Genomic DNA, 257,224 nt, shown 5'->3' on the forward strand with positions numbered 1-257,224 from the left:
CTGTTAAAAGCCCCAAATAAGACACAATTGAATGAACGTTATAATAGAACGATATATTTAAAGAAAGTTCTGATTTTCACTGTGTTCTGTTGCACATAATAGCCAAATGTTAACCAATAATTGTTACAACTCATATTTCTGCTGGAACGAGCGTAAACAAACTCCATTTTCAGAGGCGCACGAAGGAGTCGCTGTGGTTTCACTGGAGCTAGTGCGTAAAGTTCTTCCGCTAGAAGAACTAGGTCCCCAGGAAAATGAAACAACTATTTCTGCAAAGTTGTAGGGAAAATTGTATTAATTACAATATTCAATATTACGCATTTGAGAGTGATGAACGATAAGGTTTTAAAATGTACGCGTAAAATATAATGCTAAAACATGGTGGATTAATACAGGACCGTGGCACAGTGACACAGCTGCGAAGGGAGTTATAGGAAAAAGGCAGACTGAAAATTGGACATTGCATGCATATGTTTATACTACAGTTTAAGATACGCTCAAAATATTTAGAAAAATGCCAGGAATGATGGATAAAGGGTCGGAATACTTGGGCAAAGGTCGCTCGAATGGAACGAAAAGTCCGTCGAATGCATCGAATGGGCATTTTTCTGATGAGAGTGGCAGTGACGACGAGCACGGTATAGCCTCGAACACTTTCCCATTGTAGATGTATATTTTTGTACTAGAAACGGCTGATATATATGTATTACATTGTTGAATTCATGTCCACCTCAACAGATGTCGGAATGCGCGTGGGAACCGATTATCAAGCCAATATTCCAGAATATGATCCAGGTGAGGTTACGCTTGATCTACTGACTGTAACTATGGTAGCCTCGGTACAGTATTTCACGAGATGGTTATTATAATATATTTCATTTGTAGCTTATGTCAGATCATGTTTTCATTAGGATAATAAACCACATCATATTATTATAAAGTGACAGGAAATTCTAAAAACAATCGACGCGTTTAATGATCGGTTTATGTAGGCTACCTGTACCGAGGCTATAGTGGCCACTTTATTGACATGACTGTAGCTCGACTTCCCCTCCCTGCGGCAGGCTACAGTATACCCCACAACTTTTGCGCGCTCAATTAAAACAGTTCTATATCATGTGAATTTAATGTTGCTCTTTGACCAAAAATATTATACCAAATCAGTTACTCTTAGACTTTTGTCCTATTTTTGATAATTATATACATTTTGCTGTAGGTTCTACAAAGTACACTGATAAAGATAACGGAGGAATGCTGGTATGGTCTCCATATCATGCAATTGTGGACTCCAAATGTAAGTATATATAAAGAACAGTGAATTATTCTATTATCCAACACTAATTTGGTAATTTGGTTTGAAGAAATGCATACAAGTAATCTCTCTTTAACAGTGGACGAATATATTGCCATTGCAAAAGAGAAGCATGGATATAATGTTGAGCAGGTATGTCAGATTGTGTATGTTTGATTATGTTTGCTACTAAAATTTAATATTAGAATACACATTCAAATTGCAATATTATAATGAATATTGTTTGTACAGCATAGATTTAGAAAATGATTTACTTGTTCCAAAAACTAATTGCAAAGCTTTTGCATCTTTATACACAGGCACTTGGGATGCTGTTCTGGCATAAGCACAACATTGAAAAGTCTCTTGCAGACTTGCCCAATTTCACCCCCTTCCCCGATGAGTGGACAGTTGAAGATAAAGTTCTGTTCGAGCAAGCCTTTAGCTTCCACGGAAAAAGCTTTCATAGGATTCAACAAATGGTAACTTACTGTACCCACACAACATTCTACTGACACCATTTTGACCAAAGAATGTACAAGCACATTACTTTGTTGGAGTAGCTGTAGTTGCCAAAAGCAAATTTAAGAACCCATGAGCATGAGATGACCATGTATTTTCTGAATGAATATATAATTAAAAATCTGCAATATTGGTTTGAAAATCATGCATATCGTCATTATCAATGCTCCTTACATCAACAATTATAGTTAAACTGTGAATATACTAAGCTGTAATTCTAACACACTAAATGTTTGACAGTAAGTCTTTAATTTGTTGCAGTTACCGGACAAATCCATATCCAGTCTTGTGAAGTATTACTACTCTTGGAAGAAGACCCGGTCCAGGACCAGCTTAATGGATCGCCAGGCAAGAAAGCTAGCAAACAGAAACAACCAAGATGAGAGGTACAGTTAGTTAGCATGTGTATGTATATATATTTTAAAGAAATGTGTAGTTTTACATATAATGATAGTCCCACCTGAATTAATCATTGGTGTTACATAATGTTTGTATTTAGCGATGAGGAGATGGAGGAAGCCAACCCTGTGGAAGCAAATGATAGCGATTATGACCCAACTAAAGAAACGAAGAAAGAGGTAAAATATTTGTTTGTTTTAAAAGGTCCTGATTGGCTTGTTAATAGGGAGATACCTGCATAGTTGTGATGTTAGCTTACTATTATAGCTTTTTATACTATGACATTATACCAAGGCATATGAAGGACAACTTTCCAATGATAGCTGAAGAAGTCCAGTATGCACAGTATTGAGTATTGAGTCTCAAGTACCCTTCTTGGGGCATTATTTCAATACTCTCAACTTTCAACATGGTCAATTCACAACTGCAATAGAACATATTCTGCCATATGTCAATGCATGCTCATGAACTTGTAACCCCTCCCACACACACACCACCACCACCAGAGCCACTCGGAGCCCCAGACGCTGAGTTCCAAGATAGGGATTGGCCGGCGGGAGCACCAAACTTTGCAGCACCGCCACCACTCGCAACGGTCCAAGTGCCGCCCGCCCAAAGGCATGTACCTGACCCAGGAGGACGTGGTGGCTGTGTCCTGCAGCTCCAGCGCTGCCAACACAGTCCTCCGGCAGCTAGACATGGAGCTGGTGTCACTTAAGAGACAGGTGAGGGCTCAGGGGGGGCATTGGATTCATACCAATGTTTTTTTTCCCATTATTATTATTTTTTTATATATTTCACTAAATCTATTGTTATATGTCTTAAGTGTTGCACAAACATAAAATGCTGTGATGTTGTGATGCTGGATATGTTTTATGTCTGTTAAGGCATAAAACCTTAGATCTTTTATCCATGTATGACTGTTTGTGGCTCTCACAGGTTCAAAATGCAAAGCAGCTAAACAGTGGTCTGAAACACAGGATGGAGGCAGGTATTGATGACCTCAGGTTGCCAGAGGTAAGTCAAAGCGGGCTGCGTTCTACTGCATATTTGAATACTGAAAGCAGCAGTAGATATGGGTAATACTTATCCTGTCACATCGGCCTACCACAAGAGCTCAACATTGTTGTTACTTAGTGAACAGCTACAGAAGTTAGCTCATATTCCAGGAGTCATACTCATTCCAGGAGAAAGGTGCCACTGTACTGTGCATCAAAAACACTCATGGACATTGTTTCACATGCTACCTTGTAAACTGCACATCTGCCAACTACTCTGAAGAGAACTTTTCTCTTGTTCTAGTGCAATCAGAAAGTCAACGCCCGCTGGACAACTGATGAACAGCTTTTGGCCGTTCAAGGTAAATGCAGCTATCAGGTGTCTAACCTAGGCTTCATTCTTATTCATATTTATGTCCTGATTCAACAGTAAGGTGTGTAGAGCAATTGGAGTTACGGTTAAATTACATATAGGAAGCTGGTAAGCTGTGCTTCTAGAGAGGGATATGTATCCCGCATAGGAACAGTACCTATGCAGTCTTGTTAGAAAAGATATTACTTCAATGTGGATAAAAAAAACATGCTGGATTTTATAGGCAATGCATAAGCCTACAGTCAACTATGGCCATATGTTTAGTATGTAATACCACTGTGTTCCACAAGGGGTTCGGAAATACGGCAAAGACTTCCAGGCCATTGCAGACGTTATCGGTAATAAGACCGTGGGCCAGGTAAAGAACTTCTTTGTGAACTACCGTCGTCGCTTTAACCTGGAGGAAGTGCTGCAAGAGTGGGAGGCTGAGCAGGGAACTCGTCCTCCCAATGGCGATGCTGCCACATCTGGCGAGGAGGGGAAGACCAGCTCCAACACTCCTTCTGGGAAGAGTACGGATGAAGACGAGGAGGAGGTGATAAAGTGTTCTATTTTTAATGTTACAAATAGCTAACTTCTACTGTGTCAGTGTACTCTGCTCTCCTGAGTTGGCCCACAAGGTATTTTTCTCCAAGTCCAAACAAGAGTAATTCAGTCAAGACACTCGCTTGATTAGATTTGAGCATTTATTGACATCCATATACATGGAAATATGTTTGACTTTTGCGGAGTTGATGTATCTAGGGGAAGCACTCTCTGCCTCTAGCATTAGAGAGAAACATACATAGAATATAAGCAAATAGAGAAATATTCCTTCCTGATGGATAGTAACATACAGACAAGACAACACAGAGGAGATGGGGATGGTGGAGGGTGGCAGCAGCACAATAATACAACAACCGGGAGTGAGTGTAGGAGTATCCTTTCATCTGAGTACATGGAATCCTATGTAGCTTCCTAAAATTACCCCAAAAATATACATTTTGGTGAAAGAAAAAAAAAAGTAGATTTGTGTTAGGGTTATGACCCGAGATAATACTGATAGGGTCTGTATCAGTCCCTGTGAGGTCCCTATGTCTATTATTCATTTGAATGTGTGTATGTTTGGATTATATGGCTGTTGGAAAGAGCAGTAACTCAAAGATTTTGTAACAAACCAAACCAAAATATCCCACTCCCTCCCTTCAAAGACACTCCTCCAAAACACCTGCATGTGCTCCCTGACTACTGCCAGAAGGTTGGTAGGCAGACAGACAAGTAGCCCGTCCAATCATTAAGGTCGGACCGGCATTAATGATTGGTCGTGTTTATTACAGTCCTCCAATGCTCACAGATATATATTTTAGTTTAACCTAAAGCGAAATTTATACTACTACGTTTTCACGGAAACGGACACAGGGACGCCCTCTTCGACGTGGAACGCCCTCTCCGAGCCCTCGTAGAGCTCGTCGTGCACCTCCTGATTTTCGGACTATCGTCCGAATTTTACGGATACCCCTTGGCTGTGATTAGTCCGCTAACGACATCATTTCCGAACAACATAATTTCCGGAATCTCACATCTCCAGACCTCACATTTCCTGTTTCATTCACAATACCGCCATTTTTAAAACACAAACACAATCAAAGAAGATGAAGAACAGCATTGAAGAGCGCCTGGTTGAAGAGGTCCGGAGGTATGAGAACCTCTACAACCCATCTTTGAGGGCATACAGAGACGTACAGATGAACAATCGACGACTTCCACACAAAAACGTCATGGGGCAGGCTTCTCTAGGTTCAAAAACGTTGATCCACCTACTGCTCTGGCGGTGAATTGTTTTCAGCACCCACAGCCTTCGGAGTACTATAAATTCAAAAGAGTAAATCGAATCCGTCCGAATCCGTTTGTCGGTCTGTCCGTATCGGAGTCAGAGTAGTATAAATTTCGCTTTACTTGTGTTGTACTCAATCTGTTACACTCTCCTAAGAATAATAACAATTTGTGTTGTCTTCTTAAATTTACATGTATGTGTATCTATGTATTTATCAGTGATGGGCAAGCTACTTGATATGTGTAGTGAGCTAAGCTACCAGCTACTCTACAATAAATTCTGATTCACTACACAGAAGCTACCACTCATAAAAATGTAGCAAGCTAAGTTACAAAAATCTGTCAAAAGTAGTTTGATACATTAGTAGCTACTTTCAGTTACAAACTAACTACATGCCAAGTCAATGCAATTTTAGTGATCAACACAACTGTCAGTCAGATAAAGGCTAAAATATGTTTAGATTTATTTATTGAACAATATAGCCTAATACACAAAAAACAAATGCATGAGTTTACAAATTAACATAAAATGAGTTTACAAATTGACGATGACAGCCCTCGCTGTACTCGGCTCTCGTGAGATCGGTTGTAACATGAACTGCAGAACGGGATATGTGAGATGCTTTTTCAGTGCTTTGTCAACACAATAATCCACCAACCTTATGTATGAACATCAGAAATGTCCAGGAGAAATTAGCTTTCGAGGACGCAACTGCGCCATTTGATCAATAAAAGAGCTTAGCTACTGAAAAGTTACTTGGTTTTGTAAATAGGAGCGTTACCGCCAAGCTACTGACAAATGTAGTTAACTTAAGCTAGTAGCGACGCTACTGCCCATCACTGGTATTTATTATGTGAATGAGTATGTGTATCAAAGTATTGATTAAAACTGCAAATACATCCATCCATCCATCATCTTCCGCTTATCCGGGGGTCGGGTCGCGGGGGCAGCAACCTAAGCAGGTAGGCCTAGACTTCCCTCTCCCCGGCCACTTCCACCAGCTCTTCCTGGGGGACCCCGAGGCGTTCCCAGGCCAGCCGAGAGACATAGTCCCTCCAGCGTGTACTGGGTCTTCCCCGGGGCCTCTTCCCAGTGGGACGTGCCCAGAACACAGGGAGGCGTCCAGGAGGCATCCTTATCAGATGCCCGAGTCACCTCAACTGGCCCCTCTCGACGCGGAGGAGCAGCGGTTCTACTCTGAGCCCCTCCCGGATGACCGAGCTTCTCACCCTATCTCTAAGGGAGAGCCCGGACACCCTGCGGAGAAAACTCATTTCATCCGCTTGTATTCGCGATCTCGTTCTTTCGGTCACTACCCACAGTTCGTGACCATAGGTGAGGGTAGGAACGTAGATCGACTGGTAAATAGAGAGCTTCGCCTTTCGACTCAGCTCCTTCTTCACCACGACGGACCGATGCAGAGCCCGCATCACTGCGGCATCACTAAGAGCATGGTTTTCCAAACCATATCTAGGATTACTAGATAGCTATGCAATTTCACAAGTGTTCAAAAGGTGAAGGCAGAGTTTGTATAATGTGGACATGAAACTATGACCAGATATGAGTTTTAACTAGATAATATTTTAAGACAGATGGTGAATTGCACCTTGATGTATGATGTTCAAAAAACAAACTCCTCTCTCTTCCAGGGTCAGGTGATGCCCTCTTCAGGCCCCTCCCCTGTGGCCCCATCAGCAGTGACAGCTCAGACCCTGGTGACCTCCACAGCCTCACTCAACCAGCCCCCGCCGCTCCTGCGGCCCTCGCTTCCGGCAACCCCAGCCCTCCACAGGCAGCCCCCACCTCTCCAGCAGCAGGCCCGCTTCCTCCAGCCCAGGCCCACCCTCAATCAGCCTCCCCCGCTCATCCGGCCCTCCAACCCCTTGCCCCCACGCCTGAACCCACGACCGGCAGCACCGGCACCCCCTACCACATTAGTGGGAACAAGCCCAGGCTCTGCCCAACAGCCGCCTAATTTGGTGGGTATTCAGTCGGAGGCCAACTCCTCGTCATCGCTTCACTGAGCATGCTGTAGATTTTTCAAGTAAAAAGTGTGAAGTCACCCGTCATAGATCGTTTTTTCATTATTTTTTTGGGGGAGGCCAATGATTTATTATGCTGGCAGCGGCTATAAGGAGAATATTAAGGTGAATATTAATGAGATTTAAAAACCTTGTGGGATAATTATGTAATGTAAAGTAGGTTAGCCATCCTGTCTCTGCAATGTTTTATTTATTAAAAAATTATGTGTTTGCATGTACAGTAAGAAATTTAAGAGTTGAATTGTACTCTAACACTGACTAAACTCAATGAAATACATTAAATATGTAATTGAAGGCACTAAGAAGGTGTAAGTATCACAAAAAATTGTTCTCAACTGTCAATAATGTCAACACTTCTGCGCTTGTTTCTTTTATTGTTACACTGATATATATTTTTTAAACTAATTCTGTGTCTTATCCCATTATTTATTTTTCTACTTGGTGCTATGAACTCCACTGGTTCTTGCCTGTGTTCAGTGTAATAAACCTGTGTAAGTGCTCTTATGCTTACTTCTCTTGTGAGAAAACAGTATTATGACATGAATTAAAACTCAATGAAACATGGATTAAAAACCACAACGTTACTATACTTAAGATGTTTTATATCGATGTATTCATAAGCTATGATGTCACTGTTTGTCATTGTTATTGTTTGTCTTTCTCAACAGTGAGACACATTTTCCAGGAATTAGATTAAATATGATATTCAATTAAAACAGTCAAGATTGTATGCAGACATTGTAGATTGCAAGTGGTTACCAAATGTGTATTATTTTGTCAATGTTGTCCCCCATGTTCTTACGTGTGACAAGATAAATGGCAACTTAGGTTGATACTTTTTGAGCCACCTGTTTTATTAATTGTAAGAAGGAATACTTTTCTTTTACAAGGAACCAGGATTTCTTTTTTTATTCTTTACCATGTAGTTAATAGTGTCATGATTTAGGCATATATATTCCTTTAGACATTTTTAAGGAATATGAAGTTTCATAACAATCTGTAGACGATAACTCAGGTGGCTTATGAAATTTAGTCAATCCATGATCAGTAACCAAATGACAGAGCAAATATTCATAATTGTTCATGACAATTTTTTTTCTTTTTAACTGAACACATAAAACTACCTGATGTGATATTTAAAAGTCTACGCTAACATACTTTAATATTCCAAAAAAGAAATATGCTGATGTGGTTCAATACAATGTACAGTATACTCAAATATTTTGATCAAGCATTAATTTAGATTTTTTTTGAATACATTAAACAAAACCGTAATCCACTTCTGTCAGCATTTTGCATTGATATCTGTATGGCATTTAAATAACTCACTTTTGCCTGACATTTTTGTCTGTCATCATCACTTTATTCTAAATGTCTTGCGTGTAACAGGCCTACAATTTTTAGGTAAATCACTATGTCCAAAAATAGATGGTAGATTGTCATTTTCTTGTGTTCTCATATTGATCCATGCAATCCCCGAATACAATATATTGTAGTATAGCTGTATGGATAACTATATGGAAGCTACAGTAGAATCTAATATCGCTATAGCCTATACAGTAGCCTTTCTTTTCTAACACAGTATCTTAAATCTTTGACAAAATTAACCATGGCCAAGAGTGAAAATATTCAATGAACATTATACACGGTGTCCACAATTCTTTTCGAGCAAGAATGGGGCAATGGAAATAATGTGGATATAAAGTAGCCTATAGGCTGTGGCTATCTCAATTAAACCGCTTTCAAATAACAAATAAACGGTGTACAGGAGGAAACCCTACAATTGCTTACTGTGTCAGAATCAAATGCATATAAAATGCATGTAGGATACACTGGGCCTTCAATTCAATGGTATTGAACCAACCTGGCTTGCAGACTGAAATCGCTGGCAGACGTTACACGCATAGCACGCGTCTGTAGTTAACGGGCTGAAGGCTACCTAAGTTTTAATTGGTGTAAACTTCACCCACAATTTCAACTTCCTGAAACTTTTTCCGCTCAAATACAGACACTGGCGTTATGCCGAGCTGTGATGCTGGACAAAAAAAGGACCCACAAATATGTTCTGTAGGCCATTAATTTACATTATTAGTGATCTGTGAAATATATTAGCAAAGAGCACACACGGGAATTCCGCGTACTGAAACAAGGTAAGAACGTAATAATGTAATCTGCAGACAGCAGTGTGCCTCACGTTGTATGTAAAGCGAAAGCAAATTTAATAGCCTGAAGGTTAACGTTGGATTTATTGAATTTTCTCCTGAGATACGTCCTCGGTTGTTTTAACTTCTCATTAAAAAAGTGTGATATTGGTAGGCTATTTAAATCAGGATCTTCATCTAATGCAATCGTTTCATTGCTTGCAGCAAGCACCCTACTGCAATGGGGATTCCCCGACGTAAGGACGCACACTTCTGAGCTTAAACAATGTTCACAGCACAAACATTGTTAAAAGTCTTCATGTCTACATGTGTCTGATAGTAAAACCGGAGTACAATTGTGGGCATTGTCACAATTCAAGTGCCGCTTTTCCTTTATTTACAATTAGAAGAAATGTGTGTAAGGGTTGCCCCTTGTTGACCGCTGTATCTACACTGCAGTAGCACAGGGGGATTTCTGAAAATCGGAAGAGCTTTAGGCATATTGTACAGTACGTTGAACGGTAGACTACCGCGTAAAATAATCGAGAAGCTTCACTTCTGTCGGTATTTGATGGATTCAAATTTTAATTGGTAATTCGATTTTACAGTTTGGCTCCACTTAATGTTTTGTGCTCCACATCTTGGGGGCTTGGGGGTGTTTGACCCCCCTGATTAAGGCTTGGACCCCCTTCAAAAGAGGTAAAAACAACAGGTCGGTGGGATCGATACATTTAGGATATTGTTCTTACCTGTAATCGTAAATATTAGGCTACTTAACGCCCTGGAGAAGTTGTTTTTTAATATTTTATTTACCACCCGATTGTCATTGTATAATTCGCACTCTGTCAAGTAAATGGGGCCCAAGCATTCCACCAACCTGTTATCTTGTCAGTCTGTCTAGATAGAATATAGAAAATGACCACAGAGGAAAGTGATTGCTGCGGCCCATGGGAACTCTCCCGGCAGAATTCCGGAGCGACAGGGTCCTGGGAATCTGACCTGGGTCCAATTCAGCACACTTTGAAATTTGTGAAGTACCTGGAGGAGCAGTATGTGTGCCCTGTCTGCAAGGGTGTAGTCTTCAACCCGCATCAGTCTGGCTGTGGTCACATCTTCTGCTTCCACTGCATTCAAGGGATACTGTAAGGTTCAGCATTTCATTAAATTAATACCTAATCAGGTGCTTGCTCTCAGCAAGGCACACTATTGTTAACTCATGTATACATCTTTCTATTTTTCTTACCATTATTATTTAAAATATATTGTACCCTCTGTAGTTACTCTGTAATTGCTGTTCAAGTAAGGCATATATGTCATTAGAGTTGTTGGTCAATATACTGAATGTTGGCTGAATTCTAGCACTGAACTAGGAATATACTGTTTTTCTTTTTTCTTTTTAGGGAGGGTTCTGGAATGAATCCAGTCTGCCCTTTGGATGGAGGTTTGATTAAATCTAATGAGGTGAGAAATTGAAAGTATTTAGCAATGTAAAAGGGTGGTCAGATATATTGGATAAAATGTTATTCAACATGTGATGGCTTTGTTTTTTATGTATTGCTGTCTGTATAGGTTTTCCAAGACAATTGCTGCAAAAGGGAAATATCAAATTTAGAAGTCTACTGCACAAACTCCCCTAACTGCTCTTGTAGAATTACATTATGTCGATTGCAAGTAAGTCCTCATATACTGGGATTTTTCCAGCTATATTTAAAATATATATTTAATTCTAAAGCATTCTTCTCATGCCAAATGGATACATGGCGAAGGCAGCCTAAAGAGTGACAATTTAAAAGTGAGCCAAAGTCACACTCTATATGACTTCCTCTCATACTTGTATTTCCCACAGGAACACCTCAAAGCTTGTCAGTACGAGTTGCTGCAATGTTCCAATACAGGTTGCTCTGAGGTCATGCAGCGGCAGGACCTCCAAGAACACCTTAGGATCAGCTGCACACATCGCATGGAATCTTGTCAACACTGCAAAAAGCCATACATGTTCTGTCAACTCAAGGTGAGAACTAGAGGATTGGGTAGAAAGCCTCAATGGAGGTATTGACATTATCAATAATCCATAAACTATGCTTTGTAGTAACAATGATTGTGGCAATTATCCATTCAATATCAATGATTGTTTCTGTGCATCTTTAAGTAGTTACAGCTGTGTTTAAAAGCAAGATACACATAATCCAATAGACTTGAATAGAAAATGTCCAGCCAGTCCAGCCGGCTTTTACATTTTGTAAAATACCTATGTAGACTCCAGTGCTATTCTGAAGAAAGTGGTCTCTTCTTACTTCTTCTACTAATAATTAAACAGGACCATGAGATGACCACGTGCCCGGAGGTAGAAATTGAGTGCCCCAACAAATGCTACCAGAAGATAAAAAGATGCAAGGTAAGTAATAGGCAATCGGACTATTAATCAGAAGGTTTCCGGCTCGATTCCCGGCCGTGCCAAATGACATTGTGTCCTTGGGCAAGGCACTTCACCCTACTTGCCTCGGGGGAATGTCCTGTACTTACTGTAAGTCGCTCTGGATAAGAGCGTCTGCTAAATGACAAAAAAATAAAATAATTACTGTACACATACAGTATCAAGAGTTACTGCCTCTGCCGCAAGATGTCTGTACTATCCAAGAATTCCAATATACCTGTTTTAAATGGCAAATGAACTTGAAACTTAACCTTGAGTAAAGCAGTATTCGACAAAAGTGAAGTGGCCAAAAAAAAACAGGTCCACTTAGAGCCAACCATGTACCTTATTTACCATTTTATAACATGTTATGTAGGACATACATAGGACATTGTTTTAGCAACTTTTGTTATCTCTCAACTGTTATTTTCTTTTTATCCTATTATCTAATCATTTGAATCTTATTTGTTTTATTTGAAAGGTCACAGAGCACATTGATGAGTGTCCAGAGGTGGAGACAGACTGTGTTTATGCGAAATTTGGCTGCTCAGTTCGGGTTGGTTGACATAAGATAAATTATTTATTGTAAATTGAAATAAGATTTTGTACATAAAAACGATGTGTTGGTCTTACAATAGTAGACCATCTTACAATAATAAGACCAACAAGGTGCAAAAACTGTGTTGAATGTCGATAAAACATAATTTGCCCGCATAGTCTGTGGGCAAATTACACTTTTTGTTGTTGTGCACATAACTTTTATGTTGCTTTGTGTGAGTTGCCTGTGTAATCAGTGTCATCGCAACACATTTCTTTTACTGTAATGGTTTTTGTTTTGTGTCTGATTGTTGTTCTAGGTTTTAAATCTTGAAAAGAATGCTGATTACTTTTTATTAGCACACAATGTCCAGTTTTCTGCATTAAAATAAATCTGCGACACAAGACATGCTAACTGACATTCAAAAATGTCATCCTTGTACTATATAACAATTGTTGTGACATTAGGGTATTCGAGATAAAAACAGAAAATGCCTCTTTGTGTGTGTGCAGGACAAGAGAGCTGAAGTTCGAGTCCATGAGGAAACAGCCCTTAATCACCATGTGCTTCTCGTTTTGGGAAGCAATACCAAATTAGAAAAACAAGTAAGATTCCAGTTTTAGTGCATGGGAAGGAATTTCAAGACCGACAGCACTAATTTACCAATCAACAAAGTAACCAAGATGTTTAGATACTATACAGCCGAGTAGGCCTATACCAATTGTAGCATTTATTTGAGGCACATTCAAGTTCTTGTTTTTATGTTGCATTGTGACAATACTACCTGTTAAAGAACCAATTTTACAGGATGAAATCCAGGATCTAACGTATTTTTCGGAAATACAGCCGCGGCTTGTACCCCGATTTTACAGTTTTCTTGAGGTTGTAGGCTACGGCTTATATTTCGAAGCGGCTTAGCCCGGTTTTAGAACAAAAAAGTGGCTTAGTCACAAATACCTCTACAGACCGTGCAGCTAATTTAATGCTCAACACTTGAACGGGGGCATTACTTGAAAGAGGAATTATTTACTGTGTCGTCTCAGTTAACTACACCATCAGGGCTTGGAAATACAGTGACTTGCTAAAGTAGGCCAATGGCTAGTAGAACATAACATTTCAACACAAATTCCAGTAAATCAAATAGCTACAAGACCCAGTGAAATGTTATAATAAGCTAGCAAACAAACGTTAGCTAGCATCGCTAACGACATTGGCTAATTGAACTTCGGTACGATATCCTCAGGATTTGCAAGCTAGCTAAACTTACTATACAATATATTAGGGTGACCAGATTTGAGTTTGTGAATGTCGCACTATCTGATCAAAATTACAGTTCTCTCTACAGTCAGAGCTCGCGCAAGAAGGTGGAATGTAAGGGAGATACCCTTTCCAAAACTTGTAAGGGCTTAATAGTTTGTGAAAGACCCAGAGAAACACAAATATCCGACGAGGCAAAATCCGGAACAAATTTGGAATCCCTGCCGGACGCATTTTTTCTCGAAAGGTCTCGAAAAGAGGACATGTCCGGGTAAAAGAGGACGTCTGGTCACCCTACTATATGTACTATATCTAAAATAATTTTGTAGACATAAAAATGGATTTTGCCACTAAATTTGTGATTTGGTTTCATTTCTGGACATCCTAGCTATCCACAACCGAAGTGTGTTACACAATGCTGTAAAATCGGCCATACTCGTGCATTGCTTGGTATACGATACTATACGATGAACTTTATTGTCCCGCTCAGGGAAATTTGTCTTGGTCTCTGTGGTGCGTCATAAATGCCTTGACAGTCACAATAACAACAAACAATACATCCTCAGCCAAACATTATCAACAGTTACATAACAGTATTGCACATATACCATAACATAACACATACATACACCTCATAATAATACATGCTAAAAGATCACCGTAATAAAGGCACTATAAATATTATTACATAGATTTCATCCTCAAGCAGCATTGAGAAATGTTATGGAAGTTGGAACAAATGAGTTCTTAAAACGGTTGAGTTTGCAGTAAGGGACTCTATATCGCCTCCCTGAGGGTAGGAGGTCATACTCTGAATGGAGAATGTGAGAAGGGTCCCTTGTTATTCTCTGGTCTTGACTAAGAACAGATTGTTCATAAATAGACTGCAAGGTCTGGTAGCTGCTTTTTCCAATGACCTTCATGGCCGTGTGCACCAGACGAGCGAGTTTAGTTTTCAGTTTTGCAGTGAGGTTGCCATACCAGGATGACATCCCATATCTGATTAAACTCTCCAGCACTGCCTGGTAAAATAAAACCATAATGCTTTTGTTCACCCCATATACCCTCAGTCTACGTAGGAAATACAATCTCTGCTGTAGACGGGAACACAAGATATCAACATGCACATGCCATTGGTATCATTGTTCCGTATCAAGTGCGGCATATATTCCAGTGCGGTTTATAGGCTACTCCGATTTACAAACACAAAGCTCCCATTTTGGTGGGGTGCAGTTTATAGAAAAAGCGTCTTATTTTCCCAAAAATACGGTATAAAGGATAATGACGGAACTAAGAAATGCTCTTAGAATGGACGTTTGAAAATCTGATAGTGTTTTCTATTGTTTCAGAAATGTAACCTCTCTAATTGATTGCCCAGCACCATGGATTTCATACATATTTGATCTCAAATTTGATTTCCTCTATCGGTATGACCTTTTCTCTCCATGCAAGATGGAAGTCGTCCAACAGGAGGTGCTGTTTAGGAACCAGGTGCTCCAGGAGAACAGCCAGATTGTCAGCAGTCTGGAGAAAGATGTTAGGCCTCTGGCCCAGCATGTTGGCAGGTTCGACCAGAACCTGACTGCAGTGCAGGTAAGGATCTAACCCATCACTTCCGCAATACAAAACCAAATGGTCTATTGATGCTATGTATGGACATTCATTTAGCAAGTTTGTGAGCTCAAAAACATCAACAACAAAAGCCCTCATGCAGTGGAAGAATGAACCTTCTTTCAAAAAACTTTTCCTTCAGAGATCTCTGAACGAGCAAAGGGACCACATCTCCAGTGTCAGACTCCAGCTTCAGGAGCTGTCCAGGATGTTCAGCCCTGGCATGGCCCAGGAGGGCCTGAGTTATCTGAAAACCTCTCTGGACTCACTGAAACAGCAGGTGTCTACCACCGAAGGCCTTAAAGACCACCTGGGTAAGTTGAGACAGTAGTCCTCTCGTTCACACACAATGGCATGGGGGTTTTGGGAGAAGAGGCCTAGTGTTTTTATGGCACCAAAAATAATATATCAACATGAATGATCCCAACAAGAATTAGCCATCTTATAGTCAGCAGCTAAACTCTGTCAAACATTTGCAAGAATGACAATTGGTGATTGATATACAGTAACAAGCAGATGGCAAGGTTGCAAATGGAAATGGCTACTGCTGGATGGCTTGTTTAACTAAAACATGACCATCATGACAAGAGTCTTAACCTTAAGATAAGTCTACAAATACCACTGTCTCTGCTCTCATACAGTGGCTCTGGAGGAGAACTACAAGCGTCATTCTCGCCTCCTGGACATTCACACAGCTCAGCTTGAACGCAATGAAGAACGCTTCAAGGAGCTCGAGTCCACCTCATACGACGGGAAACTCATCTGGAAGATCCGAGACTTCCGCAAAAAGAAGGAGTCCGGAGTCCAGGGCCTCCAACCATGCTTTTGTAGTGTGCCATTCCATACAGGCCGTTGTGGCTACAAAATGGCTGTCAAAGCCTACCTGAACGGGGATGGGGATGGTAAAGGCAGTCATTTGTCCCTCTACGTGGTCCTCATGCGGAGCGACTTTGACCCACTCCTTCAATGGCCCTTCCGACAGACCGTGTCCCTTTCGGTCTTGGACCAGAGTGGGGCCAACAACCACTACACCCTCAATTTACGGCCTGACCCAGCCTGTAACAGCTTCCAGCGTCCCAGCTCAGATGTCGCTGCCAACGTTGCCTCAGGCTTCCCGCGCTTTATCTCACACGCCCAGCTGGAGGCACCCAAAACCGCAGTCTACGTCAGAGAAGACACACTCTTTGTAAAGGTCAAAGTTGATACAACAGGTTTAGATGACTTGTAGATCTGTTCGGTCAGACCTACTTCATCTTGCTCAATTATGCTTTTTCTGGGGGCAAACTAACTGTGTGAAGAATCTTAAAAAGGGAATTACTGATGTGTATACATGTTTTTATTTAGTAATTTTGTGAACCTAGCTATTTATCCTGTCAGCCAGACTGAAGATTTTAAAGGAACATACATGTTATTTGACAGGATAACTCAGGGATTTGAATGTTAAAAAGTATTAAAAAAGTGAATTGAGTTTATAAAACTATTTTTTTCTTTCTCAAATGTAGTAAATGCTTCACTTCCTGCTACTCTTAATTTTCACTAGGAAATTCAGGAGGTGCACATCGAGCTCTCCGGGGCTCTCGGAGAGCTCGGAGAGGGCGTTCCACGTAGACGAAGGCGTTCCCAGGTGTCCGTTTTTTGGAAAACAGAGTACCCCAAATCGACCTTAAGGGAGGATACCTTCGTCCCGTCAATGCTTTAAAGATCACAAAACTGTGGTTTACTTGTTTTCTTAGTGATATGAAGCTTATGCTGCTGCTTTTGCAGTTGCTCCTCACAGGATGAATGTGTAACAGTTATGAGTCATTACCTTTTCCACTGGTCTGGTGACTTGTTCACTGGCTGCTCTAGCTTGAAAAACAATATTACTTTCTCCAAAGGTAATTTCAGCTGAAACAAGTCATATACATTAGTCAAGTGTATATGACTTGACATCAATAAAAAATTGCCAGTTTGTGGTGAACATGATTTTTAAGCAATGTTTTTCTTTAACAATAAAAATACAGATTTCGTAAAGTGGTTTCTATTATTTTGTCAAAACTCATAATCCAATTGAAAATATGCATTCCTATACACCTTCATACAGCTTTTAGTAGCAAAATCCTATCCAAATTCATAAATCTTTTTTTGAAATAAATATCACCTATTTGCCTGAGAGACTTATGACACTTCATGACATCGGTGCACTGCAACACTTCAATAATACAAGGTACAGTGTAGAAAAATCAGATGGTTTCCATTTTTAAATACCAGTCTTTAAATATCACACCAGTTTTCATAGATATCTGAATGGAAATGATGTCCCTTCAGTCAAGTTTGCCAAGTCTATCCTTAAGTAGAGTAGTGAGCAGATCCTCACCTCAGAATATTAGTTCTCTCTCTTTAATCTAGTGGCTGAGGACAGAGAAGAACATCCTATCTCTGATAATTAATTTAAATAATCTATAATCGTGTGAACAGCTGTTATTATACTGCCACTGAACATAGCAATAAGAATACACGTTCATTTTCATACACACTCACAGGTGTGACTAAAAGTTGAAGGGCCATATTTATACCCAAAGCCATCATCAAAATCTAGTTTGTAGATGAGCTCTTGTGGTCCACCCCTTTCACTGGCACTTGTGCCCGCCCTGCTCCTTAGCATGCACTTCACCTTGGAAGTGTATATTGTTTGTTGTGTTTTCAGCGCACCTAAATTGTATTGAATTAATTGCATGTGATATTGAGGTTATAATCATACACATTGTATGTCCCTTTTTAAGTTTAACATGAATTTTGGGGACTATCATTAGGAATGTGTATAACTTTTAGAGGATTACCTCAGTGTCTCCAGTTTACAGTGAAGATCTCCCAGTCCAGCAGAGAGCAGCCTAACTCCATAATCATGCCATTGTTTAAAGGTCCCATGGCATTATGTTTTTGGATGCTTTTATATAGGCCTTAGTGGTCCCCTAATACTGTATCTGAAGTCTCTTTCCCAAAATTCAGCCTTGATGCAGAATTACAGCCACTACGAGCAGTCCCACAATGAGCTTTCCTTAGGGCGTGCCATTTCTGTCTGTAGCTTTAAATGCTATGAGGAGGAGAGAGGCGGGGCTAACTGCCATGCTTCGGTAGTTTGCCAGCCATGATGTCTCTCGAGGAAAAACCAATATCGCGTAGCTAATTATCTCATTGGCGGGCCAAATTCTCTGGGTGGGCAAACCAGAGAAAGGGGAGGTAACCTTTCCTCTTATGACGACAAGGGGAAAGGTTCCAGATTGGACCGTTTGAGCTTTCATTTTCTCAAAGGCGGAGAAGAATACCCAAGGCTTGGTTTATACTTAAGGAACCAAAGGCAGGTTAGGGGAACTCATATTAATGTTAAATAACCTCATAAAGTGAAATGTTCATGCCATGGGACCTTTAAAGCTCAGGTCCAACTCTTTTAGGCTTGGCAAGGAGTTGGAACTGAGTCCTGAGGCCAGTCTTCCAGCATTTCTCAGCAAGATGACTGCATTTAGAACTGCAAAAAGCCACAAATTATAACTATAGTGCTATTTTGTAAGTTACAAGCGTCTACTAAACCAAATAAATAAAAAATACGTTTTAACTACTTACACAAGGTTTTACAGTCTGCAAAGAGGGATTTGCAAAACAAGACAAAGTCTTTCTCTTCCAGTCCCCTGGATTGTTTGAAATCAGGTCCAACTTTCTCAAGTGTGAGGGATTCAACATTATAGTAGAACCCAGTGAGGCACAACCATCCTCCGTGATGTTACATCATGACCAGCTGTAGAGAGAATAGTCTGTCATTTTATCAGGACAATACACACTACTCAGTACATTACATATGAGTAGAAATATTGAGAGTAAAACCAACTATTTCTAGGGGGTTTATTCAGCTGTGATCACACACACTGTCAACTCTGTGATTCCAAACATGGAAGACGGCTGCGATGGAGGCAGTCAAGTTTATCAAGTATATCTTCAAGTATATAGTCTGTATATGCAAAACTTGTGTGAATGTACCTCATTACAGTTAAACCAAGCTCCCTTAAGTGAGATCATGGATTTAATGAGAGCTCTAGCCAGGCAGGACAATTTTAATCTCGCCAAAAAAACGAACTACAACCTTTTTCCAGGACACCACATTTTCCAGCCTATAGATGAAGGGGGCTATTTAAGTTTGATGGATGCTGAACAGAAAGTGGATGAACAAATGCAAATCTTACATTTGGACTGTGCCACGATATTTTATCGTAAACATAACATTGACCATTTGTGCGCTCCTTTAATATGGTTACAGATTTAATCTGCTTCAATGACCATTGTGGCACATATAAATCAAATAACACACTGCCACACAATTACAATGACATTATCACACTGGCTAAAGCACACACTTAAGCACATACATTTAATTTCTTACCTTCTCTAGTTAACAGAGGAGATTACTGAGTGGTGTATTGATGCTCAGGTCCTGCCCTATCAAACTACAGGTGTTTTGAGTGTAGAGTTGAGGCCAGAGGCTCGCAATACATCTCAGTGAGGTCACAATCAGTCCTTCTGGGACAATATAGGCTACTCACTAATGAAATCTACATCACTCAATAACAGACATCAACCCAAGCACATACATGCACGCAACAGTTACACTCTGTGCAGGTATTGAGTTGAAATATAGGTATCTACCAAATTTTTTATTGCAAATATGAAGCAAATACTCACAGAGCTGTTCTGGAAGCCTCGACCACAGGCAGCACTCAAAGATCCTTATCTGATTCAGAGTATTTCCTCAAGTCAAATGCATCAAGTCCTTGTTTCTTCCCAATCATTTTCTGGATGAACTTGACTGTTTCCTGATTGGTTTCTGGGACATCTGAAACCCCTGCTTCAGCAGACCTGCAAGAAGAGTTGAATTGTTCCTCTGTGGACAACCCCAGAAGGAAGCAAAGGAACAAATCATTCTCGGCTCTGTAAAGCTGTATCCACTGCACTCTTATATAAAAAGACAATAGGGAATGATTCTGGCTAGATGTTTACATCATTGGAAAGTAAATTTTTTCTTGTCATTATAGGTCAAGAACACATAGAATACGGTGAGGTACTCTAAACAGTCTGTTGAAAAAGCAGATGAAAACTGCCTAGTACACTGAGGCGTCTTCCGCATCAATACCACATTCTGTCAGGTGTTCCTTGTAGAAAAAAAAGGTTAGGGAAGCGGGCTAGTAATCTGAAGGTTGCCAGTTCGATTCCCGTCTGTGCCACATGACGTTGTGTCCTTGGGCAAGGCACTTCACCCTACTTGCCTCGGGGGAATGTCCCTGTACTTACTGTAAGTCGCTCTGGATAAGAGCGTCTGCTAAATGACTAAATGTAAATGTATATAATATACTGAGAAGCAATTCATGGAATTTGCTTTACAGCATCTTTAATGATTTGTCATTGTAAGGGTGGGTGTCAATCTGCCCCCACCTCTCATATGCTAAAGTCTGGAATTTCTGGACGGACTGTACTTGATGGCTCTCACACCCCATTGTGTTTATTTACTGTAGCCTTACTAGTCATATGTTGATAAGTAAGGGTCAATAAGTGGTCTGATTGGTTGTCCTTGTGTATAAAGGGAAATGTGAAGCATTGTTCTGTGGATTCTTGAACTCCTGAGACTTTCTCCTCAGTTCTCCCTTGTACTCCTACTCCTTGCTCACTTCTTGCTTTCTCTCTGATTTAAAATTATCATGGTAGAGTAGGTAAGATTTAAAGCCTTCATTTTGTAACATGTTTGCCTTCTAATTGATTTCATTCATTTGCAATGTTATTAAATGCGTATTTCATTTTAACCTTACTTTGACCATTCTTGCTCTGATTTAACCCATAGAGTCAATAACTATAATTCTATTTGTATTGGCATTATTTGGTTCATGCCAATACACTGTTCAGTTTCCCATCTTCCTTTAAACCATAGGGGTTGTTTGGCCAATATTTAACCCCCTACATCGGGTTTTTGATTTGATTTGTCCACAGATGTCGGATTGATTTAATACTGTCAAACCTTTAGATGTATTGGTTGCTATTAAGATGTGAAGTTTATTTAGGCAAATTTGACAAAAATAGCTTCTCAACAACATTGCCCACACCATCTTTAAGTTTTTATTTTTATTATTATTTTCATTTTGGTTTCATTTTGAGTGGCCACCATCATAATGTACAATCCATTTTTCTCAGTGCTACTGTATGGTGTACATTACCAAAGTCTTCCTGTTTTTGTGCAAACCCACCCACTCACAGTGCTAATTTACATTGAGTTATAAAAAGATTTGACATTGTAATGGCCAGGCAATATGACACCGGCGACTGCCACCCCACTTTGTAGAGATGAACGGGTCAGGTGGGAGTTGGACAGTGAACTCCGGATGACGAGACTCCACGGCTATTCTTAGCTCTTTTGTTTAGTGTTGAGAGAAAAACCTGAAGCTGTTGAACTCTCACCAACGCCTCACAGGGCCCCACGACAGATCCCACAAGCCACCAAAACGTTTGACTCGGAAAGATGTGGAAAATCAAACGTAAGTACTAGCTGTTTTAAGGCATGAATGCTGTCTCAATGTTAACATGAAAGTATGATATAACTTCTCTGGACAACTTAACAATTGGACAAAAATCTAACAGTGTATTTCTATTTTAATTTTTTTTTGTTTAAACTGTAATCATTGAATTAATAATGAAACATGACAGTAGTACTGAGCATCCCTGATGTTAAACCTCTCATTACAGCCCCCATCGTATTCCCTCAGGAAGCTAAATACAGGCCGGTTCTCGAGGTAATGCTTTTAAGACAATATGATTTTATGATCACATCTAACACAGTAGTGCATGTATACTGCCTTAAAGGGATTCATAGTCTGTTCCGATTGAGCAGAGCGACAGCAGGGAACTAAGCTATGTGGATTGAACCAATGCAGCCTTGGGATTCTTTGTGTGTTTTCAAACAGCTGTGCCAACAACCAGGCAAAGAGTCGTCATGTGGCCAACAATAAACTCTATATTCATTTGAGTCAATCAGTAAAGTGAATTACATTTCATACATGCAACATTTTCTAGGTTTTGAAACTTTATTTTGTTCATCTAAGTTTGATTTGCTGTGCACCCGATAGACACAATCATGTTCCTAATTCCTACACTGCATCTTGAGTATGGGCAAAAACTAGCCTGCAAAAATGGTATAATCAATATAGCTGCTCTGCAAAGCATGGCTTCTATATTGTAGGAAGGTAGAGCTGTAAGGTTGACTTTCAAATATAAATGTTTACACTTGGAAGATGATGCCAAGTATACTGTCAGATCATTTTCCAAATATGAACAAAAAATCATTTAGGACACAAGCATAACATATTTCCTATTTGATGGCTTCCTGCGCGACCAGAGCCTGGTCCCCACAGATCCCATGTCCCTTTTCAACCTGAAGAGGGGCTCCCCCGAAGAGGAGTTCCCCTACCTAAGGGGGAACCATACGTTCATGGGACGTTTCCTGACATTAAAGATGTATGCCCGCCAGTACCACCGTGCCACTCAGAGCGGGGTCATCTTTGATGATATCATACGGCCAGGCCTTGAAGAGCCAGGTGATGTAATCTGTAGAAAACACTTTGTTGCTAAATTCCTGTGGAGTCAGGGAGCTAGAGCGGGGTGAGGGTCCCAGTGGAGATAGTATCCATTTCCAATCCAAGAGTGAATTATGAGTCCTATGTGAAGTTTATTTCAAACATAGTGGAATGTATAACTATACCATATTTCAGGTAGTAATGATACTGAGCTAAATTTAAAGTCAACTATTTAGGCTATCCTTTAAAGACAGCCATAGCATTTAAATGTAACTTTCTTTTCATATTTGGACTTGAATTTTAGGATTTGACTTTTATTTTTTGGAGGGTAGTTGACACACAGATAGGCAAATATTTCAAGTCAGTCTAGATGGCGAGTTGTGAAAAGAGAAAGGCACTTTGTTTTAAAGCGGGTGGAAACTGGGGACACTTCTGTTACATCCGCATTGCTGCAGTTCTCTTCCAGATCCTATTGAGAACCTGGTGGGACACCAGCATACACACAGAGATCTTGGTTCCAGGACTTTAGGTTAAAGCCAGTTATTGGATTGGTTTAGTGATTCAGCAGAACGAGTCCTACAGTAGGCTACATTGTGTGAATACACACATGGGCTCACCACGGCTGCGAATGAGCCTCCTGTGGTTGGATGAATTTCAGAAACTAAATCCACACTCAGCTATTCTCAGTAGCATCATAAAAACAGGTGATAACAATGGCTGCTTGTTGGAACTAATTCCAAAATACACCCAGACACAACTGTAATCTACTGTGATTATCACAACTGCCCTATCATTTTCTTTGTCCACAAACACTTAAGGCAGAGGACTAAGTGTTATGTCATGTTTGTTATTACATTTATTGACAGTTTTTGTGTGTGTTTTTTTGTCCCACAGATGACATAACAGGTCCTAAATCGGTTGGATGTCTGGCTGGGGACGCACAGTCCTACATTCTCTTCTGTGACTTTTTTGACCGCATCATTGAAGCCTACCACGACCACAAGATGAGCAAGTCACAGGAGAGTGACTTCAATCACGACAATTTAAAGGTAGACTGGTCAGTCTTACATCTCCAGCAGAGAATCTGCAATTCTTCACATCTCTACTGCATTAATATAACATGATGTAAACATGCTTTATAAACATTGCAAGAGTGTGCACTAGATATTTATTATTCACTGAATATCATCAAATAACGACCTAAAAGTTTCCAATTGTACCATCTCACCCAAGTCACTTGACCATCCTTATTTCATTGCTCACTTGTGACAATAACCTTACAGCAGTACAAACAGCAGATACATTTGTATTTGTATTTAGGGAGGTGATGATTTTGATGGAGACTACGCTATAAGCTGCGAGGTGTCTGTGGCACGCTGTGTGGACGACTTTTGCTTCCCTACACACTGCAGTCGTGGAGAACGTAGAAAGCTCCTCACACTGGCAAAAAAAGGTACTGCATAATCTCGTGCCAATAACCTTTGCTTAGGACAGTAGTTCTCAACCATAGTCCTCAGGGACCCCCTCTGCCCTGCAGGTTTTAGATGTCGACCATTAATTTGAATCAGGTCTGTTTGATCAGGGAAACATAAAACATGCAGGACAGGGGGTCCCTGAAGACCAGGGTTGAGAACCACTGGCTTAGGCAAAAGGTAAAACCATTGTAATATAGGAACTATGGGAGTGTCTGTCAATGACAGATAACTTGCAAAAAAAAAATGTGTTGATTGATTTATGTAGATTTAATCTAATTAAACATGTCTTGTATCATTTAGTCAACTTTTCTTCCTCCAGCTTTAGAACAACTATCAGAAGAGTTCCCAGGGAAGCTGTATTCAATGGAGAAACTGACAGAGGATCAAGAGGAAATGGGACTGATTGTAGACGCCCCCTCTTCCTCCCAGTTCAGGACTGGTGTGGCCCGTGACTGGCCAGACTCTAGAGCCGTCTGGTCAGTTGAGTGTTCTGGACCTAAATCTAATAGTCATATGTTGTTTTTGCTATTACAACAAATAACTGTATTTACATTCATTCAGACACTCTCAAAAACTGGTACAGGTGCATTTTTCTAGCTTTCAACTGTGATTATTTACCAATCCCTTTTTAACATTACATACTGTATAGGCATACATACATATACACATCAACTTAACTACCCCAAATGTCCAAATTGACTCTAAAACAGATATTCTACTGGTATATGCACTCAGGATTATAATATTAGTTAGGGTTTGGAGGAATTAATAAGACCCCAAACAATGAATCCCATACTCACCAAACTCTACTAAAAGTTAGATAACCTTTGTAACCATAGTGATTTCAGAATATTTTGCTGACACCATACCGGCAATAGTCAACCATTCCTTTATTAGATACACATTGATTTGTATGCATTCCGCTTTCTATTTACTTTTCCGTTTCACCTGAGAGCTGTCAATGAATTGTCCAAATGATGGCATTGTATTTACACAGGGTCAGTAAAGACTGTAGTCTGGGGATATGGATTAACATGGAAGAGCACATCAAGTTAGTGACCATGCGGAGTGATGCCAACATTGCAGACGCATTCAAATGCATTTGCATCAACATCCTCAAGGTTGGTACCCTGAGTGGTTAGTAGCCGCTCTCTCAACCATAGAGCGAATGGTTCTGGAACTAGAGAAAGTATAAGCATTATCTCCAAACTTCAAAGTAGTTTGGAGATAATGCTGTGACGCGGGCCTGTAAGATGTGTCCTGGGCTGTGACTTCCCTTGGTTCTCCAGCTTGAAGCGTTGTACAAGAAGCTGAGGCACCCATTCATCTGGAAACAGCACCTGGGCTGGGTGGTCAGCTCCCCGGCTGATGTGGGGACTGGGCTGAGAGCCAGCGTCCGTGTGCGGCTACCCCACCTCTTCACGCACAACCGTCTACAGGATGTCCTCAAGAGACTGCGCCTCCGTATGGAGAACACAGGTAATGCAGCCATACAGGCACATACTGTAACCAATATCTGGTATGGAAATCGTGCAGATTTGTCCTTGTTCAGAATGACTGATGAATGAGGTAATGGTTGGGCCGTTTTCCTAATAGAAAGGGTTTTGTTTGTATTCAATGATCGAGTCCTTTTTTCATTCATATATTTCTAGATTAACTTTGACACATTGTCAGTGGCATTTCCTAGGGTCACTCAAGCAACCAACCTCCCTATTTGTAGCTAAAGGTCGAACTGACATTTGAGTTGCATTATGCTAGGCTTTTCAACCGAGGTGAAGTTAGTTTCATATTCGACATTCGACATTCGTCTCACATTCAGAAGACGCTTCTTTGCAGTCGAGTTAGGGTCCGGGTGAAAATTACCCATACAATTTTGAAAAATGATGACTTTTATAATGATTTTATGACTATAAAACCTCAAACAAACCGCAGAGTATTCCAACAATGTCTGGTATACTTCAACAGCCTTTAATTTTTATTAATAATGTTTTTAAAAGAATGATAGAAAATCGCTAATCTCTGAAAATAGCATGAAATCTTCACTAATCTCAATATCTTTTTCAAATTTGTGTCAATAAATCTCAAATATACACCAGATTATTCTAATAATGTCTGGCCTACTTCCACTCCCTTTACTTTTTCAATAAAACTTTTTTTTAAATGATAGAAAATCGCTAATCTCTGAAAAAAGCATGAAATCCTTGATAATCTCAATATCTTTTTCAAATTTGTGTCAAAAAATCTCAAATATACACCAGATTATTCTAATAATGTCTGTCCTACTTCTACAGCCTTTACTTTTTCAATAAAACTTTTTAAAAAATGATAGAAAATTGCTAATCTCTGAAAATAGCATGAAATCCTTGCTAATCTCAATATCTTTTTCAAACTTGTGTCAAAAAATCTCAAATATACACCATATTATTCTAATAATGTCTGGCCTACTTCCACACCCTTTAATTTTTCAATAATGTTTTTAAAAAATGATAGAAAATCGCTAATCTCTGAAAATAGCATGAAATCGTTGCTAATCTCAATATATTTTTCAAATTTGTGTCAAAAAATCTCAAATATACACCAGATTATTCTAATAATGTCTGGCCTACTTCCACCCCTTTACTTTTTCAATAAAACTTTTTAAAAAATGATCAAAAATTGCTAATCTCTGAAAATAGCATGAAATCCTTGCTAATCTCAATATCTTTTTCAAACTTGTTTCAAAAAATCTCAAATACACACCATATTATTCTACTAATGTCTGGCCTACTTCCACAACCTTTACTTTTCCAATAAAGTTTTGAATAAAATTCCAATTAATCGCTAATCTCTGAAAATAGCATGAAATCCTCGCTAATCTCAATATATTTTTCAAACTTGTTTAAAAAATCTCAAATACACACCAGATTATTATAATAATGTCTGGCCTACTTCCACACCCTTTAATTTTTCAATAATGTTTTTAAAAAATGATAGAAAATTGCTAATCTCTGAAAATAGCATGAAATCCTCGCTAATCTCTATCTTTTTCAAACTTGTGTCAAAAAATCTCCAATATACACCATATTATTATAATAATGTCTGGCCTACTTCCACAACCTTTAATTTTTCAATAATGTTTTTAAAAAATGATAGAAAATCGCTAATCTCTGAAAATAGCATGAAATCGTTGCTAATCTCAGAATCTTTTTCAAATTTGTGTCAAAAAATCTCAAATATACACCAGATTATTCTAATAATGTCTGGCCTACTTCCACACCCTTTACTTTTTCAATAAAGTTTTGAATAAAATTCCAATTAATCGCTAATCTCTGAAAATAGCATGAAATCCTCGCTAATCTCAATATATTTTTCAAATTTGTTTCAAAAATCTCAAATACACACCAGATTATTATAATAATGTCTGGCCTACTTCCACACCCTTTAATTTTTCAATAATGTTTTTAAAAAATGATAGAAAATTGCTAATCTCTGAAAATAGCATGACATCCTTGCTAATCTCAATATATTTTTCAAACTTGTTTCAAAAAATCTCAAATACACACCAGATGATTCTAATAATGTCTGGCCTACTTCCACACCCTTTAAGTTTTCAATAATGTTTTAAAAAAATGATAGAAAATCGCTAATCTCTGAAAATAGCATGAAATCCTTGCTAATCTCAATATCTTTTTCAAACTTGTTTCAAAAAATCTCAAATACACACCATATTATTCTACTAATGTCTGGCCTACTTCCACAACCTTTACTTTTCCAATAAAGTTTTGAATAAAATTCCAATTAATCGCTAATCTCTGAAAATAGCATGAAATCCTCGCTAATCTCAATATATTTTTCAAACTTGTTTAAAAAATCTCAAATACACACCAGATTATTATAATAATGTCTGGCCTACTTCCACACCCTTTAATTTTTCAATAATGTTTTTAAAAAATGATAGAAAATTGCTAATCTCTGAAAATAGCATGAAATCCTCGCTAATCTCTATCTTTTTCAAACTTGTGTCAAAAAATCTCCAATATAAACCATATTATTATAATAATGTCTGGCCTACTTCCACACCCTTTAATTTTTCAATAATGTTTTTAAAAAATGATAGAAAATCGCTAATCTCTGAAAATAGCATGAAATCGTTGCTAATCTCAGAATCTTTTTCAAATTTGTGTCAAAAAATCTCAAATATACACCAGATTATTCTAATAATGTCTGGCCTACTTCCACACCCTTTAAGTTTTCAATAATGTTTTAAAAAAATGATAGAAAATCGCTAATCTCTGAAAATAGCATGAAATCCTTGCTAATCTCAATATCTTTTTCAAACTCTTTTCTAAAAATCTCAAATATACACCATATTATTCTAATAATGTCTGGCCTACTTCCACACCCTTTACTTTTTAAATTATGTTTTTAAAAGAATGATAGAAAATCGCTAATCTCTGAAAATAGCATGAAATCGTTGCTAATCTCAATATCTTTTTCAAATTTGTGCCAAAAAATCTCAAATATACACCAGATTATTCTAATAATGTCTGGCCTACTTCCACACCCTTTACTTTTTCAATAAAACTTTTTAAAAAATGATCAAAAATTGCTAATCTCTGAAAATAGCATGAAATCCTTGCTAATCTCAATATCTTTTTCAAACTTGTTTCAAAAAATCTCAAATACACACCATATTATTCTACTAATGTCTGGCCTACTTCCACAACCTTTACTTTTCCAATAAAGTTTTGAATAAAATTCCAATTAATCGCTAATCTCTGAAAATAGCATGAAATCCTCGCTAATCTCAATATATTTTTCAAACTTGTTTAAAAAATCTCAAATACACACCAGATTATTATAATAATGTCTGGCCTACTTCCACACCCTTTAATTTTTCAATAATGTTTTAAAAAAATGATAGAAAATTGCTAATCTCTGAAAATAGCATGAAATCCTCGCTAATCTCTATCTTTTTCAAACTTGTGTCAAAAAATCTCCAATATACACCATATTATTATAATAATGTCTGGCCTACTTCCACACCCTTTAATTTTTCAATAATGTTTTTAAAAAATGATAGAAAATCGCTAATCTCTGAAAATAGCATGAAATCGTTGCTAATCTCAGAATCTTTTTCAAATTTGTGTCAAAAAATCTCAAATATACACCAGATTATTCTAATAATGTCTGGCCTACTTCCACACCCTTTACTTTTTCAATAAAGTTTTGAATAAAATTCCAATTAATCGCTAATCTCTGAAAATAACATGAAATCCTCGCTAATCTCAATATATTTTTCAAATTTGTTTCAAAAATCTCAAATACACACCAGATTATTATAATAATGTCTGGCCTACTTCCACACCCTTTAATTTTTCAATAATGTTTTTAAAAAATGATAGAAAATTGCTAATCTCTGAAAATAGCATGACATCCTTGCTAATCTCAATATATTTTTCAAACTTGTTTCAAAAAATCTCAAATACACACCAGATGATTCTAATAATGTCTGGCCTACTTCCACACCCTTTAAGTTTTCAATAATGTTTTAAAAAAATGATAGAAAATCGCTAATCTCTGAAAATAGCATGAAATCCTTGCTAATCTCAATATCTTTTTCAAACTCTTTTCTAAAAATCTCAAATATACACCATATTATTCTAATAATGTCTGGCCTACTTCCACACCCTTTACTTTTTAAATTATGTTTTTAAAAGAATGATAGAAAATCGCTAATCTCTGAAAATAGCATGAAATCGTTGCTAATCTCAATATCTTTTTCAAATTTGTGCCAAAAAATCTCAAATATACACCAGATTATTCTAATAATGTCTGGCCTACTTCCACACCCTTTACTTTTTCAATAAAACTTTTTTTTAAATGATCGAAAATTGCTAATCTCTGAAAATAGCATGAAATCCTTGCTAATCTCAATATATTTTTCAAACTTGTTTCAAAACATCTCAAATACACACCAGATTATTCTAATATTGTCTGGACTAATTCCACAACCTTTACTTTTCCAATAAAGTTTTGAATAAAATTCCAATTAATCGCTAATCTCTGAAAATAGCATGAAATCCTCGCTAATCTCAATATCATTTGAACTCTCTGTGGGTCATGTCCAAGCACTCTGCATGATACCACCTCATGCATTCAGAGCATGCAATCTATATAATGTCAAGTAGAAGAGTATTAATGAGAGTAGCATTTGTTGTTCATTCAGACGTCAAAGGATTATTCCAAAAACTATTCACTGAATAAAAACTGTGTTTAAGACATAGCAAAACTGTTCATTACTATGGGATTAACATCATCCAATTTCAAAAGACTAGTTATACTTTCTAATTACAAGCTATGCAAGGGACTATGCAATTTGTAATACTGTAGTCTGACCTTCATGCCAGAGGGAGAAATGTTGCCATTATCACTGTATGTTTAGCCTGGTCTTTATTGTTTTTAAAGTATGTAGAGACTCTCTAATCATCTGGTTGCTTTGTAGTTACACATTTCTAGACTAAACTGATAGTCATCCAGTTCCAGTGGAGACATACATTTAGTCATTTAGCATACGCTCTTATCCAGAGCGATTTACAGTGAGTACAGGGCCATTCCCCCGAGGCAAGTAGGGTGAAGTGCCTTGCCCAAGGACACAACGTCATTTGGCACAGCCAGGAATCGAACCAGCAACATTCTGATTACTAGCCCGATTCCCTAACCGCTCAGCCACTTGACTCCCTTGACAATTTCTTCCACACTCTTCTTTCATTGGCTCCCTTGCATAGACCTGGCGCGCGCGTGTGTGTGTTTGCGTCATCAACCCTAGTTGAATCTCTGGTTCAGGTGTCGTAAAAACTCATTTGCTTAACACCATATAGGTGTCAAGCAAATGGTCACCAGAGTTTGCGTCTCCATCTAGCCCTTGTCAAACAGTATCTCTTTAAAACAAACAAACCCCCCCTTAGTCCTCAGCCCAAGATAAGGGTATTGTGTGTGTACCCAGAGTTCAGATTTGGGGGTAGGCCTCTCTTTGCACACAAGGAATGCTGAACACACACAGTATCATTTTATACAGAATAAAAAAGTTACATCTTCAATTTTTCTGACAGGCAGACACTCCATGTGATGGGGTGTGTCGTGGGGTTACATCAGAGTAATCTTACACATACACCTCTCTCTCTCTCTCCCCCTCTCTCTCTCTCTCTCTCTCTCTCTCTCTCTCTCTCTCTCTCTCTCTCTCTCTCTCTCTCTCTCTCTCTCTCCCAGTACTGACTGGATTCAAAATATTCCTTACTTATAAAGTGTTTTACCTAAGACTTGACAGCTGAGACTGTCAATGGAACTGTTGTGGTGGATGTGATCCTGTCTTCTTGTATGAAATGATTACTCGTCTTCTATAAAATTAGCGAGGATTTCATGCTATTTTCATAGATTAGCGATTAATTGGAATTTTATTATTTTATTATTGAAAAAGTAAAGGGTGTGGAAGTAGGCCAGGCATTATTAGAATAATCTGGTGTGTATTTGAGATTTTTTGAAACAAGTTTAAAAAAGATATTGAGATTAGCAAGGATTTCATGCTATTTTCAGAGATTAGCGATTTTCTATCATTTTTTAAAAACATTATTGAAAAAGTAAAGGGTGTGGAAGTAGGCCAGACATTATTAGAATAATCTGGTGTGTATTTGAGATTTTTTGAAACAAGTTTGAAAAAGATATTGAGATTAGCAAGGATTTCATGCTATTTTCAGAGATTAGCAATTTTCTATCATTTTTTTAAAACATTATTGAAAAATTAAAGGGTGTGGAAGTAGGCCAGACATTATTAGAATAATCTGGTGTGTATTTGAGATTTTTTGAAACAAGTTTGAAAAAGATATTGAGATTAGCGAGGATTTCATGCTATTTTCAGAGATTAGCGATTAATTGGAATTTTATTCAAAACTTTATTGGAAAAGTAAAGGTTGTGGAAGTAGGCCAGACATTATTAGAATAATCTGGTGTGTATTTGAGATTTTTTGAAACAAGTTTGAAAAAGATATTGAGATTAGCAAGGATTTCATGCTATTTTCAGAGATTAGCAATTTTCTATCATTTTTTTAAAGTTTTATTGAAAAAGTAAAGGGTGTGGAATTAGGCCAGACATTATTAGAATAATCTGGTGTATATTTGAGATTTTTTGACACAAATTTGAAAAAGATATTGAGATTAGCAACGATTTCATGCTATTTTCAGAGATTAGCAATTTTCTATCATTTTTTAAAAAGTTTTATTGAAAAAGTAAAGGGTGTGGAAGTAGGCCAGACATTATTAGAATAATCTGGTGTATATTTGAGATTTTTAGACACAAGTCTGGAAACATTATTGAGATTAGTGAAGATTTCATGCTATTTTCAGAGATTAGCGATTTTCTATCATTCTTTTAAAAACATTATTGAAAACGTAAAGGGTGTGGAAGTAGGCCAGACATTATTAGAATAATCTGGTGTATATTTGAGATTTTTTGACACAAGTTTGAAAAAGATATTGAGATTAGCAACGATTTCATGCTACTTTCAGAGATTAGCGATTAATTTGAATTTTATTCAAAACGTTATTGAAAAAGTAAAGGCTGTGGATGTAGGCCAGACATTATTAGAATAATATGGTGTGTATTTGAGATTTTTTGAAACAAGTTTGAAAAAGATATTGAGATTAGCAAGGATTTCATGCTATTTTCAGAGATTAGCAATTTTCTATCATTTTTTAAAAAGTTTTATTGAAAAAGTAAAGGGTGTGGAAGTAGGCCAGACATTATTAGAATAATATGGTGTATATTTGAGATTTTTAGACACAAGTCTGGAAAAATTATTGAGATTAGTGAAGATTTCATGCTATTTTCAGAGATTAGCGATTTTCTATCATTCTTTTAAAAACATTATTGAAAACGTAAAGGGTGTGGAAGTAGGCCAGACATTATTAGAATAATCTGGTGTATATTTGAGATTTTTTGACACAAGTTTGAAAAAGATATTGAGATTAGCAACGATTTCATGCTACTTTCAGAGATTAGCGATTAATTTGAATTTTATTCAAAACGTTATTGAAAAAGTAAAGGCTGTGGATGTAGGCCAGACATTATTAGAATAATATGGTGTGTATTTGAGATTTTTTGAAACAAGTTTGAAAAAGATATTGAGATTAGCAAGGATTTCATGCTATTTTCAGATTATTTTTTTTTCATGCTATTTTCAGAGATTAGCGATTTTCTATCATTCTTTTAAAAACATAATTTAAAAAATAAAGGGTGTGGAAGTAGGCCAGACATTATTAGAATAATCTGATGTATATTTGAGATTTTTAGAATCAAGTTTGAAAAAGATATTGAGATTAGCGAGGATTTCATGCTATTTTCAGAGATTAGCGATTAATTGGAATTTTATAATTTTATTATTGAAAAAGTAAAGGGTGTGGAAGTAGGCCAGGCATTATTAGAATAATCTGGTGTGTATTTGAGATTTTTTGAAACAAGTTTGAAAAATATATTGAGATTAGCAAGGATTTCATGCTATTTTCAGAGATTAGCAATTTTCTATCATTTTTTTAAAAGTGTTATTGAAAAAGTAAAGGGTGTGGAAGTAGGCCAGAAAATATTAGAATAATCTGGTGTATATTTGAGATTTTTTGACACAAGTTTGAAAAAGATATTGAGATTAGCAACGATTTCATGCTACTTTCAGAGATTAGCGATTAATTTGAATTTTATTCAAAACGTTATTGAAAAAGTAAAGGCTGTGGATGTAGGCCAGACATTATTAGAATAATATGGTGTGTATTTGAGATTTTTTGAAACAAGTTTGAAAAAGATATTGAGATTAGCAAGGATTTCATGCTATTTTCAGAGTTTAGCAATTTTCTATCATTTTTTAAAAAGTGTTATTGAAAAAGTAAAGGGGGTGGAAGTAGGCCAGACATTATTAGAATAATCTGGTGTGTATTTGAGATTTTTTGAAACAAGTTTGAAAAAGATATTGAGATTAGCGAGGATTTCATGCTATTTTCAGAGATTAGCGATTAATTGGAATTTTATTCAAAACTTTATTGGAAAAGTAAAGGTTGTGGAAGTAGGCCAGACATTATTAGAATAATCTGGTGTGTATTTGAGATTTTTTGAAACAAGTTTGAAAAAGATATTGAGATTAGCAAGGATTTCATGCTTTTTTCAGAGATTAGCAATTTTCTATCATTTAAAAAAAAGTTTTATTGAAAAAGTAAAGGGTGTGGAATTAGGCCAGACATTATTAGAATAATATGGTGTATATTTGAGATTTTTTGACACAAATTTGAAAAATATATTGAGATTAGCAAAGATTTCATGCTACTTTCAGAGATTAGCGATTAATTTGAATTTTATTCAAAACGTTATTGAAAAAGTAAAGGCTGTGGATGTAGGCCAGACATTATTAGAATAATATGGTGTGTATTTGAGATTTTTTGAAACAAGTTTGAAAAAGATATTGAGATTAGCAAGGATTTCATGCTATTTTCAGAGTTTAGCAATTTTCTATCATTTTTTAAAAAGTGTTATTGAAAAGGTAAAGGGTGTGGAAGTAGGCCAGAAATTATTAGAATAATCTGGTGTATATTTGAGATTTTTTGACACAAGTTTGAAAAAGATATTGAGATTAGCGAGGATTTCATGCTATTTTCAGAGATTAGCGATTAATTGGAATTTTATTATTTTATTATTGAAAAAGTAAAGGGTGTGGAAGTAGGCCAGGCATTATTAGAATAATCTGGTGTGTATTTGAGATTTTTTGAAACACGTTTGAAAAATATATTGAGATTAGCAAGGATTTCATGCTATTTTCAGAGATTAGCAATTTTCTATCATTTTTTTTAAAGTGTTATTGAAAAAGTAAAGGGTGTGGAAGTAGGCCAGAAAATATTAGAATAATCTGGTGTATATTTGAGATTTTTTGACACAAGTTTGAAAAAGATATTGAGATTAGCAACGATTTCATGCTACTTTCAGAGATTAGCGATTAATTTGAATTTTTTTCAAAACGTTATTGAAAAAGTAAAGGCTGTGGATGTAGGCCAGACATTATTAGAATAATATGGTGTGTATTTGAGATTTTTTGAAACAAGTTTGAAAAAGATATTGAGATTAGCAAGGATTTCATGCTATTTTCAGAGATTAGCGATTAATTGGAATTTTATTATTTTATTATTGAAAAAGTAAAGGGTGTGAAAGTAGGCCAGGCATTATTAGAATAATCTGGTGTGTATTTGAGATTTTTTGAAACAAGTTTAAAAAAGATATTGAGATTAGCAAGGATTTCATGCTATTTTCAGAGATTAGCGATTTTCTATCATTTTTTAAAAACATTATTGAAAAAGTAAAGGGTGTGGAAGTAGGCCAGACATTATTAGAATAATCTGGTGTGTATTTGAGATTTTTTGAAACAAGTTTGAAAAAGATATTGAGATTAGCAAGGATTTCATGCTATTTTCAGAGATTAGCAATTTTCTATCATTTTTTTAAAACATTATTGAAAAATTAAAGGGTGTGGAAGTAGGCCAGACATTATTAGAATAATCTGGTGTGTATTTGAGATTTTTTGAAACAAGTTTGAAAAAGATATTGAGATTAGCGAGGATTTCATGCTATTTTCAGAGATTAGCGATTAATTGGAATTTTATTCAAAACTTTATTGGAAAAGTAAAGGTTGTGGAAGTAGGCCAGACATTATTAGAATAATCTGGTGTGTATTTGAGATTTTTTGAAACAAGTTTGAAAAAGATATTGAGATTAGCAAGGATTTCATGCTATTTTCAGAGATTAGCAATTTTCTATCATTTTTTTAAAGTTTTATTGAAAAAGTAAAGGGTGTGGAATTAGGCCAGACATTATTAGAATAATCTGGTGTATATTTGAGATTTTTTGACACAAATTTGAAAAAGATATTGAGATTAGCAACGATTTCATGCTATTTTCAGAGATTAGCAATTTTCTATCATTTTTTAAAAAGTTTTATTGAAAAAGTAAAGGGTGTGGAAGTAGGCCAGACATTATTAGAATAATCTGGTGTATATTTGAGATTTTTAGACACAAGTCTGGAAACATTATTGAGATTAGTGAAGATTTCATGCTATTTTCAGAGATTAGCGATTTTCTATCATTCTTTTAAAAACATTATTGAAAACGTAAAGGGTGTGGAAGTAGGCCAGACATTATTAGAATAATCTGGTGTATATTTGAGATTTTTTGACACAAGTTTGAAAAAGATATTGAGATTAGCAACGATTTCATGCTACTTTCAGAGATTAGCGATTAATTTGAATTTTATTCAAAACGTTATTGAAAAAGTAAAGGGTGTGGAATTAGGCCAGACATTATTAGAATAATCTGGTGTATATTTGAGATTTTTTGACACAAATTTGAAAAAGATATTGAGATTAGCAACGATTTCATGCTATTTTCAGAGATTAGCAATTTTCTATCATTTTTTAAAAAGTTTTATTGAAAAAGTAAAGGGTGTGGAAGTAGGCCAGACATTATTAGAATAATCTGGTGTATATTTGAGATTTTTAGACACAAGTCTGGAAACATTATTGAGATTAGTGAAGATTTCATGCTATTTTCAGAGATTAGCGATTTTCTATCATTCTTTTAAAAACATTATTGAAAACGTAAAGGGTGTGGAAGTAGGCCAGACATTATTAGAATAATCTGGTGTATATTTGAGATTTTTTGACACAAGTTTGAAAAAGATATTGAGATTAGCAACGATTTCATGCTACTTTCAGAGATTAGCGATTAATTTGAATTTTATTCAAAACGTTATTGAAAAAGTAAAGGCTGTGGATGTAGGCCAGACATTATTAGAATAATATGGTGTGTATTTGAGATTTTTTGAAACAAGTTTGAAAAAGATATTGAGATTAGCAAGGATTTCATGCTATTTTCAGATTATTTTTTTTTCATGCTATTTTCAGAGATTAGCGATTTTCTATCATTCTTTTAAAAACATAATTTAAAAAATAAAGGGTGTGGAAGTAGGCCAGACATTATTAGAATAATCTGATGTATATTTGAGATTTTTAGAATCAAGTTTGAAAAAGATATTGAGATTAGCGAGGATTTCATGCTATTTTCAGAGATTAGCGATTAATTGGAATTTTATTATTTTATTATTGAAAAAGTAAAGGGTGTGGAAGTAGGCCAGGCATTATTAGAATAATCTGGTGTGTATTTGAGATTTTTTGAAACAAGTTTGAAAAATATATTGAGATTAGCAAGGATTTCATGCTATTTTCAGAGATTAGCAATTTTCTATCATTTTTTTAAAAGTGTTATTGAAAAAGTAAAGGGTGTGGAAGTAGGCCAGAAAATATTAGAATAATCTGGTGTATATTTGAGATTTTTTGACACAAGTTTGAAAAAGATATTGAGATTAGCAACGATTTCATGCTACTTTCAGAGATTAGCGATTAATTTGAATTTTATTCAAAACGTTATTGAAAAAGTAAAGGCTGTGGATGTAGGCCAGACATTATTAGAATAATATGGTGTGTATTTGAGATTTTTTGAAACAAGTTTGAAAAAGATATTGAGATTAGCAAGGATTTCATGCTATTTTCAGAGTTTAGCAATTTTCTATCATTTTTTAAAAAGTGTTATTGAAAAAGTAAAGGGGGTGGAAGTAGGCCAGACATTATTAGAATAATCTGGTGTGTATTTGAGATTTTTTGAAACAAGTTTGAAAAAGATATTGAGATTAGCGAGGATTTCATGCTATTTTCAGAGATTAGCGATTAATTGGAATTTTATTCAAAACTTTATTGGAAAAGTAAAGGTTGTGGAAGTAGGCCAGACATTATTAGAATAATCTGGTGTGTATTTGAGATTTTTTGAAACAAGTTTGAAAAAGATATTGAGATTAGCAAGGATTTCATGCTTTTTTCAGAGATTAGCAATTTTCTATCATTTAAAAAAAAGTTTTATTGAAAAAGTAAAGGGTGTGGAATTAGGCCAGACATTATTAGAATAATCTGGTGTATATTTGAGATTTTTTGACACAAATTTGAAAAATATATTGAGATTAGCAAAGATTTCATGCTACTTTCAGAGATTAGCGATTAATTTGAATTTTATTCAAAACGTTATTGAAAAAGTAAAGGCTGTGGATGTAGGCCAGACATTATTAGAATAATATGGTGTGTATTTGAGATTTTTTGAAACAAGTTTGAAAAAGATATTGAGATTAGCAAGGATTTCATGCTATTTTCAGAGTTTAGCAATTTTCTATCATTTTTTAAAAAGTGTTATTGAAAAGGTAAAGGGTGTGGAAGTAGGCCAGAAATTATTAGAATAATCTGGTGTATATTTGAGATTTTTTGACACAAGTTTGAAAAAGATATTGAGATTAGCGAGGATTTCATGCTATTTTCAGAGATTAGCGATTAATTGGAATTTTATTATTTTATTATTGAAAAAGTAAAGGGTGTGGAAGTAGGCCAGGCATTATTAGAATAATCTGGTGTGTATTTGAGATTTTTTGAAACACGTTTGAAAAATATATTGAGATTAGCAAGGATTTCATGCTATTTTCAGAGATTAGCAATTTTCTATCATTTTTTTTAAAGTGTTATTGAAAAAGTAAAGGGTGTGGAAGTAGGCCAGAAAATATTAGAATAATCTGGTGTATATTTGAGATTTTTTGACACAAGTTTGAAAAAGATATTGAGATTAGCAACGATTTCATGCTACTTTCAGAGATTAGCGATTAATTTGAATTTTTTTCAAAACGTTATTGAAAAAGTAAAGGCTGTGGATGTAGGCCAGACATTATTAGAATAATATGGTGTGTATTTGAGATTTTTTGAAACAAGTTTGAAAAAGATATTGAGATTAGCAAGGATTTCATGCTATTTTCAGAGATTAGCGATTAATTGGAATTTTATTATTTTATTATTGAAAAAGTAAAGGGTGTGAAAGTAGGCCAGGCATTATTAGAATAATCTGGTGTGTATTTGAGATTTTTTGAAACAAGTTTAAAAAAGATATTGAGATTAGCAAGGATTTCATGCTATTTTCAGAGATTAGCGATTTTCTATCATTTTTTAAAAACATTATTGAAAAAGTAAAGGGTGTGGAAGTAGGCCAGACATTATTAGAATAATCTGGTGTGTATTTGAGATTTTTTGAAACAAGTTTGAAAAAGATATTGAGATTAGCAAGGATTTCATGCTATTTTCAGAGATTAGCAATTTTCTATCATTTTTTTAAAACATTATTGAAAAATTAAAGGGTGTGGAAGTAGGCCAGACATTATTAGAATAATCTGGTGTGTATTTGAGATTTTTTGAAACAAGTTTGAAAAAGATATTGAGATTAGCGAGGATTTCATGCTATTTTCAGAGATTAGCGATTAATTGGAATTTTATTCAAAACTTTATTGGAAAAGTAAAGGTTGTGGAAGTAGGCCAGACATTATTAGAATAATCTGGTGTGTATTTGAGATTTTTTGAAACAAGTTTGAAAAAGATATTGAGATTAGCAAGGATTTCATGCTATTTTCAGAGATTAGCAATTTTCTATCATTTTTTTAAAGTTTTATTGAAAAAGTAAAGGGTGTGGAATTAGGCCAGACATTATTAGAATAATCTGGTGTATATTTGAGATTTTTTGACACAAATTTGAAAAAGATATTGAGATTAGCAACGATTTCATGCTATTTTCAGAGATTAGCAATTTTCTATCATTTTTTAAAAAGTTTTATTGAAAAAGTAAAGGGTGTGGAAGTAGGCCAGACATTATTAGAATAATCTGGTGTATATTTGAGATTTTTAGACACAAGTCTGGAAACATTATTGAGATTAGTGAAGATTTCATGCTATTTTCAGAGATTAGCGATTTTCTATCATTCTTTTAAAAACATTATTGAAAACGTAAAGGGTGTGGAAGTAGGCCAGACATTATTAGAATAATCTGGTGTATATTTGAGATTTTTTGACACAAGTTTGAAAAAGATATTGAGATTAGCAACGATTTCATGCTACTTTCAGAGATTAGCGATTAATTTGAATTTTATTCAAAACGTTATTGAAAAAGTAAAGGCTGTGGATGTAGGCCAGACATTATTAGAATAATATGGTGTGTATTTGAGATTTTTTGAAACAAGTTTGAAAAAGATATTGAGATTAGCAAGGATTTCATGCTATTTTCAGATTATTTTTTTTTCATGCTATTTTCAGAGATTAGCGATTTTCTATCATTCTTTTAAAAACATAATTTAAAAAATAAAGGGTGTGGAAGTAGGCCAGACATTATTAGAATAATCTGATGTATATTTGAGATTTTTAGAATCAAGTTTGAAAAAGATATTGAGATTAGCGAGGATTTCATGCTATTTTCAGAGATTAGCGATTAATTGGAATTTTATTATTTTATTATTGAAAAAGTAAAGGGTGTGGAAGTAGGCCAGGCATTATTAGAATAATCTGGTGTGTATTTGAGATTTTTTGAAACAAGTTTGAAAAATATATTGAGATTAGCAAGGATTTCATGCTATTTTCAGAGATTAGCAATTTTCTATCATTTTTTTAAAAGTGTTATTGAAAAAGTAAAGGGTGTGGAAGTAGGCCAGAAAATATTAGAATAATCTGGTGTATATTTGAGATTTTTTGACACAAGTTTGAAAAAGATATTGAGATTAGCAACGATTTCATGCTACTTTCAGAGATTAGCGATTAATTTGAATTTTATTCAAAACGTTATTGAAAAAGTAAAGGCTGTGGATGTAGGCCAGACATTATTAGAATAATATGGTGTGTATTTGAGATTTTTTGAAACAAGTTTGAAAAAGATATTGAGATTAGCAAGGATTTCATGCTATTTTCAGAGTTTAGCAATTTTCTATCATTTTTTAAAAAGTGTTATTGAAAAAGTAAAGGGGGTGGAAGTAGGCCAGACATTATTAGAATAATCTGGTGTGTATTTGAGATTTTTTGAAACAAGTTTGAAAAAGATATTGAGATTAGCGAGGATTTCATGCTATTTTCAGAGATTAGCGATTAATTGGAATTTTATTCAAAACTTTATTGGAAAAGTAAAGGTTGTGGAAGTAGGCCAGACATTATTAGAATAATCTGGTGTGTATTTGAGATTTTTTGAAACAAGTTTGAAAAAGATATTGAGATTAGCAAGGATTTCATGCTTTTTTCAGAGATTAGCAATTTTCTATCATTTAAAAAAAAGTTTTATTGAAAAAGTAAAGGGTGTGGAATTAGGCCAGACATTATTAGAATAATCTGGTGTATATTTGAGATTTTTTGACACAAATTTGAAAAATATATTGAGATTAGCAACGATTTCATGCTACTTTCAGAGATTAGCGATTAATTTGAATTTTATTCAAAACGTTATTGAAAAAGTAAAGGCTGTGGATGTAGGCCAGACATTATTAGAATAATATGGTGTGTATTTGAGATTTTTTGAAACAAGTTTGAAAAAGATATTGAGATTAGCAAGGATTTCATGCTATTTTCAGAGTTTAGCAATTTTCTATCATTTTTTAAAAAGTGTTATTGAAAAGGTAAAGGGTGTGGAAGTAGGCCAGAAATTATTAGAATAATCTGGTGTATATTTGAGATTTTTTGACACAAGTTTGAAAAAGATATTGAGATTAGCGAGGATTTCATGCTATTTTCAGAGATTAGCGATTAATTGGAATTTTATTATTTTATTATTGAAAAAGTAAAGGGTGTGGAAGTAGGCCAGGCATTATTAGAATAATCTGGTGTGTATTTGAGATTTTTTGAAACAAGTTTGAAAAATATATTGAGATTAGCAAGGATTTCATGCTATTTTCAGAGATTAGCAATTTTCTATAATTTTTTTTAAAGTGTTATTGAAAAAGTAAAGGGTGTGGAAGTAGGCCAGAAAATATTAGAATAATCTGGTGTATATTTGAGATTTTTTGACACAAGTTTGAAAAAGATATTGAGATTAGCAACGATTTCATGCTACTTTCAGAGATTAGCGATTAATTTGAATTTTATTCAAAACGTTATTGAAAAAGTAAAGGCTGTGGATGTAGGCCAGACATTATTAGAATAATATGGTGTGTATTTGAGATTTTTTGAAACAAGTTTGAAAAAGATATTGAGATTAGCAAGGATTTCATGCTATTTTCAGAGATTAGCGATTAATTGGAATTTTATTATTTTATTATTGAAAAAGTAAAGGGTGTGAAAGTAGGCAAGGAATTATTAGAATAATCTGGTGTGTATTTGAGATTTTTTGAAACAAGTTTGAAAAAGATATTGAGATTAGCAAGGATTTCATGCTATTTTCAGAGATTAGCATTTTTCTATCATTTTTTAAAAAGTGTTATTGAAAAAGTAAAGGGTGTGGAAGTAGGCCAGACATTATTAGAATAATCTGGTGTATATTTGAGATTTTTTGACACAAATTTGAAAAATATATTGAGATTATCAACGATTTCATGCTACTTTCAGAGATTAGCGATTAATTGGAATTTTATTCAAAACGTTATTGAAAAAGTAAAGGCTGTGGATGTAGGCCAGACATTATTATAATAATATGGTGTGTATTTGAGATTTTTTGAAACAAGTTTGAAAAAGATATTGAGATTAGCAAGGATTTCATGCTATTTTCAGAGTTTAGCAATTTTCTATCATTTTTTAAAAAGTGTTATTGAAAAAGTAAAGGGTGTGGAAGTAGGCCAGACATTATTAGAATAATCTGATGTATATTTGAGATTTTTAGAATCAAGTTTGAAAAAGATATTGAGATTAGCGAGGATTTCATGCTATTTTCAGAGATTAGCGATTAATTGGAATTTTATTATTTTATTATTGAAAAAGTAAAGGGTGTGGAAGTAGGCCAGGCATTATTAGAATAATCTGGTGTGTATTTGAGATTTTTTGAAACAAGTTTGAAAAAGATATTGAGATTAGCAAGGATTTCATGCTATTTTCAGAGATTAGCATTTTTCTATCATTTTTTAAAAAGTGTTATTGAAAAAATAAAGGGTGTGGAAGTAGGCCAGACATTATTAGAATAATCTGGTGTGTATTTGAGATTTTTTGAAACAAGTTTGAAAAAGATATTGAGATTAGCAAGGATTTCATGCTATTTTCAGAGATTAGCGATTAATTGGAATTTTATTATTTTATTATTGAAAAAGTAAAGGGTGTGGAAGTAGGCAAGGAATTATTAGAATAATCTGGTGTGTATTTGAGATTTTTTGAAACAAGTTTGAAAAAGATATTGAGATTAGCAAGGATTTCATGCTATTTTCAGAGATTAGCATTTTTCTATCATTTTTTAAAAAGTGTTATTGAAAAATTAAAGGGTGTGGAAGTAGGCCAGACATTATTAGAATAATCTGGTGTATATTTGAGATTTTCTGACACAAATTTGAAAAATATATTGAGATTAGCAACGATTTCATGCTACTTTCAGAGATTAGCGATTAATTTGAATTTTATTCAAAACTTTATTGAAAAAGTAAAGGCTGTGGATGTAGGCCAGACATTATTAGAATAATATGGTGTGTATTTGAGATTTTTTGAAACAAGTTTGAAAAAGATATTGAGATTAGCAAGGATTTCATGCTATTTTCAGAGGTTAGCATTTTTCTATCATTTTTTAAAAAGTGTTATTAAAAAAGTAAAGGGTGTGGAAGTAGGCCAGACATTATTAGAATAATCTGGTGTGTATTTGAGATTTTTTGAAACAAGTTTGAAAAAGATATTGAGATTAGCAAGGATTTCATGCTATTTTCAGAGATTAGCGATTAATTGGAATTTTATTATTTTATTATTGAAAAAGTAAAGGGTGTGGAAGTAGGCAAGGAATTATTAGAATAATCTGGTGTGTATTTGAGATTTTTTGAAACAAGTTTGAAAAAGATATTGAGATTAGCAAGGATTTCATGCTATTTTCAGAGATTAGCATTTTTCTATCATTTTTTAAAAAGTGTTATTGAAAAAGTAAAGGGTGTGGAAGTAGGCCAGACATTATTAGAATAATCTGGTGTATATTTGAGATTTTCTGACACAAATTTGAAAAATATATTGAGATTAGCAACGATTTCATGCTACTTTCAGAGATTAGCGATTAATTTGAATTTTATTCAAAACTTTATTGAAAAAGTAAAGGCTGTGGATGTAGGCCAGACATTATTAGAATAATATGGTGTGTATTTGAGATTTTTTGAAACAAGTTTGAAAAAGATATTGAGATTAGCAAGGATTTCATGCTATTTTCAGAGATGAGCAATTTTCTATCATTTTATAAAAACATTATTGAAAAATTAAAGGGTGTGGAAGTAGGCCAGACATTATCAGAATAATCTGGTGTGTATTTGAGATTTTTTGAAACAAGTTTGAAAAAGATATTGAGATTAGCGAGGATTTCATGCTATTTTCAGAGATTAGCGATTAATTTGAATTTTATTATTTTATTATTGAAAAATTAAAGGGTGTGGAAGTAGGCCATGCATTATTAGAATAATATGGTGTGTATTTGAGATTTTTAGAATCAAGTTTGAAAAAGATATTGAGATTAGCGAGGATTTCATGCTATTTTCAGAGATTAGCGATTAATTGGAATTTTATTATTTTATTATTGAAAAAGTAAAGGGTGTGGAAGTAGGCCAGGCATTATTAGAATAATCTGGTGTGTATTTGAGATTTTTTGAAACAAGTTTGAAAAAGATATTGAGATTAGCAAGGATTTCATGCTATTTTCAGAGATTAGCATTTTTCTATCATTTTTTAAAAACATTATTGAAAAATTAAAGGGTGTGGAAGTAGGCCAGACATTATCAGAATAATCTGGTGTGTATTTGAGATTTTTTGAAACAAGTTTGAAAAAGATATTGAGATTAGCGAGGATTTCATGCTATTTTCAGAGATTAGCGATTAATTGGAATTTTATTATTTAATTATTGAAAAATTAAAGGGTGTGGAAGTAGGCCAGGCATTATTAGAATAATATGGTGTGTATTTGAGATTTTTAGAATCAAGTTTGAAAAAGATATTGAGATTAGCGAGGATTTCATGCTATTTTCAGAGATTAGCGATTAATTGGAATTTTATTATTTTATTATTGAAAAAGTAAAGGGTGTGGAAGTAGGCCAGGCATTATTAGAATAATCTGGTGTGTATTTGAGATTTTTTGAAACAAGTTTGAAAAAGATATTGAGATTAGCAAGGATTTCATGCTATTTTCAGAGATTAGCATTTTTCTATCATTTTTTAAAAAGTGTTATTGAAAAAGTAAAGGGTGTGGAAGTAGGCCAGACATTATTAGAATAATCTGGTGTGTATTTGAGATTTTTTGAAACAAGTTTGAAAAAGATATTGAGATTAGCGAGGATTTCATGCTATTTTCAGAGATTAGCGATTAATTGGAATTTTATTATTTTATTATTGAAAAAGTAAAGGGTGTGGAAGTAGGCCAGACATTATTAGAATAATCTGGTGTGTATTTGAGATTTTTTGAAACAAGTTTGAAAAAGATATTGAGATTAGCAAGGATTTCATGCTATTTTCAGAGATTAGCATTTTTCTATCATTTTTTAAAAAGTGTTATTGAAAAAGTAAAGGGTGTGGAAGTAGGCCAGACATTATTAGAATAATCTGGTGTATATTTGAGATTTTCTGACACAAATTTGAAAAATATATTGAGATTAGCAACGATTTCATGCTACTTTCAGAGATTAGCGATTAATTTGAATTTTATTCAAAACTTTATTGAAAAAGTAAAGGCTGTGGATGTAGGCCAGACATTATTAGAATAATATGGTGTGTATTTGAGATTTTTTGAAACAAGTTTGAAAAAGATATTGAGATTAGCAAGGATTTCATGCTATTTTCAGAGATGAGCAATTTTCTATCATTTTATAAAAACATTATTGAAAAATTAAAGGGTGTGGAAGTAGGCCAGACATTATCAGAATAATCTGGTGTGTATTTGAGATTTTTTGAAACAAGTTTGAAAAAGATATTGAGATTAGCGAGGATTTCATGCTATTTTCAGAGATTAGCGATTAATTTGAATTTTATTATTTTATTATTGAAAAATTAAAGGGTGTGGAAGTAGGCCAGGCATTATTAGAATAATATGGTGTGTATTTGAGATTTTTTGAAACAAGTTTGAAAAAGATATTGAGATTAGCAAGGATTTCATGCTATTTTCAGAGATTAGCAATTTTCTATCATTTTTTTAAAAGTGTTATTGAAAAAGTAAAGGGTGTGGAAGTAGGCCAGAAAATATTAGAATAATCTGGTGTATATTTGAGATTTTTTGACACAAGTTTGAAAAAGATATTGAGATTAGCAACGATTTCATGCTACTTTCAGAGATTAGCGATTAATTGGAATTTTATTCAAAACGTTATTGAAAAAGTAAAGGCTGTGGATGTAGGCCAGACATTATTAGAATAATCTGGTGTCTATTTGAGATTTTTTGAAACAAGTTTGAAAAAGATATTGAGATTAGCAAGGATTTCATGCTATTTTCAGAGATTAGTAATTTTCTATCATTTTTTAAAAACATTATTGAACAATTAAAGGGTGTGAAAGTAGGCCAGACATTATTATAATAATCTGGTGTGTATTTGAGATTTTTTGAAACAAGTTTGAAAAAGATATTGAGATTAGCGAGGATTTCATGCTATTTTCATAGATTAGCGATTAATTGGAATTTTATTCAAAACTTTATTGGAAAAGTAAAGGTTGTGGAAGTAGGCCAGACATTATTAGAATAATCTGGTGTGTATTTGAGATTTTTTGAAACAAGTTTGAAAAAGATATTGAGATTAGCAAGGATTTCATGCTATTTTCAGAGATTAGCAATTTTCTATAATTCATTAGAAAATTTTATTGAAAAAGTAAAGGGTGTGGAAGTAGGCCAGACATTATTAGAATAATATGGTGTATATTTGAGATTTTTTGACGCAAGTTTGAAAAAGATATTGAGATTAGCGAGGATTTCATGCTATTTTCATAGATTAACGATTAATTGGAATTGTATTCAAAACGTTATTGAAAAAGTAAAGGGTGTGGAAGTAGGCCAGACATTATTAGAATAATCTGGTGTGTATTTGAGATTTTTTGAAACAAGTTTGAAAAAGATATTGAGATTAGCAAGGATTTCATGCTATTTTCAGAGATTAGCATTTTTCTATCATTTTTTAAAAAGTGTTATTGAAAAAGTAAAGGGTGTGGAAGTAGGCCAGACATTATTAGAATAATCTGGTGTGTATTTGAGATTTTTTGAAACAAGTTTGAAAAAGATATTGAGATTAGCGAGGATTTCATGCTATTTTCAGAGATTAGCGATTAATTGGAATTTTATTATTTTATTATTGAAAAAGTAAAGGGTGTGGAAGTAGGCAAGGAATTATTAGAATAATCTGGTGTGTATTTGAGATTTTTTGAAACAAGTTTGAAAAAGATATTGAGATTAGCAAGGATTTCATGCTATTTTCAGAGATTAGCATTTTTCTATCATTTTTTTAAAAGTGTTATTGAAAAAGTAAAGGGTGTGGAAGTAGGCCAGATATTATTAGAATAATCTGGTGTATATTTGAGATTTTCTGACACAAATTTGAAAAATATATTGAGATTAGCAACGATTTCATGCTACTTTCAGAGATTAGCGATTAATTTGAATTTTATTCAAAACTTTATTGAAAAAGTAAAGGCTGTGGATGTAGGCCAGACATTATTAGAATAATATGGTGTGTATTTGAGATTTTTTGAAACAAGTTTGAAAAAGATATTGAGATTAGCAAGGATTTCATGATATTTTCAGAGATTAGCATTTTTCTATCATTTTTTAAAAAGTGTTATTGAAAAAGTAAAGGGTGTGGAAGTAGGCCAGACATTATTAGAATAATCTGGTGTGTATTTGAGATTTTTTGAAACAAGTTTGAAAAAGATATTGAGATTAGCAAGGATTTCATGCTATTTTCAGAGATTAGCGATTAATTGGAATTTTATTATTTTATTATTGAAAAAGTAAAGGGTGTGGAAGTAGGCAAGGAATTATTAGAATAATCTGGTGTGTATTTGAGATTTTTTGAAACAAGTTTGAAAAAGATATTGAGATTAGCAAGGATTTCATGCTATTTTCAGAGATTAGCATTTTTCTATCATTTTTTAAAAAGTGTTATTGAAAAAGTAAAGGGTGTGGAAGTAGGCCAGACATTATTAGAATAATCTGGTGTATATTTGAGATTTTCTGACACAAATTTGAAAAATATATTGAGATTAGCAACGATTTCATGCTACTTTCAGAGATTAGCGATTAATTTGAATTTTATTCAAAACTTTATTGAAAAAGTAAAGGCTGTGGATGTAGGCCAGACATTATTAGAATAATATGGTGTGTATTTGAGATTTTTTGAAACAAGTTTGAAAAAGATATTGAGATTAGCAAGGATTTCATGCTATTTTCAGAGTTTAGCATTTTTCTATCATTTTTTAAAAAGTGTTATTGAAAAAGTAAAGGGTATGGAAGTAGGCCAGACATTATTAGAATAATCTGATGTATATTTGAGATTTTTAGAATCAAGTTTGAAAAAGATTTTGAGATTAGCGAGGATTTCATGCTATTTTCAGAGATTAGCGATTAATTGGAATTTTATTATTTTATTATTGAAAAAGTAAAGGGTGTGGAAGTAGGCCAGGCATTATTAGAATAATCTGGTGTGTATTTGAGATTTTTTGAAACAAGTTTGAAAAATATATTGAGATTAGCAAGGATTTCATGCTATTTTCAGAGATTAGCATTTTTCTATCATTTTTTAAAAAGTGTTATTGAAAAAGTAAAGGGTGTGGAAGTAGGCCAGACATTATTAGAATAATCTGGTGTGTATTTGAGATTTTTTGAAACAAGTTTGAAAAAGATATTGAGATTAGCAAGGATTTCATGCTATTTTCAGAGATTAGCGATTAATTGGAATTTTATTATTTTATTATTGAAAAAGTAAAGGGTGTGGAAGTAGGCCAGACATTATTAGAATAATCTGGTGTATATTTGAGATTTTCTGACACAAATTTGAAAAATATATTGAGATTAGCAACGATTTCATGCTACTTTCAGAGATTAGCGATTAATTTGAATTTTATTCAAAACTTTATTGAAAAAGTAAAGGCTGTGGATGTAGGCCAGACATTATTAGAATAATATGGTGTGTATTTGAGATTTTTTGAAACAAGTTTGAAAAAGATATTGAGATTAGCAAGGATTTCATGCTATTTTCAGAGATGAGCAATTTTCTATCATTTTATAAAAACATTATTGAAAAATTAAAGGGTGTGGAAGTAGGCCAGACATTATCAGAATAATCTGGTGTGTATTTGAGATTTTTTGAAACAAGTTTGAAAAAGATATTGAGATTAGCGAGGATTTCATGCTATTTTCAGAGATTAGCGATTAATTGGAATTTTATTATTTTATTATTGAAAAATTAAAGGGTGTGGAAGTAGGCCAGGCATTATTAGAATAATATGGTGTGTATTTGAGATTTTTAGAATCAAGTTTGAAAAAGATATTGAGATTAGCGAGGATTTCATGCTATTTTCAGAGATTAGCGATTAATTGGAATTTTATTATTTTATTATTGAAAAAGTAAAGGGTGTGGAAGTAGGCCAGGCATTATTAGAATAATCTGGTGTGTATTTGAGATTTTTTGAAACAAGTTTGAAAAAGATATTGAGATTAGCAAGGATTTCATGCTATTTTCAGAGATTAGCATTTTTCTATCATTTTTTAAAAAGTGTTATTGAAAAAGTAAAGGGTGTGGAAGTAGGCCAGACATTATTAGAATAATCTGGTGTGTATTTGAGATTTTTTGAAACAAGTTTGAAAAAGATATTGAGATTAGCAAGGATTTCATGCTATTTTCAGAGATTAGCGATTAATTGGAATTTTATTATTTTATTATTGAAAAAGTAAAGGGTGTGGAAGTAGGCCAGACATTATTAGAATAATCTGGTGTGTATTTGAGATTTTTTGAAACAAGTTTGAAAAAGATATTGAGATTAGCAAGGATTTCATGCTATTTTCAGAGATTAGCATTTTTCTATCATTTTTTAAAAAGTGTTATTGAAAAAGTAAAGGGTGTGGAAGTTGGCCAGACATTATTAGAATAATCTGGTGTATATTTGAGATTTTCTGACACAAATTTGAAAAATATATTGAGATTAGCAACGATTTCATGCTACTTTCAGAGATTAGCGATTAATTTGAATTTTATTCAAAACTTTATTGAAAAAGTAAAGGCTGTGGATGTAGGCCAGACATTATTAGAATAATATGGTGTGTATTTGAGATTTTTTGAAACAAGTTTGAAAAAGATATTGAGATTAGCAAGGATTTCATGCTATTTTCAGAGATGAGCAATTTTCTATCATTTTATAAAAACATTATTGAAAAATTAAAGGGTGTGGAAGTAGGTCAGACATTATCAGAATAATCTGGTGTGTATTTGAGATTTTTTGAAACAAGTTTGAAAAAGATATTGAGATTAGCGAGGATTTCATGCTATTTTCAGAGATTAGCGATTAATTGGAATTTTATTATTTTATTATTGAAAAATTAAAGGGTGTGGAAGTAGGCCAGGCATTATTAGAATAATATGGTGTGTATTTGAGATTTTTTGAAACAAGTTTGAAAAAGATATTGAGATTAGCAAGGATTTCATGCTATTTTCAGAGATTAGCAATTTTCTATCATTTTTTTAAAAGTGTTATTGAAAAAGTAAAGGGTGTGGAAGTAGGCCAGAAAATATTAGAATAATCTGGTGTATATTTGAGATTTTTTGACACAAGTTTGAAAAAGATATTGAGATTAGCAACGATTTCATGCTACTTTCAGAGATTAGCGATTAATTGGAATTTTATTCAAAACGTTATTGAAAAAGTAAAGGCTGTGGATGTAGGCCAGACATTATTAGAATAATCTGGTGTCTATTTGAGATTTTTTGAAACAAGTTTGAAAAATATATTGAGATTAGCAAGGATTTCATGCTATTTTCAGAGATTAGTAATTTTCTATCATTTTTTAAAAACATTATTGAACAATTAAAGGGTGTGAAAGTAGGCCAGACATTATTATAATAATCTGGTGTGTATTTGAGATTTTTTGAAACAAGTTTGAAAAAGATATTGAGATTAGCGAGGATTTCATGCTATTTTCATAGATTAGCGATTAATTGGAATTTTATTCAAAACTTTATTGGAAAAGTAAAGGTTGTGGAAGTAGGCCAGACATTATTAGAATAATCTGGTGTGTATTTGAGATTTTTTGAAACAAGTTTGAAAAAGATATTGAGATTAGCAAGGATTTCATGCTATTTTCAGAGATTAGCAATTTTCTATAATTCATTAGAAAATTTTATTGAAAAAGTAAAGGGTGTGGAAGTAGGCCAGACATTATTAGAATAATATGGTGTATATTTGAGATTTTTCAAACGCAAGTTTGAAAAAGATATTGAGATTAGCGAGGATTTCATGCTATTTTCATAGATTAACGATTAATTGGAATTGTATTCAAAACTTTATTGAAAAAATAAAGGGTGTGGAAGTAGGCCAGACATTATTAGAATAATCTGGTGACAGTTTGGTTTAAATATCCATAAAAATATTATAAAAGTAATCATTTTTCAAAATTGCATGGGTAATTTTCACCCGGTCCCTAACTCGACGCTGCAAAGTAACGTTTTCCGAATGTGAGACGAATGTCGAATATGAAACTAACTTCACCTCGCTTAGTTTTCACGGATCTTCTAAACAATACTTTAGATCGTTATAAGAAATGTCCTGCCGGCCTTAAATCTCACGCCAATTTCATAATTGAAGTCTATGACATTATACAGTAGATTACATTTTTAACAGGTCAGCAAAAGGTGTGCATCTTTAAGCATGATTTCACAACATGACAATTGTGTGTGCTTGTAATAACGTACTGTACGGGCATAACACCAAGTGACCGTATGACACCCAATGCTCCTCAACATAAGTGTTTCACCTCTTCCCCTCAGACGAGCTGGATGTGTATAACGTGAGCAACGTGCCTACCATCGGGTTCAATGAGGTGAGCCTCACACAGTTGGTGGTGGACGGGGTGAAGCTACTCATTGTCATGGAGAAGAGACTGGAGAACGGCCAGAGCATTGACGAGCTGGTGCCTATGCAAAAGTAGAGTGAGGGAAAAAAGGGGCAGACAGTTGGACTCATAACAACCCCATGGAACATATGATACTACTGTATTTCAAAAAGTATGATGTAAAGAAAAATCTGTAAGTACCTACTTTAGGACTGCAATTACTTTTCTGTTTCAAGGAAAGAACAATGTAACAACATGCAGTAAGTTGTCTATATATAGCTGTATATAAAAACAATTAGAAACATTTGTTTTATTCTGGTACCCATAGCTTATAAGCACAACTGTAATTCGAGGGCAATATCGATTTCACCATGTAATTTATTTAAAAAAGATTAGAATTAAAATGACCATAACATGTCTTTCTAGAATGTCCGCTGGGTCAGTGTGCGAATTATACAATGACAATCGGGGGGGGAGGGGGGGGGGGGGGTCAACTCAGTGCCCCCTATCATTTCTATCATTAACATTCTTGTGAATATTCTACAGCTAATTGCCATTACAAATACATTCGTGACAGATTGTTGGGGTATTAGATAGCAAACTTGCCTTTCTTGCACTTTCTCACGACGCAGAACGCACTGCTACACTGAGGTGATTCAACAAGCTTCTGTATTGCACACTGCCTGGTCACTCGCGCGCGGTGTTTCTTGAGTTTTATTGGGCACTGGTCACTCGCACTGTGTTTATTGAGTGAATTTTGACTATGGCAATCAGTGTAATAGTGTGTGATATTCCCTGCCATAAAGTCAACAATTCTGTGTATCGCCTATCTGTTATTGAATGAATATGGTAACTATATTGTGATATTTACGATTACAGGTAAGAACGATATATAAATGTATCGACCCCCCCGACCTGTGGTTTTTACCTCTTTTGGGGGGGTCCGAGCCTTAATCGGGGGGGTCAGACCCCCCCAAATACCCCCGTAATTCGCACACTGCGCTGGGTACTTTCTTAACGACTCTACAGCTCTTCTGTATTACCAAATATTTGATCAAACATCTACACAGACAGGAATAAACGACAGCAGACATTTGGCTCGAGACTCCTTTCAAGTAAGCTTTAATATTGTGCACCAGTGAGACTGAATCTAGATGACTCATCAAGCTTTTCCTCGAATGTATGTTGGAGTGGATGAGGTGTAAGTGAGGTGAGGGGGGGGAGGTTTAATTGAGGGGGATGGACTGTGGAGGGGAGGGAACGGTGGAAGAGGGGGAGGGTGCATTTATAGAGGTGGGGGTGTTATCATTTACATTTCATCAACCCTTTCTGATCCTCTGCTCCTTCAGCTAAGGCAACATGACAAGTCTCCCTATTATGTGTACCATAGAAAAAATGGGAACCTGCATCGACAACGGCCGTGCCACGCACCACTGTACAGGGACGACCCTCCAGCTCTCACATGCGCACTTGTGTAGATAGGTAAAAAGGGATTGGCACAAGTATGAGCAAAACGGATTAAAAAGCCACCGAACCTAGCAAAGAGCAAGGTTGGAGACTTCCATTTTGCTTATACCTATCTAACCCTTGAGTGACGCATGGCGAGGCTTAAGTTGTCGTTTCTGGACAGCGACAATAAAATAACGCCCTCTCCAACTCTCCCAGACGTTTATCTCCCAAAATGTCTCGTAGACGAATAGAGACGTGACACTTCAGCTTGCGAAAATGGTTCAAAGGGTTTGTCACAGCTTTTCACCTTGTTTTCAGACCCCCCCATCCTCAATTTCCAAAAAAAGGACATTGAAAAAGAACACCCTGCGTTTTCCTTTCTCTGTCGCTTTTTAAGGGTGTGGTCTAACACCGACTGCTCTTTACAGTAATACAACATGGAATACCATTGCACAGTTAACCCTCATGACTTAAGTACAAAATAACGAGTAGAAATGTACCAGCACTAGTGGTTCTTTTGACGTACTCTCATCGCAATCACTAATTACAAAGTGGGGGAGAAAACAAATGTTTAAACAATCTCCAAAAATAAACGTTAAAATCCTATTTTCCTCTCGTACAGGTGAATGCCTCAGAAACATCAAGCAGCACATTAAAAAGGCATAATGTGGTGGAATAAATACAATTGCAAGAAGAACAAATAAAATGAAAATAAAGCATAAACCAACCAAAACTGGTTTTTCTTCTGAATATCAATGACCTGTGCTAGGGCCTCTGATAAAGTCCCATTAAAGAGACAATAAGCTTTGTTTTAACACTGAGTATCAAGCTTTGTGCGGTCTTATGCAAAACATGACAGATAAAGCATTCATAACTAATCTCTTGGCCTGTCATTGGACAGCATTTGATTACATTTACATAATTTATGGTTATGTTTTGTTTAAATAATTTGCTTATTCCTAAAAATATGACTACGCAATTCATGTCAAGCTTAAGACTGCATACATAAGGCTTACCGTGTGGACAAATCATGGTCCTTTCAATAATGCTCAACATTGTAGTTCCATTAAGTGTAAAGGCAGGATTTGCCCAGGTCCAAGTTTGCCTTCTTAAAGATCCCTTATGCAAGTCAATGCAATAAACAGAACATTGTCAACTGTAGTGCTAAAATAACCATCCGGCACTGCTTCATGATGAACAACATGAAAGTGGCCAAAATAGTGCATTAAGAGGAATGACTTAGGGCTTTGGGATGTACGTATGTATGCAATTTCCTTTTTTTCAGTCAAGTCATTGAATAATTATGTATACGGGAGGGAAAAAAATTGTCAAAGAAAAAAATGGAAATAAGCAGTTTTTTTTGTTCCTTGTGAGAATAAAAAAATAAACTTAAAATTTCAGTGGAGGCAAACAATCTACACATTATGTTGACAATACAAGGAAAGATAATTCCAAACCCCCCAAAATTACAGTATGACACAATAAACATACACTTTCTGTACAGAAACCAAGACTATACAATACCTGCAGACGTTATGCTGAAGAGTCTTGTTTTATACAACTCTATGTAACTCGACAAAACACATTCTCAATTTTTGTAACTGTACATGTGGAAAAATTTGCGATGCAGTCTTTATTTCAACCCCCCTGCGCAATGTAATTGAAATGAGCAAGCCATCAGTGTGAACAGTCTCATATTATTGCAATGATGGGTCTATTTTCTTTTCTACCTTATCGGTTCTCAAAACGTGTTAATTCTGATTCTGGGTACACACACACGTGTATTTTCTTTACGATTTGTTTCACCACACAATACAGCAGTTGTCTGGAATAGCGATATTCTCAATATGGCGGCATAGCGTGTCAATTTCAAGGATGCCTGTGAACTTGAGGAGACTCAAGACCCCTCACCCTCAGACCCCCACCCCTTTACCGGATTTCAACATTGTACATTAATAGTCTTTAGTTTGTTTGCTTGTTTAAAAAAAAAAAAAAAAAAAGGCTTTAAAACGTTCACAGCTTGAGCTCGTCGGCCACTTTGGACGCGATGTTCTTGAAGGCGATGGACGTCCCCGAGATCCGCTTGAAGCGCACACCGTTGAGCGAGAGGCGGGGCAACTTGCACACCTCCATCTCCCATTGGACCAGGCTCTCCTGGCGGGCGTCGCCGTGGACGCAGAAGAGCAGGAAGCGCTCGCGCTGCTCGTAGTCGCAGTTGTTGGCGTCCAGGACCTTTCGGATCTCACGCATCATGTCGCCGGGCTCCATGGACGACGTGGTCTTCATGCTCCAGGTGAAACGAAGTGAGCGCGGCTTCGAGTCCCGGCCATCTTCCCTGGGTTCCCCGGATGCGCTCCTGTGGAGAGGAGATAAGGACGTGAGAACGTCAAGCCCAACGGGCGTGTTGCTTTTGACCTTCGGTCAGAGCTCGATTTGGTACTGTCCAAAAACCTCCAAAATAAGTTGGCCTGGGCTAAAGAAATGGCTAGAAGAGCGCTAAAGGAAAATTCTGTTTTGTTAAGAGTTTTCCAGGCACACAGAGATAGTATAGCAGGATTAAACATTGGTAAAATAAAGATAAAAAGCCCCCACTATCATATAACTCAACTTGACAAACATGCACAAAACAACAACATAACATCACACGCCACGACTACTGCAGATGAAAACAGTATTTACACACTACAAACACAAACAAACATAGGTCAGGAAGGTCTTTCTTTTAAACCGCGATTCTTAAGACTAAGTATTCATAGCTATAGATTCTTTCATGCTTTCTTCAAAACACAACACATGCTAGAAGTTCTGTCAAGTGAACTAGTACCTTCCACTTATTTGCAGGTGTCAGACATAGAAACAGGCATGGGTTCAGATTCCTTTTGACAAACTGGGAAGTCATGGAGGATGGGATGACGTTTGTTTTACACAGAATGAAACAAGACATGGAAAAGGGGACGTTTTGGAGTGTGGGGGCTTTTCGCTGGCGGCTGTACCTCACCTTGGGGTGTCTGTCCGGCCACTGGCCTCTCCTTCACTCGGGGCCCTTGGAAAGTCAATCACAAAAGTTCAACAGTGTTCAACAAGAAGATGCATGAGTTGAGTGTTTGAGCACACACACACAGAACGAGGGATGTGTGAGGTAGTATGCTGGGGGGTGGGGGGGGGGGGGAGGGGTACGGTTGAGGTGGGAGAGTGGGGACGTCAAACCAAAAATGTCTAGACAGTACGCAACAATGTCCTCGGTGGGAGAGTTAAATGAGAGGTCAGCTATTTTTCTGTGTGCACGAGCTACGAGAGTAAGACAACATGGGAAACGTAGTTCATAACTTAGGGGTTAGCTAGAGAGTAGGCATTGTGCTAAAAGAGATCTACAAACTCAAACCAAGGATAAGACAAGAGCAGGTAAGACAGGACAGGTAATTGCACATTCCAGGCATCGCAGTGTTGTCAAGGTTGTTAGAAGTACAAGGGCCAATAGTGAGTAGGGGAAAGCCGGTAGCAAAGTGTGGTTCTGTCATTGGGTTTCACAGGTTTCATGGTAGCCACACACAGCAGGGGTCTCTGTACCCGAGGGTGTGAGGGGTAGCATGTTCTTTAAGGGGGAGGGGGGTCTAAAAGATGTTAGGGAAAGCAGGAGAATTGGGGATGGTGGTGTTTAGGGTTGTAACCATGGTAACCACTCCTACCTCTGGTAAGCCCTGAAAGACATTGTTCTAAAAAATAAAAATAAAAAGCAAAAGAAGAAAGAAAAGAGAAAAAGTTGGTAGGGGTGTTTTTACATGAAAAGGACTGTGAGAGAAGAGTTAGGAACAGACAAGAAGAGGGAGATAGTGATAGTGGCATATCTTGCAGGGTGAAATGGTGGTCAGTATCTTGGCAAAGCTCACCTTTATTGCAACGTAATCAAACAACATGTGAAAGGTTCAAATGAAATCAACTAAACTATTATCAACAACCTATTAAAACCACACAGCAACATTCTCCACATCCATGATGCCAAGAAGCCAATTCCTGGTCTCTAACACTCATTAAATGAGTAGCGCAAATAGTGTATATTTTGGGCGCTTTGAGCACCACGGGTGTTCAATCCTGGTCCTCAGGGGCTGCTGTCCTGTATGTTTTAGATGTTTCCCTGATCCAGCACACCTGATTCAAATGAATGGTCGTTATCAGGCTTCCACCGAGCTTGATAACAACCTATTCATTAATCAGGTATGTTGGATCAAAACAAAGTTAATATTCTGCATACAACCTCTTTATAACCCAAAGGAGTGCAGTGCTGGGATTGACGTTGTTTGGATAAGCATTTCGACATCAAATAATGAAGCTTGGCTTGCTCTTCGCGTCACAGCCCCTTCACTCTGATTGGTCCTCAAGCTTGATCCATGTCATTCTACTTTTACTGTCTAAAAAGTGTAACCCCCTCACCAGCTTTCATCACACATGGACCGCCACAAAGGGCTTCTACTGACTTGTTATCGACTGACCTGCGAACAAACTTGGAGGTGATCTTGCTGATGATGCCTGTGGACGTGCCCCTGCGTGCCTGCGCCAGGGCCCCGGTGTCGTGTGACAGCGTGGGCGACGCCGGTGGCCCGTTGTAGGTGGCCGAGCGGCGGTCGCGGAGCTGGGCGCCATGGAAGGTGGAGCGGCTGGAGCTGCCGCGGGGGAAGCGCGTGCGGTCGGGCGTGGCACTGCTGCTGCTGCTGATGCTGTGCGCCGAGGGCGAGGCGGCGGGGGGCCGCTGGGTAGTGCTGGAACCACACAGAGAGAAGGGGGGGGGGTGAGCTTATGGAGCGCGTACGGCATTTTTGAATCAAGATTGTTTTTGATACGGAGTGTCACAGAGATGGAAGAGGGAGGTGAGGGGGATAGAAGGATGGAGGTGGGGGGGTTGGAGGATGGAAGAGAGAGGCGAAAGGTGAAAGAATGTAGAGAACTAAAACTAAAAAGGGCAATGGGGTAAGATGGTCGGTAAAAGAGAGAGAAACATGGGAAAGAGGGACGGGCTGGGGTTGAGCTAAAGGACAAGTGACCGAAGGTATGATATGAAAACAGTAAAAGCAGAAAAGAGAACCTTTGTCCTTTATAAAAACCCATCTACTACATGCACTCAAACAAAAATACATCGATAACATGGGTGATACAACGGCAAAGCCACAGACAGCTCCAGCCACAGGCCTGACCTTTTGTACTCTGTGTTGTCGTCTATAGGGGGCAGTGGAGACTTGATGGGGTGGCCTGAGGCTGACATGGACTTTACATGGCGGGGTCGTGCTGAGGTGGCAGCCGAAGTCGCCCCGGACGATGGTGAGGAGCCTCCAGCTGCAGCGGACACCTCCGTCAGACTGAGGGAGAAAGAGAGAGAGGAAATGGAGACCAAAAATAGGAGAAAAGAAGGGAAGGAATTACAGGAGACGGTTAGAGAATAGACGGCAGAAGAGAATGTGATGTCATTCAGTGATGATTAAATGTATTTATTTATTTTTTAAACAGCAGTGACGACCTTTGCCTTCATCCACATCAACAGCTTTCACGTTCGTTTTTGTTTCAGTGTTTTAGTGTGGCTCACCTGCTGTCCTTGCCGTTGGGGATGGCCGAGTAGCGGTCGGTGCTGGTGCGCTCACACACGTACGTGTTCCTTCGCGTCATAGCACCGCTGTTCTATGGGACACCGACACACATGGACACAAGACACACACTTTCAAATCTCCAACAGTTGGTTTATTCATGTGAGAGCAATTTTATGTAAATATGCAACAAATATGAATCTACCAAAATTCTTGTGGATTTTCGTTGAAGTTCATATTAAAAAGACATGCTTTAGACCAAGGGTTTTCAAAGTGTAAGACAGTGAGCCTCCCTTGAGAGAACATCAAGTCACCGGGGCCTCCCCCATTTTAACGGGGTCATAGAATGATTTTTGGGGGGTATTTCACACTGTTATTTTAGGTCTCCGAATAGGGTATGTAACATTGGTTGGGCTGAAAATGTCCCGGGTGCTGTTCTATGCGCCCTAATGCACCCTGTGAAATAGCCCTGGAATAAAACGAGAGGGTTTCTTCTTTCTATGGTATGCTCATGAATATATAGATGAGCTGCGCGCTGATTGGTTGGTTTACAACGAGTGAAGCTGCGGAGCAAAGCGCAACATGTACTCACTGAAACATTGAAGGTGGAGACTTGAAATAAAAACGTACAAATAAACCTATTGTGTCTGCACAACACTGTTTTCAACAAATTGACGAGACATCATTTGAAATGATAACGTTAGTTGTTTCCACTTCTGTTGTCAAGCAAACGGGATCAACATAGGCAGATGCCTGCGGAATTTGCAGGGTCTCATGCGATCATTAGCCAGAACCTTTTTGCAGACCACCAGGGCCGGATTAACAATTATCTGTGCCCTGGGCAACAAGGCTTAAGGGCTTGTTGCCCCCCCCCCTCCCCCCCTCCCTGTGTTTGATGTGATGCTAGTTACGGATTTCAAAAATTAATGCGAGCGCGAAACGCGCGCGAACGAATTTTTGGGGCCTTTATTTGAGCGCAAGATAGTTTTTTGAGCTTTATGTAAAATAAACATTTTACAAGCCGTTTTTCAATTGGTAAAGTTGTGTCTAGAGAAGGTGATGTCTTTTTGTCTCAATTTTTCAGCCCCACGTACCTTGCGTTTCTTAGCCTGGTTTAGCCAAGGAGCTCTCCACCTTTATTACTAATTTAAAAACGATTTGATAAATCGAATATAAAAGCATCATGGAATGTAAAGTAATTTAAATTTAGCTTGCACCTAAGTTAAAACATATTTGAGTGTGCTAACATTAGCAATAACGTCAGCTAGTTTGAGGTGTATGCATAGGCTAACCATTAAATTAGCAGCACATTTCCCATATTTAACAATGATTAAACATGGGCTTACTTGAAAGTGATGCACGGGCACCAACTCGCAGTCTCTTTCTTTCTTTTTTTCTTCCCCTGACTCCTGTTATCTTTTTAAGCCCATTTTAGAAAGGTTGACCTAGCCTACTGTCAAAGTTCGTCAGGCCACTGAGATACGGAAGGGCACCCACAGCGAGCTTGGGAAGTTGAGTGTGTGATATGTTTTTTTTTTTTTTTGGGGGGGGGGCACCATCGTAACTTTTTTTGAGCATTTAAAATAGGCTATATCTCTTGTTCTGCCTGTTTTGTAATATACGTGCCTAATATTTCTATACTAAAATAATATCGGCATTATAAGTATTATAACTATGATGATTTTTCAGTTGGCTAATTTTTGGTGCCCCCTCAGGAGTTGGTGCCACTACGCACAGCGCGTAGTGCGCGTTACAGTGCGTGTCCACTGCAGCGACGCGATGCGAGCGACAACATGTTTTCCATTCATTTTCATTGGAGCCAGGCGAATCGCTTGCGTGGTGCATTGTGGGTAGCGACGCGACCGAGTTGAGATTTTCTCAACTTTATGTAAATGAGGAGCGATTTTCGCTAGCGATGGCCAATCGGAGTGTTTTCTTGTTTCTTGTAACGTAGCAACCATGGTAAACATTTCTAGCTTTCTAGGTTTCAAGGTGGAGGAGAAACTAATCGTTTGTGTGGCTTCTTATTACCCAGTCCTGTACGATACATAGCTGTATTCGTACAGAGATGTTAATACAAAAAAAACGATGCATGGCGCAAGGTTGCCGAAGTTGTTGGTGCTTGTACTTTAAAATTCAGTCTAGTCACGTTACGTAACTTCGTTCTGTGGTAACTACAGTAGCTAGCTAGCCCGGCTGGAACTCCCTATCGTATCGACAGATTAGCAGACTTTGAGTAATATAATAAAACGTTTTTTACACATGTCAACGTTTATGTCTATTAAACAGTTTTGTATTTTGTATACAAGTTGTATTTTGATCGATGTTGCGAGTACGTAAACCCAAGTCTGCACACTTGGCCATGACAACTACAACAGTGACTTTAGAGAACTACATTTTATATGAATCTGTTTGAAACGCCCCCGAGCGTGGTGAACTGTGGGAAGGCGAGCGATGGCAAGCGATTCGCGTCGCTGCAGTGGACACGCACTGTTATGTTAGCGGCGGCACTGGCTACTAGACTACACAAACACTGTTTTTGACTTGATTTAACATAATATTTTGATCGAACGAGTTGCAATAAAGTACTCACATTAAGGAAAGTTAGGACTGCGTTCATAACGTGATATAACATTTTAGTTGACATTGTCCAGGGCCCCTTAGATGTCATGTGCCCCTGGGCAAGTGCCCAGTTGCCCTAATGGTTAATCCGGCCTAGACCACACATTGTGACTTTTGAACATCGGCTGGCCCTATCCAAGAAAATCCCAACTTTAAATATTCCTCATCATATTTTCTGCGCTTTCTGCTGGGTTCAGACATTTTATATCGGCAAAGTTGCTGTCACTGCTAGCTAAAAATGTTTCGTGTCAAGTATACTTTACAAGCTGTCAGGACTGAGAGAGATTAAAATACATTAAAATATGTATATTTGTGTATTCTATTCCATACATCTACCAAATGATTAGTTTCCAGAAAGCATATATATATATATATATATATATATATATATATAGTAATCATTTTGAAAATATATATTTGCCGCCTCCCCTTAAACTCTCTGGCGCCCCCAAGGGGAGGCGCGCCTCACACTTTGAAAACCCCTGCTTTAGACACTGTTTATAAAGTTTGTAGTAGTAAAGGGTTGACAAAAGGGGGTCCCCTCCTGTTTGACGAGAATTCACAGAGCTGACACAATTTAATTGCTGAAAGATAAAAAAGGAGAATATTTCACCCACCCCAAAAACAGAAAGGCTATAGGGTCTAGTAGGGTCTGTTATATACCCATTGTCAAACACTGGAAAGCATAAACCCTAATACGCTTTAGGTTTGATAGACAACCCGGTGGACTGGTTGACACAATGGATGGTTGGTTGACTCTTCGACCCCGCAATGACTCCTCATGTCAGAACCTCAAAAACCACTTACTGACCCCACAGCCCTTCTGCGCCGCCCTCTTACCCCTGAGGCTGTGGAGGACTTCTTCCTTGTCTCCTGTGCCACCAGAGGCGAGGCGGGCACGTCACCCTTAGAGCCAGTGGTGCCCAGTTTACGTGTGGCGTCCCAGTCCTCCTTCTTGTCGCTTTCCACACTGTTGGCCTGCACCCGCTTGGTGTAGGACACCGTTGGGGGGATAGAGGGTGCAACTGAAGCGGGGAAAATATCAATATCAGAACTAGAATTCAGACATTTTCAGAACAGTCACAACCCTAGGGTGTTGATTAGACCCCATTTCTGCGGCCGCGATGGGCATTCTGCACTTACCATGGTCGCTGAAGCGCCGCTGTTTCTGATTGGCAGATATGCTGCGGGTGACCTTGGAGTGGGCGGGTGACTGGCTAGAGCTGTTGTTCAGGTCACTGCTTGGTCGTGACCTTTGACACAGGTTACTGTTGGACAGGGACTCGCTGCCCTCAAACTGTCAGGGATGAGAGGTACAGTAGAGGGAGTAAGGTTGGAGTTTTTGTTGGAACAAAAACACTTTATATTCATGTCTGAAGCATGGAGGGATAGCACAGTAGAGGAAATTAATCATATTTTGGATCGTATTTTTTTCAGGTATACTATATATTCCGGTAATTTAATCAAAACCATTTTTGCTCACCTGGTTTTTGCCCACACTACACAGTCACACCTCAGTAGGTCGCTTCTTTAGATAACTAATGACAAATCTGACCAACAACACCGTTTGTGAGAAGAGCATTTAAACTGGGACCCAGCTCTTTCTGGGACCTACCTCTACAGGTTTCCTTCCCAGCAGGAGGTACGTGGCCATGACCTCATCGTACTTCTGTCCCACCAACGCCTCAGAGATCTCGTCTTTGGAGAAGCCCATGGTGACCATCAGTTCTGAGGGGGGGAGAGAGGAAAGTGGGGGTGGGGGGTGGGCAATGTGTGAGTGACGAAGCCACATTGCTCTCACTCATCACTATGGAGGTAACACCCTCTTCAGCAAGCCTGGCATTTTCTGTGTGTATGTGCTCTTGTTGGACCAAATGTCTTAACAAATATAGTAAAGAAACTTTACTATGACCTTGTGGGGCATTTGTGTTTGTGTACGTGTTCAGTCACTGACCTATCCGTTTGATGTCACTGATGTCCACCTCAGGCTCCGTGTAGGGTTTAAGCTCCTCCTCCTCGTGGCCCACATTCATCCAGCGGTCTCTCATGATTTGCTGACGAGGTAGTCAAACGAGACATGATTGGCTCACACCCACACTCAAAACCATCAAATCATAAAACAACATCCATCTCCCGCACCCCAAGTACAAATCTTGGGTGTTTCAATCCAGAAGTGTGTTTCCTTACATTTTACCTCCCTCTGACAAGAGAATGACAGGACTAAATCTGGATAATAGTCTGGGAATGAGAAGGATTTATTCTTGCACATAGGGCCGGGCGGTATGGCCAAAAATGTATATCACGGTATAATTCTGAAGCACGGACGGTAACGGTGTATATCACAATATATTCGTTTTTCTTAACATTTCAATGCGATCCGAACCGCTGTGGCTAATCTAGACTACCGTCCTCAGCTGGATTAGGATTGTGTACGGCAGGTGTGTCGCATGTGTAAAATGTTTCCAACTTTTGCAGTGCTTTGCCATGGAAGAGCTAAATGTAGCTTTCAACAGTACGTTTATGGGATCACAAGAAAACTTTTTTTACAATATTTGTAGTGAGGTATAACAATTTATTACATGGCTAAATTATCGATTATGTTGGCCTACAATAAACATTTCACAATTCTAACCAACTTGGCATCATTGCTTGCATGGCTACACTCTTCCATGCTGCATGTTTGACTTTTAAGTCTCTGTAAACGTCGGAAGTTGTCATATAAAACTAAAAGATAAAGCCCAAATCGATGCTCTCCTCCAAATGTGCAATACTAATTATGAGGATGGGGAAGATTGCTAGCGATATTTGTGTTAAAGTTTACATGGTATAGTCAAAATCCATATCGTAGGCCAAATTCATACCGGTATATTTCTATACAGTTCATACCGTCCTCCCCTACATGGACATGTCCTATAACTTTAAACCTGCAAATGTTGAAAACTCTCAAGGAAGAAAACAACTTTCTAAGATGGATATCAATCCTGTAACATGAGCCCTGTGAGTTTTGTGTCCTACCTCCAGACTTCCACGTTTGCCTGGGTTGAGCACCAGCAATTTCTTGAGCAAGTTTTCACAGTCTGTAGACATGTAGAAAGGGATGCGATACTTTCCCCTGAGGACTCGCTCTCTCAGCTCCTACACAAACACACACACCAAGGCAGATTAAATAACTTCTTGATAAACTATACACTTGAACAATATGTCAAGAAATGGATAGAATATGTGTGCATGTCCATCCAAAAAAAGAACGGTACACAGTACACACACTCAAAAGGCAACTGGAAAACTCTTTTTTCACACGCACCTTTAGGTTCTGCCCGTCAAAGGGCAGTGAGCCGCTGACCAGCGTGTAGAGGATGACCCCCAGGCTCCATACGTCCACCTCAGGCCCGTCGTACTTCTTCCCCTGGAAGAGCTCCGGGGCGGCGTAGGGAGGAGAGCCGCAGAAGGTGTCCAGCTTGCTGCCCAGCGTGAACTCATTGCTGAAGCCAAAGTCAGCGATCTTGATGTTCATGTCGGCGTCCAGAAGCAGGTTCTCTGCCTGTTTAGGAGCGAGGGTGGATGAGAGACAGGCAAGGAAGAGAAGGATGAGAGGCAGTGTGCGTGTGTTTCACTCACCTTAAGATCCCTGTGAACAATCCTCTTCTGATGGCAATATTGCACTGCAGAGACAATCTGAAGGAGAGAGTGAGACAAAGAGAATCAGTTTCATACATTTTCAGAGGCAATTCTTAAACATCTAAACATTCCCAATACCACTTTTCAATTCTGATATTTTGAAATAGCAATACAGTATTTATGTTCTTTATCAGAGTTCAAGAAACTCTCAATAAAGAGTTGCCTGTCCGCATCAGAATGCGGTACGACCTTCTGTCTGTTAATGTTGCTAACGGGGACTCATTAATCACTATAACAATATTAGCTGCCGCGCTAATAAAACCCGAAGCAGCGCAACCATTTTTGATAGTCACTAACGCAAGCTAATTAATTAGCCAGTCAGTGAATAAAACAATGCTCTCAACGGAGGCTGCATTTGAGTCCTGCGATAAGAATAATTGAATGAAGAATGAGAGTCCCGCGTCAAACACTATGAAAATGCATCCTTCCTTCCTAGTTTCAACTGATGTTGATTTTAGAGATTCACTCTCTTATTGATTTTCTGGTCACAGACTGAGCCCCATCCCTACCAAATCAATAGTGAAATAAATATTAATTGTCCATCCTTTGTGTTCAGCCAACCCTCCTACTGTAAGTGTTAGAATTTGGCATTTCTCATTCAATTTCGCCATGCATGTAAGAAGAAAATACAAAACATAAACACCAAAATACACTGTAACTTCCGATAAATAACATTCAAGTTCAAGTTGTTGGTGCAGTACGTTTTTGTACGGCACTTTTCCTCAGGGGAGGTTGTGGACCATTTCAACTGGGGGGGCAAGCTGGGATTGTACTCTCAGCGGACCAGTTACATTAAACATTATTGTTGTGAAAGGGGCAAAGGCCACCCCCCCCCCCCCCCCCCAAGAACCACCCCTGCTAATAATCATGAATAAGCTGAAGATAGGGAAATGTCACAAGAATGACAAAGACACGAGAACTAGACCGCAGTCATGTCACATTAAAACAGTGGCAAGAGCCTTCATTCCTACAAGGTAAAGAGTTGAGGCTAAAGTTCCAAACTGCAGCCACTTGAGGGCAGCATGACTTGTGATTTGTGTGTACTACACTGGGAAGTGATAAACTACTTCCATGTCCTGTCTTTCTACTTAGTGATTCAGTAGGACATTGGCACCAGTGCTGACTAATATATATATATATATGAATGGCATTCTCTGGCACTAGACTTTAACATTCGGGTTAACAAACAGACTCATACCAAAGTTGTTGTTAATACATCCTCACCAGCTGTCAGATCTCTCACACACTCACACTCACAATCCCTGAGAGACTATTAGCTCGTCTCCTTATTCAGAGCACAAACCCATCTCCTGTAGTGCCTGTAGCAGGGAAATGCACTCAGTGCGCTACAGTACTCTCCATCTCTCCCTCTCACTCCATCACCCTGTCAACCTCTCCCTCCATCACCCTGTCTCCATCACCCTCCCTCCCCCTCCCTCCCTCTCCCTCTCCCTCCCCCTTTCCCTCTCGATATCACACTTTCCATCTTCTCTCTTCTCCCCTCTCCCTATAACCCCTTATCTTCGTCTTTCCTCCCTCTCCCTCTCCTCTTCTATATCACACTTCTCATCTCTATTCCTCTCCTCCCCTCTCTCTATAACCCTTTGTCTCCCCCTTTCCTCCTTCTCTCTCCCCTTCTCTATCACATTCTCCATCTTTCTCCCTCTCCTTCTGCTCCCTCCATCTCGAACACCAATAATCATCCCTCCCTTTTTTCACTCCCTCCCTCTGTCCCTCCCACTAATCTCTCTCTTGCTCTGCTCCATGACTGTTCTGGCCTCTCCTGCCCAGCATCTCTCACTCCCCATCCCCTCTTCCTCTCCCTTTCGCCTTCATCAGTGCCACCCTCCCCTCCTCCCTTGCCATTTCTCTCGGTCCCCACCTCTCTATTGCAACAACGTTTCTTTACTTCCTAGATCCCTTTGCCACCCCATCCTCCCCTCCCTGCATTCCCCCTTTCACCCCTGCATTCTCTCTTTCATCTCGGGGTAGATTCGTGTCTGCAAACATGACCGACGATGTGGGAGATGCACAAAGACGGCACCTTGCTCCAGTTTCAGATTTTGCTGTCCCTGTGTGTGTGTTTCTGTGTGTGTTTCTCTGTGTGTTTCTGTGTGTGTGTGTCTGACAGACACACTTACCTGACGAAACTTGGCCCGCGCCTCCTTCTCCTTCATCCGTCCATGTGCAACTAAGTAGTCAAACACTTCGCCTGGGAGACACACATACACAAACAAAAAAGTCATATCAGGAGTCCATGAGCCTGCCTGAAGCTAGACCAACTATGTGACACCAGGGTTAACATTTTTAAGTGAATAAAAATAAATAAAAGTAAATAGAGTGTAAATGATCATGGGAAACATAATTTTTAACAAGTTCTATTTGAAGAAGAGACAATATAAATGACCCCCGCTCACGCACTGACCCCAGTCAGAGGTATATGCCGCAGTGGCCTTCATATCCGTTGTTTTTTAACTCATAAAAAGAATACTGTAAAGGCCAGGCTAAGATGCTGTGGCAAGGTCAGGAGGACCTGGACCAATGCTGCTCACCTCCACTGGCGTACTCCATTATCAAATAGAGTGTCTTCTCTGTTTCGATGACTTCAAATAATTTAACTTGCGGAAAAAAGGAGACAGAGAAAACATTAGTTGGGAAGTGAATGTGTGTGTGTGTGTGTAGAGTTTGGAGGCTTGGGGTGTTGGTACCCATCTTGTCTAGTTAGTAAATCCTACTGTTACTATGACTAGGGATTTGTGAGAAAAGATCAGCTTGTTTGTATTTGTTATGAACTACGCATGACCTCTCTATGCATGACCTCTCTGTCACAAGACACAAGAACATCTATTCTACAATGAAACATTGCAGCATTAAATCCAGGGACCAAATTGGTTAAGAGGTCCAAATGTAAAGCCTTGTCTGAAACACACACAACCGCACACACCCAGGCTAACGTGCGGCAACGTGTTTCCTGATTTACTCCACGCTAATTGCCGAAGAATGACACCCTTCCTGTCACACTCATTTCATTATTATGAACAGAGGAAGAGAAAGAGCTATTTAGAAAAAGAGAGATATAGAAAGAGAGAAGGAAAGTCTTGAGAGGGGGCAATGGACAAGGACTAGAGATCCGACCACAAAAACCTGATGAAGAGCTTCTACCACAGGTGGACCAGAACAGTAGTTCTGGTTTACCTGTGCTAACAAATAACAAACATGGGCATGGGGTGTGGATTCAGGAACGACCAATAAATTGCTCAATTTTTGGAAAACGGGTTATGACATTGTCTGACTCATAAATTTACTCAAGCTGGTTTTGATAACAGTTATGCTACATGTACTGTATATCAGCGGTGTTACATTTTTGTTAGTATTTGCATAATATTATGGTATTTTACTGTAAATACTAGAACTTCTGTCACACTACATAAAGTGTTCTAAAATGAATCCCCAGCATAGTAACTACGGCAAGACAGACAGTAGATGATGACTAACTGATCTTTCATAATTTAATCTCTTAGTCAAAATCATTTGATACAACAAAACGACCCACAATAACTATTCCTGGAAAGGATGCCTTGTGCTTTAAATAAATATTTGCAGCGTGTATGTGTGTGCATCTCTGAGTGTGAGTCTGTCTGTGTGTGTGTACAATAACTCCTCGTCTCTAAGGTCCCAATGACTCCATCAGACAGCGTTAAATGAAAACCATGTTTGATGGGCGTAATTTGGACTGGCTCACTCCGAGGAATGGACCAACACAGGAGCATCTCAAAGTCAAACAGGGCGGACCGCCAGGAAAAAAATATCACAACCTCCGGCTTCCTCCACCATCCCTCATGGCCCAACGATGCCATTTCAATCCCAGAGTGCAGCTTTCCATCAACTTGTTGTGTACTGAATACCGGATGTGCCTCTCATCATATCGACCGTAGCAGACTAGGCACACTACATTTAAAATTATGGGTGAAAGCTGTCGACTAAGCAGGCGATGGCCTGGCACAAATTCTCAGGTTTTGAATGCAGTCTCATTTTACACGGACGCAAAATGTTTTGGTTGTCAAAGACAGATAACAATAGATGCAGTACTGAATTTTGTCGGCAAAAAAACAAACAAAAAAACATCAAGAGTTCTTGCAATGTGTTAATCACATCGTTGGCAATGTGGGAGTGTGATATCACCTACCTAAATAAATGAACTGTTAACTCTACATAATTAGGCTCCATTTCTGCCAAGAGATTAAACTAATGAATAAAAGCTTACCTATGTTGGGGTGATTCAAGATCTTCATAATCCTTACTTCGCGAAAGAGCTGTGAAAGAGAAAGGAAAAGAGAAGATTTTATCTCAATCTAAATGTAACACTTTTTACTGATGGCTTTCTCGCTCTCAGACAAGTTTAATGATTCTGAAACATGCAAAAGGGATTAATAATAAATCAAATTAAAAATAGAAAATTGGGTGACATCGTGTGACATTCGAGAGATATGTCATGCTGCAGAACACCAAAGGATAAAAGAGAGGACAGTATCTGGCTGTTTAGCAGAACAGTTGTGTCAGTCTGAGTGACTGAATATGCCAGCATGTGATCATAGCATGTCTACCACAAGACAAGTAGACTCATAAACAACACCAGAGTTTAAGTCTAACCTGTATCATCCAAAATTGCCTAAAAATTTCAAGCACTTTTTTAAAACCAATTACAATGTCCCCTACAATGTAAAGTGTAATGTAAATTGTCATCTATCCCTTTTGCAATTCTGTCAAAGTCAAATTGACTTTGTCTCAGAACTTGCTTAACAGACTTGCTTCCAGCCCAGGATTAATTACTACATGTAACACAATTAGGAACAGAATCAAAGTCCTGAAATTGAGCTGAGGTGGGCAAGCCAATAATTTGACAACCATTATAAGTTTGCATAAATGGGTTTTCCAGTAGCTAAAACCCAATATGCCCCTCATCCTAAGGTATTATTGGCATGCTTGTTGAAGCAACGTTAAAAGGCAATATTTAGCCTCTTCATCTTTGATTGCTCAAGTGTGCAGTGATTTTGTCACCAGAGACAGATCACTAGCTGGAGAGTGTGTGTGTTTGAGTTTTATCTGTGTGTGTTTGTGAGTAGTATGTGTGTTTGTGTGAGTAGGATCTGTGTGAGTGTGTGTGTGAAAATATTGTGTGTCTGTGCTTGTGTGTGAGAGTAGTATGTGTGTGTTGGTGTGTGTGTGTGTGTGTGAGAGAGTAGTATGCGTGTGTCGGTGTGTGCTTGGCTCATGACAGCATTGACCATAATGCTTGAGTGATGGCCCCAATGTCTCCATGGTAGCGCCGTTACCCGGGTGATTAGGCAGCGTCACTCAAACTGTGAGATAGCCTCGCTGACACTTGTCAAGTGTCTCTCCTCCCCTCTCCCTGCACCAGCTTCCAGATGGTGAAGCTCTCTTGCAGCTCAAAAACATCCCATTTACACCTCCCTGTCACTCCCTCCACCCATCCTCTGGCTCCACCAATTGAGAATTCTTCCCAAAGGTCCTTCAAGGTGAAGAAAAAAAGAAATACCTTTCTCCAACAGAACCGAATATGACCCAAATGTTCACAGCACCGAGTTGTGTCATTTTATCACAGGCTGGCCAAAACATTTCATTAAGGGCTTTTATTTGTGTTGAAGTGGAACACTAAAATGGGAGTAGTCATTGTCAGGATTAACAATCAACAGGAGTACAGTCTAGTCTCAAAGTCAAAGGAATGCGCTTATTTTGTTAAAACCAGACCATCGGTGTCCTATTTAGTCAACAGGAGACAGGCCATGGATGACGTTCTATGGCCTCTAAAGGGGGGCGTGCGCAAGTGTAATAACTTGAACGCAGCATGTAAACTCCAATGTGTCCACTGCATTTAAATAAACCTGTTGTTATTGTCATCTGATCCTGTTCTTGCATTTTTTTGATATAGCAAGAGAAATCAAGGATAGTGAAAATTCTCATTTGGAGTCCCCCTACCCAGACACAAAGGGGAAACTCTAATGACACACCCACAAAATCAGGATGTGATGCATCAAATGCCCAAGGGGGGCGGGGTAACAGTAGTGCTATATTTAGTCACCGCTAACAATCAGAGCTATAAATAGCTCCGCCCTTGGATACAGGAGAACCCCCTTAGCCAGGATGAGCCTCGTTGATTTATTTCCATAGCATCTTGAACAAGATTGGTTGGTTCCCGAAGACGAGCTTAATAGGGCGGGGAAGGGAATGGGTATGCAAAGTCAATCACTTTGTGTTTCCAAGTGTGTGAGTGCAGTCAACCCAAATATTCAGTGCGTGTCCCCCATTCAATGTGCAGGCAGAAATACTGTGCACATGAACACTTCCACGAGGGGCACCAGACATGTTGTCAACAGCTAGATAGAGAGGGGGGGACGACAAAAATGGTATTAGTCTCCCTGGCGTAGCCACGCATTCCTGCGTAGACTGTGTTCGTTTATTAATGGCCTGCGTCATTCGGCGTCTCACACGGACACATGAAACAGTCTTGGTTTTAACATCCCCCTCTGGAGGATTTCCTCCACTCGTAGCCGAACGTCAGCAAACGCACTTATCTGGCACGTACGCGTGCATGTGCACATGCCCACACCCACACTTATCAATGAACTGCAGCAAAACTGCAGCCAGCCACTAGCCCTGCCTCCTCCCCTTCACCACCACCACCACCACCACCCCACCCCCCCCCCCCCCCTCCTCCTCCTCCTCAGTCTCAAATCCTGATGGCTGACTGGCTGATGTGGAGTGACGGGCGCACACGTGGCCACGACTTCCAACGGCGCTGGCACAGGAGACGCAATAGCACTCCGTTACACACACACACACACACCTCGTAATTAACATGGAGACTGTGGGGAGAGCGGCTAAAACAATGTTAGACAGCGCCGGGGGGGTGCTGGTTTCCTCTGTGGTTTGAAAAAGGTGTGCCACGTGGCTCACACCATTCCAACATTTGATAGACTCACTAATACCACTAACCATAGTTTAGTGTTTGCATACTTCAAGCTTAAGGTTTGGTTTTTCTACATGGTTAGAAAACATTTAACCAAATATATAAGCCTACTGCTTTTTCACGTTAGTAGAACTTAGTCGAGTTTGACAAAGGAAAATACAGCATTCTGTCTGCATCCATATTCTACATGAAGGCTCTGTCCTTCAATTTCTTCATTTTTCTGTTGAACTCAAGACAGCTGGAAGCCCTCTAGGTAACCCCTTTTACTTTCAATGCCTAACATCTTGACTGCAAAGTCTTACATTACCTTTAATTCACTTAGCATTTTAGACGCTTTTATCCGAAAGTAGTCCACGCAATACCGAAAAAACTAATAGTCTTCATAAGAATGACAAAAGAAGCAGGGAGGAATTGACAAAGGTTTGACAGGTTTGCCTTTAGCACAATGAGTCAGCTTGTTCTGACATCTGCCTCATTGTAGACATTTCCGGATCACCTCAGTGCATCATTTTGATAAATCAGTTCAAATAATAGTAATGACTAAATCAAACACACTCACGAGAAGAGACAGTGATAACAAAGGAACAGATGAGTGGGTTGAAAGGAACAGTGACGTTAGCCACAAAGTGCTGTGCATTGTGTTTGATCAGTGCTTGGTGAACAGATCCTTGTCATACTTGTGAAACATGAACGTGGTGCCTCTCTCTCACGCGCGCACACACACACACACACACACACACCATCGATAATGATAAACAGAGATGGGAAAAGCATATCTTGACTCGTTTAAAGGGCGTGGACTACAACAATGACGTTTCACACACGCACCACACACACACACAATGGCGTGTGGAGAACGGAGGGCAGTGGAAGGTCACCTACCTGCTTAGAATGCAAGATGCGAAACTGAAGAGATGGAGAGGGGAGGAAAAGAGAGGAAAAGAGAAAGAGAGGCAAAATGCTAAATGGTGGAGCGAGTGCGAGGGGGGAGGTACGCGAGGAAGAGGGAGGGGACAAGGGGGCTTCGTCCCTACCACCCACCAAAGGCAAAAAAAACTAAACAATACAGGGTGACAGATCGGGTCATCACATTCCGACGCCATCCCGGCAACCCTTTGTTCCCCTGGCTCCCCCTGTTCTCAAGCGCTCCACATTTTTTGGGGGCTTCTCTTTTTGGGGGGGGGAGATCAAGAGTCATGTAAGACCAGACACAAGGCACAAGAACACAGAGCAGAGGAAGAAGAGAGGTACATATGTATTGAATTTGACTTATATTTGCAGTATTTGGAGAAGTATTCAGCAAGTTAGTTATATTGAATGAATGATGTTAGGTGATTGAGTATGGTGTTCACAGAGGGGTGACAGAATAGGCTCTTCTTGACTAAGTTCAAGCATTGTCAGGGTATAGGCCTTTCTACAGTTCACCACAGTAAAAAGAGAAAGAAAACATGTTAAACTACAGATTGAATTACCAACTGTCCCACATACATTTGGCGCATGCTCAAATCATAGGCTTCCGTTACATCAAATGATCTTTTACACAGGCAGATCATTCTTTTCACAGAATCTTGTTATGGGAAGATACTTCTTTTTTTTCTCCCCCATCAAATATGTGATTTGTAATGCATTCCTGCGCACTAAGTCCTCCATCTGACAACTGGGGGAGGCTATTTTTAGTCAAATATTTCTAAATGCCACAACGGCATTCCAAACTGATGCTGACAAGTGTAAGACTTCTTGAGATGGAATTATTTGATGGTCCATCTATCTGACTTGATGGCTTACTCTGAAAAGGGTTCCCAAACCAGCTGTCTTGCAAAGACAAAAATGTGCACAAACACAAAAGCACATACACCCTTGCCCCATCCGCTCCCCCTACAGAAAAACACACATGCATGTACACACACATCTGGTCCACCCCATGTCATACACTCAGTACCTCAGTTGGGACTCACATTTTATTTGAGAAGACAAGAAAGAGTTGCTTGTGCGCACACACAGACAGACAAAAGACAATGACGTACACGGTGAAACACTTTCCCCTGTTAGACAAAAGTGAGGCATGTTAATTGCTTCCAGAAGGTGCCATGGTTGTGATCTAGGAATTCAGCTTGACTGTTAATTTCTTAATGTCTGACATAGCATAATGTGTCACAGTCAAACTTATGATACGACAGAAAGATTTGTGGAGGGTATAACCTTGATGAGAGTTGGTTAGAGCCTGTGTCTTGCAAAATTAGCTGTCTTAAGCATACAGTACCAATATTTTTCATTTCAACCAATACAGAATTTTACATATTTGTAAACATTATTTGCAACTCGCAAAGGAACAATTTGCCTGATACTGTTTCGTAACGATATCCGCTATCGTTTTGGGTTTAAAGTTCAACACGTCTGTCAAGCTGGCCTGTTTGCATTAAGTCTGTACTCATCTGTGTCTGTTCTTCTGGTTCAGTAAGGCCAGGGCTGGGTCAAGACATCCGTGTTTGAACATGTGTGAATCTCGCTTGGCTTTGAGTGAAAACTTCAGTAGGGAGACGCTTTAAGGTGTCTTGTGTTAGGTTAAGAGATATATTTGTAAGGCATAATTGGGAAGAAGGGTGGTTTCCATTGCATCATGAATCCATTAATCACTACCTTGTCAGGAAAGGGTTCATGTGTGTGTATGCATACTGCATATATATGTGTGTGTGTGTCTGTGTATATATGCGTGCGTGCCTTTCCATAACCTTCATGGAATTTTATGGATTAGAAGAAACTGTTAGCAAGTACTAGCTGAGAGTAAAGACTTACATTTGATTAGGGACTAGAACAAATGGTTTATAATGCAATGTCAGTTCAACCTCCCTCAAATACTCATTACTGGCAAAATACCACGTGATACAAGTGATTTGTGGATGATTTATCGGATTTACAAGTCAGACTCAAATACACATTAAAATTAAAATGCACAATCGCCTATTGGTTCACCTTTCTTCCGCGACGGGCCAACAGAGATGGTGCGTCTTTGTTAAGAGTTGTGTAGGAAGCTCTCTCCTATCATTAATCAGAAAACAGGCGGAATTCCTTCCTACCGAGGTACAAGGCATGGTCAAGTAATTGACTTGCAGACAGAGGCCTCTTTTAGCTTTTCCGACCACACAGAAAACACAGCGGCTGGCAGAGAAAGGGGCCCTAAGCTTACGATCCAAGTGGAGCTCTGCCCATATCCTATCTGTCTGCTTTTGTTTCCTTTTGTCGTCTTCCATCATCTGCTTTGTTAACACACAGGACAAGCTAACCCATCGATATGTTGGACACCTTTCTTGGGTTCTGCTTTCAGAATCAGAATCCGGTTTATTCGCCATGTATGTTAAACATTTTCATAGTGAAGTTCATGGTATCAGTACTCAGGGGATAGTGGGGGGAAGGAGGCATCTTTTGCCTATTGATGTGCACCAGAGGACGATTGCTGGGGGAAGGTGGGCCCAGTTCAAAGATGCAGTGCCCCTCACCTTCACCAAACAAATGGGGCTAATGCCAGCTCTGAAACGATTACTATTGATCCACTGCTATACGATAGCACGGCTGACCCTAGCAGCAGCACAGAACAATGATTGATGGATTCTTTTGTCCAATGGTGAGGACAGAACCTTGTAAATTCTTGCATCTAAATGTAGATTTTTGCTATATTTAAATGGTGGTTTGGTATTCATCAGTGTTTGTCTTTTATCCAGTGGCGGTTCTAGACAAATTTTACTGAGGGGGTCAAGGAGGGAGGGGGGGGGGGGCAGTGTTTAATCAGAGGGGCACATTAAAAAACGGAAACAAATTATATTTAACCATAAAATACTTAAATTTTGCTTTACATTAAAATCATAAAAACAGCTCTGGCTCTCCCTCTTCCAGCTCCTCAGCTCTCTCAATACTGATATGTTTCTCTAACTTTTTTATTTACTGGGGCAAAAAAAGCTGCAATGTCCCATCCTGGTTTCATGATGACTACTAGAGCAGTAGTATTTTTTATTCAGTCAGCTCAGGGGGGCCACAGGGGGGGTCAGGGACATTTTTACAGGGGCACTGGCCCCTGTAGGCCCCCGTGTAGAACCGCACCTGTTACCATCACATCTATTAATCTAGTTAAAAATTACAGGTTTGTATTCACTCACAGTCTACATTCCTAAGTCTACATCCAAGCTTTGAAGTGAATCAATTCCCCCTCCTAACATGATTACAATCAGCACATGGTGATCTCTATAATGACAGCGACAAGCAATACCAATGCTGAGCAAAGGTTTTAGGGTTAATAATATGCCTTTGTACTTTGTAAGTTGAACAAGTTACCCAGTGCCAAGCTGAAATTGGACTCCGTGGCTACCTAGGGTGACGTTAATTATGTTGTCCACGCTCTTAATGACAACCCAGAAATGATAAACAAAAGGGGAAGAGAGCTCCCAAGTGCGTTGTTGGCAATGCAACCACCATGACAGAAAAAAGCCTTTCATACTACATAACCGTTAGTAATAATGCTAACAGGTGGTGTTGCATCCACCCATCCATAAGGTAACAACTCATTTAAAAACACAATGTGTAAACTGGGTGGTTACAGCATCAGCACGTAAACTTCTGTATTCATGCTTTGGGTGATTTATCTGCTAGCATGTGCAGTCCTGCCCTGTGTTATCCCTCCCCCCCCCCCCCCCCCCCGACCCCGAAATATTGATATTTGTTTGTGTTGCTAGGAACATTTTCCTGACAACCTATAATAGTGGTATTCTAATGATGGACTTCTCATTCCCAATGTTCACCAGATGAAACGCCCTGCCAAAGCCATTTATGAGGATTTCAGTTTGTGTTTCTACGTCAAAAATGGACTTCGGCATCTCAAATTTCAAGTTTTTATTTTGAGTATCCTGAACAAACTTTTCCTTTGTTTTGATCTCATACTTTTGAGTGTGTAGTTCATGTCACTGTTTTGATAGCGGTGTCAAATGTATACACCCTTTTCATAAACTATCAATGGATACCACAGGTAAAAACAAACCACAAGTATACATTACTACCACGTTGTTTCATCCACTAAAGTAATTCTCATCCAACTGAATAAAGACATTAGCAATCCATCCACTTATAACAACATAACCTAAAACTACGATTTGATATTGTGTGCAAGTACATCTCTCTAATAATGACAGGAATCTCTCTCTGTGTGTGTGTGTACAAATTAAAATGGGTTTAGTTTCCCAAGACCACCTAAAGAACCGGGCACTTTGCAAAGTTCATATTTTTCAAACGTCCTTTTTAAAATCCAACTGAGTGCAGTGCCACAATTGATGTTGTATGGATAAGCATTTCGAAAACAAAATTAGATTATTGCCACCAGTTTGGCTTGCTCTCTTTACTTTGGACTCAGCCTTCTTGAGTTGTCTGAGCTGCACTAAGATGGTTCTAGCGAGCCAAAACAATATTGATATAACAAGCCTAAAACCGGCATGAGACATGAACAATATTATATATGTCAGTGTCATACAGAACATCTGAGACTATTTCACTGATGAAAGACTGGCTAGCTATACAAAAACATACAATATTAAAAATGGATGGCTTATTTCAGTAGGTGTAGCTGGAAGGTTATTAGCTACAATTGTTGCTGTGTGGACTATGGCTCTGGACTGCACAAAATCACAATGATTTAGCCTAGGAAGACAACACAGAATTGATTTTCATTGCTTTAGGCATCACTTGCTGGACAACCTTTCAATTGGCAATTCACAAATATGTTTTTGGGTACCCTATAGCCTACCGTTATCTTGAAGCAAATTCGCTTTTATTCGCTTTCGATATGGCCAGGTTAGCAGTGCTGACTGCTGGCATATAAATCAGATGCTTTCAAAGGGTTTTCTTTATGGATGAAATGCTGGCTAGCTAACAGAACGACAATATAAAATGTATACTTTCAGTATAGATCAGTGAAGTTTGTTACATAAACTAATGTGTTTACTGATGTCAAAACTGCCTGCCAGTGCAAAAAATCACCAGCTGCATCATGGACATGGGCACTATTCTACTATACTACCACTTTAGCCTCCTTGGTTGTTTTGTCGAGGCATGGATGTTGCAATTGTGCATGTAATGACTTCTGTTATGAACTAAACGTCTAGATGTTTGTGGTGGTAAGACTATTTAACAGAGAAGCAATATAATAAATGTTTTATCACCATAACATAAGCAATTGATAATGTAGAAAACAGCAGACAAATGAAGGCTACATTATCATTTGCATGAATGTACTAGAGCATTGGCAATTTGTTTAAAATAATGAAAAAATGCTTTTATGATGTACATAAGTGACTAGAATAGATTATGTGGAGGTTGACTGAAGTACTTCAGAGATGACAGATCATTTCAATTGTGATCTGAGAAATACAGGTACCAAAGCCACTGAGAAGAACTGTCATCACCAGCTGTATCACGGGCACTGCACAATCTATCTATAATTAAATAAATCTGTGTGTGTCACCGACATCATTGCGAGCTGTGCCCCATCTATAATTCCAGGAATCTGTGTGTGTGTGTGTGTGCCACCACTTTTATCACGGGCACTGTGCAATATCTATAATTCAAGTAATCTGTATTTGTGTGTTTCACTGACATGTTAAGCACCAACTGCATCGCGGGCACTGTGCACTAGTCCAATTAATGTCATGACAGGACTTCAGCCTTCCCTAAAAATGACCCAGTAAGAAATAATCAGGCACAATGACAGCAAGTCTTCCAAACCCTAAAATAACCTGATCAGACTCAGAATCAACTAAGATTCAGTCTAACTTTAGAGGGTCCCCAGCTGCAATATCCTAAAATGTGTCAAAAAGTCAGGCAAAGTTCCTGGTGTTACAGTCAAAGGCAATCAGCATTAGGCAATCAGCATTAATCCAGTGACATACCTAAGCCATGTTTTGTGACTTGAGAAATAGTTCTGGGGATTAAGTTGACACCAACACTATAAGTAAAGTTAAACTCAAAACTACATTGAAATACTAAAAGAAGGTTGTATAGACTCAAGAATCTAGCTTGAAACTTTTGTCACGTTATTATGGAAAATCATGGAAAGAGAGAAAGAAAGAGAAGGGGTGGATTGATTAAGGTAAGGTCTTACCTTCTGTAGACTAGTGGGGTTCAATTGAGTTTTGTCTATTATCTTCACGGCGACCTAGAGAAGTCAAGACAACACACAAACATACAATTAAACACCAAACAAAGTAAACCATTTACCCATTTTGTGTTGGTCACAAAAAAGTCTGGTCTCTGAGAAGACCCCCAAGTGAGAAAGAAAGTTTGGATTATTAGTAATAATAATTTGATATCACTGTGTGCTCCATGTGAGGTGTGCCTTTCTCAGAAGCAAGAGGGATGAAGTCACCAGCATGCCCGTGTATACAGCCTTGGGGTTGGTAATTTGAGCTCAAAATTGAAAATCTATTCAGGCCCTGATTCCTGCTGTCTGGTTTCTCTTTACACTGTGGTTGCATATACCCAAACTGACATATGTGGCCATTTGAACACCAGTAGAGGTGTAGCTACAGTACAAATAGATACAAACATGTAAAAGGTTAAATAATACACAATGTCACAAAGATGTGGGATGCAAGGGTATATGTTGATACATTCAGACAGAATCCGTTTTCCCAGAAAAGGTCTAGAGAGGTTGTGGGACACCCAAAAAGGTTCTGTTGGCTTCTTGCATAGTGGTAAGTGGAAATATATGGTGACCCAAGGCCAAGAACACAAGGATATAAAACCAGAAGGTCCAAATATGACATCATCCCTACAGTGGACACTGAGAGTGGTGATAGTATGTGAGCTATGTGCTGGATTACAAACTCAGTAAGCACTGGGTAAGAAAATTTAATTGTGTTAGTCCCTCCACAGACTGTTGGAGCCTTTACTGAATGGGGTTGCGCAATGGCATAGAATATATTAAGCAATTTTTGCTTAATGTATTTTTCTCTCTCATAACCTTTTTGTTAAGTATATGATTAAATAAGAGCATTTTGGTGAATGACATGGAAGGTATCTCAGTGGTAAGAGGATTCTTCATTTGCAAGAGGACACCAACCTCTCGTCTTCCTCTGAAAAACATTTATATTAAGAAAAGCTCTAGGCACAAGAGCTAGCATCTAGTGTTCTCAACTTAACTCCAAATTTTGAAATACGGATACCAGAATATTTGATGGCATACGCAGCCTCTCACTCAAGGGTTCTCGTGTGAGAGTGCTGACGTACATTGCATTAATAATTTAACCCATGGATAAAACTGGGTAAGTGCGTCCAGCTTGTTACCACTTCAAAAGGCACATTTCTTCAACCTGCCTGACTTTTTGCACTGTGGCGATATGATAAAACAGAATTGTAGAGATAAACAGGTCAACGGCTGGTTAGGAGAACCAGTTCATCTACAGATTTGACAGACTAAAAAAACCTTGTAGTTTACTGTTAGAGTGGAAATGAATGAAACGTACTTGGTATCTAACCACATGTTAAAGTGAATGAGTAAGTAAGAGGTTTTCAACTTGTTCTCTGCTCTGACGGTTGGAAAGCTGAGAATTGCAGCCACTAAGGAAGACTAAAAATCGGCTTCTGGTGCCCATTGATGTTTAAGAAACTTAAATCAACGCGACCTCTTTAAAATATGTGTGGGCTGTGGTGTCAATGGGATCAGTTATTTATTTATAATTGTTTTTACTTGGGAACACCATCAACTAAAATCATCTCCACCGATATGGATACTGCATCCCCGCAAAAAACTGAAGGAAAAGCATAAAAAGTTACTCACCTCTCTACCCGTCAGGATATGCCGGGCCAACTTGACTTTAGCGAAGTTTCCTTTGCCGATAGTCTTGAGCAGCCGGTAGTTCCCAATGTGTGGCTGCTCCTCGGCTGTTGAAGCCACAGAGTTCCGACATCGGGGCAAGCTATGCCGACTCCCAGACTTGGCAGGTGGGGCTGGGGGCTCTGTGTATCCTTCCACGGATGTGTGCTGAAAGAAAGGCACATGGGGGGAAATGAGCAACATGCTTCTCTGACAGAGTTGTTGAGCAAAGACTTATATCTAGTAGGATGTGTGAGGCGGAGGTCACAACCCCTTTAGAAAATCTGACTGCTTGACTTACCATCCATGCATGCATTGTTGCCTTGGGAAACAAATGTAACAAAGTTCAATCTATCTAACAGTGACAAATGTACCACTGGCAAGAGTGCGACAGCCAAGGTTGTCATCATGTTGAATCCTTGTTTGGTTGACAGTGACTAAAAACCATCACAATAGCACTGCTCATACTTCAAAAACAGAGCCAAATCAATCAATACGACAAAATTGAGATTAGTATAATGTTCTGTTTTCTTTTTAGATGGATACCTAATGCGGTTTGCTTTTCTTATTAATTTTAACAGACGTTAGTGTCTCCCCTTCACCACCACCACCACGGGTCTTTTCACCAATATTAGATGTGCTGATGCACCATTTGACTGTTCAGCTAAAGGTGTCTTGTAAATGTCTTGACAACCCCCCAGAAAACACATTGACATGGTCCCAAGCCTTTTTCTAGAAAGCATCTTTAATTTGATGTAGGGCATTGATGACTACTACACTATTGCATTGTGATATTACATGGCTAAGTGTCATAAACTCTTACATTTACATTTTAGTCATTTAGCAGACGCTCTTATCCAGAGCGACTTACAGTAAGTACAGGGACATTCCCCCCGAAGCAAGTAGGGTGAAGTGCCTTGCCCAAGGACACAACGTCAATTGACACGGCCGGGAATCAAACTGGCAACCTTCAGATTACTAGCCCGACTCCCTCACCGCTCAGCCATCTGACTCCCACCCACTCTTACCACCCACAATTATGTAAAAGAGGGAACTGTGCGAAAGGCATAAATACATGGAGTAATAAAACCATGGCTATTGGAATACAATGTTAGGCCAACAATTTTCCAACAATATTTTGGAGTAGGGTGTGGAGACCTAGCCTGTCGCCTCAAGCCACATTTTGGGACTAAGGAACACGCTGAGGTAAATCTTTGTAATAAAACATGGTGTCTTTTTGGGGGGGGGCCGGGTGCCCCCTTGCTTTAAACACTCAGTAGTAACCGGATTAAATTTAGATTATGAGCCAGAAAGGAAAAGTGAGGAGGATAAACACAAGCTGTTAGCCATTAGCTGGTAGCATTAGCCTTGACATTGTTAGCATGTAGATGGAGAGAACAGTGGTGGGCAGAGCTCACAGGTTGCTTGGCGGATTGTTAAAGTGTTTCCCCTACCATTATATTAAGGGGGCGCCCCGCCCCCCCAACGGCGCACCCCGCCCCCCCAATGGCACCCCCCGCCCACCCTGGAAGGTCAAGTTAATTTTGTAAACTTTTTTTTTAAACATTTTTAATATAGCGCCAGATCACAAAATAAGTCATTTAAGGTTACCTTTCCTATAAAACAGCTATAGCTTGCTCCCCAGCCCCCCCCCCCCCCCCCCCAAAAAAAAAAAAACCTAGGGGAAACTGTTAACCCTCGTGCTGCCTTCGGGTCACATGACCCAAAGGTTCATAACGAACCATCGTTGTGTTTACCCAATTTTACCCAATACAAAAACAAATAAAAATAATTTTCTTTTAACCTTCGCAATGTGGGGGGTCTGAGACAGCCCAACGGTTAAAAGAAAATGCTTCACTTTGTTTTTGTATGCGGTAAAGTTGTCGCAATACGACGGTGGGTCACAATGACTGATGGGTCAGAACGACCCGAAGATAACACAAGGGTTAAATCTATTTTCTTTTTGTAGGGCCATAACTGGTAGATTTCGATGCGAGGACAGACAAAAAATACATTTTAGAATACATTAAATAAGTTTGAATGGCACATTTTTGTTGAAGAAAAAAAACTGTACAGTATATTGTGCAGGATATATTATGCTATAACAGGTTTGCTTGAGAGGAAATGAGAATTCAAACTACAAAACTACATTCAAAGATGTGGGCACACCATTTAATTACAAATAACAGCTGCCCATTTTAATTATCCCACCATGGTGACTCCCTTGACATTTGGCACCAAGAAATGCCCCACTCAGCAAAATTCCTTCAGCATCCTCCACCTACAGCAACCAAGCGCTGTCATTGCATCATGTTGTTCACAATCTTCCGTGCAGGTTGCTATAATGCAGATACATCTTGATCTACAAGATACAGTCTTGGTCACAAGTGTAAAGGGACATTGTTGAGTGACATAAGTGACTAACCATTGCTTTATTACAATTGCTGAAGTGTGTACAATTAACAGAATTCCAAATAATGAATTCTTACTACACTGTTTGATTTTAGTACACAGTAAAACCAACCATGACCGAGGCATATCATTTTTACCCCATTACATAACGTTCATTGTATCACTTTGCGACGTCTCTTTCCAAGTAAATAAAACACAGATGTTCAATGGAGACCTGAACAACCCATTAAGAGTGTACTAGCACACATTCAGGATGCACTGTACCCATGTTTCCATCCTGATAACGCAGACCTTCTTCACAGCAGTTGGATTTGGTCTGTGTTTGCCAGTGTTTTTAGCCATTCCCCATTTATTTCTGCTCAAGTTGCTTGCTCACGCTTGCATGGCCCCTTAAGCCGTAGCAACGGTGTCCTGTGTTTCTCAACAGAAGTCTTTTTTTAAGTTTCTCGTCTGCCACTCAACTGTCTGCCTTAATCCCTCAATGCGAAATAAATCTCTAAAGTGCTACCGCTTTGACCACTCCTAAACCTTCGACTTGCCTTATTTGATATCAAACCTGTACAGCCTGAGAACCAGTTGGCCAGTATTCAATTAGCTGAGGCTTTGTCTTAAATGAAATGTGAATTTATACATAGCTACAATGACATCATTAAAGTTCATAAAACGTAGGATCCATCTGCAGCTTCATTTAACATAATAACCCTCTGTATTTAATAATAAAAATACTGACAGATCAGCCAAATGTGTCACCGTCACTAAACTGCAGAGTTCAGGTTTTTTTTTTATTATGACACAATATTCTCATTTTCCCTGAACCAAGATTGACCTGTGTCTATTCAGCCATAAACTAAGTGTCTGTGTGTGTGTCTGTGTTTAAGCAAAAGGTGGGGAGTGGTGGAGGTAGGTCATTGAGAGAACAATGTCTGAATGAATGAACCAATGGCATGGACTAACTCTAGCTGTGGAGCCCACTTCCCTTTCACTGTCAGTATTGGTCCAGCACAAAGCATACGACAAAGAAGGGTTTGAATGTTAAGGAATTACCTCATAAATTCAACATCCATCTGCAGGGACTTGTCTACGGGAAGGTCATTTTGAGGCCACAGTCCAGGAGTAGTTTAGCTACTAGAGAAATGTGGGGGATGCATTTGAGTAGTACTTCATACATGGTTTCTTATGGTATAATTTTACTGCATGCTTCCTGATCAGAAAGGGATCCCCTCTAGTCTGTCAACAATACTCCCTCAGCTTCAAATCTGAACAGAAACTGAATTTAGAAAAAGGGGAAGTTGGAGAGGCAACAAAGGTTGAGTTGAATGCTATGAAAACAAAATCATTTCACCACTGCTTTAGGGTAATAGACACTTAAAATCAGAAATAATTGAGATTTCTTCCAAAGCTTTGAAACAAGAACCACTTTCAAACCTGTAAAGGTACCTTACATTTTACGTAATGTACAGAACCGATATTCTGAGGGGAAAAATTATTCCCATAAACATTGTTATGGGTATACCAAGAAAGTATCTTCTATGTGGACTCAACCCCATGGAGTAAAATGTTCAAGGAACTTGGTCAACTGCAATGCACTTGAAGGCAAACCTCCAATTGCAAAATGCTGTAGGTGCCAACAGGTGTGAGGATGTCACAAAAGCATGCCCGGTGGTGTCTGGCTTTGTGGTCCCACTGGTGAACTGTAAGGAATGACCCAAAACTGGTATGCATTATCTGCTCTTGGGCAGTGGCTGCAACAGCTGCATTCTGTTACTGCCTCAAGTATCAGGCCACTGCTATGGAACACTTATCACACATGGCATGCATTGGGCAACAAGCAAAACAAATGTACCCCAAGGGGAGAATCCTTGGTGTATTAGATGTTTTGGTCATTGCAGTGCACAGAACAGGGTAGAGGATATCTGGATCCCTCTTAATAACAATCTACGGTACTTTAAATGGTCTGGTCTTCAACCTACCCAGACGATCCCATGTTAGCCCGCTCCTCATCTCCCTTCACTGGCTACCCATCACGGCCCGTATCAGATTCAAGACCCTGGTACTGACCTTCCGAGCGGTGAACGGGACTGCACCCGACTACATCAAGTCTCTACTCCAGCATTACACCCCCACCCGCCACCTATGGTCTTCTTCTGACAACGGTCTGGTGGTCCCACCGCTCAAGAGCGCCCGGTCCCAACACAAGCTCTTCTCCTATCTGGCCCCCCACTGGTGGAATCAAATCCCCACCTCCATCAGAGACACTGACTGTCTCCCCACCTTCAAGAAAAGGCTTAAGACGCACTTGTTCAAGAAGTACAACGGTACTTAGGAATGATTTGCTGGACCTGATGCTAGTTTCCTCCAGGATTACAATGACTCTTATTGAGAGACTTGTTGCTCTTGTTGGTTAGTTGTAACGGATTTAGATTCTTGTACTCGCTGTGAAATATTTTACTGTTGATTGCTTTTCATAAGAGCTGCATGCTCTTGGTTCTTCCCTTTGGCACTTATTTTGTTTTTCACAATGTATGCTTCATGTTTTGGCTGCCCGCAATGTTTGGGGCCATCTCATTGTTATGATTAGTGACCTATGCACTTTTGTAAAGCTCTCTCTTGGAAGTCGCCTTGGATAAAAGCGTCTACTAAATGCATAAATGAAAATGTTTAAATGCAATTCTCAAGTCTGGGTTTTTGCACAAATTATGAAAGGCAATGAGGTACTGAGATGTATGAGGTGATTTGCTTCAATTAAGGTCAGCACTGATAATACAATGTGCCGTTTCTGAAATAAGCCTTAGTTCTACCACTGGCTACAAGCTACCTTTGGATTTGCCACTTCCAAGTCTAATGGCTTTTTTTCCCCTCTCCATGTGTAGACTATTGGGACATAAAGGTACTGTACAGATTTTAAATAAACCTTTTCTCCATTACAGGAAAAGGGGGTACTGAGATCCTTTTTGCCTCCCAAACACTGAGGTGGGGGCTGATGTGTTCGTTTTAAGAAATGCATTGTGTTGCATTCGTAGCAATGTCACCCTTTAATGATTAATTCATTCTAAGGGGCCTGTTCTGTGTAAGCCACACTGTGTGAGTGTAATTCAATATGAAAGGACCTGTAGGAAAACTAGCGAGTCACAAACAGCCAAGGTTAGAAAATCAAGTTGGACACACTGAAGGAACTTTTCACTTCAGCTCTTTCTGCACGCTTCCCGAGGGAGATTTCTACAACGCTTTTAATAATGAGTGACTGTGCTGTTCAGCCTGGGAAACTGGTAAAGTGGTAGACGGTGGCTAAGGCAGCACACACAAAAGTTTGGCTTTCCAAATTCGATTGTGCTACTCCTGGACGAAAACGCCAAACATGTAAACAATGAAATGACAAACCTTTTCACCTTCGGACTGCATTTAACATTTACATAACGCTTGGTTACACCAGTGACAATTATTCTGGAAGAGTCTTGCCTGGTCCTGTGAGCAAAAGTGTATTTGGTTTGCTTTTTATTGGAGGAAGCATCAGGAACAATATATATATATATTTATATGGAATGCTAGTGGTGTATCTTCGCTGTTCATATATTATTATGAACAGCGAAGACACACCACTAGCATTCCCACGTTAGTATGACAATGAGCATACTGCTAGGACACAGCATTCCAGAAAGGTACATTAGCCCACCCCCCTCGTCCGCCTCTTCAAAAGCCTCACTCCTTTCTCAGACCCCTTGATGCTGTTACGCAATTGTTTGGGCCGGTGAAAGGCCAAGCAGTGATATGGTAGGCTTGAGTGGGCTCCTCTCTTCCCCTCTCTTTCTGTGTGTTTAGCCAGTCATTCTCTTTCACTCTCAGTTTCTTTTATGGCAGACAGCTAACTGCTGGTTGTTTGCAGCTCCGAGGCTCTTATAGTGCACTGCCTGTGGCAACAATGGCCAGGCTTGCGTCAGCAGAGACCAAGATAGGCGCTCTTAGACCACAAAACACACGCTGCCATCCACATGCCAAAATGATGGTAAAATACAACCTGTTCTCCCTGAGGCTTACACTTTTCTTGTCGATTACCACGGTGTCTGGTGAGATCAAAGCCTACATTCATGCACACAGTGCAATATTTTGCCACATTCATGAAATTGTGATGCACCCCAAAACGATGAGCACTTGCTCTTTCAGACACATACATCAACTCTGAATGTACATATTTAATGAGGTTGTGTTCCTTCACAAGCACATTATACTTTTTGGAATGTGGTGCTGGATATAAACTTGGCAAGAGCAAACAAGCTTAAACTGTATTGATTAAATATAGTACCCCTAGAATATATTTAATCCTAGGACTTTGCCGAAGCCAGTTACAATGTTTAGGAACATATTACTCAGAGCTACAGCATTTCCTTGCATTCCAGTTCACGCTAATGTCCCCTTAATGAGAAGACCCAAACTTTCCTGCGTACCCTCACCTGTGAATCCAATTGCACATTGTGACACCACAGAGCAAATTGGCCTGATTTGTCCAATAAAAACTGGAATAATTAGCTTGACATTGTATTGCTAAACTTAATACCAGAGCCAATGATTTACCAGTTTCTTGTTCAGCATTCACTTAACTGGATTGTAATAGAATCCATCCATTCACTGTAGATAAGAGTAAAGGACCCAGTTCTGTCAATTTGCATTGTCTTAAAATAACCTTAGGCAATATTTTAGTTCCGTAAAACAGCCAAAGCAAACTCACTCTTCTGAAACCAAAACAAATAACGTCAGATTCTGGCCAGAAAATCAACTTCCAGTTGAACATGAATGACAGCACCATCACTTAGCCAACGGTATCACCAACAACGAATAGGCCTGGTACTTACTGATACTTATTTGAATAGAGAAATGTTGTGTTAATACCAGTTTAACAATCTGTCAGTAAATTGCATAAAAAAGCACTATAGCATGAATCTCCTTAGGTTAATAACACCGCGGGAGCTGGAGTTTAGTAGGCCTACCCATAGTCAACTGACTCTTTACAATGGTTCACTCTACACTGTCATCCTTTAGATGATAATCGTGCCAGGCATGATGAGAAGGCTCACTGAGCTCGATTTCTTCCCGCACGTACCATGATCTCAAAGTTGAGTCACAGCTTCTGAACTCTGCGTGCAATAGGGCAGCACATTGACTTAAAAGACGCCGTTAACTGCAGCAATATATTGCGCTCAATATAAAATGTTACTAGTTACTGGCCTTTTTAACTTCACATGATATGATACATTGATACGATTAACTTCCGCGCATCGGAGCCACCTAGCCTATCTGAATTAGAACAGTTTCTGATTCGGCTATCGTTTCCATAAATGGATGCCGACAGCGTCAGAAGGCAACACAAGCTCTCATTCAAAGCCTATCCCCCTACAAATCGTACTTATATTGACAACTCATACATGTGTGTATGCATTTTTTTGTGTGTGTTCACCATTGTATATAGAATAGGCGAATTATAGTGTACAATAGGTAGGCTATAGTTAGGTTTCAACAGCTATCAAGCTAATTCCACATCGCACCGGTAGATCGCTGGTTATTGGAAGCCGATGGTGCCTTTTTCTTGGTAACTCGTACGTCAATACAAACACAAGGGAAACAAAACACATCGTCGTTCTTTTAAATGATAACAGTCGATAAGTAACAATACAATCGAGTAGTTTACTTACATTCTCTGTATCGCGCTCATTCACGGTGGGCAATGGCGTTCGGGTCGACATTTTGTGTTTACAGGCCGCTAAGCAAAGCACCGAGCTTGGCACTCAGAGCAGCGCAATGAGAGGAGATATTAATTTCCGTCCTAATTACACCACCCGCATTTCCAAACAGACTGTCCAAACCGTTGCATTCCAGACTAGAACATATTCGCATCCAGTCCACCTTGGAGCCAACGAAAGGCGCCTATGCTGGTTGATGCGCCCCCGGGTGTGAAGCAAGCGAGTGTAGCTGACTGAGAGAAAGGAGAGGAGTATGCATGAAGCAGAGAATCCAGCATTGATCCACCCCAGATATACAGAGACTAGGACTTCGAAAGGTGTAGTAAAAGCATAATTTCGACAGGAGCATCCGTTGTCTCAACAGAGCACACATATGGCTGTGCAATGCCTAAAGTGCGAGTTTGTTTCAAATTCGTGAAAGATTCAAATGTATATTTCTCCGCAATGCTTTAAAAGCTGGGCAGCGATTAACAACGCCAGGTGGCGAGAGAGGGAGCAAGCAAGCAAGATCAAGGGAGGGAGGGTTTTTCCCATTAAGTATTTAAGAATTGTTATGACGTCTTTGTAGAGTGGTACGTTTTTACAACCTTCATGTGTTATGTTTATATGTAGCCTAATAAAAATGGTCTTGAGTATGACGATGAATATTAAAAAGTAGCCTAAATATTCCAAGTTGGCAATTTAACAAAAAAAAAATACTTAGCTGATATGCTTACCCAGAATTGCTTATATTTACACAAAAGTGCTAATATTTAATTGCCAATAGGAAGTCCTGAGCTCGGATCAATCGGTAGGCTATGTAACATTACAAATGACTCGGCGTTAATGTTAACATATAGCCTATGTTAGGCCACCATCTAGCGTTTAAAAATGTATATTTGGCTACAGAGGCCTATACCGTTTGGAAACCAGTCATCACTATTGAATCGATTTGGATCATTACATGTTACAAACACCATCAAACATTCACAAATGGATTTATAATTATTTTCATCTGTTTAGTACATCATTTGCATCCAGAAAGCATTAAAAAAAATGTCTGTCATAAGTAGCCTACGTTTCTGAAACAACAAAACATTATTCAATTCATTGTGAAGGTGGGTATTTGCCTTTATAGACTTAAGAGAAAACCAAAATAATAAAAGTAAACTTAAAAAGACATCCATCAAAATACCACACTACATTGACCATGACCAATAGTAGGCAAATTATTACACTTGGTTGAATAACTGTACTAACAAAGTCCATTAATACTCCACGGATCATTTCTTCGACACTGGTTTGTCTCAAATGTTAACAATGCTATTTAAATGGATTTAATATACCCTGACAAGAGTTTTAAGCCATGAAAAACTGTAATCAAATGGACATAATTATTGCTACTCAAGTATTACATGTAAACTGATGGAAAAAATGTTGATTTATTCATATTTCCTCATGCAAACAGGTTTGTAGGTTGTGCAAAGAAAATTGAGCATTCAATTATAATTTTCCAGTTCCATATCCCTTGTGACAAAAACATTGTAATTTTGTGAATCAACATTGAACACTTTTTGCATAGCCAACAGTTTATCCAATTCATCAGCAGACACACTGAGTTCCCTTGGGACTGTTAACATGGACAACTATATTACACATGTCCAGATACATACATGGATTATACATTTTAACTTTGTACAAGATCCCAAATGGTGGGCCAATATTAAGTATACAGTATGTGTATAATGTTCTCAAGGGAGACGGGTGACGTAATCATCATACCCTAAGGCTGCCATTCCAGGACTCCCTGGAAGGAAACATTGTTGAGTAGACTAATCTGGTCATTTCGATTGTAACTTGAGCTTCAAGATCTTTGAGAGAAAGCCACCCAGGGAAAACACTGTATCCAAGGTGAAAACCACGGTCATTCCAAGACATTGGAGAGCCTGTAGCTCTTTCAGGATGTCGAATGAGGAGTGGTTGAGGTGCTGCTGCCTCTTTCTAACATCTGAGGTCAAAAGGCGGATCACTGGTTGTCCAAAATCCTCCAAAGGAATCAGACAGTATATCGGTACAAGGAAAAATATTAATTTTTCGTCCACACTAACATTCCCACCCATGTCTCTGGCCCTCTTCAACTTTCCAATAGCCTCATTTATGTTATCTTTCAAACACTCAAGCACTTGCCGCCTGGTTGTTAACTGTTTGTCCAGCCTATTGTTAGTAACGGTAAGTGGTGTTGTAGTCGCCAATTTTGAGTAAACAATAGTGTTCACAATCAGATTTTGGTAAAACTCTAGTGACTCCACAGCATTTTCCAGGTCTTCCAAAGCACCAGTGATGTAGTTGCTGTCTTTTCTCTTCAAAGTATTAAGGGCACGGTTGTACAGAGCAATAGCCACCCAGCATCGGTCTTCTTGCATGGCTTTGGTGTATGAATCTGAACTCTCTGAAAGGTTATCACTGCTACGGAGAGCATTTCCAAACAGGACATAATGGTGAGTTATTGATGTCGGGGCCAGTCTGTTGTCTAGTCTTTGCTTAGCTTTTTGCATGTCTGTTTGCAACTTTGTCTTTAAATCTTCAGTTGAATCTTTTTCATTAAAGCTCATCAACAACCACATCCCCCATGTCTCATTCAGTGAGGACACCAGTGATCCATGCAATTTAGAATCGTTGTAAGTGGTGTGAACATCTTCTAGCAGTTTGACATAATCAGAAAATAGCTCTTCCTTCTTTAGAAGTTTTGGGACATGATTTTTCAAGTACTGATATAATTTATTTGACACCACAATATCTCTGGACTTTTTTGCCATGTTTATCTGGAAAGTCCCAGCTCGGGTCGAATTGTATTGCATGACGTGATCCTCTTCCTCCTTTTGAATTAAGGAACACAGTTGGGTCATTATGTTTTTCAGGGTTTCTGACATATGATTGGTACAGATGATGAGTTGTGAGGAACCAGGATTTCCCTGCCTCCCAGTGCGACCAAAAGCCTGTTTCTCCACTCTAGCATTTTCTGGCAGGAAGGTTTGTAATACGAACATACCTCCAGCATTGTTCACTTCATTACTAACCTTTAGGTCAGTACCACGACCAGCCAGATTTGTTGCTACAATTACATCCCCAGCTTTCAAGTTTTGTTTAGTGACTGATGTATTGTCCTTGTTGTTGTTAGTGTAGGGCTTTATATTTGGGACGTTGGGACCAAGTGCCGCGCAGAAAGCTTCGGCTCTGTTGATGGTCTCACAGATGACCAAAACAGCTCTGGGACTCCTGTAAGATGTTGGAATGATTTGTGACTCAACAACACTGCAGATCTTCTGTTTCCATTCCTCCTCATCACCTGTGACCAGTCCCTCAATTTCGAAGAGCTTTCGTCGTTTGAAAGTTGGTATTTCACAGGTTTTTATTCCAGTGTAGAGTTTCTGTAAGGTTTCAATCTCCAATTGGTTTCCCAAAGTGCCTGTGATTCCATACAGCTGACCTTGGTACTTCTGGAACAAACCTACATTGGACATGAAGTTTGTGATAACAGACATGTTGCTCATCTTGGTCTCATGTTTCAGTTCCAGAAACTGCTGAACTCCATCGGACCATTTCATGTTGTTCTCGACCACACCAGTACAACTGTAGTCCACAGGAACTATTTCATCTCCCTCCAGGATGTACTCATGGCCCAGTGTCATTGTTTTGGCATGAAATGCATTTTCAATCCATACCCTTAGTTTGCTGTTGATTAGTTCTCGAAGGAACCCAGGAATATAGCAGGTTATTATATTCTGGTTTATGTTACATGGTGTGAATGTCAAGTTGGCTTTGATAATCTCCTCTGCAGTGATGAAGACAGTCTCCATGTTAGAATGCATATAACCACAGAATCCTGAATTTACATATAGAAATGGAACTCTTTGTTTGTCGTTTTCACCACCTTGCTCTCTTGTGTTTAATTCTTCCAATTCCCCTTTATCATTCTTGATATGCAGCGCAAAGTGACAAGATGGGAATGTGTTCTCCACTGTTTCCATGAACTTTGCCAACAGGTGGGCATCAACATTTTTTATTTTTGTAAGTAAAACTTCGTCATCTGAATTTCTCCTTAGGTCCGCGACAGATCCTTTTGGAATTGTACCTATATCCTCCGCCATCTGGAAGATGGTGAACTTGTCAAAATCTCCATCAACATGAATGTGCTTAAGAATGACATGAAAGAATGTGGTGAAGGGCCCTACTGTTATCTCTGAGCCCTCATGATGGTACTGATTCACTATGGACCATATCAATGCCCATAGAGAATTAAGATGTTGCATTGTAGGCATTTCACTGCTCAGGTATACCATCTGAAGGCCCTTGTCTAACATTAAGGAGTCCACCTCATCCACGATTGCACAATCAAAATGCCTTTCCCCTCTCACCCCCTCCCTCTGGAAGTCATGCCTCAAGTAGTCTCCAGCAAAACTCTGGGCGGAGCCATAGACAACTTTACTCTTGTAACATCTCTTCAAGGCGTCAGGTTCAGCCTTTTTGGTGTTGCAGTCCACTGTTATTTTGAGCTTTTTATAAAAGTGATGCCATTCTTCCAAGTCACGCTCTGCGAGCACTGATGAACTAGACAGAATGTCTACATTGTGTCCTTTTCTGGCTCGATAAGCAGCAAACATAGCTACAATGCATGACTTTCCTTCTCCAGTGCCAACTTGGATTAGCCAACCAGATTCAGACAAAGCCAGTAGACACCAGCTAACCATCTGAGTTAAACGAGGTTCCCATTTTTTTGTTGTTTTCACTGCTTTGCACAGTTCAGATAATATCTTTTTAAGGCCATCTGGGTCTGGCCCACTGGGTGCTGAGGGGCATTTGTGGACAGATGACACTATGTCTTTTACCTTGTGTAAAACACTTTCATCCGTTTGATTTAAAGGTTGCTGACGAATTTCCTCAAAGATTTCTTCAATATCTTTTTCTATTTGTGATAAACGTTCGAGAGCTGAGCTAATATCATCATCAGATTTGTATTTGTCATTGATCAGTTCAGTGATTGTCTTTCCTTCCTCAACTTTCAGTTGTGGAGTAATATAGTTTATCTGAATGGAATGCAGTACTGTTTTCATCCACAACTGGGCATTTACTCTGTCTTCTTTCTTCTCTATTCGCTTAAAAAGCACCTTTAACAGATTAGTTGCATTTTCTGCACTCCACTGGATATTTTTGACCAAAGCTTTCACCAGTTCATGGATATCACTGTCATTTTCAAATGAACAGGAATTTAATGTTTCATCCAAAAGGTTTGGGGAAGGAATAGCAATTATGACCGATGCCATATTTCAGGTCAAGTCTATAATAGAAAACAAAATAGAAAATTGATAATTGAGCATGTTTTAAAAATGTATGTCCATGCAACAATCGCATCAATAATGACCTATACACAAGCCATGAACTACTGATCAAAGTATGCAGGCTCAAGTGTCGGAAATGAAACCTTTACTATAAAAATTATAATGTATTCTGAGTAAATGAAGGCCAGTCTCTCATCCTCTCACAAGAGAGAAGCATTGTCAAAAAACCTCTCAATGATGAAAGCTCTCGAGGACCGCACACACCTTGAACAGGAAGTGTATGTACTGTACATAATGGTTTGTTCACTTGCCATAATTCTATGATATAAATATATTACCAGTTGAGTCTTAGTATAAAAGTAACACATTTAATTATCCAAAATAATGTCGTTTTGGCACAAGGCAAACATTTAGAATAGATTAATAAAGATAAAAATGAAATGTTTATAAGACAATGAGTTTTCCAAAAGCTTAATCAAATATGGTCCTAATCATACTTACTTCATAGATAAGCAAGAAGAGACCAAGTGTTGGAGAGGAGTGTGCAAAGCAAGCTTGACAGGTACAATGGAAACTTGCAGGCTAGTTGTCTTCTTTATTAAGAGGGTAGACATTGTCATGAAATTCTTTTGTTATCTGCAAACATTTTCACTTTTGTTTTTCCTCTTCTTGTAAATGTCACAGTTTAAAATAGATAGGTTGCAGGACCAGTTCAATTCCATAAGTGAATGTATAAGAAAATAACATTATTCATCCATTTCATTATTCTTATTTGGACCACTATCAACTGTTGAACAATAACAGTCTATATATCTATTTGTATGCACATATATTGTGCATACAAATCACAACTCAAAAACTCAGAAACTGGGGTGACAGGTCATCAAATCATATATACATGTTACAGAGTGTACAAAACATTTAAACTCATTACATTAAGATTTACAACTCATTACTTCTAGCTGTCTCAAGCCTTGTTTGCACATATGAGTAATAAAACAAATAATGCACTAAGGTGTGTCCAATGTTTGTCTTAAGACATATCCTTGTTCAGTGTTGATAAAATTCCCCAGCCAGCTGTGTTTTTCCATACTTGAGCATGTATCACATTTGTAAGACTGCCTGTCCAAGATAACAGTGGAAGTGAAACCTTGAATTAGTGGTATTATGGGCAACACTATTACCTACCATGTAACTACATATCAATACCTATAGTAAAAACAATGCCAGTAAATAGAAATTGCTATGTAATTAATTGGTATTAAGTGATAGCAGTATAGATTATAACACAAGTATTAACAGGCACAGCATGGGGTATGGATGTACAGGGTAGGTGGTGGTTGTTGCAAATAGGCAGCTGAAAGGTGTGTTTCCAAAACAATATCAATAAGGAGTCAGGTGGCTGAGCGGTTAGGGAAGAGGGCTAGTAATCTGAAGGTTGCCAGTTCGATGCCCGGCTGTGTCAAATGACGTTGTGTCCTTGGGCAAGGCACTTCACCCTACTTGCCTCGGGGAAATGTCCCTGTACTTACTGTAAGTCGCTCTGGATAAGAGCGTCTGCTAAATGACTAAATGTAAATGCAATATTAACATCCACTTACCCTTGAAAGACCTTCGACATACCAATTTTCACTTGTAAAAACTTGAACAGCAACTACACTGCAGTCCCTATGCAACGACAATGTTGTTTTTCTAGGTATTGCCATGTAGTTGCATCTCAGTTATTGTAAATCTTGAAGTGTTCCCGTATTTTGAGCTGATACTAACTAAAGGTGAATATATTGGTGTTTTAAATAAAACAAACTTCCATCAAATTTTTGGGGGGCAACGTAGCGCTTGTAGTCCATGGTACTGGAGTTTGCTACCAGCGTTACAGGTGTCACGTGTCGGTGTTGTCTCCCTTTTCTGGGTTCAATTTCTAGCCCCTCTGATTTACTAGCTAGCTATGGCACCAACAAGTTTATTTTACAATGAATCTATTTACACCTAAAAAAAAATATCACACACCACACCGTTTTCATACAAAAATTACATTTATTAGCCAAACCATGGCAACAATATTTGTTTTCATAAACATACTTAAAATAGAACCAATACAAATGTTTCTTACAATTTTGTTGAGCCAAATTAAGATGAATAGTTCAAGAATTCAAGTTAAATCAATTTTATATAAAAAACAGCAACAAATTTGATATAAAGTCCTTCATTGACCAGGCACTTGAACAAAACTTCCAAAATGTCACCTCAGGTTAATTTTACTAAAATGTCTTGCCACTTATGTTAGCCACATTTCCTGTTGTCTCATAAAAAGTGTATAAAATACCTAGCACATGGAAAATGTATATCAAAGAAACATGGTACCTTTATGTACAGTAAATATAAAGTATAAAAAACTGAACCTTGAACATAAATTAGCAGGTTCTTGATATAATCCTTCTACATAACAAACATTAGTTTAGTCAGTGCATGCTTTAAGCATGATTACAAAGGAAAATAGATAAGGTCTATAACTTTGGCCTCTAGATGTAGAGGACTGGGTGTCTCCCAGTTTACATTGGCACATATTCTGATGTTCTCAGCTCACATTCAGTTTCACTTTACCAATCAGTCTGGCTTTTCTCCTTCAGCCAAATGTCCCTTGCACTTGTGTGGTTTTATGACAAATCATATATTTTTTCTGATGGTCCAAAACTGAAACCGAAATAACTCCAAACGCTTTCTGTGACCACACGCATTGACTGACACAATTTTCAGAAAAAGGCCTTACTAAGTAAAGTGAAGATAAAGGGTGAGCGTAGCCATCAGACTGGTTTGCCAGGCCACAGATGGAAGCCTGGAATTCTTTTTTTTTTTTTTTTTATAAAAAAAAAGAAAAGGCATTGTAACTTTCTCAAAACGGTGGCTAAGATTGTAAGACAAAAGGAAAGTGATATTCACACATTATAGGAGTGTAACAAAACGTGTTTCTGAGTAGGTTGCCTTACCTACAATATTTAACAAACAAAGCCACAAAAATGTATTAAGTACCTGGGCCCCAAAACAGTACTTCTGGTTGGTTCATATACATATTTATTCATTCACCGATCCGGCTGACAAGACAGGTAGCAGGTGCGTTCAAACAATTCACTGACCTATGGTATATTGTTTTAAACAGGTTACAGATTATCTCCCTTCCAGCCCCAATTTACAGTTTGAAATGTTTTGGAAATATTGTTTTGATGCATGCAGAACAGGGTCTGTGAAAAGTTTGAATGAAATTCAGTTGGTTGTTTCCTGGTCCCAAAAATCTTGGTGGGCAATGATGCATTTCTCCAGCAAGAGGTAGAACCTTCACGGCCCAGACTGGGTTGATTGAATCCTCCACGGCCCCGTGAGTTGCAGACACATTTTTATTGCTGCCAAACATTTATTTTTATCGCCCAGATTAACTCAGCTTTTGAATAAAATGTATTGGATAAGGCAATAAGGCTTCAGAAATCAATCATCAATAAACTGTCTTTGTAATCCTCAAGGGGACGATTTGAGTCACCCAATTAAAATTCAGATATCGTCTGGAAAAGCCTTGAATGAAAGTCCATGAGTGTGTAGCGAGATAAGTGAAGTCACAGAAACACACACACACACACACACACACACTCAAATACACAAACATACAAGCAGACGTTCATTACAGACACACTGATGCACACTATCGCCACACGCAGAACATCACACGTCTAGTACTTTAGTCCACAATCAGGTCGCTTCCGCAATCACAGATAAACATATCAGACATAAACAACAATTCTATGTAAAACATTACCTTTCACACAGGTGTCCCTATTAGGAAATGAATACATTTGTAGGAACACACCAACCTTCTTTGTCTCTCACACACACACACACTGTCAGACTCTGGACTCTGTCTTATTTCCTGGGGGTGTATCCCATGTCACACCTTGCTCTCGGAGGGCAGCTCGCAGAGGGTTCCCACGATGTCGCTGAAGCAGGGCCGGTCCTTGGGGCTGGGCGCCCAGCAGCGTACCATGAGCTTGTACACTCGGGAGGGGCAGCCCTGGGGCAGAGGCAGCTTTCCTTTGGCCTCTCTCAGCTCTGGAGGCATGGGGATAGGGGGGATGGGTAGAGGGAGCGAGGGAGTATCGCAGCAGGGTGGAGAGAGAAAGAGAAACAGAGAGAGAAGAAAGAGACGGACAGAGAGGAGACAGATGAGGAGAAAAAAAAGGTGAACAGAGAGCGAGAGACAAATAGAGAGACATGGACGGAGAGGGGAGATGTGAGCAGACACATACAAATTCTTCAGAAATACAATTCACAGAAAAAAAAAAGAAGCATAATACACATTCATATTAAACCCCAGTCGTCCTTCGGTCACCACCAAGTCCATATGTAACAGAAAAGCACATCCATGGCCTCCACGCTTACCTTCGAGGACCTTGTCGTCAGCCAGCGCGGCGTGGGGCATCTCTCCCAGGCTGAACACCTCCCACATGAGCACGCCAAAGGACCACACGTCCGTCTTGGTGGAGTAGTCATCCTCGAAGACTGCTTCGGCCGGAAGCCAGCGCAGCGGGATCCAGGCCTGGCGGTAGTGATAGTACTCGCTGTGGAAGAAGGAAGGAAGGACACATACACACAAAAGGACTATTACGACAAGTTTGTGTACTAAGACACATCCACATGTAGGACAAGCGAAACACCTTCCTCTATGCAGGCTATCTTCGATATCTTTGCAATCCATAGCAAAACTTCTGCAACTGGTACCATTCAATAGGCATGTGGTCGACTTGCCAATAGGTGGCACCGTGGCAGCAATGTTTTTCAGACCAGGGGCCTATTCCATAAAGAACGCTCAAAAAAGCTGGGATTGAAGTCCCAAACATGACTTGAATTAACCTAACAAGTCAGCCAGGGCTAAAGCGGTGCAATAAAGGCCAATTCTAGTTAACGTCATCCGATTCATTCTAGTCAGATTCAAGAAGTCAAGATAATTGCGGATGCACCATATTCTTAAGCAGCCCGAGAGTTCGAACATCGATCATATTGATCCACAACAGCAAAACACAATATTCAAGACCACGTGACTTCTTCCTGAAAGAACGTTCTCTTTAAGCCGCGTACTTTGACAGCTCATCTACCACTTCATCAAAATAAAATGACATAGCATGATTGACATGAACGATAGGCTACGCAGGCCGAGGTCCTTTTTTAGATAGACCTTTACTTCATTGATAATAAAAAAAAAACTAAAACATACACCCTCTAAACACATCTAAATTGACTTTTTGACATTGTTTTAAATAAATACTAACCAATACATTATCCAGTAGCCTTTTAATGCGTTTTTTGTTGTTGTTAATTAGTTTTGCAATTGAAGGCAACTGTTAACCACTGCTACGCTGACGACACGCAGCTGTACCTGTCGTTCCCCCCGACCGATCCGGGGATCTCAGCTAGGATTGAGGCCTGCCTCACAGACATCTCCGCCTGGATGACCGAGCACCACCTCCAGCTGAACCTCGCCAAAACAGAACTTCTCATCATCCCGGCTAAACCCTCCATCTCCCACGATCTCTCAATCACCCTGGGATCTGCGATGGTGACCCCTTCATCCTCTGCCAGGAACCTTGGGGTTACCATGGACGACGAGCTCTCCCTCACGGCCCACATTGCTGCGGTCTCCCGGTCGTGTAGATTCACCCTCTACAACATCCGGAAGATCAGTAGATACCTGTCTGAGCACTCCACCCAGCTGCTAGTCCAAGCACTTGTCCTCTCCAAGTTAGACTATTGCAACTCGCTGCTCGCTGGTCTCCCAGCATGTGCAACCCGCCCCCTTCAGAGGATTCAGAACGCAGCGGCCCGCCTGGTCTACAATCTACCCAGACGCTCCCATGTTACCCCGCTCCTCATCTCTCTCCACTGGCTACCTATCATGGCCCGTATCAGATTCAAGACCCTGGTATTGACCTTCCGAGCAGTGAACGGGACTGCACCCGTCTACATCAAGTCTCTCCTGCAGCCTTACACCCCCACCCGTCACCTACGGTCTTCTTCAGACAACCGCCTGGTGGTCCCACCGCTCAAGACCGCCCGGTCCCAACACAAGCTCTTCTCCTGTCTGGCCCCCCAGTGGTGGAATCAACTCCCCACCTCCATCAGAGACACTGACTGTCTCTCCACCTTCAAGAAAAGGCTCAAGACGCACTTGTTCCGGGAGTACAACGGTACTTAGGAATGGTTCGCTTGACCCGATGTTAGTTTCCTCAAGGATCACAATGACTCTTGCTTAGAGACTTGTTGCTCTTGTGGTTAGTGGTAACTGACTTAAATTTTTGTACTCGCTGTGATATATTGTTTTTATTATTGTTGCTTGCTTTTTTCCACAGGTACACTTGCACTTATAGCAGTTCATGTTGTTTAATTGTAACTTGTTTAACTACATGCTCTTATGGTTCTTCCCTTTGGCACTTATTTTGGTTGTTCACAATGTGTGCTTCATGTTTTGGCTACTCGCAATGTTTTGTGGCTATCTCGTTGTTATGATCAGTGACTTTGTAAAGCTCTCTCTTGGAAGTCGCTTTGGATAAAAGCGTCTGCTAAATGAATAAATGTAAATGTTAACTATTATGTAGATTGAGACATATGTAGCATCAGCCTAAACTTTTGATATCACAAACTACCATATAGCCATAAGTTTAAAGTAGGCTATGTAGGTTTGTTAATCATTGTTTAAAGCATTAGTTTTTTTTTTTTTGGGGGGGGGGGGGGGAGGGGGGGGAATTTTCTATAAATGTACATATTGACCTGATAGTGGAAAAGAAAGTCAGAAAGTGTAACGTCTGGTTAAACAACCACGCGCGCTAAGCCTGACAGTTATCCTGCCCTGGACCAGGTTAGTTTCGCAGTTGCCATAGTACCCGAGTTTAAACTACGTTGAGCTGGCTTTATGGAACCGAATGAGCTGGAAATGAGTCAGACTAACTGACATAAGCCTGGCTTATTTGGTAAGCTCGCTTTATGGAACAGGGCCCAGGTCTACATACCAAGAATTGAAGACACATAATGCACATCTATATCCAGACCTTCCACAATGAGGACACTTTCTGCAATAACTTACTTTTTTTAATGTGATCTTTTATTTGACTTTTGCAATGTCCTTGGCACTAACTACTAAAGGACTGTTGGAACTGTCCACTCAGGAGTACTTTCTTATCTGCTGCACTTAATATATGCACTTTTGTTTGTCGCTTTCGATAAAAGCATCTGTCAAAAATCAATCATAAATACATTGGGATATTTAGGGAACGCACTTGTTGTAGACGTCCTTGCTGAGTCCCAGGGCAGACACTTTGACATGTCTCTTGGCGCTGATCAGGCAGTTGCGCGTGGCCAGGTCTTTGTGAACGAAGCGCTGATTGGACAAGTGCTCCATTCCCCGGGCAACCTGGAGACAGACTCCCACCTGGGAGAACAGGAGAGAAGGATTATGAGGAGAGGGACAGTCAACTGGGTGCAGGTTAGGATCAAGAGAAGGAGTGTGTTGACCAACAGTATGTGTACAGTATGACAGGTATGTTTTTATTTGTTTTGTGTATGTGTGTGGACTACAATGTTGTGTGTGGTCAAGCATCGGGTAGTATATACAGTGGCTTCAGACAGTATTCTGAGACCTACATTTAGCACATTTTATTGTGTAAAAAATTCTAAAGGGATATGAATTGGATTTGAATTCTTTTACCCATTAATCTACACTCAATTACCCATAATGACAAACGTGTTTTTAGACATTTGTGCAAATGTAAACCTGTTTTTAAACTTCAATCTGTCATTGAGATAAGTATTCAAACTGTTTGCTGTGGCACTTCAAACTGTACATATGTGCAACACATACATATATCACAGTACAGACATATTGGTGGCCTACATGGGCTAGGTGTACTCACTTTCTGCTTGGTGCTGAGGTGATGGGACTTGGGCTTCTCCTCCTTGGCTTTCGCCAACTTGAGGTACTGCTTCAGATCACCCTGGAAACATGAAACCCATAGACAGAGGTTCATAACGATATTATAACAGATGTGTTTAATGTGTCTAGCCATCATTTCTAATCTGCATGACACAGCGATTTGTAAGACTTCACTTACTCAATCCTGCAGCCAAGTCTTGTTTCATCATGCTATGTGCCTTACTACACATGGCCAACAGGTGGAGTAGATGAGTGTATGGAGTTATGGACGGAACTGCAGTGTGTGTGTGCGTGTGTGTACAGTAAATATGTACAGTATGTGTTCATGTGAGAACGTGTGCGTGTGTGTACTACTGTGTGCATGAATGCATGTCTGTATGCATCATGTTTGCATGTGTGAGTGATGTGATATGTGTGTGTGTATGAGTGACGTGGGTGTGTGCGTGCTGAATAATACACAATACATGACTGATGTATGTGTGTTTGAGTGATGTGTGTGTCAGAGACACACACACACACACGTGTTGTTGCTCACCATGTCGGCGTACTCCAGGACCAGGTAATGGGGCTCGGCTTCTCTGCACACGGCCAGCAGGCGGGCCAGGTTGGGGTGGCTTGTCTTGCCCAGCATCTCGGCCTCACGCCGGAACTCCAGCTGAGCCGCCTCGTCCCGCGTCTGCAGGCTCTTCACCAGGACAACCGTCTCCTCCTCGTCGTCACTCGCTTTTCCTCCCCCTCCTCCTCCTCCTCCTCCCCCCAGGCCCTTAGCTTTGGCTAGGAAGACCTCCCCAAACTCACCTTTACCTGTGTGGAGGAGGAGTGTTACTTACAGGGATTCCTCAATTCAAGATTTTCAGATGCTTTATTGTCCATTTTATTGGAAAAGTAAAAATAAAAAAATAAAAAATAAAGTCTGGCTTCTTTGGCTCACGATCATGTGTGTTTGTATGTTTCTTTGTTATGCTCCATTGGCCACACAATGTGGCCCACGTGAACTAGTGTGTATATGTGCGCACTGGAGCATGTCAATGCAAGTGTGTATGCACGTGTGTGAGTGTGTATGACAGTGTGAATGCCTCCGCCCATACCTAGGGTGGTGATGGTGGTCAGGTTGCTTCGGGGGTACAGCAGCTTCTCAGGGTTCTGGCTGCTGTGTCGTTTATTGTTGCCGCTTGCACCGCCTCCCATGTTGGTGAGAGCCAACTCCTCCTGGACCTCTGCTGTGGCCTGCCCATTGGGCTGGGCACTGCCCCCTGTGGTGGGCACACACACACAACAGCATGGTTCCTTCACAAATTCCTCGAGTTTCCAAATGCTGGCAACTCAGGGCTTCAGAAAACACGTGTTTAAAGATGACTACTATTTTGCAGCTTGAGCCAGCTGGATTGTATAAGTAAAACCCTGGGTAGTATGCTGCCTAGTGTCATATTCTGAATCAATTAAACAATCCAAGGATGGGTTATGTTAAGTGTTGTAAGATGACACACACACACCAACTGGAGACTGACCGTTGAGGTGTTCTGCCTCCTCTCCCTCCGGCCCCTTGTCGAGCCTTTTGGCGTTGCGTCTCTTCTTGCAGTAGAACATCAGCCCCAGCACAACGATGATGTAGGCGACGGCAGCGCCCACCGATAGGCCAACAGTCTGGATCATTTTGTAGGGCGCCCTTTCCTCCTCCTCCAGAGAGTGGTGCACTGGCTTCTCTGTGGTGTTGCGCACGCACGAACAACGGTAAACAAGCTTTTCTTCTTTTTTTTTACACAGCAACATCAATAAATGACATTTAAGGGAATAGACAATGTGAAAGAAACTAAAATGCAGTTTTTCAAATTACAGACACGAGGCGTTGTCACCGGTTAAACGGTAAAGTGGTGCTGAACACAGTGCTTTTGATTGTCCCCCCAGAGCCTCACATAGTCAGGTGACAGTGCTGTGGGGTAGTACATTTTCAGACAGAGGGCTGATTGAGTTAAGTCTTGTTAAAATAACCCTCACCAGCTGAGATGTCATACCAGCATCTCAAGATGGCTCTACAATATGCAACTCAACAACACAGAAACCCAAAATGACTGGCATCTTGACTTGGAACCCTCCAGATATCAACCATTTCCAGACCTCTTGTTCCTGTGGTGTTTACGTGCCACGTCAAATACAGAAATGTTTCTCAGTAATGAAATATATATGTATATATTTTTTTAACCTATACTGCCTCCATAGGATTTGGTATAACTTTAGTTCACATCAACAGCAACAAATGGCTCCTCATTGATTGCTGTATGTATTCTATCATCTATTACATCCCTGGTTTGGGGGATTCCTGTGAGACAGTGGGTTTCCATTTCCAGAGCGTGGAGGAATAAAGATTAGTGATATTTTTCTTCCTCTTACCCACGACGTAGAGCTGGGCAGAGGTGTGACGGATGTTGCAGCTGTTGCCTGCAATGCAAGTGTAGCTCCCCGTGTCCTCCATGCTTACATCGTGAATGACCAGAGAGCCGTTGGGCATCTTCTGGAACCTGGTGGGGCAACAGCAGCAGCTTTAAGAGGTGGCCCTGGGTGCCCTAGATATTTCAGCATATCTCAATTACTGTACATGGAAGATTAACTGAAATCAAATACTCTCTCTATATCAATAGCCCTTTTTAACAAGTTATTACACACAGATTACACTGGTAACAAAACTACAAAGAGAACAACGTGAGGAATCTCCTCCTCCAGGGATAGTTGGCACATTAACATTAATCATTTATTTTATTAAAATTCATTATGGACGTACTGAAAGTTAGGATGTTACTTCATTAGCATGCATTAATATCATAATGGATTCGTCTAACGGAGGCTTTTAATTAGTTATTAGTATGTCGGAGCTGATCTGTGTTGGAACTTGTGTATATTTTGTCGTGCCTGTCAATGCAGGCACATTTCCATTTCCGGGATCACTAAAGTACTTCCCTATCCTTTACTTAACAGTACCTGCTCTTGCTAGGCTCAAGGAACTTGTCCTTCTTCTTCCACTGGATGAAGGGAGCAGGGTCACCTGTGGCCTGGCAGTGGAGAATGGCTGTGTGGCCCTGGTACACTGTTGTGTTCTCTGGCTCCAGCTTGAACACTATGTAGACTGGGAGGGAGGGAGGACGGGTGTTAGAGGACATAAAAAAGAGGAACCGGGGAGCCAGTGTGAGAGAGAGAGATGGAAGATGGGAGTGAAAGAGTGGGGAAGGGGAAAAGAGTAGGTGGTATAGGAGGAAGAGAATGTGAGAGAAAGAAAGAATGGGGTAAAAAATGAAAAAAGAGAGGAAAAGAGAAAGCGGTAGAGAGTGTGGGGAGACAGAAAGAGGAGAGAGAAAGAGTGTGGGAGAGAGAGAGAGTGTGTGAAACTTGCATTGGCGTTTCAAGCTATGGTTGTTGCTATTGACGAGGCAGGTTTCCTACCTGCCACTGTGAGCTGCACGGCTGCTTTGATCTGGCCCTGCAGGCGGTTGGTGGCCGTGCACGTGTAGTTGCCACTGTCAGCCCGCGTCACTGTGGTGAAGTGGAGAGCGCCGCCGTTCTGGACCACATGGGCAGGCAGTTCGCTGCCGTCTTTGGAGAGACCGAGGGGGCATCAACAAAGAGACGAAAGGAGATCATTAGAGTTTGTCCAACCATACATTTAGTCATTTAGCAGACGCTCTTATCCAGAGCGACTTACAGTAAGTACAGGGACATTCCCCCCGAAGCAAGTAGGGTGAAGTGCCTTGCCCAAGGACACAACGTCATTTGGCACGGCTGGGAATCGAACTGGCAACCTTCAGATTACTAGCCCGACTCCCTCACCACTCAGCCATCTGACTCCCACATACATTGAGACTCCCACATACATTGAGAGTTAACTTAAACATACTTAACCAGAATATGTACTTAAAACAATCGATATGTAAAGTTTAGTCGTTGAGAAATTTGAAATCACATGTATAATGAATACATTTTAATGGGGTCTGTACATCATAGAATCTATAACAAGGTACACACACACACACACACCTGCTGGAGCCCAGAGGATGGTGGGGTTTTCGCGGCCCTTGGCGGAGCACTGCACCGTGCTCTCCGTGTCCAGCTCCAGACACTGAGAGGGCTGGGGGGTCGGGGTGAACTTCAGCTTCTCTGAAAACACAACAGGAGGTCAGTCGTGTCTGACATTGGAGGTGGGGAGAGAATACACCCCACAGACGAAATGTCAAGAAAATCTAAACACACACATCTGTCGGTCTTACCCAGTACAAAGACCCGGGCTCTGGCCTCCAGTCTGCCCCCTTCTGTCTGGCTCTGGCATGTGTACATGTGACTGTCATACACCTCCACCGTGTTGATCCTCAGGGTCCCATTGGGAAACAGCTTATAACGAACATCCTGTAAACAAAGTTGATTAAATTCATGAAGAAAAAGTAACTGATATGCGAGTACGTTTTCATATATCCTAGTGGATCTTTTTCATAGTGTTCAATCTTATCAAATTTTAAGCAGTTTGCAGACAGAATGTTCAGGTGTGAAATCCATTCCTACTCATCAATGCGACATGATACATTTTAGGGAAAGTTTAGGGGTAGTTATCCCTTTCATTAGGATCTACAGCAAATTACAAACAGTGTGGGGTGAAAAAACTGACCTCGGAACTGAGGGGGGCAAAGTTGCGGTACCAGGTGACCTGGGGCTGAGGTGTGGCCTGGGTGTGGCAGTGCAGGTAGCCTGGTTGGCCTTCTTGCATCTCGGTGTCCACAGGCTTCTCCACCCACTCTGGAGCAGCTAGTTAGGAAGGCAAATTAACATTAGCATTACTTAGCATTAATGAACTAATTAGCGTTATTGCTGACGGAATAGTTAGACACTCCCTGCATCTTAAACTGCATACTTTTTATTTTAATACTGCAGCTGCCAGGGGCTAAGCCCAGCGGACGTATAGACAGTACAGTCAGGTGCTGGTGGATACTGTGTGTGATAGAGTAGGGAACGTGAACGTTGACTTGGCACGCATTAGCAACATTTTGAATGAGGTGGATTATTTAGTTTCTCAAACGTTTTCTCTGGAAGACAAATTGGAAGTAAAGCGACTTGGGACACACCGTCCAAACGTTCAAATAACCCAAAAGAACAACAACAAAATCGTACTCTTTGTGGAAGTTGACGTAAAGATGCTTTAAAGCAGAACTGAAAATGAGTTAAGTTCATCATCACACCACAGAAGAATGTGCTGTTAACTACCCATTCAAATTCCAATGAAAAAAAGTATGTTAAATTAGGCTTTGAAAGCGTGAGAAAATCAGCAGTCTTCTCTGCTTGATACTGGGGGGGCGTGTCGCCTGAAGGAGCTGAAGCTCCGCCCCCTGTATGTATTGAATTTAGCAAAAACAGCAACAACTAGCTAAATCAATTTCAGATATCAGAACAGACCTACCTGCAGTCTCTGAGTGTTTTATGTGTTAATTACTTTGTTTTTGCATCGTACCAACTGAGTAACAGAATGCAGGTTATATAAACCGTCTGTGATCTGACGTAGATAGGTGGCTGTGACGTAGATAAGTTGGGTTTTGCTCCGCCTATACAAAACCTGAGCTGAAAACGGGTGAGAAACTGTTCAACGGTGTAACTCCACATTTCAGTGCGACAAAGTTTTCGAGCTTTGCACATGCTTTCAGCAACTCATTTCACATGTATATAATGTACTGAGAAGCAAATCATGGAATTTGCTTTACAGCATCTTTAAAAGAAAGGACTGGCTAAAGGCAAGTGTAGCAAAGAATGGGCTTTTCTGCTGTTGTAACTTGGTATCTCAGATGCAATTCTGCATTTGCTGCAGTGTGAACTATTGATGAAGGTAGCCTATAATAGCCTACACTTTTTTAGCCCAACCTCCAAATATCACCACCAGCCGTCACTGGCAGCTGCCCTTACAAAGTACATACCAGAGCCCGTCTACGGAGAGCCTGTCCACTCCCTATTAAGCCCCATTGTACCGAATTTGGTTGCAGTTCCACCAGAGTTCCACTGGGGGTGATCGCCGGCATGAGGCAATGAGTGCAAAATGAAATGGGAGTCTATGGAGTTAGACGGCTAAATTTGTCTCTTTCGCCTGATTGTTGTTGAGAAATCTCAGATTTGATTTTAGTTTTTGCAAGTTCAACATGGATTATAGTTCAAAAGTTGAATGAACGAGTACTTTTTTTTTTTTTCTCCCAGCAGTGTGTATTTTCTTTGCCTCCTCTTTCGAATGCAAAACATTCAAATTACTAGACAAAAAATTATATCCTGAGAAAAGTGGATTTTGAGAGCTCCATACACCTGCATTCATTCTGCACTCACTGGTGAGCGCCCTCATATGGAACCAGAGTGGAACTGCAACCAGTTCAGAAGCCGGACGTTTCCCGAGAGTGGCAGTTCTCCCCATATTGGACATTCTCTGTACATACTGTTGAATACAATTGGGACCCTAGACTATAAAAAGAATGGACAGCATGACAGCTCCCCAATAGTAAAGTCTCTATGGCCCCCAGGTGGCTGGCTCCAGTATAGGTCGTAAGTTCCCCTCTATGTTAGCGGATGGGACATGAGTCAAACTAATAAAATCAAAGTGCACGTCCCAAAATTTTTTTCCAAAGATGGTTTCTGTCATTTTAGGTAGTTATTATCAGATATATTATCATGCTGATGTCTGTTCAAGTGCTCGTTTTTTGGATCTGTTTGTTTTTAATAATTTATTTGACGATTTAAAAAGGGGCTAGTGTGTGCTCGCGATTGGATCGGGCGAGTGTATGGGTGGGACCTTGACACCAGGGCTCCACCACCCGATCACTAATGCGCAGACTCTGGCTCCAAGTGACACTACCAGCGCACCCGTATCCTGGATATTTTGGCTTCATTTTTGTACAGTGGAAGGAAGCAGAGACGCGTCGTCCATCTTTATACAGTTTATGATTGGGACATATTGTACTTTGACCCTCTTGCTCATACATCTTTGACAGTTTGTAACACAAAATGACTAAAATGTAAATTGTCAATATTGTTGAAAAAATGGTTGGTGCTACATTTTTGCTGACCAGAAACGTGCATACTGTGGGAGGGCGACCAGAGCTCTGCTCTTGTGAGTTGGTCATGTCTGTAGTTCAGAATGTTGTTGCGATGCATCTTTCTCTGCGCTGAGGGTTGTGGGTCAGAATAGCCAGAAAAGTATGTTGGCTTACATTCTACAAAATGCGCCTGAATGCAGTAGGACATCCTAGTATTTTTGGCATACTTGATATACTATGTATTGGGACATACCAAATCTTTATCTGGCATACTAAATGGTATTGGATATTGAGACACAAGGACTGTTAGTGCAAATGCTTATGCTTTATGCAAAACACTAACGCTAAGCACTATTGCTAACGATAATGCTAAGCACTAATGCTATTTCTAAGCAGTCCTTCTAAAGCTAATGCTATTGCTAAGCACTAATGCCATGCACCCTTTTTGGCAGGCTTTGTTTTACTTACTGGCCACAGTGATGGTCAGCTCCCGCCTCTTGGTCCCAGCCTTGTTCTGTGCCACACAGCTGTAGGTGCCCGAGTCCTCCCTCAAGATAGGGTTGAAGACCAGGGACAGGCCGCTTTGGTGCACCCGGCCCTCGTCGGCAACCTTCTTCCCGTCACGCTCCCACCACACATCGGGTTCCGGGTAGCCGCGAGGGGACTGGCAGGGGATCCGCTGTGGGGTGTCGTCGGTGAAGACATGGCTTATACCAGAGCCCATGTCCTCAATCTCTGTTAGTGGGTGATGAGGGGGGGGTAGAAGAGAGTGAGAAAGAGAGAGGAGGATGCATTTCAAGGCATATTACCAAAGGCTAATGTGAATTAATTGAGCTCAACTGGCATACGTGAATGGGCTAGATAGTTAGATAAACCTCTTTTGATGTGTATGTAGGCCGTGTGTGCATCAGCATAAGTGTTTTTACCTGCTAACCGAACAGTGGCCTTCAGAGTAACAGCGGGACCACTAAGGCCTTTGGCAACACACTTGTAGAGACCAGTGTTCCGAGGCTTCACTTGGGTGATAAGGAGAGAGCCATTGCCCAATAAGACCAAGCTAGGGAGAGACCAGGTGTGACAAGCAAAGAGCTAGAATAAATCTAATGATTCCAACAGCATGTGTGCCAATACTATCAAACTCACTGTCATGGTTTTGCAAGTCTACTCTATATCAGGCAAACAAGTCGTCAAACACAAATGAGTCACAATGAGATGCATGTGAACCAACACCATACACACAACAATTACCCCCCCCCCCCCCCCCCCCTACACACATACACACACAAACACACCGTGACTTGTTGGCGACGAGTTCGTCCTCGTGGTACCACTCCATCGTGGGCGGGGGCTCGGCAGAGAACTGGCAGCGCAGGAGAGCCTCCTCATTCCTCAGGACCACCACGTCCTCTGGGGAGACCACGGGCTGAGGGTAGCTCTTATCTACGTGGAGAAAGAAACCGCCATTTTTGTTACTTGGGTATGAACAAAGGCGAACAAATACATTTTGTTATTATTTCCTTAAAGCAGAACAAATAAATTGTTTTATTTATTTTTATGAATCTCATACGGATTCCAGTATGAGAGTTACTCGGTAAAATTCAAAGACAATTCACATGATAATTCAAACCTTTTGTATCACTTTATGTAATAGTTCAGAGTGAGCCCTTATTATGTTATTATTGCATATAACTTGCGAAAATGTACTTTTTTTTGTCCAAAGAATCTGTTCCTGGCCCACCTATGATGTTGAGGGTGAAGTTGGCGTTGCTGCAGACATGGCCGGCGGCGTTCTTGGCGCAGCAGTAGTACAGGCCGTTGTTTTCGGGGTTGGCACTGGGTAGTGTGAGGGTGCGCTCCTTGTTGTTGATCTGGTGTGTCCTCTCTGGCAGACGTATGCCATCTCTGTACCAATGGCACGTTGGCCTGGGGGGTAGAGGAACAAAAGGGCAACATAAAGATGTAGTACACGACCCCTTGTGTCTTGATCCATTTAGTTCATGTTTCAATCACACAATGTATGTAAACAATGCAATGGTGGAAGATAAGCTGTCCCCTCTCACCCTCCTCCACACACACACACACAATATGGAGACAGCTTATCCTCCACCACTGTATTGTTTATATAGTTTTCAGAAACAATTCTATATTTTACATTTCTTTTAGCAGATGAAGCACATTACTTTGACACAGAAGCAGGGTGTTTTGACCATCTCTATAGTTATGCTGACAGTATGAAGAACTCTGGACTACTTTGGTTAAGTGAGCAATTTCCTCGTGAAAAAGCGTTTTGCGTGAATAACAAAGTGGTCGGTATTCCAAGATGTGTAAATTAAAAAAAAATGTTATAAGGTGTATTTGGCGTCCTCACCTTGGGTGCCCGTCAATGTTGCACCTGAGGATGACGGGGGCAGAGCTCTGGATCTCCTGCTCAGTCGCAGGCTCCTTCAGGGTCACATCCCCGCTCTCTAACCCTGGGGGAGGGGTGGGGGGGGGGGGGTGGGGAGAGAGAGAAAGAAGGGAAGAGAGAGAGAGGGCAAAAGAGAAAGGAAGAAAGAAAGGGTCAAACCCCTCTCGCTCCTCATTAACAAAAACAGACCAGTCCATTCACACCGTCTGGCTGGCAAGTTTGCGCCGGCAACAAAAACAGGCCGCTCTTTTCAGCCCAACACTCTGCGCTCGATGACACGACAGGGCCAGACCTCGCATCACAAGCGATTCATCTTGGCAGAGGCATAAAGACAGCTTTGTCCGGCTGTGTCCGAAAACTCAAAATAACTTTCTCTCATGCGGGCCCGCCTTACGTTTTTTTTCCCATTTGCGGAAATGAGTAGCAGGGGAAGAAAAGCCCTGGCTCATAGTGGGGTCTGTTGAATAAGTAAGGGGCAGCAGTAATTTCTTAAGGAGGCGCTAAAAAAACAAAAAAGAAAAGTAAGCTGGTGAATGTGGGATGCATTTGGAAACATGCATCCTCTGAGCATGGCGTGTTATACTGTGAGGTACTATGAAACACCGCAAATGTATGTGATTTACTTAAGTGTAATGCAACCAATGGGGTAAAAGTCAAATGCACTCAAGTATTTAAAATACTGAACTGGGTGTATTAATAAAGTAATAGAGAAAATAGGGAGTCGGGTGGCTGAGCGGTTTGAGAATGGGGCTAGTAATCAGAAGATCGCTGGTTCGATTCCCGGCCGTGCAAAATGACGTTGTGTCCTTGGGCAAGGCACCTCACCCTACTTGCCTTACCTCGGGGGAATGTCCCTGTACTTACTGTAAGTCGCTCTGCTAAATGACTAAATGTAAATGTAATACTCACAAATTATACAAACTATAGTAAAGTACCATTAATAGTAAGTAAAATACTGACAAGTTGGATGTATACAGATAATTTGATAGATGATGATCAATTCCACAGGAGGTGAAAAAATGGAAAGCTCCAGACTCAGTCAAACCACACAAACTCACATTTAATATTGAACGATGCATTTGTAGAGCGCTCCTCTTCACCAGTGGAATTCCTGTATGCCAGGCACTGGAAGTTTCCAGCATCCAATGTTCGATCCACGGCGGTGAACTTGAGGTTGGGGCCTTCCTGAAAACGCTGTTCCGAGTCAGTCACTGCCTGGCCATTCTGAAGCCAGCTATAGCTCATGTCTTCTGACTCGCTGACCTCGCAGCGTAGCATGGCACTACGCCCGTGCAGTGCATCCTGGGACTTTGGTTCCTTGGTGAAGTGAAAGGAGACCCCATGCACTGCAAGAACTGAGGACATTGAGGAGAGAAGAAATGAGAAAAGATGTGAGAAGGGATTTTACGGAGCAATTTTATACACACTGTTGTACCCAAACACAAAATCAACAACGTTTCATGTTACTTTTTTCATAAGCACTTTTATTAACTTTGTAAATATATTCAATGAATTACTCATTCAACCCAGGCATCTTCCCAAATTGATGACTCCTTTATGAAAGGGCCTCATATACCCCCCTCCCCCTCTCTCTCTCCCCTCCTCTCTCGCTACTTTGTTCACTGCCAGCTGGACCCAGATGTCCAGGTGTGCTGCAGACAGACCATGGCTCCTTGTTAGCTATTGTGAACCCCATGGCTTCCAATCCCACTCACTGAGTGAAGCGCAGGTATGCATTCTGTCATCCATTCCAGACATAAGCCATATTATCTCTGGGAGACTGGCTGTGTCAACGTAGGGGAGGGAGTTATTTTGTGAGGTTGGAGGAACAGCTCTGAAGCCCTAGCTGTAGTCTATAGTATACTAGGATATTTTATAGTGTAGTAGTACATCGGTGATGTGTACTTCAGGGTGACATCTTCAAAAGACAAAACAACACTTTCCTTAGCGATAAAAGATTTCCATGCTACATATCCATGTCACAAAGAGAGTCAAATTTCACGGTCCTAACAGGCAAAGAACAATGTATTGAGTAATAATGAGTTTTGGTATTTATTCAAATGCCAAATGATTGACTATAAACACAAATTTTACCATGCATCAATCAAGGCTCTTAATGCTATCAAGTAAAACTCTGGGCCAAGGGCTCATGTCATATGGTGTTGTGTCATATGCTGTCGTCATCAATTGAACTAGGCTATTTTGTATGAATTACCCATCTATTGAATTGAATATGTATTGTATATGTGAATTATATATCTGTATTGTGTACGGATTGATGTTTATGTTTTTTAACAGAATAAACTGCAGCATTGAGTTCAAGGCAGATGTCCCTCCGGGGGCATTAAAGTCTTATCTTACATTCTCTTATGTCGTCTACCAATTATTTGGCACTCAAATTAAGTGACATTTGCATATGAATAGGATATTATTTTTTTGCAGATGTTGAATGGAGCCCCAGTGATGGTAAAATGATTGACAGGGCTTGTCTGAGGTGTGGGTCAGAGTGGCCCATTCCTCCAGACAGGGGTATAGTCTGCCTGTCTGTCTGTCTCGCTCCAGTGACTAGGGGGCCCCGTCCAAAGTGAAGCCCATGCTGGGCCTGGACCAGTCTGGGACTGGAGACTGGGAAATGAAGTATCTGCTTCCCATGGAGTTGGAGAAGAGTGTGAGAGTGTGTGTGGTAGGCAAGTCGAGTTGTCATGAGCTAAAGGATGAATGAATGGTTTTGGCAAATTTAGCATTTTTTGTCCAGTTGCTGAGGTGGCATCCTGCCACTGACCAGCACACACACACACACTCAAGACTCACAAACAGATTTAAATTGGCCTCTAGTGGTTTTGAGTGTTAATCAAACTGTTCCTGCGATACCTCATATACCTTGCTTTAGTCCTTTCCTGGCATAACACCAAACTTCTTCCACCCTCCTACACAACAGTGTTCAAGTGGCATATTGTAGTTCTAGCGTTGCTTTAATCTATTAAAAGACTCCAGGAAGGAGAGGAGTGTACTTCATATCCAAAAACAATGCCCTCAAGGCTCATGTCTATGACCCTGCACCTATTCTCCCACATCCTGTAGCATCCTCCTTCATTCTCTTCAGCGGTGGTCACATTCCTTGCCTAGTCGAATTAGATCTTCTGTCAGCTGTTAACTATCCGCCAAGAAACACATTAATGTACACAAATATTGCAATGACAAATAACAATGTTTTGTTATTTGCATAAAATAAATCAATTCATCTAGCTATCTGTTAAGGTCACCAACTAGTGCATGACTGCAAGACAAGGCTTATTCACACTTGCTTACAGACATCTGACTTGCCAAGAGGGTACTCAGCACCGAGACAGAATGAAAAGTGGATTTGAAGATAGAATTGCATAACACACCCACTATTTGTGGGCTGAACAGACATCCTTTATGGAAATTAAAGTAAAAGGAAACATTACAGGAGAGACTGGTTGACGAGTGGATGCTGGTATAAGGAAGAGAAACTAAGACATAAAAGAAAGGAACCGGTCCAAAAAAAGAGTAAAACTCAGATCTCACAGAAACAAAAAGAAAACCTAAAGGTCCTTTCATCCTCAGCAGTGACAAGAACAAGCGACCACAAAGCCGTACCCCACTATGGCTCCTAACCACCAAGTAAATCATGTCAACTGCTCGCATTCTTGAACATAGACCAGAGACAATGCAGGAAGACAGACCATGCATGTGGTTCCACAAACAAACCCTTTTTGGCCTCCCCCCCCCTCCTCCCCATGAAAAGTTGTGGTCAGTTCAGAAGGTTCTCATGTTAGCAGCTTTCCCTCTCTTCCAGAGGAAAATAAACCGGTTTGATATTGCGTGGCCTCGGGCGAAAGGTTTTGTTCATAGTCCCGACGTCTTCTCTGGCTTGACATGGAGGAAATGCGTTTGCCGGACAAAAATGAAATAAACAGCTACTCATGTTTGGTGTCTGTCATGTGGTTGCAACCCATCATTTGAATGAAGATATTGTTTCTGGAAATGTTAAGGTTCCCTTATTCCAATTGTTGGTATAAACATACATTGTACATGTTCAATGAACAGGACTAAAGCTATATTAAGTTTAAATTCAAACTGTCATCTAGCGCTAGGTTCAGCAATGCCTTTAATTGAGCAAAGCATAACTTTCCACATTTACAGAATAACCTCTCATATAAGATTTATGTCAAGAAATAAAACAAACTTTTCACAAGTAAAGCATACTTCAGCCATTTTACAGATCTTTTGGAAGAGAAATGCCCTGCCTTAGCAAAAGCACCAATCTTTGGAACCTTCCCAAACCTCTTCCTGGATTCCAAGGCAGGAATTTGTAGTTTGAGGGCGACAAAGGTGGTATTCATGCCTGTAGGTGCAGAGGGGCTGGACTGGCACCATGTAAGCAAAGCCAATGACACCAACTGCAGCTGAAGCATGTTGCTGCATGAATCACAGCCATTAAAGCGTGATATTCAGTCCAGAGAACAGCAAAACAAGACAAAGTCCATGACCCTACTATTATCCAGGTAAATTACTGGATAGGCTGACGTGCATGGATATGCAAAATGTACAATTTAATATAAAGGAATTTTAATTTCACAATTTTGAGTGGAAATAAATGAAGTATAAGTTAATAATCATTGCAGGATATTTTAAGTGCATCTAGACATATTTCACTACTTGTTACCTTAGGGATGCACTCATAAAAATCATCTCACCTCATTAGAGTGCAGTCTAACCAATAGCTCAAGTTTGTTCTGTAGGAGTAAAAAAAAAAATATATATATATATATATTTAAAAAAGAAAAAACGGTGGTTTCTCCTCTTCCCACAGAGCCAGCTAGTCTACAAAGACAGGCTTTGACCGAGAGTGGTAAACTACCCTCTAGGTTACGAGACGTGGGTCTGTGACTTGTTTCAGGTTTACTCCCATTCAGAATACCTAGTAGGTCTCATTACTAGATGCATAGACCACCCTATGCGTGCTGAGGGTACAGGCAGGGGAGCCAGGCAAGAAGAGGAACGGTTCCATGTCCATGCCACCATAGCAAAAGACAGAGGCCCCCTTCGAAAGAGAAGATGACCAGAAGGATAAACTTTAGGATAAACCACGGCAGGAGCAAACTATAGAGTATCCGGGGAGTCAGGTGGCTGAGCGGTTAGGGAAGCGGGTTAGTAATCAGAAGGTTGCCAGTTCAATTCCCGGCCGTGCCAGATGACGTTGTGACGTTGACGTTGTGTCCTTGGGCAAGGCACTTCACCCTACTTGCCTCGGGGGGAATGTCCCTGTACTTACTGTAAGTCGCTCTGGATAAGAGTGTCTGCTAAATGACTAAATGTAAATGTAGTATCCACTACGGTACCTATAGAATGACAGGGAGGGGGGCGGACATTCAATGGGACTGTGGTCTTCCCCCTTGTGTAACACTATACTTAGCCAAACGCTCTACCATATTGTGATTGCGGCAGAGACAGTTCAGATGACTCCATGCGTCCAAGGATGTGTACAGGCGAGTATTCAACAACCGCCCCAAGCTTGATTTGGACCACCTGTCCTCTTAAGGAACCAAGCAGTAAAATTGCTCAGACCTCGGGGTTAAAACAAAGCCAGCTTGTGAAACATGACCAGGGTTGGTTTGACCGGTTGGACACAGTCTGGGATGGGAGGGGGCAAGGGGGCTTCAAACAACGACTCATGACTGCCTTGTGAGGACATGTGAGCTCCAAGCAATTATGTGCAAGCAGGCATAGATGACCACTGTCTATCAGGCAAACTTAACGAGATGAGACATGATATTATATGACATGGCTATATATAATTGCATCTTGGTGGCTTTGTAAAGCAGTCATATAATTTCTGTAAAATATCGAATGTAGGCTACATGTATTCCCACCTCCTAACATCAATTGACTCTGTTTGACACAGTCAATGTGAGTATAGATCAACATAGTGTATTACATTTCTTTCTGTGTGCAAATAACCGGTATGCACATTCAGAAGCCTTTTTCTTATATTTACCAAACATCTAACACCCATGTTAGATGAAGGACTACAGGATAGTAATAAACAAAGTTTTCCATTGACATTGTATCATCACATGGCAGGACCAAGACCTGCAACAATAAAGTCACCCTGCTATATGGCTGTTGGGTGTTGAATAGTATTATATTAGACCATTCCATGGATAACTGCTGCCAAGACCCGGGACTGTGACAGTACTTCAGCTGCGACTCCTCTTACAGTCACTTCTGAGATGGAAGCTGAGGGGGTCCGAGCGGGAGTGAGAGGAAGGGGGGTTCACAAGGCCAAGCGGAGGGACCGGAGGAAGTGGGGTGTTTGTGCAGCTGCTACCTCAGCAAGGGCCGTCACGTCGGGCTGGACGCCATCAAACAGGTGCCCCAACTGATACAACCCCCCCCTCAAAACTAAACAGTGTCATGGGTGGATATGTGCTGGGGTTTCGAAGCCCAATCAACAGCAGTACTGTAAGAGCAAAGGTCTGGGGAACCACTCACTCCTACACGCAACCTGGGCTGAAAGAAAGCAGGGACTGGACGCCAGTCTGGGAGATTGGGGGGGAAACATTAGATAACTGCAATGCTGTTTTGTGGGACAGATGGCAAATTGAAAGGGATGACACTGGAACAAGCTAGGCAGGCATATCAATTGTCATTGTGATCTCATTCAGTATCTATATTTCTGATACTGGGATTAATAGTTCCTGGATAGAGCCCAAAGAACACCTGATTCAATCAAATACTGACAGGACATTGTCAAAATAATTGTGTCTTCTCTCTTTCAATAAACAATAAATAAATACAGAAACATTTTACAGTGCCCTTTTCTATTCACGAAAATCAATTAGCCTTAAAGAGGCTAATAATTTATAACTCATTCTGCTCAAAAAATAAGAGAACAAAAAGCAAACTTCAGTGATGTGTGCATCCAATAAAGGGAAGGAATCTCTTTGCTTTGAGTCTGCAGCTGTTCTGCACTTTGCTGTCATCACACTCAGCATGACTAGAGATTGCATCGCAGTTCGATAATGAGCCTTTAGCCCAAGTGAACTTCTGTACCCCATCCTGGGCACAGCTGTTGGCTGTGGATCACTATCTCCTCCCCAAAACATCCCCACAACCCCCTCCCTGGGGTTTCACCATCTTAACGTAGCTTGGAAAGATGACATAGGGAATTTTAGGCTTAAATTGAGTTTGAAGGGATTTTCACTGACTCAGCAACATACTTTTTTTTTTTTCAGACCTCCCCCAATTGTAAATTAATAACATCATCTTGAACTTACTAGTAGGTGGGGACTTCTGGATAGATTAACCGCTTTATTAAAGCCTGAATATATAGCTGGGTCTCAGCAGGTAAAAAATGGTCCGACCTTAATCAAGGCTATGGGTGGTGGGGATACTGTCAAAAAAAGGGAAGAGCCTAGACGGCTAAAGGCAACATCTGGGACAATACTTTGAGCTAACTACTGTGTGGAGAAGATGTTCATTCACTGTTTAAGCCACCTCCACAACCCCCACCCAAGCTCCTAATTGTCCCTCAGTGGACAAGTAGGTTGATTTACAACATCCCCCAAAGCATGGCTCGATCCATTATGGGGGGGTGGGGGGTAGGCATTCATTCACAAAACCAGAAATTCAACACTTGGAGGCATTGGAGAAATTAAGGGATTTGTGAAGCTTGCTTTTTGTGCCTCTGAGTAATTGAAGGGGCATTCAGAGAGGCCACCCCCTGTTGAGGTAGTTAGGGTTCAGGTCAGGGCCAAGTTTACAGCTTTGAGTCAAGGGTTCCAGACACCAATGTGAAGCATCAGTATTTATGCAAGTTGAGCTAGCGCACAAGTGATTAAATATTGTCTGGCTTTGGGATACAATAACAAGTAGCCTAGTATATTTTACGTCTTATCAACAAAACCTGAAATGGGCATTGGGCAAAAAGTGGCAGCCAAACACTGTTATTCTTTTGGGTGTTTTATCATGTTTCACTGAATCAGAAAACGAGTTTAAACCTAATCTAAATGTATTAGGGTTTAGTCAGGTTTATTTCACCACTAAACTTGGCAGAACTCATAAAAATTCAGACAGGTCACTGTAGACCATATGTATAAAAGAGAACCCAATGCAGTTCGGATTGACATTCTCTTCAACATTTCATGACCTGGCATCTGCTGTTGCTCAGACTTGGCAGTTCCATCCAGGGGTGTGTTGTTTCTCTGTGTGAGATTTGGAATGCAAAGCAATTAGCTGTTCCCTGTGGGGGGGGGGGGGGGGCACAGCTTGTGGTGGGATTCCTCCCCCCTCCCCCCAATCTGACCCCCTACCCTACACCCATCATACCGCCTCCTGAGCCTGTTGGCGGAATGGACCTCACGCTACGAGCGGTGTGGGTGACTGCTGTGTACCGCAGACAGTGTGGAGCCCCTGACAAACAAACAGACCCTACGGCGCACAGGGAGGGACAAAATTCTATAAACATTCAGGGAGGCCGACAGCAGAGATCATTGAACGGATGGAAAATGTTCATAGGATGGTGTGTGAAGCCTCACTGAGAAAATCTGGAAAACTCTTCTTACCTCACGTCTTGAAAGGCTTGTCAGACAACTAAAATGTCCTCATTTAAATGATCTAGTACTTAAAAGGGAAACATGCATAATGAGATTCAAGCTATCAAACATTAAATTCCACAGGGCTTTACTTTTATATTGCATCAAATCTTGAAAGCCTTTGATGCTTCAGAAATGCTGTGGGAATTCTAAATACAGCTCTGGAAAAGAGAGAGTCTAATGAAAAGCATGTGGACTTCAATTTAATTACACCCAAATCTCGATCTTATAACAAGAACCACTTGTTGTCTGCATGGAGCTCAGGAGTTACCATGTAGCCTTTCAAGGTTTCAGACAGACAAGAAATCGATCTAAAATGCTTCTTCAGAGACGTCTCGTGAAGCTTGAACAAAAGCTACAAAATCGAGCACAAAATTGATTACGGGAGGGAAAAAAGTTACGCTTTTCTGCAAGCTCTTCAAAAACTTTGGTTCTTGGGTGGCACACTTTGGTTTGGAAATTCCAATCTCCAGTGCTGTGCTAATGTAACATTTGACCTCTGCACTCTTGTGAATCTCTATAGATTTCCCCATGATGCTTGTGGCTTTTCAGCAGCTTTGGCTTTGCCCCATATACAACCAGAGGGGGGTGTTTTGATTGGCTCTCTTGTGTCTGGGCTTCGTGTAATCTTGTGGCTTTCCTTTCAATTTCACATCGCATTGACGTTGAACTGGGCAAATTAGCAAACAGGACTGTCGAAGTAAGAAAGTTAGTGTGGTCAGAGGCAAACTTTTCCAAAATTATGTCTGTACATCTGAAAGAACAAGAAATGTGGCCAATAAAAAGGTTGAGCACATGAGGTGAGATGTTTTTTTTAATTAACTAACTATGAAAGTGAAATATTAAATCAATGGCCCACAAAGAGTAGATAATGCCATTTTAACTATCAGAATAAGCAAACAGAGCATAGGAGTTTGCTCCTGGATGAGATCATCTCACATACTGGAACCTATATGAATAGGAATGCCTGAATGCTTATTCTGCGAGGCTAGTTATGCAAATTTAACTTAATTCAGTCTTTATTTCAACAGGGGCAACACTTGAATAGTTCAATGCCTCCTTGTGAAATTGCAACATACTTTACAAATAGGAGAGAAGCCTGTCGTCTTCATCAGCACAGCTCTGGTAAGTACTAAAGCCTGTGGTTTTCTGGCAAATGCCAAATATCTTGCTCATTTTTGTTTCAAAGGGCAAGTCCATCATTGTAGAATGGTGACACTGAAAGTAGGGAATGATGATGTTGGGTAACAGTTAGTAAAAATAAGATACTAAGACTTCTTCTTTCAGACTGGGTTTAGTATGCATACAAGTGTTTTGCTGAATGAAAGCAAAAAATAAAATGCCTGTTAATAGTGTAGGCTAAGCCTTAACTGTTGCTAACAACCCATGTGTCAGATCTGTTCAAAGGAAATGCTCAGAAGACTCCCAAGACCCTCTTGAAGAAATTAAAGTTCAATATAACTTTAAGCCAGTAAACCCACACATGGTTGAAAATGGGAGAAAGAAATTCTAAGGCACCCAATTATGCCTCAGTATGAGATACTTGCCGATGTTGTTTTTTAAATGACATACCAAGGACTGCCTCATTAAACAATGAACTGCGTTCATTACAAAAAATGCTCTGAAAAGTTTACTAAAACATGCTAGTATACTTGGGCTGTTCATGTGGGTTCAGTAGAAGATCAATTAACTCATAATACCCCGACAGACCAGTTTCTCCATTGTGTGGCATTAGTGGGTGACACCCCATATGAGGTTACTTGACATTTGATGATCCAACTCTCCAATGCCTTGCAAAGTCCCTGACACTTCACTGCCAACAAGCCATGGCGGACGGCATGGCATTCACGGATGCATTGGAATCCAAAATAACTTAGCATAATGTAAAAAAGGTACACAGTGGCTTGTATACCAACTATGGCAGGCCTACATCTTGTTAGCACTTACACACAAACACTTTTCAACACATCCACCAGGCTGTGGTTCAAGAGCTCTTTAAGATTATGATCAAACATTTGGCGCAGCTGCGTTCTTGCACAAAGTTAGATGACAGTTGAGTGGCATAGAGGGAGTTTTTAATCCATAGCCATTTTAGTTATGAAATTCTTTTGAATTAGTTTAGACTAGGTTAAATGTATTATTTCAAGTCAAATAAGATGTCAGTTGAGGTAATCATGCATGCTTGCTCAGCATAACCCCGTATTATAGCTGTGGTGGTCTTTAACCAATAGCATGACAATTGTTGTCGTCACTTACCATTAGGGAACGGTTAACAATTGGTGGTATATAAAACAGATATTAATATTTTCTGAAGGATACTGACCTTTTCTGAGAAGACAAAAACAATTTATGTCAAACCCCATAATTGGTACCAATAGACAAGAAAGGGACCCCATGTTAAAGTCTTGTAAATGATTGTTGAACAAGGATTTGCCCCTATCTAGCTGTTTAGGACTACAACACTAACACTCTTCTGTTTATAATCAAAGCCAAGCTGCCAGATGCATGTCAAAAGAGAACAATGGTTTCCCCTAACATATAACTATGGCTTGTTCCAAATCCCTTTGAGATCTCAAAGGAGTTAAGACGGGGAACAAACGTTCCATCATGCATAATCCTGAACGTGTTTCAAGACACATTTTAGTTGCTCTTTCCTTCAAGTAATCTTCCACAGTGTCCTTTATTTCCAATGGGTAGCCTTGATATCAAGGTTTCAGCTAAATCACACACACACACAAAAATAAACACACTAAAGACAGAATATTGGAGGTGCAGGACAAGCTTCTTTGGGACTGTTATTGAAACAAATTAGTACTTTCTAGTGAGAATGTTCTATTGGACCACTTTAGCAATCAAGCCCTTTCATCAAGAGCAAAACTGTGAAAGGTAATCCACATTTGTCCAATAATAAAAACTCTGTATTATTTAACGAAATTCAATGTGTTAGCATTGTAAACAATCTACCCATAACACACTAACGGTGTAGGACTGGGTGCAGTTTCCATGTAGTGTTATAAAGATCAAATCTAGAAGGCACATTTTAACAGTCTAGTTTAAAAGCCCAAAACACACAAAAATGTGAGGCATGAGAAACGTTTTTTGTGTGTAAAATGACACTGGTTCTGACTTTGCAATTACAACAAGGGTCTCAAAGTCTGCTTCCCAGACCGATGGCGATTTCCATGACAAAGGAAGGAGATGGGCCCACCTTGAGTTCTAAAGATCAAGCAGGGCTCCTCAACTACCTGTGAATTGTCTCTGACCATGCTCCTTTTATCTCTACTACTTCCATTCAAATGTTGTGCAATTTCCTCCACAGACCTTGAGGGCAACTGCAAACCCCCAACCAACCATACACTTTTCTCCCTGTCTCAAAAACACTAATCCATTGTCTTTTTTTATTTTTTACATTTTATTTCTACATTCAAGATGAATGTGTTTCTATTGCCACAAGACCGTTGTGAAAAAACAAAATAAATGAGCTCAAGCGATATCCATTTAGCTTAACTTGGAACCTTTCTTCTAGCCTGCAATAGATTAAATGTACCATAGCTAACATGCACTGATTAAAATGGAGATAACGCTTCAAAGATGCAATAAGCCTTTATGGCCCAAAAGGACAAACTGGCACCTAATTTGCGCCACAGAAATGATCAAACCAGTACATTCCGCATTAATTAATAATAATAATAAAATAAAAAGAATTACAAATAAAAAATATTTAAGTTACTTTCTGGGTGGCATGTATTTCAGTCACAAGCAGTGTCATTATAAATAATGTAAAGACATTTACAACAAAATAAATGATTCACAGTATGAAGATTGTACAGGACAAGAGTGTTCATATACAGAAGGCTGCAACATACCATGCTTCCCAGTGGCCCTCTATTTTATTCATGTTCTTGGCTATTGTATTGGTTGGGGTGGAGTGGTGACGCTAGCCTTATATTTAACACCATCCCCAAATAATTTGCGTGTTGCGTTGTATTAGAGACAATTGGAATTGTCAAATGCGTTTTTTCTTCTTCTAACTGAACTCTTATCTTAACGCACAAAGAGAACACATTCACATCAACAGTTTGCCGTTGTTATGTCGTGCCAAGCAAGATGGGCATCTCAAGCTTCATACATAGCCTAAAGATAATGTTTCGGTGTGGATTCAAGGTAGGCGTCTCATCTCGACATAACATTCATCTAAATATATACAGAAACACATTAACATTAAGAGCGTCCAACATTATGTTGGTTTGTAGCCCCCAAGGTCTTACCTTGAATGAAGAATATAATAGTGAACATAGTCGCGGTAGTCATTGTCGGCGGCATTTCTTGCTTAACTTTGCTCCTCGAGTTCATGTAGGTCTCCATTCAGTAGGCTATTTCTATTCCATAGACACGAGTCCAAAGCTTTCTCCAACCAGTAAATTCTGACCCATTCAAATCATTTGTGCGAGTAAATAAGCTCCCAAATAAGGGCTTCTAAAGCCAAAAAAGTCTAAATGTGTTTCCCTTAAACTTGACTAGCCCCCAGACTAGAGCAAGAAAAAAGATGACTGCTTTGTTTTGTTGTAGTAGGTAGTCCACTGATGATGATGCCTTAACATTTCGAGAAGTATATTGCAATTTTAAATAAAAAAAAACAATAATGTTAAAGCAAATACATCTCAAAAACGATTGCCCCGCATGCGATTCATTTCAGTGTCCACACCGTAATTGAACAAGTAAACTATTCAATGAAAGCTAAGTTCTCTTCAGCGCTTTCCTTGGCTCCCACTTTGGATCCGGAGCTTCCGGTGTGAGGGGAAGGGGAGGAAGAAAGGGGGTGTAGGGGATGGGAGGCACTATAAAGGTAAACATTTACCTTTTTATTTTCAGTTTTTTTTTTATATATGTCCGATCAAGAAAATCTGCATATAACCTATCTCACATAGGTTAGCTATCCAATATAGCACAAGATATAGGCTCGGCCAACCAAGTCGTGTTCAAAACGTTTAAACAAGCTCAAAATGTTCTAAACGTTTTATCTCTAGGACATCAGAAGTGCGTTAAAAGTCATAAGAAAGAGGTTTCGGTTTAACCCATACAGCCTTGAAGGCACCTTCACGTCCCCGTCCCCCCACTTTAGTTAATGTGACATATGTTGTCATTAATTACAAATCTGAACAAGTTTTAGTGTACAAAATATTAAATTAATATCACTGCGGTTCTTGTAAGTCTTCACAAGAAAAGCAGCAACTGAACATCTGGAGTGAGCTGAACATAGTGGGCCCTGTAAACACTGAAGATCCATACCAGACAGCTTCTGCATTGTGAGAAATTGATTGACTTGAGTTGTACAGGTCTGCTGCTGACATTGCAAATTTGTTTCTATAGTAGTTAGTGATAGGAGCAGTGATTTAAAAAAGTTTGTCACGATGGGGTTATACCATCCAGAAAGGTTATAATGTAGAGTAAATGTTATCAAATTTACACTATAATACTTATCATACAACTCAAAAGTGAGAAATTATACGTAATGAAAAATACTTTCCATAATGTTGAGGACGGGAAAAGTCTGACTTACTTTCTGACTGATTCAACAAAGGCTGCTTGTTCACAACAATCCAAAGCTTTATTTTGAGTTCACTTAAACAAGGCATCGAAAGCAAGCAGAATTGTCATTCATGTTGAAGAATAAAACCACAGTTTGCTTTACAACTATATTTTTCTCTTTCAGATGTTCCTAATAATATTTTATACATAAAGCCACAAATAAAATAATCAACTTTTACAAAAATACAATGCATAATAGCACAAAGCGTTGTTTTCCCCTAAATACAACACATATTTATTTATTTAACACGATTGAATATGACCATCACAAAGGCCCAGTAGAAGTTCTGTCTTGATTTGGGCTTCCATAGAAACCTAATAGAGTGATTAATAAATTACTTATTTCTTTACAGTTACTTTCCTGATATACTATACACCCTTTTAGAAACATAAGTATAACAGACCCAAAATATACTTTTTCCTTATGAATCTAAACTCTCCATTACTAGGCTGCCTTCTAGGAATTGGCTGCTGACAGGGGTTGGTAGGAGTGGGGTACGTAGGGGACAAACAATAGAGGAGAGGGGACTTGTTCAGGACAATTTTAGGGTTCTCGACGAATAAACCAGATCTCGTTCCTGCGGCAGGTCACCCCCGGGTTCTCGTAGACGGCCACCATGTAGGAGTCTCGGTGCACGTCGTCTGTGGCGCCCAGTATCTCCCACAGCATGTTTATCTGCTGTGTGATGGTCTCCTCTGTGGTCGTGCCATAGAAAATCCTGGGGAAGCAAGTCATTTGTTATACACCTTTCACAAAGAGAAAGCTTTTTCCTTGTGTATTTGAGTTGAACCCATGTCAAACCCATTCATATGTGTAGGTACCGACAGTAACTGTCAAAAGGTTCTGAGTTTTTTTGGCATTTCTTTGTATGTACGCAGGACCATTGTATGAGGCTGATGTAGGAATTCAACCCACATCTTCCAGGTCAAATTGTCCCATACAACTCTCAATGTCTAGAATTTGTTTTTCATTTGGATTTTGGATTCAGTGGATATTACATTTACATTTAGTCATTTAGCAGACGCTCTTATCCAGAGCGACTTATAGTAAGTACAGGGACATTCTCCCGGCATAGCCGGGAATCGAACTAGCAACCTTCTGATTACTAGCCCGATTCCCTAACCACTCAGCCATCTGACTCCCTACATTACACTTTTTATTTATTTATTTTTTACATCAAAGTGTACTATACAGAACCCTTTTGTAACAAGAGACAACCAATAGTTTAAATAGGTTTATGTCAAACACTGTATTAACTTTTTTTTTAAGAAATCAAAATAGTTGTTTCTGAATTATACAGTATATGCTACACAACTAAAAAGTTAAATTTTTGTAATGTGTATATATTTTTTACATAGCACAGTTTAACTGGGCCACAGACTTGAGTGGTTGGTATGCCTGGCAATTAATTAGCCTTATACAATGGTCTGGGTGAATACTCGATTCTGATTGGCTGCAGGGGTGTCCATTTCCCGGTGATATCCGGACACCTACTACGTAGTTGCAGCAAAACTGTCTGTTCACCGTTCTAAATTATTGCACTGGCTGCATAGTATGAGCCTGTACAAAGTGTCTGAAATAAGTACGAAGCAAAAAGAACAACGTATATTTGGTGAGTCTGAGTCGTATGTGGAATGTATGTCCATCTAGAATATGCCTATATTTTCTAAAAACCAAGTGAAAGGAATACTATACAGTACTAATAACATTGATTTTCATAAAGTTCACATGATGTATCTGCTTCTTGATCAGTCTTGTACCCCATTCTGCCAATGCAATGCCTTAGCTCACACGCTCGCGACTGGTTGTCGCAAAGTATGACGTGTACAGCTAGTTGCAAGCGTGCACGAGTCTCGGAGCTAGAAAAAAGGCGAGCCATTGATCTGCGCAAGACCGGACGAGCCGGAACTGGAAAGATGGGGCGGTCCGTTTCGCACTCTCGCTTGTCTCACTGCGTCACTGAGCACTTTTCATAGAAATGAATGGGGACGCCATCTTCGAAGAGAAAAGAAGCTGTGTCTACTAAATATAAGTCTATCGGTGTACAATATCACCTGATAATGGACTCAGCGGAAGCTGCGCGTCGGACGGTTCACGCCTCCGCATCGTCCATTATCAGGTAATATTGTACACCTCGTCGGGCATTATCCCTTACTTACCGGGTGATAACTCGAAAAGCCTCCCTGCGGACAATGATAATGTCCGGATCAGTGGGCTGGACTGGGTTGGCTTGAAACTCTGCAGGAAGGTAGTATGCTGTCAAGATGTCCTTCTTAAAAGTAAAGCCATCCTCTGTGATATGGATATTATTTACAATAGGCACCGTCATCCCAAGGTAGCGTCCTGTTTATATGAGAAAATGGGTTATAAAAGAGTCTTTGTGAAAACTGTCTCAAAATGACTGATGGTGTAAGAAAACGGACGAATTCCAGTTGAACATGTCTTTCTACTTCTATATTTTCAACATGTAGTACTTGAAATATTGGGGCCTCTATTAGCCTCTTTGAAATTGTGCTAAACAATACATATACAATATACACCTGCCGAGTTCTCCTTGCAAATGAAGCGCATCAGTTTCATGAAACCCATGGAAATGCTTTGTTCATACAGTTTCTCCCCTTTTGTGACGCAGGCCCAGTGTCCGGCAGGGTACATTCTCTCCTCATACACCACCTCGCCAAGCTGCAGTGGAAATGACACACATGCACAAATACGTTTTCCAAATGTAGAGATTTCCAATGGCTTCTCAAAGAAAACACACAGCCGGTAAGACCTTTGTTTGCTTTGCATTTAGAGGCTAACACCAAAATGCAATTCAAACCCACTGAAAAATACACACTACCCACCCATAACTTGGAGAAATGTCTCTCCCATGCACTGTGCACACGAGAAAAATGTAATCTTGGCTTTTGAACATAATGGCTTTTGAACTGTAAATCAGATAAGCACATTAAGAGCTGTACCTTTTCATGTCGAGAAATGGTGACAGATGGCACCGGTTCCCGCTCTTGGTTCCGCCTCGTCATTTCCTGTATTGGTCCGGTCATTTCTAGGGAACAAGGTTAAATATATTGTCTCTTTGAGGACGAAATTAGTGATCAAATATCAATTGGTAACTTCAGTTGAAGGCTATTATCTTAATTTTGAGTCATACTCTCAGAAATGTCAACATTTTGTAAGCGATATATTTTACAGAAGTTGCAATGCAACATTGGCATGCGTGGGAAACAAACCACAAGCCCATAGAAAGTGTTTATAATAAAACCTATGGATAAAAAAAGCAGGTTGGGCTTCAAATGGGTTCCTTTTATGAGCGACATACACCCTTTCAGGTTATGTATAGATGTTAAGACAAAAAACAATGTGAACATCTTCACCTTGAGGGACAGAGACCTGATGTGTGCTGGCGACTGCCTGCCAGTGGTTGTATAATCTTTCCTGTTCCTCATCACCCACTGGCTCGGGATTGTCTGTGATGTCATCGTCCAGCTGTTCCTCATCAAATCCTTCAAGATCATCCAGGGAGATGAGAGCCATTGCTGATGACTAGCATGAAAGTGTGCAATCTAAAAAGAAAGAAAAATTAGAAGTTACACACAAGTGTTATGCACATGAACTAGGTCATGTTTACATGATATCGATGATGATTTTCATAGTTCTAACATGGCACATTGGGATTTGTGGCAATTATGTATATTGCAACAATGTGTAGACAAAATTAAAAATGTATAGAAATACAAGGAACAACCATTCGTAGAGCAACATAGGTGTAACAATACATTTGTTTTATAGTTAGGGTATTTTTAGTACATTTTACTGAAGCAGGCTCGCTGTAGGCCTATTAGTACTGCATTTTTGCACTCATGCAAACTAAGCTCATTTGTTGTTATACTGGTTCACATTTTATTTTGCACCACTTTATTATAGGCTATCACCTTATTACATACTAATTAATTCTACTGATAGCCTACTGATTTTGTACAAGACTCTCATGGAACAAAAAAACACAAGAATAAAAATGTTAAACAAGTTGAACAGTTTCAGGCTGTCGGTGTCCAATTATTTTATTTGATTAATTAAATATAATACATATTTTTCCAGGCTCTTAATGTGTCGCCGAAAATGTCAGGGTTTTCAACATCATACACCCTCCTCAGGAGTCTCCTTAGGTGGCAAAGTAGAACTCGATAGCACCAAATTGCTCAAATGTATTCACATCCAGATGTTGCAAGAATAAACAAGGTAAGGCAAAGATGTACATTACTTAAAATATGAGGCAGTTTATGAAATGTTTGGCATCTGTTGAGCTCAATTAATCCAGCTAACCAAACCACTTGAATACAGTAGGCTACACAAATCATACTCAAACCCCACGGAACTTAATCGGTTACACTTTACAACAAACTACATCCATGCCACCGTACTTAGCCTACTTTACGATAAATTATTAGAATGATTTACTGAGTAATCGAGCAGGCACATTCCGACTACACAGCACCATAACAAAGAAAAGTAGGTCAACTCAGGAACAAGGCACCCTATGCAAGGCACACACTAACGAAGAGTGCTAGCTGAGGGAGTGGGGGGTTTACAGTGTTGCCATTAAACAGTGGTCCATTAAACTTCAATAATTAAAAAACGGAAACGTTTCCAAATCGTTGTTTGTTGATAAGATTTTGTAAATAACGTAACATGTTATGCCAGACAACCTGTTAATAATATGGCCGAGATCAACTGTAGGCTACTCCCCCCAAAATATGAGCAAGCACCGTTTGCCTTAAATACGGCTTAATTCGTTTAAGTATTATTAAACTAATTCTTGTTAACGCCGCGGTATTCTTACCTGTTAAAAAAATAGACGAGTTCTAGAGAACATCTCTGACCTACAATCAAAACAGGAACAAAGGGGTACACAGCGCTGCACCATGCAGCTGCGCAGTACGAAACTGTCACGTGGTACAATAAAGGGACATTTTCCCTTTTTTCCACAGCTAAAGCCAACTTAATTCACTGTCCAGTTTGAGGTGTATACCATGAGGTATACCCTTTTACCGGGTTGGGCCCCCTTGGTAAATTGAACTGTCTATCATGTTCATTGAACTATGGGACACAATTATACGTACTTTATGCTTGCGGTACTGACTCAAGATCTTTCTGGAAGTATCCATAACTGTTTTGTGCCTTTTTTGTCACTTACCTCAATGTCGCATATTTACGGTCTAATGTTTTAGAATGCCTGAAAGGGACAGGTAGATTGGGCTTAAGAAGTGTCAGCTCATCCCAAATGAACAGTTCTGATGCATTGGGGCGGGGGGTTCAGAAATTACATAAGGCATAAAACAAGACAAAGGCAGGGCAAGAAAGAAAGAAAGAAAATAAATAGATTTCAAAGAATGGGATTGATGTAAGCGTAATAGTATTACCCAATTTCAGTGTCTGTGTCAATTCAAATTCATTCACTTTAATCCAAAGTGCAGATAAGTAGGAAGTGGTCAATTTACAAACCTTTCATTCCACATGCCTTTGAGCCCATTTAAATAATTGTAAATGTACCCAGCATATATGTTTAGAAGTGTAAGAAAAGCATATTACTGCGATGACAAAAACTATACAACGATTACTGATTCTTTAAAAAAAAGTATAATAGGTACACCATTAGTGCTACGAAACAGGAGAAAAACTATAAAGGGAAGGAATGCCAAATGTAATTTCAATGCAAGATTTATTACCATATATATATACATAGCCATTATACACACAATGGCTATGTTACACCAACATATTATAAAATAATCCTATACTGAAACATTATATTTGGAGATAGATGGGAGACCTTCATAAAAAATATACCAGTATGAAGGACAAGCAACTCATAGCCTACCAGGGTAGTTAGGATCACAGATGAGGCCAATGAAGTATGTACTGATCTGAAATTGTTTATCTGCACTGACACATGTAAAGACTGACATGGAACATTGGACCCCTCCTTTTGGGGAAATGTGGTATGTTTAAACCCTGCAAAGTCGGCACTCTGGTTCCCCTTCAGGCGCATGGGTGAACAAAGGAATCGAAAGTCCGGGGTCGAGCGGTGTATGGGACACGGCTTGCGATTACTTTGTTGACTGTGCGGTGGGAAACCAGGTATCGGTCCCCCCTCTCTCTCTCACTACTTTCCCCCTTTTTTTCACCACTCGGCTGGAGACGGAGGCAGAATACGTGGCTTGACCGCGGTTCGGCCAAAATCTCCAGCCCAACCATCCCCCCCCAGTTGCGGAACACCCCGAACCGGCCCGGAACCCTCCGGTGCCACAGGGCCTGGTGAGAGGCAGGAGGCAGGAGGCAGGAGGAGGGTGCTAGGTCGTGGTAGACCGGCCCCGACCCCCACCAGCTTTTCCCAGCACCCCTGCCGACTCCCGGACCCGTCCAGCTGCGGAACACCCAGGACGGGACCGGAAGCCTCCGGTGCCCGCTGGCCCCGGTGAGAGGCGAGAGGAGCAGGAGGAGAGGCTAGGTCGTTGTAGACCGGCCTGACCCTCCACTCCCAGTACTCCGCACTCTCCCGGATCCCCATACCCCCCCCTCCCTTGCGGTTGGCCAGACCGCTCGACAAGTCGGGATCGAGATCGTCTTTTCCCGCCAGACCAGACCCGGAGGGAGGAAGGAGGGACAGACGGGCAAGAGCCCCACCACCTTCGCCGAGAGCAGGCAGGCCACAGGAGAGTGGCACCCCTAGGGCCAAGCACTCGGGTGGCCTTACCTTGCTCTCAGGTCTCCCTCTGCCCTTCACAGGGAGACTTTCACCCCAGACCAGACGGGAGGAGGGCCAGGAGCCCCAACACCAACGTTAGGAGCGGGTGAGCCACAGGAGAGTGCCGTCCCTTGGGGACGGGCTACCAAGTGGCCTCAGCCCGCTCTGAGTTTTCTCTTCCCCCCCCCCCCCCCCCCCCCCCCCGGTGAGAGGCGAGAGGCAGAGGAGCAGGAGGAGAGGCTAGGTCGTTGTAGACCGGCCTGACCCTCCACTCCCAGTACTCCGCACTCTCCCGGATCCCCATACCCCCCCCTCCCTTGCGGAGTTTTCTCTTCCCCCCCCCCCCCCTCACCCTAGCAGGTCCGGGGGACACGCACCACCACCATCATCATGGCTGCCAGGATGAACCCTGGGGCGATGAGACGGGTGAACGCCGTCAGAGTGACAGTGAAATCCGAGGAGGCTGCCGGGGACGGAGCCACCACAGGATCCACAACCACCGCAACAACGACAGGACAGAAAGACACGACAACCGGAATGACCCGCCTGGAATTCAGCAGAGCCGTACTCCAACGAGGTATGGGCTTTGTGCCAAACGACCTCAACTGCCTGGTGAAACCACCCTCAACCCCCAACACCTTTGAGGTCAGTTTCAAAACACCACAACTGTTAGAGCAATTCTGGACCATGTACCGTCAAAACAAAAATAACCCGCCCTTCAGTCATCTCCACACAGAACCACTTTCAGACAGGGAAAACAAAGTAGTCACCATCCAATTCCACAACGAAGCTGTGCAGGAGTACGACGTGGAGGTCTGGCTGCGCCGCTATGCCCGCGTCAACTCTGGAGCGAGGAGGGTCCTGGACGAGGATGGAGTGTGGACCGGGGCACGGAAATGGCTGGTCCAGCTCACACCGGATCCATCAGCGGTGGGCGGTGTCCAACACATCCCCAGTACCATCAACCTGGGGAACCATAGGGGCACCGTCCACTACTACGGTATGCCCAAATTGTGCAGGAACTGCGGCCACCTTGGACATCTGGCCGCGGCCTGCACAAAGATGATCTGCCGCATCTGTAGAGGGGAACACCCCACGGTGGCGTGCACCCACACACGCCCCTGCAACCTGTGTGGGCTTCAGGGACACCTCTACAGAGACTGCCCCCAGTCCTACGCCAACAAAACCAGGAGACCGGCCACTACCACCACTACGGCAGCACCAGGAGCTTCACCTCAGATAGAGCCAGCCGATCCCCCTCTACCGACTTCCCCCATCCCTACCCCTGCCCCTCCCACCTCCCCTACCCCTGACCCCCCCCCTTCAGACTCCTCCACACCCCCCCTATTCATCATTACGGACCCCGACCCGGTTCCTGACTCCCCCACCAACCCCACCCTCGACCCAAAGACCGACATCCTACCACCGGGGGCAGTCTCCCCCCCACTGACACAACTAGGCCTACTGGACCCTCAGACAGACCTACCCATCCCTCTCCAACCGACACCCGTCACGACAAATCAGCCAACATTACAGGACTCTGACTCCACTGACATGACTTCCCCGATATACCTTCCCATACGCACCTCCACCCCTGCCGGGTCGGTAACCGTAAGGGAGCCGGCCCTGGTAGGGATAGTCACCCCCCACGACTTACCCCCACATTCCCAGTCACTGTACAATGAAAACAGCAATAACACGCCGCTCACAGACTGGAACCAAGTCGTTCTGAAGAGGAAACGTAAAACCACCACTGCGACCTCCGAAGACGACTCCACCTCGACATCCGACTCCCCCTCTCCCCCGGAACCACCACTAAAGCCTCCAGGCCCCCTTCCCCCCCCCCCTCCCCTCCCTCCTCCCCTCCCCCCACGTCCCCGCCCTTGCCCCAAGTCCAGACGCCAACCCCCCACAGCAGTCTCTGAGCCCACACAGGATCAGACCAGCCAGCCCCGGCCCACCCAAGGACCCTCCGTGCTGGCCGAACCTCCACCACCAGGCAGACGGTGGGGGGACGACGAAGCCGTGAGCAACCAGGGGGAGGTGCCCTATCCGGACTACGCACAGGAGGCCATCAGGAACCTCCAAATCATCGCCACAGGAATCGCCGGACCCGCCAAACCATCACAATCACCATGACCATCACAATAACATCACTCAACACCCGCAGTATGTTACAACAGGAGAAGAGGGCAACCGTCTTCAGACACCTCTCAACACAACCGGCCGACATCTACCTCCTCCAGGAGTGTGCCATCCCCTACAAAGGGATGGATGCACTTCTGGAGGGGGAGTGGACTCGGGGAGACTCTCTCTGGTCAGGTTCCAACACGGCCAGAGCGGACGGGGTTGGGATGTTGGTGGCCAATCCATTCCTCCGACAAATCAGCCATCGAGTCGTCGAGAGCGGGCGGATCCTGGCCGTCGACCTGGAGGTCCGGGGTTCCCCGCTCAGGGTCATCAACGTCTACGGCCCCACCAGCGTCGCAGAGAGAGTCTCCCTCTACGCCAAGCTCCGACCTCTCCTGATGACCCCCATGCCAGTAGTGGTAGGGGGCGATTTCAACTGCGCTCTGAGGGACGAGGATCGGAGCAAACCCAGGAAGGACAGATCTACCACAGCACTACAGGACATAATCAACGACTTCTCCCTGGTGGACGTCGGCGGCACCTCCCCCCCAACACACACGTGGGTGAGATCCTCGGGCTCTGCCTCTTCAAGGATCGACATGTTCTTGCTCTCGCCAGGCCTGGGAGTGTGCGCCTTCAAGACCCAGGCGACGCACTTCTCAGACCACAGGATGCTGACCGTGACCCTGCGATGGGAGGGGCCAGTCAGACCAACGAGGGGGCCCTGGAGGATGAACACATCGGCACTCCAGGACCCCTCCACTAGCCACTCCTTCTCCAGGCGCTACCTGGAGTGGAGGACCCTGAAGGAATTATTTACATCCCCGATAGAGTGGTGGGAAATGGTTAAGTCCCGGGTCAAGGGGTTCTTCGGAGGGGTGGGAAGGAGGAAGGCTAGGGAACAAAGGGCCCGTTTTCACCACCACAACGAGGCCCTACAACGCCTTAGCCTCCTCCAACTCAGAGGATTCGACGTGACCCGGGAGCTGTCAGAGACCAAGGAACATCTGGCCACACTCTATCGGGAAGAACAGGAGAGGAAGACCTTCAGGGATAAAATCCGGGGCCTGGAGGAGGAGGAGAAATGCACAAGATTTTTTTTCCGCAGGGCACGGTCCAAACAACAAGGCATCCAGTCCCTCTATAACACCAGCGGCCAGACCGTCACGGACAGCGACAACATCAGGGAGGTGACCGAGGAGTTCTACGGCCGGCTGTTTGACACCAAGCCGGCAGACGGGGCTCTGGCGGAAACCTTCCTTGACGGTCTGGACCAAATCAAAGAGGGGGGCGAGAGCGAGGAACCAGAGCTGAGCCTGGAGGAGCTCACCCGGGCCGTGCACTCCATGAACACCCAGAAGGCCCCGGGACCGGACGGGATCCCGGCGGAATTCTATCAGGCCTTCTGGGAACTCGTCAAGGGCGATCTGGCCCAGGTCCTCCGGGCAGTCTACAGGGAAAGGAGGCTAGGAGAATCAATGCGACAGAGTACAGTTACACTAATACCCAAGAAGGGGGACCTCAAGGACCTTCGGAACTGGCGCCCCATCAACCTCCTCTGCTCGGACTACAAGATTCTCACGAAGGCCCTCATGTGGCGCTTCCAAACACACCTCCCCACAGTCATCAACCCGGACCAGACCTGCGGCGTCCCCGGAAGGTCCATCAATGACAACTTGCTCCTGGTGAGAGACCTCATCTTCCACTCCCAGGAGCGGAGGTCCCCCTTCGCGCTCCTCTGCCTCGACCAAGAGAAGGCCTTCGACCGGGTAAGCCATGGCTTCCTGCAGGAGGTGCTAGGGAGGATGAACTTCCCACAACACCTCATCCACTGGACCAGGCTCTGCTACAACATCACGAGCAGAGTCCTGGTCAACAAACAGCTCACAGACCCCTTTCCTATCCGGTCAGGGGTCAGACAAGGATGCCCCCTAGCACCCCTGCTGTACGTCATCTACCTGGAGCCTTTCCTCCGTAAAATCAGAGCTACACACACCATCCAGGGTTACCACCTCCCGGGGGCCCAGGGAGAGAGGCTTCAGGTGGTGGCGTACATGGACGACATCACCATCGTCGGCACGGATAGTCGGTCCATCGCCGTGGCAACGAAGGTGGTGGACGACTACTGTGCAGCCACTGGCGCCCTGGTCAATCGAGGTAAGAGCGAACTGTACCTGTCGCAACACTGGAAAGAAGCGATGACCACCTCTTTCCCTGTAAAAACAGACAACATCAAGCTGCTCGGAGTCATCTACCAGAACAACGGGAAAGGGACCCTGACCTGGGCCAACACCATCAGTCAAGCCAAACAGAAGATTGCCCAATGGAGTGCACGGTCCCTCACAATAACGGGTAAGATCCTGATCCTGAAGGCAATAATCCTCCCCATTCTCCTCTATGTCGGTAGGGTGTTTCCCCCGGACAGGGTGACGAGCAAGACCATCGAGCGGCTGATGTTCACCTTTGTCTGGGGGAGCAACATGGAGCGCTTGAAGAGGACCATCATGTACAGCGCAGAGGAGAAGGGGGGGAAGGGGGTCCCAGACATCCTCAACATCATAAGGGCACAGGGCCTCTCCCAACTGGTCACAAACATCCATAAACCGGACAGGAAGGCAGGAGCCTTTGAGAGGTACTTCGCCACACCCATACTCAACACCCTCATCGCCCCCACCACCACCACCTTCCGGGCAGCCACCACTTCACCCGTTCCGGCACCAAGCCCGAAGACCCGGGGGCACCAACACCTGCCCCCAGGTTCCAGTTGGCCACATCAGCCCAGCAGCAACATCCTCCACGCCTCAAGGACCGGTCAACCCCCCCCACCCCCCCCCAGCACATCCGCTGCAGCACCTGGAACCCTCCTCCCTGGACCCCCGAAAAGGACACTACAGCCCCCCCCCCCCCCCCTCCTGGCACAAGGACAAGCCCCCCCCACCTCATCAAGAAGACTGGCCCCTCCCCCCCCCTCTTCACCCATACACCCCACCCTACTTACCCGGACACCACAGGGCACACTGCACCGCACCTGGACTGGGCCCAACCTGCAGCACCCCCAACCATCCCTGGAGGAGGGGATACCCCCTCGAACGGCTCCTCCCGAGGTTTCTTCGAAATTTTCTCTAAAGAGTTTTTGTGAGGAGTTTTTCCTCGCTTTCCTGGAGGGTTTTAGGTTGGCGCAGGGAGGGCCCACACTCTGGTGAAAGATTTTTGAGGTAATTGTCATTGGGTGATTGTATATGTTTTTGTATTATTTGCATTGGGTGAAATGTGGTGGAAGTTATAACATGTATTTGTAAATACTTGTTTTAATTTTGGTAAAACCAATAAATACGTAAACCCTGCAAAGTTAGGGTTAGGGTTAAACCCCGACTGTTTACGTCAGGCTACGGCCCTGGCAGGTCTGGACTGGACCTGAAAAACGGCCCGGGACTTTGAAACGCAGACCGGCCCAAGGCTGTGTATTATTATAATATATATATATATTTTGCATTATGCCGCGGCCATTTGACCGGCCGTTCGGGAAATCCCCCGACTCTCCCGACGGCCAGTCCAACCCTGGGCCCTGGTGAGTAGGGGCCAAAAGACCCTCAAACCCTGTTTGTTACACACAGAGCCTTGTTAAACAGTGGGTATATGTTCAGCAGAATATCTCATTGAAATTATGACATTTGTGCATTGCTCGTGGTATACATTTCAGACTGTGACCTCTTTCTAGTTATTCTAGTCAAACAGACAGCATGTGCATTCACTTTTGCATTTCCATATTTGTAATCAAATAGAAATGTGCTGAATAGTGCATGGGCCAAATGCAAGGTGGCAAACCCATTAGTATAATTTGTATGGCGGCGACACAAGTATATATTTACAGACCTATTCATATTTTCCTGTAACTCTAGAATCAGAATCGTGTTTAATCGCCAAGTAAATGGTCACAAACAAGGAATTTACTTTGTGGGCAGGTGCAGTGAACATTTAAACATAATGAACAAAATAAAAAGTACTAGTACTTTTTATATATCATATATATAAAAAGTTTTGCATATCAAAAGTACTTTGATATGCAAATACTAGTAGTATTTGCATATCAAATCAATTTCAAATCTTTCTTTTTACAAATGTACAGTATCTTATATGCGTTTGTATTTGTCAGCAATCATATGCATAGGATTTGTTTGCTACTTGGTTGGACTATTTAGTTGCCTCTTTATAGACACAGTCTATACTCTTTTGATGCTGCAATGAGGAAAGATTCTCACAATGACCATGTAGGGTATCATAGGATTTTCTTTGTCATCTTGAATTGAGATTTTGCAGGTACAGAAAAAAACCTAAAGAAGATATGTAAGTAAAATGATTGTTATGCATACTGTCTGATATGGTGTGGAATGCTGCAATAAGGTGGACTATTTACCATTCTTAGAGTTGATGTTATTATTCAGTTTTATTTATGTCTTTTTATATTCAACCTAAGAGAGATTAAGCAAAACAACTTGATATTGTATTAGACCATAAAGCACCATTGACTAAGTTTCAGTGTGCAGGATTTCTGTACATTCCTCCTGCCTGTGTTTGATGATGTCACAAAAGGGGTCTATGACGACATCAGCATAGCTTGGGTTACAGTTGAATTTCAGTATATGACGATTTGTATGGGGTTCAGTCTGTACAGACACTTTTACAAGCAGGATGCTATTCTGAATCTGTACGTACCTTCATGTGCCCTTGTCATTTAACATGCCACTGATTCTTACTTGTTCTCAGAAATTGATTCATAATTTATTAGATATTTAACATAATGATAAAATGTTATCCATCATAAACTAAATGGTTAATTGTCCTGCCAAAATAATCAGTTAGATATGCTGTGATTATGTTAATTTAATGATCTTGATTATGAAACAATCTGAATACCCTACACATTGTTGTGTTACTCGATGAACAGAAAAATATATTTACAAGCACAACATTTTAATTTGATTAATATATATATACATATATATATATATATATATAAATGTATTTGACATTTAGGGAAAGAATGTAAAAGACATCCTTCGGTAGGTATGCGCTTCAGTTTTACAACTAACTATCTCTGGTCATAATATGCGTTCCTTTATTGATTCGTAAATCTTTTTCTGATTAACATATAGGCTAATTAGGCGACGTTTCAACTTTTCCGTTAGGCTACTGCCTTTTACATAGGTTTCACAGTCACTTACTTTCTTATTACTAGTGCATAGTGCCCGTGATCAAATTGGTGGCACACACACAGATTCCTGGAATTATAGATAGTGCAGTGCCCGTGATGCAGTTGGTGATTACATTTATTCACAGTGGTTTTGGTACCTATATTTTTCAGATCACAATTGAAACTAGAGAGGGTACAATTTCTGGGGAAATTGTCGGGTGTGCTTGCTTGCGTCGGTTGCAGGTGGGTCCGTCCCTTTAAGTTTTTCTCTTCTAGTGAAATGAGAGAGGTTCTTAATACGGACCAATCACAGCCAAGGGGTATCCGTAAAATGACGGACGGACAGACGGATAGTCAAGAAAACCAGGAGGTGCACGTAGAGCTCTCCGAGGGGCTCAGAGAGGGCACGGAGAGGGAATTTCTCGTCGGAGAGGGCGTTCCCTGTGTCCGTCTCCGTAAAAACGGAGAAGTATAAATCGGCCTTTAAACCGTGCAACGGATCGTAAATCCCAATAGAAGCAACGTTATCGAGACCAAGACGAACATTTTGACACCGCCGTTTTCTATGTAGTCCAAATATTGACTGATCCTTAGGGGTGGGAAAATAATAATAACTAGAGAGGGTACAATTTCTGGGGAAATTGTAGGGTGTGCTTGCTTGCGTCGGTTGCACAGGGGTCCGTTTTTGAATGACATTTTTACAACTGATATTTCTGTATATTTTATATAAAAATGCATACTTATTATTTATAAAGATGACATAGATTTAAAAGCATTTTTTTTTTGCTGCTCATTTACAACTGAAAATACGAGTGAAGTGTAGAATGAAATAGATGTCTTCTCATTTCCCCTGCAAGAGGCAGCCTCATCGTTGAAACAAAACGAATAAATTGGGCAGACCGGTGTAAAAATTGACCTAATCTCTATGACTTAAACGTCATTTTAAGTTTTTCCCTTAGGGTTAGCCCGCATTTAGCCTACTCATTGCATTCATTCATTAATAAAGAACCCCCTTTGAAGATTATTCTACGACGTTACCCGGCAGTAGAAGATGGAATCGCGATTCAAACAGTACCATCTGCTAACTGAAAATATGCCCCCCAAAACGTAAATAAGCTTGACATTTATTTAGTGGAAAATCGCTCATTCATAAAAAGCTCACTGGTAGCGATCATTGTCAGTAACAACGCAAAATGCGATATAGCCCTGTGTGGAGAAGCTGCCCCGGTAAATTGTACTACTACGGTACAGTACTAGACTACTGCTGTGTTCGTCTTGGTAGCGATTGCGTTGGTTGAATTGGATTTAACGTTCCGTTGTACGGTTTAAGCTGAAATTAATTATTTTCATGAACAGATTGACAACGTTTAGGCTGTGGCAATGAAGTTAAGGTTAGCAGTTAGATAGACTTTTGATTTAAGTAAGGGGAGTGCCGAACATGTTCTGTCGCCGTTTGACTTCCTACAGCTGTGTAGATGTTTTTGTAGTGTCTCGCGTAGGCTACAGCGTTGCAGTGATACACTGGATTGAAACCACAGGTAATGATAATTTCACCCACAAATCGTTTACTTGTAATCTAATGTCATAATAAATCCTACAACGAAAATGTATATGTGAGGAATGTTTATTTTAACGATTGAAAACAGATACATCATGGACCACTGTAGTATGTGTTGCCCGGGCAACACAGGCTAACGTCATGATGCTAATACTTCAGTGAAATAGTAACTACTGTTTCCGAAAGTAAATGTACTTCCTTAATAATATCAGCTTATATTGTACATTACACATCACAATTGTGTGTCATATCACAAAGTAAAATGTTATTTCATCTTCCCCAAGTAAATAGTTATCACCCTGGCCTCTTTGCTTGTGGCGTTTCTGCAGCTGCCTTGCAGTAAAGCTATAGTTAGCCTAGCTATCCCCCAAGTTAACAGATGCGAAACGAATGTTCTGCCAAAGGTAGTCACGCGTGCTTTCGTGACGTTAGTGACGTAGTGACGTTAGTAACGTCAGTGACTGTGGCTAGCAAATTAGCCACCGTTAGCTTCACTTTTCGCCACAAAAACTTAACTTCAGCCTAAACCATGCAACGAAACGTAAATTACAATAGAAGCAACTCAATCGCTACCAAGACGAAACTTTTGACACCTACTTTGTCTATGTAGGCCAAATATTGACTGAGTTTTAGGGGGGCAAAAAGAATAATAATAATAATATATATGTGAGAGAACAAAGGTTGTGCTCTCGCTGAAGGCTTGAGCACACCCAATAATAATATATATGTGAGAGAACAAAGGTTGTGCTCTCGCCGAAGGCTTGAGCACACCCAATAATAAGATATAGGCTATGTGAGAACAAAGGTTGTGCCCTTGCCGAAGGCAAAGCACACCCAATTCTCTGTCATCTCTGTCATCAGTACTTGTTCAACCTCCACATCTATTCTAGTCAAATTGCCAATGCTGTGGCAGCCTACATTCATGCAAATGAATATGTAGCCTTCATTTGTATGTTTCCTACGTTGTAAATTGCTCATGTTATAAAAATGTACTATATTGGTTCTCTGTTCAAATTCATAACAGTCATTACACGCACAATGGTTGAACCAGTTGTCATTGTAGCCTTGGCCTAATTCAACATACAGCGCTTGTACATTTGCAATGTAGGCTACTGGCAGTTTTGAATTCAGTAAACACATTCATTTATGTAACAATTAACTGATCTATATCTGAAAGTATATCCACTTTATATTGTCGTTCTGTTCGCTAGCCAGACCCTTTGAAAGCCACTAAACAGACATCCCAACCTGCAGACACTCATTTCCAGGAGGTGGCTCCCTCCTTCCCTCCCTCTCCCCTCTCCCACATGAATTTTGCAGTGCCCGGTTCTTGAGATGAGTGGAAAACTTAACCCATTTTAATTTGTACACACACCCCTGATGGGCTTGCATCCCTGCATTTTTACACATACAAGGTAAGAATATAAGGGAACGAGTACATATGTACCAGTATATGTATAATAATACACTACATGCACACACAAACACTACCCTACACATGCATGGAATTGTAATTCATTTTACATTTCATCCCAAGAGATGTGAAAATGGGTACCAATAATATTCCATTCCACCATGATTATTTGAAGGGTAGTAATTCGACCTTTCATGTCCGTCACCTAACTTAATATAACCTACTTTGCAGTATGGACATACTGCGCTTTAAAGTTGAGTGGGTGGCTCTTAAAAGAGCCTTTGGGATTTGACAGCGACAGTTGTAACCTAAATTACTTTGTTTTAACGGCTTTCTCGGTTTTCTTGGGCAGAAGCACTGCCTGGATGTTAGGCAAAACTCCACCCTGAGCGATAGTGACTCCTCCAAGAAGTTTGTTCAGCTCTTCGTCGTTGCGGACGGCCAACTGCAGGTGACGAGGGATGAAACGAGTCTTCTTGTTGTCGCGGGCAGCATTACCAGCCAACTCAAGGATTTCAGCAGTCAAGTACTCGAGAACTGCGGCCAAATAGACCGGTGCACCAGCTCCAACACGTTGAGCATAGTTGCCCTTGCGGAGAAGTCTATGCACTCGGCCCACGGGAAACTGGAGCCCGGCGCGTGAAGATCTGGTCTTAGCCTTAGCTCTGGCTTTGCCTCCTGTTTTGCCTCTTCCGCTCATGATTTACTATCAATATGATTCAAAGATAATCCTATATGGATGTCGCACCACATGTATATACTCCTCTAGAACTGCATCTCATTGGCCATTAGGTCGGTGCGGTCCTATCCAATCGGAGAAAGGTTATACTTTGCTTCCTTCTTTCCCGGTGGCGATGCGCGCGCACATTCATGAGCCAGCTTGTCACCGACTGCCCTTTCCTCTGCTCCGCGCTTATGCTTGAGAACTTGATTTGAGTATTTTCAAACCTTAACCGATTTAAAAGGACTCCGCTCCCTCTAGTCACGCAGGGGTGTTCAATCCTGGTCCTCGAGAGCCCCTGTCCTGCATGTTTTAGATGTTTCCCTGCTCCAGCACACCTGATTCAAATGAATGGGTTGTTTTCAAGCTCTGTGGAAGCCGGGAAATTTTGAATCAGGTGTGCTGGAGCAGGGAAACATCTAAAACATGCAGGACAGGGGCTCTCGAGGACCAGGATTGAACACCCCCGACCGGGTAAGGGAAGTTGAGGAGGCGGGAGGTGAAGCGTACGAGCGTTTAACTTGCGTAGCTAGTCAAGAAAGAGATCCCGCCTCAACGTTGTGAAGAGCGGGAGGCGTGCCTTATACGTTTGCATCCCACCCTTTAGATAAATTGAGAACTGCGCGTCTATGCGCTTCTATAGTCAATACGCGTTGATAGTAAACCATGCCAGAGACAGCAAAGTCCGCGCCCAAAACGGGATCCAAGAAGGCCGTTTCTAAAACTGCCGCAAAAGGAGGTAAGAAGCGTAGAAAGTTAGGCCTATGCTATCTACGTGTACAAAGTGCTAAAGCAGGTCCACCCTGATACCGGCATTTCTTCCAAGGCGATGGGAATCATGAATTCTTTCGTCAACGACATTTTTGAGCGCATCGCTGGCGAATCTTCTCGTCTGGCTCACTACAACAAGCGTTCAACCATCACCTCCAGGGAGATCCAGACCGCCATGCGCCTGCTGCTCCCGGGTGAACTTGCCAAACACGCCGTCTCCGAGGGCACCAAGGCGGTGACCAAGTACACCAGCTCCAAGTAAACGGATGCCATTTGACAATTCTGTAACACCCCAAAGGCTCTTTTAAGAGCCACTCACTATATTTATAAGATGGATGTTCCATGGTGCTTGCGATTGCAACCGTAGTGATTTTGCTATGAGTAGCCTATAGGGGACACATACAAGTTGGACCCTATACAAATATTTGACCAATTATGACCGTATTCCTCACCATCATGACACTGATTGCTCTCAGGGTTATGTAGTGATGTGAAGTTTGGACCATTTTACTGACAAGTCTTTGTCTTTCAGTGAAATTAACAGATCTTTCCAAATAATTTCATACCAGTGATTCACATGTCTGTTCATATAGCCCCATCTGTTTATTTTTCTTCTGGATGTGTACAATTTGGCCAGATCCAGATGATCAAAACCAACTTTGGTAGCTTGGTGGTGTGATTGTGATCTTTGGTTTTTGCATCACACCTACTTTTGAATTGGCATTCATGGAGGGAAGCATCAGTACCCTAGTTTTCCCTTTGCCATAAACATTCATGGGAAGCCCATGAAAGCCAAACCCTAAACTTCTTGATGTATTTTCCTTTTTTAGAATCAGAATCTGTTTTATTGCCAAGTAATAAACAGACAAAGCCAACCATGTCCAACTATGGCCTAGATAACAGCATTATTGTGATGGCAAGGATTGGGTGACATTAATAGCTTCTAGCAATTACATCAATATACTCAGCTATGTTCTCGGTCATGAACAATGTATTGTCGCCACCTAAACAAAGAAACAGATTACATAGAACATTTGTAGATTATTTTGATACTTTATTTAACTAATTTAAAGGAAATATTTTTGTAAAGAAATGTACATTTCTATAACTTTCTTCCATTCCAAAAGAGATGCCCTTATTTGAGGTGATTGCACAGAATTACATCACATCAGACCTGAGAATAAAATACAATTTACATATTTAAAGTCAATGTAAACAAAGCCCCACCAACTGCTGACAACTTTTAGCATCAATTTAAAATGAATACCCTACTGTATATGCATTACTAAATGTTGATTTATCAAATCAATAAAATCATAAAATATTTTAATCAACAATAATACCACAACGTTACATTAGTTTTCAAAACATATGAGCTTTTCTTATCTAAAAGCAGTAATTTCTTTATGCTTTATCAACAAAATGGCTGCGCCAGAGTATCAAGTGTTTCGGTAGACCTCAGGAAACTTCTACAGTATATTGTTTTTGTTTCTTTACAGATTAGAGGTAGACTTCAGACAATATCATCTCTCATCATCCCTCTCATACGTATAAACTAGGATGGCAACATTTGATGAAAGTGAATTTAAGTACTTAAAGGGATACATGTGTAATTTGTTCATTGCCTATATAATAACAATAGTGACAATAGTGATTTTTTTCTTCCAATGCTTTCAGATGGCTTGACAGGGTCGGCTCCAAGGGAGGGTCATTGACGGGCAATGCCACCCAAAATGGAATGCTGTTCTATAAGAGAGATATATACAAAATGCCCTCTTGTGGAAACCAGATGCACCCCATCCGATTCATTCTGGAGCTGAGCCTGTGGCTAGGACTATGATTACATATTTTGAAAGGGCTATGGCATAATCAGCAGGCTTGACCAAGAGCTCTATTAATATGAGCCATAATCTATCTGGCCATGTATCTGGCAAATCTAAAGGTTTGACAAAAAATTAAATCAATCCGATATCTGTGGCAGTCACACGACTGTAATAAACACGACCAATCATTAAGATTGGACCGGCACTAATGATTTGGACGGCATTCTTACTGAATTACTGGTTACTTGTCTATCTACCTCCCGGCAGTAGTCAGCGCGTTGATGTGTTTTGGAGTGGCTTTAAATGGAGGGGTGGGATATTTGGGTGTGCTTTGCCTTCGGCAAGGGCACAACCTTTGTTCTCTCACATATATATTATTATTGGGTGTGCTTTGCCTTCGGCAAGGGCACAACCTTTGTTCTCTCACATATATATTTATTTATTTATTATTGTTTATTTTCGCCCCCCTAAGGATCAGTCAATATTTGGACTACATACACAACGGCGGTGTCAAAAGGTTCGTCTTGGTAGTGATTGCGTTGGTTGTATTTTTATTTACGTTCCGTTGCATGGTTTAAGTAGAAATTGCGTTTTTGTGGTGAAAAGTGAAGCTAACGGTGGCTAGCCACAGTCACCGACGTTACTAACGTCACGAAAACACGCATGACTACCTGTAGCAGAACATTCGTTTCACATCTGTTAACTTGGGGGATAGCTAGGCTAACTATAGCTTTACTGCAAGGCAGCTGCAGGAACGCCACAAGCAAAGAGGCCAGGGTGATAACTATTTACTCATTTTACTTTGTGATGTGAAACACAATTATGAAATGTAATGTACAATATTAGCTGATATTATTAAGTAGGCCCACATCTACTTTTGGAAACGGTAGTCTACTATTTCACTGAAGCATTAGCATCATGACATTAGCCTCTGTTGCCCGGGCAACCTCTATGATGCATCTGTTTTCAATCTTTAAAATAAACATTCCTCACAAATACATTTTCGTTGTAGGATTTATTATGACATTACAAGTAAACGATTTGTGGGTGAAATGATCATTACCTGTGGTTTCAAACCAGTGTAGCTCACTGCAACACTCTAGCTTACGCGAGACACACTACAAAAACATCTACACAGCTGTTTAGGAAGTCAAACGGCGACAGAACATGTTCGGCACTCCCCTTACTTAAATCAAAAGTATATCTAACTACTAACCTGAACTTCATTGCCACAGCCTAAACGTTGTCAATCTGCTCATGAAAATAATTAATTTCAGCCTAAACCGTACAACGGAACGTTAAATCCAATTCAACCAACGCAATCGCTACCAAGACGAACACAGCAGTAGTCTAGTACTGTACCGTAGTAGTACAATTTACCGGGGAAGCTTCTCCACACAGGGCTATATCGCATTTTGCGTTGTTACTGACAATGATCGCTACCAGTGAGCTTTTTATGAATGAGCGATTTTCCACTAAATAAATGTCAAGCTTATTTACGTTTTGGGGGGCATATTTTCAGTTAGCAGATGGTACTGTTTGAATCGCGATTCCATCTTCTACTGCCGGGTAACGTCGTAGAATAATCTTCAAAGGGGGTTCTTTATTCATGAATGAATGCAATGAGTAGGCTAAATGCCTGAAAATATCATGAGAAGGGAAAAACTTCGTTTAAATCATAGAGATTAGGTCAATTTTTACACCGGTCTGCCAAATTTTTAGTTTTGATTCAGCTATGTATGAGGCTCTTGCAGGGGAAATGAGAAGACATCTATTTCATTCTACATTTCACTCATATTTTGAGTTGTAAATGAGCAGCAAAAATATATATATAATATATATTTTAATATATAAGACCCCTGTGCAACCGACGCAAGCAAGCACACCCTACAATTTCCCCAGAAATTGTACCCTCTCTAGTTTGGTTTGAATCCTTTCAAACTCCAGCAAAAATAGCTACCCTGCCTTTAACAGAATGTCAAACTGCAAAGAACACCTTGAAGGTGGCACGATTCATATACTGCAAATGTTTACTCCTCGACAGGTCTGCAAACGCCTTTGTAAACCCAGATTTGTTAAAACGTTTGTTAACCGAGACCGTAGGTCGAGTTTTACAAACAAATCGTTTTAACAAATCGAGGCGACAAAGCATTTGCTGACCTGTCGAGAAGAAAACATTTGGTTTCTTATATACTACAACAATACGTGGGAAGATCCCAAATCAAACACGTAGAATCTGGAGCAGACGCCATGTTGTCAGAGCAATCAGCTGCACTTGCACTGGTGACGTCACTACATCTCCAAGGCAACATATCAACAACATCAATTCCTCTTCTGTCTGCTTCAGATACTTCTTTAAAACGGGAAGCGATTGCGGGGCGTTTGCAGACCTGTGCAAAAACCATATGTGGTTGTTTTAGTTTTTTTTTAGGCAATTTAGGCTACTTTGTTGCCGAGCAGATGCCACGTTGTTAAGGTCAATGGCTACATCTCCAAGGCAACCGCTTGTTGCTAGGTCCGTAAAACGTTTTTTTTTTTTTTTTTTACCTCTGCGAACTTTCAGGAGGTATATAAATCATCGTAGACATATATACATATACAGTTAGGTCCATAAATATTTGGACATTGACACAATTTTCATCATTTTGGCTCTGTATACCACCACAATGGATTTCAAATGAAACAATCAAGATGTGCTTTAAGTGCAGACTTTCAGCTTTAATTTCAGGGTATTTACATCCAAATCAGGTGAACGGTGTAGGAATTACAATACATTTTATATGTGGCCCCCCCCCCTTTTTAAGGGACCAAAAGGAATTGGACAATAGGCTGCTCAGCTGTTCCATGGCCAGGTGTATGTTATTCCCTCATGGGAGTTCGTTATTTCATTGACAAGGAGCAGATAAAATTTCAAGTATGGTATTTGTGTTTGGAATCTGTTGCTATCAACTCTCAATATGAAGTCCAAAGAGCTGTCACCATCAGTGAAGCAAGCTTTGAAAAATCAAAACAAACATATCAGAGAGATAGCAAAAACATTAGGTGTGGCCAAATCAACTGTTTGGTACATTCTTAAAAAGAAAGAACACACTGGTGAGCTCAGCAACACCAAAAGACCCGGAAGACCACGGAAAACAACTGTGGTGGATGACAGAAGAATTCTTTCCCTGGTGAAGAAAAACCCCTTCACAACAGTTGGCCAGATCAAGAACACTCTCCAGGAGGTAGGCGTATCTGTGTCAAAGTCAAAAATTAAGAGAAGACTTCACCAGAGTAAATACAGAGGGTTCACCACAAGATGTAAACCATTGGTGAGTCTCAAAAACAGGAAGACCAGATTAGAGTTTGCCAAAAAACATCTAAAAGACCCTGTACAGTTCTGGAACAACATCCTATGGACAGATGAGACCAAGATTAACTTGTACCAGAATGATGGGAAGAGAAGAGTATGGAGAAGGGAAGGAACTGCTCATGATCCAAAGCATACCACCTCATCAGTGAAGCATGGTGGAGGTAGTGTTATGGCGTGGGCATGTATGGCTGCCAATGGAACTGGTTCCCTTGTATTTATCGATGATGTGACTGCTGACAAAAGCAGTAGGATGAATTCTGAAGTGTTTCTGGCAATATTATCTGCTCAGATTCATCCAAATGCTTCAGAACTCATAGGACGGCGCTTCACAGTGCAGATGGACAATGACCCGAAGCATACTGCGAAAGCAACCAAAGAGTTTTTTAAGGCAAAGAAGTGGAATGTTCTGCAATGGCCAAGTCAATCACCTGACCTAAATACAATTGAGCATGCATTTCACTTGCTAAAGACAAAACTGAAGGGAAAATGCCCCAAGAACAAGCAGGAACTGAAGACAGTTGCAGCAGAGGCCTGGCAGAGCATCACCAGGGACGAAACCCAGCGTCTGGTGATGTCTATGGGTTCCAGACTTCAGGCTGTCATTGACTGCAAAGGATTTGCAACCAATATTAAAAGTGACAATTAGATTTATGATTATGTTAGTTTGTCCAATTATTTTTGGTCCCTTAAAAAGGGGGGGGCCACATATAAAATGTGTTGTAATTCCTACACCGTTCACCTGATTTGGATGTAAATACCCTGAAATTAAAGCTGAAAGTCTGCACTTAAAGCACATCTTGATTGTTTCATTTCAAATCCATTGTGGTGGTATACAGAGCCAAAATGATGAAAATTGTGTCAATGTCCAAATATTTATGGACCTAACTGTATATATGTCTATGATATAAACGGATTTATTAACTTTTGAGAACGTCTTCTTGACCAATAGGAACAGCGTATTGGTCCAATTGTTACACTAGTATATAAGAAACACATTTATAAATTATGTCTCTTTATGACAAGACACACATAATTCCATTCTTCAGTCTATCTTTTTGCAGTTTTCCATCAAGCAGCCATAGGAATGAAGCTTACCAATAGAGGCTTAAATGAATAACATGAACACACATAACAACATAGTCAGTTTAAAATGGTAGAAACAGACGTTTATGCATCAGTCATAGCAACATGCTGCTACAGCAAACTGTATGTGTTAGTCTCCAGTGTAGAGACCAACCGTGCTCGCACTCAGGGGCCTACTCCGTCTCAGCCTCTGGCTACTTTCTGGAGTCTGTAATGGATGATAGGAAGAGAGTGAGAGAAATAGAGAGAGCAGACAGACATACAGAGAAAGATCAAGATAGCAAGAGATTGGACTCCAACGTAGTTCTTCAAAGAAGGCAATCTTATTTAACATCAGCACCCTACCTGAAGTGGGTCCTCGTCACCGCCCTTGTTCAAGTAGTTCAGGGAGGCAGCTCGTTTCATACTGAAGGTATTTACAAAAAAAAATGAATACCATTGTGATTTGCTGTGCATAGTTTACAGTGCAATTTATTAATACTACTACCAACAACACATTAAAAGTAAATCTGAATATTACAACAATTATTTATTCAAGTAAAAGTATTTTGGCAAAGATTACTGTTAACTTCAAAGGATCATAACTTCAATTGATAATTTGCCAGTCTATTCTACAATTTGAAAAAAGGAAGGCAAATATTTGTAGTCCCACACGTTTTTCAAATCAATAAATGGAAAAATATGATAGTTTATTAATTTATGACTTATCCTCATTCAGACTAACTTTATTACTTTTCTTTTCATCAGAAATAATGTAGGTGTATGTGTTACTCACCGCGGGTCCCTAGGGTCTGGGGGTACGTTTCCTTGAAGTTTCTTTACCAGCATCTCACTGCTTCTCCGTAGGATGGCTTTTAAATTCCCCAAGGAACCAGCCCTTCTCATGGTCCCACTGCCATCCTGATAGAAGACCATGTACGTCAAATTAGCTTCATGCAGATTTTAAACTGCAAATGTTGACAAGTAAATCCTTGCAAACCCTTAGCAGAGAAAGTACTTCAAAATAAACAATTTACTCAAATGGCTCCTCAACAGTAGGCAATTGAATCAAATCAGTGGATGGCCTTGCCCAGTGAGATAAGAACGGCAGCATTGGTAAACCCATGTTCAGCAGGTCAGACAAGGGTGTTTAGATTATCCACAATTATCCACCAGGAGAACCTAGTCAGATGAACGACAAGGAATTCCTAACAAAAAGTAATGCTGTCAACTCTCTAATCCGCCTTTTGCTCTCCTGTATCAAATGTCACCTGGATCGAACATAATATAAAAGCATGAATGTACAATACTCGCTTGAACCCACTGCTCTTATATCCACGTAACATTTGATATATTTAAGCGCTAATCTGACCAGGAAAATCATCAATGCCATTGTTTTTGAGTAGGAGTCCAAAGAGAGCCTTCCAGAGGGTGGCTTCTTCCACTCAAACATCAAGCTAAAATAACCAAGTCCTCTTCAGAAAATGAAAGAGTCTTTATTCCAGTTGATGTCAAACAGGAGAGACACATTTCATCACAATGCAAAAAGCAGGGTTGTAACGCAGTGCAGATAGTAAAGTACCACTGATGCAAGAGGAAGAATTAAGACCGTAAACGGAGTAGTATAGACGGAATAACAATGCGCCACAACTTTACTAGATAGGTCTATTTGCTCAAATGCCAGTGTCTCTTCCAGAAGTAGCTAATTCCACCATTCCTTTTTGTATGTCAAAGGTTCCTTGGAATTGAATCTTAATTTAGTGTCATAACTAGGGAGCTACTCATTAATCCTGCATGTAGTGTACCTATTCTAATTCTATATGTGTTACATATGTTTCAGTGTAATGCTCTGTAATTACATGAATAGTTCCCAAAGTAGTTATACTGTATCTATATAGTACCTAAGGATAGTTCTAGGCAGAATTGTTGAAATGGCTGGCTATAGAGGCTAACAACTTACACAACAGACTATATTACATCCTTTTTGTAATTTTTTAAGGATTGAAATGTGAAATACATCAAGGAAACAAACAGTTTACAATTACATTATGGTACATCAATGAGCACATCATTATTTGCAAAATGTACATTCAGTTCACATAACACTTTAAACGATGCCATACAATTTATACGGTTAGATCCACAAGACAATTTATATGGTTAGACAAATCCCTTTAATTAAGCCTACTTTAAACTGCCATAAATTTGGGAACACAATTAAATGTTAAAGCATTAATATAGTCTACTGAAATTAGTCTGCAGTGTATGAGCTATTTTCTGTTCAAGATAACTAGGGTGTTGGCTGACAGACTAGTTAACCAGACATAACTCATGACTTTTATTGAGATGTCATATGTGAAACAAGCTAGTATCTCTGCTGGAATAACAAGATGAAATGACAGCATAAAGTGGGCCAACTCTGAGCAGTGGAAGTAACAGGTGTGTGTGTGTGTGCACGCAACACATAAACAAAGCTATCCAAATCTCACTGGGTTCAATACGAAATCACATCACATTTCCGTGTTTGTGAGTCTTGTGATACATAAAAAACAACTTATGTTGCCTAGAGCAAAGATGGCTGAACTAAAGCCTGTTGGTACTACAATTTATACCACAAATCAAAGTCAAAATTATATTCAGGCACTGATTCCAACATAGTCCATGTTCCTTTTGTTGTGTAACAATAAAGAAAGTGATAGCTCGCAGGGACATTGCAAATATACAAAATGAGTACTACCCTGTATATTAAAGACAATAAAAAAAGATATATAAAACAGGCGATAAATAGGAATTGAAACCTAAACTACAGACTAAACTTTGGACCTACTATAACAGGCAATTCATGTGTAAAAATAATAGATGGGACCACTAAAATTGTGTCATCATATATATTTCGTCTGCTTCTCGTGCTATCAGACATGTATAACAGTTTGACTAACTTGCAGATTTTTATATCAAAATCTGTGTATGTCAAAACTGACTGGTCAGCTACAGTAATAGAATAATGACCATGCCTCATTCTTAAAGCTATGCTGGTAAACACAGCTGTTTTGCTAACTGTAGACTATGAATCAAAGATAAGAAGCAATTGAAAAAACAAAAAATGTAGGTACATAATCCATGGTTAAAAGCCTGGACAATAAACGGACTGTGCAAAAACAAAGGCTTAAATTAAAACGTGGTTCTAGAGCAGCAGACATCATTATAACCATGGTGACCTGGTGTGGACCCTTTGTTGTACTGACGGACTGACCTTCAGATATGTGTGAGTCAGTGTGCTTCTGGAAACATCCGGAGCATTTGCAATGGAATCATAATGAATACAATATGCAAATAAGTCAGGAAAGGCAGGGCAGAGAGAGTTTGCACACATGAAAACAAATACAATTCTTTGATTCTTCTTCTCAATTCAACCATTGTTCTTAAGTGACACAGTCCAAAAGCTAATTGTGTTATTTTCACTAAACCTGTGTGTTGGGTTTGTACTACAACATTAGACATCAAAGTAAAGTTAGGGACACAGGAAGCGATATCGGCTGACAGAAAACCGGTAAAGGTGCAGAAAAGGAGAGGATGACAAGAGAAATGAGAGTGGAGAAAAAGCTGGAAGAGAAAGGGCTTAGTGGCAAAAATGGGGAGTAAAGAGAAAAGCACATGACGACAAAGAGTAGAGAAGAAGCAATAGAGGAGGAGGAAGCAGAAAGGATACACATATTTAGTCTTTTCTTTTTCAGACAATCTTTTTTTAGACAGAATTTCAAGTGGGAAGAAGGCGCCCTCTACCAGACGGAAAGGTGTTTCACACTGAATCACACCAGAAGCATCCATTTTGATTTAGTCGTCGTGATTTGATTTTGTGGAGAAAGTGAGAACAAGTTGTGAGGAAGGTCATCCCTCATCCCGTTGATTTAAGCCTATTGGAAATAGAAAAGGGGGAGATAGGAAAAATACAGGGAGAGAAAAAACAGAAATATACAGTGATCAAGAGAGAAAGACAGGAAGAGAAAGACAAAAGGTTAAACACCCACCTAAAAGCCTTGAGAGTTAAGAGCTATAAAACAGGATCCAAACACTTTAACTGATTGGATGTTTACAGAACTAATGTATACAGTTGGTATGTATAAATTATTGTTGGAATGGTAAAACAAACTGTCAATGACAGTAAATTCATTGAGTCAGTGTCTCAAATCTGTGTTGGTGTCTTAGTCTCTAGAATCGTTATGGACAAATCAATGTGGAAACTGATTGGTCAGGCAGGACATTTAATTATGTCACTGCTTGCTGTCACATTGCTTGTAAAAGGGCTACACAAATTAAGTTATATATGATTTAAAATGTTTTTCCAATCAAAATTAACTAAACACTGGGGTGGTACATGGAAAAGTACACACTCAAAAACAATCCCATCATGTCTCACATAGACAAAGTGTTATAAAAACACACACAATATACTAATGGATCAGTAAACTATGGCATCAGTACAACTCAATGACTAATGCACACCATAGCAGCCCCTTCACACAGTTCTAAGAACTAGCTACTGACACTTAGTTACAGCCTACTTGGCATACTGCGGGCAACACAGTAGAATAATAGAATAAGGCTTTGTCTTGATCAAGCATAAAATGCCTTGCGGTGTTCCTTTATTATTAAATGGTGTCTCACTATCACAACACCAACATAAGAATATCCTAAAAACTATAATGATAATACGTGATGAAGAAAACTTTTGACAAATGTAGTTTTTTATAGTTGACTGTCCTTAAATGCAACAGTTTTTTACTTTGTATATTTTGTTTGTGCCCACCAATGTGAACTTAACAGTGCATTTGATACTTGATCTAAACAACAATGGGAATGTATCTCATTCTGTAACTAAGGAATGTATCACATGTATCCTATGAATAGATCAGGCAATTCTTTGATGTATCCTTTTCCCAAAGGGAAGTTATAGAACATGACATTACTGTACATACTTGTTAAAAGGGAAAAATATGACTGTACTCACCCCATTCCAGTCCACACTGCCGTCCTCCCCCGTATCAGAGGCACACTCGTACTTGACACTGCTCAGACTCTCCCTGCTCCTCCTCCTGTCGCCATCCCTCATAGGCTCCATTGCTCCCTAAAAACCAACATGCATACACACACGATCTTTATTCATACAGAAAAGTAGCTTGTGAATATGTCCCTGTACCCTAAAAGCAAGAATGCACACACAAGTGGAGTGCTTAATGGCAAACTCTGGATTCAAGGTTATAGGACACACAATTAAATCATGGTACTGTTGTATCAAACATCTAGCTGTAGCTGACCTGTTTTCGGGACCTCAAGGCACATTCCTCCAGGGTCTCTGCAGCTTCCGTCTTGCCTTGCCGGCGGTATAGAGCTCCAAGGTTACGCAGTGTGGTATTCACTGTAGGGCTGGGACAGACATACACATGCGATGAAGGGAGTCCTCTTTCACGACTAGTCTTGAACCATCGCTATACAACAAGCCCGTACATAACATAGCCCTGAACCCTGGATTGGCTTCGGACACATTGTTCAGAAAATAGAATGACCGTATATCACAGGAGCTAAAGATGAATCAGAACTGGTGTAAGCTCTTACAAAGTTTCATATGTGGTATGCTTTTAATATGCTTACATGTTTGAGTTTATACTTTGCAAATTTCAATAACTTTTGTGGGGTTCAGATAGTGAAAAGGTGTTTTGTATTGATGCAAGTAAGTCTAGCTATACTTCAGAGTAAACTCTAAACAACATTTACAATAGCATAATATCCATTTCAGGGAAAATTAAAACAATTGCTTCTCATTTAGTTCTCAAACTACTAGATAATATCCAGCATCACACAGATCTTCTCACCTGTTCACCTTGCATGCTTTGTACCAGCCACCATATTCTCCATAGGGAGTGCCATCTTTGCCCTGGGTGAAAGGGTTGGAAAAAACATCAAATTTAAAGAGGCAGGGGAGCTTAAAAGAAAAAAATCTAAATATTGTCATATAAACTGTCAAAACTTACATTTTACCTGGAGGGTATTGACATAAAACTTAACACATATGAACATGCACACACAAACAACTTACTTTGCTTTCCTCCCTCTCCTCGGCATGCATCCAGATAGGCTTGTTCTCAGCTGCAGACAGAGGAAGACAGAAAGAGGTATGCTACAGGCTGAAAAACATCAAAATATTTTTTTTATTCAAGTACAAAAATACTCATAAGAAAAAGTATTCAAAACAGAAGACCCCTAGAAGGAAATCACATTTACATTTAAATGTGTGTAAAACAAAGATTATCTTAAAATGGAATTAACTGGAAGTTATATTGATTCAACTTTTTTTTTAAGACCACCACCACTATTATTTTGTCGTCCAATTGGTAAAAAATACAACAGGGAGACAAAGCACAGATTTAGCCTCAGCAACACATTTATTGGAAAAAAATGGAGGTGGAAATGCATGGAGATTGGAAAAAATAAAAGAAGACTTCCAAGGCACATGTAAAAAGACAAACAAATGTTTTTTACGAGTTAAAAAAAGTTATATATAAGAACAATATAGGAGAAAAAAAACAAAATCAAGGCAAAGATGCTGTCATTAATAGTAAAGCACGAGAAAAGTGTTCACAAACAGTACATAAAAAAATGTGATTACAGGACACATTAAATAGAGGAAAAGAATTATGATCAAATTAAGACGAACAAACAAGAAAGAATAAAAGTAACATGGCTTGGCATAATATCTGTGTAACACTGCCCATATCATGACTTGATGATATGACAGCTTATGGAAACATTTAGTATGACAATTGACACAGCTTTATTGTCTATAATAGGAAAAGAGTATCATGTCAGATGTAATTGGCAAACATTAGTAATAATAGTAATATTAATAATAGGCTCTCAAGCAATCTCACCTTTGTGACAGTGTTCAGTAGATATTGTTATGGTAAGCGTTACCACAGGGAGCTTTTTTAAATAGACAAATTTGATGACGATTGAAGAGGACACAAGTAAACCTACCAATTATTGCCACAAAATAGCATATATGCCCACAAAAATAAAAATAAACATTCGAAAAAGTAAAAAACAAGACAGCAAAAATAGATTGTGGATTAAAGTGTATAGACAATGAGGAAGACAAGAAATTACTTGTTTCGACCGAGACTAGTGTCTTTTCACATTCTTTACTGCCACAAGTTAAAAGCAGTTCATAAAATGAGTACCTCCAAAGAAAGTGTTACAGCAAAGGTGCATTTTGTCCTTTTTAACTGTATATTGTATAAAATATTTTCCAACCTTTCACTCACCTTCTTGTACCACACTTACAACAGACATACATATGTACACTGAGGCCCTTGAAGCCTGTGGCACTAAGGTAATTACAACTTAAAGATGGGAGGGTTTAACCATTCACATCAAAATAACTGTTTGCATATACTCACAAAATAGAAAACCAGTTAAGTTCCTACTACATTCAATAGAGGGTCACATTGTGATAAGGAACAATTGGGATTACTGATCCTGGATGATTCAACTTCATACGACCTGCCTCAAACCCTTAGACTGCATAGAATATTGAGCATAAATCATGCCTGCAGTAAATTGTGATTAGTTGATCATGAGATGTTTTCAATGTCGCTAACCATGAACCATTTATCGAAATCCTGCATATACATAAGTTTGGACCTTACACATAGCCCTAGGTAAATCGCCTCAACTAGCCAGTGAGTTAGGCTCACTAACAAACAACAACCCTATTGTTGTACAGTGCACTCTAGAATCATGCAGTGTAAGTAAGTGCAGTGGCCTGTTGGTGCACGTAAATACAGTTTCATATTAGATTATACCCATTCGGTTTTAATATGAATGGAATTGACATTTAGTCATTGAGAACTATCAGCCCATTCTAGAAGGTATCTCCAGTAATACGAGGTGAAGGACATTGGATAGAGATTGGTCGGTATGAGTGTGTGTGTTGGGTGAGGCAAAGGCTTATCCCCATGTATTTGTTGTGGCTCTTTCTAGTTTGGGACTCGTTTGCTCACCATCCACAGATCCAAACTCCTTCTCGTGAGCACGGGTGAGGATTTCTTTGTACAGGATCTCTGCCTCCTTGTATTTCCCCTGCTTTAGGTAACATGAAGCCTGGAGACACAAATGGAAAGTTTGGTGGCCACCCACTGTTTCAACACACAATAAATAAATCATGTGACCAGGTATTTTCCTATCGAGACTAAACGGCAACGATCCGTAACATGACTTTAAAACAGGACTGTTTTAGTCAGTAATGGGTAAAATACAGTTGAAAATATTTGAAAAGACAGCAAACAACTCTTAGACGGTGCAGAAATATTTATAATAATGCTTTTTAACATTTCGAGCAAGACCTCAGGCTTCCTGCCTTAATAAAAATGATTGCAGTTCAAATAACGTAAACCTTTAAGTGTGTGGCACCATCATGGAATCGTATTAATCAGGGCCCTTACCAGATTGTTCTTGGTCTTGGCAACATTGGGGTCATCGGGTCCTAGCCTTCGCTCGTAGATCTCCAGGGCGCGACAATAGTAGTACTCCACCTCCTCGTACTTGCCCTGGTTCTGGCACAGCAGGGCCAGGTTGTTAAGCTGCTTGGCCACATCTGGGTGATCCTTACCAAGTACCTTAACACGACAGGGAGTACAATACATTATTTGCTTTACAAAAACGCACCTGCTTAAATTGTAATCTGTGTTCATATTTAGTGTAGAATCATATATTTTCCCATTTATGTATTTCTTTCCCTGATACTGTATGTCAGCAAAATATTAGTTTGAATGTGTCACTGGTTTCAAACACTAAAGTTAATATTCACACAATTTGTAGGACAAGCTTATCTTTTACTCTGTTCATATTTTTACCTGTGGATAACCTACCTTCTCTCTGATCTCCAGAGCTCTCTTACAAAGGGGTTCAGCTTCCTTGTACTTCCCCCTCTTCCCATACAAAACAGCCAGATTGTTCAATGTGGCCGCAACCTGGGGGACAGGTCAGAGTAAACGTTTTGGGCTGTTTGGAAAAACAGTTATAAAAAAATAATAATGTGTAACCAGAGAGGGTACAATTTCTAGTGAAATTGTGGTGTGTTTGTGTCGGTTGCAGATCAGGTCAGTTTCTTTCTGACATTTTACAACTGATATTTCTGTATATTTGAAATAAGTATGCATACTTATTATTTATGAAGATGGCATAGATTAAAAAGTATACATTTGTTGCTGCTCATTAAAACTTCAAAATACTAAGAGTGAAGAGTAGAATGAAACAGGGTTCTGTTGTCATTTCCCTTAGTGCAAGAGGGAATGGTGATAGATAGTTATGTTGCAGCCTCACATACTTGAAAAAGCTGCATCAAAACAAATAAATTTGGCAATCCTGTGTAAAACTGGTCCTAACCTATTTCTAACAATGTTGTCACTGGCAGTATCTACCTAAGCTAGTATAGCTAATATAACAAGTTTAATAGGAGTGATAATTATGTGTCAGTAACAACGTCCCTGAAGACTAGGTGTGATGTGACCGGCTATCCACGCTGTAAGTAGGGAAAACCGCCTTGCACTTATCCGCTTTAATTGTTTGGATATTGAATGGCATTGATTACTCTACAGGACTTATGATCATCATTGGATACCACTCTCGTGGTTAATTACTTGAAGAATAATCAGTTCCACCTCAAATACTAGCTCAACAGTGCAAATACAGGGAAAACAAAGCTGACTAAGATGCATACCTGACCCCGGGACCGGTAAGTAAGTTTTACAGCTAAGCTTACTACTAGACTACCGATGTGTAGGAATCATAGGAGCTAACCAGTTGAAGGGCGTACAAAAATACAGGGTGTACTAGCCTAGAAACATCACACCTAGCTACATGTTATCACCCCGGCCTTTGCCTGTGGTGTTTCTGCTAGCTATCGGCCAGAAGTTAACAAGCTAATAATGTTCTACTATAGATAATCGTGCATGGGTTTGTAACGTTGTGACGTTAGTGACGTTTGTGACTGTAGCTAGTGTAGCAGAGCCAACAGACAAACCATGTACCATCACACCTTTCCCCTACCCCCGACAAGGAAAAAGGGGTTTTCCCCTTTGTCCTTATCTCCCGAGCAGGAGCTTCAAAGCTTCTGGCCCAGCATGGGGTCGGCCAAGGTAGACCAAAATGGCCTTACAGTATGGAGACAAAGGATTTTAAGGAAGAACTAACTTTTCTGGATTTACAAACATATTCTCAAGGACTACATTTTACATTTTAGTCATTTAGCAGACGCTCTTATCCAAAGCGACTTACAGTAAGTACAGGGACATTCCCCCGAGGCAAGTAGGGTGAAGTGCCTTGCCCAAGTACACAACGTCAGTTGGCATGACCTGGAATCGAACTGGCAACCTTCGGATTACTAGCCCGATTCCCTCACCGCTCAGCCACCTGACTCCCCGTGGCTACATGGCTACATGTAGCCACGGGGCTTTCAAACACTACATGGCTCATGGACACTATAACACATCAACTACTTTCATTGAAATAATGTATGCTTTCCCTTTAATGCTGTGTTGATATAATTTGATGTTTTAATGTAACTTCCTTTCCTGTTATGATAAATCAGTCAATCTTGATATCAAAATGATTTTAATCTACAAACTAAACCATTTATTAATATTGTATTGTTATATTTTGAAATATAAGCAATACATGGACAGTTGAAATAACGGAACTCAAAAGCCACAGCCACTTCACACCTAGGCAGATCTCAGGACGACGCCCAGGTGGGGAGAAACTGACCAATGAAAGAGGTCACCTTCACGGGGACCCCCCCCCCCCCCCCTTGTTCTTTGGAGTATAAAACCCCCAAACGTACAAGCAAACCTTGATTTTCCGCAAGGATTCACCGGAAGTGTTCGCGACACATCTGACCTATCCTTCTCAATCAGCAACTCACTGGACCGCTAGGAACTTGAACGAAAGATTCCTTTGCTCTAACTGTTTGACAACAACGAACGGAACTTTGACTCTTCTTCTTCAAACTGACAACAGTAACTGCGATATTGCTACATTTCTTACTTGTGAACATTGGCATATTGTGATTTAATTTGTTACGTTTGATTTTAGTTTGCAAATGATTTAACCTAACTTTCTTTAGGATTAGTTAAGATACACTCCCATTGTTCTCCAGAAGCCTATCTCTCCCTTCCCCCTCCCCACGTGCTCTCAACCTACCATCTTGCACTAACCCTCATCATAGTTTAGGACCTACTGTATACAGTTCAACTCAACTCTCAACTAACCTATAAGTTCTCTGGTATTTGTTCATTATAATTACATTTCCTTAAATAAATCATAGTTTATAATACTCGCGTTATCCCTCACGTTATCTGATCTGCTCTACTTTCATAGAATTCACTACTTAAGATTAGACTGATTATTACGAAGGCTATTATTCAATAAGGTTTCCTCTGTCCCTTTAACAAATAAGAGGTGGTGCCCCTAAGAACTACATACTTAATTATAAATTAAGTATTGCTAATCTTAAACGAGCAAACCCTGCAACACTAGCTAGTTAGCTTCACCGTTAGCTTCGATTTTCTTTCTAAAACCTAAACCGTCAAATGGAATGTTCGCGCGGATATAAGCAATGCAATCGGGACCAAGACGAACATTTTGACACTGACATTGTCTATGTAGTGCAAAAATTGAGGGTCGAGTTAGGGTGGGAAAATAATAAAGAATATGTATGAGAGAGAATATAGGCTGTGCCTTGCCAGGGTTTTTCCTGCATAGAGAAAAGTTTGGCGCACGCCAAAGCCGTTTTCCCGAGCGCCAATGACAAATCCTGTGCGCCAAAGGCAAAAAAAAGTCAGCGATGAAAAAAAAAAGCTGTGTTCATCACGCGTGCAATGCATGTCAGCGAATATGTTCTCAATAGTATGTTTCAAGTAGGCTACAGCTGAACCCTCGTTCCGTTTTTATCAATAGTAATCGAGTTGATAAGCGTGTATTCTTGTCTGATCAATACGCAACTTTGAGGTGCGCGAATGGACAGAGCGGAGTAAACTGTCGTTCCGCTGCGAGGGCCAGCCCGACGTGCACGAATACACCTGTACAAATTAAATTTCCACTCAAAATGCTGACAAAAGTTTTATTTACGATTTCCAATGCAGCCTCCATTGGTATTCTTAATCTGGAATGATAATATATAGTGCAGTGTTTCCTCTATGGCTACATTTCTGCCGCCACGGTATCAGAAATCAGGCTGTACAAAATTTTTGGCAGTCTATCAGCAGTGATTGTAAGAGTGCATGTCAGAGAATTGCACGGACACGCGCTTCACACCGCAGTTGAGATTGCGTGTGTGCGTTCTTGAGAACTAAGTCGTATAACTTATGTTTTCAGTTCATTTAAGCCTATAGTCTAAACTATAAGTCTATAGTTCTTGCCAATTTAAATCAAGTTAACTGGTGATTTTCGTAGTTTTTATTCTTCCACTGCTAGCTAAATTGTCTGTTGATTCGATAGCTGCCCTTGCTCAGGTTTGTATTTTAGGTGCATTATTATGCTGAAGTAGTTTTAATTAATAAAAAGTGGGTTTATTGTTATTATTTGCTACGAATTCTTAGCCTATCAAGATCAAATGAAGCAGGCAGTGTACATGCTTCAGAGTGGCCTACCTTAATCGATAGGCTCGGCTACTGACCATTTACAATGTAATGAGTGTAAGGTGTCTTTAAGTAGCCTAACTTTATTGCTTTAGGGGAAATAGGACGAAAATATGTGCAATTATTACATTAGCTATTAGAATATTACAGGGGGGGAGATGCAAAACACCTGGGAATAAATACATTGATTAGAAAAAGAAAAAAAAGAATATATATTTTGTTTTTTGGAGCACCGAAGACCCATTTTGACCCAGGAAAAACCCTGCTTGCCAAATGAAATAAAAAGAAGAAAGAAGAAGAAACACCCGGTGACTAACTAGACTTGAAAGAACTTCAGAAATCATCGCCAACTCAGAGTGCCATCTTAACCCATCTCACAAATCATCCAGTGGATACTATAACTATAAGATGTCGCTGTTGCAGTCGAGTGCCATGCCTTACCGCAGGATGGTCTTTGCCCAGGGTTTTTTCACGGATGGACAGAGCATCATTGAGCAGGTGAGCGGCCTCCTTATATTTGTTCTGGTCTCTGAAAAAGAAAAAAACAAACTTGTGATTCTATTTCAGCTCAAACAACCCAAGACACAAGTAACATATTGTGACCTGTTAAAAATGGTTAGTAAAATGTATGCCAATCCAATATGAGCTTTCATGATGTGCAGATGTTATGTACATCACAAAACCGCATTCTACCCATTCTGCCCCCACACACCAACCTGTAGACGAGGGCAAGGATGTTGAGCATGGTGGCCACATCCGGGTGGTCATGTCCAGAGGTCTTCTCCAAATCCTCCAGGGCCTGTTTGCAGAGGGGCACGGCCACCTCATACCTCCCCTGGGAGGCATACTGGATCACCAGGTTGTGGAGGGTCCTCAGGCGGGCTGGGATCTCATAGCCCCCCTGCTGGGCTGCGGCAACTGCAGCACTATTATGCTGGTGCTGCACTGTGGGACAGGGAACATCCACTTGTTTTATGAAACTGCTGGAGAGTTCAGACTCGTGAAAGGACATTTGGCAATCGAGCAGTTTTGCAGATAAGGGAAACTTATTCCTAAATTGATGGTGGGGCAATTTGCATGGAAATATTCCAGAGAGTGATATAATGATATAGATATAGAAAGGTGGATGTGGTGCAGTCTACTTACTGCCTTGGCTGTTGTCCTCCTCGTCATTGGGGAAGAGGTCATCCAGTGTGTCTTTAGGAGGCTCTCCATCTTTTTCCTCCTGTAACAAGTAAAATAACATCCAAACAAATATAGCGGTTCATTTTTTGTGGTTCCAAACAAGATCTTTTATAGATGAGATTGATTATCAATGATATCCTCTGTCATACTGTAATCATACAAACTTTATTACAACTAAGGACACTGTGTTCTGTAAGCATGCTGTTGTAGTCAGCTAATTATTGTTAATTATTACTTGCACTCTTTTAATGAATTAATAAATCAATGAACTGTTAGGAATTAAGAACAAATTGGTTGACCTCGAAAATATGACGAGAGCTTGTTAAAAGTGATCAAATCAATTTCCAAGTAATAATCAAATCAAATAATTCAGATAAAGAGGGGAGGGTTAGGTAGCATAGGCTTGTCAAAATAGCCTGGGAACCCAACGAATCTGTCAGCTCATGTTTTATTTGCTCTGGCAGATGGGTGTAGCCACCCTACCATTAAAACAGATTTCCCTCCTTCCCTTCTGGCTGGGCCACTCATAACCCTTTGTCTTATACAGCTCAGGTGTAATACAATAACTGTACAGAGGAGCGGTGTTAAGGACTTTTTGTAAACAACCAAGATTACATTTCATTGCTCTGATGCTTATATCCATCCATTTCTATGTAACTGTGTCGAAAGGCATTTTGCTCTGCACTCATTGATAATGCCCTTTGGAAATGGCAAGATTAACTGAGAGGTTCCATTTGTAAATTGGGTCAAGCAACGGCAGGCTATTGTCTATGGTCAACAGCTACCCGCCGCCCCCTGGCATCAGCTGGATCAGGTGCTAGGACAACTCACAGTGGGGGACACGTCTTCGTCGTACTTCTTCATCTGGTTCATGAACTCCAGGTGTTTCTTCTCCTCCTCCAGCTGGGCCACACTCTGCTCGCTCTTCTGCAGCTTCTGCTGGGTGCCAGCCAGCTCGTCCCGCAGCCACTGGTTTTCCTGGCACAGGCGCCGCACCTGGGCGCGGAGCTTCTGCTTCTCAGACTCCACTGCGTTCAGGTGGGCTGATAGTGCCATCATCACCTGGACAGTGAGACAGTGACAGGAGAAGATGACTAGGCTAATATTTTATTTTTCTTTAACCAACAAGACCTATTGTTGGTCTAAGAATTGCAGAAATTAATGGTTAATTGCTACTTGTAAAATGCATTTTAAACTTGCTCAATAAATCATCAACATTCATTCAAACGGGCTCCATTTAACTTAGGTTACCGAGTCAGAAAAGTATTCTAGCAGGACATATTTCATGTGGATTAATTACACTTCTAACCATACACAATTCTACTCGGGTTACAGTTAGCCCAGTCTCGGATTAATACATCTACAGTGTTACCTGTGCTTCGCCAAGGCCAAGCTCAATCATCTCCACCGACTTTCGTAGCAGGCTGGACTTCTCATGCACCAGGTTGGCCTCTTCATCCTTCTTCAGGCAACGGATGGTCTCCAGCAGGCTGTGAAGGATGGAGTTGTGCTCGCTTTTCAGGGCCTCCAGGCCCTGGATCACCAGCTTGGTGCTGGAGATGATCTCCTCCTGGGAGAGCTTCTCCAGACGCTCCTCTCTGGGGTACACCATGGTGGACATGTCCCTGGCCTACACCCCTAGACTGTGGAGGATGGGGGGAGAGAAGGACAGGCGAAGGTTTCAGTAACAAGGGTAAAAAAACAGACATAAAACAAAGACAGATTCTTTACTCATCAGTTGATCAATTGAAGAAGTTCAGAATTTGACCATGGTTTTCACATGCCCATGGATGTATAAAACTAAACGATTTAGCATAGAAAAGTTCTAACACATACAATAACAGTTCAATGAACAACTCAAATACACAAAAGTTCCGTTTTTTTTTACACAATAGAAAGATCACAGACAAATAGTTCCAGCGTAAACCTGACAAAATGCTCTTATTGTCTTACCAGTCCAACATATTAAAGTCTCTAGCACCAACAACACAAAATAAGCAATTAAATAAAACATTAAGCTTCCCCAATACCTTCACCTTCAGGTCATTAAATGGACGTACGTATAAACGTTAGGTAAAATAAAGTTCTTAAACCTAAAATACAAAAAAGTCCTTAACATACTGTAGTGGTAGTTCAATCTAGACCCCACACGTGAACTGTCCATTCTTCAAACAGTTGACAAAGCTAGACGAGAACAAATCAAAACACTCCAAGTGCTCTCTCCTCCTTCACAAGACAATCACATGATTATGCTCGCACTAGGGGTATAGCAAGCAGAAAATGAGTTCAGCTTCAAGCACTTAGCCGAAAGTTAGGCCCTAAGATAATGATAAGTCCTCTGGTTATTGTTGTTGATTATTTAGGCTAGGCTAACTGCAGGAAAAATACCCCCATGGATATTCTCATAAAAGAGAGGAGAAGCCCTTCATGTTGAATATCTGTAATTAGGTTGAGTGCCCTCTACTTTATAAGAGTAGGGAACTACAAAAATTGCATTTGAAAGCCAATGAAATACAAAAATAACTACTTGTGCACTCGGCCCAAGTAGCCTTTTATTTCACCTGAATAAACACATACACTTAATGTAAACTACACAGGCACTACACCAACAGATGGACATACTGTACAAAGACAATACACAAAGGTTCTGGCTGGCACAGAATGGTACAGAAGTGAATGACATTCCTTTCCTCAAAACAAGCTTTTTCAGCAAGCTTTGAAATGGGTTGACAAATAGCCTAGGTTTAATCCTTGCCCTTTAAATAAACATAAAAGTCATAACAAATGAAAGGAATGAAAATGGAGGCCTAGTTTGCACACAAATTGTCAGACTACTGTACATAAGAATTATAAATCTTACGAAAGAAACTGATGACTTCGGGGGACGATGATGGACTGTGCTAGAACATCAGTTAGCTGACGTTTTTGGAAAGTTAACATGTAAAAGATATGGAACCTCGGCAAGGTTTAGTAGGATATTCTTAGGATACTCCACAATTGTTTAACACATGCCTCTAATGTGAAACATGACCATAAGTCTATTTCTCAAAATGATATTTCGCTGTCCCTCAAAATCATCTCTAAAGACCAAAAAGGCATAAACTGAAGCTTGGAGAAAAATAGTTTTTACCAAAGGACTTCCTATGTCTAGCTTATGGCCTATGCCTTCAGCACATGGTTCCTTACTAGTAGACTTTCTTCAGGGTAGAATCTTAATTTAAACTTCATCTGAATATCATGATTTAATTGTGTGGACCCTGAACCCCCAGGTTGACCGATAAAGACAAATTAGCAGAATCTTGGCTATGCCTTTGCCTAACATGATGATGACCTTGGTAGATCCTTTGGAGGAGAAAGCAAATGTTGTAATGTTGTAAAACAAAACAAAAATGCTTAGCTAAGCACTGATATTTGCATGAGAGCAATGGCAAGCTGAAAGCAATACATTCTGTTCCTCAACCAGTCTGTCTACATCCTATTCCCTTCAGTTCAATCACTAGATGGAATTACAGGCTCCAAAAGAGCCATCTTTTATCTGATGACAGCTACTAGAGTGTTTTATAGGCCATATTTTCAGACTCTAGCCTGACTTTGTGGAGGATGGAAGGATTGCTGAAGATGAATGTGATTTAGGAAAGGCAGCAAATGAGACACTGGTGAAAGCAGTGGGAGAGGTGAAATATAGGCTTGGTGGCTGAAAAATGGGTTTCCATTGGTCGTTTAAAAAAAGAAAAAAGGATAGCATGGACTAAACCAGAACAATGATGAACTGCTTCAAACATTTTGATTGGGACACATGTTCACACTGATTTACCAAATAGCATGCTAAATCATAAATCAATCAATGCCAAAATATTGTTTGATAAGTTAAGTTGTCTTCAGTCTACTGAAGTTGAAGGCAGTGGCCAAGCTAGCTAGCAAGTAAGAAACTAGATACTGTATTGCCTATGCTACTTATTTAGTAATTGCTAGTTGAACCTTAGCATGGACATGGAATACATTAACCTTGTAATCCAAACTCAACAGAATATTTGTTCTCTGTAGGCTAAATGCTTTAGTGTGTGGGCTACTGGGCCTCATTGTCTTCAGTCGTGTGAAATGCTAAGCACTGTCTGTAAATGTGGTGTAGGAAATGACAGTTCACTAAAACATGTAACAAGCTTTGAAATAGCTTATTAATGTGTATTTTTCAGCTAACTGAATAGACTATTCACTGTTATAGTAGATGCTATATAATAATAAAAATATGTTACGCTACATATTACTTTTAGCCTCTTTGCACGCCTACAGAAACCAAGGGTTTAAAACAGCTGTTCTGGTATAATGTATTTTGGTATAATTGCTTTCCCGAAAGACAATTCCAACAAACTTGACACTGGTGAGTCATAGGGGTGAGTCAGTGTGCAGTTCATCCAAATGCCACAATGTGCCTCATGTAAAAAAAACAAGGGAGGCCGACTGGCATAAGGGAGAGTTCTGCTAGAGATAATTGGCTTTCTTCTGGCTTTACTGGCGGCCTTGGTAATGAAATGTCTGGCTTGTTGGCACTCACAAATGATGCGTCTGGCATTACAAATAGATATGATGGTTCCATGTACCTTATCTAACTTGTTCATTATTTTCATTTCCATCTGCATGATGATGTGTTGCTGTGATGCTAATTCAGGTTGTAAAAGGTAATGTAAAACACTACACCACTTGAGACAAACATCCACTTAAATGTGCAGCAAAGAGCATGGATTATTAGGTTATTGTCAGCTTGTTTAGACATTTAAACAGACTAGTGTACAGGCCTAGGCCACATCAAACCTGTAACAGAATACAGGTCTAACAGGCTAAATTATTCTTAAATGTTTGTTTCATTGCTGTATAAAAATAGCTATTCTACTGTTGTCGTCCTCTTCCATTTTACTGGCAGGCTGCAATATCACATAATTCAATTCCAATTGAATCATGGACTAAGACCAAATGTCACATAAAACCTTAAGACATCATCTGTTAGGCTCACACAGAAGTAAAATGTCACTGTAGCACTATGTAGGCCATTTTGTTTTAAACCTTACAAATGATATACTGCTATATTAGTAATTCATATTTTGCCTTGTGCATCAACACTCTTGCTGTAATAAAGACAAGACCTCCACGTCAATGCAGTATAGCAATATTGATTAACAGGAAGGCTTCATTCAATAAGGAAGCACAATAATCCCACAGATTTGGCTTGTGTTCTGTTTGTTTCAAAATGCAACATTAAGCATTTCAAGTAGGGCACTTATGGTAAAGAAAAGTGTTAGAGAATGAATTATGTATTCCTTGGTCCATTTATATTTCCCTTCCTGTAGTTCCCAGGGACGGTTCTGAGTGCTCACTTTTAAGGACATGCTAATCCTTCAACTGGAGACAAATGCTTTTTTGTATCATTAGTACTATTACTAGTTTATAGACAATTTTTTAATCAACCATTCTATAAAATGCTTTAGGAATAACAGCTAGCAAGATAAGTAGGAAAAAGTGTGCTGCTTATCAAAGAATCACATATCATGGATGTCTGTTCACGCTGCATCACTTGACACCATGCCATCTAATGAGGCCATTTGGTCCATTTAATCCGAAGTAGTCTGATTTGTCCAATTATGTGACATGGTCCATCACTGGGTTACTAGCAAGCAGTCATGTGTCAGCACTGCCGGCTCAATGTTGTTTTCCAAAAGAACAGTTTACTTTGGGAGTGACTTGTTAGAGCAAGTCATCGCTGTCTGCCAATATGTCACTCTAGCCCCTAAACAAAAGTCATTCAGACATGCAAACTTTCAAGGTTATAGAGATGTAATAGCCTCATTATATCACGGCACTGATGTAAAAACATCAAGAAATTAGATAATTAACAGTTCTACAAACGCCTACCTATTTTTTTCAGTCACCACCATCACTGGCTACACTATTTGTAAGTGCGTGTGTGCATTTTGTTCCATTCCTACCTTAGCACTTGGTAAAAATGTAACGACGTGACCAGGTTAATCTCTTAATTTAGTCCGTCCTAGTTAAATATTATGGGATGTCTTGGGTCCATAGGTCACTACGTGGGCATTTCGAGATTCCATTGACATTTTCTTTGTTGAACTAGGGCAATGTAAAACTAGCATCCCCAGGTCCTTTACTAGAATGGGCCTTCTGAATGTACTACAGTAGCTTGCTAGCTATAGTATGTCATCAAAAAACACTTTGTATCCAAAACCGCCATCTCGACACACACTTATTGTTCATATTTCGTTATCTGTTATGGAGGCAATGTGGAGCATAACAACACATCGGCACATCAGCAAGCGTAGCAAATGTAGACTAGCTATATTGCAAACGTTATGGATAACTATGGCTATGCTAATAAGCTAGCGAGCAAAACAATCCAGCAATTGCACTCAACTTGAACGAAGAGAATATTTACTACACCGTAGCCAAATAAATTTATGATGTTAAACGATTAATGATGTTGAGTTACATACCCAAACAAATCGTCCCTCTGCAGATAAATACTGTAACTTTGAGCCTCGACGTACAGTAGGCTCTGCACTCACAGCTGTTTACAGCTGATCCAGCAAACCGTGGCAAGCCCAGCAATACTAAAAAAAATAAGATACAGCGTCAACGGGTGGGAGTATTTCCATGACTCATTCAGAGCCTCGCTTTGTCATCGTGTGCGACGGATTAAAAAATAAATTGACTGTACATAAATGTCATGTCAGAATGACTTTACCAGTTAGAATATTGTTTAAAAAGGTTGGTCAACGACAGCGATCTCTTTAAATGCAAAATGTCCTCCGTGGTTGATAACAAGCTATGTAATCCCACAATTCCCAGCGATCATTTACGATGACGTCTTCGGGCGTGGCTGTACACTTCATCGGGTGTCTTGAGATGTCTATCTGTATCCCTTTCTAAAGACTATGGACAGCAAGCTACTCGGTAAAATATGTAAAGCCTCATTGAGCCATTCATGTATTCGCTGCCCTTTAATTAAGATGCATTTCGTTACAATTTAGTTCAGCTAAACTACGGGTCGGGTGTCAAATACATCTTGATTTGCATTTTGCACTACAACACAGTCATCTTTAGTCATCTGGCAGTATGGATCCCAAATTGTAACATAATTTGCAGCAAGCATAAACGGAAGGCATGACAAAGCTATAGTCTGACCTGCCTCATGCAGATAATGACGACTGTATCCAAGACTAAGATTTGTACCACTGCCATCTGCTGGTGATAGGACACTTCACTTACGCTACTAAGTCAATTTAAATACAAAAACTGTAGCTACAAAAGCTGAGATGTGTGGGTGTTAAAATTAATAGTAGCATTTGACATAGGATATTCCTGGTCTAAAATGACTTTTCTGACTCAGTTATAGGATAGAACACACTGCTTTAATATCCTTGTTTTCACTTACATTTTAAACTCTCCAAAATCCAATTTCCAAATGGAATTCCTTTAAAAAAGAGGTCAACTCTTTGAAAAGTATTAGAATAATAAAAGGAGCATATACAAATGAAAATATGAACTTCTGACAAAGAAATGTTGGTCCCACTGAAATTAAATTAAATTTTAAAGTATTTATTAAAATCCATAACTTTACTGTAGGGACTACAACATCTTCACAAATTGTCATTTAACCATTTGCATCATATTTAAATAGTTAAATGTAATTTGTTAAAGCAAAAGATGCAAGTACCTGTTAAAACTTGTATATAACAATCAAATGTTCATTAACTGTTTGTGAAGCATCTATTAATGTCCTGTATAATGTGATGTATTTAGTAAGCATTTAAAGTAGTAATTTGTTTTAAGTGGGATTCATATAGAAAGAAACATATTGTTAGCCAATACATACAATGGATATGAAACATGACAGATAAAAAGCAAAAGGGTTTCAGCTTGTATTCTTTAGTGGTTCATTAAAAAGTAACACTGTTACAAATGACAATAATAATTGTGCAAAAACTTCTAAAAAGTATATTTCAAAAAGCTGATAAGCTTTTTATTGTTATCTGACAATCCAGTTACTCCTGATAAAGGCTTCCTTCCACTGGACCAAAACAAGTGTTTCAGAAATACATAATGCACAAAACCAATGAAGACCAGCTCTCGTTCCAAATCAAAACAATAAAAGAGAAAAACAGTGAACCTTGACTGTTAATAATCCATACAGAACTGGTCAAAGCCCCTGGAAACAAACAATGTTGTAACCGTATTCAGCTACTCTGGTGAAAACATGAATAACTGAACAAACTAGAAAAGTAACACCATATCAAATAACAAGAGAAGTCATAGTTTCCCCATGGTTGAAATGGACAACTGGGCTACATAGTATCCCTTCAAAGCAAGCACAGATAAGAATATGATACATGCATGCACACAATATTCCAAACTTCAACACAAATTTTTGTTGAAAATCAATACATTTTGTGCCAAGTAAATAGAGAAAAGATAACCAAACTAAAATAATTGAGAAATGGCAAAAGAAAAGTTGCTGTCCTCTATAAACCGGTTTTCTCATAGATGGAGGTGAAAGAAAATGCTCAAATAATATCACAATTACTTTCACACATCACCCAGTATTCTGGCAATTTCAAGTCAATCAATCTGACAATCCTTTTTTCACAAGTCTTTCCATAGGAGTGTGTCTATCTTAAAAGACAGTATAAAAACAGTTACAGAGGACAGTATACAGCAATTCCTTGTTGAATACGGCACACTAGTTAGTAAAGGGATTTGTCTTTCAGAATTAAAGAAGTAGAAAAATAAAACCACTTAAGTCACTAGTAAACAGTTAACAACAGAGCACCATGATGGAAAATTCCCTCTGAGAACCAAACTGCAGAGCCCTTGGCATTGTTTTAATAACCTTAAGACTATTTGTCTTTTAAAATGTCCATTTCTTCTTTTGTAGCTTCAAGCAAAAGTCAGTAAAAGTTGGAGTTTGACATAATGTATTATATAACTAAATATAAGAAGAGGACCCTTTACATCACCGAGACCCCTAGATAAGATTTGTCTAAAGACAATTTTCTACCCCTATGGGCATGGACAATAGCGTTTTTTTTTAAAATTGAATTTCTGTCACAATACCAAAATCGTCTTCTCTTTATATTTACTTAATTATGTGAAATTGAAAGACTAACTTTTCATGTACAGTCAGAACTGACCAAACAGGATTTGAGTGGTTACCACACAATTCATACAGCTCACTTATAGAGGCAACCCTTTATACAGAAAGTGAACAAACCTGTGTAAATATTTGATACCATACAGAATACACCATGTTCACTTAAGTCCTTCCTCAGCATGTCTGTTTCTTGTAATTATACAGCTGTAAAGGTTACAGTTCCTTACTTTCCATACACTGTGCTTGTAAATGAAAAAAAGGCAAGTATGCTAGCTAAAGCGTAGTGTATCAAAAACAGAGATAAAAAGAGAGCCAGTACATTACTCCAAATCAGAAAGGGATCCTCTGAAAATATCACCGCAATTCCTTTCTCTGTAATCATCTACATACCCTCTCTTCATATAATACACTTCGGCACACACTCAAACACACTCTTTCCAATCCCTTACATTATATACAATACATTTAACCACATCGGATTTCACAGAAATAATAGAAAAAGTAACCAAAGTGCAAACAAAGCTGCCATTACTGGTGGCTGTTTATTTCTAATCACAATATATACTATTATAATTAAAAGGCAGCATTTACTTTTTTAACAAAAAGGTTTTTCCTCTCTTTTTGCTGGTGTTTAAACTAGTAACATTAACAACAACATCCATGTAATACCAAGAACACAGGTTTTAAAGTTGATAATTTCCACAGGAAAGGGATTAGGGGTTGTTGTTATCATTTTTTGCTTATTCAGAGAAACCTCAGGAGAATTCAAAACTGAACATGGGCTCTCTTACTTTTCCCCAGCATTTCTAGACATATTTCTGCTCCTCAATGCCTCCTCGGGCACCCAAATTGGAGACAACTTGACAAAATGGTTTAGGAGATTTAATTTATTTATTTCAATTGTTTTAGCTCCTCTAATACTTAAAAGGTGCTCTTAAGATGTTGTTCTTGCAATGTAGACAAAATAACACAAAAATGATTTCCAAATAAATCAAATTAGATGGCATGGTGTCTTATAATTCCAAATAATATAAATAATTGAACTAAAAGTTGATAGCATTTTTTTAAAATATATATTTGCTAAAAGAGGAGCTTCACATAATATCAATCCAACAGATACTTTATGCAGTCTCCACATCTTTTGAGGTACGAGCAAACTGGAACAATTTACCGATTGCCTGATGTCTACCGAGTTAAGATTGTTGAGAACAGACTGAGGGAGCAACATGTCGGAATGGAATTCTACCCAGATTCTCTCTGTATGTATAAGAACTTTCCTATCACTTGAATTGATCAGGATCAGTTCCTAGGATGGCAGTGGCAGTTCGATCTCACATGGGCTTGGTGTAGCCAAATATCCCCACGGGGAAGTGCTTGACGTGGGTGGGCCACTGGGCGGCTAGCTGGAAAAACTTGACATCGTTCCACTCCACACCGTCGATTGAGACTACACGGAGGGAGGATTACAGACAGACACGCATTGTGACATAGGAAATTACAAATAGCTAATAGGTGAAATTAACAGAAAATGTACTTATGTCTTTCTCTACCAGTTGGTGGCAGTGTTGTATTTTTGTGTCATCTAGAGAATTAAATTTGAGTGTAATTTGAAGGTCACAGACTTTAACCCTTGTGTTATCTTCGGGTCATTCTGACCCATCAGCCGTGTGACCCACCGTCGTATTGCGACAAAGTTACCTCATACAAAAACAAAGTGAAGCATTTTCTTTTAACCGTTGGGCTGTCTCAGACCCCCCACATTGCAAAGGTTAAAAGAAAATTATTTTTATTAGTTTTTGTATTGGGTAAAACTGGGTAAACACAATGATGGTTCGTTATGAACCTTTGGGTCATGTGACCCGAAGGCAGCACAAGGGTTAAGTACTCTTGTGTGCGTGTGTGAGTGTGTGTGTGTGCAAAGTCTGTTGGGTGTGTGTGGTGAGAGAGAGGCAGAGAGAGACAGACAAAGAGAGATGCCTACCTCTCAGCATGGTGTGCTGGTGTTTGGCAGTACATATCAGCCTGCTGATCCCCTCGATCACCTGGCTCTTGGAATCAACCTCCTTCTCCTTGGGTTTTTTACTCAAAAAAATCACTGTTTTTTGCCAAACAGTAGAAGAGAGAGAGAAACAAAGAGAGAGAGAGATAAATGCACTATAAAGTATATCAATTGAACTACACAATACCACCCATTTATTGGAATCACGCAAGCTTTATGTCAAGCACAAGATTAGAGATAATTGCAGGGATCTTAGATACACTTATTAAGATTGACACTTATGTCATTCTAAAAGGGTCAGACACCAACTGCACATGCTGAGATAAAACACTACACATCACTTAGCAAGGCCATCAGTTGAATGAGGGGTGTATGGGATTAGGTACACTGTTTGCAAGCACTGAAGCACAGAGCTTAACCGACCCTTCTTGTTCTTCTCTTTCATGACCACGGTCATGGACATGCCGGGTGGCGGGGTGAGCTCCCCGCCGTTGGGGATGCGCGACACCTGCAGCGAGCGAAAGTTGCTCTTCAGGGTGTTCTTGATGCCCACATCCCTCTTCTCTCCCTCCCTCTTCTTGTCGGTGCCGTGCCAGGTCCAGTAGTCCACCTGCAAGCCCATCACCTCACCGCCTGACCCTGGAGATCTTTGGCAAGAGGACAAAGGAGTTTTGAATTGCACGATCCTGACTTGCCTGGAGCGTGCATGTGAAATATATTTAGCCAATGTTCGTTATAGGCTTCTTATGTATTTTGTGCTGGTTCATACAAGAAATACATTCAAAGTCACTGCCAGTCATGCATTTGTTAAGTGAAAATATACAAATTATATTTAAATATTTATTTTGAACACAACTTTTTTTTATTGAGATGTGAGATCAAATGGATGCCTATTAAAATGTTTCTATAAAGGCTATGTTATAGATACATACAAATTTCCCTCTGAGGGATCAATAAAGTATATATTTATCTAAAGGCTATGTTACAGGGTAAGTTGACATTAACCAGGATATTTCCACTTCGATCAGTGATCATATAAAATCCTGTGACTGAAGCAAGCAATGCTTAAATTGTTCCCAAACCTACCCAGCTCCAGAGAGGGAGGCAGAGACGGAGGGGGAGGGTGGTGGGGTACAGGTCAAGTCCTTCCCATAGGGCACCGATTGTGGTGGAGGGGAGCCCAGCATGTTGACGCCCCCTATCATGGCGTCATCGGAGTCCACTGGAGACAGAGCAAGGAAAAGGGTGTGAGAGTCAAATCTGGGACCAGACCGGCGTTTACACCTGGCACTGCTGATTCGCTTAAACCTTTAGTCTCTTAAAATGAAAGATCCAAGATAGTAGCATTTCGCAATCTGAGTCAGTTCAAATAGTTCACAAGCAAGTCATGTAGATAAGGATGCAGGATCTCTTACCAGACGTGGAGAGATTGTGCTCCACAATCCCTACTTTCACCAGCTGAGGAGATGACAATAAGAGAAGCGTTTAGGCACCGAAGCTTTAAACAGGTCATGAACAAACATTTCCAAACAGTCCTGTTTACACCACTCATTTACCCCACCTTAAAAATAGCACACGTTCCAGGATAAGCACACCGGACTAATTGAATCCCTCTACAAATGGAATATGTTTAAATTACGATAAGCTGTCTAATATCAGCGGTAACAACCCAAGCCTGAAGGGTGAGCAATTGTGTATTTTTTCCCTTACCCCAATAAATGGCACAAACTTCTGACACGAGTCCTCATCCGGGCTGTCAAAACAAATAATGAGAGAAGGGGGAGTGAGTTTCATATCAGCAGAACACACAAGGAACTGGTGTCTGTATGGGTTGGTGAAGGTGTGATTGGGTCCAGGTGTGAGGGTGAGGCGATGGCTGCAGCATGTCAATTGATCGATGTCGATGAGGCATGGCATCTAGGTGGGTATAAGTGTGTGGACCGAAAAAGCCCGGCAACATTTTGGAGAAATGACATCATGCTGTAAGGGGGCGTGAGTAGGTAACAGATGGGGGTGGGGGCATTTCTTACAACACTTCGGTCTGACCGACCGGAGTGGTGTTGTAAGCCTGCTGAGGACAGTGAGAGGAGTTTGAGTGGTCGAGGGGCAGGATGACATTACTAATTTGTACAATGGTGAATATTGTTAGCCCCTAGAAGTGACTGCTAGGTCATCATGAGTGTTAATGAACTGAAACATAAGTATGAATGGGTGGTCCCTGTCCAAATTACTTGAAAAATGTCCTATCCTATGGTTAAATAAAACACCTTTCACATTAAGTAAAAGCTGTGACTTAAATCGAATGATACCTTTAGAATCTCTGAAAGGTAAACATACTGCATACAGACACTAAGGGCAAATGTGTCATATATGAGATCTCACCACACAGCACATTCAAATCTTTGATGTTTTAAGCCTTCATAGTTGTCTGAAGATCAATTGGCACTTAAAAGGGAGGGTATAGCTCAGTAGTGCTTAACTGCAGATTAACAGGTTGGAGGATCAAATCCCCCGGACTGTGTGCTGATTTAAATAAAAGTGTCTTCTGAATCAACACATTATAAAAGGTCACATTTTATAGCTTTATATAAGTGTCACCTTTAAGGGTTACCATGAAGTAAGTGACTTTCATGTAGGAGGCAAAATCTCACCCTTGCTCAAGTCTTGCTCTGAACATGTTTTTTTTCTTCTTTTTGGTTGTCTGTGGATAAAGTTTAGCTGCATCCTTTTACAACTACCTGTGATGCATATATATTTTATTTTAACGGTGCTTGGTGGCACCATTTACGAGATTGTGTTTATATCTGGAGAGTTTCAGTAAAGTCAACCATTTTCAGTGAACTCCCCTTAATTTTGCTCTTGACAGCTAAATAGGTGATTATGCATTTATCTGATCTGACCTATCTTAGCATTTTCAATGCAGTTATCTAAACCAGTGCTCAAGGAACAGGAGGGGGCCATTACAGAACCAAAATAACCTGTAAAAATGGGGCCAAAGACAGTGTATTTTTAGAGATCCTGGGCAGATGGGAGGCTTGTATTAGGACAGCGAGCTTGAGACAGACCAGGAACAATAAGTACATTTCCCTGGCAGAACTCTCTTGCTTTTCACATGGCACTTTAGAGAGAATATCAAACGACATTTGCATATTTTCACCGAAGCTTGCTTTTTAGTTTGCCTCCCATAGCAAGACAGCCAAAAGAAATATGGAAGTGATCCATCTTGACATTTAGCTGTAAGATTTCTAGTGATTTTATGTTAGCACAGAGAAAAGGAGGTTTGAAGTACACTTCTGATCATTTAGATGCACCCTAACATACAAAACTACAACAACAAATAACAAACTGTTGGTTTACCATGATACTTGATACCTGTTTTAATACAGGACTGTCGCCATCAGCCAATCAGCGGATGACTAATTTCCCTGTGTCCAATATAACATTATTTTGATCTCACAGTTGTTATCAAATTGTTCCAAAACACATTTTAGTTTTTGTATTTACTATTGTTGAGAGCCTATAATGAACTGCTGTTGTCCTTAGTGGTTCTGACTGATTTGCAATTGTGACCACCTCACAGCTAGTGGCCCTCTGTGGCTACAATGCTCCTCTGTGATTCTGAGGATGGTAACTGGCCAAGTGACCTTTAGATGTTCATATGTTTGTCTTGTCTGAGACAGCCTGTATGTGTGTCTCCACAGACACTCCGACAAAGCAGGAATTGCCATTTGAGGAGCTTTACCCTGGCACAAAAGCAGGGAGAAAATAACGTAGGGAGCAGCGGGCAACACTCCTGGGCAGGTGTGTGTGTATGTGTGTCAAAAAGGGTGAGCCGAATGGCTTCCAAAACCTCCGTTCTCCACTTACTGTACTCTCTCCTTTTCTTGCACTCTGTCTTGTCGAGTCATCCAAAATCTTATGATGGTATGTCTCAACTGTCATCACCTCTCCTTAGCTGCACTCCTCCACCCCTCATACTCATTTCCTCCCAGCGGAATCATTTTATAATTATTTCTACTACTCTAAAACCTCAAGAACATAATGTCCTTTTTCTATAGATATCAAACAACCTTTAAAAGGTACTTAAACGTTCCCTCGTAGGTTAATCTTCCATTTCTTACTTTACGTCTGTGTCAACTTGCATTGTAGGAGTACTGATGTTTAGGGCCAATTCTTTGTCCAAGTCTGCTATTGAGAATGCACAATACACACTACATGAAGATACACTTCTTGTGGTACCTGCATTAAAATGAGGTGGATGGAAATATAGTAACATTATCTCAAAATGTTACATCCAAACCAAACCAACCAAACGCACACGCACACAAAAACAAACAGCGGTTAAGACACGCAATACTCAAACCAAGACAAGGGGAGCCCAATGCAGAAGTTAAGACGTCAGACGTATAGCAGACATGTTGTGAGTGGGATTAGACATTAGACATAAGACAACGGTTCCATTGAGGGACACAATGCAGAAGGAAGGGCCGGGGGGGTGGGGGGCAACAAACGGCTGTGGAAGGTACCTGATGTAAAAATCAAAATACAAGCTTCGCTTCCTTGAATGCAAATAAAAAGAAAAACAGGGAGAAAAACTCAGTGTACAACATTTCACGTTTTGCTTCTAATTGTTCTTTATCTAGGAAGTAAACGAGATACAAAAATGCTTAGGTTTCTGGGCGCTGCCTTCAAAGTAGTCAATCCACACCAAATATTGTTTATGGATTTAATTTGTGTTTTCAAAATGACTGACTGTGGATGTACTTGTGGATATGAGAATCTGTGGATGTATTTACATTTTAAAAGGAGAACATAATGGAATATGTTTCAGTGTTGTGTTGGACCGTAAGAAAATACAATAAAGGTCATCATATACAATAGGTAACAATGGAGAAAAGGTTCTAAAGTATATAGGACCAGACATCCTAGCACGCAAAATAGGTCAAAATATACAGCAAAATGTGCAAATGCATGCACACACACACACTTAACAATCATTCATACAAAGTTTCTCCTCAATTTAATAAAATAAAAAAATGCCATTATTATTATTTGTACTACACACTCACAACCCTCCCCCCAAAACCTTATACATACCTCTTCTGTTTGTAGGTGAGCATGGCCTCAGATATGGGGCACTGGTGAGAGACGCTGGCCCCGGCTAGGTACTGAGACACACGGCCCGCTACATCTATGTTGTCTAGAACAAAACACGAGAAAGGACAGCCTGTAAAACCTGACACATTTCAAGACATCTTTGCAGCTTTGACAGAGATATTTTGGTAAACTGTATTTTACAGCTCAGTCTTTGTGGTTGTTAAGTTTGATTAGAGAACAATCACATAGACACACCAGGTGGTAAACAAACAAAAACGATTAGAGTTTGAATGAAAAATATTGCTTCTGTACCTGATGTTGGCGCCTCTAGTCTCCCAAACAGGTCCCTCCAGCCCCCGTCCATGAAGATGTTGTTGAACTTGCTGTCGAACGATGCCATGTACTTGGCCAAAGGATGGGTTCCTGCAAGGATAGTTTCGTATTGTAGAATATGTGTGTTTTGTCTTGCTTATAGGTTGTTCCCAAGTCTCTGGAGCTTTGGTGTTCTGCAATGCGTGCCTTTCTATGTGTGTGCATTTGAGAGAGATTGAGTGAGCAACTGATTAAGTAATTGTGACAGAGAAAAAGTGCGTTTGTAGTATGCCAACTCAAGTCAATATGCAATTGGCCCTGACCCTCTACCAAATTCAGATTACCTACCAACAGGGATGACCAGGAAGCGTATGTAGCTCAGCCAATCGGGTGTCTTGTTGGCCAGCTGCTCCACGAAGCACCTGAGGATAGTGCTGAGGTAGCTCTGGTCTCCGGCCACCGCCACTTTGATGGTGGGAGGGGTCTGAGCATTGCAGTTACAACTACAAGGGGGATAAGAATGTTATTTTTCATGTATTATTCCACTATAGATCTTAACGTTGGTGTCATGTACAGTATATCAAAACATTGTATATCCTTTACTTTACAATATGTATTTATATAAACATTATAAAAACTACAGTATATACTACATATACTGTACATTTTACAGTATACATCAAAACTATATTATACTATATAAGTCATTTTGTGCCTCTGCCTAAACTGCATATCTACATATCTGTACGGTTACGCAAATATACCACCAAAATAAACACAACGTTTACAGATAATTAAAACATGCTCTATCTTTCATGTTCTGATGCACGTCATTAGCAGAGGGTGACGGATGTGTAATGTTCTCACAATCTCTGGATCCTGGTGACGATGGTGTTGAAGGCTGCCTGGACGTCAGCACCGGAGATGGTACACACTATGGGCTGGCTGTGCTCATGGAGGAGTTCTGAGAGATACTGGAGGTTAAAAAAGAGAAACGAATATAACATAAATGAGGTGTACAAATTGGGATACAGAAAGAGGTGAGGAGAGCGGTGAGAGATCAAAGGAGATTTTTGGCAACTGATTTATCTCACAGGTGTGTGTGTGTCTGTGTGTGGGTGGGTGGGTGAGTGTCAATCAGAGTGGGGGGAAATGGAAATGACACAGTTGTGTTAACGCTTGTGTAAGGAAAAGTTTCAACCTTGCTTCCTTATCACACAGACTCAAACACATAAACACAGCTCAATGTGCAGCTCACACACCACAGCTCCAGTGCACGCACACACAAGTGCACACACTCACACATGCACACATACCTGGCCCTGCCAGTCTGTGGTGTTGATGAGGATAATACTCTCTGGAAGCTGTTCATCGGAGATGAGTATCTGGTTCAACTGGTCATAAACTGATTTCCGGGGCACCTGGAAGAAAAGACGAGGTCAGAAATGTAGCCTGACACACACACACACATATATACACACACACACCTGCACAGAGATCCTGGAGTCTGGAGACGTCTCGCTGTCGATACTGCTGGTCCTGTCGCTCTGGGTCTTGGAGTTCTGTCTGTCCTTCATGGAGGTGCTCCGAGGACGCCTCGTCAGCTTGTTCTCCGTTTTACTTATATACAATAAAAATTAAAAAAGAGCAAAAGGAAGGGCAGAACTGTAAGTAGACAGTAGGAGGATAAGGAACAGTAAAGTTTACAGTCTAAACATGGGCGTTTATGTATGTCGGTGTGCCTGTGCTTGTGTTTGTGAGTGGGTGTGTCCAGCTACCTGGGTGACATTTGGGTCTGGGACTCTGTCTTGCACAGTTTGGCTACGGGCCCTGGGAGCTTGTCTGTGTTGAGGTCCCAGCTGTGACTGTGGCTGTGGTTGGAGTCCCCTGTGCCCGTACCGGCGCCAGTGCCCAAATCGTCCTCCTCAGCCTCCTGTGAACAAACAAAAAATGTAATAAACTACTGTTCACTAAAATGGAGATTAATGCAAGCTTGTTTTGTCTTTCATCTCGTTTTCGACAATATTAGTATTTTTTTCTCACTTCCCTCCAATGGAGGCCACAGTGTCATAAAAGAAATGATAACCAGGTTATCAAACCAGAAAATGACATGAATGATTTATAGTTTTCTGTTTGTAAACACCACTGTACAGTAAAATGACGGCCTGGGCTTTTGTACTCCCTGTAATCTCTCCTGGAAAGTGTTGTGGATGTAAACACCTACTGCAAGCCTGCTGCGAGACACAAAACTGTCTCCACAGCGAAGTGGAGAATATAGATCTCCTCCTCGTATTATTGTGGAGATTTTATTATGATTTTAAATGTATTAATTATGTTAGATTAGTTTATTATTGAACGATGGAACATTATATCGAATGTACCATTCTGTTGGTGGGTGAATCTAACAAAATCTTTTGTTTACGTTAATAATTATAGTTAATAACTCAGAGAAATTTTAGTTTGAAAGATAACCTTCATTATCAAATACAGATATGATATGATTAAAACATATAGGCCTATTTAAAATTTAATTTTCAAAATATGGCATTGTTCAGAGGGCCGGTCCAAATGTGTGGGTGGGCCATATTCGTCCCGTGGGCTGTAGTTTGGGGACCCCTGCTCTAAGGTGTGTATAATGTGTTTGTCTGTGAAATTGTGTGCATTGGTAACTTTGTGCACTGTATTCTCTGCATCACATTCACCAAGAGAGCACATTGGCCATTAGTAATTTCGCTACACTCCCGTGTGCTAGGGAGAGCTCCCTTTCTCATAAACTCTCTTTCTCTCTCCACCCCCCACCTCATCAGTTCCTTCCTTAACTCAGAGGGGGAAATGCATCGTCAGGTGGCCAAGTTGCCGTGGCTGCGGGCAAACAAGTGTGGAGGGGCCAATGGAGCGTGAGAGAGAACGCTACGGCAAGAACAACAAACCAGGGCCGAGCTCTTATCACAACCAGCTGGAGCAAGGCTACATGGTGTGTGTGTGCGTGTGTGTGCACATATGTTTGTGTCTGAATCTGTGAGAGACAATTAGTGAGTGAGTCTCCCTGCTTTGGAGTTTGTGTGTGTGTGTGTCTGTTTGCAATAATCAAGCTCTTTGTAGTTACAGTAAATGCCCTCTTGTTCACATCAAGCTGACCCAGTGGAAGATAAACATATGGGGGGTGATTCATGATAATGGCAGAGAGAGAGAAAGTGAGAGAGAGATTGATAGGAGAGAAAGGGAAAGGGCTGTGATGCCTTTTAATGGTCTGATGCAATTGTGTGTGTATGTGTGTGTGAGTTTGAGTGTATATATTGCTTAACCTAAGGCCACTCACTCGTGCAATAGACTCCACTCCAGCAGTGTCATCCTGATACTTGCCCCCCATGACTTTGGCTCTCTCTGGAGACAAGAGATCCCCGCCCTACAGAACACAGGATGCAGTTACATAAAATTTCCTTTGGGGGTCGCTCAAGAGCTTTTCCAACTAAAATACAATCCATTACACAAGAAAATTCTATATAGGTCCAACAGAATAGGAAATGCTTTTACTGATACTTTTAGCGCTGTCGTGTGCATGTTGGTTGTCTTTCTACTGTCTACATTTCAAAGCGATGTAGATACACTCTGATTTTATGTCAAAAAAACGAATTTGCCGAAACCAAAAAAATCCATGCAAATAATAATTAAATATGTATAATAATTAAACAATGCCTTTGTGAGGGGTAATTGAACCCATATTTTGTGCGTCATACCAATAAAAGTACTGCAAATAATGGATGCTTTGTGGGATGTTCTAGCGTGCTTTGCTACCATCACATGTGGTTAACCGGTTTTCAAAATACTCACAGGTAGAGTCTGATCTCTGGGTTGGCTCTTCTGACTGTGCAGACTCCCAATCTCTGTCTGGGAGCTTGAATGAGACATTCCCTCAAAGAAAGGCCTGGAACACAGCCACAGCAGAGAGTACAAATAGATGACAAGATGTGCTTTTCAAACGCAACATAAGAGAGATTCAAAATTATTGATTGTGTGTGTCCATTAAGTTACATAAATTGTTCTTTTTTCCCCTCTGTGGACTCCAAACCTTGTAAATGTGAACATTTGCTACAGAGGAAAATTGAAGAATTGCAGTCTATGCCAATTTATTTTCATGATAATCGTTGTGTTTCAGAGGATATTTCAGGGTCCTCAAAGGGAAATGGGAGATATTCAATAGAGAGAAATCACCCTTTCAGACAAAGTAGTGGTGACTCACTTGAGTTTGGGTTTGGGTGTGCTGAGGACACTCTCATTGTCCTCCATCTCTGGTCCACTGTCGCTCTGGTTGTACACCTCCAGGCTGTCGTAGAGAAGGTCCAAGTCCTCTTCCACCTCCTGGGTTTGGTCAACTGGGTCAGAGTCCAAAACCTACATTTTAAAAGGGCAAAACACAATACGCCATAAATGACACGAATCTCTTACAACAGGACTGCAATTTGAAAAGCTTTATTTTTCCAGATACATGGCTAGCATTGATATTGTAACAAATGACATATACTGATTAGTATTGGCTTTGAATCAGCTTTTATGTTATTGTTGCAACAGGATTAAAGTTCTGTCAAACAACTGGCAAAGTAAACCACAAATCAATCAATACATCTATTTCATTATATCAAATTAAAGAAATTTCACAACATAATTTCAGTAGGCCATAGCAAATTGAAGCATCTGTTAAGGTTTTACATTAAATGAATACACATTTACATAAAAATATGGACAAAACAAAAACACACACCCCAGAACTTTAATTAATGAATCTGGTAGTGACTGGTAGTGAGCTGAGACTTCATAATTAATTTCAAAGGTACATTTTTAATTAATCAATGTCTCAAGGCCATATGTTTTCAGACTAGAATGTCCATTTCTCTCAATATACAGTAATTTCTAACATAGCAGAGACTATTTAAAATTCAACCCCAAAAGGCTATTATTAATCACAAGCTTGTTATAATTAATCAACTGTCTGATTTGCTAACTAGATCTTTTTAATGTGCTCCATTTCTTAATAAAAAAATATATTTTTTAAAATGTCTAATTGACAGGCACGGTTTGTAATAGGCAAAACAATAGAAAAGTCAACATCTAGTAGGGTGATATGATTAACTTTTACAGAACAATAAATCTATCCACTCATTGAAGTCCAAGGATTTTTCAGTATCTCTCTTAGCAAACAAGGTGCAAATTGTATAGTTTAATAGAGTTCACCGTTTACAGTACATAGCACATTGAACAACAGTCCTATACTGCTGTTCTATCTGGGTCACTGCCTACACAGGAGCTGAGAAATAATACTGTTAGAGGGGTTAGGTGATGGCAGCGCAAAGCTTAGGAAAGGCTGATGAGGCTGCTAGACAGGTTGTAAGGGTTAGAGACACAGCTGTGGTCAACTGAACAGCCTTTAGACTGGCCTGAAAACAAGGATCAATGACCTGGGAACGTAACTCGCTAATTATTTCATGTGAAAGCACGTCAATACAGCTATGCAAGTAAAAGAAGGACACCCAGGGATGTATTTGGGTTTGAACTGGGCTGAAACCAATTCAGCAGCTAACTGATATATAACAAATAAAGGTAGCATCATGGGTACATTATGTGCTATAGGGATGTGCATGCTTCGGTACCACTGCTTGTGAGATCAGTCAACCCGGCTCAGCTTCTCAACGAATTGCAATTTGTAGTCAGCATTACATAGTTGTTTTTTGTAGTAAAAAGATTCCATCACAGATGTGACTAAGAGTATGTGTGTACCAACCTCGTCCGTCACTTTGAATCTCTTCAATAGGGCCACAAACTTCTGTTTGAAATTAGGTTGCTGTAGAAAGCCAGGGAAGGAGATAAAGGGAAGAAACAGAAAATAAGAGAGGAAATTAAGAAGTGAGAAGTGGAAGGGAGAAAGAAGGGAAGAGCGGGAAGACAACAGAATAAGACAAGGATCTCAATCAAGTGACAACCACTCTCAGCCACCATCTCCTTTGCATCAAAATCACGCATTGACAGAAGCTCTGTGTTCTTTGCAGTGACACATTGCACACACTGACACATTAAAGGTGGGGACATTTAAACTCATCTCACTAATCCGTCAGTGGTTTACATTGCTTCACCTAAGATGCCGGTCCTGTCAGCCATCATTAAGGATTTAAGGAGCCGAGCACTTGGCAGCATAAACAAGTCACTTGGCATTCACTAGGATGAATGTCTTTGATTCCAGTGAGCTTAGGTTACATACGATGTGTGCCATTTTGTTAAATGTGTCAGATCAGGACATGTCCTTAAAAACACGGAGGCTTATTGATCAAAATAAACAGCCTGAATTTCATGAGAGATGAAAGTGGCAGGGGAGTGGTGTATACTGTACATTACATACAGTTTGTTTGTGTGTGAGTTTAAGTGTTCGTATCGATCAGGCCAGACTGACTACATCGACGGTTGAAAGGACATCTCATGTCTGTCACTGAAGTTCGGCTTAACCTGAGAGGATTGTGGACATCATCTGTGACATGCTAAAACAGTACATGACTAAGACACGACAAGCCCTGACAGATTAGCAGATTAGCAGATAGTGTTGAATAGACTCCATTGTCCAAAAATACAGGATTTTGAAAGAGGCTAATGAACATAAGCAGGAATCTTTATATCATTCTGTTATCTTCCTCTATTTTATGCAGTGATAAGACCTGGCAAAATGTGGCTGCTATCCCATGCATTTTAAGTCAAAGGGATATAGATAAATATGTATTTAAAAAAAAGAAATGTTTAAGGATTTTTTATAAATTCTTAAATATGTACCTCAAGCATTAGGTGAACATTCTTACCCTTGTCATGGACGTTGTCCGGATCATTTTCCTCCGGGATTTCTTTGACTTTCTTTGAACCTCATCATCTTCATCATACAAGTCCTACAGAAAAAAAGATTTGTGGAGAAAACCTCAACTCATGACTAAAACCAACACACAAAGATTTCATGTTATTCCTGGCCCCCAGAAATTACGTGCTGGTGTGTTTAGGTGTTAGATTGTAGTTAGTGTGTTCTGCCATCGTTAATTATCATTAGATCTGGATGATATGCATGTTTGTTTCTCACCTGTGGTTGGACTGCGTCATCACTAGCTTCCTGTTCTGATGAGTAACTGTCGTCGTCGTCCTCGGAGTAGTTGTCCATATCTGGGGAGCGGTCTAGGAGGTAGTACAAGGCCATGGTCAATCCATTGTTCGCTTTGTGTACATCTCTACACCAGCTCCCTTAAATCCCCCCCCCCCCCCCCCCCCTGTACAACCCACACAGCCGCCTCAAGGACAAATGATAGTGCAGGATGCATGAATGACCTGTATTATGTCAGAGTTTGTTTTCACTGTGTCAGGCCTTGCCACCTCGTTCTTGACAGACTTCATTTGTGGGGAGTGGTTTCACAGTGGGTTCCATTGCATCTGCACAGCTGACATGGAGCTGTGTTGTAAGGCGACTAGGTGCCATTTTGGCTCTCAGAGGCCGAGGAGCCTTTTGTAATATTTGTATTTTTATATTGTAAATTACTGCAACTTATATTTTATTGTAGTTTATTTTAATCTAATTCCATTGCTAGTTATGTACCCTTAGTTTGCTAGTTATGTACCCTTAGTATAGTTAGTCCTCATATTTAAATTTTAGATTCCTATATATTCAAACTTTATATTCCTATATATAGTGCAAACTTTCATGGCGAATAAAACCCATTCTGATTCTGATTCTTAGATGGGTAACAGCCTTATGCAGAGTGAGATAAACACCTCCCATTTCCTGCCGTGACATTGATTATAAAGGACGAGTGCTAAGGCTCATTTGTCTTGGTTAGGGCTTTGTGGAGGCTAGTGGTATACTGGAAGGACAATCCCTCATCGGACTTAAGACTGTGATAAGCTTAATGTACCTCAGTAGAAATAAACCATTTTGTGATTTTCAGACGCAAGTGTGGAAATGTGTGGAGGGAAAATGAACAATGGAATACTAAAAAACCTATAGAAAATGGAAAGTTTGCTTTTAAAAAAAGGGTAGGGTACCTTAAACCATTTTTTGTCCTCAACATTTAGACACTGTAGAGTAGAGACTAGAATTATCAGCCAATTTTTTTGGGAGTGAATAATTACTTCTTTGGCATACGTTTGATCTTTTGACAGGTGAAAGCTAAACTATTTTACTCCATTTTACCCTCCAATCCTTGAGTGCCTAAAGTCATTTTTAATCTCTCAAAACTCAAGTTGTGACTCAAGCCTGATTCCTGGGGCTCCCACCTGAGGCTTTGGTCTTGTTGCCAGTCTGCCCGCTGCTATCCTCATGGTCAATGGGCTGGCTGGACAGGGAATACACACTGAGCTCGGCAGCACGCACTGGAGCCTCCTTCACGTTGCTATGGAGACCGAGGATCTGAGCTCCATCTGTCGGGTGCTGCATCACCTAACCACACACACAGAAGCTTGCACGATGACACAGATTTCTTTTTTTTACAGTAGACACACATATTTCTGAGCACACAAAGGAAGCTAGTATGCACATGCACAATGAACGTGTTTTTATTCTTCAATTTGCAATGGGAACACTATCCAGGACACAGACCCATTCAAATCTGGAGCATGTCCCACTCAAGCACACCACTTTGGTGTGATAAACAGCAGCGACGGTCACATCCTTGTGCATACTACACCATGTCTCATACATTTGGATTCTCCCATTTTGTCACAGGTGCTCCAAAAGTCTTCCTGTCTTTCAAACTGAATTCATGCCTGACAACTTTGTTGACATATACAGTATTTCCTCTGGATATGACAGATTCCCTATTGCCATAGTTAAGTCCATGAAATGTCACTTTAAGTGATGCAACTTTTGCTGAGGTGGAAATGGGACACTTAAGTAGTTGAATAAATAACGTAACACTATTCATTCCGAACATATAGTCAGAACCAACATTTCTTGGATTTTTCTTTGTTATTTTGGTTCCCTCTTTGAGCACTCAAGATCTGACATGATCTAGAGACTAAGAGGTTAAAGTCCTGGACTTAATTTTCTTCAGGTTTATGAGTGGTTTGCATCAAGTAGTTTACTCTCTGTGGTGCTCATTGGGTCATATCCCACAGCTGACCTCACCAATGCTTTTGTCTTCTTAGTGACGAACCATGATGAGCTATTGATTTTGGGATGTCCAGGATTCTTGCAAGGTCCGCAGTTGATTTGTTTACATTTTAGAGGCTTATTACAGGCATCTTAATTTGCCTCACACTGCTGTATTTCTCATGAGGGAACACCCTCAATAAATCCCCAAAGGTAAACTTAAACATAGATATAATATAGATATACACTGCTCTGGAGTTAATACCCCAAATACTTGTAGTACCCTAAAATGGGGAAACAAGGTACAAAATGCCTTGGAATAAAAAATAAAAAAACATTACAAAATAGTATTTTCTAGAACCATAATATAGGTTTACATTTAAATAACTTCAACTTAGATTTATTGTTCTGTCAACATGAGACTCCAAATGTAAGTGGGAGGTAGACTTGAATGCATTTAAACTGTTCTAACAAGATATTTAATTCTGTACTAAAAGAAATATTTATTTGTCATTGTACCTCTGCCATGTTGATTACTCCCACCGCCAGGGTCTTGTAACCCAAAATGGTCCGGTTCTTGTACCTCTTCCGCCTCTGGAGCATTATCTGCAACCGATTTGCGTCCCTTTTGAGGAAGTGGGGATACTGAGGAAAGGCAGAAAACAAAGATGGTCGTGACACTAGGTTACATCACGCTGTATCCTTCAGCTCAAAACAATGAACTAGTTTTCCTCATGTCTTTGATGCTTTCAGATCCTTCACCTGAGAAAAAGGCTTTGATCTAATGTTGGATGTACGTTTAAAAAAAGAAAGAAACGAAAGAGTGGGCTTCTCTGCCTTTGCTTAAATAGACTCTTAAATTCATCAACCATGAATGAATTGTTGCATCATGGTTGTGCTTCTGAAAAATAAATAAATGCATAAGCAGTTAAGATGAGCACTGGCAGACCCAGCTGGTTTGAGGTCGATGTCGCTGTAAAATTAAAGTTGATGGAGGAAATACAACTGCATCTGAAGAATTTAGTGTAAATGTCATACCATTTATAATCTTGACCTTAAGAAGAGGACATTGTATTTTTTTACAGTAGCAGGCTAGCAGATTGACAATGCTAACTGTCCCAATATAACTAACAGAGCAAATGCATTTACGAAAGCTTTTCCAAGCAACACTGACATCTTAAGTGTTCAGACCACTTATACTGTATTAGAACTTCAATAATGCCAAATTAATAAATGTAAATGTAATGTATATTCCTTCTCTTAAAAAGAGTATTTAGAATGTGTGTAGGCTGGTCCAAAAGCTGCCACACAGAACGTATACACTGTCCCTATAAAAATATTTTAACTCTGTGCTATCTTCAATGCCATCAATCAATTCAATAGACGAAATACATCAGTGGCACAAATGTTTTTTTCCCCAATACATGTTTATACTAAATGATCTAACCTGGAGGGAAAAGGTGAGTTCCAGGTCAGTCTCCATCAGCCCGTCCGGGGGAAGGACATACTCATTAGACCTCAAGATACGCTTGGAGCCCTGAGAACAGAAACATTTTGAGATGTTGAGACAAGCAAACATAAATTAAATTATCTGGTATGCTTCTTTGTTCTATTCTCTCCCTCTTTCTCTCTAGTCATATGGTCCTTTTATAGTTTGTGTTGGTCAGGTCATGAATATGAGAGTTTTATTTTTATATATATATATAAAGTTAGCTTGTGTTGTTCCAAAAATTATAGAAACTTGTGTTTTTCTCTGCTTAATTCAGTTCTGAGGTGCATTTTGAGGCACCAATTTTCTACAGGGAATAGGATTCCATCAATCAAGTGTTTTATTCACCATAAAACAAACTGCAAACAGTTATCATTCTGGTATTCAGCAGAATAGTCTAGGGTTACATTCATGTGGCGTGTTGGCATTACCGACTGAACCGCTTCTCAATCTAGATTTCCTACCATTACTTAAGGGGATAAAAAGGTGAGAGATAAGTGATTATGTGTGTTAGCGTGTCCAATAATTCATGATCCTGGACCATGGAGCAACTGGTTCCTTTGGTAAACGTACTAATTTGACCAATTTCAAGAAGCTATCTTTGAATGAATGCCTCAACCTAAGCGTGTGCAGGCGAATGAGTGAGTCAGATGAAAACAAACATTCCCAAATACTAAAATTTTATTTTGCAGACCAAAAATATGATCTTCGTCGCAAGATGGATTGACTAGTTTTCTTTTAACTTATTTTCTTCTGGGAGCCAACTGCAGGTCACACTTAATGCTAGGCTGGCTTTTCACAAAAGTCAAGGACAAGAGATGTACAACCATTAACAAGACCAAAGGGAGCACACAGTGGCGTCTAACCCTAACCCTATCTTCTAACGAGCTGTCATGTGCACAGCTGAGCTAAAGTGAAATAGAGGGCGCTGACATAAGTGACAGAGCGTCACAATGAGATCTGCTAAACAAAACTAAACAAACTACATCACCCTCAGGACGGCTCAACTCTGACGGTTTACATTTACATTTAGTCATTTAGCAGACGCTCTTATCCAGAGCGACTTACAGTAAGTACAGGGACATTCCCCCCGAGGCAAGTAGGGTGAAGTGCCTTGCCCAAGGACACAACGTCAATTTGCACGGCCGAGAATCGAACCAGCAACCTTTGTATTACTAGCCCAATTCCCTAACCGCTCAGCCACCTTACAAGGCTAACTGATACCAAAGCTGGAAGACAAAAGCTATGTGGCTTCCAAACACTGCCTGCTCATTGCTTGATAGGTAGCCTAGATATTAAGTACAGCCAAGGCTAAGAATTTTTTAGAAAAGATTAATTTACAAGAATGTAATTGCCTCTGTATGAAGCATTACACTCTTAGGGGCATTACTATGGCATAATAACCCTTGAAAAAGATTCTCGGTTCATTAGTGATTTGGTGAATTAAACTGGACTGAACCAACCATCACTAGGGTTCTATATGGTAAGTTTGTGCAAGGTATCTGCACACGTTTGTAAACAATGGTATTATATACCATGCCACAAGGATGCACAGACATAAAGATGAGGTATATCGTTTTAGTAGATGCAGTAAGACCCAAGAAAAAAAGCTTTGTTTTGCTGACTTTGGCTTTCCTAATCTCTGGATCCATCAATTGTAGAAAGCCTCAACTATCTGTTGAACACTGAGACTTTAGAGCGGGTGACAATATTCAAATTTCTTCCTCCCACTTATCATCCAGTCTGTAGACTTACTCCAACAACCCTTGTTTTTTTCTTTGTTTTGACAGGTACCACAAAAGCAAGTGTAGCAGGCAGTGTTTTTTCATTATTAACATTACAAAGATGATGAATGGACTTCAATGCCTATAAAATAGGCTTGACTTGGCAGAATAAAGGAATTCATTGGAAGGTTTTCTGGCTGACACCGCAAGACTTGAATGAAACATTTAAAGGGTTTTTCTGTTGGGTTTTCTACCACCTGAACAGTGTAAGAGCACGGTAATACATAATTGTGAGAGCCTACAGGCTAAGCCTGCAAGTTCTTCTAATGACAGATTTACATCAGATGCTAGTCAGATGCTATAGATGGCTGTGTAGCGCTACCAAGCAGGATTCAGTCCAGTGCTTTGTCAATTAAGACAACACTTTTGAAAGGTTATGTAATGTTGCATAAATGACAGGAAGTCAAAGTAACGGAACCAAGACCCAGGGTTGAACTCCATTGAAACTGGGACATAAGGTCTTAAGGCATACTGAAATCAAAACATACGTTCAACCTCTTCTAAACTAAAATAATCTTTTAAATCATGACAGTTGGAAAAACTGGTGATAACCAATATTTCAATCCAAATGTAACTTTAGCCTAAAATCATAAACATTGAGGTTAACTGTTTTATGAAAATGTAAAGATTCAGTGCCTGCTAGAAATAATATAAGTCATATCATTTTGTAAACAGAAGAAAAAGTCAAGGATGGGCTGCTCAGTTGCTAAGAGCTTAACAAATATTTTGCTATTTTAATTAATATCAAGAGAATTTGATTTTCTGTCAGACCCAATGACAGGAATTTTCCATGGAGCGTTCATCACCCTTTTTCAAAACAAAATGAAATTGCATGACCATGCAAAAAATCCTCCACGTTCATTCAGGCAGCTCTTGGGTAGACTATGTGTATGACCACACACAGTGCATATTTTGTGACTTGTTGAATAATGCTTTAAATTTTTTTTTAAATCAACTCCCACCTCCGGGAGAGCTTCGACCATGTCTCGGGGGAGGCCGGGGACATTGAGTCCGAATGGGCCATGTTCCGGGCCTCCATTGTTGAGGCGGCTGACCGGAGCTGCGGACGCAAGGCGGTCGGTGCATGTCGCGGCGGTAACCCTGGGACTCGGTGGTGGACGCCGGAGGTGAGGGAAGCCGTCAAGCTGAAGAAGGAGGCCTATCGGACTTTGTTGGCTGGTAGGACTCCAGAGGCAGCTGATGTGTACCGGCAGGCCAAGCGCAATGCGGCTTTGGCGGTCGCGGAGGCAAAAACCCGGGCGTGGGAGGAGTTCGGCGAGGCCATGGAGAATGACTTCCGAACGGCTTCGAAAAGGTTCTGGACCACCATCCGGCGACTCAGGAGGGGGAAGCAGTGCACTGTCAACGCTGTATATGGTGGAGATGGTGCGCTGCTGACCTCGATGGGGGACGTCCTGGATCGGTGGAAGGAATACTTTGAAGACCTCCTTAATCCCACCAACACGCGTTCCGACGTGGAGGCAGAGTCTGGGGACATTGGGGGGGGCCCTTCTATCTCTGGGGCTGAGGTCGCCGAGGTGGTTGAAAAGCTCCGCGGTGGCAAGGCCCGTGGGGTGGATGAGGTCCGCCCGGAGTTCCTTAAGGCTCTGGATGTTGTAGGGCTGTCTTGGTTGGCACGACTCTGCAACATCGCGTGGACATCAGGGACAGTGCCTCTGGACTGGCAGACCGGGGTGGTGGTTCCCCTCTTTAAAAAGGGGGACCGGAGGGTGTGCTCCAACTTTAGGGGGATCACACTCCTCAGCCTCCCTGGGAAAGTCTATTCAGGGGTGCTGGAGAGGAGGGTCCGTCGGATTGGCCGTGGAACAGCTCTATACCCTCGGCAGGGTTCTGGAGGGTGCATGGGAGTTCGCCCAACCAGTCTACACATGTTTTGTGGATTTGGAAAAGGCGTTCGACCGTGTCCCTCGGGGGCTCATGTGGGGGGTGCTCCGGGAGTACGGGGTACCGGACTCCCTGATCGGGGCTGTTCGGTCCCTGTACGACCGGTGCCAGAGTTTGGTCCGCATTGCCGGTAGTAAGTCGAACTTGTTCCCGGTGAGGGTTGGACTCCGCCAGGGCTGCCCTTTGTCACCGATTCTGTTCATAACTTATATGGACAGAATTTCTAGGCGCAGCCAGGGCATTGAGGGGGTCCGGTTTGGGGACCTCAGGATCGGGTCGCTGCTTTTTGCGGATGATGTGGTCCTGTTGGCTTCATCGGGCCGTGACCTCCAGCTCTCACTGGAGCGGTTCGCAACCGAATGCGAAGCGGCTGGGATGGGAATCAGCACCTCCAAATCTGAGGCCATGGTTATCGACCGGAAAAAGGTGGAGTGCAATCTCCGGGTCGGGGAGGAGATCTTGTCCCAAGCGGAGGAGTTCAAGTATCTCGGGGTCTTGTTCACGAGTGAGGGAAGGATGGAGCGCGAGATCGACAGGCGGATCGGTGCGGCGTCCGCAGTGATGCGGGCTCTGCATCGGTCCGTTGTGGTGAAGAAGGAGCTGAGTCGAAAGGCGAAGCTCTCTATTTACCAGTCGATCTACGTTCCTACCCTCACCTATGGTCACGAACTGTGGGTAGTGACCGAAAGAACGAGATCGCGAATACAAGCGGCCGAAATGAGTTTTCTCCGCAGGGTGTCCGGGCTCTCCCTTAGAGATAGGGTGAGAAGCTCGGTCATCCGGGAGGGGCTCAGAGTAGAACCGCTGCTCCTCCGCGTCGAGAGGGGCCAGTTGAGGTGGCTCGGGCATCTGATAAGGATGCCTCCTGGACGCCTCCCTGGTGAGGTGTTCTGGGCACGTCCCACTGGGAAGAGGCCCCGGGGAAGACCCAGGACACGCTGGAGGGACTATGTCTCTCGGCTGGCCTGGGAACGCCTCAGGGTCCCCCAGGAAGAGCTGGTGGAAGTGGCCGGGGAGAGGAAAGTCTGGGCCTCCCTGCTTAGGTTGCTGCCCCCGCGACCCGACCCCCGGACAAGCGGAAGATGATGGATGGAGTTACTTTTAAAGTGTGAACATTAAATAAATCAAAAGTGTATTCAGGATTTTCGCAAAACTAGCGTTAGCAGGTAATAACCATGTGTCATAGTTTAGTATGAATGGGCCTGACATACTGAAAATATATAGTGTATAGCTCTGGTAAAAGAGGTCAAATAAAACAAATGACAGCAAACAGACTCCCTCTGGCGACACCGTGACCACAGAAGAATGCAGAGTCCCTCCAGAGGTCAGAATAATGGCTTTTTCCTTCATTCTTTCTCTCCATTCTCTGTTAAAATAGCAGTCACCTTGGCAACCTCTGCACCTATTTGCAAGACTGCATACCACAAGGGCAGCCTCCAGGTAATACACCAAAGGTTGAGATGTTCCCTTTCACTCAATAGGTATATTTCTGTTTGCTATAAGAATAAACATTACATTTACATTTAGTCATTTAGCAGACGCTCTTATCCAGAGCGACTTACAGTAAGTACAGAGACATTCTCCCCGAGGCAAGTAGGGTGAAGTGCCTTGCCTAAGGACACAACATCATTTTGCACAGCCTGGAATCGAACCAGCAACCTTCGGATTACTAGCCCAATTCCCTAACCGCCACCTGACTCCCGTGAAACACATAAAGCATGCTAGTGTAAGCGACTTGAATTGGTTAAGCTCACTCCCCAGAATAAATACTGCGCCAACAAAGAGCTAGCCAGAGGATCAAACCCTAAAGGTCTCAAGTTCAAATTACAGGCAAGATTGGGAGTGACTAACGAGCGACGCGACTACACCTGTTACGTTAGGATCAATATATGAAGGATGAGACATGTCCCTTCATTACTCAATAGCCTTTGCGTAAAGCAACCCTAACCCTAACCCTAACCCTATTTAACCACACTGTCCATTAATATTACAGGTGAAATAGTGGTGGACTTAATAAAATAGCATGTTAAATGTTATATTAAATATAAAAACATATTACGAACAGGTAAGGCATATTATGCTTTGGCCTATAAGCTTGGTTTTAAACATATTTGACACGATACAAAGTAAATATCAGTTGGTGCCTATTTCAACTTGTAGTAGCAGTAACCCCCAACAGAATGCTTTTCATCACAGGATGATGATGATGATTAAGATGATGAAGAGACGTTGACTGCTGCCGCAGACATGGATGCAGAGATGCCTATGTATGGTAGCTACTGGTCTCCCCATGTACTTTTATTTACAGGTTGGTGTGGAATTTTCAGTTACACTGAAATGATGAGAATAATGAATATAAAATGATTTGCACATTTTGCACATTTAAATGATTTGTCTTTATTTCATTGCCAAAAAGCATTTAGTCGGTTTTGAGTGCACATCCACGGTGTGTAACATTAGCGATGTAAAGGCTGAGAATGTTGCTCAATTAAACTATCTAGTGTGACAGGAAACAGTAACGTTAACTTGGATATTCATCAGGGAATTAAAGCACATCGAATCGCGGTCTTATAATCCTCTGCCAACATATAACTAAGTGAATTAAACTTTGTTCGAGATTGGTCGGCCGAACCAGGAAAGGACACCCCATGACTGACATCTGTAGCCTATCAGGCTTAGAAAGTGGGAGGGGATAGGTAGAAATGCAGAGTTTGTTATGGAAAACCTGTTAACGAGCAGGTTAGGTTCACAGAGTCAGTTATCATGGACACTGACCAAAAGTTTGCGTTACCTCTCTTTCTGGAACGGAAAACCCAGACTTAGCCTCATTTCAGGATTATCCAACTCATGGTTTTCACTAAACCCACTTTCTGGAGAAAAAAACCCCCTGTTCCCTAAGGTCAACCTGTTGTTGCCATGAAAACAACAGGCCTTAAAGTGTCTTGTGTGGTTCCCACCTGTATTTTCACAGCAATTACCACAGAGCTGAGCTCACGATCAAGCTCCTTCAGGACAATGAGCTTCTTGAGGGTGAGGCTGCACAACCTGGGGAAGACATAGGAGAAGATATTTATTTAGTATTCCTTAACTAATTTGAATTGATTACAATGAACAATGTTTGTATATTATTACAATAATTACATTGTCATACATTCTTGTAAGGAAACGTTCAATGAATGGAGATTGTAATTTTGACTGAGATTTTCTATCTGGATTTCACAGCGTAACAAAAAGCTGAAAACCCCCTAAAATGTAACATGCTTACAAAAAACGAAAAGATTCAGATCATACACTGAGAAAAGTATCCCCCAATGAGAAATCAAGCAATGTTTCTTCATGATACAATGATGAAAGTTTTTTTTCCTCTCTAAAGGAACATGGATGTAACTGGAGATCCAAGCTTGTATATCAGACATGTGCTCCTTCACCCACACAGGAGAGGACATAAGTCAGAGTCTCTCACATTCGTTACATTTATGAAATACACATTTGGACAATACTCCCATTCATAAGACATGCCGTGGCCAGGCCTACCTGAGAAAGCAGAGGAAGACAAAGAGATTAAGTGAGAAAGAGCGAGTTATAGAACAGGACATTGCACAGATGGATAGATAGATATGTTGTAGAAAGAAACAAAGATATAATCTGAAGATAAATATCCTTTAGATATTATGTACAGGGTTTCATGCAGAAAATTGGTTAGTTAAGCTGGTAGGGTGTGTTTTGCCATCAGACCGGGCGGGGCTAGTTTGTGCGTTAGACTTTTTTTTTGACTACGTAGTTAAGGCGGCAGGCGTGTGTTGCTTAAGTAAAAAGTGCTGCGGGAAACCCTGATGTAGATAGATTAACTGTTTTAAGATAAAAATATATATAAAGTTGCCTGAACAGAGCTCTGTTTCCATTATGCACCCGGCTTATAAGGGCATCCAGGCTTTCGATGTGAGCGAGAGAGTACCTCAAGCAGCTATTCCACAGAGAGCTAATTAGTTCACCATCATTACGGTATAACAGCCAGAAGAGGAGGAAAGTTCCTTTGTGTGAGGAAGGAGAGAGCACCCTTTTAGATCAAAGGGAGGAGAGAATCATTGTTTTCTTAAGTGGCTCACGTCGATGGCTAGTTACACAAGCTAACTAAGACATAACCTATTGTTATAAATTCAATTATTTTATTTTTTTTGTAATTGTTGGAGAATGCTTTACAGTGAATTACATGAAAACGTAATATCTACAATACCTACATTTGCATTATTAGTGGCAGCAATTCAAAGAACAGTGACCATTTGATTTAGGCCATTTTACCTGACGAGTCCTGACAACTGAATATAGATTTAAAGTATACGGTAATGTCTATAAGTGTAATTGTGTTTCACTAATAGGGAACTTGGGAGTAAAAGTGAAGGTTTTTGCTTTCTTTCACAGTCTGTCACAGACTGGCAACCTTAATTAAAGGAAGGTGTTTCTTGTAGAAATAGGCAGTTCTCTTTCAAACTCTCCTTGCTTCATTCCTACAAGAACACACAAAAACCTTGAAATATCTTGACTCAACACATTTTCTCAAAGAGCCACGCAGGCACACGTAAACACAAACTAACAAAGACATTTAAACTTGAACACAATGCAATGTGTGTCTCGAGGGACTCTAGCTAAGCACAAAACCAGGCCAGCTGACTGAACATTTTCTGTGAAGGCCATTTAGAGACAGAGAGAGAGAGAGAGAGAGAGAGAGAGAGAGGGGGGGGGGGAGTGAGAGCGCCTGACAAAAAACTTAATTTTTACTTAACATTCATTTAATATTCCTTTCTTCCTGAAAGCCTACTCATCTTTTAGATTTTCACTGTATCAAAGAGCATTCTTCTTTCCTCTTGACGCCGCTTTTGGCCCAGTGGACCTTGAAAGGCGTCACAAACAAACATGTATTTTTAATAGCATCTCTGATGAAATGTTCAATTAGAGTGACAAGTGGGATCCGGTCCCAAGAGATAGATAAGACATTTTAAAAACTTTCTTTAAAGACTTACGATACATATGTTAACGGAGGCAAATCAACCACTACACAATACGCACACATACATAGGCTACACAATATTTTAATGTTCCGACACAAGTTAAATCCAACTGGCCTGTCTGTTGTTTAATGGTTGCCTGTATATAGCCATCAACTTCAAATAACCACTGACATGTCTGGATGATGATAATTACTGACCATTGATGGATTGTGTTTAGATCTGGCATGGCCTCATGAGAATTGTGTGTAGTATGTGCCTCTGTTGTTAAGGTTGGAGTGAGGGATTCGAGAGCAATAGAAAAGCAGAACACTGGTCAAATGTTTTAAGGCATGGCAGAAGTATCGATTTTGCCTTTGCCCCCTGGGAAATGTTTGGGGGTTAATGCTAAAACCTAAGCTTAATTACATGAAGATGCATGTGTGTGCGTGTGTGTGTCACACATCAGTGTCTGTCTACACGTATGTTGTGCCTAGTAGCTAGGCTAAAATTGGTACTTCAGCACTGAATCCATATGCCCCATTTCCTGCTCATTCATTACCAAATGCCAATATGTTTGTTTATATTATTTTTTTAAATGCAAACATTGTCTTAGATTTTATGGAAGCAAATCGTTACCAAATGCAAATGCATTTCCAGAAATGCATTTGCATTTTAAGAATGTGGCTGCATTATTTGACTGATAAATGAAATTAGTAATCAATCATCCTATTTGCATTTTAATTTTCTTCTTCAAGAGTGCTCAATCTTTCACTTAATTAAAATGAAAAAGAAATAGACATGAGATTTAATTTTCAAAACATGCCCCAGCAAATAGATACCAAAATTCAATTTGAAATGTAAATTTTGAAAATTAAAATGCATTTCCAGAAATACATTTTCATTTTAAGAACGTGGCTGCAAAATCGTGACCACAATTCAAATTCAAACCCGGTACCGGTCCGTGGGTCATTTCGTACCGGGCCGCACAAAAAAAATGTGCATTTGAATTTGAATTGTGGTCACGATTTTGCAGCCACGTTCTTAAAATGAAAATGCATTTCTGGAAATGCATTTTAATTTTCAAATTTTACATTTCAAATTGAATTTTGGTATCTATTTGCTGGGGCATGTTTTGAAAATTAAATCTCAAATGTCTATTTCTTTTTCATTTTAATTAAGTGAAAGTGAAAAAAAAAAGTGAAAAATTTAAATGCAAATAGGATGATTGATTACTAATTTCATTTATGAGTCAAATAATGCAGCCACATTCTTAAAATGCAAATGCATTTCTGGAAATGCATTTGCATTTTAATTTTGGTAACGATTTGCTTCCATACGATTTAGCCACCATGAACCACAGCATGAGATGCTTAGCTTCTGTGTTATAGAGCTCTAGCATTCATCAGACTGACTGAATTATGCTTCTGACCTTGGGGAGTCTCGTGGTCCATAGCTCTCTCTGTATTTTGAACACACATACTCTCTAACAAATGAAAGCACACACACGCACACGCACATGCATGCACATGCACTCTGGCACACACACACACGGCGGCTCTAATGAGTAACACCTCTGACCCTTGAAAGTAGTGCGATACTCTTGGATTAACAAGTGGAGTGTGACACTGAAGGACAGGAGCAGAGTGCCCATCAACTCAATTCCCGTGAGACAGGCCACAGATTTATGGACGCGAGGGAAGATGGCGGAGTGACATTGAGAGCACACGATGGGCTGATTGAATGCCACCGGATGCACACACACACCAGAACAGTCCAAACGCTCTAAAATACATTTAAAATATAAAAAAATGTGCACACTAGAAAAAAATCTAACTTTCATTGGGTTTTCAAATCCGTCCAGACACACTTAATCCCATTCATAAATTGCAACCATCTCTTATCACTGGAGGGGAGAGCTATAAATAGTATTATGCCGTGGAGGACTATGGTGATTGGATGCTTGAGTCTTCAAGATCAAGCTTGAGGACTCAACCGTTGACAAAATGCAGATTGTTGCTATTTCATGCATGCATGCACACATACACGTCAAGAAACACACACACAGACACACACAACATTGATTTTTCACCCACTCACTTCACCTATCAGTCTGGCATCTTTCCGATATAAGCTGTCTGGGCTAAGAGGCGTTCCAATGAGCGTGGCCAAAATGAGATCACATGTGACTGGGTCAACCTCTAATCAATCAGAGAAACGAATTAAATGGTGATACTGCACGTCTGCCAATAATGGTTGTCAATCACGTAGCAAGACCAACCTGTGGTATCTAACAGGCACACGATTTGGCCAGTCCAGTAAGGATACTGAAACCAAACTCTCATTAACAGTAACCAGTCTGCAACAACAACAATTTTAGGGTATTCATTTTCATTACACTATTTTGTAGCCCCTGTATTGCCATTGTTTAAGTGAGCAGATTTAAAATTTGGCTCAATTAGATGTTAGATATGGCAAGTATGCACATTTACACCTTAACACCTTACAGCCTGCTCACTGAATGCTTGGCCTAGCAACCTGGTTTGATGATAATATCCCTATTTCTCGTGTTAGCCTGCAAAACTTGAACATGTGGTAGTTAGCCAATTGGCTAGCCAACTAGGTAGCCATGATTTTGGGAGTTACCCATATGGGGTTACTTGGTAAAACCTCTCTTTTCCCACACACAAAGAAAGACACACTGACAGTGAAGTAACTCTCCTTTTTCAAGAAGTTGTGTTCAACCGAGTTCTGGTGAGATCTTTAGTCCACAGCATATCGAATGACAAAATACCTTCATTAACATAATGCCCTTGTTTCTATGACCTGGGATATAAACAACACCTGTTTAATATGTACAGTATTTGACGACCATTATTATTTTAGCCTTTGAGTCTAACTCCAAACATTGTCTGTCGTTAATCTTGTAACTGCCTTGGGACAGCAGAAAAACATGTTGGTCACTGCTCCCTGAGCACGGTCTTAAGAAGATTATGTCTGATTGGTCAAGCTTGTCCCCTTTAAGCACCAAACAGAGACCAAGACACATCTTAATCTGTCAGTGGACTGGTATCTGTCAGGTGAATGATAGACTTTTAGATACTACACTACAAGTACAGTTACAGTACAATATTTTACTATAGTATAAATAAAGTGGCACTTCCTCTTAGTTGTATAGTTTTGTCTGTCAAAAATATATTTTATTTATACATTGTAACAGCCATAGTAACATGTTTGGCATACACCTCTCTTTCATGCTCTTCCTTTCTTTCTTTAGTGCTTTCCTACTGTGTGTGAGCTCTGTCTATTGTGCCTCTGTCTCCTTTTCTCTTCACCATCCCTCTAAAAAAATAATCCCTTTCCTACACTCTCATGTCATGCTCTCAATGCTCCACCGTGTCCTACATAATACCTCTGCTCAGCAGGTCTCATAACGGCACAGCCATGGCCTTACGGCACAGACGATAGCACAACATCAACAGTCCCTCAGCTGGTGACCTTTACAGTGCTGTTCGTGAATCTACTGCCTCTGCAGGCCCTTCCTTTCCTAGTGAACATGTTGTCCAAACGACAGTGGGAGTGATTGTCTTTCTTGGAATAATTGACAGTAAACCATTTAAATTTATCTTACAACAGCACAACTGAAAGTGTTGAAAACAACCCTAAAGTGCTGATAAGTGATATGTGTTTAAATGGGTAAAGAGAAGACAATACATATAAAAACCATGGAAGCATACTGAGCTACTAGTATACAGCTACTTACAGTGTTTGCGAATAACTAAGAATAACAGACTTCAATTAAATAATCCATCACTTTCCTCCACCATTACAGTAAATAAACATTTCATAATGGCTGCCAAATAATTGTGGTGCCACTGCATGACAAATATCTACAAGAAAGCAAAAGCAAGTTTGGAGGGAGGCAAATTTACCAATGACAGCAATGAATGGATGATTTAATTAAGGGCCATTTGAGAAATCACAATGTCAAAATGGGTGAAACTTCCCAGTAACTTTCCAGAGAATGTATAAGCAAAATGTTGCTTGTTAAAGTTTTTCACGAGAGGTGTAATAAAATAGGCTATTTTAGTATTTTTATAACAATGATTTTTAATTTAGTTAAAACATAAATATACATTCTTAAATCTGCCACACCTAGGTCTTGTACACCATTTAATTTGTTGCAGCTCTGCATCTCCAGAATATTAATGGCATTGGCGACACAGTCTTGTATATTGATTTATTATTGAAGTTTGTTTGTGTATTGTCCGATGTGAAGTATTGTTCTTGTGTAGTTCAGTCTAAACATTAGTAAATACTAGTAAATTAGTAAAGGCCTGTCTTCACGATCACCCAACTTTCTCAGTCAGTGAATACCCATCATTGCCTGTATCTTGACCCACACTCTTGGATTCCCTGTACTACCCTGTTAGCCTGTGAAACAACCTCTGCCTTTCCCTGACTACTTTGAATAATCTCTGCTCTTGGATCCAACCCCATCTAGTCCTCATTATAATATCAAATGTAAAGATAGTTTGAAGCATCTTTCACAATATAGATATGCAAAGGCTTCACTATCAAGTAAGCTTATCTATATCTATAATAACCTGAGATTAAACTGGTGCATAGTACCCGTGATGCAGTCGGTGATTAAGATGTCAGTGAAACACACAAATCAGATTACTTGAACTATAAATAGGGAACAACAATGCCCGCGATTATGTCGGTGACACGCAGATTTCTGGTATTATAGATAGATAGTGCAGTGCCCGTGAAGCAGCTGGTGATGACAGTTCTTTAAGTGGTTTTGGTACCTATATTTCTCAGATCACTATTGAAATTCTGTCATCTGTAGTACTTGTTCAACCTCCACATCTATTTTAGTCAAATTGCCAATGCTGTGGTACCCTACATTCATGCAAATGATTATGTAGCCTTCATTTGTCTGCTGTTTTTCCTATGTTTTAAATTGCTTATGTTGATCAAAATGTAGTATATTGGTTCTGTGAAATTGTCTTACCACCACAAACATCTAAAAATGTAGTTCATCACAAAGGTGCACAAAGGTTGAGAGAGAACCAATCAGAGTGAAGGGGCTGGGACGCGAACAGAGCAAGCCAAACTAGAGGCAACTAGAGATATTTTTTTCTTCTTCATTATTTTATGTTGAAAGGCTATCCAAACAACATCAATGGGAAGACCTTTTAATTCAGTGTGGCAAATCAAACTATGAACTTTGTAATGTTTCCTCCAGCAATGTGCAGTCAACCTCAGAATAACATGCTGTAGTAACAAGATGGTTGGATGGTTTTGTAGCCATAGGATAGAGGCTAGTTCCACTGAAGTTTTTCCCAAACATGACCCACAGACAATAAGCACAGATATTTGTACCACGAAAAGGCTATAAAATGTAGCCTACTAAATACGAATTTCCTCCAAAAACGAATAGCCTAGTCTGTTTTTATGTCGAATTCAGTACAACTGTCCAGTGACAGTGTTGTAAGCTGTTGAACTGAGCAAAAAGAATGCTCTTACGAATTCTTTGTCATTATTGTTCAATGATGATGTCATTTAAAGGAACATCTGTACTATAAAAAATAAGGTTATTTCTGAGTATTGAAATTGTTTAAAAGTCTGGCCTTACCATTGCAATAATAAGTCAAAAGGCTGCTAGAACTTGAATCATGTTGACAGACATATAGTAAGTGCCCAAATGCCGAATAGGCTCTTGCAAACAGTACTAGGTTATTTGGTTGAATTTTGAACATTGATATCATGACTTAACAATGAATTAATTTTGTATATTTGATAGACAAGCAATGTCTTGAACTTGAATGGTAAACTTGTGTTCCTTAGAGGATAAGTGACAAGCCTGTCAAGACATGACTGTGATTATAAAGTCTCCATGGGGTGATCTTACCACACTAGCCAGTTCCTATGAGATTAACACATCAACAATATGCTAGAACGTTCTGTGCCTTTCACAGCCAGATAGGTAAGCTGTGCAGTTAGTGCCCGAGAGGCCTTGGGCTTGGCCAACCCTATTAACTGGCCCAGCCTCACTGACCTTATTCCTGCAGCCGATCAACGTTCACTACTAGGACAGTTCCATGTGAATGAACCAACTCAGGCTGAGTCATCACTAGGAGAGACTATATACATGCCACATCGCCTCAGACTGAGAGCTGGTTGGTGCCACACAGTCAGTCACGTTCACCGTCACCTCAGTGTCACAACAGCTGGAGGGTACAAAATGGTTGAGGCAGGAAATGACACAGGCTAGGACGTAACTTAGCAAGGGGCCTTGCAGTATTGAACAGGTTGAAGTTGGAGTTGCATACAAATCTTGAACAATGCTGTTAAATGTTCAGGCATAGTCTATATCTGCATACAATTTCAAAAGAGACATGCATGGGCACATTGAGCACATGAGTTGACAAGTAAATCCAAACCTCTCACCAAGTAAACACAAACATTTAGCTACCAGTACTTGTTGGTAAATTATTATCCCAAGGGCTAGGTGTGTTCTGAAGGGGAAGAAATATATGCAAAATGTAAAAACAGGCATGACCTCAGGGCTTCCAACACAGGGTGGTGATACTTGCAAGCCCTGCAATAATCACACAGGGAGGGGACAGTGAGTGACCGGATCTCCTGCACAAAACAAGACAGAATGCCTGAACCAAATGACAACACTGGGCTTTGTATCCTTGGCCTTAACCACTGGACCACAGGCTAAGCCCATCACTTCCACACCACCGGTCTGGAACAATGACATTATCTGCACGCTCCGCACTAAAACAAGAGAGCGGACTAGAGAAGTGATCCATATAGATTAGTCTTCCTGTCCGTGTCCTTCCAAACAAATGCAAGCACACCATTTGAGGTCAGCGGGGATGTTAGCAGATAGTTGCTATTGATCAGTCAGCATTTAGAAACTGGGCATTTAATGACGGTGTTGCTTAGCTGGAGAGCTTTTTGTTTTGTGAAGGTCATGGTACATGGTACATTTTGCTTGGTTGACCGTGATTGCATGCATGCACAGTTTGTTTGTCTCTCTCTCTCACACACAAAACGCAGTGTCAAATGGCAGGGAATTCTATGCTACTGTATGAGCAGACTGTGAATGCTGGAATGCATGCACCATTTCCCAATCCTTATCCTGTTTCCTGTCATCAGTGTAGTGGGTAAGGAAATAACGGCTGCCCCACACCCCCCTCCCTCACTCTTCACACTGCAACCCCAGCAGATGCCAATAAAAACAGGGAATAACAGATGTCACATCCTGAGTTGTGTTGCTGGGGATATGTTGAGGTGAGTGAGGGGATAAGACAATGGTAATGCTTTCACATGACACACGTGGACTCACCGCAAGCAAACACACACTCATTTTGATGGTTTCCATGGCAATATCTCGAAACTGATGTGCTATACCTTTTTTGCAATGGCCTCATTCAATTGCCATCGACCACAGAATACTAAAATAAAATAATGCCTTTTGGGAAGGTTAGGGTCACCTTGCACTGAAGCCATGCCTTCCTATTTGTATCCAAACACAGGTTAACACTGAGCTATATAAATTGTCAATATTCAAAGTCCCCTAAACCAAGCCCTGGAGCTCAGTGCTAAACAAGAAAACTCCCTTCCAGTATCCTTTGAAGTAAAAACTGAGCTTCCCTCGCTTTTTCTTCCTCCTCACTTCAGAGAAATTCCAGATCACAGCTACGCTATCTGCCGTACTCCCGACAGGAAAGGAAGCTACTTGTCTGGGTAGGGCACACAGATATGATTGGAGAAAGTCAGCTTCTCAATGCCATTTTTCACCGGCAGAATCATTTCAAAATAGCACATGGTCCCCGTGTTGACAGCAAATGCTCACTATGTTCATTAAGAGGGCCACCTCCTAGAATTTTGTTGGCCGATAACTTGAAATGTCTCATTCTGTTTGGGCATACTTAACACAGCATAGCTCTAAAGCCACCTCTCGGCATCCTCAAAGTGTTGCAGAGACTAAAGTGAAAGAGCGAGGACAGGAGGGAGATGGTACATGGGTGCCAATGTGGGCCTTCTGTCTGGTGGTAAGGTATGCAAAATGGTTTGGTTCTGCATCTTGTATAACATATTTTGCCATATAGTATACCATTCCAATGCTTCTCTTTTCCAGAGCAAGGAGTTGAGAAACGGTCTCAGTTGTTGTCTTGGATTTGTGCTGCATGAATGTCAATATGGGCGTATGGTACGCATCAATACCATATCTTCCCACTAGGAGGGGGGATTTAGTGATTTGGAGGGGGGAAACCTGCCGTGGCTCCTGCATTAAGTACGCTGAAACCAGTGAATGTAAACAAGGTTGTAATATATACAAGGACACAACATTTGGCAGATAAGTACTGCCAATATATAGCCTAATCAACTAATAAACATTCTAGGGATGTGGAAATCTATCTTCTCCTTCTCCTTCTCTATATCTTATCCTAAGAGAGATCTCTGCAGGACCTCAGCAATAATGTGCGTTTTATGGAAGAGGGGTCTCCCTCTAGGCAGTCTACTCGGCCACCTACAGACGTTAACTGTTCACAGTGGCATTTCTGTCCCCTGTTTTGGTGACACAGTCTGACACTGCCAATCTGTCTACGGCAAGGCTAGGGATCATAGTAAGAAAAAGAGGATTGGGATAGGTCCACAAAGACTATGGCAGTGAAGTCTATCTTGGCAAATGTATGAGGTGGGCGTGCCTAGGTGCTTGCTTGCTAGTGTGTGTTTACCAGTCGGTCAGTATGCATAGTTACCCTGAAAAGGTGAGCGTAGATTGTGGTCCAGCAAGTCTTTCCAACCCCCGCTGTAGTTTGTGTTGCTGCAGCTGTTCCAAATGCTAAGCATCTGGCTAGCCTGCAAACATTTGGGTGCAATGTGAAACCATGAAACAATGTCAGACTGCAAGCTCTTACAAAAACACTGTGTAAGATCCAAAAACATGTCCAAAGCGAGGAAAATCTGATAATCAAAAGGTGTGTAGTGCTCAGCTCAAAATCAGTTGCTAAGCTCAAAATCAAAAGCCAACCTCCCTTCATATCCATTTGATGCTGTACATTTCTTTGCCCTTCAACCTCGGACAAAGCATATGTCATTCACAGCCATGACAACAATATTTACATCCAAAATTCATTATGGTAGTGGGTGTTACATTAATTGAGTAAAACCCTATGAGCAGGCTAGATAAATTGGGTTAATAGTTGGAGGTTGGAGTTTCTTTGGCCCCGAGTCACACATAAAAAATTGCCTGAGGCTATGACATCAGAAACCGCAATTTTGTCAAACCCGCAGGGTTCAGTTATCTTTTTTCAAGATGGACTTTCGTTGGGGTGGGATAGTGCCCGTTAGTTTTCCCTCCCAATAGTGATTAATTCTAAAGCAAAGTCTTCCTCACCCTGTGTTTAAAATATTCAGCATGAGGAGAGACGGAGACACAGAGCATGCTAGGAAGACATCAAATCCTATGACAGCGGGGCCAGAAGAATCAGGAACTTAAATTGCGGATTTGCGCTAAGCTGGGATCAATTACGACTATTCGTCTGGTGACAAACGTACCCTTGCTCTATTACTGAACTAAGTGGATTTAATGGGTAGATGTTTTAATGGACTGGAGTGGTAAAAGGCTGAATGATGTGACCTCCCAAACCAAACCATGTAAGGTTACATTTACCGTGTGACATTCTTTTGTAAAGTGCAGTGTAGGTGTTAAGTGCACTTGAGTCCACGTGTGCAATTGTAACAATTACATTACCACCTTCTCAAGCAGTCTTACTTTACCCATAAACAAAAAAAAATGCCTCCAAGTTAAGTGCTGGCTTTAGAAACCAAAGTAGCCCTTCGATCATGTACCGTCTCAAGAGAGCACTAGTTACTGACAGCATCAAGGAATGGTATCAATAACTAGTTTATTGATAGCATTCCTTTCCTATCGAGCATTTACTCACAATGCATCTGTTCTGAATGTGGAGAGATGTGTATAGGCCTGTGTCTGAGAGGCACTTTCATATTTCATTTAGCTTTTTGTTGTGTTTTTCCTTCCTGTGCTAATCAGTAGCGCAAACGCTAATGAAATAATAGTTACTGTAATAATGTAATCGTAATGTATTAGGTGATCAGACTTAAAGACAAATCTACAAGCAGGTGGTTGGCGATCAGTTCAAGCCAGACTCCCATAGATGGACACAGGTGAGTTCTGACTCTAAACTGAAATACAACACTGTTACAGCCAAACCCATCCTCCACACTAACTCACACGCTCCATCAGAAATAATGGCCTTACATATGTCCCACACCAATTAAACAGCAATGAACCCTCTTGAATAATTGATGTGGTCTGTTGGCTGGCTAACCTGATTCCGGCAGACACGTTTAATTACCGTGCTCCGATCTATTCCTGAGTGGGTTTACCGTCATTCAGCTGAGGATATGGGGGGAGAGTCAGGGGGAGAGCGTGTGGCCATGCAACCGCGTTTGGGAAATAGAGGATGAGGAAAAATAGAGAGACATAGAGAGAGAGTAATGAGAGAGGTTATAAGGGTGGAGCTGAGTTTGTATGTTTATATTGGTGAGTGTATGAGGGGTACTACTAAGGTGTGTATGTGTGTGTGTGTGTGTGTGTGTGTGTGTGTGTGTGTGTGCGTGCGTGGATTTTAAAGCTCGTAACTGATCCACGGAAGGCTACAGTCCTGCTTCTGTTCTCTGACAGAGATAAATTAGGGTGAATGAACAAGATCTGCTACCTGTTAGTGGTCTATATTTCACTTTTTACAACCTACTTCAAGGCAACCAGGTATTGTGCTACTTATAACTCACTGATAAATTAAATTGTTTTGAAAACTCCGTAGTTCTCACTTTCTATTTCATTCCTATACAATGATCTAACGCCTGTACACTAGACAGAAAATTATTCATTTTACCAAGTATGACACTCCTACAGGCTACAGTTAATTTACATCTCAACAGGGTGCCAACACAGCTTACAGTACATTTCCTACTTATTTTTTAACTTGTACTATCCACCTAGCAGATGTATAAAAAGGTATATTGCATGGATACCAAGGTAGCATATGGTATAAACAGGATAAACCTGTCCCAGACACTGATTGGCTACTGAATATTAAAAACGTAGTTTACTAAAGGCTTGGTCTTGGTGAATAGTCTGTACACATACCAATAGCAAACAAACACTATTCAATTTGTGCTGGATAACTACATCTTATTTGTCGGGTGCTTTTCACAAAAAATACTGTAAGCTCAGTAGTCTGACAGTACAGTTAGGCTACACCTCTGAACCTAGGGTTTCAATATTGTCGTTTTAACTAGTTGAAATTGATGCCAACTGGAAGATGGGTTTTGGTGAGTAGCCTACAAGCTCTGAAATTCATGAATGTCAGGAATGAAAATCCATGAGCTCGAACCCATATGAAAGCCTATCATTTTGCTTACCAAATATACAATGGAAGAAGTTTGTTTACCAATGTAGAACAATAATACCAGCAATTGGTAATGATAGCATATTTTTGAGCGACTGACATTATTGAAACGCCGGGCCCGAACTACAAAATAATGTATTTACAAAAATCTAATATTGCTGCCAGAGTGCAGCATAAGGAATCTCTCAAACTCTAACCCTACGATTTTAAGGTAACTGGGGCATCCGAATATTCTTTGCTCAATTCCCGAAGCCAATTAAAGCCGATCCCCTGATATCAAGTATAGGCCTACCAAATAGCTTTATTAATAATTATATTCTCGCAAAGAAAAGCATTTGAAGTTAAAAGCGTTCTCTAGTCATGAGCAAGTACCTAAGTTTGCTTTTGGTAGCCTAAAGCCTATGCATTCTGTTAAGACTTGTAATGTCGTCCAAAACAATCAGATTAATTAGTAAAAAATAAGGCAGTAAGAAATCCAAAACACTTAAATTTGGTTGCTTTACAATTGTTGGTGTAGCCTAGCCCGTGTCTGTGCAGAGCATTGTGGCGAATGAGAACATCGACTTTGGCAGTATTAATAGAAACATTTGGTCGACACAAAGCCCATGGTGGCTTCGTGGTAAAATGTAATTTGACTTTATAGGTTGTTGTCCTGTATAATATCTATCTATTGAGTATTGTGACAAAGCTGTGATTATTAAGCTATAGTAGCCTATAGGCTATTCAAACCATCAGTAAGCCCACAAACAATGGGAAACCTTTTTTTTTTACTGGCACATTACCTTGGTACACAGCTCGGAGAAGAGCGGTCTATTTCCCATGTTGCAAAAAGGTTCATCGGCACGGTTATGGGACCGTCGGATCCTCCAGAATTCAAACCCATTCCAACCGTTCCACCCGCGCCTCCGGGAGCAGAGAGAACGGGCGCTGGGAAAGGTCCACCGACTCCGCCACCGCTCCCTGGATTCAAGAAAGCGGCCCGTACTCCTCCTCTCTCCACGGCCGCCGCCATCATCGCCTGTCCCGGGTAGCAGCTCAGGCTATCACAGGCTGATGCTCGCTCCTTGATCACTATTACATCAACTCCTTGGTCGGACGTCTGTCTGACCCGCATGCATAAATAGATAGTGGAAAACGAGGTTTTCGACTCAACTCAAATCTGGGCGGTGCTTCTTTGGTACTCAGGAGCTACCACGCTAGGGGCGCTTATCAGAATCTCATTCTACAGAACAGTTACGTTCATTGAAGCAATGGTTGCATCAATGAGACAGGCTACACAAGCATTAAGAGCAATAATAATTGACTGCCTACATTTGTCTTGCATAGTGAGTCATTGTGGCTAAAATAGAGATCTCAATCATGAGAGTTTAAAATACACCTCCGTTGTCAACTACACCCAAATCAGAAAAAAACGTTTTGATTCCAATTTCTCGCATGCCAATATACGAGTCTCATACTGTTAAGTGATCTCTATCCGGAAGACATATTCTGGTAAGAGAAAGAACTGTCAATCAAGTCACACTCAAACACTAAAAAGTATAATTTAGTAGTTTTAGGACCACATATTCTCGTGTTGTTGGTTCAATTTTCACAACATGTGCGCTGCTGCCATCTAGTGGTTTCACAACTAACTTCGATTAGTTGCAAAATTATACCAGAGAATGTTTAAAGGGGTCATTGATTGCAAAACAGATTTTACCTTGTCATAGTTGAATAACGACAGTTCAGTGGGTAAAATGGACATACAGTGAACTTCAAAGTCCATTGACACCTCTTTCCTATCTAAATCTCACAGCTTGAAACTGCAGCTGTAAAACAATTGGTTTTGAAAAAGCTGTATTTGTGATGTCACAAATATCGCATCACCTTTGTCACGCCCCAACATTTACATACAGACCAGCCCTCTGGTGTTCTGGCCCAGGATCTCAGACACTAGTTTAGCTGCGCGCTGCTCTGTGTACTTCCACGCGAACAACAAAGGAGAAAGTTCCTGACTGTTTCATTCGAATAAATAACCCGTGTTGTCATGTAAATCTACAATTCACGATGCATGTTTGTCTAGATCTTTGTCAGGTTATTTTTTATTTTTCAGCAAGATGTCCAGCTAACTGAAAGCTGAGTTGAATCACAATATAGTTTGTTTGCTAAACTGTAACGTTACCCACCTAAGTCAATCTCGTTTGTTTCGACAACAGAAGTGGAAACAACTAACATTATCATTTCAAATTATATCTAGTCAATCTGTTGAAAACAGTGTTGTGTAGACACAATAGATTTATTTGCAAGTTTTTATTTCAAGTCTCCACCTTCGATGTTTCAGTGAGTGCTGTTGGCCATGTTGCGTTTTTGCTCCGCAACTTCACTCGTTGTAAACCAACCAATCAGCGCGCAGTTCATCTATATATTCATGAGCATACCATAAAAGGAGAAAACCTGGCGTTTTTTCCCGGGACAATTTCACAGGAAGCACCAGGGCATAGAACAGCACCCGGGCCATTTTCAGCCCAACCAATTTTACATACCCTATTCGGAGACCCTAAGGAACAGTGTGAAATACCCCAAAAACCCAGTCCATGACCCCTTTAATATGGAAGAACTGCCACTCTCGGGAAACTTCCGGGTTCTGAACTGGTTGCAGTTCCACTCTAGTTCCATGTGAGGGCGCTAATGATTGAGTGCAGAATGAATGGCGGTCGATGGAGCTATACCTAGGCCTGTCGCGATAGTCAATATATTGACTTATTGCACGATACGGAAATGAGCGCAATCGTTTTTGGTGCCGCGATATATTGCAACTGATCATTTTTATAAAATAATGATTATATTCATTTTTACATCAAAACGAATGTCACCAACATTTTAGTCGATCCCGCTGCCTCTGTCATCTTGTCTGCTTTCTGTGTCAAAAGCGTAGGCGGAGCTAGCGTCTCCACACAGACCCACACACAGAGCATACCCTTACAAAAAAGAAGTATACTTCAAGTTTAATTTTTAAGTATACTTAAGTATAAAAAGTATACTATTATCATGGTACCTAAAGTATACTAGCAGTGTACTTATTAGGATTCCTCCGTCAGGAGGAACCCTATTGTAATTGTTGGTATTATTAGGGTTCCTCCGGTAGGAGGGAACCTATTGTTTTTGTTAGTATTCTTATTATTAGGGTTCCTCCGGTAGGAGGGAACCTATTGTTTTTGTTAGTATTCTTATTAGGGTTCCTCCGGTAGGAAGGAACCTATTGTTTTTGTTAGTATTCTTATTCTTATTTTTCTTCTCCTTGCACCCCAATATCTCAAAAAATCCCTTGTCATACATTTTCTAATTTGGCACATTTATACTACATCCAAGTGGGTACCCCCACACCAAATATGGGCCACATCAGACCATAGGGGGCGCCACGCTCAAAAGTCAAATTTTCAAAGTGATGGCATTTCCACCCCATTGCTCCAATTCTTCTGAAACTTGGTGTGCATGCCTCATTTGTCATGAAGAACAAAAAAGCCTCAAGGACCCATAAGGTCCACCATGATGGATTTTCCTGTACAGTGATCATTTTTGAAAACCTTAAAAATTCATCTTTTCTTGAACCAAAGCTATAATTGACTTGAAATTTTGTACAGATATGTATCACTGAAGTATTTAAAAACGTTACTTAAGAAAATTGAATCAAATATAAAATGGCTGAAAGGGGTGTATTTATGTAAATGTCCACATTGCCTCAATATGTTTGTGTCACTAAATCAAATGTATTTTTGAAGGATGGTTCAAACCGCCCCTCAAGTACCATGCAAAGTTTCACCTTGATATGTCAAAATATGACTGAATTACAGCTGTTTGAACTTGGACCAAATCTGACAATGCTTGCCATTGGAGAAACTGCTTTTTTTTTATCCAGTTACTGAACTTTGTGTAATCTATGTCTGGGAATGGCTCAATTGGCTGAGATGTTGTGCTGGTAAGCAAAGGTTTGTAGGTTCAAAACCAGTCAGAGGCATTGTTTTTATTTTTTATTCTGAAAAAACGGTTTCTAGTCTTCCGATAAATCCTCCGGTTGTAAAACATAGCAAAGCGTGTTTATTTGAGCCCATCACAACACTCCGATCATCTGTTTAGCGAGACTGTGTAAACCACTGCAAAACAAGCCAGGTTCACCACAGTAGCTAGCTACTTGTAGTCTACGCATGGTAGAGATAACTCTAATGGTTATCTCTTATGAAGTAAATTGATTGTTCAGGTGGATCCCTTGCCTGTTGCACAAATTCATTTCAGTAACCTAAGCCAGGACACATCCCCACTGATGCTAGGCATGATTTAAAATTCCCTTCCATGACAAGTTATGGCACTCCAAACAACCTGTTTAAAAAAACGATGAGAAAGTTATTCTTTACAGCAGCAACCCAGTCATCCCGTTGTCCCGTTTTTATAGGAAATGTACAAGCAGTTTCAACTTTGGCTGAATCTAACAACGCTTACCACAGGAGAAACAGCTTACTTTTTTATACAGTAACTGAACATGACAATATTCAACACTGAGAATAGCTCAATGGGCTGGGATGGTGACCTGTAAAGTATAAGGTCGTAGGTTGGAATCCAGCCATAGTCTTTTGGCCTGTCATAATTTTGATTATCTGTTTAGTTCAACAGGATGACATGTTTCTGAAGTACCACAAACAATTTCACCTTGGTATGTCAAAATATGATTGAATTAAATCTGTTTCAACGTTGGCTGAATCTAACAACGCTTACCACAGGAGAAACACCTTACTTTTTTAAACAGTAACTGAATATGACAATATTCAACACTGAGAATAGCTCAATGGACTGGCATGGTGACCTGTAAAGTATAAGTTAGTTGGTTGGAATCCAGCCATTATCTTTTGGCCTGTCATAATTTTGATTATCTGTTTAGTTAAACAGGATGACATCATTCTGAAATACCATGCACAATTTCATGCAATTTCACCTTGAAATGTCAACCATTTCTTAACCTTTGTCCCAAAGCTGACCAAAGCTAATACTCTGCCATTTCTATTCATACAATCTCAACAGTTGGTGTGTAGCAGAGAGGATAGAGAGACTGACTTGTAACCTTGTGCTCATGAGTTCAAATCCCTATTCAGCCTGTTGTTGGCCAAACATGAAGTAGTTTTGCTCCCTTGTTGTCCAACTCTCGATCTTCTACAGTGTACATGTTTATATTATTTTGCCATTTTGCTGAGGAACCCGCATCGCTGCTTGCAGCTATATTTATTATTCTTATTCTTGTAATTTATCTCATGAAAACATTGGTAAAAAGTTTTGAAATTTGGCATATTGATACAACATGCCACAAATACCGCCCAAACACAGACTGGCCCACATCAGACCATAGGGGGCGCCACATGCCACGCCCAAATGTCCACTTTTCAGAGTGATGGCATTTCCACCCCATTGCTCCAATTCTTCTGAAACTTGGTGTGCATGCCTCATTTTTCATGAGGAACAAAAAAGCTGTAGTGCTGGTAAACGTAGGGTTGTAGGTTCAAAACCAGTCAAAGGCAAAAACATTTTGGACAGAATGTTTCTAGTCTTCAGGTCAATCCTCCGATTGTAAAACATAGCAATGAGTGTTTATTTGAGCCCATAACAACACTCCGATCATCTGTTTAGCGAGACTGTGTAAACCACTGCAAAACAAGACAGGTTTACCACAGTAGCTAGCTACTTGGAGTCTATGCATGGTAGTGTCAGATTCACAACCGAGTTAGCCTTAATGAAGTATATTGATTGTTCAGGTGGATCCCTTGCCTGTTGCACAAATTCATTTCAGTAACCTAAGCCAGGACAAATCGCCACTGATGCTAGGCATGATTTGAAATTCCCTTCCATGACAAGTTATGGCACCCCAAACAACCTTTTTAAAGCACTACGAGTAAGCTATTCTTTACAGCAGCAACCCAGTCATCCCGTTGTCCCATTTTTATGTCCCATATTCAAATAGGACTAAATTACAGCTGTTTGAACTTTAACCAAATCTGACAATGCTTGCCATTGGAGAAATGTCTTATTTCCTGATACAAAAACTGAACAATGAAAGTCCAAGTCTGCGAATGGCTTAGTAGGATGAGACGCAGTGTTGATGTGCGAAAGGTGGTGGGTTCTAATCCAGGCAAAGGCATAAACATTTTCTTTTTTTTATTCTGACAGAAATTTCAAGTCTTCTAGTTAATCCCAGTGTATTATGTCAATTTTATGTCAACATTTTGCCATTTTGAAGGAGGAATCCGCCATTGCTGCTTGCAGCTATATTTTATATACTATTTTTGTACTACGTAAACTGAATTGGCCCACTTTTTAGGTCATTTAGTACACTTTAAAGTACACTTATAGTGTATTTGAATACTGTAAAGTAGCCTGGGTAGTGCACTTTTAGTTTATGAAGTATACTTCCTAAAGTACTTCAAAGTATACCTTTGAATATTCTAAAGTAGCCTAACCTGTGTAGTGCACTTTCAGTTTTTGAAGTATACTTCCTAAAGTACTTCAAAATATACTTTGGAATACTTTCAAGTGCAAATTCAATTAATGTAAGTATCCTACTTCAAGAAGTAAACATAAAAAAAAAGTCAATTTACTATGATTTACTATAATATTTATATGTTTAGGGGGCCCCTTCAACTCCACCGATCTTGCATCACTTGACGAAAACGGGGGCCCTCGTCAAGTGACGCTTATTAGCTGAAAGAAGCTAATTCCCGTATGGTCTCGTGGTGCTTTAATCCAGGTCTTTTTATCAAACGTAACAGTCATTTAACTCATGATTACAATGGTAAACCAGCACAACAATGACAATTACCACGCAACAAAACACTAAATTCTAAGCAGACACAATAAAAAAAACGAAATTCATGAAGTTATATTTGTATTTCGAACAAACGGCAAATTTATCAGCAAATTTTAACACTATTTATCGCCTTGCATCATGGGAATTGACCAGCCAATGAGCCACACTATCTTCATTTTTTCACGTTGTTATTTCTTGAGTCAGTTTGACAGTATAACCTTCAAATGCATAATGCAACCCTTCTGTCTGCTTCTTTCTCAATTAGTTTTTTCATTTTTTACATTAATACTCCAATTCCATCCATCCATCATCTGCCGCTTTTCCGGGGGTCGGGTTGCGGGGGCAGCAACCTAAGCAGGGAGGCCCAGACTTCCCTCTCCCCGGCCACTTCCACCAGCTCTTCCTGGGGGACCCCGAGGCGTTCCCAGGCCAGCCGAGAGACATAGTCCCTCCAGCGTGTCCTGGGTCTTCCCCGGGGCCTCTTCCCAGTGGGACGTGCCCAGAACTCCTCACCAGGGAGGCGTCCAGGAGGCATCCTTATCAGATGCCCGAGCCACCTCAACTGACCCCTCTCGACGTGGAGGAGCAGCGGTTCTACTCTGAGCCCCTCCCGGATGACCGAGCTTCTCACCCTATCTCTAAGGGAGAGCCCAGACACCCTGCAGAGAAAACTCATTTCGGCCGCTTATATTCGCGATCTCGTTCTTTCAGTCACTACCCACAGTTCGTGACCATAGGTGAGGGTAGGAACGTAGATCGACTGGTAAATGGAGAGCTTCGCCTTTCGACTCAGCTCCTTCTTCACCACGACGGACCGATGCAGAGCCCGCATCACTGCGGACGCCGCACCGATCCGCCTGTCGATCTCGTGCTCCATTCTTCCCTCATTCGTGAACAAGACCCCGAGATACTTGAACTCCTCCGCTTGGGTCAAGATCTCCTCCCCGACCCGGAGATTGCACTCCACCCTTTTCCGGTCAATAACCATGGCCTCAGATTTGGAGGTGCTGATTCCCATCCCAGCCGCTTCGCATTCGGTTGCGAACCGCTCCAGTGAGAGCTGAAGGTCACGGCCCGATGAAGCCATCAGGACCACATCATCCGCAAAAAGCAGCGACCCGATCCTGAGGTCACCAAACCGGAACCCCTCAACGCCCTGGCTGCGCCTAGAAATTCTGTCCATATAAGTTATGAACGGAATCGGTGAGAAAGGGCAGCCCTGGCGGAGTCCAACCCTCACCGGGAACAAGTTCGACTTACTGCCGGCAATGCGGACCAAACTCTGGCACCGGTCGTACAGGGACCGGTGATGAAGAAAGTGTTTTGTCCGTCTCTTCATAAACGGAGTGACTAAGTTCAGTTGAGTTCTGGATTTTAATAAGTATTATCAATCTGCAGATTGGGAGAGAAAACCAGACCTCTGACACTAAATGACAACACAACACCAGGCTTAGGTCTCAATCATGTCTCTCCCAGCTCTGAAAGCCGGAGGACCATCTTTTATAGGGCACAGGAATGTAAACATAGATAGTGACAGTCAGGCAGTAATGACATTACAACAGTCTCAGAGGAAGAGATTCACAGCTCCCAACACATGACCACTCAGACTAGAGAGATCATAGTTGGCGCTCTCCTTGTAGTCATGACCAAGGACGTTTACCAAGTACTTTCTCCTGATCACGAACATCTATTAACCCTGACACATAGACACCATCTACTCTTATTAATAGCAAGCTTACATGAGAACATACTAACTAGTATCCAATGACTAGTTATATTGATTAGTGAATAATGTAAGCACACCGGAAATCGCAATTTCTTCCACAGTCCCCCCCTTTTGACGTTTAACGTCAACACAACAACCATTCATCAACTGTTTATCTGGGGCCTGCTGTAGTGCCTTACATTTCACAAGTTTCATACCATTTAAAAACCTTAACAATCAAACAATACAGTATCTGTAACTACTCAGCACAGCATACATGATTATAGGATTTGAAGAAATATTAGGTAGTACCCAATCACAGGTGAAAAGGTACAAAGTCATTGAAGTGAATAGCTTTTTGCTTAGTTTATCAATAGTTCTAGAAACATAGGCATATTTCTCTGCTGGACATACCCACTGGTCATGCTCTCGTGAGCTCAACACATCAGGGTATAGGTCAAACACTGTTCATTAAATTCAGAGTATTTCAAACAGTATAAAAAGTAATAAAGTAACCATCTTTAATTATTGTTAACTGATCTGTGGTCAAGGACAGATCTATTCACATTGCATACAGCATTGTATATCAGTTGGAAAATAGAAGGAGGCAAATGGCCATCTTTATTACATTGGCAAAATAGTCACTTGGTACTTGAGATTACATATCAGACATTTCAGTCATTCCCAGGGCAATAAAGTTATCATCAGTCTTGCTTGCTTTTGTCTGTGGCTTGATTTGGGCTACCATAATCTTACTGGCAGCCTTACGAAAACCTACTGCACAGCACTGTACACAGCAGGCAGTACACATCTTCCAAGCGCAAACCACAATCAGCACAACAACGATTAACATGCCCAATCCAGTGATTCCTATTTGAATGATAGTCGAAAAAGAAACCCCGAACAGAGGAGGTCAGTCAGCACAATTCCTAGCTTCAGGTTCCCCCAAAGCTGACATTATGTTTTAATGTAAGCAGCCATACTTGTGATATTAGCAGATTCATCGTGGATAAAAGTACAACAGTCATGACCTATCACAGCACAGCTACCTCCCTGAGCTGACAACAGATAATCCAGTGCCATACGGTTCTGGAGCACTACCTGCCTCATGGCCTTCATCTCAGACGCAACTGCAGTTAAGGCGTCGGCTGTCTCATTACCAATGGACTCCAACCCTACTGCTAAGCTCCTAATATCTCTAAAGGCAGTGATAACACCATACACAGGGAGAATGGCAACTGAAAACGTGAAAAGTGACTGAGTACTATTGAATCCACGTGATGTGATCCCAGCTTCTTAGCATCTGCATTAATAATACTTCTCTTGTGGCGGTGCCACCAATGTTTGGGAAAGGGGTGCAGGGGCAACCCATCTACAGGTCTGAGGGCTCCTACAATAAACCCAAGGTAACACGTTCCTGACCAGACGGCCGGCAGGAAATAATAAGCACTCTTAACACATACCCACATGGTGCCATTGTTAGCTGCACGACGAGACCAAAATGGTGATGCCTTTATACTTACAGGTCCATCTGCAACAGGCAAATCATGCAACAGGCTGTTAGCATACATACCACAGTGTGGTTACATGTATTTTTACCAAATACCTTCCCATAATTATTTAAACATTTAATCAACCATATACTACATCTTCTGTAGTATGCTAAAAGTGTAGGAATAGCATAGTCAGCAACATCAGGAATTTATGTCACCCGCCCAAATGGTATACAGGACAAGTAACATTGAACTCAGATACAATTGAACTTACAAATCATCCAGTAGAGTGTGAGCATACATAGAAACCGTATCCTTGCATGTATTTTTTTCACTCTCACTGTACCACTATGCCATACACAAAACAATGCAGGTGGGGCATATTCAAGAGATGACTGACTTGTTCGACAGAACAGTCACATTTGTTACATCCAACCCTACACAAGGCCACTTCTTGACCTTACACATATCAGCCATTGACAGAGGGACAGATATCCCTGGATAACCTCCAGAATGCTTGGGACTCTAACCACAAACCCTGCAAGGTCTGTCCCCTCTAATGCTGCGTCCAGTCATTTTTTCCCGTCCACGGAAAGGTGTTGTTGCACAGATTGTTCTTCATGTGTGCTTTATGATGAATCTCAATGTTCACATCAGTATAATTGGGAGCGTGCAATAGTGACTCTCGGTGTGGCTCATGTATGCGATGTCTGTGGACTCGTGCGTCCAGTATCAGTAAATGTCTGTCAGGTGTGTGCGTCAGTATGTCTGGATCTCATCTCTCATCGTAGCTCCGGCAGCGGCCTCGGTTTCCTTGAAACAACCGAGGGCCTCCGCCACAGTATCCTCTCGTCCCCATTCTGGGTGCTGTCATCTGCTTCATGTAGAGGCCGGAGGAAGACTGAAAGTGTCTTCCCCTCTCCAGGCTCCTCTCTCTGGTTTCCCGTCTGGGTGCTGTCATCTGCTTCATGAATCACACATGGGGGAGAGAGGCATGGTAGCAACAGCAGCCCCTCTCTGGCTTTCTCCTCATGTGACTCACCTTTCGACGTCTTCAACACCTCCGGGTGGGTGCTCTTTGGGACCTCCTTCTCAGCGCCCCTGGATTGGAGTGCTGGATGGCGGGATCCTGGTTTTGGCTCAAATCGGTCAGCTGGACTGGAGCCTGCTCCCGGATCAGCCGCTGCAAACGGGTCTCCACCCCCCTTGGTGTACTCCTGGAGGAGTAACCCAGTGGGGATGAGACAAATGACAAGTTGGAGCAGGCACCATTTGGAGGTGCACCTGCTCCTCCACCGGCCCCTGGCTCTCCGTTGGGATCCTCCACCGTGTTGTTCGGTGGAGGGGCCATTTTGCACTCCGTTGCATGAATCCATGTCGGACGACCTTCCACTTTTACAGCTGTGTGAGTCACCAAGAGAAAACCAGGTATGGACCGGTCCATCTTGGTGAGAGGGCAGTCCTCCGTTTGTGCACTTTCACATAGTCTCCCGGTTGATAGGGATGACATGGCTCCCCAGCGGGCAGCTTTCACCTGTGAATGCACAACCCTGGTTGCTCTAGTTAGGGCAAAACAAAAGTTTAACATTGTATCATCCATCTGGTGGATATCCATCTGTTTCAATGATAGTGGGGGAGAGACAGGCAATTTCATTGGTCTCCCTAAAACTATCTTGTGTGGGGAAAGTCCATTCCTCCTCTGGGCTCATGGCCATATGAGCTAGTGGGAGTGCATCAGGCCATTTTAGGCCAGTCTCTTCACATATCTTGGCTAGTTTGTTTTTCAAAGTTCCATTTTGCCTCTCCACTGCCCCTGCAGACTGTGGGTGGTAGGGACAGTGAAAATGCTGTTTGATCTGGAGCGCTTTACAAAGTTCCTGAACAATTTGACCCGTGAAATGTGAACCTCTATCACTGGACAGTCTTGTGAGGATCCCATATCTACAGATCACATCTCTAATAATAAGAATCTTGGCTATCGTGGTAGAATCAACTTTCCGACATGGGTAGGCTTCTACCCATTTCGAGATCATGTCAACAATTACAAGTACATACTCAAAATTACAAAAAACACTTGTTGTTGTACAACATTTTGTAAATTAATAAAAGGACCACTTGGTGGTGGGTGGGCTCTTCTCTTTGGTCCCTTTTCGGGATTATGCTGCTGGTAAATATGACACTGAGCACAATGTTGCTAAGTCTTTGTGGAAAAAAACAGGTGCAAACCAATCTGTATTTACTATTGAGACCATACCCCCCTTGCTCGTATGGGCACATCCGTGCGCCATGCGAGCCAACCAAGGGAACAATGCACATGGAATCTTTCGCACAGCCAACAGATAACCAATCATCCCTCTCAGTGTTATCAGCAGCGGCTCAAAGGTCCGCCACAACATGTAGAGAGGGAGTGCGTGTTTCCGGTTGCTGAGACACAAACAAATAGAGACCTGGGACACATCAGAGGAGTTGGCCGCAGCCTTTGCTGCTAAATCAGCTCTAGCATTTCCTCTTGAAACATCATCTGTATTGTTAGTATGAGCCTCACACTTAGTAACAATAGCTAGCTTTCTCTGTAGTAGTATTGCAGACAACAAATTATCAATCATCTTTCCATTCTTGATTGCTCCACCTGAGGAGTTAATGAAACCTCTTTCTCGCCATATGGCACCAAAATCGTAAGTAACTCCAAATCCATACCTTGAGTCAGTGTGAATATTTACGACCTTGCCTTCTGACAAACAACATGCCCTTGTCAAAGCAAAACTCTGCCTGCTGTGCAGTGCATTGTGGAGACAGTTTACCAGATTTGAATGTCTCACTGTCCGTGCAGACCGCATATCCGGAGTTTAGAGAGCCATCCCATTCTCGGGACAAAGATCCATCTACGTACAACACAAGTTCAGCATTATCCATAGGTTTGTCAAACATATCAGGTCTGGGTGTTAGCACTTTATCGACAACCATCTCACAGTCATGTGGTTCACCATCATCAGGGTTGGGCAACAATGAAGCTGGATTCAATGGGGAGCATCTATGGATTGTAATGTTACTTTTAGTCAACAATTACAGTTCATACTTTGTAGCTCTAGTGGCTGAATCTGAAGTATCTGAAGTTGCTTACACACATGTTGCCGCAGCACAGACTGCTCGTAAGCACGGGGGGAAACCTGCTGCCACAGTATCTAAAGAAGAACTCACATAGGCAATAGGCCTCTTAAGATTACCATACTGCTGGGTCAGTACACCCTGGTGTAGTCTGGCAGACCGAGAGCTGGCGCCTGGGCCCAGGCCTGCTTGAGAGATACAAATGATTTATCAGCTTCAGTTTTCCACAACAAATGAGTATCAGTCTCCTTCCTTAAGTCAAGGATAGGTCTAGCCAACACAGCATAATCAAGGATCTACTAACGACAATACCCGGCTGAACCTAGAAAAAGACTTGAGTTGTTTTGGTGTTCTAGGCTTCGGTATCCATCGGATGGCCTCCACTCTATCAGGCGTCAATAGATGCTCTGTACCTTTGAGTGTATGGCCCAGATACTTGACCTCCTAAGACCATAACTGCAGTTTTGCCTTTAAGGCCTTGTGGCCCTTCTCAGCCAGTGCCTGTAGCACAGCAATAGTGTCCTTTTGGCAGGAGGCAAGATTCTTAGAACATATCAAAAAGGTCATTAATATACTGCACCAGAGTAGAGCCGGCTGCTAAGGTGACATCCTGGAGGTCCTCTCGTAATGCTTGACTAAACAACGTAGGTGATTCGGTGTACCCCTGTGGTAGAACTGAAATGTATAGTGGACCTGGCGAAACGTGAATGCAAACAGATACTGGCTCTCTTCTGCAATGGTAACAGAAAAGAAAGCAAACAATAGTCATTCACAGAGCTAGAAAGTAACAGGGTTACTTGCTAAGTATCGTAACAGGGTTAGGCACAACAGGATGTATAACACAGGCATTACCTGCTTATAAACCCATAATAAACTTCCAAGTATTTTATTAGCATTAAAAGGATCAAATTGACCTAAAGTCTACCTATGACTCCTTGTTTCAACAAAGCATTAATAACTGGGACAATACCTTTCCCTACTTCTCTATTACTAGCATACTGAGGTACGGTTCTCAAGAGTCGTACTACAAACAATGATAACAACTGGGGTAGCATTCTTAATGCGCCCAATATGATAAGCGTGTGTGGACCACAGTAGCTCAGGCCCAGCTTCTAGCAAGGCCACATCTGCGGTCGCTAAAATCTCTGCATTCCACTGCTGGGGGATGTGTATGGGATTGCTAGGCCAAGTGTTCTTTTATCCTAAGGAATAGATAAGAAAAAGTCAGTAGTGCATTTCATTTCGGTTCAGTTTGCACAACAAATTCCTTTCCAACAGATTTACTTGTTACTTACTTTTACATAGTTGAAAGAAATACATGTTCATCTTTCAAAGATCCATCTATCCACCCATAAGAGCTAACTGACAGTTGTGTCCACAGGAACCCCAGAAACTACCACTATCATCTCATTGATTTGGGTACTGTGTACTGTTGAACTGGCTAACCTAGTAGCTCTGTGTCTTACTTGAAAAAAGAGGAGCTCTCTGCCTCCCCTATTCTTGATTATTATTATTTTTGATGGTGGCTGTTTACTGTCTGAGTGTCCTTGAGCAGGCCACAGCAAGCTCTTCGTTCTGAAGAAAACGGGAGGGTTTGAGTGCAGTAGTATGGAGTATATGACTGAAGGGTACTGACTATTTCTGTATACTGTGACAATAGCCTGCCCTGTGGCGTATCTGTTTACAGAGTATGCACATATCCCTGTCTATCTCTTACTCCCCTTGCTGCCTGCCCCTGGCTCTCCTTTTTCCTTTAAACATATTATTTTCTTTCTGTAAGACATTCATTTGCAATGTCATTAATTTCTCAACTTTCTTTTCTGCATTCTCCTGCATCAATGTACAATTATGTTTGACATAATCCATAATCATATCAACAGTTTTGTTCTCCCAATTTAGAACCTGTTTCTTAACTTCTACCTGGAGTTCAGGAAGCAATCCACATATGAACACATGATAAAGTGGCATGGGGATGCAGCTGCTGTAAAACCAGAATGTTTTTTTTTTTTTTTCAAAAAAAAAAAATCCTAGTAAGTCTTTCCAGATCATCTGTAGGATCCTCATCTTTTCTGTTTGCGATCATACACTTTGCTCCAGTCAAGCAACACCCCTCCAGTATTACTGCCATTAAACACCATCAGAAACCTATGCTTTAAGTTTTCTCAACATACCGGTCTGGAGTTCACCCTCTAAGCCTTGATTCAAATCAATAAAAGTAGGTATGTTGGCATTGATAGCTATATTTGCAAATCTCTTAGAAATGTTGCTGAGTCCTCTCATGTCAGGAAATCCCTTTCCTAGCTCCCTCAGCTCAGTCACTGACCATGGGCGATAAAGGTACATAGGCTGTCATACATCAGGACCTGGATATGCACACATAGGGTTCATTGATACCTGGGGGTTCAACTGACAGGCCTTCCTGGTTAACCTCACCCATCATGTTTTGCTGTGATATAAACCTTCTCTTGTAGGTTCTGTTCTGGCTGCACCTGACCCGCTGCTTCCCCTAATAATGCATTTTCCCTGTCTCTGGCTCTCCTCTGCATAGCCACAGCTATAGCAACAACATCATCTTCATTGTAGGTAAATAGGCTACAAATCTTTGGTAGACTCTCTTGTTTCCCTTGAGAATTAGCGCTACCTTCAGCCTGTTTCACAACTACTGACTTCTCACAATTAGTTTTGGCACTGTTAGTCTGTTCCAGCAACTTCATGTTAACATGTTCGAGCAATGTCTTGAGTTCCCTCACTTTATGACTTTGTTCAGTCTGATCATCTTTTCTCTGTCTCAAGACGCTCCGGGTCATTTCTTGCTTCTCTATCAGAATCCGTTTTAGCTTGATCTGATTGTATTTTCTCAAGATAGACAATGCCACGTCGTCTCGTAGCTTCAGTTAACCATATCATAAACATTGGCCAGCTGACAAATTGTTTACACGTCCGACTTGTTTCCTTGTCTTTCAAAACCGCTTTTAAACTCTCCTATATATATTTTTTATCAAACGTTCACTCCAGCGGAAAACAATGTCTCGGGTCATGATTAATCCACGCATGCCATCTCTCAATGCTTGACACTGCTTGAATTCCATGTAAATCAAATCATATATCGGGCTGGACTAACAACGTCTCTATCGCTCCTGTACTAAAAGCTAGATTACCCATACTGAATTACAAAGTATCTGTAACAAATCTCATAACGGTAGGCTCTTATGATTTACTGCAGCAAGAATCACACAGCACTTTAGAATATAGTCACAAAATCACATGGCACTATAAAACAGTCGCACAATCTCATAGCACTGTAAAACGGTCACAATATTGAAGAATAAAAGAACTACAATATCATGTGGTAGTGAACTACAAATATGGCCTTTTTCAAGCCAAACTATCCTCGCCCTCCGGCGCTCGATCATGGGACGCGCCTACAAAGACCCAACTCTTTGGGAACGCGCATACAATAATTTCCTCAACTCCATAAGTAACAAAATAACCACAATTCGTGCTTAAAAGGGACGAGTTAATTCATAAACTGCCAGTCTATATCTTTCCCTTAGTATTTGATTGTTTCCCTCGCTGATAATTAAATGCCAAGCTTGTCAGTTAAAAGCCTAACTGCCCCTTTACATTGTCAAAGTATCCCTAACTTGTTTAAAACCACTTTACCCTTAAAAGTTGGTCTCTCGCATAAAGCCTGTGACCCTGATACATTATGACCGCCCACCTACTGTGCTTGGTCTTAAGAAAAGCCCAAAACAAAACTTAATACAGTTACAATTCAAACCAAAATAAAAGTCCCACTAAGATCTCTGTTCAAAAGAGAAAAGCCCAACACAAAACTTAATACAGTTACAATTCAACTTAATACAATTCAAACCAACATAAGATGTCTGTTCAACTAAAGTTTTCAGCTGTAAACGTGCATTTTAAAAGAAACACATACCTTTCCTTGTTTGGTTCACCCCTGGTCTGCATCTGTAAAACCATACTCTCTGTTATCAGATCCTTTTCCCCAGATCAAGAGTATGGGACGTATTCTCTTAACAGATCCTTTGCCTCAGATCAAGAACACAGATTGTTTTACATACTTTTTCAATACTTCACACGACCAGAGTTCTTGTACGCTATCAGAGTTTGCCAACTCTGACCAAGACAAAGTAAAAATAGCAAGTCAATTAATGACCCAAATTTACTAAACCAAAACTCTAATATTATCTTCCTCCTGTTGAGGCCTAGCAGACTCTGGTCTGCTAAGACCAGGCTCCCAACTGAACGTCACAATAAAAGGTTCTTAAATTGTTTACGTTACCAGCATCGCAGAGGGACAGCAGGCGCACCAAGCATAAAGCAGTCCGTGAATGGGGTTTTGGAAAAGGATCCCCTTACCATTTAGTTTTGTGCACCACAGGTTCTGCTTTATACTGGTGCTGCCGTGGGTCTCTCCTGGATCTGGTCCTGCAATCCTGCTGCTCGACAACGCCAATTGATGAAGAAAGTGTTTTGTCTGTCTCTTCATAAACGGAGTGACTAAGTTCAGTTGAGTTCTGGATTTTAATAAGTATTATCAATCTGCAGATTGGGAGAGAAAACCAGACCTCTGACAATAAATGACCACACAACACCAGGCTTAGGTCTCAATCATGTCTCTCCCAGCTCTGAAAGCCGGAGGACCATCTTTTATAGGGCACAGGAATGTAAACATAGATAGTGACAGTCAGGCAGTAATGACATTACAACAGTCTCAGAGGAAGAGATTCACAGCTCCCAACACATGACCACTCAGACTAGAGAGATCATAGTTGGCGCTCTCCTTGTAGTCATGACCAAGGACGTTTACCAAGTACTTTCTCCTGATCACGAACATCTATTAACCCTGACACATAGACACCATCTACTCTTATTAATAGCAAGCTTACATGAGAACATACTAACTAGTATCCAATGACTAGTTATATTGATTAGTGAATAATGTAAGCACACCGGAAATCGCAATTTCTTCCACACCGGACAGCCCCGATCAGGGAATCCGGTACCCCGTACTCCCGGAGCACCCCCCACATGAGCCCCCGAGGGACACGGTCGAACACCTTTTCCAAATCCACAAAACATGTGTAGACTGGTTGGGCAAACTCCCATGGACCCTCCAGGACCCTGCCGAGGGTGTAGAGCTGGTCCACAGTTCCACGGCCAGAACAAAAACCACATTGCTTCTCCTGAATCCAAGGTTCGACAATCCGACGGACCCTCCTCTCCAGAACCCCTTAATAGACTTTCCCAGGGAGGCTGAGGAGTGTGATCCCCCTAAAGTTGTAGCACACCCTCCGGTCCCCCTTTTTAAAGAGGGGAACCACCGCCCCGGTCTGCCAGTCCAGAGGCACTGTCCCCGATGTCCTCGCGATGTTGCAGAGTCGTGTCAACCAAGACAGCCCTACAACATCCAGAGCCTTAAGGAACTCCGGGCGGACCTCATCCACCCTGCCACCGCGGAGCTTTTCAACCACCTCGGCGACCTCAGCCCTAGAGATAGAAGGGCCCCCCCCCCCGATGCCCCCAGACTCTGCCTCCATGTCGGAAAGCGTGTTGGTGGAATTAAGGAGGTCTTCAACGTATTCCTTCCACCGATCCAGGACGTCCCCCATCGAGGTCAGCAGTGCACCATCCCCACCATATACAGCGTTGACAGTGCACTGCTTCCCCCTCCTGAGTCGCCGTACGGTGGTCCAGAACCTTTTCGAAGCCGTTCAGAAGTCATTCTCCATGTAAGTAAGTAAGTAAGTAAGACTTTATTTATATAGCACATTTCATACTAGAATTGTAGCTCAAGGTGCTTTACATAAAATCAATAAAAACAATAATACAAGTGATAAACAATTCAAACAAAAATAAAAATCCCAATAAGATCTCTGTTCAAGAGAGAAAACAACTTTAAAAAGTAGGAAAACCCTTTTGAGATAAAATTACTTAAATGCTTCGGTAAAAAGGTAGATTTTAAGCTGTCTTTTAAAAATGTCTAGAGTGTTTGCTTCCCTAATATTTATGGGTAATTTGTTCCATAGTTTTGGGGCGTAATTGACAAAGGCCGAATCACCAATCTTCTTATGACTGCTTCTGGTGACCTCTAATAGGCCTGCATTTGATGATCGCAGTGTTCTAGCTGGTGTGTAGTTTATAAAGGAGTTAGCAATGTAGCTAGGTCCTTGTCCGTGTAGAGCTTTGTACGTGAGGAAAAGGACCTTAAAGTCAATTCTGAAGGTAACAGGGAGCCAGTGTAAAGTAGCTAGGACAGGACTAATGTGTTCTCTCCTTTTAGTTTTGGTTAATAATCTAGCTGCAGAATTTTGAATGAGCTGTAGTCTTTCAGTGGTTTTCTTGGGAAGACCAGTGAAAAGTGCGTTACAGTAGTCCAGCCGGCTGGATATAAAAGCATGAATTAACTTCTCTGCATCATTTTGGTTTATGAATGGTCGTACCTTTGCTATATTCCTCAGGTGAAAGAAAGCTGTTTTGGTCACTTTATTAATGTGAGAGTTGAAATTCAAATCTGAGTCCAGGATTACACCGAGACTCGTCACCTCTGGTTTAAGACAGGGGGTTAAGCCTCCAAGATTCTTAATAAGCATCTCTCTTTTGGATTTGGGGCCACATAGTAGGACTTCGGTTTTGTCTTCATTTAATTTAAGAAAGTTATCATTCATCCATTTGTTTATTGCCAACAGGCAGTTGGTAATGGAATTGATGGCCGTTGCATCGTTGGGTTCAGTGGATATATATAGTTGTGTGTCATCCGCATAGCTATGGAAATCTATGTTATGTTCTCTGATTATGTCGCCGAGTGGTAACATATAAAGAGAAAAAAGTAATGGACCTAAGCAGCTTCCTTGAGCAACCCCATAGCAGTTCTCATGTTTCTTGGACCTATGGTCACCTAAACTAACATAAAACTTCCTTCCTGTGATATATGATTTCAGCCAGTTCAATACACTATCCGTGAACCCAATAAGCTTTTCCAGTCTATTGATTAGGATGTCGTGATCAATTGTATCAAATGCTGCACTGAGATCTAACAGGATAAGGATAGAGACTTTATTTGCATCAGAGTTAAGTCTGAGGTCGCTAATTATTTTGGTGAGAGCAGTTTCAGTACTGTGATATTTCCTGAAACCTGACTGCGAGACTTCCAGGATGTTATTTTCTTCAAGAAAATAATTTAATTGGACTAAAACTATCTTTTCCAGTACTTTACTAATAAATGGAAGGTTTGATATTGGTCTGTAATTTGCAAGTAGACTGTTATCCAATTTGGGTTTCTTTAATAGGGGCTTTATAACAGCTGTTTTGAAGGCATCTGGGAAGACGCCAGTTCTAAGGGATGTGTTTATAATCTCTAGCACCGGACCTGAGACACTATCAAACACTCGCTTAAAGAATGTTATGGGTATAGGATCAATATCTGAGGTTGTGGAGTTAGATTCGCTGACAATTTTGGAAAGTTCACTAAGTGTGATACAGGTAAATGTGCTCATGGTTATGTTGCAGAATCTACTGATGTCAGTTTCGACCCCACTATTAATAATACTCGCTCTGATCAAAGTTATTTTGTTCTTGAAGAACAAAGCAAGCTCTTCACATTTAACTGCTGAGGATGGAGGTGGGGCAGGGACAGTGTTTAGCAGCTGGTCAATGGTGGAGAAAAGAACTCTGGAATTTCTGGCATTTTCTGTAATAATGTTGGAGAAATATTCTCTCCTTGCTAGACGGATGTTTTTTTTATAGGTGGTTAGTGTATCTTTGTAGATATTGTAGTGGATAGTGATCTTTGTTTTCCTCCATTTTCTCTCTGCTGCACGGCATTTTCTTTTCGTTTCACTAACATTTTTATTTCTCAGCCATGGGGAGGTTCTGCTTGTGCACTTCTTTTTGGTTTTCAGTGGTGCAACAGAGTCTAACACAGATAATAGTGCATCATTGAGGTTCTCTACCATTTCATTCAGAGAGCAATCATGGTTAGTCGGCTCATATAGAGCAAATTGTTCAGAAAATGTCATCATAGCTGTATCGTCTAAATATCTTCTATGGACTAAGAATTCTTTTTTGGTTTTTGTTAGGATAATTTCCACATTAAAAAGTATATAATGATGGTCTGAGAGGGGTAGATCAGTTATTGAAATATTATTGATATTTAGTCCAGTTGTTATCACTAGATCTAGTGTGTTTCCGTGCCGGTGTGTTGGGTCTGTTATGTGTTGAGTTAGATTGAAACTGTCAAGGAGATTTAAGAGCTCAATAGTTCTTGGGTCAGCTTTTTTATTTACTTGGATATTTAAGTCTCCGTTTAAAACTACTTTGTCATATCTAGTGACACATAGTGATAATAGTTCAGAGAATTCTTGTATGAATATTGGCGAGTGCTTGGGTGGCCGATATATAATAACAAAAAGTATTGATTCGGTTTTGAGCTCTATAGCAAGATATTCATATGATGTGAATAGTTTAGAGGAGAAAATAGCTGCGACTCCTCCACCTTTTTTTGATGTCCTTGACACTTGGTGAAAGCTGTAATCAGGCGGACACGCTTCTATCAAAGTTGCTGTTGCCGTGTCATTGTTTAGCCAGGTTTCTGTTAGACAGATGCAGTCTAAGTTGTTTTCTTTGACCAGATCATTAACTAGAAATGTTTTGTTATTTAGTGATCTAACATTTAGAAGGGCCAGTTTCATCTGTGGGGTATTAACAGATAAAACAGGGGTAGATAAATCTGTTGGAAGAATATGGATAGTTCTGTGACTTCTAACACTAGTTTCAGGTTTGTAACCATGCATTTTACCATGCCATTTTCTGTTTGTGATGATGACCGGTATGTCCAATGAAATAGCATGGTGGCTGTCCTAGCGTAGCTTTTCTTTGGGAAAGTCTCTGTCACTGAGCTGTTCCATCACAAGGGAATTCATCCGGGGGGTGCAGATCTGTGCAGGGCCCATGTCCTTGCAGGAGGCTGTTTGAATGTTCTGTTCTGTTCCATGGGAGGTTGTTTGGGATGCGTCAGTCAGCTTAGACACAACAGGGATAGGGAGAGAAGCTTGATTTGTGGTCAGGAGCACGTGATTGATGTTTGCTGTTAGTAGTCGAGATCCTCTACGGTTTGGGTGGAGTCCGTCAGCTTGAAAACGGTCTGCACAGTTCCAGAACACATGGCCTCGCCGAACTCCTCCCACGGCCGGGTTTTTGCCTCCGCGACCGCCAAAGCCGCATTCCGCTTGGCCTGCCGGTACACATCAGCTGCCTCTGGAGTCCTACCAGCCAATAAAGTCCGATAGGCCTCCTTCTTCAGCTTGACAGCATCCCTCACCTCCGGCGTCCACCACCGGGTCCGAGGGTTACTGCCGCGACATGCACCGACCGCCTTGCGTCCGCAGCTCCGGTCAGCTGCCTCAACAATGGAGGCCCGGAACATGGCCCATTCGGACTCAATGTCCCCGGCCCCCACCCGAGACATGATCGAAGCTCTCCCGGAGGTGGGAGTTGAAGCTCCTTCTGACAGGGGATTCTGCCAGCCGTTCCCAGCAGACCCTCACATTACGTTTGGGCCTGCCAGGCCTGACCGGCGTCTTCCCCCACCATCGTAGCCAACTCACCACCAGGTGGTGATCAGTTGACAGCTCCACCCCTCTCCTCACCCGAGTGTCCAAGACATTCGGCCTCAGATCCGACGACACGACTACAAAGTCTATCATCGAACTAAGACCTCGGGTGTCCTGGTCCCAAGTGCACATATGGACACCCTTATGTTTGAACATGGTGTTCGTTATGGACAAGCCGTGTCTAGCACAGAAGTCCAACAACAAAACACCGCTCGGGTTCAGAACGGGGGGGGCGTTCCTCCCAATCACGCCCCTCCAGGTCTCACTGTCATTGCCCACATGAGCATTGAAGTCCCCCAGGAGGACGAGGGCATCTCCGGGAGGAGCACTTTCCAGCACCCCTCCCAGAGACTCCAAAAAGGGTGGGTACACTGTGCTGCCGTTTGGTGCGTAAGCACAAACAACAGTGAGGACCCGTCCCCCCACCCGAAGGCGGAGGGAGGCTACCCTCTCGTCCACCCGGGTGAACCCCAACGTACAGCCGCCGAACCGAGGGGAAACAAGTATTCCCACCCCAGCTCGATGCCTCTCACCGAGGGCAACTCCAGAGTGGAAGAGAGTCCAGCCCCTCTCAAGGAGGTTCCAGAGCCGATGCTATGCGTCGAGGCGAGGCCGACTATATCTAGCCGGAACCTCTCTACCTCGCGCACCAGCTCCGGCTCCTTTCCCGCCAGCGAGGTGACGTTCCACGTCCCTAGAGCTAGCTTCTGCAGCCGAGGATCAAACCGCCAAGGCCCCCGCCTTCGGCAGCCGCCCGTCTCACACTGCACCCGACCCCCATGACCCCTCTTGCGGATGGTGAGCCCACTGGAGGGGGGTCCCACGTTGTCTCTTCGGGCTGTGCCCGGCCGGGCCCCATGGGAAAAGGCCCGACCAGGCGCTCGCCATCGAGGGTCACCGGGGCCCCCCCCCTGGAGCCAGGCCCACCCCCGGGCCTGGCTCCAGGGGGGGGGGTCCCCGGTGACCCGCTTCCGGGCAGGGGCAACTGGGAACCATTGTTCGTTTTCTTCATGGTAGTTTTTTGAGCCACGCTTTGTCTGGTCCTTCGCCTGGAACCTGTTTGCCTTGGGTGACCCTACTAGGGGCATAAAGCCCCCGACAACATAGCTTCCAGGATCACTAGGACATGCAAACCCCTCCACCGCGGTAAGGTGGTGACAGGGAATACTCCAATTGATAATTATTAGTGTCGTTTAAGAGTATAGGGCTTCAAAATGTAGGCTAATGGCCGTAATTAAGGTTACAGCTTCAGTAACAAAAAAGATTCAATGTGCAATGCATAATATATTTTCCAAGACATGAATAATTAGAATATACAAGATGGATCTAAAAAATGTAACTTGTAATGTACTTTAAAAGTATTTTGAATGTTTTTGCTGTATAATAAAAGAAAGCCTAGATCCTACTCCAGAAGGAATGTATTCCAAGCATACCAAAAGTCAACTATTTTCTAAGCATACTTCTTAAAAGTATATCAAAAGTGAACTAAAAGTGTACTATCCATTTTTTGTACACTTATATACTTTCATAGACTTTTTTTTGTAAGGGTACCGACAGGTGAAGAGAAGGCGTGAACCCACTGTGTTATAGTGTTCTGTTTCGTGACATCTACAACTAGGAAGAACAAGTCCAAATGGTCTTGGTTTCAAAATCTTCAGCTCCGGTGTGGGAACATTTAGGCTTTAAGCCGAATGAGATGAGAGCCAATTAACATGAACGAGCTGGTATGTCGACTTTGTTTAAAAACAGTGGTAACGAAAAGAGGCAACCTAAAACCTCACCTAAAACATAAACACCCCACCCAGTTTTTCAACCTGGGAACAACAGCTGGAGCTGGAAAGGGGTCTTCCATACAGTTATCTGTTACAGATGCCTTTTCCCGACAGTGAAAATATAAACGTGACAGCGCGAAATGGCGCACACTCACGGATAGCGTAACTCGCTATATAGCCAAAGAGATGCAGCCATTAAACACGGTCGAAAAAACAGCATTTACAAATATGCTGCAAACTTTTGACAAAGAGTACGAATTGCCAAAGAAAACGTAGGCTACATCTCCCAAACTGGCATTCCATCCTTGTACAATAAAGTAAAAGACGATCTAGGAGATAAAAGACATCTCCTTTTAATCTGCCACTACAGATATTTGGTCAAGCTCAAATATGACGCCTTGTGAGCATGGCCATACACTTCATAACTGCTGACTGGACTCTGCAGTCAAAGTGTTTAGAGACCAGGGGTCTCATTTATAAAGCTTGCGTACGCACAAAACGGGGCTGAAAATGTGCGTACGCCACTTTCCACGCAAAGGTTGTGATTTATAAAAAACAAACTTGACGGGAGAATGTGCGGTCCTTCACGCAAACTCTGACCCTCCCGTAGGCCTACGCACATTTTGGAAGCAGTTGGAATTGGCGACGCAGATGACCGTACTGTAGTCAGACTGCAGAAAGTGAATGTGGGAAGAACATTACTCCTAATATTTATATATATTTTGTTTTCCTTACACACGTTTTTTTCACTCGGTTTCATAATTATCATGAAGATTAAATCCAGCAATGTTATGTGCGCTTGTACTGACTGATAATTGTTCCATAAACACCTTGTACAATCCAACTCAAATTTTAAATCAAAATTCAGCGCTGTATGTCTCACCAGATTGTCCACTACCGGAGTGCAGGAGGGGGAAATGCCCGACTGCATGGAATGCAGATAACATCCCATATCCTACCTTTAAATAACTGCAGAATACAGTGTATAACTAAATATATTTATTTAATACTGTGCATATATCATCATATGTCAAAAACTGGAAATACAGTCGTTAAGCTCCCGTGCAATCGCTACACTCCACGTCATCAGTCCAGACTTTAATAGATTACTGTTCATCACAAAACGCTTTTGTTTTCAAATTGTATCTCGACTCGCGGTATCACTGGCACAGTTGACGCCAGTCGCACAGTTTTTGTAATTGGTGATCTACCGGCCACCACATTTTCGGAGTTTTCGGGCTCCACCAATAGGCTAAAGTGTCTGAGCAGTTGTCATGCGCTATGATTCACCGTAAAGAACAATCGCATGCCAGGGTCATGATGAGATACTAGATTAGCATTCATGAGGTGCTTTGCATTGACTATTTATGGTTAAAAATGGGCGTGTTCAGGGCGGGGTACAATGCTGATTCACGTACGCACACTTGTGGGTAATCTGTGATTTATAAAGGGAACATTGCATACAGGTGTGCGTACGCACGGTTTTATAAATCTCAATTTTTGTGTGCGTACGCCATTTTAGGCTTTTGGGTGTAGGCAGTTTTTTTAGGCAGTTGAAGCCATGGGTGGTTGTCAGGAATTAGTGTTTTTCTCTCTGGATTTTAGGAATCCTATAAAATGCTCTCCCTTTATCTTTTCCCCGATGGTTCAGGCATCCCGGCGCACAGCAGCTATCCACCATGTTGAATCAACGTTTATTGAAATAGGCAGCAAATTAAATTATGTATAATATGTATGTAAGTATATATCTATGTACACTCTGTTGCTCCACTTGGCTCTCCACTTTCCTGCCAAAATGGCGATGACCGGTGCATGCTGGGATTGCGTGATGTCAACTCCCTAGTGATGTGTCATTCGTGAACGAACAAATCCTTACAAGGACTCGGGAGTAACGAGTCCTCTCAAAGAGTGATTCGTTCATTTTCTCGTGGCCGCGCATCGGGACTGTTGCATAGGCTCGTCCAAGTAAACAGAAATGATTGGTTCATTTCCCGATTCGGTCTTCGGGTACGAGTCTTTGGATCATTTTTCACGTGACCTGCTCTGTAGTGGTAGCTAGAGGAAACGCTAGAGGGAACGATTCGTTCATTTCCCGACTCGGTCTTTCTACGAGTCTTTGGATCATTTTTCATGTGACCTTCATAGGCTCTGTAGTGTTAGCTAGAGGAAACGAACGATTCGTTTGTTTCCCGACTCGGTCTTTCTACGAGTCTTTGGATCACTTTTCACGTGACCTGCATAGGCTCTGTACTGGTAACTAGAGGAAACGAACGATTCGTTCTTTTCCCGACTCGGTCTTTCTACGAGTCGTTGGATCCTTTTATTATCATGTGACCCGCATTGTATTTTTTAGTAGAGGAAACAGTTTCCTCATTCCCTTTCGCGTGGCTGCTGGAAGACGTGAATGATATTCGCTCAAGTCATCATACTGACTGGTTTAGTTATTTTCACTTTACATTTACACTTACAGTTTAGTGCAGTGTAATTGTTTGCCGTGATAATTAAATACTAGTGTGATAATAAATGACCAAATCATACAAACTGTCAAGATACATTATTTTAATGCAGGAATTTCTTTTAAAATAGTATCTGCTGGTGCACATGTCATGCACTAACCTACATGAGAATATGATACGTGTTTGCAGTGGACGGATAGCCCCCCCCCCCCCCCCCCCCCCGTTGAAATGAACGAATGACTCGAAAAAAGATTTGTTCATTTTACTGAATGAGATTCAAAGAACCGAATCAGTAAAATGATCCAAACTTCCCATCACTACAACTCCCGGAGCCAGAGAACGTTTAAACCTTAGGCAGAATTGTACATGCAACCATACAGGTGAATTAAGCCTACGATTATGGCAACTGTTTCAACCATTGTGCATGTAATTACTTCTGTTGTGAACTGTTTGTGGTGGTAAGACAATTTAACAGAACCAATATAATACATTTTGATCAACATAACATAAGCAATTAATAACGTAGGAAACAGCAGACAAATGAAGGCTATATAATCATTGGTAGCAGAGCATTGGCAATTTGTTTAAAATAATGAGAAATTGCATTCATGATGTGTATAAGTGACTAGAATAGATGATGTGAAGGTTGAACAAGTACTTCAGAGATGAAAGAATTTTAATTGTGATCTGAGAAACATATGTACCAAAGCCACTGAGAAGAACTGTCATCACTAGCTGCATAACAGGCACTGCACTGGCGCTGCATCTATCTATAATTCCAGGAATCTGTGTGCCACCAATTTTATAACAGGTACTGTGCACTATCTACAGTTCAAGTAAGCTTTATTTGTGTGTTTTACTGACATCTTACTCACTGACTGCATCACAGGCACAGTGCACTAGTGCCTATAGATTTTGTGAATCCAGATAAGATCTACAAACAATTAACCAACAGAGGGCACCCTTCACCTGTGTGAAACATGGTCAATAACTGTGCTGATAAGCCTAAAAAAGCAACGTGAGCAACATTATCTTACAAAACACCACTTCCAAATTAGAAAAGTACATGACCTATGTCTGGATACTTCTGATAGGTGATGGTAGTTACATGTGAGAAAATACAATTACAGTTAGGTCCATAAATATTTGGAGATTGACACATTTTTCATCATTTTGGCTCTGTATACCACCACAATGGATTTGAAATGAAACAATCAAGATGTGCTTTAAGTGCAGACTTTCAGCTTTAATTTCAGGGTATTTACATCCAAATCAGGTGAACGGTGTAGGAATTACAACACATTTGATATGTGGCCCCCCCCCCCCTTTTTAAGGGACCAAAAGTAATTGGACAATTGGCTGCTCAGCTGTTCCATGGCCAGGTGTATGTTATTCCCTCATGGGAGTTCGTTATTTCATTGACAAGGAGCAGATAAAAGGTCTAGAGTTCATTTCAAGTATGGTATTTGTGTTTGGAATCTGCTGCTGTCAACTCTCAATATGAAGTCCAAAGAGCTGTCACCATCAGTGAAGCAAGCCATCGTTAGGCTGAAAAATCAAAACAAACCTATCAGAGAGATAGCAAAAACATTAGGTGTGGCCAAATCAACTGTTTGGTACATTCTTAAAAAGAAAGAACGCACTGGTGAGCTCAGCAACACCAAAAGACCCGGAAGACCATGGAAAACAACTGTTGTGGATGACAGAAGAATTCTTTCCCTGGTGAAGAAAAACCCCTTCACAACAGTTGGCCAGATCAAGAACACTCTCCAGGAGGTAGGCGTATCTGTGTCAAAGTCAAAAATTAAGAGAAGACTTCACCAGAGTAAATACAGAGGGTTCACCACAAGATGTAAACCATTGGTGAGTCTCAAAAACAGGAAGACCAGATTAGAGTTTGCCAAAAAACATCTAAAAGAGCCTGTACAGTTCTGGAACAACATCCTATGGACAGATGAGACCAAGATCAACTTGTACCAGAATGATGGGAAGAGAAGAGTATGGAGAAGGGAAGGAACTGCTCATGATCCAAAGCATACCACCTCATCAGTGAAGCATGGTGGAGGTAGTGTTATGGCGTGGGAATGTATGGCTGCCAATGGAACTGGTTCCCTTGTATTTATCGATGATGTGACTGCTGACAAAAGCAGTAGGATGAATTCTGAAGTGTTTCTGGAAATATTATCTGCTCAGATTCAGCCAAATGCTTCAGAACTCATAGGACGGCGCTTCACAGTGCAGATGGACAATGACCCGAAGCATACTGCGAAAGCAACCAAAGAGTTTTTTAAGGCAAAGAAGTGGAATGTTCTGCAATGGCCAAGTCAATCACCTGACCTAAATCCAATTGAGCATGCATTTCACTTGCTAAAGACAAAACTGAAGGGAAAATGCCCCAAGAACAAGCAGGAACTGAAGACAGTTGCAGTAGAGGCCTGGCAGAGCATCACCAGGGACGAAACCCAGCGTCTGGTGATGTCTATGGGTTCCAGACTTCAGGCTTGACTGCAAAGGATTTGCAACCAAGTATTAAAAGTGACAATTAGATTTATGATTATGTTAGTTTGTCCAATTATTTTTGGTCCCTTAAAAAGGGGGGGGCCACATATAAAATGTGTTGTAATTCCTACACCGTTCACCTGATTTGGATGTAAATACCCTGAAATTAAAGCTGAAAGTCTGCACTTAAAGCAAATCTTGATTGTTTCATTTCAAATCCATTGTGGTGGTATACAGAGCCAAAATGATGAAAATTGTGTCAATGTCCAAATATTTATGGACCTAACTGTATATTGCAGACATAAAGAAAGAAAATCCCAAATCATGTGGAACTTTGTATTTGCCTTCCATTTGTATGTACTTTTACTTTTTGCTTGTGTCTTGGGATTTGTATTTAATATAATACTTGACCCACAGGACCCAGAACTATACTGTTTTGTTTGTGTGTGTGTCCTTTGCAGAACAATTCTTTAAGACAATTAAATATTCAACACATATACATAATGTTTAATTCCTCTGACTTTACATTCCATTTTTTGGTATGTCTTCTAGAAGTCTGCCATAGCCTCTGCATTTGAAATGTTTTTTTCCCCACACATCAGATGTCTTGACACTCAGCTGTCAAAATAATTTCAGTCGTAGATAGAAGTGCTCTGAATTTTAATGTCTGACATCTATCCAGATCAGATGATGTACAAGATAGACAAGAGGGTTGAACATTAACATAACATCATCCATATCTTGCTTTTGTCCTCACTTTCTTTCTCACTCTCTCTTTCTCTCTCTGACCCTATGTATCTCTTTCTTTAACACACACAATGCAAGAGGGTGTGTGAGATTTGAGTTGGTGCTTATTGTTCTACATGCTTTAATCCTTTGAAGCTCTTGCTCCGGGCACTGTTGCATTCTGGGAGGACTGAGATGTCACAGGAAAGGCAGATTGGGTGGTTTGTTGGTTGGTTGCAATCAGGTGATTTACTTGGAACTTGCAGCAACAATACCAGAGTAAACACAGTTATTTGGTTTGTACATGTATGAGAAAAATGCAAAACTGAATATATTGTTAAAGCCAAAATAGCCCTACTTGTGTAGACAGGTTTTCTGTACCAATAGCAACAATATTGTAATTGCCTGTCTCCAAAGTTTAGCACTAATAGGTTTGACATGGTTTATTTGGGCAAACTTGGAGTAAAAACAAAACAAAAGTAACTTAATCAACAGCAGAATGTGCTTCTTTCATATGTATTTTAATACGGACCAATCACAGCCAAGGGGTATCCGTAAAATGACGGACGGACTGATAAGGCCGATTTAAGGCCAAATTATACTACTCCGACTCCGTTACGGACGGACAGAGTCGGACGGATTGGTTGAATTTATAATACTCCGAAGGCTGTGGGTGAAAATAAACAAGCTGTGGGTCAAAATAAACAAGAGAAAAGTTGGTACAATCTCTAAACAAGTTACAAAAGCATTCTATGATAACAATGTATATAAACATCTAAGCCTAAACCAGATTAAAGAATTGTTACTAAAAATAAGGAAGAGAATCGATAACCGGTCAAATTATAGCGCCGCTCTAGATGTTATACAGCATACTAAGGGTTTGAGATAGAATCTTTGTAACAATCAGTTTATAAATTGAGGTTTGATCAGGTTTGATTACATAATTTCCTCCAACCCTCTTAGAGCTTTATACCAATCAGTGCATACAACTTGAAAATATTTTCCGTCCTATCCGTCCACCTCGATTATACAGTAGACTTGTACACATGCTTGGCTTACTCCGAGAGCTCCAGCATGCACATTCCCCTAGAGGCTGAGCCCTATGCAAGTTGTCCTACTTCAGTCATCAGGGTGTCTTTACTCTGTTGTTTTAGTGGCATCAGTTTGAACCTTATCCCTCCTCCACAACTTCCATTCTTTGGAGGACCTGAAATATCGGTCAACTCATCTTGGCCCCCCTGCAGACACCTCTCATTACAGGCCTGGCTTCTGGGCCCGATCGACGCCATCAATGTGAGGACTCTATATTTTGGTTTCCCCACAGGACATGCAATGCTTTTCCAGATGTCCTCTCTGGATGCATCAGGAATCACATTCACTCTATTGCCCTTCTGGGGCACACAAAAATTACTTTTAGGGGATGACAAACAGTCTAATACAGCTGCTTACAGAGCCTCTGGAGTCAGTAATCTTAACCTCAGCATCCCCAAGATGGGAGGTGGGTTGGGCTCTGAACTTCTGATGACTCAGCAGTTCTTTCTGGATGGATTGGGACGAGACTCGGTGGGTACTGGTCATTTTTTTGGGGGTTCAGGAACAGACTGTATTTTCTAGGCACCAAACTGAAAAAACAACCCATGTGGTCAACAACAATCCAAGTCTTGGATGAAGTAATGGGTTTACTGTCAATTTATCAAGCCCCTCTCTTGCCGGCATCATATTGTATACACACGCATCACTACACATTTTATAGTGGACTTATCGGAAAACCTCATGGGCATGCAGAGTATGCCTGCGTATCACAGACCACACGATGGTAATCATGAATCCCTCCTCTGAGCAGAGCTCCTCTAACCTGCCAACGAGAGCTGGGTGAGGGGCCAAAAACCCAAGACTCTGAACATTAAATTACACAGAAAATCCCCCAAAACTCTAGATATACCAATAGTAATACAAATTAATTAAGTTAAATAATTTGTGTGGCATTTTATACTTGTTTCAAATTAATTTAAAAAATCCTCATAGAGATTTAAAGCTTTTTGTGCATGGAAAATGTGTCTGGGATCTCTAAATTCATCTCAAACAACAAATAACAATGACAAAAACATTACACAGTTTATATTTTTGTTAAGTGTTAAGTGTGTTATTTCTCTTTTTTGAAATTTCGCTTTCACAAATCTTTCCAGTCCTGCTAGGCCTTTTATTGAGGAATTTTCCATGCAGCTCTCAGGACAGGGATATTTTGTTGAACTTAACACAGCTACCCTTGTGATGCTTCTAAGGCCTTCAAATCCATTAGGTCCTTCATTATCTCTGAGTGTGCAAAGATGCCATCTCTTTTCCAAATTTCTGATCCCTCTATGCCATGCGATACTCTGGCTCCTCTCTTCCACAACATTTCTTGCTAATGGTCTGTCTTACTCCCAAGCTCTTTCATGGTGTCATTTTTTTGTGGAAAGGTGACTTTTCAGCCTGACCCACGACTCCATCAGGATAATCTCACCCTGCTTCCATTTAGTCTATTCCAGTCTTGTCAGGCTTTTTTACTTTGTCTTCTTCATTTGAGCCTAGATGTTCACAGATGGAGATGCTCTTATCAGCACTAAGAGACGTTTCTATTTGATGCCTATGAAAAGGAATAGGTGGGTCTATTCTCACATGACAAAAAAGTTGACGGAGAGCAGGCGCCATCGTTTGAGGCCCCCGCCTACCTCTCATTTCCCTACTTGCTGTGGCCTCAGCCACAAACTCTGTGTTTGCATCTGGGCTAAAATTAAAGCTTTAAAGCCCTCTTCTTCATCATCAACTGTGTCTTAAACTTATTAATATATTAATATTACAGTATGTTAAGAACCGCTTGTGGCGAGGGCGGGGTTGCCGTGATCAATGTGTTCCATCAATGGAATGACAAAAGTTAAATAGGCAAGTAAATAGTCAAGGTACCTACAATCTCACTGCTCTATAATTGTGATAGTAAAGTGAACTGCATGACCTTGTGAAGACATTTCAATCCAAGGTTGCCTGGTTCAAAATCTTGTTTCTTTAAGCCCTAAAGGCCGTCTCTGGAGGAGGGGATCCCTCACCGAATTGCTCCTCCTAAGGTTTCTTTAATTTTTTGTCCTGGGAGTTTTTCTTTGTCTTCCTTGAGGCTTAGGCTGACTAAGGGGCAGTTCCATGGACACATGTGAAGCCCTCTGTAACATTGCTTGAAAAAAAGCAGGAAACTGCTTTTTGCCATATTTTGCTCCAACAAGTGTAATATGCTTTTCCATCCATGCATAATAGTTGTATTGAAATGTAAAGAGGAAATGTTCTAAATGTGAAGATCTACATTCCAGAAGATGTACGTTAGCTAAGCAAGGAATAATGAATGCCTAGTAACGAGATTTGATGTTCAAGTTGCCATGTAACACACAAGCAATTGGTTTGACCAAATGTGTCTTTGTCATTGAAGTATGAATTATTTACTTATTTCCTCCATAAATCTGACACATTTTTACAAAAATAACACTTAATTTAAAGACCAAATATCACTTCATCTTTGTATGTTAAAATGGCCTGAAAATGAAATTGGATGCAATTTACATTTCTGTTTAAAGCATTGATTAAAAATGATTGCATAATTTCAAGTGGCAACAAACATACATACATACATTTAGCAGATGCTCTTATCCAGAGCGACTTACAATAAGTACAGCGACATTCTCCCCGAGGCAAGTAGGGTGAAGTGCCTTGCCCAAGGACACGTCATTTGGCACAGCCGGGAATCAAACGGGCAACCTTCAGATTACTAGCCCACTTCCCTCACCGCTCAGCCACCTGACTCGTCTGATTTACTATTCCAAGAACATTACACTTTACATCTACGAATATAACAGAACTCTGCCATCTTATTTGAACAAGGTCAGTTCTTTGCATCATACACTACATCGCACTACAGGGATGAAGCAGAAGGATAAAATGCCATGGTATCGATATATCTAACTTTATTTTGCAGACTCAAGGTCTAGATAGAAGAGTACACATAACATATTACAAGAGGAGTACACACAAACATAAATACATACAGACATACTGACTACCACATATAACATAAAGGGAACGTACAAAACATACATACAGTACCAGTCAAAATTTTGGACACATTTTCCCACATACATACAAACATACATATAGCTCATACATATGCACAATAATTAAAACAAGTATAGATGCATGTTCCAGTGTAGTGCAGGGTTGGTTAAGGCAGTTAAAATTGTATTCTTTGACTCAGGGGAGAATCTAGGTTCCCACTTTTGAGGGGGCTAAGCCCCTAGATAAAACCTATTATTTTTCCTGCGACGCAGCAAAACTAGGGGGGTCTGGGAGCATGTTCCCCCAGAAGAAATCTTTGAAAATATCCTTTTAAATAGTGTCCTCTAGTGGGTTTTAGGAAGTCTTTTGGGCTTTTTTTTTTAATTAAACAAATTTGGGGGGCTAATGAAACTTTTGGGCGTAACTTTTGGCGCTCTAGATACTTCCTTTTGGGGCGTATCTAGATACGCCCATGCTTTGACTCTGTTAACCGGCACATAAATCTGTACATAAAATTCCTCAGTACAGCATGGAAGGTGGGAACATTATTCGTCACAAACAAATGGCTAGCACTGGACCATCTTGTACACTTCAACAGAATTCTAAGTGCATCATTGTATGCCACTTTTATCTTATGTATCTTTGCTTTACTGTAGCTGCACAATAGGTGAGCTGTATACAGTGGAGTACAATATGCTCTAAAAAGAGATGTTTTAACTTCGTCATTACACATATGAAATTTGCGTGCCAGCATATTTGCTTGTCCATATAATTTACAGAATTGGCGCTGTATGTCATCATCATCACATCATCCCTGATGATGTGGCCCAGGTATTTTGCTTTAGCAACTACATTCAGCTCTTGCCCTGACAAGTAAAAAGAGGGAAAGCATAGCTTCCTGTCCTCTTTAGTTCTGGCAATCATTACATCACTCTTTTTTATATTGAATTTGATGTCATACTGCAGTCCATAGTTTGAGCAGACTCTAAGCAGTTGCTGTAGGCCAGCACTATATCGAGACATAATAACTAAGTCATCTACATACATCAGATGATTAATTCACCTATCCCCCACCATACAGCCAGTCTTGCACACTTCTAATGTCCTAGAAAGATCATCCATATACAAATTAAAAAGAACAGGTGACAATATTCCCCCTTGTCTAACCCCATTGGTAACTGGGAAAGGAGCCGATGTTGTCTTTCCCCATCTGACTTGTATAGTTTGATGGGAGTATCAATAATGCAAGATACGTATTAGGTATGGGGGGACCCCTCGCTCTTGTAATTTCATAAAGTTTACCATGATTAACACGGTCAAACAATAGAACAAGGGCATCTTCCCACATTAAATTTGTTCCTTACTAACTCAATAGACTATGTGATTTATTTAAGCACAAGAAAATGCTTCAGCTTCAGAATAGGATGTTGTTTTATTGATGATGGGATGTAAGAGTTGATTTCAACATTCTCTGGATAAGAGCGTCTGCTAAATGTAAATGTAACATTGTAGGACATAAGGAAGTAGGAGCATGTCCCAATGATTACTTGACTAAAAGCATCAAAGATGTGATGCAAAGGACCAATAACATTTAAAGGACACCTTTTGAAGTGCAACTCTATTTTGACAACCTGTGCATCTACAGCTCAAACACACTCCAGCCCAACTTATCAGAGCGTGAAGAAGGATGCTCCTTTTTTATTTTTTATGTCGAAAGGCAATTATTGTGAGCTCCAAAGCTCTACTTCCCTGTGACCTGGTTATGAGCTAAGACTTTACCCAAACTCACTGTTTTAGATGTGTATCTGGAGTTGGGTGAGTGAGTGAATGTGCAGCTGTTGGGAGGGCTCTAGTTATTAGGTCAGTTGGCATTTTCAGGGAGGCCTCTGTGGTTTCATGTCCACATACACATTTCTGTCACTTGTACTTACACAGTGCTGCAGTTACAAAGGGCATTTCAGGTTCAAGGCCAGTGCTTTCCAGAGCTATTAGGACATAAACAGTAGAGTATTATAAATCACAATCTTAATTTAGTAAGGGATAATACAGACTGTGTTTCTCCAAGATCCTGTTTACAGTTTTCATAGTTGAAAATCAACATAACTTTCATCACTATATAACTAACATATTGATTAAAAAATATATAAAACAATATCACACTGATATAACTACTGCCTGCAAAAACATAGATTTCAAACTCCATCCCTTAACTGTATCTTTTAAATTCATACAGTATATTACTTCTTAGACTATATGTCATCTTTTGGCTTCAGCATCTGAATTGAGGTGGAGTTGGAAGGTGATGGGGGTTCCAGACCAAGAGTTGGGGATACAGAAAAATGGGCCTTGCAAAGAGTGTCATGCACCATCCACTTTGAGAACCCCACAAGACTTCTGATTTCCCCACATATTTCTGACACACAAAACACATGACTCAAAGGTATCACAAACTGTAGGATTGAATTAGCCAAAGTTCTAAATGTAGTTTTGTTGGTCGTTCCAAGGTCTGAACTGTTCCACATAGGTTTAGGGTAAAACGAGAACTTATTCAGGGCGCTATTTGGGGCCCCAAGAACCAAATCTGTGGGTAACTATTTCATGGGTTAAGTGGAAGAGTTTTTGATAAACATCCTTCTGGTTACTTCAACCCAAACCCAAACGTCTTCTGTCCAAATGGGGATCGTTTAAACCAACAGCTGCTGCAAATTAGGATGCATCTGCAGGTATGCAAATATATGCAAATACCTGGCCTCTTTCCCTCCTGGTTGCTTTGAAGTGAATAAGGGAGAATCAATGGTGGAGAACTTGGACTTCTAGCATCTGCTACAGGCTGTTGCAAGTACTGTCCCTCAAGTATTAGTGAGCCAGATTTCCAAGCTGGAAATATAGTCCATAATCATGTGCACACTGTTAACCAATGCTTAAAAATAGCATGCTAATATTTAATTCATGTCCTCCAAAGAATAATTGTTTTATGTTGACTAATTGAGAGACATTTTCTTAAACGTTTTATTTATATATTTTTTACAAATTGAGATTTTATTAACTTTTACTTGTATGGTTTCTAATGAAGTCTTCAGAGGACAGTTTGGAATAATTTATGCTAAAAGTTACTCTATGTCTTTAAATGAATTAAATTATTGTTTTTTTCATAAATGTCGTCAGTCTTTGAATCTATATTCAACATTGAGTTTAGAAGGTAGATGAAAAAAATATGGATTGGCCTGAAGAAAAACAGCAGGAAACAGTGCATAATGTCCGGGTAACCAGAAGTTATATATGTCTGTGTGTTTTTGCGTGCATGTGTGTGTGTGTGTGTGTGTGAAATGATAAGTGGTCAAGTTCAACACTTCAACGACTTTTAAGTTTTTGTTAAAGCATCAATTGGAGCTCTGTATATTCAACATTTAGTAGACTGTGTTGTGTAGCATACATTCAATTAAGTGTTCAATCTCATTACAGTATTTCATTGTATTTTCTTAGATATATTAGATCAAATAGACACATTTGTCCTGAATGGACCATAGGTGAACTTGATTGTCAGCAGGGTTTCTTGGATGACTAAAAACTATAAGGCCAAACATCAGGCAGTATTCAACACTAGTATACTGTATACTAGCATATCATGATCCTTTCGGGACAACATTCTACCATATGGAATGGGCTGGATTCTGAATGGGTATTTTAATATTGATGTTTACCCAATGTTTCCATCCCCCCAACACCAGCCACCACCAATCTCCCCTGGCATCTCACAGCAAGTCTCAATCTGAAGCCAAGTAGGATAAGAAAACAGGGAAATACGCTGAGCTATTTAAGACACAACCACAGACTTTGGACATTTTTCTGAAGAAAACGGAAGCACTGTAATTAGGCTAATTTCATTCCTCTCTACGCATTTCCAGAGCATCTTCTCATGATTTTTTAATATTTCCATCCTATAAAACCTACATCAAACAAAAAAAAAAGACGTTTGTGGGTCAGACGATGTGTTTGTTAGCATCTCTCTGTCTGAGAGGTATGCAAGTGCTTCTGAAAAATTATATGAGACTGGTTGGTTCAACAGTACAGCAAACATCTGTTTAACATTCCCACCATGTATTGTCATGTATCCTTTGATCCAATCATACATTAACAAACCAGAACTGGAGCAGGGCACCTGGCATCCACACTAGGTATTACAATGCACCAAATAATTGTCTCAAATCACATTATGATTTAATTTGCCAGAAATGTTTTTACACGTGTTACAGTCACATGAATGTCAACTACTGAAAAGGAGGTAGAGTGTTGGCTTATTGTAATAATATTTGAGTTGAATCAGCAGAAACATGCTGTAAGTATTTTTCATGTGAATAATTGTCTTTTGTATGGATTCTTCAAAGTGTAGAAATAGTTGCTTTGGAACACCAAAACTGTGACAACTAGGAAATAAAAGAGACTTAACCTTATATTTTGTAAGTGATGAAACACATGGATGAGGGATGAAACACAAGGATGTGAGGGTTCTGAAACACCTCAGTGTTTACACAACAAGAGCTGTGAATAACTTAAATATATTTAGACAAAAACACATAAAAGTCCATAAATATTTCATATTTGAAATATTTAGAAGATGCATTCATCCAAAGGAATACATTCATAACAAATTTACAAATAAAGTTTTGTAGAAAAACAATAATTTGTAGCAGTTAATGGATTGGTTTTATGAGTGTATATCAATTGATAGACACCAAACATGATAAACACTGTTTCTCTACGGTTTTGTGGGCAGCCACAATACTAAAAAGTTACCTGAAAGTAGTTTTTCCAGAGAATAAATTAACAATATGAGGGAAATGCCCAAAATGCCCTGTTCTCTAAGATAATGCCTCTAAACCTAAGAAGTTAAAAAGATAAATAATTATAAGAGAGGAAAATATTTAGTATTTGTTTAAATATATACTACAGCAGGGGTCCCCAAACTACGGCCCGCGGGCCGAATATGGCCCGCCCACACATTTGGACCGGCCCTCTGAACAATGCCAGATAATTTTTAACAGTTCACATTGATTAATATGCATAAGTAAGTAAATGTTTTGATTTCAATAGCGATGAATATGAAAAAAGGTAATTACGATAGTAATAATGCTCTTTTAATAGGCTATTTCCCTTGATATGTACGGATGTATGGTGCATAACAAAATAATAAACTGATCTAGCATAATAAATAAATCTTAATAAAATCTCCACAATAACACTGGTAGTCACTCCGGCCCATGTAATTTTCTGTTACAGACCGACCCGGCCCCACATTAAAGAAAGGAAAAATTATCTGGCCCTTGCAGAAAACAGTTTGGGGACCCCTGTACTACAGTATAAGGACTGTTTAAAGGCTAAATGGTGGCACCTCATGACTCTTACCAGGGGTGTTGTTAGACATACAACTCTACTGGGACACAGTCCCCTATTCATATCCCTTTTTTTTCTTCCAAGCGTGCTGCGCACAATGTACTAGGCTACTCGGCTATAGAAACTCCCCTTGCTTAACCCACTATACAACAGTTCAGGGACGCAAGTTTGAGCTTTGGCAGGGACATCAATAGTTAATGCGAGCACACATATTTTTTTCGCATTAATTTGAGTACATATACAGTTTTTTTGAGCTTCATGTAACATAGTTTTTATGTTTTAGTCAAAATAAAATGATTGGTATGGCATTAAAAAGTGGGGTTAGGGTTAATAGGTTATTAGGTCAGTTGGCATTTTCAGGGAGGCCTCTGTGGTTTCATGTCCACATACACATTTCTGTCACTTGTACTTACACAGTGCTGCAGTTACAAAGGGCATTTCAGGTTCAAGGCCAGTGCTTTCCAGAGCTATTAGGACATAAACAGTAGAGTATTATAAATCACAATCTTAATTTAGTAAGGGATAATACAGACTGTGTTTCTCCAAGATCCTGTTTACAGTTTTCATAGTTGAAAATCAACATAACTTTCATCACTATATAACTAGCATATTGATTAAAAAATATATAAAACAATATCACACTGATATAACTACTGCCTGCAAAAACATAGATTTCAAACTCCATCCCTTAACTGTATCTTTTAAATTCATACAGTATATTACTTCTTAGACTATATGTCATCTTTTGGCTTCAGCATCTGAATTGAGGTGGAGTTGGAAGGTGATGGGGGTTCCAGACCAAGAGTTGGGGATACAGAAAAATGGGCCTTGCAAAGAGTGTCATGCACCATCCACTTTGAGAACCCCACAAGACTTCTGATTTCCCCACATATTTCTGACACACAAAACACATGACTCAAAGGTATCACAAACTGTAGGATTGAATTAGCCAAAGTTCTAAATGTAGTTTTGTTGGTCGTTCCAAGGTCTGAACTGTTCCACATAGGTTTAGGGTAAAACGAGAACTTATTCAGGGCGCTATTTGGGGCCCCAAGAACCAAATCTGTGGGTAACTATTTCATGGGTTAAGTGGAAGAGTTTTTGATAAACATCCTTCTGGTTACTTCAACCCAAACCCAAACGTCTTCTGTCCAAATGGGGATCGTTTAAACCAACAGCTGCTGCAAATTAGGATGCATCTGCAGGTATGCAAATATATGCAAATACCTGGCCTCTTTCCCTCCTGGTTGCTTTGAAGTGAATAAGGGAGAATCAATGGTGGAGAACTTGGACTTCTAGCATCTGCTACAGGCTGTTGCATAATAAATAAATCTTAATAAAATCTCCACAATAACACTGGTAGTCACTCCGGCCCATGTAATTTTCTGTTACAGACCGACCCGGCCCCACATTAAAGAAAGGAAAAATTATCTGGCCCTTGCAGAAAACAGTTTGGGGACCCCTGTACTACAGTATAAGGACTGTTTAAAGGCTAAATGGTGGCACCTCATGACTCTTACCAGGGGTGTTGTTAGACATACAACTCTACTGGGACACAGTCCCCTATTCATATCCCTTTTTTTTCTTCCAAGCGTGCTGCGCACAATGTACTAGGCTACTCGGCTATAGAAACTCCCCTTGCTTAACCCACTATACAACAGTTCAGGGACGCAAGTTTGAGCTTTGGCAGGGACATCAATAGTTAATGCGAGCACACATATTTTTTTCGCATTAATTTGAGTACATATACAGTTTTTTTGAGCTTCATGTAACATAGTTTTTATGTTTTAGTCAAAATAAAATGATTGGTATGGCATTAAAAAGTGGGGTTAGGGTTAAGGGGGGGCGCCAGGGGTAAACCTTGCCTAGGGAACCAAATGTGCTATGACCGGCACTGAGCGCGGTGACATGCATCGGTTTGTGTTTTCGGTTAAACTGCTTTGATTTTACAAGCGTTGATTGGGATACTGCGTTTATTTTTTCCGGGAATATATCAATCTAAATTAATGCACTGACTAATAAAGTAAATTGTTAAAACTCAAACTTTAGATTTTACTGTGGCACAGCAGATTTATACTGGGGCACATGCCCCTGTAAAAAGGGTCTCACAACGCCCCTGACCCTTACTATTAGAAAGTGGTTCATGCAAGTTGTGATGCTACAGCCTTGCACCATATTACGCCTTCATAAAAAAGCAACAAGTGGATTCCATATCCACTAAGTTTTACCATTCACAACTTACTGTATGATAATTATAAAGACAAATATTAGTCAGACAGCAGTCTTACAAAATCGTATTTTTCAGATCTACCACCTAAGCAGATGGTAGTGGCTCCGCTTCCCACACCGACCATGACAGTGTCCATTACCCAGCATGCTGTGTTCTCTGAGGCTCTACGGCCTATTCTTGCACCAGCTGGAAAATGTGCTTTTGGTTGGAAGGCAAGCCACAATGAGCCACATGGAGACACCGGTAACAGCTTTCCTTTCGGCAGGACAATATTTCACGGTTAAAGAGAAATAGGCCAGCACTAAATAGGAGATGAATCCTGTTTCTAAGAATACCACCGCCTCTGGGAGTTTTTTGGGAGGCTGTGTCTGAAGGTTCAGGTGACTACTCAATTGTGAGTCCTACACTTAGCCAGTGGCCTGATCTCCTGATGCCAACTGTAGTTTTTGCACACTGCAACTACAATTTCTTGATACTAGTGCACAGTGCCTATAATAAAGTCAGTGATTAAGATGCAAGTGAAACACACAAATACAGATTACTTGGACTATAGATAGTGCACAGTGGCCGTAATGAAATTGGTGGCACACACATAGACTCCTGGAATTATACTGTAGATAGGGCACAGCCCACGATGATGTCGAGTTATGGATAGATAGTGCAGTGCCCGTGATGCAGCTAATGATGACAGTTCTTTTCAGTGGCTTTGGTACCTATATTTATAAGATCACAATTTAAATTCTGTCATCATCGTTTCGGCTTGCGAGAGCGTGCAGCTCAGTCAACTCAACATGTCCGAGAGTTTAATAATTTGCAGCAGGCAAAACTTGCTTCAAATTATTTTTGGGAAAATGCTTATCCAAACAACGTAAATCAAGGCACTGCACTCCGTTGGATTATAAAAACGACACCATGCAAAATATGAACTGTGCAGAGTGCCCGGTTCTCGAGATAATCGTTGGAAGCTCGCGGCCCTAAAATCCCATTCAAAATACAGATACACAGGCAGACAGACAGAGATTCCTGTCATTATTAGAGAAATACAAGCCAATAAGCAAAGATGCATTAGGTAGGATTTTGTATAAAGGGTGCATGGTTGAACTGGTAATTCCCAGTTAGCTCTCTGGCAATTCCTTTACTTAATTTTCTTTTTCTTGACACATCAAAACAGCCTATTGATGATCTAATTGTAGAATATAGGTAGACAGTATAGTAAACTACAGCAAAACACATGAAGTTGTATTTACATTTTCTAGAACAGATACAAGAGCAAAGAATTTGACTTTTTGTGATCCAATTTGTTGGTGAGAGAAGTCATACGTATATGTGCAATGCATGTTGTTGGCTACAGTGAAACTGTTAAATGGCTCCTATGGTTTATAGCCTCTTTGATATAATAAGATTGGAGAACCTCACAATTTGCATTTGAGTTTCCTATTTCATTACAGTAATGGAGTTAGCTGTACCCTGCGTTGAATAGAAAAAAAGGTCTGGTGCCAGTTGCAATTAAAGGAAGTTAGATGTATTAGAACTGAGAAACTGGGGTTTCCATGGCAATGCACCAAGTTGATGTCATGGTGATCACTGAAATGACACAGAAGCAAGCTGTTCTTTTTTTATTGAAGAGGCTTGTATATTCTGGACCTACCTTTGCCCTATTTGAGTTTAATTCTGTAGTTCAACTGTAACTGTATGCTTCATTTTGGGGTATTTCTGTTATCCAGTCTAAATGCTATTTTTGATGTCGCTCCTTGATGTTACATGTTACACTTGTGCTTTACTTTGGGTGTGTCCTTTTCTCTTGCTTTTACCATTTTACTTAGAATACTTGTTGTATGATGTGTTTTATCTTGCACCCCTTTTCCCCTCAAGTGACCTTATAAATTTTCCAGGCAATCACTGTAAATGAGAATTTGTTCTGAATGACTTGCCTGGTTAAATAAAGGTTAAGCAATGGTAATAAAAAGCAACAATTGTTAACATTGTTGCAACATAAATTGTAAAAATGATGTTGGTAAAATGTATGGATTATTGTTGTCTGATATTAATTATGGCAACATTTATGTTTGAGTGTGCTTTTTCCTGCTGAAAAGTCTTAGTGCTAAACAGGACCCGAAGATTCCTCTGCAGACTAGAGAGGCTGCCAATCGATCCAATCAATTGCCTGTGAATGATCAGGCCATAATGCAGAACCCTGAGAAACCTTGGGGAAACGGAGGTAGGCAATCTCTGATTATCTGACCAATCAAACACAACACGTTTTTCTGGTGATTTTATATTTCCCAGTTTGTAACAGTAATCCACTGACTAGAAAGAGAGAAGAGAGAGTTTGGTAATGATAATGCAACAATGCCATTACCTCTAGCTGCAACCAACACCACCCTGTCTGTACAGCTCACAATGTGGAACAATGCATCACAACATAAAACAGTTCCTCTGGGATGGCCTGGGCTGTCCAGATTGACCTGTGTTTGTGACTGATTGCGAACGCCCCAAAAGAATGCAAAGTGATCAAACATTCCTAATTAGCTGGCGCACCTCGTGCCCACACTAGCTCATAGACCACA

The 257,224-nt window shown here is 40.4% G+C and overlaps 10 protein-coding genes and 1 pseudogene across 16 annotated transcripts; 4 read left to right on the top strand and 7 right to left on the bottom strand.

Moving 5' to 3' along the window:
* Positions 1–397: 397 nt before the first annotated feature.
* rcor3 (REST corepressor 3) lies at positions 398–7,938 on the top strand. Its single transcript, XM_062448262.1, has 12 exons — positions 398–638; positions 739–795; positions 1,217–1,294; positions 1,392–1,444; positions 1,612–1,773; positions 2,075–2,199; positions 2,313–2,391; positions 2,719–2,937; positions 3,152–3,229; positions 3,515–3,572; positions 3,874–4,118; positions 7,046–7,938. The coding sequence occupies exons 1-12, from the start codon at positions 515–517 to the stop codon at positions 7,418–7,420; spliced, it is 1,653 nt and encodes a 550-aa protein (XP_062304246.1). The 5' UTR covers positions 398–514; the 3' UTR covers positions 7,421–7,938.
* A 1,398-nt stretch (positions 7,939–9,336) lies between these two features.
* On the top strand, positions 9,337–17,389 carry traf5 (Tnf receptor-associated factor 5). The gene is made up of 11 exons (XM_062448598.1): positions 9,337–9,588; positions 10,472–10,721; positions 10,980–11,040; positions 11,149–11,250; positions 11,426–11,590; positions 11,897–11,974; positions 12,474–12,548; positions 13,043–13,135; positions 15,240–15,380; positions 15,541–15,712; positions 16,040–17,389. The coding sequence occupies exons 2-11, from the start codon at positions 10,495–10,497 to the stop codon at positions 16,624–16,626; spliced, it is 1,701 nt and encodes a 566-aa protein (XP_062304582.1). The 5' UTR covers positions 9,337–9,588; positions 10,472–10,494; the 3' UTR covers positions 16,627–17,389.
* Positions 17,390–21,776: 4,387 nt separating this feature from the next.
* zgc:172076 lies at positions 21,777–52,995 on the top strand. Its single transcript, XM_062448599.1, has 9 exons — positions 21,777–21,946; positions 22,155–22,201; positions 22,804–23,002; positions 23,876–24,030; positions 24,302–24,434; positions 24,776–24,932; positions 25,454–25,577; positions 25,746–25,935; positions 52,512–52,995. The coding sequence occupies exons 1-9, from the start codon at positions 21,931–21,933 to the stop codon at positions 52,670–52,672; spliced, it is 1,182 nt and encodes a 393-aa protein (XP_062304583.1). The 5' UTR covers positions 21,777–21,930; the 3' UTR covers positions 52,673–52,995.
* Positions 52,996–53,675: 680 nt separating this feature from the next.
* Positions 53,676–90,336, bottom strand: mark1 (MAP/microtubule affinity-regulating kinase 1). 4 transcript variants are annotated; one of them, XM_062448594.1, is made up of 20 exons: positions 89,825–90,336; positions 81,696–81,899; positions 80,019–80,072; positions 73,766–73,789; positions 70,160–70,208; positions 68,448–68,513; positions 68,037–68,107; positions 65,836–65,892; positions 65,522–65,758; positions 65,233–65,352; positions 64,172–64,271; positions 63,833–63,945; positions 63,361–63,514; positions 63,058–63,242; positions 59,598–59,689; positions 59,212–59,373; positions 58,513–58,779; positions 57,712–57,738; positions 57,024–57,068; positions 53,676–56,381 (listed from the first exon to the last, which is right to left on the bottom strand). In XM_062448594.1, the coding sequence occupies exons 1-20, from the start codon at positions 89,873–89,875 to the stop codon at positions 56,039–56,041; spliced, it is 2,421 nt and encodes an 806-aa protein (XP_062304578.1). In that variant the 5' UTR covers positions 89,876–90,336; the 3' UTR covers positions 53,676–56,038. The 4 variants fall into 4 exon arrangements, with proteins under 4 accessions (XP_062304578.1, XP_062304579.1, XP_062304580.1 ...); XM_062448595.1 differs by lacking the exon at positions 73,766–73,789 and having other exon boundaries at positions 89,825–90,335; XM_062448596.1 differs by lacking the exon at positions 57,712–57,738 and having other exon boundaries at positions 89,825–90,335.
* A 509-nt stretch (positions 90,337–90,845) lies between these two features.
* LOC134008997 (protein translocase subunit SecA-like) lies at positions 90,846–95,762 on the bottom strand. Its single transcript, XM_062448620.1, has 2 exons — positions 95,689–95,762; positions 90,846–95,186 (listed from the first exon to the last, which is right to left on the bottom strand). Exon 2 carries the CDS (start codon positions 95,170–95,172, stop codon positions 91,693–91,695), a length of 3,480 nt encoding a protein of 1,159 aa, XP_062304604.1. The 5' UTR covers positions 95,173–95,186; positions 95,689–95,762; the 3' UTR covers positions 90,846–91,692.
* Positions 95,763–97,962: 2,200 nt separating this feature from the next.
* Positions 97,963–126,004, bottom strand: ptk7a (protein tyrosine kinase 7a). Its single transcript, XM_062448178.1, has 20 exons — positions 125,487–126,004; positions 113,656–113,952; positions 112,559–112,661; positions 111,929–112,113; positions 111,483–111,630; positions 111,117–111,247; positions 110,659–110,925; positions 107,796–107,932; positions 107,404–107,539; positions 107,174–107,293; positions 106,583–106,732; positions 106,124–106,268; positions 105,539–105,666; positions 104,659–104,853; positions 104,239–104,403; positions 103,686–103,954; positions 103,131–103,211; positions 102,498–102,649; positions 99,610–99,788; positions 97,963–99,279 (listed from the first exon to the last, which is right to left on the bottom strand). The coding sequence occupies exons 1-20, from the start codon at positions 125,581–125,583 to the stop codon at positions 99,119–99,121; spliced, it is 3,246 nt and encodes a 1,081-aa protein (XP_062304162.1). The 5' UTR covers positions 125,584–126,004; the 3' UTR covers positions 97,963–99,118.
* An 800-nt stretch (positions 126,005–126,804) lies between these two features.
* soul4 (heme-binding protein soul4) lies at positions 126,805–131,778 on the bottom strand. Its single transcript, XM_062448496.1, has 6 exons — positions 131,652–131,778; positions 130,186–130,374; positions 129,772–129,857; positions 129,349–129,490; positions 128,968–129,151; positions 126,805–127,526 (listed from the first exon to the last, which is right to left on the bottom strand). Exons 2-6 carry the CDS (start codon positions 130,343–130,345, stop codon positions 127,352–127,354), a joined length of 747 nt encoding a protein of 248 aa, XP_062304480.1. The 5' UTR covers positions 130,346–130,374; positions 131,652–131,778; the 3' UTR covers positions 126,805–127,351.
* Positions 131,779–143,779: 12,001 nt separating this feature from the next.
* LOC134008629 (histone H2A-like) lies at positions 143,780–144,738 on the bottom strand. Its single transcript, XM_062448105.1, has one exon. The coding sequence runs from the start codon at positions 144,547–144,549 to the stop codon at positions 144,163–144,165; it is 387 nt and encodes a 128-aa protein (XP_062304089.1). The 5' UTR covers positions 144,550–144,738; the 3' UTR covers positions 143,780–144,162.
* Positions 144,739–145,236: 498 nt separating this feature from the next.
* On the top strand, positions 145,237–146,221 carry LOC134008921 (histone H2B-like; annotated as a pseudogene).
* Positions 146,222–151,496: 5,275 nt separating this feature from the next.
* klc4 (kinesin light chain 4) lies at positions 151,497–172,308 on the bottom strand. 3 transcript variants are annotated; one of them, XM_062448502.1, is made up of 17 exons: positions 172,207–172,224; positions 171,956–172,072; positions 166,828–167,098; positions 166,287–166,517; positions 165,417–165,495; positions 164,987–165,215; positions 164,712–164,799; positions 160,503–160,604; positions 160,077–160,250; positions 159,636–159,735; positions 157,673–157,722; positions 157,449–157,510; positions 156,894–157,002; positions 156,587–156,703; positions 152,375–152,499; positions 151,945–152,005; positions 151,497–151,807 (listed from the first exon to the last, which is right to left on the bottom strand). In XM_062448502.1, the coding sequence occupies exons 3-17, from the start codon at positions 167,074–167,076 to the stop codon at positions 151,730–151,732; spliced, it is 1,854 nt and encodes a 617-aa protein (XP_062304486.1). In that variant the 5' UTR covers positions 167,077–167,098; positions 171,956–172,072; positions 172,207–172,224; the 3' UTR covers positions 151,497–151,729. The 3 variants fall into 3 exon arrangements, with proteins under 3 accessions (XP_062304486.1, XP_062304485.1, XP_062304487.1); XM_062448501.1 differs by having other exon boundaries at positions 171,956–172,308; XM_062448503.1 differs by lacking the exons at positions 151,497–151,807; positions 151,945–152,005; positions 152,375–152,499 and adding an exon at positions 153,055–155,492 and having other exon boundaries at positions 171,956–172,300.
* Positions 172,309–173,458: 1,150 nt separating this feature from the next.
* Positions 173,459–213,921, bottom strand: si:ch211-126j24.1 (phosphofurin acidic cluster sorting protein 2). Of its 2 annotated transcripts, XM_062448051.1 has the most exons (25): positions 213,531–213,921; positions 199,259–199,346; positions 192,571–192,660; positions 191,643–191,768; positions 190,310–190,472; positions 189,126–189,217; positions 188,857–188,940; positions 187,797–187,856; positions 186,261–186,412; positions 185,852–185,945; positions 185,340–185,426; positions 183,799–183,953; positions 183,508–183,640; positions 183,337–183,441; positions 182,888–182,994; positions 182,369–182,523; positions 182,021–182,131; positions 181,709–181,811; positions 181,138–181,170; positions 178,322–178,364; positions 178,027–178,069; positions 177,698–177,833; positions 177,035–177,258; positions 176,594–176,707; positions 173,459–176,059 (listed from the first exon to the last, which is right to left on the bottom strand). In XM_062448051.1, the coding sequence occupies exons 1-25, from the start codon at positions 213,860–213,862 to the stop codon at positions 175,944–175,946; spliced, it is 2,946 nt and encodes a 981-aa protein (XP_062304035.1). In that variant the 5' UTR covers positions 213,863–213,921; the 3' UTR covers positions 173,459–175,943. The 2 variants fall into 2 exon arrangements, with proteins under 2 accessions (XP_062304035.1, XP_062304036.1); XM_062448052.1 differs by lacking the exon at positions 181,138–181,170.
* Positions 213,922–257,224: the final 43,303 nt, after the last annotated feature.

The sequence above is a fragment of the Osmerus eperlanus genome, chromosome 22 (assembly GCF_963692335.1).
Source record: "Osmerus eperlanus chromosome 22, fOsmEpe2.1, whole genome shotgun sequence".
NCBI lineage: Eukaryota > Metazoa > Chordata > Actinopteri > Osmeriformes > Osmeridae > Osmerus > Osmerus eperlanus.

Bases quoted from the DNA above. Each gene is read 5' to 3' on its own strand.
- rcor3 (XM_062448262.1), top strand. From the start codon at position 515: ATGCCAGGAATGATGGATAAAGGGTCGGAATACTTGGGCAAAGGTCGC. The intron at 1,774-2,074 runs GTAACTTACTGT...AATTTGTTGCAG, and splicing joins TTCATAGGATTCAACAAATG to TTACCGGACAAATCCATATC. The intron at 4,119-7,045 runs GTGATAAAGTGT...TCTCTCTTCCAG, and splicing joins CGGATGAAGACGAGGAGGAG to GGTCAGGTGATGCCCTCTTC.
- traf5 (XM_062448598.1), top strand. From the start codon at position 10,495: ATGACCACAGAGGAAAGTGATTGCTGCGGCCCATGGGAACTCTCCCGG. The intron at 11,251-11,425 runs GTAAGTCCTCAT...TATTTCCCACAG, and splicing joins TTACATTATGTCGATTGCAA to GAACACCTCAAAGCTTGTCA. The intron at 12,549-13,042 runs GTTGGTTGACAT...GTGTGTGTGCAG, and splicing joins AATTTGGCTGCTCAGTTCGG to GACAAGAGAGCTGAAGTTCG.
- zgc:172076 (XM_062448599.1), top strand. The intron at 22,202-22,803 runs GTAATGCTTTTA...CTGCGCGACCAG, and splicing joins AATACAGGCCGGTTCTCGAG to AGCCTGGTCCCCACAGATCC. The intron at 24,435-24,775 runs GTACTGCATAAT...TTCTTCCTCCAG, and splicing joins CCTCACACTGGCAAAAAAAG to CTTTAGAACAACTATCAGAA.
- mark1 (XM_062448594.1), bottom strand. From the start codon at position 89,875: ATGTCGACCCGAACGCCATTGCCCACCGTGAATGAGCGCGATACAGAG. The intron at 81,900-89,824 runs GTAAGTAAACTA...CCTTTCTTTCAG, and splicing joins ATGAGCGCGATACAGAGAAT to CACACATCCGTGGAAGGATA. The intron at 68,108-68,447 runs GTGAGCAGCATT...TGTGTCTCCCAG, and splicing joins AATGGAGTACGCCAGTGGAG to GCGAAGTGTTTGACTACTTA.
- LOC134008997 (XM_062448620.1), bottom strand. From the start codon at position 95,172: ATGGCATCGGTCATAATTGCTATTCCTTCCCCAAACCTTTTGGATGAA.
- ptk7a (XM_062448178.1), bottom strand. From the start codon at position 125,583: ATGGAGACCTACATGAACTCGAGGAGCAAAGTTAAGCAAGAAATGCCG. The intron at 112,114-112,558 runs GTGAGGACGCCA...TCTACCCCCCAG, and splicing joins AACATTGACGGGCACCCAAG to GCCAACGTGCCATTGGTACA. The intron at 104,854-105,538 runs GTAAGAGGAAGA...GCAACACCACAG, and splicing joins TGCCCAGCTCTACGTCGTGG to AGAAGCCAGTGCACCACTCT.
- soul4 (XM_062448496.1), bottom strand. From the start codon at position 130,345: ATGGCTCTCATCTCCCTGGATGATCTTGAAGGATTTGATGAGGAACAG. The intron at 129,491-129,771 runs GTACAGCTCTTA...TTTCCACTGCAG, and splicing joins CCATTTCTCGACATGAAAAG to CTTGGCGAGGTGGTGTATGA. The intron at 129,152-129,348 runs GTGTATATTGTA...TCATATAAACAG, and splicing joins TTGCAAGGAGAACTCGGCAG to GACGCTACCTTGGGATGACG.
- LOC134008629 (XM_062448105.1), bottom strand. From the start codon at position 144,549: ATGAGCGGAAGAGGCAAAACAGGAGGCAAAGCCAGAGCTAAGGCTAAG.
- klc4 (XM_062448501.1), bottom strand. From the start codon at position 167,076: ATGTCCACCATGGTGTACCCCAGAGAGGAGCGTCTGGAGAAGCTCTCC. The intron at 165,216-165,416 runs GTAAGTAGACTG...CCTGTCCCACAG, and splicing joins GGAGGACAACAGCCAAGGCA to TGCAGCACCAGCATAATAGT. The intron at 152,006-152,374 runs GTGAGTAACACA...AAATACCTTCAG, and splicing joins CCAGACCCTAGGGACCCGCG to TATGAAACGAGCTGCCTCCC.
- si:ch211-126j24.1 (XM_062448051.1), bottom strand. From the start codon at position 213,862: ATGCGGGTCAGACAGACGTCCGACCAAGGAGTTGATGTAATAGTGATC. The intron at 190,473-191,642 runs GTACAATGACAA...GTGTGTGGTTAG, and splicing joins GAGTAATCAACATGGCAGAG to GTGATGCAGCACCCGACAGA. The intron at 182,995-183,336 runs GTATGTGTGCAT...TTTAACCTCCAG, and splicing joins CCACAGACTGGCAGGGCCAG to TATCTCTCAGAACTCCTCCA.